This window comes from Hesperophylax consimilis, chromosome 18 (genome assembly GCF_061612785.1).
Source record: "Hesperophylax consimilis isolate HC1 chromosome 18, BYU_Hcon_1.0, whole genome shotgun sequence".
In the NCBI taxonomy this organism is placed as follows: domain Eukaryota; kingdom Metazoa; phylum Arthropoda; class Insecta; order Trichoptera; family Limnephilidae; genus Hesperophylax; species Hesperophylax consimilis.
This window is the reverse complement of record NC_142853.1, coordinates 13,520,361-13,808,718: the sequence shown is the minus strand read 5'-3', so window position 1 is coordinate 13,808,718 and position 288,358 is coordinate 13,520,361. Positions and strand designations below refer to the sequence as shown.

Below are 288,358 nucleotides of genomic sequence, written 5' to 3'. Positions count from 1 at the left end.
AGAATTAAGTCTTTAAACGAACAAAACTATTGATTCATATTCATATTGCGTATATACGTGCGCAAACAAATGATTTGTCTTAATATTGTAAAGCAATACCTTGCAAAAGCGTATTTAAAGAAAACTAATTAATTAACGCCATCTGTGAACACGTAGAATACAACGAGCGTTGCATTTAACCTTAAGGGCATTTTTTTTAATGTGCTATAGCTCGAGTGGTCAAACAATTTACGATACGTAAGTTTCCACATTTATAATATTAGGTGTATTGTACAATTTTGAAACTAGAATGAAAACTGTAACTGAGTAAGGGATGTTTTTCTCTGAAGTGAAATTATTGGATTGTTCCGTTATTATCAGAGTGTTCTGAGAACGCTTGATAGATGGATAATAGGCAAGAATGGAAGAAAACCAACCACCGAAGAGACTCCTGATAACATGGGCCTCAGCCCGGGAAACCCACATTATCAAATAATATTTAAAATACATAATATTATTGATTGATAAAAAAATAAAAATACCTATATGAAAACCAGCAGACGAAGGTGTTGGGAAGTTTAGGTGGCTGGATGGTTTGATGGCCATTACCGCAGCCTTAGATAAGGAACTGGAATGAAAATCAGGAGTCCGGTAGGAGTTGAGGTTTTTCCTGGAGGCGGACGAGACTTTCCAAAGGATAATGTACGTAATATTTATGATGGTACAAATTTATTTTTATTTCTTATTGCGTAATAACATTTATAAGGTAAATAAGTTAGTTCTGCATCTTAGAAAATGCGGAGGGTCAGCGCTGGAGGCAGTTTAGTTCACTGTATTTTCAAGCACAAAAAACGTTAAATCTTAATATTTTAAAACATAAGTTTCAAAAAGGTTTTCATTCCTAAAATAATGAAATGAGCGATCATTTTATGTTGGGAAGTAAGAGCTTCATAGATGCACGCACAGATGGCAGTGCATAGAGCTTGCGTGGAAGTCCGCAAGATGTGGCCAGTGGTAAGGCTCTCAGAGAAACTTACTGTTTCAGATTCCAATTAGCCAGCTACTAGTTAGGTCGACTATCGAGTCATCTTTTTAATACGCAGAGTATTAATAAATCCCTGATTAATCTAAAAGAACCACTTATTTATTAACTCCTTCCAAGACGAGTTGGAGACCTGTTTATACGAACACAACAATGATTATAAGTTTTTATTATATTACATGGGACTCTTCAGTACCCGGATTTACTTCTCACTCTTCTTAAAAAAGGAAAAGTTGAAAAGCATCTAACCAAAACACTTTGACCAAATTTCCGGAAAAGAAATGGATACAAAATCTATAAAAAGAAGAGTGTTTGTGGTTTTACAAATCTACAGTTTAGTTTCGCACACTTCACATTAAACAAGAGAAAGGTCACTGTGTACATAATTTTTCGAAAAACCGCCCCATCCTCTTTGCCCACCCCTAAAACTAAAACTTTGCTTACATGTTGGGCAAAGGCGGGGAACTTTTTGTATTTTAAAAACCTATACAATTTCATTAATTTCTCTTCGAAATAAATGGCAATATTAAAAAAAAAAATTCACATGAATCATATGAACCTTGTAGATTGATACTATAAATTATCCCAACACTCTTTTCGGTTAAAAAAATACACAGGTACACAAACACGTTTTTCGTTTCTTGATTTCAGACTGAATTTTTGCGTCCTGACCTGTCATTGTTCGTTGTTCAATATCCAGTACCATACCTTTGATATTTATATTTAATTAACTGTGCCCCGGGCCCTGGGCGGGATTGCTGCGCCTTCGGGTAACCACATTGCATATTGCAATGATTAATAAAAGACATGTCATTATACTATCGGAAATAATGTGTCAATTTATTTCAAGCTTGTACCTCTATTTGTTCTGTTTTAATTAAATTGACTAATTTATGATTCAGTGTGACCAACTGAAGTCATGATTTATCTCCGTATTCCATTAATCTTAGATATTTTCCCATTATTGTGCCGTGTGCTTAACATGCAAGACATTGATAACTTACAGAACTACTAATGCGTAATACCTACACAATATTCAAGATACCTAATAGGTAAGTACCTAATATTAATAATTTCGCAAAAGTTTTACTTATTGGGTATCGAAAAATATTTGTTTCGACTCCTGAAATGTTGTCATTTGTTTCGACCCCTGCAAAGTTGTCATTTTTTGGCATAAAAAGCTTTACCTGTATTCTCATCATTTGAAAGCAGTGGCGTGAAGTCCATAAAGGATTAAAAGCTGAGCCCACACCAAGAAAAAACGAACCACAAAAACATTGGCCAATATTTAATGCACTAACCCTAATGAATTAACATTTACTATTATAGCCTAATTTCTATTCTCTAAATGCCAAATAGACAGCCAAGTGAAGTGCGTCTAAGGGGTATGGGCACCTATTAGGATTTATAAGAAAAGTAAACAATTTGTGACTTGGTTTAATATCTAGGAACATACTATATAGGTACTAAACTTGTCGCATTTTACGAGCTAGATGGCTCTGTGCGTGCCAATTTTATTTTCATGGTGACTTTTCCTTCACGGAATGTTAAAAAGCTACTTATTTGCTAATTTTTAATTATATCACGAAACTGCACGAGCTGGCATATAAAGTCCAATTCAATTTTTTTCATTTTCAGAATATTAATAAATTACTGTGTTTATTACAATTTTTTTATATAGATGCACTTACCCCAAATCACGGGGTATGTACGTCTGGTTTTAATATGAATTCAACTTCGTATAAAAGTTGCGGGGGTTCACCCCCCCTCCCCTCGTGAATGCCAAAGCTAAGCCCTTGATTATATCACATTCTACTATTCTCTCGGGTTTCCGCGCTAAACTATCGAAGAAATGTATACACTTTTGGTTTATACATTTCTTATCCACTTACTTCTCGAAAGTACACTGAATTCGTTGGTAATTAAATCCAATTCGTTAATTTATATGCCGCACTTCCCCCGAAAGTACAGTGAATTCGTTCTTAATTATTTGGTAATTAAATCCAACTCATTAATTTGTATGCCCCACTTCCCCCGAAAGTACAGTAAATTCGATCATAATTCGTTGGTAATTAAATCCAACTCGTTAATTTATATACCGCACTTCCCCCGAAATACAGTGAATTCGTTGGTAATTAAATCCAACTCGTTAATTTATATGCCCCACTTCCCCCGAAAGTACAGTAAATTCGTTCATAATTCGTTGGCAATTAAATCCAACTCGTTAATTTATATACCGCACTTCCCCCGAAATACAGTGAATTCGTTGGTAATTAAATCCAACTCGTTAATTTATATGCCGCACTTTCCTCGAAAGCACATTGAATTCGTTCTTAATTATTTGGTAATTAAATCCAACTCGTTAATTTATATGCCGCACTTCCCCCGAAAGTACAGTGAATTCGTTCTTAATTCGTTGGTAATCAAATCCAATTCGTTAATTTATCTACCGCAATTTCCTTGAAAGTACAGTGAATTCGTTCTTAATTCGTTGGTAATTAAATCCAACTTTATTTTATACGCCGCACTTTCCTCGACTGACTACCTCAAAGTTCTAATATCTTTGGACTACCTATATTAATAAATTTAATACAGTCATCTCTCCGAGGAAGCCGGGAAATGTTAAGGTAGGTATTATTTAGAAATTGAAACATGGAAACCGGTAGAAAAATGCATGCTTTGTGTACATTAGGATGATATAACAACGACGTACAACAATTTGTTGTAATCTTGGAATTCTTGCTATTTTGTAGATCAGTAGTAGAATAATACGCTAATACCTACCTATAGGGTCGTCATAGTATCTTCATTATTTAACAAAGGTCCATGACGTATGTATAATGTTTTTTTGTGGCATTTACGTAATCTACATATATTATTTAGCGGTATGCATGTACAATCTACATAATATCAGACTTTCCTCAAACAAGTTGCCGCTTATAATAATACATACCTCTAGTAGGTACACACCTCGAATCGCCTTGGAATAGATAATAATAGTTTGCGCACAGCATTCGTACCCTTTACCAGATGAGGAATGTCAAATAATAACTGTAATTACAAGTGATTGTTTCACCGGTAAGTAAACATTACTCGAACTTAAATCAAATAGCCTCTAATCAGCGTAATTGTACGATATTGCCGATACGTGTTGTGACTGATCTCTCAATCTACGAGAAATGGCATCATCCGTAAATCGGATACAAGAGAAGATTACTTTTTATCATCTCATCTCTTCCAGGCGTCCCTTTTCTGCGTTACTTCGGCAGCCTCCGTCCACAGCCCATCAACGTTTTTCGCACATTCTCTGGAGTTGCGGCTCCCAACCCTAGAGCGACCGAACGGACGTCTTGCTTTTGGAATCGTACTAGAATTTTCAGTGAAAATCAGTCTTGAAATTCTGATAAACAATTCTGAATTCAACGGTAATACGGTCTTTTTACGTGAATGAGTTCAGTATGAAAAGGAGCTGAAAAAATAATAAAAACTCTAGGAACTGAACTTCTTTTTTTGAAGCTGATGACCTCGATTTAGAGCTAAATCTAGTTTTAATAGAGCTGAGTTGTTAATACTGGGCCTAATTCTGTTATGATTTAATGAGAATGATTGAAGATTACGAGATCGCTGTATTTGCAGCTCTTGAGCGTGCCGCCCGCGTGCGGTGCACGCCTTGCACGCCCGTTTACGGCGAGCAAGGATACGAGCGCAGTTCGGGGATGCAAGATGAAGATAATCAACCTCCGACAGGAGTGTGTACCATAAGAAGACGATGGCGATCTATCGAAAAGTATAAATATGAAAATCCTATCTAAAATATGCACTGCACAAATATCTAGTTAGTTTTAAACACTTTATTAATTTGTTTTATTGTATGCCAACTAGTTTAGGTACCAACAATATATCGTTTCAATCAGTTGGCAAATTATCTGATATAAACGTATATATTAATTATAGTTTTTAATTTATCCATTTCGAGTCAATTAATATTAATTAAGAGTTAGAATTAATATTGAACGCTTGAGGCGAGAAAAGATACAGCATTAATATAAGATTATTTGGAAGCAAAAACCATCCATTTATCTTTATCAAAATATGAAAATTAACATTTAAGGTGTGTTTTTCAATTAGCACTTCAAATAAAATGGATTTAAAAGAATTTTTATTTAATTCAAAACTATAATAAATTAGACTTCAAATGCCCCGAAGGTTTATACTTTGATGAAACGAATTATATTAATGATTGGTTTTATAACTTGTCAAAAGTAGTTATCCTGGTATTCTATCATTTTTTGCACGAAGTTTGGTAAAAACAAATGATAAATTGTGACCCATAAAAATGATATGTATTATTAAAACAATACTATCTTCTCTGTATATGCAAGTATAAGTACACGACTTGACTATAACAATGTAATAATACGATATATACAGGGTGTCAAGTGACGTACTTGACTTATTTAACAAGTGAATGCTGACATTATTTGGAGTAAAAAAATTTGGAAGTGACATTTTTGTTGATTTGATAGGTATAGAACAGTTAGGATCGAGGTGAGGGGTTGGTCGGTTACTAGACCGAGTGGTCAGTGACAACATGTGGAATATTTTTTTTTGTTTGTTTTAAAAAAAACGTTAAAAAAGTGACCGGATTCCAAATTTAAATGTAATTTATTTACTCCAGATAATGTCAGGAATCACTGGTTAAAGTAAGTCAAGTAGGTCCCATAACACACTGTATAAAGAAAAGTGTCCCAGTGTGAGTTTGATTTTGAAACAAATCTACAGTTTTATTTCGAAATTTCGGGAAATTTTGCATACTTGACCATCAATACTGAAGGAAGGTCACTTTCTACATGGGATCTTGAAAAATTACCCCCACCCCCTTTCCCCACCCCTTAAAACAGAAGTTGATACTTCTTGATGAAATTTTGCACACTTGACGTTCAAAATAAGAAGAAAATTACTTTTTTTTGTTTCTTGGGCATAAACCATGCAACAATTTGTAAGCATTAAAAAAAAGAATAAAAAATTAAAATATAACTCGATAAAATAAAAAAAATAAAATTACTGTCCATGTGAATAATCTGTTGAATTTGAAAAACACCGCGTAAAGCCCGGGCAACGTCGGGGACTACAGCTAATTTAAAAGGGCCAGTGGGTCAATCGTATCCCCAATTAGGGGAACGTGTTCAGGCGAAAGGATACAAAGGCCATTGTGGTGAATACCTCAATGATAAAAGCGTGTAAACAGTTTCAAAATTGACGAATTTTCATATTTTTTTTTACTTTGGAAGATTTAATTACACTGCCCGTCTTAATAATTGCCCACGATTCAATAATAAACGGAATTAAATTCAATCGCAATAATTACAGAGATTAGTAATACTTCTTTCATAGAAAAGGACACCTTTAGTTAAGCCTTGATTGAATTATAATTTAATGTTTTAGAGACCGACCGAACGAATAAGATACTTTATAATTCTTCCGAACATCGTTTACCATTGATTCTACATTTGTTGGCACACTAAATATGCCACATGTCAAAGCTTACTTACCATACGGAATCATAGGTTGGGGAGGATCTTATATAAAAAAAAACAACCTAAACTCAGTAAAAGTCTCGCAAAAAAATATTATAAAGGTAATACTTAAAAAAACTCTACTTTCCCAACAAAATTGCTTTTTAAATTGTTTCCAGTACCAAATATTGATGATATATTTAAGCAAATTTCCATTATAAAAATGTGTACAGAAAAAAATAACACAGAACATCAAGAATTTTACAAATTGATGAGAAATGGAAATCAATTTATTACGCCAATCTTTAAAACAACTCAAATGCAAAACCATTATATTTACCAAGCCATAAAAAACTACAATAATCTCCCTTCCGAATTGCGCTGTATTACGAACCAACAAGAACAAATAAATAAAATCAAACTTTTTTTCCAAAAAAACTTAGAGTTAAAAACATATATATATTATTATATATAGTTTACACATAACATAATATTATAACATAGTATCTAAGTAAGAATCGTGGCTCCCTTATCAGGCACAAGAGCTCCTCTTTTCTGATAAGGTATACATGACCAATTATGAACCTAAATATTATATTTTGCAAAATATGTACGTATTAATGTAACCCATATGATCTATATTAAAATAATTAATAAAAAAAAAAAAAAAAATGTATTTTATAATCGTGACAAATTAAACATTAGAAGAGTAGGTAAGATAGTCACTTTTCGACGACCACCAACCAAAAAATAATGTTTGCGTTGTTTGAAAGGGTTTTAGCCGTGTTTAGTGACGAGATCTGACTAGTAAGGTAGGACTCTCATGACATCCTCTCCGCTTCCTCCAACATAACAAAATTGTAGGAAAAATGAAGGCCTTATAGCGTTACCGTCCAGTTGGCACTTAAATTCTGTACCTCAGAAGTCAAAGGTCGGTTGTCACATTTTTTAAATTGTTCAAGAGAGAGGAAATAGTAAAATTTTTCCTTTGAACATTGTAGGGATACCAGACCTTTTATGTTGACCTTAACTTAGTTTCACATTGTCGTAGAACAACCGTCTTTATACCTCTGTGTAGATACTGAAAAGACTAAAAAGGTCTCACACATAACTCATTTTCACAAAAAACTGGACAACCGACCTTTGACTTCTGAGGTACAGAATTAAAGGCGCAGTTTCGGTCGGACTATAATCACTGATCTTTGTCTGTTCCCCGCAGGTCACCATTAGCAGCAAATCATTGTCTAGTGACCTTTACAAACATATATTTTCATTGATTAAGAGATTCTGATGATTGTGGTTTGATTTATACAGTGATCTAGCCATGGCTTGAAACAGGGTGCGGCGTAAAAACCTCCCCATTTTTCACTGTCATTGCAAGTTAGGGAGGGCCTTCAGTGTGTAAAGGATTTTTTGAAAAATCGTTGTCTGAGGGGTCTCAAAGGGTAAGTTAAAATGGCTTTTTGGATTATAAGTTTATGTTTACTTTCTCATTCAACAATATCGAGGCTTGATTGTGACAATAATAAGGAATTCCAATCAATTAAAAAAAATGATTACCTTCAAACTTAAATAGCAGTATTTTTATTTTTTTTTCACAATAATGTCAATTATACTTAATTGTTTTACATTATTCAAAATCCTCCAAAACGTTTGAAATCTAGCGTGGTACGCGTGACGTCATACGTACTTCGGTTAACAACTAGGTCAATCCCACTGGTGCAGATATGAAGAATAGAGTTGTACCGTACGCGAATCAATGCAGCGCTACTTGGGACTAAATTCGCTGTATTCTTAAGGCACGCAGAATCCGCCAACCAATCACAGGGCGTTCTAGTCTCTTATGGTTTTAGTCGCAATCTTTATAACGAATTGGTGTACATTATGAATACAAAAAATATGCTTTTGATAAATTGAAGGTTTCCCTATCGCTTCGCTTGAGTAGAATACAAATAAATATATAAATTACTCAATAAAAAATATAAATGCAAACTACTAAAAAAAATATTTTTTCAATAGAAATGTATGAACGCATAAAGGAAACATCTTTTAAAAAACACAGTATTATAGCTTAGATTATCTGTGACAGTTTCATTTGATTAACTTTTTTGCTTTCTTATAAAATTATTTACAAAATAAATAAAAACCAGTTTTTTGCTTGAAATCGAACGTTTCTAGACTCCGTTTGTCAGGCGATTTCAATGCCTATTACCTACGATATAAGGTATACCAAGAATATACACATTTTTGGCTTGTAGCTTCCTCTTAAGTGACGATTTATTAATTCTACATTTAATAATATGCAATAACGCAGTTTGCTGTTGATCTATATGAATAATATGTTTTTCATCCTTAAAATTTTCAATCTAGTTCCTTATTAGAGAATTTGGCGTAATTACGTCCTATTATTTCCAACTTTTTTTGTTTTTTTCACAATATTCTCATTTCAGAAATTCATCACCGGAATTTGAAAAAAATAATACGTTTTCCACATATTTTCCACGGTCCGGCTCAATAACTCCTCATACATCTTCAAAATATATGTGAGATTTTAGATTGCTCATGCGGTGCCTTTTTTACAAACTTTTCGGTTTTCGTATTCGAGATTTGCGTTGGGTATTGTATTTATTATATACGTATTTACGAAGATATGCAAAAAAAAAAATTACAATCTGTAAAATCCAAGGAACCACGATCTTTGTGCCGAAAGGTTGTAAGTTCAATATGAAACTCAACAATATAAAATTTTTCAAACTATGTGCAAATTACATGTTTGACTTATTTATAAATTGCGTTCTTCCTGTCGATATAAAAGAGGAATGTGTTGTACACAGTCAGTTATCAACCAATGCGCTAAAAATGTTTTCAACCTTGTCTGTCCTATTTGATCGATTAATTAGTATTTTTAAATTCCAAAACACGATTAAGAACAGACAAATTGTGCAATCATATATTTTATGGACGTTTACGCAAGATTAATCGATCAGGTTTTTCAATAATAACATAAATTTTAAAAAAAACTATTCGTCTTTTAAAAAAAGGTTAAAACTTTCGTAATAAAAATTATTAAATTGACAGAGGTATTAAAATAATGTTATTTATGACTATGCATTTTGAGAAGTTATTGCATATTAACTAAAAAGCGCAGAGCCTTGAAAAATCACGAAATCTGACATTATTTTCAAGGTTAACCCTAAGAAATTTAAACAACAGAAATAACATATTTCAAACATACCATCAAAATAATTTTCTGTTAAAATACTGTATTTGTATCATGGCTTGGCTTATTTCAGCATATCGCTCGCCATACACTATCAATGGGAATGTATGGCGAGCGATATGCTGAAGTAGACCAAGACACGAGAATATGGTCTGTCACATGCATTTTGGGTAGGTACTTTATCGCTTGTCTGAATTCTTCTCACAATCAGTTCCAAATGGGAAAATGATACTTAAATTCAAAACGTATTTGAATTTATTGAAACAGATATACCTACAAGTACAGATACACAACACAAAAACACATTTAAGTACATAATTAAAAGTGTTTTGCGAGATCATTTAATAATTTGATCAAAGTAAATACTATAATAAATAGTCTACGGATGTTCATACAACTGCTTGAAACAAGCTTCGGCCTCATATGAAGCCAACCACATTTTTGGAATAACGATGAAATAATTATTACCACTATTACTTTTCTACAAGAATCTACGATAATGGTACTTAATTATTATCTGACATCAATTGATAAATGAAGCAACGATCATATTATTTTTTCATCTCTGTTCAAGGATTTTCTTCAGGAGATGTTGTCAGGCGACCGCAGTAAAACACGAATAACATAAAAGTCATGATTAAAACGTGAATCAAGAATTCTTTTTAATAAATAAATCCACTTTTGTTTTCTGGTAAATTATTTTACACGAAGTTAGTAGGTGCATGTATTTGTCTTTCTCTTCTTTGGTAAAAATGCTTTGGATTAACGAAATCCCTTCTTACTAACTAACAACAAATAAATTTAAAAAAAACTTATCAACTTTTTTAAAACAATCAAAAATGATTTCGACAAAAGAGAACTCATTAAAATCTACATGGCCATATGTCAATCTTTATTATAATATGGAATAATTGGATGGGAAAGTGCAAATAACGCCACTTTAAATCCCCTAATTAAACGCAAAAAGTCATCTTGAAAATACTCTGGCCATATTTTTAATAATCTAAACAACATTTCACTTAGACAACTCCATGCTAAAACCATACTTATTTATACACACAAAAATAATAAACATGATCTACTAACGAACATACCAAACAAAATCACTTGATCCTTCAATCAAAAATACATCCAACAAGCAAAAACGAAGACAACTTTTGGACAGAGAAATTTAATTTACTACTGAATAAATCTTTTCAAAAAATTACCACTCTCCTACAAAAAATATGTTCAAAGCATTTATAAAAAATGGATCTGTGACACAAGGAGACACAAAATTGATAGAATATTGCAATCAGACACAGACTGATTGAAGTGAGACAACCTATGTAATATAATATCCAAGTGATATATGTAAGTATAATTAAAACAATCCATATTAGCTTTAGGGGAGGAATGCAGATCACGCCAAACTCTGGGAATTGAATAAAAATGCACTTTCTAGATGAGAAAAGTGTGTAGAAATTCATTAAAAAAAGAATTAAGGCGCGGAAGAATAAATTGAGGGAGATACAGCCGATCAAAGTTTAATAAATTGCACTTCGCGATCTGATATTATTACCACATTATGACAGTCCGCCGCCATATTTTGTCACGAAAATCAAATTAACAACTATGTATTTACTTTTGAAATTTCAGCAGTGCCATCCAAGAAATAAAAAGTGTTGCCATATAATAATATCAATGCATGGAAAATTCTGAAAATTAAATATCATTTGCCAGATTGGTAGTTTATTATTTAAAATCTTGTAAATACTTAATTTATGTATAAATATAACCTAACCTAACTGTGATTTTCTATAACAAAAAATGACCTTTTAATAACGCCCACTCGCGTCCCCTTTAGAGTTTTATCCCAGTTTTCAAGTAGTTTGTGGGCTACGCTAGGTTTGTATAGACGGTTTGTGATTTAATACTAATACCTTTTTTCCATGTTATTTCCTGTTACACAAAATTGCCCCTTTAATAACGCCCACTCGCGTCCCCTTTAGAGTTATATCCCAGTTTTCAAGTAGTTTGTGGGCTACGCTAGGTTTGTATAGACTGGTTTGTGATTTAATTCTAATACCCTTTTCCCATGTTCTTCTGCCTACTCTAACCCAAACTAAAAACCTAACCTATTTTGTAAAAAAATATTATTATTATATGGCAACACTTTTCTTTTTTTGGTTGGCACTACTGAAATTTCAAAAGTAAATACATAGTTGTTAATTTGATTTTCAAGTCATAATTGATAAATAAAACATGGTTTATATGTATCGCGTACGAAGTTTCAAAACCCTATAACTCAGTTAATAGTGCCGACCCCCACCTAATTCTTTCAGATTCGGATTCCCCAGCCCTAAATTAGTCTAAATCAAGTTCAATTTCGGTTATACTCCCATAAACCGAATTTTACCCTCAGATCGCGAAGTGCAATTTTATTAAACTTTGATCGGCTGTATCTCCCTCAATTTATTCTTCCGCGCCTTAATTCTTTTTTTAATGAATTTCTACACACTTTTCTCATCTAGAAAGTGCATTTTTATTCAATTCCCAGAGTTTGGCGTGATCTGCATTTCACCCAGCTTTAGGTCTACATTGTAATATTACATAGGATGTCTCACTTCAATCAGTCTGTGTTTGGTTGAAATGAGACAACCTATGTAATATCCATATGATATAAGTATAATTATAAACAATCTATATTAGCTTTAGATGGACATTGTAATATTACATAGGTTGTCTCCCTTCAATCAGTCTGATATAATATCCAAGTGATATAAGTAAAATTAAAACAATCTATATTAGCTTTAGATCTATATTGTTATATTACATAGGTTGTCTCACTTCAATCAGTCTGTGTTTGGTTGAAGTGAGACAACCTATGTAATATCCATATGATATAAGTATAATTATAAACAATCTATATTAGCTTTAGATGGACATTGTAATATTACATAGGTTGTCTCCCTTCAATCAGTCTGATATAATATCCAAGTGATATAAGTAAAATTAAAACAATCTATATTAGCTTTAGATCTATATTGTTATATTACATAGGTTGTCTCACTTCAATCAGTCTGTGTTTGGTTGAAGTGAGACAACCTATGTAATATCAAAGTGATATAAGTATAATTAAAACAACCTATATTAGCGGTCTACATTGTAAACAGTTAAGTTTTAAGAAATACAAAAATAGTATCATACATTCTAACTAGTGAAATAGATTACATTAGATTTGATTAAAATTAAAATTATATAAAATAACATAAAATACATAAAATATATAATGTCTTCCAAAGAACGGGAAATCCCAGTAGGGAAAACATTATGAAATACAATTTTGTTGAAAAAAAAACTAACTGAGTTTCACGCAGTTTCCTCGCAGGGGTAGGCAGAGAGGATGGACCACCTAAAAATTGGTCTTGGCACAAACTCCTTGATTCATTCACATTCATACATCCTCCACGTCTTTCAGTTGACGTGACCATACAAAAGTATTAATTTATATCTTCATGTTCTCAATAAAATGGTTTCACCAATAAATTGTGGTGTCAATTTGATGTGCGTTTAAGTACAAAAATGATGTGGGGCAGTTTTACTGTTTTCTTTCGAAGTTACAAAATTATTTTTATAACAATTGGACCCCTGGATCTCGTCAACGCCCCCCGGGGGAGCGATATCGCTCACGTTTAGAATCACTGGACTAGAGAATATGAGTTCATGTTCCGTTGAAACGTTACCTTTTATTTCAATGTTTGGTATACTATTCTATTTTATTTATTGAGAGTATTAAAATTAGATTGTGCATCCAAAATGACTGCTCTTCATTTTTACAGAAATTGACAAAATAAACATACTGTATTTGTATGACGTGTGTTGATCTGAAATATGGTAATTATTTATCCAGGGTGATATTGGGAGTATTCAATTTATGTGCATACATAATGCTCCCTTTCAGTAGTAATTCAAGTAGTTTTAGATAATTTAATATACCTACATTATGGACCATTAAATTTAATGCTGTTGTGTGGAACCTTAAATCTCCATAATGAAGTCATTTAAACAGGTCAAAGTTATTAAAACTGATATTTAATTGGTAATGAAAAAGTTGAGTTATTAAATTTAATAGATAATATTATGAACCTTCCATCAATATACAGGGTGTAACATGACGTTCCAGACGGTTATTCTCCATTCTTTTAAAAAAGTATTCATAATAAATAATAAAAGTGAAGGTTTTGAAATCATATTTAATATTCAGAATAATCCAATATTTTACCATTATTTTTTTATAATGATAAACTAATGTTTATAAGACAAGGTTTTATATGCATAGCCCAAAGGATAACAAATTATTATAAGTAATAATTAGACGCCTGAAATAACAATTACTGCTTATCATATTTTTTCACCTGTAAACAACCTACTTTATTTTTGACATGTCATAATATTTGACAAGTCAAAATATTTCACCAAAAAATGTAGATATAATATGTCTCGACGCCATCTAGTGGGAAATTGAGCACTAACAAAGCCTTTCCTACAAAATAAAGTTGGTTGTTTACAGGTGACAAAATATAATAAACAGTAATTTTTTATTGAAGTACTAGAACACATTGTTGGAAATAAGCCGACATAGCTCAGTGGTCCAGAGCACCTGACTGGACATCAGAAGGTGCGGTTTCAATTCCCGTCGGCGGCATTTATTTTTACTCGGGAGTTATTTTCAATTTGTATGGATATTTTAGGTAATTATTATTGCCAATATTTTATACCTACATTCTCCTAATTATTTTTTTAATTTATCACAAGCGGCAGTGGCGCGTGGAATAATATTTTTTTCGACATTAAAAATAAAGATTAAATTTCATTTACATTTTTTTGGTTTAAATTAGCTCAGGTTAGTCTGTCGGGTATATCCTGTTACACCCTGTACAAACTACGATCCTTCGTTGATGACATAAACACATTATAATATTACTCATTACAATTCTAGAGAATCAAAGCATCCAGAGGCGTACCTACTGTATTAATTATTGCTTATTTGCAACGCAAGAAGTTTTTCCTTCCGATAGCTAGATACTATGTTTTTGTTAGAAAATGACGTAAGTCTAAATATACGCAGAAGTTATAGTAATTAGTTTTTGGGCTATTATGCCGTGTTGCGCTACCTTCTTCTTTAGCCTACGTTCCGGACAGCATTGCAGTGTCCATCATCAGGGCAGATGTGTAATTATTACGATTACACATCTGCCCTGATGATGGACACTGCAATGCTGTCCGAAACGTTGGCTAAAGAAGGAGGTAGCACAACACGGCATAATAACCCAAAAACAAATCACTATAATACTTTTGGCCGTGAAAATCTCAAATCATACCGTACGCAAAAGTTTAGATAAATTAGGTACGTATTATAAAGCGGAAAATTTGTGTGTGTGTCCTTAAGCTCACCGTTCTAGAATAGTAGTAATATAATAAAATACCTACTTATTTTGGTGATGGATAACTCACAGCCATTGGCGGAATATTTTGATAATTTTTTTCATTGTTTATATATTTTTTTTTTAATTAAATTTTTTGTAATTGTTTAAGAAATGTACTGCATTACACTACCAGTGCCTGACCTACCTCCAAGAAAATATTATTAATATTGTCAATTCATATTGTTTTATTTTATTTATTATACATAAATAAATATAAAAATATTTCGCTTTCTAACTAATTATACATAATTCAAAGCTGTGTAATTTTAATAAAACAATTAAAAATAATTTAACAATAATACATTTTAAATTATTCCACATTAAATGTGTTTATTCGGTTCCATGATAATTCAACACAGTGACAATTCAACACAATTTTAAAAAGTGACATAATGTTATTAGAAACGATGAAATTTTTTTTAACCTAAATTAACATAACCTAACCTAACCTACGTAACCCAGTTAATAAAGTTTTTGTTTCATCACTTTCCATGACTTTATATAACTATATAACTATAACTATAAGTTGTGATGAATTATCATTGTGATGATTTATCCGGTCACCGTTTATTCGATTATCTGTATTGAGGCTATCGGGAAGGATTTTGTAAATGTGTATATCCTCATGGCCTATGCTTCTGTAACCACTTTCAGCCTTTTCTGTACTAGTGTACAATTTTCTATAATAATAATTAATATTTTTATTTTTATTACCAGTAGCTACAGCCAGTGGGGCCAATACATCACTGAAAACAACAGAAGAAATTTTATTACATTTTTTCTAGAAACTTTTATGCGCCGCCAAATAAATAAGTATAAACAAATTGTTATTGATGTCTACTAATGTAACTTTCATTGACGGATCTATTCATCTTTCCCGACCACAACAAACAATTGTAATAAATTAATTTTAGTAGACTGTTTGGAGTCAGTACTAATTCGTGGATTTTGTATATTGTCTCAATAGAATATTCCATGTGAGAACACAGGGATCTAGAATCTAAGACGTCATACGAATGAATAAGCCGAGGAAGCCGACATGGTATGACTAAGAAATGCACACTTAATTGAGGTTTGTCATAAACTACATAAACAGTTTCCTTTTAGATATGAATAATACTATCAATTTTACTGCTAATTATGTAATTCGTTATTTATACTAATTTGAAATGGTATTTCACACTGTTGAGATAAAGGAAGTGTTTTGTGGGAATGACAGTGTATCCAAAGCAGTATTAATTTTTCTTAATAAGGAGTTGAAAAGTAAATTGGAGACAACATCATCTTCCAAATTTGTACAGCACACACTTTACGCAGGGATTTTTGTTGGTGGTATTTCACAATATACATATGAACTTGATTATTTATTTATTATTAAACAATATAATTTAGACTGTTTGTAACATTCTAAAGTATGTAACGATACGACCCAGCTAGGAGTACCCCTGTCCCAGTGCGATCAGTACACCAGGGGGTACTGATTTATTGGGACCTGGAACGTTGGTAGGATGGGAAGGAGGTTGAAGTTCCATCGACAGGAATACATGGCAGCCTAATAAGCCAATAATGGAATTTCGGAATGGACATGAAGAAAGGATTTGATTAAGCGTTGTTTTTTTCTTTATGTCTTCTTCTTCTTCTTGCTCTTTCTTGGTTCTTCCTGGTTCTTCTTATCTCTTATTGGCTTTGCTAGGCTTTTCTTGACTCTTTTTGCCTCTTTTTGTTCTTCTTGGCTCATCTTGGTTCGTATTTACATCTTCTTGCACCTTATTGGCTCTTCTTGTCTCTTCATGGCTTTTCTTTTATTTAGAAAATATATCGGCGCAATAATGCTTTATCTTCACGGGTTTCTTGCCAAATAGAGCTCCACAGACGTTTCTTCCACATTAACATCGTAATAGTATTATGTCAATTTGCACATATTGGTAAAATACACAGTTTACACAATACACAAAAACATTTCTCTTAACTGGAGTCAAGAAACTATTATATCAAATGGCTGTCACTTTAATCAAGCAAAATCCAATCTCGTAACAAATATATTATAAAATTCCTAATCCCTATATATTTAGTCGGTACCTACAAATTATGAATTTATGCTGTTGTTCTTGCAATAGTTGCTGGTGTAACGGACATTATAATTGCCTTCCAGTTGACCGGAGTTCAATTCTAAGCCGTTATCGGTGTGTGTGTATATCCGCATTTTTTTTTAAATTTACTATAATTTTTCCTGGGTATTTGCTAGTAATAAAATATTTGGCATTGTATATACAATTATACAAACAGTGCAAAATGATACCTAGCAGGGAAAAAATCAGGATTAATCTCAATAAATACAATGACAGTACGTCTCTACTCTAAATAGTATAAAATAAAGTCGTTATCCGCTTCTGTTTGTTTGTGCGCTTAGTTAGTCTAAACTACGCAACGGATTTTGATATGGTTTTTACTATCATTTAGATAATTTATGCCGGAAGGTTTATATATATATAAAACATGTTTATTTTATTCATGGAAAGTAGAGAAAAATCAAATATGATTTAAGATTTTCACGGCCAAAAGTATTTTTGTTATTTGTTTTTGGGGTATTATGCCGTGTTGCTCTAACTCCTTCTTTAGCCAACGTTTCGGACAGCATTGCAGTGTCCATCATCAGGGCAGATGTGTTGTTTGAGGTTGTGTTAAAATGTGAGCTTATGTTTGAGGTTGTGATACCGTGTTGCCAGCTCCAACCCTCTGAGCTAACATTAACGTATCATTTTTTTATTTAAAGTGGTTTTCTTCGTTTAGCTCTGGTGTATCCGTCAATTACCGGATACCAAGAACTATTAAGCTTAGCTCCATCGTCTCTATTAATGTTTACGGGATTTTTATGAATTTCAATGGCTTCCGTAATCAGCCGTGCTCTATAAGTTTTCGGACTCCCCAGGATTTCAGGAACAAATCCAAAGTAATGCCCGGTGTCAATCAAATGCTCGGCAATTGCCGATTTGTCAGGGTGGCCGAGTTTACAAGCTCGAAAGTGTTCTGAAATCCTTTTGGAGATAGTCCGCTCTGTCTGGCCTACATAGACCTTGTCACGTCCGGAACAGCTGAGTTTATACACTCCATCTGTTTCCAGAGGAAACTTAGTCTTTGCAGACCTCAGTAAGTCCTGTATCTTTGTTGTTGTTCCGAAGACAGTCTTGATATTTTCCTTTCTCAATAGCCTGGCAATTTTGTCTGTCACATTGTGCACATAAGGCAGGAAGGCACAGCCTTTCGACTCTTGTTCAATTCTGTCTTCGTTTGGTGCAGATTTGGCTCTTATGATTTGCCTTGTCTGACTTGCTGGGTAGCCGTTACCCGTTAGCCGTTATGCACTGGAGCGTAACGGCTACCCGTGATGGACACTGCAATGCTGTCCGAAACGTTGGCTAAAGAAGGAGTTAGCGCAACACGGCATAATACCCCAAAAACAAATAACAAAAATAGAGAAAAATCGATGTTTATCCAATAATTCACAACCTAAAAACTTTACTCGAAATCATTCACAACCCCAAGCAACGACGGGTACACGTTATCTAGTAAATAATGAAGTATTATAAAATATATTTTAAATACAGTAACAGTTGTGTTTTCCGTCTAAATGGTTGTCATCTAGTAATGGTTGAACAAACTGTTTTATTTTAACTCTTTCTGTTTTCCGGGATGCACTGAATTAAAAGAAATCTGTAGATGAAAACTTTAGGGTTTCTAAACTAATGGTTTTTATGCAGTTTTTTTTTTCCAAATGCATTTGACAAATATATATTTAGTCCAAAAAAATCCACTGACCACTGGGATAAACACAATTTGCACAATTCTCCGAACATGTGCTAAAATATAAAGTGTCCATAAGGTAAAATTTCACAAAAACTTTAAAAGTATAAACAAGAATTGATACAATATTTAAGGCGCGTGACTTCAGTTAGTAAAAGTAAACGCAATATAAATATAATTTGTTCGATATGACACGACGAACACGTGGACCTTGAAGTTTCGTGGTATGAACCTAAGCACGGATACGATTACGCCTCATTCCTTATACTCTCACTCAGTACCGCACTATTGAAAGACCACCATTCAGAAATGAAATATTGCTTCAGTGAATTTAGTCATGTTTGCCCTTCCCACTGCCTTCAGCCTCACAATATACCCCAATTGGGAATGCCAAAGTCTCAAACGGTTGGAGTCAGTTGGGACTCGGTGCGTTGTAGACATTTAAGAAAATCCGCTATTATAATGTATCAATTTTTTATTAGAATGGGCGTGTTCACATCTACGCTTATCAAATAATGATCCATTTGAGCTGTCGTCACGCGTCGCGTTGACAAATTAATTATGGCGGCCACAAGACGCCGCTTAATTAAAGTTGAATTATTTTTATTGCTTTATCCACCATTGACTTCTGAAAAGATAAAATAATACGCTTAGAATAGCGAGCTTGCAACATGGCGCCATCTACGAATTATTTCAGTAATGAGAATGTGTAAGATTTATGAAATAGCGAAAATAATACAGTGCCAATGAAACAGTTCGTGAGTATGAAAGATCCTCAACTCTACCAATACCATTTTCAAGTACCATAAAAAATGTATTTTTTATGGTACTTGAAAAGACTCTATTTTTCCTACTCTATTGCACCACTGCAATAGGGTTAAGACTGCCCAGAATAATGTGTACAAAATCTTTTTTTTTTTTTTTTTTTTTTTTAAAAAGAAAGACAAACATTCCCAGGTTACGAATAACCCAACAATGTTTGAAAATCTCCAACTACCACCACAGAAAGCCGAAAATGTTGCTTGTGTTGTGATGGAGGACTTAGCCAGCCGAGGAATCGAACACGCGACGCTCGGGTGAGACCCAAGCGCTATGCCCACTCAACCACTGACCGGTCAAATTATAAGTTGTCAATGGAATAAATACACAACGTAAAATATCTATAAAATGCTATAAGTTAGAGTTGAACAACGTAGATCGAGATACTGGTATCCGCTCCGAGCATGTTCAGACGCTTTCATCGTTAAGTCGAGTTTCATAAAAAATATTTTTTGTTGCTGTTAATTTTCGATACGTATCGGAGCTTTATCATCACAATCCGTGCTTAGTTACTTTTTAATCCAAATCAATAATATTGAATCCGTTTTGAGAATATTTCTTATTCTCTTTGAAGTTATTATTTTCCCTTTTATTGATGCCGATCATAGATATAACATGGTCGATGGTGACGATCCTTTGAAAAAAATTCCGAATTCGTTTTGTCTTTTACATTTATTGTCGATCTCGTCAAATGGGATAAACTTTGACCCCCTAAGTCTGTCACATTTTTAACATTATTTTACGCTTCTTTTTTCTAGTCAATTAGGTATATATTATTTCATGTAACATAGATTATTACGAGAAGAACTTATTTACTTAGCTGACAAAATTGCAATTTCCCAATAGGGTATTTTCATTGTTTTTTTTTTATTCTCGAAAAATGAGGAAAAAATAAAAATGTGTTTTTATATAAAGGGGTGAACACATCTAAGAAAAAGCCTACAAACAAATGGTCTGCATTCTATTCTAAAAAAACCATTCAAAAAACCTTTTATACTTGAACTAATATATATGGCATACGTAAGATCTCATCTTGAATTTGTATATGTCAATTGGAATACTAATTATCAAACTTATATAAACCAAATTGAAAAGATTAAAAAAATATTAAAGCACCTGTCGTATCGCTTTGGAAATCATCAATGTAGCCCTATTACTCTATACAAACGAAGAAAAAAATTGGCGTACTGTTTCTATTTAAGATCGTGTACTGCCTTATTGATTCACCGGCTCTTAGAAAAGATTGCATTTCGTCGCCTTGAACGCAATACCAGATTCGAATACCTTATTTTACACACAATTCAAATCAAAATACGCCCAAAACTCTTTATTCGGACGTATCTGCAAAACTTATAATTCCCTAAGAGATACTGATATTTTCCGCTGTACCGTTAAATTTTTAAAAATAGAATATACCCTACGACGTTCTTCCAAAACAATTCTTTTTTATAATTCGTCTATCTACTACTACTAACCGTAAAAAGATTGTAAATGGAAGTTGACTGGTTTATTTTGTACTCAACATCTTAAATGCAAAATTAATTAACACGTTTAACAGTATGTTTCCTTAATATACTCAAATAAAAAATAAATACCTATAATATATAGATATCACCTGTGACAGGTAAAAACATGCTTTTTTTAACAGTGCCATCTGTTGGACGTAAAAGCTACATGCGCTCTTGTTTCTCTATCTGCACAGACAGAGTCACAGCAACGCAGCTGAGCTACAGCTAGTTATCGGTTAACGATTTAAAATGTGATATTTTAGATTTGCTGCCAAAACGACGTACTCGTTTTTATTCGTGAGTTCGGCGGCGTTGACGTCACACCGGGCGACATTTGCGACAGCAGTATTACCAGCCAGTGGCGGTTTCTATGTCATAATGACGTTGTAGTCATTTCTAAACATTTTTAAGGGTAGGTATTCATAGTTTGTGAAAAAAAACTATAGTTTTCACAAACTTTGTAAAGACTTAGCGAAGCAATTTTTTTTCGCAATCGGTCGTAAGTGAAAAATGTTGTAAATCGGGAGGACGTAACTCGAGGAGTGCCTGTCGGTATGTAGGTACATCATATAGAATTTGGAGAATCACGGTATATACTCCAGAAGTTATTTATGTACTTAATGGAGCTGTTTGATGTTGATAATATTAATTGGTGAAACATAAACAGATATTTTGTGTTCATATTATAAATCTTCAGTAACGTAACAGGCTCTTATAATAGCTACCGATACAGGGTGGATCTTAAGGCGAAGCTTAATGCCAAATCACTATTTTTATTAGTCTTTATAACGAATTGGGGTACATTATGAAAACCAAAAAATAAGCTTTAGATAAATTGAAAGTTTTCCTATCGCTTCGCTTGAGTAGAATACAAATAAAAAATAAATTACTCATTAAAAAATTTAAATGCAAACTACAATTTTTTTTTTTTCAATAGAAATGTATAAACGCATAAAGGAAAAAACTTTAAAAAATACAATATTATAGCGAAGATTATCTGTGACAGTTTCACTTGATTGAACTTTTTAGCTTTCTTAAAAAAATATTTAAAAAATAAATAAAAACCAGTTTTTAGCTTGAAATCGAACGTTACTAGACTGCGTTTGTCAAGCGATATTAATGCCTATTACCTAAGATATAAGGTAAACCAAGAATATACACATTTTTGGCTTGTAGCTTCCTCTTAAAAGCGATCAAGATTTTTTTGTAATTTATTTACATATTCTCAATTTTCGTACGTAGCTATAATTCTCACGATAAACTTCAATTTTTCTTTGCTTCAGATAAATTTGATCAACTGTATTTAAATATTCATTTTCTTTCTTGTCTTCATTTTATCAATTTAATTTTTAATATCAGTAAAGTAGTATCATCAGACTTTTAGTAATGATTGATTCATAGATTTAGTTGATTACATTTATGATCTTTTTGAAACACCCGGTGTTTCAAACAAACCGAAATAAAAATCTGATAAATATTTTCTTAAACATATTATGAAATGTTTGAATTGAGATCGCTAAGAATCTTCCGAGAAATGCTAAGAATGGCCCCTCAAAACGAATCCATCTAATTTATATGCGATTGCGTATATTTGTAGCATATTTTTTGGTTTATTTACACGACAAGATCTTTGAAGCTATTTAATCTTGAGTGAATCTGCTACGTATTTTGTGGTTTGCAGAGTTAAAATACTTTTTGTTTATTAACTATTTGCATTTAGGTAGTCGCCACATTTTATACACTTCCAATGGGAATGTATGGCAAGCAATATTCTGAAATATGCCAAGCCACGAAAATATAGAGAGCTTATGGCGTGGTCTGTCACAGGCTTTGTCTAAAAGTCAAGGGTTCAACTTCCCGAAGCTGGTTTTAGGGACTACAAATGTTATGTTGCGAGAAGAATTATGGATCCAGATATCGAGTTTCAATGCTTTCCAATCTATTTAAAACTTTTGTCTCGTTCCTTAAAGGAAGATTTATTAGATATTCAAGAAAACTATAACTCCATCCTGTTGGGCGAAGCTGCGAGTTGGGTTGAACGGTTGTCTGTATGAACGGTTTTGTTAATGCGGGTCTTGTAGAGGTACGAATTAGATGTGGGAGGAAACACAGATCCAAGTGAAGATATGTTGATCAATAGATAATCTCATTATAAAAAATTATAAAAAATTTATATGTACATTATTGTCAAAACACTGATACATAATTTTTTAAAGTCCATACAATACAAAAACACATATTTATCATCTCTGAACACAATTGTCAATTCTGTATTAATCTGTACTTTATTTATCAATGCTATCGATTATTTTCTAATCATCCAACTACATTATAAACTTATAAACTACCCTTCCCATTTTTTCTACCTTACAACTCCTGTGGTGATCTGTCTTTTTATTACTACTATCTGGCTGTTATTTACTTTACCGGATTTGTTTTATATTAAGTGCTAAATCATAACATGAAATAAACTTGTCAATTTGACTGGCCTAAAATAGGATCCATTCCTAGCTGGCTAGTCAAAGTTTCCGCATGTTTTATTGTATGATCTTTATGTGAAATAAATTTATTATTATTATTATTATAAGTAAAAATTATAAATATGACTGTTATACTTGTGGCTGATCACAATTTGATCAAACGCTGAAAGGGGACGAGAATCGCTTATAATCTACTCGATCTTCAGTCAAATGTGATGGAGATTGAAACACCCCCAAGCTTAGTCGTCTATTCTAGATGGTAGTGTCGAGTTTAAATTTTCACATTATTTTGAATAGACTTAAATTTTTTCGAACCGTGGGTAAACTAAAGTAGTTTCAAAAACAAATCTATCAAAGAAATTGATCGTTTTTCTAAAAATGGAAAGCTTCAGACCATTGACTATTATAGATACATCGATGCTTCGGAAGCATACGCGATTTTTATTAGTAATGCCTAAAAAAGCATTCATCAAGACATAATCCTGACAAATTAGTGATTGATCGTCGAGACCAAAAATCAATTAATTATGTGTACACATGTGCACTGAAATAACTTCGATAATAATTAAGCCCATTTATTTATTTTTACAGATGAACGCTACCATTAGGAATGGTAATGGCGGGCGTATAACATTTTCCCCCAATTCCCGCCCAAATAACTGTCATCCATCTTATTTTTCTCTTTGTCCTGTCAATAAGTCGAATTGTCTATGGTCTATTCCCGGATTAGCCTGAATATTTACCCGGCTTGAAGCGGGATTTAATAAGACCATCAATATTTATTTCTCAACGCCTTCTTTGTCTATGCTATGTCTGTCATCTTGTCTATGGTATTCCAGTTTTCTAGGCCATGTGTCTCCAACCTTTTGACTTCCCTATACTCTGTTGCTTTTTATATATAACAATATCTATTTTTAATCTTTTTCTAGTGATTCTATTAATGGAATTTACCTGTCATCGCGAAAACCTTCACCTTGCTAGTTACAACCTGCAACGGCCATCGGAATAGCAGAAGTACCACCATCATAGTCACCATCCACCATCACCATCCACCATCAATATGATCAAGATTTTTATTTAATGAATGAAGAAACTTCCTGTCACAAAAAAATTGTAAATAATTTAATTCTCGCCTACTTTTTTATTTGTTATATGAGCACCGCGGAAGAGTCACAACTTCTACCAATCATCTGGAGCCAGTGAGACTATGGCACTCCCAATATGTTGTGAGCCTGAAGGAAGTGGGAAGGCGATGGAAATGGGGATGAAGAAGGTAGAGAGAAGTATCTAGCTATTCAGATCTGGTAAACAAACGCAGCTAAAGCCATTTCAAGCAAATGTTCAATTCTGAATGGTGATCTTTCACCTGGGCGATACTGAGAGAATTTTCCAATCTGGAATTTTCCGCAAATATAACAACACAATTAATTGAATAAAATTCACGATGGGATTTAAGCCCGCAACCTCCGGGTGGCTAGTCGGGAGCCTTACCCTTCGACCACGGAGGCTGTTAATCATTCAATAATTAAAAGTGGAAAAGGTTTCTAGTGCAGTGATGGAGTTCTAAGCTAGCACAGGATTGAACCTGGGATAGCTGGATGCGAACTCGACGCTTTGGTCTATTTGGCCAAACCAGACAAAAAATTTGTGATTGTTTAGAACTGTCGTAAACTTTCATATTAATTACTTATTAGTCTTGTCATGGGCCGCAAGTTGAACACGCCTGTTCTAGACGGATAAATTATCACACTGCACGTGTGTTTGACAGATCTTAAATCTACGCGTACAAATACACTATCATAATACATAACGTCACATAATTTTAACTTGAACGAGATATTTTGAGAAATTTTTCTCTACCAACTTTATGACATGATGTCAAAACTAATCAGAAATCAGATTTTTCTAAAGTATACAAGAAAATTGGCTTCTAAAAATGTGGTCTAGGACCACAAAATTGTAATAATATTACTAAAATTACTCATCTTGGTTGTGCCTCTGCCTGTAAACTCTGGTTCAATGAACTCCAATACAATTTATGCATTTTACAAATTGGCAGTGTTTTTTAGAAGAATAATAAAGTAGGTACCTGCATATTATAATACAACGTTTCTAAGAGGAAATTATTTTAATTGTTGTTTTCAAAATTGGAACTGAATTACCTAGAATTCAGACTATCCCTATTACGACACGAAGCGAAAAAAATGGTTTCACGTTTTTTGCCTCCAATTAGTCTAATTTGACCTCTCTCTGACTTACCGGAAACTATTGAATCCGGTCCTCGCGCACTGCTACTCGCGTGGTAATGGTGGGACAGGTTTCGACTTGATATCAGTACGCAATAGAGCCTATATTAATATCTCGTGATTTTTAACGGGTCTGAGCTAGTATGTGATAAATTCACTGTATAAAACTACACACAGTATAATAATGATTTTTCTCAGTTAACCGACTGGTTGATGGTCCCGTTAATGACTGATTGACAAATGCGTCTGGATCCCAACAAGGCTTCGTGGGTTCAATTCCACTTTTAGCCAAATTCTCCATCATTGCTCAAGTAAAATCATCGACTTATAATGATGGTAAGTGGTACAAGTTTTTCAAACATTTTCATTTTATTCGTAACGGAAATGATTGCGTTTAAACAAACTTCCATTATTCACAAAGAAGTGCGGCATGTTCCAGAGTGGAAGACACTCTCAGTATTTTTTCTTGTGAAAAACCACAATTTGAATTGAAACGTTACTTGAAATGGCTTTAATAGGTGAATATCCAGGTTCTTCCCCACCATCTTCACTATCTCCTTCCCCTCCCCTTCATCCCCACAACATACCCCAATTGGGGTTGCCGTAGTCTCAATAGTTCCAGATTGTTGGGAGCACTTGCAACTCTTGTGCGGTATTCACATAAAAAAATATAAAATATTTCCAAAGTTGCTTTTAAAATCATGAAAACTTTTGCATATTTGTGACACTTTTAAAAAAACTAAAAACAAAACTTTCTACGGTGTGCTATAAATAATAACCTATATCTTTTGATTTTTAAGCTTAGTTACTATTTTAGCCTAAAATCTAAAACAACGTTTTATAATATACACAGGCACAATGAAAGTGGGTGAGGCTAAAATGACAACATACTCGTAGGTACACAAATATGTGAGTCAGATACTTCGAGAGTAAACATGATTTAAAAAAAAACACGGATATTAGATGGGAATGCTGTGCTTGTAACGTCATTGATCCATTCGGCCGTAATGTACAGCCTGAAAACGGGTCGTTTTTACGTCTTATTAATGTGTTGTGTAAACATTTCGACTGCGAAATAATTTACAAATGTTGTATCTGTGTTTTCTTCCTCGTACATGATGTTTTTTTTCAAGATGCAGGTTCACTTCAATCCCTGAAGAGTATGAACTCTGTGTTTAGTATATTTCCAGAGATATTTTTAAAATCAGGCAAGGAAAGTTTAAAAAGATCTACCACGTAGCATACTCAGAGACGAGGTATCCCTCAGGGTTTCCTGTTTGGACTTGACGTAAAAAAAAACGTTTGAATGCCAGTCCGTTCCTATTATGCATAAAGATAAATGCACTTAAATCAAAGAGTGACTGGCTGAAGTAAATTAAAATTATTAATTCGCAACGTTGGTTTTTCTCTTCTCATTGCACGAAGAGGAACTGCATTGCTGTGTCAATTAATCATATAAATACCAACGATTACTACGACTTGCAAAATAGAAGTATTCAATTGTACTTCAGCAGAAAACCCACTGAAAGTTTTGTAGTCGTCGATACAGTTATAAATACTACGTACTTTTCGTTTTAATGCTTTTAATATTTAAAAAAATATATTCACATTTAGTAGTAACTCTTTGTGGTTTTATGAAAACTTAACCATAAGTATTAATCGACTGATATTATTATCAATAAAATTATTTTTAGAAGTGAGGACTACTTTTTTACACGAGCGACAATACTGACTGTATTTGGACTTATTGTGCCGCAGGAAAAACTACGTAAAAAATAATATTTGTTTTTTTTTCCATTGTTATCTTGTTTCTTGGATGATGTCAAATGTATCGAGGATTCACGGAAACATCAGAATCAGAAGTTAGTACAGTGTGAAATAATTCATTGTGTGAAATACCACTAACATTTATGACAATTTGTAACCTTGGAACAAATTTAATGTAATCACGTAAAACAAAAGATTAATTTGGATAAATTTTTATATTACCTATATTAAAATAAAAAGATTTGACGAAAAAAACAGATCTTAACTTACCGGTTTAGTTCTGGCGTCATCTATTCCTGTAAACACGCCATTGCGGATAGATTGATAACTATGTGACCTCATTTGAGCCTGAAAGCACTTTGCACCACTTAAAGCTTCAAATTGAACTCATTTTTATAAACATAAAAAAATAAACCTATGAAAAGAAATCTAAATGCTGGGACTAGATGCCAGAAAGATTTATTTTCATTTTCTTATTCTAGTCTTATACCCCCAAAAACTTGCATTGTCTTCCCAAAAAACAATTTTACCCTGTGGCCCCCCTGAAATGGACCACGGTTGAGGAACGCTGAACTAGACAACCGGAGATGTGATTGTGATAAGATGAGAGAGGTGACGTCAGTGGCGGACTAAGGGGGAGGGGCGCTGAGTAACAGGTACATATTAATAAGCAGTTTGCCGATCACTGCACGAATAGGTACAAATTCATGAACAAGCGTGAACACGTCGATATATTTATTATTCATAATGTCCCGAATGATCTGTGACTTCTATAAGTACTTTTCTATAATTTGATGAAATGTTCTAGAAAATTTAAATTCAAAAGCAAAAGCTCGATGGTAACTGCGAAAACGCAGTCAATGTAATCAGTAGTGTTTTATACTTGGTGGAAAGGTTATACAATGGTTCAATTCAACGAAAGCTAAACGGTAATTGTGAATATGTACAATCAAAGTGAATGTTTCAGTGATATTCTAGACTTTAAGGAAAGGTTGTACAAAAATTCAATTCAACAACAGCTCTACGGTAATAGCGAATATGCACAGTCATGGTGAATGCATCAGTAGTGTTCTATACTAGTACCCGGCAAACTTTAACCTCTAACCAGCCATTCCTGTGTTTATTTGAAGTCAAAAGTGAATAAAAATACATTTGTTTCTGGTGACATATTTTCAATGACCGGTGGTCGGTGAGTTGCCTAATGACTGAGTTGACAAATGGAGAGCCACATGCCTACTTCCTAAATAGTAGTTGGTCAAGAGATCGAAACGTTTTTCATATCCTACAGCGCACTTACAAGGTTTTTGCCACTGCAAATACATTGTATAAACGGTACAATTGTAACGACCTAGATCGCAATCCGTAATGTTGTAAAAAATGTATACAAATTGAATTAAATAATGCGTCGGGTCACCCACCCACGCGAGGTTCAATTCATCGGTTGGCTTAATCCTTCACCATTGCACAAGCAACATCTTCAGATGTTAATTATGTTAGTAGGATACTTCAAATATGTTTATCATGTTATTCGTAACCCGGTAATATTTGATTTCTTTAAAAAATCGCAGATCGACTCTGTTTATAATTATAGTTAAGCCCACTAAAAGTTTTCCCATGACCATTCCCTTTATTTTTCAATGACGGCAACGGGATGGTGTGTACTCACTGCTAGGAATTTTAGAGATAACCGGGTGCTTATAGTTTTATTTAATTCCTAAGTAAGGAGTAGACTTGAAAGTGGGTCGGCGATTTGGAGTCCACACCAGGTGAAGTATTCTCTCATTTGGAGAGAGTTCAGAAGAAATTCTTGAGATTTCTCTACATGAGGGAATATGGCTACTACCCGTGGCTCTATCCCACTGAATTTCTTTTGGGTATGCTCGGAATGAACTATCTACGGGTCAGGAGGGATGTGCGCATTGCTACACATTTCTTTAGACTGATTCGTGGATGGTTTGAAAACTCGGTCATCATGGAGAGCATTCATTTCTATATTCCTGATGGTTATCTACGTCACCGACAACATAGACTATTTTATCTCCCGGCCTGCAGAACTAATTTGCCAATGGTCATGCCTGTGAGGAGAGCAATCTTTCTGTTGAACAGAATCAATTCGGATATCGACATTTTTAGCATCAATGAAGGTTCCTTTAAAAGGCAAGCTCTATTATCACTGATATAGTTGATATACACACTGTTAATATTAATCTAAGAATTTTTATAGTAAAAATATTTTAAAAACGCATTGGAATTAACAATTTTGTAATGTTTTTGAAATGAATAAACAAAATTGAATTGAATTGAATTGAATCACATGGTACAAGTGTCCTGGCTTCTGTAGTACATGTCAAAACCATTGTTATTGTTAGATTGTTATTTGAAAAAGATGACATCTACATTTTTTAGGTCATTCGGGTACTTATTGTTACAATCTGTAGAGAGAGCGCACTTCAAATATACATTTTTTGAAAAAAAAATAGTAAGTACATATTTTTTTGTAGCCTTTCCGCCGTATTTTGATTGCAAGTCCGCTCCTGTCCCATTTCATCCAAATGTTCACAGCGAACGGTGATTAAGTCCTATGACTTCATCAATATTTTTGAAATTACAGATTTATTTACACAAGCGATACTTCTTTCACGATCCCCCATTATCTGCCACATAATTTCTGCGGTTTCTTTGTAACAGTCTGTGAGCGAATACTACAAAATTCTGCGTACAAGTTTTAGAAAAATATCAATGATATAATAACTATGGACAATACGTGAGCCTGTTTTCCTCTGGACAGATTATTTAATAAATGGAAAACTTGAATATTTGGTTCATTTTTGTCAGGCACCCTTAAACAAATATATCGACAAGATACCGAAATTATCGATTTGCTTGTTCTATGGGCTAGTTGTTTCGCCATACAGGGTTGTCCCTGTGTTAGGCGGAAATGTAAACGTATATTCGAAAGTGGTAATATTCCATTTTATGTATTGACAGGTTCGTGACAGATGGAAATCTAACCTTGTCCATTTTCAGAAAAGGACCATAATTCAGTATTTATCCCTTCTGACTAATTTTTTCGCTTCTGGGAACAATTTATATGATTTCATAGAAATCGTTGTATCTCCCTTACTGTCATGGTTAGAAATATGATCTAAACGGTGTTTAAAATGCACCACGTTTAATATTCAAATCTAGAAGTTGACCATGGAAGAAATTAAAATTTATACCTTTAAGAAACCATTTTTTTTTTTTTTTAATGAGTGAATTTTTTATGAATTATTTTTATGTGAAACGTCAAAAAAATGAGGTGACAATAACTTTTAATTAATGTCAGTAATTTTAGTCACAAAAAACGTAAGATTTACCAATCGTATATGTACGCATTAAAAAAAATCATATATAAATAAAAAATAATTATTTTTTTATAGTAGTAAAATTTGAATGCGCATTTTATCACCATTTGTTTGAATTCAAATAATATTTTCATGAACATTTTTATGATCATTATTTTAATTTTTAATTTAAATACTTTTGAATTATGAAATTTGAAAGCAAGTTAATTCGTTGAATTATACACCGGAGGAGTCCCTGACCAGATCTCTACCGCCAGACACATTATATCTCATAAACTAAAACACGATGATTTTACTTAACACCACGATTCCTTTAAATTTCAGCAAATAGAGTGTACGTTTTTAACGGTTTAGGAAAAATTTGAAGCATCGTCCAAAAAATGTAATTTAGTATATTCACAACAATATGTTAAAACGAAGATACATAAAAAGATACCTTAAAGTTATACTTAAAAAACCGGTTATGTTTTGTTATGTTATGTTATAATTTGTTAGACGACGGAGGTGCTGTTCCGCCGTCGGTTCCTCACTGTTTTTTTTATTTAGTTCGTATAACATCTGCTGAGGAAATAACTTTTAAGAGCTTTTGCCAATGTTTTTTTTTACGTAGCTGGAAGCTGTGTAAAAAATCAAAATATTTTTATGGCGAACAGGAAGGGTTCCAAACCAAAAAAACCTTTTATCATTTTTGCTGGAGCTGATTCTCCCAGAAAAAGACTATTATGATTTCAAATATTGGAAAATTATTTAAAAACAATCAGATAAAATGAGCAGAAATACATAATTTAACAAAAAAAGTTATTGGTTTGATCGGGGCTCGAACTCGGAACCTCCCGCTCTCCGGGTGAATGATTTGACAGCTGAGCTACTTGACCAGCCTTCCGACCTACCGATTTGATAATTTAAATGTTTAAAGTAGGTACCTTATTTATCCGCAATTTCTTTGACGCAATTTATTATCCTTCGACAATTGTATAATCCGAGAATGAAATCCTCGCGACGATGCACAAAGGTCAGAAACGCCACTTTAGCTGGCCAATAATATTTTTGTATTATAAAATAATAAATGTTTAGATAAATGTAGAACGATCCATATAGAGAAAGGCAAAATTGTAGATGGGGACGAGAGTATATTTAGAAATTTCCAAATTACTAGTATGAAAAGGGATGAGGTTTATAAGTATTTAGGATACCCACAATCAAATAGATTAGACCATAGTAGTATTAAAAATGATATTAGGATTAAATTTCAAACTAGGATAAGGAAAATTTTAAAATGCAATCTATCTGCTAAAAATTTAGTAAAAGCAATAAATACTTGGGCAATACCTCTATTAACGTACTCATTTGGCATAATTAAATGGTCTAATACAGATTTAGATAACTTAGAAAGATTAATTAGAACTACGCTAACAAAGTTTAATTGCCATCATCCAAATTCAGCTATAGAACGAGTTAATTTACCTAGAAATTTAGGAGGTAGAGGTATAGTCAAAATAACTTCTTTGAAACATAATCAGGTAGAAATGCTAAGAACTTTTTTTCCATAGGAAAGCTCATAGCTCAGAAATGCACAAAATAATTTGCAAGGCAGATAGAAATATTACACCTTTAAATTTATACGATGAGAATGCCAACATTTTTATAAATCCCAACCAGGAATTATTAGATTCCTGGTCAAATAAAATTTTACACGCAAAACACTTCAATTATCTCAACCAAACGTATGTTGACAAAATTAAGTCAAACAAATGGTTGAGTATTGGAGAGTTGAGCGCAGAAATAGAAGGATTTATGCTTGCAATTCAGGATAGAGTCATTAATACTAAAAACTATAGAAAGCATATAATCAAAGATACAAATCAAATTGATGATTTGTGTAGAAAATGTTTGGCTTTTCCGGAAACTATAGAACATATTATATCGGGATGTTCTATATTAGCACCGTCCGAGTATACATTTAGGCACAATCAAGTTTTAAAAATAATTCACCAAAATTTGGTAATTAAACATAACTTGATTGACTGCCGTAATGTAGTACCATATTATGAATACGAACCAAATTCATTTTTAGAAAACGAATTTTATAAAATATATTATGATAAAACTATACTAACAGACCGAGCGATTAGTCATAATAGACCCGATATAGTTTTACATGACAAAATTAAAAAAATAACTTATATCATTGATGTTGCTATTCCAAATTCCTGTAATATTCAAAAATCTGTTAGTGAAAAAATAAGAAAATACACAGATTTAGGAAATGAAATAAAAAGAATTTGGCATTCTCAGACTATAAAAATATTACCATTCGTTATTTCGGCTACTGGCATTATACCTAGCTCTCTAATTAAAAATTTAGGCGTATTAGATCTATCAAAAAATTTATATATAAAGATGCAAAAGTCGGTCATTTTGAATACATGTAGGATAACAAAAGATTTTTTAAATATTTATGTTGAGGGATCAGTAGTATTTATAGGCCCTGTTAGAAGTTCTACCGAGCCGAACCCTCTGATATGAAAATATCTGGAGACGGTGAATTTTTTTTTCCCATTTGATATCTGGTGATTTGACGTGTTGTTGTTCTTGTATTGTTTTGTATTTATTTTACTTATATAATGCACTTACATAGTGTTGATTGACTAGCTGATCATTTGTGGAAAAGTGAGTGGAAGGGTTAAGTTTTTCCTTTGGGGAAGACTTAACGCGGACAACTAAATCGGAAGTTAAAATAAATTATAAAATAATAATCAAATTAAAAATTAGGCGTATTAGATCTATCAAAAAAATTATATATAAAGATGCAAAAGTCGGTCATTTTTAATACATGTAGGATAACGATTTTGTAGGAAGATTTTTAAAATATTTATATTGAGGGATCAGTAGGACTTATAGGCCCTCTTAGGAGTTCTACCGAGCCGAACCCTCTGATATGAAAATATCTGGAGTCGGTGAATTATTTTCCCATATGATCTCTGGTGAGTTGACGTGTTGTTCTTGTATTGTTTTGTATTTATTTTGCTTATATAATGCACTTGCATAATGTTGATTGACTAGATGATCATTTGTGGAAAAGTGTGTGGAAGGGTTTGGTTTTTCCTATGGGGAAGATTTAACCCGGAAATAAAATTGGAAATTAGAAAAATAACATGTTTGAGTGTATTCTTTGAAAACCTAATAACAATATGAAAACAAATTTAAGCAAATTTATTGTAACGGAGTAATATTTAGGTTATTATGCTGCGGTGCACTTCGTTCTTCTTTAGTCAACTTATCGGACAGCATAACAGTGCCCATCATCAGGCAGATGTGACAGCGCATATAAAGGATATTGTGTTGTAATGTTGTCCCAAACACTTGCTAAATAGGGAGGATGCGCACAGCACGCTAACCTAAAAAACAACCACAATACTTATGGCTGTGAAAATGTCAAATCAAATTAAAATAATCTTTTTTTTTGCAAAGCTGCCAATACATCTCGAAGTCGCAGCACCATACTCTAATTCGAGTTTTCGATGTACATAATGTAAAAATATAATGAATGTTAAAACTTTTAGAAAAATTATTATTTTTCGTAGGTGTAGCTGTACTTGATAATGTAGCTTTGCTTTAATGACAACCCAATAACATTAAAAACATGGCTTCTTAAATTCCTTTTCTGGCCACCATCTATCATTGTCAAGCAAAATGCTGAATTTCTTTTTCAAAATTAAGTGATTTTTTTTTTCTTGAGTAGTTTTGTGTTCTCTGTAAACAAATAATATTAATTAGATTTCACTAAGGTGAAAACCGTAATCTTGTTCAGCAAAAGTCCCTATGCGATCCTTTGTGTGACGTTGCGAATAGAATAGAATTATAAATAATATAGTGAGTACGTACCTATTAGAATTTCCGATTCCCAGAAGCGTTGGAACACACGCAGTCACTTTAAATAAGCACACGCGCGTTAGAGAAAGCTTTGATGCAAATCTATTCATGATATGGGTCAGTATTTGATATGCACGCCAATAAACTTTTTACAATTTCTGTAATATAGCAACATCTATGCACTATCGGGAAAATGCAACGTATTTATTTTTTTGCATTTGACCGATTTATAATAATAATCACAAGATAAATGTAATACGTTTTAGAGCTTTTGATCTTTTGTGATTAATATTAATAAAATAAACAGTGTGAATAATATGTGTTTATAAAGCATCGAGTTTATACCCAAGCGATGTGGTTCAATCTTCCGCTAACTAAATAGGACGTGTAACGTTTTCCGCTTATAATGATGGTAATAGGAATATACAAATTTAAAAAGGTTATTCGTAACCTGGGAGTGTTCAACATGTAACATTCTAAATTGGGCGAAATCACACAATCTTTATGCAGATGGCGATACAGTTGATTTTCCCGCAATTGAGTTACGCAAAAAAAACATCACCAACTGTTTTATTTTATTTTGTGAAGTTCAATATAAAGACCTATGCAATATATTGTACAAATAAGCCATACCGTAAAAAGGGATTCGTATATGACAAAAGTCTCATAAGTAGCATGTTCGAATAATAAAAATTGATAAGCACAAAACATAGCTGTAAAGAAACTTTCGTCCCTGACCAAAGCTTTAAAATATTTTTTTTCGATTGACTTCCTCTAGTAAAAAATATAAAAAATAATCGTGCACGGACAATGCAAGGTCAAAATTGCATTCTTTTTCTAAACATATCTAGCAACCTCCTCGGCCAGCAAATACCTAAATCGTGTTAGTTCTATGTATTTTGGAGTGCATTATTATGACTAAAATTGTTCAATTGTTTGTTAACTTTGATAGTAACTGTCGATCGCTGAAAATTTTAACACAGTGAACGTATAATTTATTGACAAATCAATCCAACTGCTGAAATCAGAGTATAATTGTAATTAAGTACCTACAGGAAAATCATTTTAAGGATACCCTTGAAAAGTTGAGAGAATGCATCGTCTTCATCGCATTCGTTCACAAAAACAAAAGTGAAATTTAAATATGTATGCATTTAAAAATAACTATTATTTAACTTGTTATGGTGCCCCAGCTCGGGTAAAGCACCCAGTGAGGCTCACATTACCAAATCACATGTCTTTATCTCAGAAGTCAAAGGTTGGTTTTCCAGGTTTTTGTGAAAATGAGTTATGTATGAGACCTTTTTAGTTTTTTCAGTATCTACACAGCGCGGCGGTATAAAGACTGTCGTCCAAGACAATGTGAGACTAAGTTAGGTCAACATAAAAGTCCTGGTATCCCTACAATGTTAATTACTATTTCCTCTCTCCTGAACAATTTAAAAAATGTGACAACCGACCTTTGACTTCTGAGGTACAGATTTTATAAAACAATTATCCTAATGTATCAATAAAATATAATAAATTAATTTAAAAAAAAAAACTAAAAAATCTGTATTCATCAAATAAAACAAAGTACAACACGTATAGCCTATAGGTGCCTCATATTTCTAGCAGTTAACCTTATAAACAATAATGCTATAATATAGATGAATAAAAAATTTAAATATAAATCGCGAATCTAAATTTAAATGGTTGACTTCTCAAAGTACGTGACAATTGAGGCCAGGTGAAAACTGTTATTTTTAATTTAATAATCATTATTTTTTTATTAATTTATAAACCTCGCTATGTACACGGTATCTTTGGGCATTTGCTGGGTACGAGGGGACTGCGGGAGGGTGTTCCAAACTACTAAAAAAACTTTTTTGAAATTTTTGATAGATTACTGTGGTGTGCGAACGTGCACAAATACATTCAAACATTTCCCCTTTAAAATGATTTGCAAGTATTTTTTATTTATTTTTCACAAAACAGCGTTAGTATTTTTCCTGCCTATCGAGTCCAACCGCGTTGATTATTTTATTCGCCAGGATAAACAAAACAAAATGACAGTTAAAAATAACTAAATAATCAATATTCCTTTTTTAAATTCACTCTAAAGTAAAACAAGTACCTTCTACTAATTGTGGCATTTAAGTGACATCTGTCGCTGCCCGTGTTCATCTTTGGAAGTTGGATTTATATTATTATGCTTGAAGGAGAATGTTGATAAATGGGGTGCCGTACGTCTTAGTGGGGCGTATTAGTTTTGGGACACTGATTTACGGGGTTATTTATGTTGGTAAATTATTTTACAACACTTTTAACTACGCAGGGAACTTCAGAATGTTTAAGTTGTAAATGAAACCAATGGTTATATAAATATTTAAAAGTTAGAGTTTTCTTATCGTTTTAAATGAGAGTTTTTTTTATAGATATATAAAAACGCATATATATTATTAAATAGGTTAGTTGAGTTGTATAAAAATGGATGTACCCTACGCGTGCGCAATTGAAGTCCGCTCCGCGCGCCGAATTGCCAAGGCGCTGATAATACCTAAAACCTAATACATCACCCTTGAGATTATTGAAGAGGTCAAGGAGTTTCCCTCGATCGGCCTGTACCAATCCGACCCGTTTGCCCTTGGTGGGCAGACCCAGCCAAACCTCACCCTATAAACCCGGGCACCCCTGCTAAGAAACCAAATGTAGCGAAACATCTTTGGTAGATTTGTTGGTTATCCGATGAATGGTTCCCGGAGTGGCTGTACCCATACCCTCCTCTCAAATTACAAGTATGGATTACAAGATTGGAGCAGGACACGAAAGGCGAAGGACCGCAGTCAGTGGAGAGCTTTATTTATGGAGGAGGCCAAATCCCACACCAGGATGTACTGCCGCGTGGACGATAGTATTAATTATAATTATGAATGCATGGGGTGTCCGGGGGTAAAGTGCACAAACTTCGAGAGGTGATTCTAAATGAAAGTACAATGAAAAAGATAAATGACTTGAATGAAAATTTGATTTGATTGTATGAAAAAAAAACTCGGAGAATCTATATTAATACCCCGAAGTTTGTGCACTACTCCCGGACAACAAATTATTTTAATTTGTTTTTTTTTTTTAAATTTAACAAATTAAAAAAAAAATTAACAAAAGAAAACAAAAATATAATGTATAGTAATGTGGAATAATAATTATTATTATTATTATTTTTTTTTTTTTTTATAGTGAATACCTCACAAGAGTCCCAACTGCTCCCGTCTGGAGCCAGTGAGACTATGGCATCCCCAATTGGGGGATGTTGTGAGGCTGAAGGTAAGTGGGGAAGGGAAAGAGGAAGGTGGGGAAGTACCTGGCTATTCAGATCTAGTCACTAAACACGGCTAAAGCCATTTGGAGCAACGTTTCAATTCTGAATGGTGGTCTTACACCAGGGCGATACTGGTAGTATCTTCCACTCTGGAACGTGCCGCAAATATAATATATATTATTTTAATTAATTAATTGTGAAATAACACAAATTAATCAAATAAAATTTATTTGCGCACGCCGGGTTCGAACCCGCGACCTTCGGAATGGCAGTCCAATGCGTTACCACTGGACTATGCCGGCCGTCAAATTTGTAAAGTATACATAAAATAACAGTGAGAATAATAGATAAGAATAATATTGTGTACATTTATGATAAGAGCATTGAATTGTATACACAGAGAAAATAAGTATTGCAAATTTAGAATCTCTTCAAATTATTTATAATCCGGTTTAAAACGGAATTGTAGATTTAAAGAATGATAAACTTTTAGTGCATGTTTTAATATGTTTTATATAACCCTGATGAAGGTCCAGGGAAAACCGAAAGCGGGTTGTTTTATATATTGAAAATGTACACAATAAAGTGGTATTAAAAACAAAGTTTATTTATTCAAATTAAAATAATCATGTATGTGCAAAAAGTGTTTATTGAAAATGAAAAATATATATAAAATACCATGTAATTCTCTATTACATATATCCATCACTCACATTTATTCAAATTTTCTAGTGGGAACAGTTCTATGTTCATGTCTGCATTAATTATGAAGTTTCATTTCTGCATGTGCTTTCTATTTTTGATATAAATTATCTACAATTGCATCTATTTATAATACAACTGCATTCAACTTTCAATAAAACAAGTACTGGAACAGGTACAATTCAAAGCGGGTAATTTAAAAATAATTGCTATCCGACCCGACCCAGTTATTTGGACATATTATTCGAACATTGTCTCTTCTGAATTGGCACTTAAATGATCAAATGATTACGGTTCCCAAACGTTAAATTACTACAAAAACTGCAAATACCTATCCACGAAATTACACATTACGTCTATTAGGAACTCAAATAAATTGTAAATGTTTGTGTGGTTTATTACTACAATTTAATAAAAATAATTTTGTTTACATTATTCGGATGTAATGGTCACTGCTGATTATATTGCAAGTGTTCGATATTATAATCAAGTAAACTGTTATTTTAACAAATGTTATTCGAGTATATGTAGATATTACATCACTGCTTAAGGAAGTAAATACAAGTTTTAGTATTGAAATTTTTAATAATGTTCTTCAAATGCCAAAGGCAAGGCTTTTTTTAAGACGGTGTCTATAAATGTTTATGTAATGTTATATTCGTTGTAATTCTGAACGCAGTCTAATGAAAGCCTTCGTATAAAAATATCGGAATGCGTCCTCAAGTTTTAAGAGTGCATTCTTACGTTTGGTGTAGGATCCATTGCATTATTATAATATTTTTTCACATTCTTAATAATAAATATTTAATTTGCAACAACACCGTCTCTTATTTCAATCACCTCAAGGGCATTTTATATGGCACGTAAGGTTTTTGACTAGCAACCCGGAGGTGGCGGGTTCAAGTTCGAATCGCGGTGTGCGCAAGGAAATTTTATTCAATTAATTTGTTTTGTTTAGCAATGAATTCATCAAAAGTAATATACAGATTTTTCGACACGTTCCAGTGTGGAAGATACTCTCAGTATCGCCCTAGTGAAAGACCACCACTCAGAATTTATTTATTTTTTATAATATTGATTACATTTTATGTTTTTGAATGTCCAACTAGGAAGGATTTCCGTTTTAGGATAGTCAAATTAGAAGTGGCTTGAAATGGTTTGAGCCGTGTTTCGTGACCAGATTTGTACAGCCTCACCTTTCTCTTACCATCTACTTCCTCTCCCACTACTTACAGCCACACAATATACCTATATTGCTGCAGGAAGGCTTTAGGTGTAAGAGGAGGATTGAGCAAGTGAACATTAGATTACTTGGTTAAAGCCGTGTCAAATAACGGCTCTAAACTTAATAGTTGTCTTTCTCACTAGGGAGATACTGAGAGTATCTATGTATTCTACTACTCTACTCTGAACGGCGGCTATATGAAAGCATTCATCACCACAATTTAATAAAAGCTTTATTATTTATTGTGGGTCAGGGATTCAACCGCTGATAAACAAAAACAACAAAAGCTGGGCCTCTGCTGGCGTAGGTTATCGAATTCAAGAGTGACGGACAACAATTTACATAAAAGGGTAAAGCCACGTCATCTTCTATTATTGGCCACATCTATAATCATATAGAAGAAACCGTTTCGGCATAGTTACCTCAACTCTATGGTGACAATTCTGATATAGTGACAACTCAGATGTAGTGACAATTCGGATTAGGTGTTTCTGGATTTCGGTCACCTATATTGAGAACTCTAGAGAATATAGAGGCAGCTCGTATATAGTGACAATTCGGATTAGGTGTTTCTAGATTTCGCTCACCTATATTGATAACTCTAGAGAATTTAGAGACAACTCGGATATAGTGACAATTCGGATTAGGTGTTTCTGGATTTTCGTCACTTATATTGAGAACTCTAGAGAATATAGAGACAACTCGGATAAGGTGTAAGTATCTAGATTTTGGATTTATTGAGAACTTGCTGTGGTGACCTCAGATGTGGCAAATTCGTTGAAGTTAACTGAAATATAGAGCCAACTCGAACATAATTAATTCGGACAAAGTGCCAATTAGCCTATTGAGAACTCGGATATGGTGCCAACTCGGAATGCGTGACTTAAGATTATGTTTCAACTCAGCTTTAGTTATCTCGGATAAAGTGTCAGTTAGGATGTTGTAAATTAAGATTAAGAAGTGACGACTGTAATAGTAAATTCGAAGACATACAGCGATAACCCGGATATGGCATATATGTTGAGGAGCGCCCTTCGTGGCAGCCGGACGCGTCCTCGCGTCCTCCAACCGCTTTGTGTTGTTTTAGTATTTTCAAGGGAAACGAGGCAACATCCCTTTGAAATAATTTTTAAAATCAATCAATTACATTTTAAATTAACTAAACAATTAGTAATCAGAACTATATAGTTATGTAATTAGATTGCAGTGTGTTAAAAATGAATAATCGAAAGTTCTGCTAAGCCAGATGTTTTCAACTGAATTCTTAGAAACTCTGAAGTCCCTAAAAAGTGTTTCGTTAAGCCCAGAGTAATTTATTATCCCGACCATAGTCTTTTATTGCGGGCACAATGCACTACTAACACAATCACCAGGAACAAGATTACATGGAGATGAATGATGGACTTGCCGAACGTCACAGCGGTGCTACCAAGGTCTGGTATCTATATGAGGATATTGTGTCAGCGCTTTATTAGCAGCAGACACATACCTGGATGGATGACGAACCTCGTGCTGGCACTGTTGGTGGACGCGGTGGACTATCTCGCTGCAGCAGCTGGTCCAGTTTTTTCACCACCTAAGACTCTTGCTTCGGAGTCTCCATCCTCTATCTTCTTCTAATGTCACAGCGGTGCTGCCAAGGTCTGTTATCTATCTAAGGATACTGTGTAAGCGCTTAATTATCAGCAGACAACATACCTGGACGGATGACGAACCTCGTGCTGGCATTGTTGGTGGACGCGGTACACTTTTTTGCTGCAGCAGCTGGTCCAGTTTCCTCATCACCTAGGATTCTTGCTGCAGAGTCTCCATCTTCTATCTTCGTGTCACCTGTTCCTATACTTCATTTTATTTAACTTAATTTATCTTTATTTTTGTAATATTTATATCTTTTGTAATACCAGCATCAACTGTAAAGCGCCCCTGAGGTGATATCTCACAAAAGCGGCGCTATACAAATTGTCCAATAAATAATAATAATAATAATGGCAACATGAGAAAAACCCGGCTATGGTCCCGATGCAGTGACATAAAGGCTATAGTAATCTAAGATATAGTGACAACTCGGATATGAGATCAAGAATTTAGTGAAAAATCTTCCTCTGTACCTTATGATCTCAATGTTATATATATAAAGAAAAGTATGGATTGAAAAAATAGGTACAAAAACACATAACACAAAGCGATTGATGAATTGAATTAAGTTTGCTTTTATTAGATGTTTTAACGCATTTTTTCACAATTATTAAATTAAAAAACAAAGTAAAAAATAATTAAATTGTGTTTTTTAACGGTTTTGAAGACTGGAAAAAATATTTTATAATTCTTTTGTTTGTGTATTTGTGAGGCTAGTTCTAGTATTATGCATTATGCAGTCCAGTGCGCATATAAAATATTAATATGGTGTACTTTCTAATTAGATCTGCCTTCACTTCGCCTGCCAACAAAAAGGTTCGTTGCGGATGCGATCATAGAGCGGTACTACCCCGCGGCGTCAAGCGATTCTCGAACCCACAGTGTGGGCGTTCCTTCATTAGTAAGGGTCAAAATCGCCCGAAGTAATATCGGCTCCGAGATTAAAAGGCGTGCCAATAGTTTTTTGCGATGAAATTTAATTACATTGTGGGAAACGTCTAGCCGCTGGCATAGAATCGATTTACAACATCACTTTGAAATTTATTCTCCATGCTCCAGAATTCAATCATAATAAAATTGTTTGGTAGAACATAAACATTAGAAAAAATATTTATTTTGTATTATTTTGTACGCTTCAGTTAAAATTACGAAATCATATCAATAATGTTATAATGCTGTTCAAGGATATTTTTTCATATAGCCTAGCGTTAAATGTGAGTTCTTAGTTGGTTGTGTAGTTTTACAGAATTGGTAATAGACATCGATGAAATTGCAAAACAATTATTTTCTATTATGTTTTGATATTTGGTGTAGGCACGTCTTTGAATTCAATAGGAAAACGTAATAACTTTTCTCTCTGTAATTGCTTGAAGATTTGTGAATTGCATTACAAATAATAATAAAAAAACATAACCCGGCAAAAAGGTAAATGCTTTCGTGAGGGATTTTGACTAATATTTATTGAGGTTGGCTATTATTGAGGTTGACTACCGATATACATATAGAGATTTCACATCCTTGAGGTTCGCTATCGTTCAGGTTGGCTAACATTGAGGTTGGCTATCAATGAGGTTGTTATATTTTAAGTGGCTATCATTGAGGTTGGCTATCAATGAGGTTGCTATCTTTTAAGTGGCTATCATTGATGTTGACTATCAATATATAGAGGTTGGCTATCAATGAGGTTGCTATCTTTTAAGTGACTATCATTGAGGTTGGCTATCAATGAGGTTGCTATCTTTTAAGTGGCTATCATTGATGTTGACTATCTATATATAGAGGTTTGACATCCTTGAGGTTCGCTATCATTTAGGTTGGCTAACATTGATGTTGGCTATCGATATATAGAGGTTTGACAACCTTGAGATTCGCTACCATTCAGGTTGGCTAACATTGAGGTTGGCTATCAATGAGGTTGCTATATTTTAGGTGGCTATCATTGATGTTGATTATCGATATATAGAGGTTTGACATCTTTGAGATTCGCTATCATTCAGGTTGGCTAACATTGAGGTTGGCTATCAATGATGTTGCTATATTTTAGGTGGCTATCATTGATGCTGGCTATCGATAGATAGAGGTTTGACATCTTTGAGATTCGCTATCATTCAGGTTGGTTAACATTGAGGTTGGCTATAAATGAGGTTGCTATCTTTGAGGTGGCTATCATTGATGTTGGCTATCAATGAGGCTGCTATCGTTTAAGTGGATATCAATGATGTTGGCTATCGATATATAAAGGTTTGTCATCTTTGAGATTCGCTATCATTCAGGTTGGCTAACATTGAGGTTGGCTATCAATGAGGTTGCTATATTTTAGGTGGCTATCATTGATGTTGACTATCGATATATAGAGGTTTGACATCTTTGAGATTCGCTATCATTCAGGTTGGCTAACATTGAGGTTGGCTATCAATGAGGTTGTTATATTTTAAGTGGCTATCATTGAGGTTGGCTATCAATGAGGTTGCTATCTTTTAAGTGGCTATCATTGATGTTGACTATCAATATATAGAGGTTTGATATCCTTGAGGTTCGCTATCATTCAGGTTGGCTAACATTGATGTTGGCTATCCATATATGGAGGTTTGACAACCTTGAGGTTCGCTATCATTCAGGTTGGCTAACATTACGGTTGGCTATCAATGAGGTTGCTATATTTTAGGTGGCTATCATTGATGTTGGCTATCGATATATAGAGGTTTGAAATCCTTGAGGTTCGCTATCATTCAGGTTGGCTAACATTGAGGTTGCTTATTAATGAGGTTGCTATCTTTTAGGTTTCTATAATAATAATAATATTTGGCTAGTTTATATACCGCCGTTTTCGTGAGAAATCACCTCCAGGGCGCTGTACAAATATATTTCTTAAATAGTTAACACGAGAACTACTGACTTAAAACTAGTGACTTACGTCTGAGACTTATATCTAGAGACTTACGACTAAGGCCTATAACTATTATCTCAATAAAATATATATTTACATGTGTAGAAACTTATAACTAAAATTTACATTAATAATCTAATTTTACAAGCGCCAGAAGAAGGAGGAAGTTCTATTATATTAGGGTGTTTATAGAATTAGTTTTTTATTATTAGCTGGAACTATATCTTAAATGGATGAATGAAATTAATTGTCGATCTTTAACGCATTTAAATTATTCATCTTCCAACAATTAAACCGATTTACGTGTTATGTTCCCGCTGATATTGTCCATTATCCATTGGTAGGCAAGTCAATAGCATTTTGACTTTATCATAAGTAGCAATCGCTAGAGAATGTATGTGTGTGAATCATCAATTACGGTATAACAAAAGAAAGAAAAGAAGAAGAATCATTGAAAAAGAAGAAGAATATCATTGATGTTGACTATCTTTTAGGTTAGTTATTATTTTGGATGGCTAATTGTTTGATGGATGATTTTGGCATCTTTCTCTACTAAATCTTCCATCACTCCCTGTTTATTAAGTTACTGTATATTATTGTAAGTTGTACTATGTATTGTATATAGGTATATCAACAAATTAACTTTGAATAAAAAGCTTATCTGTTTACTTTAATTTTTATATTTGCGAATTATTAAATCGACTGATGCAGAATTCCGTGCGCAGTCCATGACGAATGTCGAGGTGAGGTGCTTTTTAAAAATAAAAAATAAAAATATTTTTTGCATTGGCGTAGCAAAAAAACCTCGAGCCCGGCAAACTTGTTTATCGAGTATATTTTTTGCTTTGTTTTAGTAAAGAATCTATAACATGCATTTCGACTGCTAATGTTTGTTATTGTATCAAAACTATAAAGTGTTTTAACTGCAGAGGTACAACTAATTCCACATTTAGTCAAAAATATATTCAACCTAAAATTAAAATTTTTACGAACACCGAAATATAGATTAAACATTTCTAATCTTTGAAAGCAATAGTTTTACATATTATAACGGAGTAAATATAAAAGTTTTGGCTCAAAAATATAACTAGACTACGATTTTAACTAATATGACAAACGGACCTTAGATTTTTTATCTTCCAAATGCATCGTCTTACTAATTTGGTAGGCGAAACAGCTCTCACACATTTCAGAATTTCATCAAATGTATTTGAGTCAAACGGGTAAACATATTTCAGATACGAATTTCTCTGAGTCACATATTTTAATTTTATTTATTTATGTCTATTCTTGAATACACATTTTACAAATGATCACAGTGGTTTATATTGTAGTACAGAGAAAAAAGTACAGAAAAAAATGTATAAAAAATAAAGAACATAGGTTGATATAGGTAAAACTGTGTGTGGGTGATATTGTATGTTACGTGAACACCTCACTAGGAGAACCTGTGCTGAGGTGTTTGTGATTAAGTGTGATAGGTATTTATGTATTGAAGTAGAAAGTTAATTTTTTTTTCACAGACACATATTGAAACATGAAAACACACATTTATATATGAGTGTATGTATTTTTGGATAATTCTTGAAGAACGTGTATAATATTTAATTTTACTTATTATATTTTGGTTATGTTTGGTTTGGGATTATGATCTTTTGAATAAAGTGAATATCTTGATTTTTTATCCAGGCTACGATATGTTTTTTGAGAAAGTTTGAATATATGTGTTTTGCTTTATTTTATGCAGGCCTTCGGGCAGTTGCCCAGATTAACAAGATGATCGCACCGCCACTGTTAAATGAATTGTTTATTTTCCTATTCAATGCACATAGCACACTCTTTCTAGTTGTTATTTTATGTGTGACCTTCACCTAAGTTCATGGTGTCGGTCCGCCGTGATCACGCGCGTGATGTCGGTAACCTCCGACGGAAAATATTATTTTATTTATAATCACACATCACACTAAGGTTTTGCAACTAGAGGTGTTGGAAGTATGAAGTTTCCTTTCCATTTCGCACAACAGTGGTGGATATTGATAGTATTGCCCTAATGAAAGACCACCATCTCAATCCAAATGTTGCAAGTAACGACCTTATGCCTGTAGTGACTAGATCTGAGGAGACAGGTACTTCCTAAACCCCCCTCTTTTTCATTTTCAACTCCAACAACCCCCCTCCCCCCTTCACCCTCTCCTTTTAGCCTTACGACCTACCCAAATTGGAGATGCCTCAGTATATATAAAATATAATTAAATATCAAAAGGAAGATTGTAATATTTTCACATATTGCGTCACTTATTTAATATCTTGTAAAAATGACATCTGAAATAATAGTACAAACTTGTTGTAAATGTTCACCGGTGATCGATGGACGGTTCTTATTGATCACATGATAATATTATTTGGGCGCAAAATTGCAATTTTGCCATAATCAAAACATATGTTATATTAGAAAGCTTCTATTCATATTCTGCCATAATCAAGATATATGTTATATTAGAAAGCTTCTATTCATATTCTGCCATAATCAAGACATATGTTATATAAGAAAGCTTCTATTCATATTCTGCCATAATCAAGACATATGTTATATTAGAAAGCTTCTATTTATTCTATTCATATATTATGTCTGTCAAAATATGGTGCATCCACTGACAAAAAAATATTTATGGAATTTACCTATATATTTTTAAAAAGTTAGCTCCTCGCAGCAGGCCCTGTAGAAAATAATTCCGCACAAGGTCTGTGTCATATTTGGTGATGATGCGTAAGGGTGAAAGGGTATGAGGGGTGGGAAGGAATCTGGGGTTCGGTGTGTCCAGGATATGAATATATCCTTCCCACTGCGGTGCAGTGATGTTCTGATAGCGTCCTGCAGGAGCAGTCCAAAAGTCTCCTTCAACTAGTATCCCCCGAAGTAATATAAAATATGGAATATCTACCTATGGGACGGTGTGGAGTCGAACACCGAATTCTTGGGAATAATGAACTGAAGGGAGATTACAGGAAACTGATAGGACTTGAGGTGTTCCAAGCTTCAACGGTTGTAGAATGTAGTACCTACTCGTAAAGATGGTGTTGATTTTGTATTATTTATTACCAAAGAGTTAAATCCGCTATCTTTAACACAACATTCGATATGTGAGCATTTTTTTCAGCAACAAAGAAGTTTTTTAACATTAATGAAAACAGAAAAAAAAAAAAAGTTTCTTTGGTATTGAAATATTGTGTTTGGCGGCACAACAGCACAATTAAAATAATGTTTTTGTAGCGTTCTGGTGATAAGCCATTATCATAATAATTAATAATAACTTGTAAAATATGCAAGGTTATCTTGTTCTTCGTACGCAATTTGATGCATTGCTCAACACGATCCAAACTCTATCCAGATCTTCATATAATTACACTCCTTTCAATATATCTTTTATTTAGTTATTCCCTCATTATATCCGTGGCCCTTATTCCCATTGCCCTGATAGAGCAGGCTCCTCCCTTAAACTGATTATGATATTGATAGGCAAAGACGAGCTCTCAGCGTAAAAGCAATCAAGCTCAGCCTTATACCAAGTATCATATACAGGGTAAGGGGCGCACTTGACTCACCTTAACCAGTGATTCTTGACATTATTTGGAGTAAAAAATTAAACGAACACTTAAAATTTAAAAAAACCATAAAAAATAATTCTTCCATGTGTTGTTGTTGGTCACTCAGCCGAATCAACACAATCTCTTACAACCACCGTAGATGTCCAATTTCTCTGAATTCTCACGAATTCTCTGTTTTATGTTGATAAAAACCATCAAAAATAAACCACAATTTAATTTAATATTTTTACTCCAAATAATGATAGGAATCTAATATTATGGTGATTTATTTTTGTTGTATTATGCCGTGTTGCGCTACCTCCTTCTTTGGACAGCATTACAGTGTCCACCATCAGGGTAGATGTGACACATGTGTGTTTACGGAGGTATGAGTTCCCGGATTTGCAGCCCTTGTGAGATCTAGGGAGGTAGGAATGACTGAAAGAATAAACAGCTCCGTGAATATCTTACTTACATTTTTGTTGTTGTTATTATAAGAGTTTCACCTACTCAATTTATTCATAATATAATGTATACTACTTATGGAGTGTGTGGGATTGTACCAAACTCCCCACGTACCGGAATAAAATCATGTTATCATTATTGGTGTAATATATTATGTAAACCAGGACACCAAGCCAAGCATTAAAAGGGAAAATAGGAACCTATCGAAAAATAGACCTATTGGTGTATCTTCAAATTCCCCGAACGTTTGGACATACATGATATCCGATGAGGAAATTCTTCAAATGGCTGAAACTTGTGACAGAAATTATATTAGATACGAATTTATTGAAAACGAACTAATATACAATATTAGCTGACGGGTACCCGGCGTTGATGGGGGTTATCCTTAGGAGATAGACATGCACCATCACGTACTTATTTGTAGGGCTTTTTAAGATATACAATTCGATAGTACATTATTTTGGTGTATCTCATAAAGTCATAAAGTTTAGCCAGCGTTAACAATTTAGTGCACGAAAACATATTTTCACGACTTGATTATAAAACATCGACTTTCTATAAATACAATCTGCATGTTTTATATATATAAAAATTCCGGAACAAATTCTCTAAATGACAGTGAAAACCCTATTAAAATCCAAATTAAACAGACAGACGCGGGTAGCAACTTTATTTTATACTATTTAGAGATTAGAGAAAAATATTAAAATGTTTTAAACTTATTTTGATGACCTAGAAATCCTTTCTGAACATATACAAATATCTTGCAAATTCCCCATGTCTTTTTATTCCCTGCGATAGTAAAAAAACACTCGCTGTCTTATCGACAATTTCCTTATCGGATCTATTTAGTTCCTCCCGGCTTGTTTGATGTGTAATTGTGATAGAGCCCTCTTTCATCTTTACGATTACATTCAATCCACAAATTTCACAAACAATGTTGTTTCAAGCCATCGGTCGCGTCATAATAAAGTGATAAGGTAACGTGGTAACATCTATCATTGGAGATATAACAAGAAGTTGTTTTGACTTATCGCATCTTACGACTTCATAATTAGGTACTTTTTACAGATCATTTGATGTCCTAAATAGATGGGATGAGGTAACAGATCCAGAGATGTGCAAAATGGGTACCCAAAACCATTTGAAATGCAAAATGGAAATGGGTCAAAATTTTTCCATTTGAAAATGCAAAATGCAAAATGGTTTTTAGAAAAGCATTTCAAATGCAAAATGCAAAATACCTATTTTCAAAATGCATTGAAAATGCAAAATGGTTTCTCAGGTCAAACAATTAAAATAATTATAGAATTTTTAAACAATTTTGTCATTTAACCCTCCGTCAGGCACACCTATGGGCGAACCGAAATCGGGCGCACCCGGCCTGAGAGGCCACCAATATATTTTTAGCCCCCACCTTCCACTATATTAATTCTAATACAAAATACTTGTCGGGTGTTCTTTACTAGGATCTATAGAAAGGAATTAAACCAAATATAACACAAAATAACCAGTTTATTAAACATTACCAACCATAAACTAAAATAAACAATTTTCCAAAAACAGTGTTCAAAATAATTGGTCAAACCGAGCTCCATAAAAGTAATAAAATTTTAAAGGTAAGGTAGGTGGTAGTCTCTACTGACTGCAGCCGTAGCCAGATATGGACGATGAGGTTCCCAAATCAGCAGCCGAAAAACAAGTTTGGCACAGCGCGTTTACGTGGAGTAAACAGATCGGTTGATGACAACCTAAACATTCGTAATTCGTCATCCTCCTAAATCCTGATTCAAACACGCATATTCCACACTTTTGCCTTTTTGAGGTGTTGTAGGGGATGTGTTTTATTGGAAGCGAGTTTGCAACTGAATCGGCATTCCACTTGTATTCAGACTTCGCCGAGCTAGTTGTCCGATGTCGCTCTCATTGCTTAAATCTTCAACCAAAGCTGGATCTTCAGAAGCATCATCATCGAGAAGAAACGTCACCATATCATCAGCATCATTGCGTTGAGAGAGATCATCTTTTCTAGCCATTTCGGCAGAAATATATGTATATAAAATGCCTAAAACTGAAATTATAATTCAATCGAGCGCACTCTGCCTGAAAGGCCAGGGTCCAATACAGAACTTATTTCTCAAGATACTGATAAACTTCATACAGAACAGGCATAATTGAGTATAATGAACAACTGCAAATAAAAATATCCTGAAAAAGGTCACCTTCAAAATTGTGATGCAATCGGGCGCAGGCGGCCTGTGAAGCTGAGTGTAAGATGTAAGTGAGCTGCGTAAAGACCGACGACTGACTGAAGACGGGCGCCATGTAAGGTTCCTAAAGTTAGGCGAGTAAAATGAGGGAAAGGCGGGAGGCCGCCTTTGAGAATTGGAGAGGGAAAAAATGTCTTTTGTTGGCCTCTGAGGCCGGCTGCGCCCGACGGAGGGTTAATAATGGACATCAATGTAGAACAAACATATTACATGATGGTAAATCCAAAAACACCACGACTACAGATTATGAAACCACAAAAAATTTGCGCGGGACTAATGTTGCCAACGTAAAAACATAGAAACTGCTATCTAACATTTAATATTACAGCCTCATGGCCATGTTCAGTATTTGAATCAGTATTTTTTGTAATGGTATCACTCAATTGACAAATGTAAATTATCTCTCATAGCGAGGTTGAGGACCGACTGATATTTGGCGCTTATGAAAAAAAGATGAGTGGAGATAGTAGGAAGAATGTTGCAAAAAAGCATTTAAAATGGAAAATGCATTGAGAAAAGCATTTAAAATGCAAAATGCAAAATGGTTTTAAGAAAAGCATTTAAAATGCAAAATGCAAAATACCCATTTTGCATTTTGCATTTCCATTTGAAATGGATTTATTTGAAATAAAGCACATCTCTGAACAGATCATTGTTTTTCGAAAGCTGTTATTTGATCATAACAAAATTTCGCTTTTGAAAAGTTATATGTAAAAAAGGAGATGAAAAAACACAAGGTTTTAACCAGGATATGTTAGGTTATAGGGTTAGTTTATCTTTTTTAATGACTATAACTTTTCAAAAGTGTTTTTATTTGTCGTGGAACGCAAATTTTTACAGTTGAGGGTTTTTGTAAATTTCAACCGGTCGCATAGAAGATTATCTTTAAAAAAATAATATATTATTTATTTGATGATTTTTAAGTAGGTATAATGTACAAACAAAATACCATGCATTTTTGAAAAACAAATAGGTATTTTTTATAAGTAATAATTATTCGCCTGAAACACTCATCCACATTGAAAAATCTCCTGATAAAAGATACATGACGCTAACGGGACGTATCTTTTATCAGGAGCTGTATGTTTTATCAGGAGATTTTTCAATGTGGATGAGTGTTTCAGGCGAATAATTATTGCATATAAAAAATAATTGTTACCCTTTGTGCTATGCATGAAAAATCTTGTCTTAAACATTAGTTTACCAAAAAAATAATAAATAGGTATTTCTTGATTATAGTTCCCAAAATTATGCAAAGAGTTTTTACTCAGGTATCAACTTAATTTGTCTACAGTGGGTCTTTTCAGACTTTCTTGAAGATATCGGAGCTGCAACAGTAACAAATAAAATTCTAACATGTATCTTAGTAATATCCATATTGCTAAGCGTATGAAGGTTTCAGTTCTTCGAAATCCAAAGCAATAAGTACTCACTTGGACTAAATTGTGTTCACCGTTAAAATTGTGCATTTATTTTGAACCCGTTAGATTATTTAATATTCTCAAGTCCTGGAGTCGTATATATAAGATTATTATAATGTTTTTTCATTAGTTATTGTCTACAATTTACACAGATTCTTCCGTAAATTGTTTAGCTTCGTTGTTTAACTCTGGGGGCTCCTTTTAGAATCAGCATTTTAAAAGCAGACGACATTTACTCTACTGCCCAGATAATGGACGTTTATGAAACGTTAGCTGTAAAGATTATGTAGGAGTAATTTAGAGTAAGAAAAGAATAGGTACATGAATGAAATGTCCAAATTTACAGTATTTGCAGGTTAAGAATAAGGCGACGCAAGACTTATAACTAATAACAATAACAAAGGTTTTCTCGAGGCTCATATTTTAATTCATTCTAACGAATTCGTACATACCCTTTTTTCAGACCGATACCCACGGGTATAAGTTATTTATATTTAAGATGAATAAAAACAGTACCTTACCTTCAAAATATTTTACGTAAAACGATTTGAAAATTTTATAAAACTTTTTTCAATTATAGAAATAACCGCAAGCACCAGATTTTATTTTTCTAAACGATGAATTAGTACTAATTATACTTATATCGTTAAGATTCGCACTTTTTTAGTATTTATTACGGCAAATTCGACCGTAGGTCCATTCAATACACTGGGGCCGCTCGTCGCATTTTTTTGCAGAAGCCTTCTTCAATTACGTTGTTAAGATTCCTACTTTATTTTAGTGTATTACGATTCTTAAGGCGAAGCTTAATGCAAAATCACTATATTGATTAACATTTATAACTATGACGAATTGGTGTACATTATGAATACCAAAAAATATGTTTTATATAAATTGAAGGTTTTCCTATCGCTTCGCTTGATTAGATAACAAATAAAAAAAAAATTACTCAATTAAAAATATTTAAGCAAACTACTAAAAAAAATATTTTTTCAATAGAAATGTATGAACGCATCATGGAAACAAGTTTTAAAAAATACAGTTTTATAGCCAAGATTATCTGTGACAGTTTCACTTAATTTACTTTTTTGCTTTCTTAAAAATCTTTTACAAAATAAATAAAAAAACAGTTTTTGCTTGAAATCGAACGTTCTAGACTAATTTTGTCAAGCGATTTTAATGCCTATTACCTACGATATAAGGTATACCAAGAATTCACACATTTTTTACTTGTAGCTTCCTCTTAAAGGATTCCAAGTGTAATACATTTTCAAATCTCCCTCTTCTAATCTCCTTCCCACCCGTCAATTCGTTCAAACTCACAATTCACATTTTTTTCGAAATTCGTAATACCATAATCTTTATTATTCTGGACTAGACATAAAACTTTAAAAATATTTTTTTTCAGCTTTGGATAGATAACAGCCGATAACTGCGATGATATAACCTGTAATGCAAAAAAAAACAACTTTTTAGATTAAATATTATTATCATAACCAGCTGCTGACTGCAATGAGATTAGATTATAAAAAAAACTACACACAAAATTTGTTTTTGTAAATCTACCCGTGACGTTGGTTTTATATTTAAGCCGATAATTCAATTGATACCTACTCAAACAGTTATCTACTTATTGCACTCATATTTAAGAAAGATAATAAATAGTGACTTGCAGGAACCAAGGATAATAATGTTAGTATTATAATAATTATAGTTATAAAATAAATACAGAGGATATATTCATTTCTAATTTAAGAGTACATGGTATGAGAAAATCTAAAGTGCTCGAAACCCAAGTGAGCCGGGCAACTAATAATAATATAACTTAATTAAGGCGATGCACTACGTAGTGTAATATTTTAAATCGAGCTGCTATCAATAACACACCTTACGTAGATGGTGATAAGGCTTTAATTCCCGCTTCACACCATCCACCTGTTTTGATTAATGCAAGAAAAAAACATGGCCAAAAAGTGCATTTTATTTTATTTTGTGGATGTTCAGGCACAAATATTTAAATGTTTTTCGATCATTTTATAAATAACTTAATTTGCCACATTATACAATAAAACCATAACCGAAAATGGGCTCGTAAGTAGGAGATTTTGAACTTTAAAGCAGTTTTCATTGGCCTATACATTATTTTTTTCTGGGCTTATAAAAAGACTTATCTAAAAAATACTCGATTATTTCAAAGGCCAGGATGTATTCTACTCGCAGTATTTAATTAAAGCATCTGAAAAATTTCTAGGCGACAAAATTTTCAAACCAAAACAACATGATTTTAAATTATTGTGTAGTGCATCGCCTTAATTTATGTACATTACTTTTGTGAAATATTGAAAAGTTTTGAAAACTATCACATGTACATAGTTTAACAGCAAGTATTTAAACCAGCCATTCCTCAGGATGTGTGGAATAAAAAATGTGCACGTCATTTTGCAGTTGTTGTGTTCCCACACACAGTTCTCTTACTCGTCGTGGAAGGAGATTTCAAATAATAGGTTTTTTGTTAAATCATGGATTTATTAATACTTCGCGTATTACAATGGTGACTGGATAGTCGACCTAACTAGGAGCTGGCTAAATGAGATCTGAAAACACCAAGTTTGTCTGGGAGCATTCTAACTGGTCCTGGCGACTACTAGATACTAGCTGCCATCTTGCGGACTTCCAAGCAAGCTCTATGCACTGCCCTCTATGAGTGTATCTGTGAGGCTTTTACTTCGCAACAGCTGTCCAATGATATTTTTTATCGCGGGTCACGTGATATGCACTCCCTCTCGTTCCAGCAATGCGGGACATGACGAGGCAGAGCTCGTATCACGTTATCCATCGCGACTTGTAGCAGTGTGATTTATATTCCTTGCATAACCACTCCAGCGTTTTAGGGTCATATATGACCGGGCGTACATATTTTATAAAAGTATTTTTATCTTTTTTTCTATCAAGCGCAAATAGGTAATTTTACTGAAAGAGAAATAATATTTTTTTCCAGTTTGCCTCAAATATTTATACTGTATGCCATTAATAATATCCTAAAAATAGACAAAATGAATGATTCGTGTTTCGCGCCGCTATCGTAACAATATTACAACTTAAAAAAGATATTTTTTATTATATGAACAAGAAAAAAAGGGAAGTTACAGTTTTCTTACAAATTGGCTGTGTTTTCGAAATATCAGGTTTTTCACAATTTTTCTATGATTGGAGTAAAAAATTAAGTAAAAATATGGTATCGCGTTTTTGACATTTTTTACTTTGACATTAAAATATTATATTTAGATATTTAATGTTTATTTTAAATTAATACACCGGAAAGATAATTATATCTAGTTTCTAAAACAGAATTTGTTTTCACGGAAAATTAAAAAAAATAAGATGTATATATCGCATTTTAAATAATCAGGAAACATTTCAAACTGATCAAATGTGTTGAAAGTACCTGAAGGGATACATATATGACTGCCTACAACAGATGACTATGTCCAGAAAGTGTTATTCCTAGTATCCCGAAGAGTGTAAGCTATTTATGACCGCTAACTGGAATTAACTTCTCCATTTTTTTTTCATTATTTATTGCGAAATATAGAAAAAAGTTAGGTAGTCTTTAGAACTTCGGCAAAAAGTCGGCCGCCCCTTATATTTGCCGCCCTAGGTAGTTGCCAAGGTTGCCCTGAGACTAAATACGGCACTGGACCTATTACCTGTGTGCTTACAGGAGTAATTCAAAATTGAGGTCAATATTAAACGAAAATTAAAATTAAAATATTAAATGAAAAATCAAACAATAACTTTAAATTATTACACGCATTGCAATATTAACACACAAATTCTAGAATACCAATAAATTACTTGAATATTTTAAAAACTAATTGGTCGAAGTATGTATAAATAATTAACAAAAATATAATAATAACCTGTTCCTATTGAATTGAACAAAAATAAGATGTTTATACAATGTTATAATTAATAACAAGCCAAGTCTATCATTAATGAAGTGAACCGCATAGCCAAAGAAATTCTAACGCGATTATTATTATCTTAATGTCGTAATAAATAATACAAGATTTATGTTAATTATTTATTCAACGGTAGTTTTATTTTAATAGGTACGTACGTCTTATGGGATAAACATATTAAAAGGATGAAGCGCAAAAAGACAAATAGGTATAGATACCTATATTATAAACTGTATAGTTAATAGAAATTAAATGTCAAATGACTTGGTAAATGAAATAAAGTAAACAAGATGAAAACAACAATAAATTTGAAGACCACCGTTACAGAGTGGAAATATTCTTGGGCCTGAATACGAAAAGGTGTTTGCAAACAAGATAATATATTTTTCATAGGATCCTTTTTTTGAAAAATCTCCTTAAATACGCTAAAAGTTATTATTAAAAAAATGTTGACCTTGCCACACTTGTCTTTCTCTCCGCACTACTCCACAATGGCGTTGCGATGAAGTTAGGATGACGCTTTTTTTGTTATTTATTTTTGGGGTGTTATGCCGTGTTGCGCTAATAATAACACATCTGCCCTGATGATGGACACTGCAATGCTGTCCGAAACGTTGGCTAAAGAAGGAGTTAGCGCAACACGGCATAACACCCCAAAAACAAATAACAAAAATACTTTTGGTCGTTAAAATCTTAAATCATATTTAGGATGACGCTTGTTCTATGGATTTTTAATCATTTGGCAAAATCAATTTATTAATTGTACGAATAAGTATCTACTCGTAAGCATAAACAGCAAAACTAATGTTTTCAGAATCAACGTTTGTTGTTCTATAATGTGATCATATTTATATTTAGGTAATCGTAATTTTTTTCACTGATGATTTTGCTTTCATGTAATTATTTTGACAAGAGGCAATAAATTAAGACTTGTTAAATCAATAGGAATAATACGATACGCCTCTCAAATCAAACAATGATATTATTTATTAGTGTCTCTCATGCTGTGTTAAAACAAAATCAAATGCTTACCAATTATCAAATACAAAGGTCTATCAGAGCCGCAACACATAATTTTGGTGGTTTTTTTATCCCGGAATAGCGGCTAATACAGCGCCTTGAATTTAGGGGGATACATTTTTTTCTTCGGTCCCCTTAGTGTAGGTAAAATAAAAAAATTTCAACTGTTGTAATGATATTACCGTTGTAATTCGACCGGTCGGTGGCCGAGTTGACATCGCGTTTGGGTCCACAACAGAGATTTTCAAATATTGTCAGGTTATTCGTAACCCGGGAATGTTTGTCTTTCTTTAAAAAAAAAAAATAAATATATATTTTTTTAAATTATATATATACCTACGCCTACGTTAAAATGTACAAAATGGTAAGTATGTATATATATACAACACAACGCATCAATGAAATAAAATTGAAGCGATTTTTTTCCATCTAAAAATGGAATGGTATCTGTATTGTAAAATGCAATCTATGAGTTTTCTTTTTATTTATTTTTTCAATCATCAATCTTTGCACAAAATAGTGATCACAACGAGTTTGTTCTAAAACCTAATTAGAATAATATTTTTAAACTTTACATTTTTAAGTCAAAATATATTACCGATTTTCGCGCGATTCAAATATAGCGCCCGAGTGCAGCAAATCGATTAATTTCTCCGCCCTCATTTCGGCTCTGACGTAATACAAAATATTTTAGGTTTACTAGTTGACGGAGCATGAAAATAAATAAGAAGAGATACTGAAAATCTTAAAATGGGGAAAAAAAGAACATGCATTAGTAGAAAAGAAATAAACCTTACAAGAGTTCTAACCATGCGAAACGGAATTATTATTATTTATTTTTACTTTTGCAAATTTAATTAAATTTTGTTGAATTCATAAGCAAATGTTTTAGCCAGAGACATTCGATGTCTTTGGATTTTGTCGTAACCCCGGGTTTGTATCATAAACTCTTTAAATAAAACTCCGGGGTCAACAATGTACTTTGAACATTTATTTAGTGATTGATTATAATGAGCTCTGATGCCTTATTAGCATTACGAATAATTTGAATAGATTCCTTATAAATTAACAATATTCAACATCGGTAATTTTTCTCCGTGTAGATATCGCAATCAGAGTTGACGCAAACATAGATGTATTTTCTGCATACAGCATGTTTCAAACCAATTATTAAACTTAATAGTAAATTCCATAGAAAATGAGAAGTCCATTTTCAATGTACCTAATAAAAATAACATGGCCGAATAACAAAAGCGTCAGTCCTCTTCTGGCCGCCTGCAAAATTATCTGTGTCAAACTCTGCCAACGGTGCTATGAATAAAGCGACGATATAAAATAGACATCTAAGTCGGTAAGTTTTTTTGTATGTTATCTCTGTAAAACCTGACCCTTCCCAATCTGAATTGATCAAAATTCTTATCGCGATCCGCTATGTAAATAATTTTATACGTAGATTATTAGAATATTGCTAGGGCAGTAGGTAACACGCTTTTGATGATAACACATTTGTTTACTGAAGTATGTAGGTACGAATAATATCTTTTTACCTTTTTCTTTCTTTTATGTGATTTCCTTATAAAAGAGTTTAAAATGCAAGGAGTCAGAGAAACTTTAGCATCCTAAAAAAATGTATGTGTGAGTTGTGAAGGCAGAGCCGGCCCTGTGAAAAACGGCGCCTGGCAGGAGTAAAATTTTGACGTCCCTCTTAAGAGGAAGCTACAAGCCAAAAACGTGTATATTCTTAGTATTCCTTATACTGTAGGTAATAGGTATTAAAATCGCTTTACAAACGGAGTCTAGAAACGTTCGATTTCAAGCACAAACTGGTTTTTATTTATTTTTAAATAATTTTATAAGAAAGCAAAAAAGTTAATCAAGTGAAACTGTCACAGACAAAATTTTTTAAAGTTGTTTCCTTTACGCGTTCATACATTTCTATTGAAAAAAATAAAATTTTAGTAGTTTACTTTTATATTTTTTATTAGGTAATTTATTTTTTAATTTGTATTCTACTCAATCCAAACGATAGGAAAACCTTCAATTTATCTAAAGTATATTTTTTGGTAATCATAATGTACTCCAATTAGCTATAAAGATTAATCAAAATAGTGATTTAGCATTAAGCTTCGCCTTAAAATCAGTAGACACTCATAGGTTTCACTTTAGTCAGTAATATTAATGATTTGTATTTTTCTGTAGCGCCGTTTTCGTGAAAAATTATCTCAAGAGCGATGTGTTAGGACTGTTAGGTGTTAGGTATTATCAGCGCCTCGGCGCCTTGACAATTCGGCCCCCTGAGCAGACTGCTCCAATTGCCCCGGTTGAAAAGGCACTGAAAAGGGGAATTAAATGGGGAATAGGAAGGTTGAAAACATCTGAATATTCAGATCTAGTCACTAAACACGGTTCAAGCAAGGTTTCGATTCTGAATCTGGAAAAAAACTGTACTACTGTACTAGCGCAGACGCGTCGAAAATCACGAGAAAGCATGAATTTAAACGTCAGTTTCAATTTTGAAAATAAGTCTCAAATTCAAAGCGAAGTTGAGTTCATTGAAACAGAGTTAGGAAGGACGCACAGATGACCGAAATTAGTAATTTTTAATATTATTTCATTAGACGTTTAGATTTGAAACAAATAAAATGAATGAATAAAAACGATTTTGGTTAAAGCGATGCACTACGTAGTAATGCAAAATCATGTGTTTTTGGTTTGAAAATTTGGTCGCCTAGAAATGTTTCATATGCTTTAATTAAATACTGCGAGCAGAATACATCTTGGCCTTTAAAATAATCGAGTATTTTAAGATAAGTTTTTTTATAAGCCCAGAAAAAAATAATGTATAATGCCTATTAAAACTGCTTTAAAGTTCAAAATCTCCTACTTACGAATCCATTTTCGGTTATGATTTTATTGTATAATGTGGCAAATTTAGTTATTTATAAAATGGTCGGAAAAAAATTAAATATTTATGCCTGGACATCCACAAAATAAAATAAAAGGCACTTTTTGGGCATGTTTTTTTCTTGCATAAATCAAAACAGGCGGATGGTGTTAAGCGGGAATTTAAACCTTATCGCCATCTACGTAAGGGGTGTTATTGATAGCGGCTCGATTTAAAATATTACACGACGTAGTGTATGATTCGAACCCGCGATCTCTGCAAGCATTCGGCCAAGGGGTTAAGTTCCAGTCGTCAAAATTTTATCTTATTCAATTCAATTTATTTATTTATATTCGGTTCTCCGAGGTAGGTAAAAGAAAAATGTTTATTTAAATAAGAAATTTAAACAAGGAAATCCAGCACGTAGTGTATTTATATTAGTGTAACGAAGTTTCGACGTTTTTGCGGTGTATAGCTTATCTCTAATTGAATCTTAGGATATTCGTAGTATAATAAGCCGTTTAAAAGCATGAATCTATAGTATGTGTATAAGTGATTATATTATATTAATGTTAATTCATATCATATTAACTTCATTTAATATTATATTGGGGTTGATAATAAGTGACATTGTAAAAATGTCAATAAATATTGACGTCAACTAATTAATTATAGTTAATATTACGTAAATGTTAATTAATATTATGTTAATGCCCATTAATATTATGTTAATGCCCATTAATATTATGTTAAGTTAGTTAATATTAATCAATATTAAATGAATATTATGTTAATGTTGCGTTAGTGTCAATTAATATTATGTTAATGTTAATTAATATTTTGTTAATGTCAATTAATATTATGTTATTTTCAATTAATATTTTGTTAATGTTAATTAATATTATGTTAATGTTAATTAATATTTTGTTAATGTCAATTAATATTATGTTATTTTCAATTAATATGATGTTAATGTTAATTAATATTATTTTATTGTCAATTAATATTATGTTAATGTTAATTAATATTATTTTATTGTCAATTAATATTATGTTAATTTTAATTAATATTTTTTTTACATTAGCTACATACAGTAGACCCTGAGGAAAATAAATCGTCTCAAGACCCACTTCATCTTTCGGGAAGCTGTGCGGAGGTGTTTTTTAAGAAGGGCAGGAGAGGAAGTTCTGGAAAGGAAAAAGGCACGAGGGGTGGGTAGAAATCTGGGGTCAGTGTTCAAGAGTGATAGACGTATGAATTCATCACTCCCTCTGTGGTGCAAGTGATAAAGATGCAAGGTCAAAAGATCACCCTCAACCTTACCCCCATGAACCCAAGCATCGCTGCCAAGTCACCAAACGTAGCGAACCACTTGGGGTGACCTATAGCAGATGGTATGGTTATCAAATAAATGTTTTCCGGTGCGGCGGTACCCATAACTGCCTCCCAAACTCTGACGTTCTATTAATGTTAATTAATTACTTTTATATTAATGTCAGTAAATATTAAATGAATATTACTTGTGTAATATAAATATTGCAGAAACGCGAATTGTTCGGTAAAAAAAAACAATATGAACGATAAAAAGCATTATTCCCAATAGGCGGCCGCATTCGTTCCAAGTCCCCGGCTATCAATAATCTAAAGCTCTAGAATTATATTAATAATAATTCACTTCGCTAATTCGCAGTTTGTATGTGCGGCGCTCGGAGCACCGCCTTGTGAAAACCAACACGCAATAGGCCCATCTCCCGTGCTATGCGTTTTGCCTGAATCTTTTGTTCGTGACTTGCTTGGAGCAGGCCAGCGAGTGAATAACTGTTTGGCACAACTATGTTTTTGCAATTAATTTTTTGATCATTATCTTGGCACATGAAAAAAAGCGGGAATATATTTTTTGCTAAGAATTGATATGGATAATAATGATTTGTAAAATTATTAAAGTATTTTTTTTCGTAATTAAAATTTGTAATTTTTAACTAGTTAATTACAGACATAACACAACATTTTTAACGCATTTTAATTTTTTATTTTATCTTATGAATGTTATTTTTAACTGTAGTAAAACAAAAAAATATGTAAACACGTTAAACGTTATATTTTTAACATTTGTAAAAATCGTTTTTTATCAGTTAATGATGAAGGTATTGAAATGATTCGAATTAATCGATGCAACAAAACATGATTAATTCAATTGGCGCCTCAACTACGTTCATATTATTTAGAAAATTTAAAAATAAATAAATGTTTTGTGCCAAGTGGAATAAAAAAACAGTGTGCCGTAAGTTGGTGCGAGTGAGAAACGTGCCACGTTAATTTCCACCAATCGCGAGGCGCGGTGACCTCACTTCTGGCCAATCGGCTTGCGAAAAAGTGAGCTCATCGCTATTTCGAGCCGGCTTCAGAACGTTTGGCGGTAGAGTCCCATGTGAGATGTTAGTCTATTAGGATTATAGCATGTCGCTGGTGTGTCCGCGAGACGTCCAAGTCAATAGTTCAACTTACTGTTTATATCTTATATTCGCGTCTTGAACACACAAATAAATAACCCGGACACACCGCGAGTTAATGAAATCACCCGAACCCGATCGCGAGCACCAAATTGTTATGTCCTCGTATGAGATGCATATGATCAGTCAAACTTCTACCCCTCATGTGGAAATAGTGGGAAAGGATCGACACCACGTTGGAAGTAGGCGGAGCTGGTCCAACCACAAGGAACTGTTCATCCAACTCCTCGTAGAGTACTGCCTACAGAAGGTTGCAGAGATCGCCAGGAAGCTGGCTAGTACTGCAGTCTCCCAGTCTCCTGCGGGACAAGTGCCGACACACAGACTGTCTTCCGCGAACACGAACTTAACGTTTCCTACCCCGAACCTCATCCACCGAAGTCTTGATTCTTGTGTTTCATACGTTTCACGCGTTGTTTCAACTCCTTCCTCAGTGTCAGAGAAAGCAGGTGGCTTTTCCAGTCGTGAATTGGCGCTTAATCTGTGCCTGTTGGCATTGGCAACGACATAGCATCGTTTTTTGTCTCTCAATATTATTTTAACTCTCGCGTCGTCGAGTGGGTGTCCAGCAATACGCCCGAGACGATAAAAACGTAAACAAAACGATACACGAACAAAATTTAAAAAAATAATCGAACGTAAATATCGAGTGACTCGATTATAAGTAACAAGTGCATGTGATAATTTCTATACGTGGTGATACGAGAATAATCGACTGTAGTCGATCTGTGCGTGTTTATGTGATATTTGTGGACGAACTTCATTAGTGGCGCTTGCTGCGGATAGCTTGCGGTTGATAAAAATTAGGTAAGAAATGCAAATATTCCTTTTCCCAGAATTAAAAAAATTACCCCAACGAGGAAAATAAACATCACGTAGCTAACCAAAGCACCGTCGAAAAAAACTTAGTTTATTTATTCTACCAATTAGTTACATACACACCTGTTAATTTATTGTAATGAAGATTAACACTAACGGAAGAAAAATCACACTATTACGCTAGCTAGCTGCACGTGAGTTATTTCTAGATTTAATATAACAAAAAACAGCAAAATTGTTAACACTTTCACGCCAGGATACACAAAATATCATAAATTAAAAATTTAGGGATCGGTAGTTAAAGGGTTAAACTGTCATCTGCCGTCAATATTTGGCACATGCCGTACATCCAGAGATGTTATTTAGCATATAAAATTTTATAGCGTTTCGCACCGGTTTATTTTAGAGGTCAACCCATTGACGTCGTAAGAGACATGTCTATGGGTCAATCGAAAGGCGAGGTAATAATATTGTCGTTGTCGTTAGCACCGTTGAAACCTCTTGTTCTGTATTTTTTGCAGGTCATCTTGGGAACTTGTGTAAACAAACAATTGATAATATATATATTCCGTCAAATTAAAATATTATCTTTATTTTATCTATCTTAATCCCGACATTTGAAGATAATCTAAAGACATTAAACGCTCGTAAACCACATTACATCTTATCTATACAAATTAAAAAGTTTACCTTTGGAGATTTATTAAAGTTTTATTGAAATTTTTTTAGGAATGCATGAACAACTACACGTGTAGGTACCTATAAAGAAAAAAAACGGTACGATAACCAATCAATAAAAGTGCCCCAAGCAAAATTGATTGTTGGGTAGTTACCTACCTATAAATCTATACATCATAATTAGCAAGTTGTCTATGGATACGCGTAAACATTAATCGAAACATTATAATAATATGAACACTTAGAAATACCTTATAAAATACCTAATATTTGTTTAGATCGTAGAGTAAAGATATTCTTTTTTTTCTATGGTGTAGATATTAAGATGTATGGCCAGTAAACCATGTATTTTCAACATTGATTTAGTACCTACCTACTCAGAAAGATTTTTCAATCAGCATAGTAAAACTAATAGTTTTACGTTTATTTGTCACTTATTTTTATTTATTTTTTAATGTGAGAAGAGTCAACAAGAGTCCCAACTGCTCCCAACCGTCTGGAACCAGGGAGACTACTTCATCCCCAATTGGGGATATTGTGAGGCTAAAGCGCTGAAGGTAGTGGGGAGGGGAAGGAGATGGTAAAGAAGGTCAAAGCTGGCTAGTCAGATCTGGTCACCAAACACAACTAAAGCCATTTCAAGCATTTTTACGGTTCTGAATTGTTTTTCACGAGGATGATATTAAAAGGTATATATTATTTTTTAATCAAATAAAATTTACTTGCGCACTCTGGGATTTAAACTCGCGAACTTCCGATTCGTAGCCAACGATCTTAACTGCTCAACCACGGAGGCCGTCGAAGGTTACTTTAAAAAAATGTATGTATTATGGTGGAGGAGCTAAATTATGATTTTTTTGCTATTGATGAGATAATTTTTATAATAATGTATTATCGAACACACTTTAGTTTTGTACTAACTTGAATTCATTTCGTTTGTCTAGTGTAGTTTTCGTAATATATCTAACGCGAGACGCTCGTAAGGGGTAGATTAGTTTCATTTAACCTTCGTTCGTACAACCCCTTTGTGTGAAGATGACCCCTAACTAGGTCAAAGCCTGTACTTGCGCACGTGGAGCAATGGCGTGAACCACCGAACAAAAAAAACGATAGAATCATGTTAAGGGCGTGTTCTGATGAAATTAATTAAGCCACTGAAGAATATTTCTTTTTTGGGAAAAATTCGTATTAACTATATATAACTACATTATTGCTCGACATTTTCACTATACTGCTCAACGATTTTTTTCTTATGAAATGACAGTGAACAAAATACGTTGCAAATTCTTCAAAATCGAAAAATTGGAATAGGTAATACTTACGCAAAATAAATTTTCTTAACTAAAATGTTAAAGGAACTAAATTGGATAACAGTGAAATAGATGGTGAACGTGATGATATTTATACGTAAAATAATGGAAAACCAATTAGAAAAATACATTTTAAATAAAATTATACACAAAAAACAGACATAACACAAGAAAGTGCATTGAAATTAGGCAACCAAAAAAGACAAAGCCAATAAACAAAATCGTAAATCGTATACTATATACAGGAATGTAATATTATAATGCGCTGAAGGATAATATAAATTCCGCAACAATTGATAGATTCAAGTTGGATTGTACAAGCCGTCATTTTGTAAATAAAAAATAAAAATTAATAGAAGTGCGTTATGGGCGTGTCCATGTGCCTGAGGTGGGCTCCGTTTTTTCTTACTTACGGTGGAAATTATACAATTTTTTTAAATATCGAATGTACTAAAGATCATAAATTTCGTTGACCTGTCTGGGTCGCATAGGAGTTGAACTATCTTATATATTACACTTCTTGGTATTATCTGTTCAGTGGGGTGTTAGTAACAGTATAGGTCCTATATATTCACAAACTTATAGAACGAGTTTTTTTAATACCATGTAATTTTCTCCGTCCCTATTTTGTATGGAATTTGCACGCTATTGTATTAAATTGAACGGTGCTTAAAAAACTCATTTTCTGAAGATGAGATTAGGGGTTTGAAATAATGACAAAGCTCATTATCTCCGTCTAAAAACAAGCATTTGCAAACTGTAACTAGACCTACCCGACGGACTTTAACCAGGGATTACTGAGCATAATTGGAATAAAAATGTGAATGTTAATATTGGTCGGTGACATTTTTTTTCAATAAAAATTAAGTAAAAAAGAGTCCCCACACAAGGCAAGTAGGCATATCGTTTGTTGCATATTGATAATTTAGTTTTGAATGAAATAAATAATTACGTAAGGTTGATTGAGTTGAATCGATAATCAAAAATATATTTACCGTCCTGATATAATTTTTCTAAGGCTTACAAAAAAGATATAAAAAACATTTCTGATTAGCATGGATGCGTTCTACTTGCAGTTTTAAAATAAAATAAATTGATAAAAAATTTCAATTTGCATTGCAATCAAATGTAAAATTCAACCCGTAAAAAATGAAGTTTTTTTATTGCAATACATCAATTTTTAATTTCAAAAATTGGTTTGACTTAGGATTGATCCTTCCTTCCAAGGACGGGGAGTCAACAACTCTAACAACCTCGCCGAATTTCGATCCCATAGGACGGATATTTATTTCTTATATTAACCGCTTTCATCCGATTTCAGAGATATACGTATATCGTATGTTTGTGTAAAGTATACGTTGATAGATTATACTGTCATCGACAGCGAGTCTATCTGCCGAGTTTCAGCTCGATCGGATGCCGGGAAGTGGGTTAATTTTTGGGCCTTTCAAAATTTGCATTTATTCTTTACCAAAAAAAATATTTAATTCAAATAGATGTTATTATTTTTTTGATAAATTAATGTTTTTAAAGACAAGATTTTATTTATGCATAGCACAAAGGATAACAATTAAATAATTTTAAATGTATACAATTTGTATCAACGCCATCTAGTGAGAGATTTAGCACTTACAATGCCTTTCTCATATAAAAATAAAGTTGGTTGTTCTCAGGTGAAAAAATGTAAAAAGCAGTAATTGTTGAATGAAACACTAGCATATATTGAATATTTTCTCGGGTAAGAAATAAGCCCCCATAGCTAAGTGGTCAGAGCTTTCGACCGGAAATCGAATGGACACGGGTTCGAGTCCCGTTGGCGTCATGTATTTTTTATCAGGAGATTTTTTCAATGTGGATGAGTGTTTCAGGCGAACAATTATTGCTTATAAAAATAATTCAAATAGATGTATTTAAAAATGAGAGGTTTCTTATAATCGAACTGAATATACTCAGTTTTGAGAGTTTTACATTTAAAAAAAACTATTAAGAGTTTTACATTAAAAAACAATTTAAAAAAAATAAATAAAGAGAATCCAGAATCTAGGCGGTCAACTTCATAAAACACTATTATTTAAATGTTTCTTAGCCAAAATCGAATTTTCTGCAATTTAAACGATTATTAAATTATCGATTAAAAACGCATATAATATTTGGCAATACTCGTGGGTGCATTTTCATAGGTCAGCAAGCTTTCCAACCAATCGGATTGAGAACAACGCATTCTCAGTTGTCAAAACACAAGTTGTGATCTTGGCTTGATAGCCTCGATTGGAAGTTTTACGTGAATAGGGTCAATAGGGCCGGATCCGGGTTGAAAAGTCTATTGACAGAATTGCATATTTGCATTATTATGTGGCTAGGTGCACCGGTACACCAATGGCGGCCTTCGATCGCTGGTAGTACAGCAATGGCGATGGTGAAATGATGTTAAGACTGGATGTAATCATGAGATACATAATAAACAGCAGAGATTTTGACGTGTTCTGAAAGGTTTCAGTTTTTAAGGCACTGAATGTTGCAAAACTCGAATCCGGGTGGAAAAGTTTATTGACAGAATTGCATATTTGCATTAGTGGCTAGGTGCACCGGTTTACCAATGACGGCCTTACACGGTACACCAATGGCGATGGTGAAATGATAAATATTATTACCTACTGGATGTAGCCATGCGTTACATAATAAACTGTAAAGATTTGTTTCTTGAATTTGAAATGAAAATAAGATAAGATAAGAAAATGATGTCTTGTAGGTATAGATATCTGTTTAAAAGCTCTATAGCTCTCATTGTAAAAATACTTGATGAGCTGAACATTATTGGGTTCATCGTTACGGAGATTTCGCTATTTAAGCTTCAGCACTGCTTGATTTTGAAAATCGGTAGGTATTTTACCGGTTCCGCGTGTAAATCACCTACGAGTACTTCTTAAACATCGTGTTATTTTTTAACATTAAGTGTATCTAATTATAATAATGAATCTAGTGGGTTCCTATCATTTTAAGATTCAGAAATGTCCCATCTAATTTTTATACCGCAAAGCGTGGGTTACATTTATCTGGCTAACGAGAAGGAATTTCTGATTGAAATAGTCAATATAGCCATTTATCTCCATTCGGAAGATGCTTGTGATTGTTTTTCTATCAACGCCTTATTCAGACAAGAATAAAATAGCACTAGGAGTATTTTTCAAACCAATGACAATAGCTTCTAGAAAGGGTTGCGCTGTGAAAATGATATTTTTTCTCGATGGACAGGGCACAAAAGTTTTCTGATTTGTTTACCTTCGGAAGGATTACTTCATGTTTATTAAAGTAAATACGTATTAGCGTTCTGTTTATAAAACCAAGAATTTTATAATTTGATAAAAAAAATTATATGTATCACATTTCATTTTTGAATGTCTTTTTTGTTTGTTAATTATATCCAATTAAAACTGTAGTGGATTACTTTGGCTTTTCATTTGTCTATGTAGAAATAAGTAATAATGTTTGTTTTTCATCTTACCGAATTGAATTCTTCTTAGTATCAAAAGGTTAAAAATCAGTACACTTAAATTTTTACAAGAAAATTACCCATCACGTTTTCAGACTTTTTACACATTTTCCTACTTACAAAGAAAGCGTTAGATACTGACAATTGGGATATATTTTCATAAGAATAATAGCAAATAAATATTATTTTTAAACTAATCTCTTAATGCAGTTTTCACAAACGTTTATTTAGTAATTTATTAATCTACTACAATTAATTCTACAGTTTAAGTACCCAGTAACGCGTACATTACTAAATAATCTTTTCAAATAAATAAATTGTATAAAAAAACGAAAGTCAAAGAACTTACATACATTTAATATGATATATTTTATTCAAATATACGAAAGTTTTACAAACACCTACCGTTACTTGATCATCAGTGTGATGTAAAATGATCTGCAAATTAAAAATAATTTATTCATTAAATATTAGTAGGTTGGTACCTACATAATATGATTTTGGATACCAATCAAAACTAGTCATAACTCTGTTTTATGTTCCCAAATTATACCGGCTGCCCACTTTCATGCTAACTTATTCGCTCTAGATAGTCTAGATCCTTGAATGAATTCCGATATGAATGAAAACATAAAATAATTAATCAATTGTTTTCTAACCTAGCATTTAAAATATTTCTTTCTAGAATCTAGAAAAACCTGTAATAATCTCAACACAACTCTACAGCAGGTATTTAATAATTTTTCCATTCTACTATATTCAGATTTTTTTTTGTGTATTCTCTGAATCCACAGAACAATGATTGATTTTTTCATGCAAACCTATTTTTAAATGCCCATTACCTACATATGTAGGTATCTTATTATTTTTTATTTAAATAGGAAATCAAAGCACTCTTTGTAGGGTGAAATAATTTTTTTTAAATATTGGAAAGACGCGATAAAAACGTGAGTCAAAATAATCATCAACAGAAAATGGAAAATAGCTAAATATGGTCCCTTGCTTGTGAAGTGGTGTACTGGCTGGATCAAAAAATTATTTTGTTTTTGTTCTGTTTGGATGCTGAAGAAAGAAATGAACGATTTTTTTTTAACTTGTCGATACTATCGGAGTGCACAAATACCTACAAAGTGTCCTCTTTAAACTGATTTGCCTGTAATTCCACTTAACTTAGTTGATTGACTTTTTGAGTTCCGAAATAAAATATTTAGTATTAATGTAGAATGTTATTTGACTAATTTCCAACGGATGATGTACGAGTATTACCCAACGGATGATCGGTCAGCCATGACATTTCACGATTTACTTTGGTTATTAGCTGTTGAGAAAAACACCGATAAAGTTGAAAAATAATTCATTTCTAATATAAGATCACGGGGCACGAACCTGTCAATGAAAATAATAATTACAAATAAATATTAAATTTATGTTAATACATAATATATTTAATGTTAACATATTAAATATTTAATGTTGTTTAGGTCAACGAGGAAAAAACCTTCAGAATTTTCTCTATATTTTATACAAAGTCATAATGTGTTATTTTTTAGTGAAATACTAAAGTTACGGTTCCGGTTTAGGCCGATTTCGGCTAATAAACAAGTTTCGGGTGCGGTTTCGGTTTCGGCCAAGAAATATCCGAAAAGTCGGCTCAGCCGAACGTGCGTTCTCGATATTGTTTCGGATCACGTTCGGATTTGTGTATTGTGTAGGAATTACAAGGTATGCCTCTCGACTCTAGAATAACTTAAATTTTATTTTTAAAAGAAGCTGTTGTATTAAAATTTTGGTGAAATTCACAGATTAAAGAGTTTGTGATTTTAAAACATTATGTATTTTTGTCAAAATTTCGTTGAAATGATAACTAGTTATTCTATCTGTATTGGACTTTAAGACTAGACTGATTAATTTATTTACTGTAGTAAGTAGTTCAAAGATTTTTTTTGTAATTCTTCTAAAGTTAAAGTAGCTGTAGCCTATATAAAATGACTGTTAATCTGCGTATTAACAGGACAAATAAAGCGCGAGCCGAACCATGAGTTATTGGAAAGGTACGAAGCAACCGCAAATGGCGCCAAACGCTGCTATAGATTGTTTTTAACTTACTTAATTAAACTTGTAATTTTCATATTATGAACCGATATTATTATTTTTATGCCATCTGCAATTTAAAAACTGGTTTCTGTTTTTTTTCTCTCTCTTTTCTTATGTATTATGTACATTTAAATGCAACTTTATATCTCCCAAGTATTTTTTTTTGTATAAACATAAAAAACTCTTGTTGTCTCCATCATGCAGTAAATCATGTTAAATATAAAATAATGTAAATGCATGTTACAGTGTTTATAATTAATAAAAAAATACTAATTCTAGGTTTTGACCGAAACTAGAACAGAAGCCGAAATTCGGTTAATGCAAATTAAAAAAAGGTCATTTATAGCATCTTCGGTACTTTTATAATTAATCTTTTATTAGTATTATATATGTATTATTTGGTATAATTCTTGCTTGTTTCAGTGGAACAATAGTTGTGGTGAGCGATAAGCAATTTGCATGGAAGTGTTGCTTTATTTAATTTAATTATTCGTAGAAAAGAAATTTTTCCTTTCGATATAAATGGGTCAAAATTTTGTGATTTAATTCATTTATCTATAATATTTTCATACATACATACGAATGTATGTCTCATTCTGGGAATCTCCAGTAGGACATGTTTGTTCCTGTTGTGTTTTATTACACATATAGTCAATATCTATATGCATAATGTCATATTTTAAGAAATTTAAAGTTCAAACCAAGATAAAAGGGTTTTCTGTTTTGATTTACGACTTTGAGGACTCATTTAATGAGATAACATGTATTCACTTGCCACGGATTGCTTGTAGTCACTGGAAGTATCGACAGAAGATTGTTATGGCCCATTTTGGGTGTGTCCGTTTGGTCGAAAAAGCTAAAAAAATCTTTAGTTTAATTCTTTCTTGATCAGATAATAAAATTGGACCTAAGAGTCGAAAATCCCTTTATTAACTGATGACATCGGTAATCTCTCAACTCGATAAATGGATAAATTTTTTATTTAATAAATGTTTACATGTTACATTTTTTGACATTTTTTTAACTATCATACTAGGCTAATGCCCGTGTTGTGGTAGTTATACATGAAATAATAGTAAAAATAACATAAGAGTAATAAGAACATAAGAATAATAATAAAAATAACATAAATAACATAACATATAATTAATGTATTAGTCATAATAGACCCGATATAGTTTTACATGACAAAATTAAAAAAATAACTTATATCATTGATGTCGCTATTCCAAATTCCTGTAACATTCAAAAATCTGTTAATGAAAAAATTAGAAAATACACAGATTTAGGAAACGAAATAAAAAGAATTTGGCATTCTCAGACTATAAAAATATTACCATTCGTTATTTCGGCTACTGGCATTATACATTATACATAAAGATGCAAAAGTCGGTCATTTTGAATACATGTAGGATAACGAAAGATTTTTTAAATATTTATGTTGAGGGATCAGTAGGATTTATAGGCCCTGTTAGAAGTACTACCGAGCCGGACCCTCTGATATGAAAATATCTGGAGTCGGTGAATTTTTTTTTCCCATTTGATCTCTGGTGAGTTGACGTGTTGTTGTTCTTGTATTGTTTTGTATTTATTTTACTTATATAATGCACTTGCATAGTGTTGATTGACTAGCTGATCATTTGTGGAAAAGTGAGTGGAAGGGTTTAGTTTTTCCTATGGGGAAGATTTAACCCGGACAACAAAATCGGTAGCATAAAAAAAAAAAAAAAACATAACATAATAACATTATAACATTGTGTTATTTAAATTCAGTGCTTGGAGCGAATTTAAAGCAATATTGATTGCCTGCATTCCAGAGTGGTAATTTACTTGGACCTGGATCCAAAAAACTCAAAAAAAATCTTATTTTTCAAGAAAAATATTATTAAGTACCTTAGAACATACATTATTTATTTTCATCTAGTTTCAGAGGGGTAAATGCTCGTAAATACATTTAGACGTATAATATACAATACATGTGTTTAAAATTGTACACAACTGATAAACTATACAGGGTAAAAAGTTACATCAATTGTTTATCAGTTGTGTAAAATTTAAAATACGTGAGGGTGTTTGTGTCGAATTGGCTTTAGCAATGATAAGTTACTCGATTTGGATAGCTGAGGACTTCCCACCGGTTTAAAAAATAACGATGATTAAGTTTTTGAAATTCTCGAACAATCTATTGACGTATTGCACATGTTTCTTGTGCATATATCAGTGGATACTTACAGTATTTATGAATCAATATGTACGTTGCGCGACTAATGCCTTACGACTGAGCCGTTATTGGCGAATAATTTGATGAATATCATATTGAGAAATAATCTCTAAAACCTATATGTTAATATTTTCAATGATAAAAAACCCTGTGTTTTTTTTTCCTATTTAAATCCTAAATCAACTTTCATATTAGCTGCACATTTCATGATTTTAACCCCGTGACCTGTAGGCGAATTCGTGCTTGCACGTAACCTTACATTTAATGTACCTACAGATTTATTTCTTAAATTAATTCGAATACCTTTACCTATTAATAAAGAAGTAGGTAAACCTGATGATTATTGCATTTGACATGGCGCACTTGACCGCACATTTATCTTTATTTCGTCAGTAGCTTGTCATGAATTTCCCATTTTTTTTACAGATTGTCCAGATTGACACATTTGACATTTGGGAACCTACATAATACAAAGAAAATACGTTTAATAGATGAATATTATCTACAAAGGAAATGCTAAAGTAAATAGAAGAAGAGAACAGTAGCAAAAACAAATATTCAAACGTAAAATGTTGTTTTTTTATACACTTTGAAATGGCCCGATTCGAACCAATTTTACAACAAAATGTAGCCTGATAATGAACACTGCAAATAAGTCCGAAATGTTGGCTTAAGTAAGAGAAGACCATTTGTTTAATCAAGTGGTCCAAATCATCTGATTCCTAATCCCTGCTAGCCTTGATCATTGCACAATTTTTTTTTTCACTTGGACGACGGTAGTGGGAGGTTTTCAATTAGTGTCAGCTTATTCGTAACCCGGGAACATGGAACTATGATTAATATCTGTTATGTCTCTGCTTTACTTGCAGATTTCTGTATTGGGAACTCTTTGATAAAGTAAAGGGTTCTTTTACTATAATTGTGTTTATTTACGTAACAATTAATAAGTCTGGATTTAGCTGCACTGTTCATTACCCGAGGGTTGGTAATTCTCTGTTTCTAGAAGCTTTTTGTCTGTCAATAATATCCCACAGGCAATTGCTACACTCTTGCGACATCTGTCGGACTCTGGAGTAAGCTTTATCTATCTATCTCTCTATCGTTTAAGTACACAACTTATTACCGTAGGTACATCATAATATCCAAGAGTACGACTTTCAAAAAAAGAGAAAAGGAATCACCCAGGATTTGAGTAAAGTAGAATATCCCTGTGGTGTAAGTGCGAATCGGTGCCTTCAAAGTATAAATGTAAGTTTGTTTGAGTTTGTATGAAGACGTGTGTGGAATTCTCAACTGAAGTAATAAATAGAATATACTTAATTATGCACATTGTTGCCGATTCTTGGAACTGAAAGGAAGTCAAGGTGCCAAGCGGCATTCAATTGGTCGTAAGCGCTAAAATAAATTTTATTTCTTTTGTGTTTTATTGCAATCCGTATTATTTATAGGTAATCAATTAATTATTTTACTAGTTTTAAGCCCATCAATAAAGGTGGCAAATGATACTTTAACCATTTTTTTCAGAAATCTTAAAAATAAGAGTTTACACAATATCAGGCATAAATTTTTATATTTTTGTAATATGTAACTAAATACAATTACAGTACTGGATCAAACAGAACAGCTTTCAAAAGTAATATAAAAGTCATGAAAAGTGTTTAACATAAAAAGATTAACTATGTTAGGTTATTGTAAATATTATTTAGTAAATAAAAATAAAATAAAACTTAATGCTAAAAATTTCTATGGCAAAATGTGTCTAGAAATCACATACACGGTTTCCGGAAACTCGTATTTTCTCTATTATTACTCGTTATCTATCTTATTTATATTTAAAAATGCAATAGAAGAGAAAACCAGGTTGCAAAGGTATGTAACCCATTTTTTAGTTGCTGAAAAAAACAAATTGCACATATCTAAATTTTGGAAAATGAAGCAGATTCACCAGACTTTATATATTATCTGATGTATCAGGCCGTCCAACTTTACAACAAAATCCCTAATGAAATTGATCTGCTCGTCTGTAGACCATGTTAACTGACAAAACCCCTAATGAAATTGATCTGCTCGTCTGTAGACCATGTTAACTGACAAAATCCCTAATGAAATTGATCTGCTCGTCTGTAGACCATGTTAACTGACAAAATCCCTAATGAAATTGATCTGCTCGTCTGTAGACCATGTTAACTGACAAAATCCCTAATGAAATTGATCTGCTCGTCTGTAGACCATGTTAACTGACAAAATCCCTAATAAAATTGATCTGCTCGTCTGTAGACCATGTTAACTGACAAAATCCCTAATGAAGTTGACCTGCTCGTCTGTAGACCATGTTAACTGACAAAATCTCTAATGAAATTGATCTGCTCGTCTGTAGACCATGTTAACTGACAAAATCCCTAATGAAGTTGACCTGCTCGGCTGTAGACCATGCTAACTGACAAAATCCATAATGAAATTGATCTGCTCGGGTGTAGACCATGTTAACTGACAATTTTGCAAAAATCGTTTTTTCGTGTAAATCCCCGTATTTATGGTAAACATTAGTTTAGCAACAAGGTTGAATCAACGTGTTGCGGAGTTGCTGTCGACATGTTGCTGGCAACACTGCGTAATGCGGAGTTGATAACGGAATGTTGACAAGCTCTCGCCCGACGAGCGTAAACATCAGTTTAGCAACAAATGTTGACGTATGTGGACGTGTTTGCAACAGTTTATAAACATGGCAGTAGTGTGGAGCAATGATAAAATAATGTAATTAATAGAATTAATGGCTATTGACGGACCAATTATTTCCAGAAGATGTTCGAAATCACTTTTTGACATTCTCGTAAAGTTAATAAATGTTAATAATCCATCTGTCATTCTGAGGTCACTCATCAAATTTTCTCTTTGCAGAAGATAGTTTCGAATCCACCATATTTTTCTCTTTTTTTAAATGAAATGAGAACACAACAACACTACTTCCTCGGGCAACATTTTAATGCAGACTGGTGTGTGGACAACCTGTATTTATTTCAACAAAGTTTCCAGCAACATTCTCTCCGCTCATCAACAATGTTGATCAAATTTTGCTAAACTAATGTTTACCATTAATACGGGGCTTAAACGGTGATTTTTGATGCCTTCTTCCGCTGCAGATCAATCTCGTAGTGGTAGCACTGTTTTAACGGACGATTTTAGATATGTAATCAATGTTATCCAATATACTGTTTCAAGTAAAGAATGGTAAGTGACGCAAGTTGGCGGATGGCCGACACGTACCATGTTATGAGTTTGAAAAGGAATTAAAAAGTATGTCCACCTCAAATATTGATGTTTTGTTTGTGATTTAATTTGTTTAATTTTTAAAGATATATTATGTTTGCCATATAATGTTAAATTTTTTAAATATATTAATTTTAAATTAAGTACACATGAAGATCTGAGCTAACTAATTATTTTTTATTTAAGCTTTATCTTAAATAAAAAAATTATAACGTGTAAAAAGTTATCGCTGGCATGCCATCTCGAGTAAAGAATTTTTCGAAGGAAATCTGTCCTTCAAAGGTTTTCTCAAGTGACCAACATTTTTATATTCATAAGCGACCGGTATTCTTAGGGTTAAAAACGTAAATTAAATGAATGCGATCCCATAAGCATGTCCAAATCCATACATCCATTCATGAAAGTATTTATCGGTAGTAAAATAGGTGCGATAGGATATTAGAATGGGCAATTAAGTGAATAGGGTTCTATAGCATAATGTTATCTCACCTCGGAGCAATAACGAGTAATGGCTTTTTGGTCGTAAATTATAAAATTGCTGGTTTATGCATAGACGTGTGTATTCTTGTATTTCAATACATTGAATGTGGAAAAACGTGATTGGATTGAAAAGTGGCGTGGCGTAAAATTAGCCGGCTCCCTAATTTTCCAAACAATCTTACACCTTTTTCATATATTGCTAGAGTAACGCCTTATTCTGAATTTTTTACCGATTTATAACCAGAGATGTACTTTATTTCAAATAAATCCATTTCAAATGGAAATGCAAAATGCAAAATGGGTATTCTCCATTTTGCATTTTAAATGCTTTTCTAAAAACCATTTTGCATTTTGCATTTTAAATGCTTTTTTGCAACATTCTTCCTACTTTCTCCACTCATCTTTTTTTCATAAGCCCCAAATATCAGTCGGTCCTCAACCTCGCTATGAGAGATAATTTACATTAGTCAAGTTGCTCCCTGGTAGGAGCCCTGGCAATTGAGTGATACCATTACAAAAAAGGGGCCATGAGGCTGTAATATTAAATGTTAGATAGCAGTTTCTATGTTTTTACGTTGGCAATATTTGTCCCGCACGAATTTTTTGGTCCATAATCCGTAGTCGTGGCATTTTTTGATTTACCATCATGTAATATGTTTTTTCTACATTGATGTCCATTATGAAATGACAAAACTGTTTAAAAATTCTATAATTATTTTAATTGTTTGACCTGAGAAACCATTTTGCATTTTCAATGCATTTTGAAAATAGGTATTTTGCATTTTGCATTTGAAATGCTTTTCTAAAAACCATTTTGCATTTTGCATTTTCAAATGGAAAAGTTTTGACCCATTTCCATTTTGCATTTCAAATGGTTTTGGGTACCCATTTTGCACATCTCTGTTTATAACATACTACCCTTTAACACTTAAAGTTTTTAACCTCTTACAATCTCTACATTTTATCAAGTTCTGGGAAGGAAAAAGGTATGAGGGGTGGGTAGGAATCTAGGTACTAGTGTGTTAAGGAGTGATCGACGAATATATCCCTCCCCATTGAGAGACCAGTTGGAGAGGCCAAAGGATCTCCTCAAACCAGCCTCTTCCGATCTGGCACACCACGCAGCTGTTGGGCAGGCGTATCCTGACCGTTTTCATGATATTTCATCAAAATAACAATTAAACACACCTTTAAAAAGTGATGTTTATTTATTTATCGTTTCTTTACATTGTATCTTTTTTAAAGTTAGAATTTTTAACCTCACTAGGACAAGCCCGTGTTGAGGATATAGAGTCATTATATAAATAGGTAACTATTTAACCAATCACTAATCACTTTTCATGAATTTATATCACTTTTTGTAGGTGTGTCATCATCCTCAACATACCTTCCGGGCGGTATTACCTAAACCCGCCTCCTAAATTGCCCAAATTTGCTAAGCTGAAAAATCATAATTCCCTCGATAGAAAAAATTGCAAATTATGCTCCGATATTGTAAAAAACATATCTATAACATGTTGTCGGTGTGAAAATTTAACAATGTTTCTTAAAATGCTGCTCCAGACCTGTAGAGAGGTTTTTACTCTATTTTGAGAAGTCACGCGTTATTAAATATTTTCGCTTACGCCTATTAATTATATGTATTTAGATATCTCCCTTCAAAACCATCTTCTTCTTCTTTTTAATCGCTTACTATGGAGCCTTGACATTAAAAGATTTTTTGACCAAGCCGAAAATGTGTAGGTATGCATAACCTAAGCCGACAGTTCACACTTATTTCACGCGTAGAATATTATAATGTAATGTAAGTTTATCTTGAAGAAGCGGCGTTTTGTTAATAAAAATTGAACGCAATCTCACTATTTCGGGAAAGAGGCCAGTTTTAACTGTTTAGAAATAACAGTAAAACAATAATAAATGCCCTCTGAGCTGCTCAAGTGGTCACTACGCCCCTGGCTAGCTCTGAGCCACAGTAATTATTATTGCGAGTAAATGCCAGGGCAAAAAGTGACTCAAACCATAAATCTCACATTGAACAATTCAAGACTCGGTCACCTCTGAGATATATAGGTATAGGTTATGTCGACCTTTGGCGTGAGCATTTCCACAACGAAATTATAATTAATGGATTCGTCTACATTCTGTGCTTGGTTATTTGCATCCAGAGTTGAAAAAATTGACCTGATTGAAGTCTACAATTTTAGGGGGTAATGAATCAAGGGTGGTTTTTGTAAAACAGCTTGGATATTATACGGACGACGCACAGTGGGCTGAAAATCGCCTTTCATAAACATAGAGACATGAATTTTCAAGGGTATTTTTTTTGGCTAGAAATGGATTCTGCTGATCATTACTATGCTAAAAAATTTCGTATGAAGCAATTGCGTGTACAAATGAAGGAGTTATCATTTTTTTAAGAAAAAATTGTATGGCACTGACATTAAAAATTAGGTTATCTCTGGAATCATAAGGTTGGCCATTATATCCTTACACACAGATATACTACTATTTATTTGTATTTTTTTGACATACTTCTCTCCTCCTTCTCTTGTACACGCAATTGCTTCATACGAAATTTTATAGCATAGTAATGGTCAGCAGAATCCATTTCTAGCCAAAAAAAATACCCTTGAAAATTCAAGTCTCTATGTCTATGAAAGGCGATTTTCAGCCCACTGTGCGATGCTTCAATTTCAATTGAACTATTTTCTTGTCCAAGAATACATCGAAAATCGATTCTCCCGAGTTTTAAATAATATTTTATGTCTTTTTTAAGTGAAACCGCACACGAGTCCCTACTGCTCCCGACCGTGTGGAGCCAATGAGTCTATGGCATCCCCAATTGGGGTATGCTATAGAATGAAGGTAGTGGGGAGAGGAAGGAAATGGAGAAGAAGAAGGTATGGAAGTACCTGTCTTTTCAGATCTGGTGACCAAATACGGCCAAAGCCATTTCAAGCAACGTTTCATTTCTGAATGGTGATCTTACACCAGGGCGATACTGAGTGTATCTAATCCACTCTGGAACGTGCCGCAAATATAATATATGTTATTTTTTATTAATAAGTTGTGAAATAACAAATTAATCAAATAAAATTTACTTACGCACGCCGGGATTTGACCCCGCGATCTCCAGCTTGTTAGTAGAGAGCCTTAACCCTCGACCACGGAGGCCGTCAATTACGCGTACTATACATAATATAGTAATCGTCTCCTCATCGCAATTATTTGCTTGCATCTTTGTAGATGTCCCTATTTAGATATTCTTACATCCTAACATAATCGAATCGAATACATTGACTGTAGATTTACTTTACGCTATGGTTATGCTTTTAAACTCACGCTCTAATGAACATTTATTTGTTCGAGAGATTGATTGAATGGAACAGTAAAGCGTGCTGTCACGACAAGCTCAATGCAACTTATGCTCGTGCTAAAAAATCGAAATCAAGAATATACAGCTAAAGGAATTCATAACCAAGGTGGTACCTACTGAGGTCCTTGAGGTACCCCTCGAGAGTTTTTTTTTTAAATTGTGAATAAAATTGAATAATTCACTCGGGAGAGGTGTGTTGTCGACAACCTTCAAATGTCAATATTATTTTTACATTAAAAAATTGACAGCGATCTCAAGGTACAAGAAATGCGTTTATATTATTATACTTGTGTGAAATCATCTTAGCCAGAGTATTCTGATAAAAAATGCGATGCATGACGAAAAACTGATCAAACTACGGTGACGACATATATTATTTCATTTAATTCTCAAGAACATCACTCACACTGAAGTTTTGACACTTATTAGGTACATATTTAATTCAAATACGCATCTTAAATAGTCACAATAACAACAATTCTTATTAATATTATTTTATTATATCATACAACATCTCAGTAGGTACATAGAGTAGTTAAAAAACTTATTTGTTTGAATGGTGTGCTATTACCTATTTAAAATTTGATTTGACACCAACATATACCAATTACATACACATTTCATATTCATACTTACAAAGTATAAAATACGAAGCAGTAGTTTATCGATAACAAAATTGTTCCTTTATTCTCAGGTTGAGAGTGTAAAAAATGTCGTAGCATCTTTAAAAAATTGTTTAAAGAATTTGAATATTCGTAGCAGCCTCATGGAAGAAATTTGTACATATTTTTTCGTATGATAGTGAGAAGAAGAATGTATCAGAATGCACCTCGAAAGATTTGGGAGAAAACCTGGAACTAGCGGCGCTATCATGAATCTCAATTTCGAATACAAAATTCTGGTCTAGCTCAATTGAACTTAGTTCGTTAGTTGGAATTCAGTCAATTACGCTTCCGAAGGTTGAGGCAACCATTTGGCGCAATTAGTTGCTTAAACCATGAGAGCAATCGTATAACTCAAATGGCTCTAATGATTCAATTCGAGTAATTGATATATTATCTTATCTGTAAATCTTATAATAATTCTTGCCATTTGATTATATTGCAATGGATTCTGTGTGAATATTATCGACTGTGCAACTGTAGAGAAGAACGACGATATAGGTACTTATCAAATAACAGGAACCATATTTCTTAAATTGGCGGAATTTAGAATTTTAATAAGCATTTAGACGTTAGCGTTAAGGCGATGCACTACTTCGTGTAATATTTTAAATCGAGCCGCTATCAATAACACTCCTTACGTAGATGGCGATAAGGTTTAAATTCCCGCTTAACACCATCCGCCTGTTTTGATTTATGGAAGAAAAAAACATGACCAAAAAGTGCCTTTCATTTTATTTTGTGGATGTTCAGGCATAAATATTTTTTTTATTTTTTATTTTATAAATTACTTAATTTTCCAAATTATACAATAAAATTATAGTGAAATGGCTTCGTAAGAAGGAGATTTTGAACTTTAAGGCAGTTTTCATAGGCCTTATACTTTTTTTTTCTGGGCTGATAAAAAAATTTATCTAACAAATACTCGATTATTTCAAAGGCCAAGATGTATTCTACTCGCAGTATTTAATTAAAGCAACTGAAACATTTCCAGGGGACCAAATTTTCAAACCAAAAACACGTGATTTTGCATTACTACGTAGTGCATCGCCTTAAATGCGAGATTTTGAAGTGAATATACTACACGAGTGTCTCACTATTAGAACCAATGAAACCTTGAGTATTGTTGGGATATGAGGAATTCCATTATCTGCGTGTTTTGTTGTTAACGCTTGATTTTTAAATTCCGTAATAAAAGTTTGATTGGAAGTGGCACAATAAGATTGTGCACAGATTACGTCGTAAGGTTGTCAATCGCTCCGCGATCTTCCCAGTCGGCATCGGATGGCTTCAGAGCCGAGTCGGATCGTTGAATAATCAAATACAATAAAACTTCATAATCCACGTCTTCCAGAAATCTTTCTTCATTGCTCTTTGTAGATTCCGCCAAGGTTGAATATTATGACTTTTCAAATTAATCTTCTTATTACCGTTGTATTAAGTGTGTTTTTTTCTTCTCCACTACGACAGCTCCGACGGGTTAGAGGGTGAATGTTGATTAAAAATAATAATTTCGGTAGTGTCTCTGTGTAACTCCGGTTCAATATGACTTGCTATGATTTTCAAAGTTGAAACTGACTGTGGGAATGATTCATAGAAGTGGTATGGTATGTGAAATGTGTATTTATTTTGTTAAATTTTTGACAGATGTCGTAATTTTTCAAGTTTACTAACGGTATTCATTCGAAACGTATATTTCAGCTTTTGAAAGGCAATGATCCTAAGGCAAACATGTTTTTATAAATACTTTCAGCTTCACAAATCCCACAATTACAATATCCTGTGATTTATTCCAGATTATACATAATTATTGATGAGACTTAAGAATTAAATCTAACGAAACCACGTAGATATTCACCCCAACCCTACCCCCTTTAAGCCTCACCCATTTCTATAATGATTTGGGATTCCATACTTCAAATGGCTTCGGGCAGTCGAGATTCTTGATTTTTTAATAAGTATCACAATGAACAGTGGAAAAATATCTTATTTTATTTATAAATCATTTGAAAAGGTTCTTTAATAAGACAGATAAATAAAATAAAAATAAAGACAGCATTCATCCATAGTTATAGACAGACGTCCTGCTCCGAGTCGTAAAAGTGTTGGCAGCAAGAGTTATCTGCAAATACCCCATTAAAATGCTTTATGAATAAAAATAAACGAATGGCCAGCGATAAAAAATATATTCCACATCCGCGGAACAGAAAGAAGATGATGTTTTATTTTATAGGACACTGCACGACCCTCGCATAGTTATGCGCCGTTCGCAGATAGATTTTTTTTGTTGTTAATCATGCATAACCACCGAATAAATGGTGCGTATTAAGTGTACGCACCATTTATTCGGTTTATTTATTCACCTGTAAATTTTTTTTATTAATTTTGTTTTACAGAAACAAAATTCTCCAAATAAAGCTTAGGAATCGCTGGAAGGCTATCGGTTAAGTTCTGTCACACGCTGTGTAGAAAATGGTGACCGGATAAATCATCACATCTTTAATAAGTTATACAGAGTCATGGAAAGTTATGAAACAAAAACTTTATTAACTGGGTTAAGTAGGTTAGGTTAGGTTAAAAAAAATTCATCATTTTAAATGACTTTATATCATTTTTTAAAGTTATCATGGAACCGTAGAAAATAGGGCAATAAATTGCGTTTGAGTTTGTAGTTGCCACAATGTCTAGGGTTACAATCCTTATTTTGAGCTAAAATAAAAAAATATTTATCTTTCTTTTTCATAATTGTTCGTTTTTGTTTAATTGTTCGAGCTTTCATACCAATTATAATGACCACACAAAGTAATTTTAACTTCAGCAAAACATCTGTTCGTAATATGTCGCAAGAATCCTTCAACGGAGAGCTCTTGGCGTAATGAATAATTATACGTGTTATTTGGTTAGGGATTTCCATGATATTAAACAAGACGCCCGAACGTTTTTTCTTCTTCACTATTAAAAAAAATGTACTTAGTTTAGTTAAAAAATTAATCTTGAAACTCGAGCGAAATCTAAAAGTAAAACAGTTTCTATTTTTATTGAGTTTCTATAAATAATTTTATATAGATTGTTATGAATCAGCTAATTAATCTATTTGAATTAAGGTTTAAGAATGGATCCTTTATTTTTGGACAGTTGGTATTATGGATTTCATCTTAATACAAGGTCAGTTATCTTCACAAAAGCTCAGGAGGAAGTTATTAATCGTATTCTTGGCTAGCTAAGGTCAAACCCCATACACTACCTGTTCCATCAATTAATTTATTGAATTTTAGATTCTTTTGATTGCCGAGTGGTCTGGAGGTCAAAAATTTACTGCACATAAATTTTTTTTAAATGTTTTAAAAAATTTTCTTTTCCCCCAAAAATACTGTGGATATCGGTTTTAACAGAAACGCTTAAAACATAACCACGGCTCCATTGTTTCTGATTGATGGAATGATTTGTAGACGGCGCAGTTCCGCTCAGCTTTTTAGGGCTGTAAGATTGAATCGATGATAGCCAATCGCCAATAGGAGAGAAAACAAAAAAAACAAATAAGAAGATGTGACAACCGCAAAGAATTCCACATTCCCTGAGCCAGTGGGACTATTGCATCCGCGATTTGGAAATGTTGTGATGCTGAAGAGACTGAGAAAGTGACAGGGAAGAGGAAGTTGGAAAAAACACGGATATTCAGATCTAGTCACTAAGCACGTCTAAAGATTCATGATTTATTTCAATCAAAGCCACGTTTCAATTTTGACAAATTTAAGCAAATATACGACTTTGAATGGTTATCTCTCAACAGTGCGATACTGAGAGTGTCTTCACCTCTGCAGTGAAGCTCAAATATGAAATTTATATATAGGTTGTTTTCTTTGCCACTGTTGCAAGTAATACGGCATAAATCATAGTTTAAAAAGGATCGCGCGTTAGGTGTCCTGGACGCGAGCCAATATTTGTATTACGCCATCCGGATGTTACTCGAGTTTACAAACACTGGAGTTATGTAATTCTGACCGAGGATTTCATACGCTTTAACCCTTCCTCTGCCTTAATTATTATAATTTAATTTTTTTTTTGATATAACATTAATATAAACAAATTCAAGTGGTTAATCATATTAAGTTATCGATATGGAGTCAACGTTGGTCAACCTCCGTGCTTTATAAGTAATAATAATATAAAAACAACTTACAAATATATGTTTTTCAATAACATATCTACATTTTTATTATTAATTTAATTTTTTATTATCTTCATGTGTGAGGTGATATTTCTCAAAAATTGTGCTAAGAAAATTAGCCAATTGAAAAAGTTTTTACCACTAAAGGACTGATAATTTTGCAAAATGTGGTTCACGGAGAAAACTTGCCAAAAAAAAGTTTATTAATTTAATAAAAATCTGGTTAAATAGTACGTTTTATGACTGGATATAATATATCTTATAATGATGGGCAATACGTCACTAATGTCATTAAATGTAATATTAAAAAAATATATAAATAAAAATTAATGTTATTAAGTTCGGTAATACAAGGGGGGCTGTTGTTTTAAATTATGTTTAAAGTCATCATTTATTAAGAGGAAGCTACAAGCCAAAAATGTGTATATTTTTGATATACCTTATATCGTAGGTAATAGACATTAAAATCACTTGACAAACGGAGTCTAGAAACGTTCGATTTCAAGCAAAAAACTGGTTTTTACTTATTTTGTAAAATAATTTTATAAGAAAGCAAAAAAGTTAATCAAGTGAAACTGTCACAGATAATCTTAGCTATAAAACTGAATTCTTTAAAAAGTTGTTTCCTTTATGCGTTCATACATTTCTATTGAAAAAATATTTTTTGTAGTAGTTTGCATTTATATTTTTTATTGAGTTATTTATTCTTTTATTTGTATTCTACTCAAACGAAGCGATAGGAAAACCTTCAATTTATCTAAAGCATATTTTTTGGTTTTCATAATGTACACCAATTCGTTATAAAGATTAATCAAAATAGTGATTTAGCATTAAGCTTCGCCTTAACATGTTTACTTGTAATGTCAACTGTTATTCAATATTGCATTTTAGAACTTTGTAGACGTGAGGCAAATAAGTAGGTCGGTTACCACCTGAACCACTTTTCGTTCAAAATACATTATTTACACGTTAAAAACATGCCATGGCGTTATGAATTGGTTTTTATCTCCACATCACATTTGAATGATTCTGTTTTCATGTAATGAGCGACTTGCATTATGCTTAAAATATCGAAAAAATGATTTCTATGGTTTCAATTTTTTTTAAAGTAATATTATGTTCCGCGGTAAAAATCAATAAAGAACACAGAAAATCATATCATAAATGCATCCCGTTATTAAAATCCGGTTAAAAACGGGATTGTAGGCTGTTTCCTGTTAAACTTTTAGTACATTCATAATATATCTCGCATTTTCCCTTATGATATATAACGACGAAATGCTAACATATAATGATTTTTATGAACACTTATTCCGACACCGTGATAACACATTCCTCTTTTACTAAAAGTTCAATGTGAAACTTATCAATTCATTCGTTGAAGGTTTGCAGTCCCGTTTTTAACCGGATTACACAAAATTTAAACAGGTTCTTAATAAAATAATAATATTTTATATAGGTAAGTTTTCTCTGTGCAGTGCAGATATATTCAACGTCATTTAAAATTGCACGTAAGAAGCTCAGTTTTGCTCTCTTGGTTATGTGCCAAATGGGTGACAAAAGTACAAGGACCGTTTTAATAAATTGTGTTTGGTTTATGTAAACTGTTTCCTTTTTTCTAGATTTTTACAAATTTACCACATATTTTGCCAACAAAACTCATACGCCTGTCAGATTTCTCACTATTCATTATTTACATACCTTGAAAAGCTTCTGTTTGTAAAACTAGGCAATCCGTCAGTAATTTAAGAAGAGCAAATTTCTTAATAAAAGTTTATTTGTCATTCTTCCCTGCAACAGTTGTGAAGGATTAATTGCAAATTTATTTTATATTTAAACAATTTTGGCAGAGCGGATAGAGCGTTTGTTGTGTGTTCAGTAGTTGCATGATAAAAACTTCGGCAGAACGGATAGAGCGTTTGTTGTGTGTTCAGTAGTTGCATGATAAAAACTTCGGCAGAACGGATAGAGCGTTTGTTGTGTGTTCAGTATTTGCATGATAAAAACTTCGGCAGAGCGGATAGAGCGTTTGTTGTGTATTCAGTAGTTGCATGATACAAACTTCGGCAGAGCGGATAGAGCGTTTGTTGTGTGTTCAGTAGTTGCATGATAAAAACTTCGGCAGAGCGGATAGAGCGTTTGTTGTGTGTTCAGTAGTTGCATGATAAAAACTTCGGCAGAGCGGACAGAGCGTTTGTTGTGTGTTCAGTAGTTGCATGATAAAAACCCACATATTTAAAATTTTTACATAACTTTGTACACCCAGATTAAAAAATCCTTGTACATACGCATACGTATTAGTATTTTATAATCTATAATCTTCACTGTTGAGCTTAATGATTTACTAGATTACCCTGCAAAAAAATAAGTCATGAAGGCATGCTGTTCAATAAGCACAAAGATTTCGAAAATAGTCCTTTTGAAACTCATGTGAAACCGAATAGTACCTTACACTAATTAGTCATACCACCAGGTTCTATAGTTTTTTTATGTCGGTTGACGATAATTCAAACAAAAAATTATGGATACAATCATACAATACACACGTACGTACCTACATATTATTACTGATTGTTCAGATAGAGCAAATGCTCTGCGGGTTATGTTTTTCGGGTCACAATGAAGATTAATGTCAGATTAAATCTATTGTCAGTTGGTTAGGAGAGAAGCGTAGCCAATTTAGCCATCCTGAAACTAGCAGTCTACGTTCGACGAATTACACACTTAGGTACACTCTTTTGCTCTATTGTTATAATTTGTTTCTACACATCACGAACTGTGACAGTGCAATACTCTTGTAATACTTGATACCAACTTCTTGGCTAAGCAGTTTGGTCGTAGTTCGGCAGCAGTCGGCACGCTTCCATTCTACATGTCCATCGTTTATTGAGGAAACTGTACTAACCCTTGTTGTGGATATTATAGTCTTTGATATGGGTTTTTTCTATGGTACGAGCCGTTCGTTTCCAGCAGCATTGGAAATAAGGGACTGTACAATGTACATTGTACAGCTGTACGGGGGCGGGAGGTTCATTCGTCTTGACTTGTATTAAGTTTTAATCCGTCTTAGTTCACTTGGGGGGGTTATTGCAAGCTTTATGGCCCGACGGGCCTTTGGTTCCTTCTACCTTCCGATATCTGATGACTTGGATGTTCTAAGAGTTGCTTGTTGTGCATTGAAATTTTCCGAATATACAGTGCGCGTATCCAGGAGCCAGGGTGCTTTAAATACCACCCAGACAAACTTGAACTAGATTCGTTCAGGATATTTGAGCCAGTTAAGATTTCTAAGATGCCCTTAATTATGGGAATATTTAGATCAAGGTCTACATTGGTATGACGACTGATCGATCATGAAGACGCGATGAATTCTGAAAATTTCAATGTAAATATTTGTAGATTCCATATGATGTTTTATGTACCTACGCCTAATTCATAAAAACGTAATATTTTTATTGTTATTATACTATAAAAATGTTAAGTGGGCATTTCGATATGATAATCAGCCGGATTATTATAATTTCAACCTATTAGTGGTATTGAAGCTGGGTAGGTAAAACGAGTATTAATATGGAAACGCTGTGGGCAAAATCATGAAAATTTGTTGATCTGTACATTTTATAATATGGTGGCATATTATTACCCTTTCAAAAAATTAAAAGGGTAAACGTATTACAGTGATGATTTTCGAAGGAAAATACTAAACGTTTTATACTTTTTACTCGGTGGTGCTTATTGTGTGTTACTGCGTGGATATTAGACACGGAGCATAGTTGCGGTCACGGGGAATAAATCGGGCTTTTTTTATTTTATTACCGGAACTAATTATGGTGATTCTTTTATTAGGTGTACCTTGCGTAGTTATTTTTAAAGCACTGGCGATGAAAAACAACACGATAGATGAATTGAAAAAAAAACTAAGAAAACTGTACACATATAAAACTCTAAAAACTAAAATAATATTTCTGACGACATTACAGGACCAATCCAAAAGAAAAATGAAACAGTTTTGATTATCTAATACTTAAACTGTAAGTTAAGCAATTCTATAATCTTTTTCCAGCCAACGATATTTTTTGGAGGCTTGTTGTTCAGAAACTTGTTGTTGCCGAATTTGAACAAAGCTTTAGTAGTAATGTTCGAAAATTAAAAAATATTTAATAATTAACAAATACCTACATATTTTAAAATTCGATTATATATTTTTTTAATATTTGAAAATTTTACAAATATTTGTAAAATTTTACAAATATTTGAAAATTTTACAAATATTTGAAAATTTTACAAATATTTGAAAATTTTACAAATATTTGAAAATTTTACAAATATTTGAAAATTATACAAATATTTGAAAATTTTACAAATATTTGAAAATTATACAAATATTTGAAAATTTTACAAATATTTGAAAATTTTACAAATATTTGAAAATTTTACAAATATTTGAAAATTTTACAAATATTTGAAAATTATAATATTCCAAAAATGGATTTTTAACAATTGTTTTTTGGCATTGAGGAACTTCATCCACTTCGACTACATAATCTTGGATGGTACCTAACCGCGGCATTGAAGTAATGGACTCCTATAGTGTTTTATCACCAAGGTGTGGGAGTTAAATGGCACACACATGTTCGTCTGTTCGGTTTTCGAGCTGTTTTTTGCCGTTGAAATTACTTATGATAATTTTGTAAATTTACGACCAGAAAAAAGGGCCATTGTTGTTAGCAGCCGATTTAAATTTGAGGCACATCGTTTTGTTACTTTGACCAGATCTGAATAACTTGATACTTCCCATTCTTCCCTTTACAATCTTCTTACCGACCTCAGATGAATGTATTTTATAAAAAGTATATGATAAATTGAATATAGTATCACCCGGTAGTACCATTTAATTAATTCGTAATAAACAATGTCTCAAATAATGCATTGAGAAAGTACTCCTCATTCAAGCAATCATTCAATGATCCATAATTTCCATCAAGAATCTTTTTAATCCTCATTCAATGAACCATAATTTCCATAAAAAATCTTTTTAATCCTCATTCAAGCAATCATTCAATGATCCATAATTTCCATAAAAAATCTTTTTAATCCTCATTCAATTAATCATTCAATGATCCATAATTTCTATCAAAAATCTTTTTAATCCTCATTCAAGCAATCATTCAATGATCCATAATTTCCATAAAAATATTTTTAATCCTCATTCAAGCAATCATTCAATGATCCATAATTTACATAAAAAATCTTTTTAATCCTCATTCAATCAATCATTCAATGATCCATAATTTCCATAAAAATCTTTTTAATCCTCATTCAACCAATCATTCAATGATCCATAATTTCAATCAAAAATCTTTTTAAACCTCTATTGATTATCTTCAAAGAAAACTAGCAGACTGCCTATCGCCAATGCAGATGCAAATGGTCTTTAAAAATAACGATGTTTTGACATATTTACGAATATAAATAGGTACCTAAATATTTTCCTGACGCCTTTATGGGATGCTACAAGGTGAAATTAAATTTAAACAGCTCATTATTTATAAATTCCTATTTTTAAACGGATGTTTATTTCTTATTTTGGCCCACAACATTACGGTTCTAAATGTTAATCAGTTTTTAATCAAACATTACACATATTCCAATCTTTTAAAAGTTTAACACTTTTCAGAGTGATTAATGGGCCCGTGTCACATGTGACTGTCAGAACTTATGACATTATAAGTAGATTTGATGACATTATGTAATGGCTTCTTTGATCGCTAAGGTGGCCAAGTCATTTATCTATTTATTTTCAAATAAAGTAGGTGCAAAAAGAAAAGAGATTTTAAATAAAAAATAAAACTGTCAATAAAATTTATGGCAAATGTTAAAAAGGGTAAGAAAATATTTTTGGAAACAAATTCACCCGTCTAGAGGTCAAAAGATTGTGTTTTTAACTTTTTCATTTACATACATAATAAATATAATCATATCGTTCAAGAAAAAACAATACTAAAAAATGGCTTTTCAATAAGTAATTACGGTTATTATATTTGTCAATCTACGTATTTCCGTAAATAAATTACTTTTATTCAATACTGTCGCTTGTAATGGAGATATCGCACAAAAAAAATTTACTGATATGACTTTTCACTACAAATGACTGTTGAATGGGAATAAGTCAGTTCTCTTCGTGGAAATTGTTTAACAGTGAAATGTATTTTATTTGTAACTGTCGATATGTTATTTTGAGATATTCCCGATATCATTAAATCGAGAATATCTCAAAATGGTTTGTTTCTATCTTGATACGGCGCATATCATGTAAAACTAGCTTTTTGTAAATTTCATTCTATGTTGGCTAGTTTTGAAAGGAAACTGGTATAATTAATACTTATATTGTACTACATACACACACTATATTGGTCACAGTTTTCATAATAAATGCAAGTTGGGAGAAGACATGCCGCGTAAGCTTTTGTGTTTTAATCCCAATTTCTACATATTTTTAACAAGTTTCTCGCTAACTCCGTAAGTCTTGAAGTTAAAAAAAAAGTGGGTGTGTCAAGCCTACGCAAGACAGAAGTGAAACTTCTTTTGTTAAACCGTATGAACCACAATCAATTACGTATTTCACTCGTATTACACTCACGACGCAGTATACTAACCAAGCAGCTGATGCTTGGCGTGGCGCAGTTCGCTGGTGTCTGAGAGAGAGGAAAGAAGAGAAGAGAGAGAACGTTCGTGAGCGGCTCCCCCACCTCAACAAGCGCATATGGTGAGAGAGGGACAGTGAACGGTGAGCGGTGGTGGGGGTACCCGCATTTTCGTGTCGATCCTGACTCGGTTTTACTCCGTCCATCGAAAATCCATTACGCGCCTAAAGAAGTTTCACTTCAAAAAAATAATATTTTTGAAGATAATATCAATACATTTATTTTTCCGAAACGTTAATTATTTTAATTATCTTATATTTAACGACTATGGTAATCCTATACAAACCATATGAAAACTAAAAGAGGTGGGCGTTGCGATTTACAATTCGAAAGACGGAATGCCGGGTCTTAAACATATTAATTATTATGTTTGTTATCCACTGGAGCGATTTTTAGCATATTAATGCAAGTTTGCGCGATCGCTTCTCATAATGTGCCGTATTTATATATGATTGCACATATAATTGCAAAACTTCATATATATGATTATATATGAAGTTTCGTTATTAAGGCGATGCACTACGTAGTAATGCAAAATCATGTGATTTTGGTTTGATAATTCGGTCGCCTAGAAATGTTTCAGATGCTTTCAATAAATACCGCGAGTATAATACATCTTGGCCTTTGAAATAATCGAGTATTTTTTACATAAGTCTTTTTATAAGCCCAAAAAAAATAATTTATAAGTCCTATGAAAACTGCTTTAAAGTTCAAAATTTCCTACTTACGAACCCATTTTCTGTTATGGTTTTATTATATAATGTGGAAAATTAAGTTATTTACAAAATGATCGGGAAAACATTTAAATATTTATGCCTGAACATCCACAAAATAAAATAAAAATGTACTTTTTGGCCATGTTTTTTTTTTACCTAAATCAAAACAGCTGGATGGTGTTAAGCGGGAATTTAAGCCTTATCGCCATCTACGTAAGGAGTGTTATTGATGGCGGCTCGATTCAAAATATTACACGACGCAGTGTTAATATTTTGAGTTGTATGGTATCAATGAAATATATGTCAAGCATATATATGACACCAATCGATTGAGTTATTAAAAATTATCAACTTTTGGACGTTTTTTTCTAACTGTAGGTACCTGCCTATATCAAATTGTATCTTAAAATTGATACACGAGTTTTTGCAGTTAATAATAAAACGTTTGATTGTAATATAGTTGTGATGAGTAGTTCTCTCTGAGTGCGTTTTATGATATAATTTACAACGTGAGCAACCGTACACAAAGGCTTTTGTAGTTTACATAGCTGAAACTTTGCTGATTTAATTATTCATATTTATAAATGTAATATCCGACAAGATTCGTATTTCCCGCGACAGGTAGTTAACTCTATGATAAAAATACCACAATGAGGAGATAATAAGTAGTATCTGCAGATGTGGTTATATGTATTAAGCAGTTTCTTCTGTAAAAAATGTAGTAGGAATAAGTTTCTTCTGTTAAAATATGAACCGTAAATTTTTAAATACATAGATAATGTTTGGTGTTCTCTCTTTCTAAAATTGTTATATATTATGTCTGATTGATCACCATGTAAAAGAAGATAGAACGAGTTTTGTGATGAGGTCTAATTTGTAAATTTGGTGCCACAATTGCCGTGCCGATTACGTCACTATGTGTACCCGACGGGTTAAAAGACTCGCCGTCATTTAGAAACCCTCTACCCATTTCTCATGCGAAACTAAATTTGTTTAAAAAATTACCAATTCGATCGAGATCGATTGAGTTTCTTCTTGCCGCAGTTTAATTTTAGTAGTTCGAGCCATTTGCAGATGGTGCCGTGACGTTGGTTATGTAATTCGAGCTGTTGGGATTATTTTTACATTATTGATCGATTGGTCGTATTTCGTTCGACGTCTGTAAATCTGTCTTATTTATAGAGTTAGGGGGGATGGGACGTGCGAACCAAGTTTATATAAGACAACTGGGTTAAATACAGAGTTTTCCAATAAGAGGTGTTATTTTTATATTCAATCATAAAAGATCAATGGTTTCGTTGCTTGTGTGGCACGTAGCGCCGTTTTATTGAAAGTAAACGTTGTCCAGATCAATACCATCCAATTCCGGCCATAAAAAATCATTAATCATCTCTCGATAGCGCAATCCATTCACCGTAACTGTTGCTCCAGCCTCATTTTCGAAAAAGTAAGGTCCAATGACTCCGCCGGACCATAAACCGCACCAAACAGTCACATGTTGAGGATAGAGAGGATTTTCAACAATAAATCTTGGGTTTTCCGAGCCCCAGATGTGACAATTTTGCTTGTTGACGAAGCCACCGAGGTGGAAATGGGCCTCATCACTCAAGATGATTTGCATTTGATTCACCTAAGTGAATTTAAATAATTTCAATGCGTTATTGAAGCGTGTATCGTTCCATTTTTATGAATGGCGTAGTTTCTACTTGTCAAATATCAAAAAATGACAGCTTCAAAAGTAACATCTACCGAAATAGCGGGCTATTCAAAATAACACCTCTTATTAGAAAACCCTGTATATGCCATTCTAGAAATGTCTTCCTACCTACCTTAATTCTTCTAATTACAAAGTACTCCAAACATTGAGAAAATAAACAGATAAAAGTATGATTTAAGATTTTCACGGCCAATAGTATTTTTGTTATTTTTTTAGGGGTGTTATGCGTTGTGCGCTAACTCCTTCTTTAGCCAACATGGACACTTCGCCAACGGAATTAGCGCAACACGGCATAACACCCCAAAAACAAATAACAAAAAAACCGATATAAGTGTGTATTTTTGCTACATTTCTATTTAAAATTTAATTTAATTCTTAAAAAACGATCTGGCAGCATTTTGTTCATGAGTTCACTGTTCACTCAGTGGCGATACGTAATTTTTTTTTTGTTAAATTTACGAGAATTATTTTTTTTTAATTTAAATTTTAAAATACATTTTTAATGAAAATAAGCACCAAAAACTGTTACACCCTGCAAATTATATTAAAAATTATTTTAAAAATACATTGCGTAAAACGTAAGAGTTTTTTTTATTAAAGTTATATCAACATAAGGTTGGATATTCGCCTACGTGTTATCTGTGAAGATCTATCGATCATCGGCTGAGACGTCAACACATTAGGCGGAAGAAACACGCGAAGTGACAAGAGATACTATTTGTCTTCGGTTAGCTTTATAAATGATGTTATTATTGTAGACTCTCATTTTTCAGTTGCAGAAATTGTTGAGCGGTTGTTCTTCTACGTTTTAAATATTTCTTTTAGCTTTCAAACCATTTTAAATCATCAACACAAAACCCATTCACATTTAAACGCTTGGTGATTCTTATCCGCCTATAGGAAATATAAGGAAATGAAGCTCGATAGCTCACAATAGAAATTATTCTAGGGCTGAAAATAATTGCATTTACTTGAGTAGATTCTACAAAAAAAAATGATGTGCAAATTTCATAGTGCCAGAGTTCACCATACGCGAGTTTTTTGCGAGACATAAAAGATTTTAAAATAATGTTAAAAATGTTGAAAATTAGTTCCATATTTTGGCATCAAAGTTTCTTCTTTCAGGTTTCATTGTATTTTTTGAAAAGTGCTAAATGAAGTCGCAGTAAATGAAATTTTTTTTCATCTTTTTCTTGGCAGAAAAATTAAACAGTTTTAAATCGCATCCACATTAATTTTCCGGCGTTGAAAAAATCATAAAACATTCATGGAAAGAAAATCACCGCTGTTTTCACAGCTGGAACTCGGTTCAAAATTAGAATGCGGTTCCCGCCTTTAAAACTGACATTTCATGGCTGGCTGCCATTTGCAAATTAAAAACTTTAGTGTTGCCATACTAAGTCCGTAAATGTAGGTACCCTTTGAATATAGTACCTACCGATAACGAACCCAGTGGTTTTATAAACGAGCCAGTCTATTGAATGGTTGACCCACCTACTTTTAGCTGACCTACGTAGTTGAGTTATGTTCTGTGGATTGTAGAATGTTCCGGAAAATAAATTGGAAAATGTTATTCGACTAGATTTCTGTTGTTTTTGGCAACACATATTTATTATCTTCGCCAAAACAATTTTTATTTTCAACACTTTAGCGATGTAAGCACTGTAATTACAATTATTACGATTAAATAAATAGTTAGTAATCGAACGCTTGCGATTTAGGATAGGTTTTTTTCACAGAATTTGAACAAATCACAAAATTTCAAAGTTGATTTCCAAGTTCTGTGAAGGTTCTATTCAAGTTATGTTACTAAACCATTATTGGCCAGTTGTTTCACAAAACTTAAATAATTACAAAACTTGAACAGAACCTTGACGGAACTTGAAAATCAACTTTGAAATTTGATGATTTGTTCAAATTTTTACCTGTTCTTAATAACATTTTGGATCAACAATATTAACGGTTTACACAGTGCATAAACCTATGCCTTTAATTTGTAGCAGAAAAGCCTTAATTTCTGTATAAAACAGCTAAAACTCTTTTGATATTACTCTTAAATATTGTTCTGTATAAAACAGTGAGTTCTGGTATAATATAATTCGTACGAATTTTCGGGGAAAACTCATCTATTTTGGGCTAGAGGTGTAATAATATCTATTTTACTGACAAAAATAAGTTTAAAAAGGTTTTGAGATATCGATGCTCGGGCGGAGCCGGATAGTTAAATTATTAATTTATTTTAATGGGTAGGTACCTACTTACCTTGCAGGTAGGTAGAAATAAACTTCTATTTCTTGGACCGCCCGGCCCTGGAAGTGATATTTTACAAAAATGGCGCTATAAAATTTAGGTGGGTACTAGAAAAAACCCAGTCGAAAAAACTGGTTTTCGTAAACAAAACACGTTGTTGACTGACATGCACGTATTATAACCACGTGCGGTAGAAATATAATTAACACGTGCACACTCAAGCACGCTTTGTAAACATAAAACTTTTCTCTAAATTACTTATCGCTAGGCGATGGTCGCATCTCTCAGATGTCGCATCTAATTACTTATATTGTAAAGTAGGTATCTATATAATATGCATACAAGATGCTACTTATAAAGGTCCGTTTACACCTTCAATATTACTAGCGCAAACTCTAAGCAATAACGGTAACGGTAATAGCATACCGCGCAAACGGCTTACACGAAAGTAAATTTACGCAAATTAAATTTGCACAAAAAAGAAAAAACTAAGACTAATACATAGACTAATAAAAATACTAAAAATGCATAATGCGCAAATGGCTTGCATACACTTCAAATGAATCAGAATTTTACACAAACTATTTGCGCATGCAAGTAGCTGTCATATGGACGCCGCACAGTGTACCTACCATAGATATATGAATATTAGTAGACCTGCCCTAAGTGATTATATATATTATATTATATATATAGCGTATTATTCCCCACTCCCCATACCGGTTCCATTGGAGCCGGCTGGGCTCGCGTATGGCTTTCCGTGAATCTTGAGAATGTGACGTCATCATTCTTGTTCGAACTAGCGTCGAGCTATGGTCGAGGCATTTTACGAAATAACACGGCAAAATGGTGGCTTAGCTATGAAAACTTGTAAAAATAGATGTGAAAAAGAGAATAAACCCAATTGTCGTATTACATTCCATATGTAAGCATTATTTTAAGCGTAATTACATCGTATAATATGGATCAGTTTGTAGAAACATATACTATCACATCGAGATATATCTGTACGCATCGTTGGTTACTGGGAACTAAATTATGAACACTTTTAAAAGTGTCTTAACTAAATACGTACACAAAATATTCGACTCTGAAAATAGAAGAAATATTTTTTTGCCGAATTTGGACTTCGCAAATTTGTTCATAACGTGGCGAGTAATTTGCGCTCCCATGTAAAAATGTCTTTTCATTCAAAAGCAGATTTTACTTTTAAGAACTAAATGGTGATATTATAATGCGAGATGCCTATATACTGTCAGATTGATTTATTGACGAATCACAGTCGGCTTTACCCCCTTCGTTCTTCAACAGTTGATTTTACCCCTCACCTTTAATTTCTAGTCTATATATTCATATGTCTGTGGTACCTACCGTGTTTTTGAGCAAACTTTTGTGGAAAAGCGTGGAAACAAGAACTTGATTACTTCATTATTTTTGTGTACCGTGCATAGATGCACGAAACAATATTGTTATTATTTTCAAATCTGAAAAGGTAATATTGATAATTCATATTATATCATGACGAGCGACTGCTAGTTACCGCTAGCTGTGTTATGCTACCTATATATCCGAGAGCGGAACTGCCGAATTGAACCTCAACTTATGGGAAAGAAATGAATCAACCGCAAATGGCGCGAAACGTTGATTCGTTCCTTTCCCGTAATTCGTGGTACGGCTCTCGTTTCGGTTCGCAAATGTATACGTACCCTTAGGTCTTTTAGAAAATAATTACCATTGAAAACAGTCTGTCGATTCATCGATTGGTTATTGTGTAAACATTAATTTATATTTATGGCAATGTAGTTGCGGGAGTACGATATTATATTGTTTGGGATTTTAACACGTTCGGTGCGGTGTCTCGAGTGACAGCACACAACCTTATTATACGGGCACGGCTGTAATAGGCTTTTGATAATTGAAACTTCCGATACGTAAACACAAAGACACCCGAGTTTAAAACGACGAATAACAAAAAATATATCGGATTAAAATATAGATGAGTAGTTAACTTAGTGTTAGGAAGTAAGAGCTTCATAGATGCACGCACAGATGGCAGTGCATAGAGCTTGCGTGGAAGTCCGCAAGATGGAGCCAGTAGTAGATGGCCGGCATAGTCCAGTGGTAACGCATTGGACTGCCATTCCGAAGGTCGCGGGTTCGAACCCGGCGTGCGCAAATAAATTTTATTTGATTAATTTGTGTTATTTCACAATTAATTAATTAAAATAATATATAGTATATTTGCGGCACGTTCCAGAGTGGAAGATACTACCAGTATCGCCCTGGTGTAAGACCACCATTCAGAATTGAAACGTTGCTCCAAATGGCTTTAGCCGTGTTTAGTGACTAGATCTGAATAGCCAGGTACTTCCCCACCTTCCTCTTTCCCTTCCCCACTTACCTTCAGCCTCACAACATCCCCCAATTGGGGATGCCATAGTCTCACTGGCTCCAGACGGGAGCAGTTGGGACTCTTGTGAGGTATTCACTATAAAAAAAAAATTAAAAAATTCGCCAGGGCCAGTGGGAAGGCTCTCAGAGAAACTCACTGTTTCAGATTCCAATTAGCAAGCTACTAGTTAGGTCGACTATCGAGTCACCATTATAATACGTGGAGTAATAATAAATCCCTGATTAATATGAAAGAACCATTTTATTATTAAACTCCTTCCAAGACGAGTTGGAGACTTGTTTGTACGAACACAACACCATGAATCGGTGAAGATTATGAATATCAAAAATATGCTTTGGATAAATTAACGTTTTTCCTCTCGTTTTGGTTGAGTAGAATTAAAATAGTATTGTTAATTACATTATAAAAAATGTAAGTGTCAACTACTAAAAATGTATTTTTTTGTTTAGAAAAGTATGACCGCGTATAAAAAGCAACCATAAAAAAACTGTTTTACAAAGATTATCAGTGACAGTTTCTTTTTATTAATTTTATTCTTTCTTATAAAATTATTTACAAAATAAATAAAAACCACTTTTGCTTAAAAATCGACCGTTTCCAGACTCCGTTTGTCATGCGATTTGTATGTCTATTACTATAATTCGTGGTGATGTAAAGCCTACTAAGAATATACACATTTTTGCATTGTGTATTTCTCAGTGTGTCAACCTGCGTCAACGAATATCTTGATCGATTCAAATATGTAGACACAAATATTATTCGATTTAATCTTTTTACTTTTTAGATATTATTTGAAAATTTTATGTACTGAAACCTTTTTTATTATAAGTAGGTAATTCTATCGTAAAAAATAAAGCGATTGTTGCTTACAAGTTTTACTGGGTGTATTACCTTGAATTTAGATGCTGGCATTCGGTATTTGGAAAGTACTCAATAAGAAAAATCTCTTGACTTTTTATGATGGTAACCACAGTATTCAAAAGCTTCGGAGTTCACGATGGAAATGGTAGTGAGCCGTGGTGCATTGACCGAGAATTTTCAGGAATATACTGTAATTTCATGACATCAGAAGCTCACTGTTCGGGAGATTTTGCTGCTTTACACCGCCAAATGTCGCGGGTTCAATCGTTTGCAAGCCTTCATTGGACAAGCAACACTTCATCTTTTAATGATGGACGAAGGGAGAATTCAAACGATGTTTTTAAACCGATGAAGTTTATTATCCAAAGTGATGTTTGCTTTAGGTATTGTAAATTGATTACGTTCATTAATTTTTATTCACAACCATATATTTCATAAGAAACTTAATGGCAAAAACTTTAAGATTTTACGGCTACCGACGTATTTTATTATGCTATTAAGATAAGAAAAGGGAAAACAAATAATTTTATACTAGGAATCTCGGTTAAGGTCAAAGAGTATATAATAATAAGTTAAAAGTGTCTTCCACTGCTGTTCCATTTGTCAGAATTACTTACCCAGCCCATATTATATGTACCGAGGTCAACTCCATGGGTGGGTGCAACGTCAATATAACTAGGGCCATTAACGAGAAATGGCGTGGGTTGTAAATTCACAGTGCACACCGACATTTTTGCAATCGTTACAATTTAGTTCCTTGACCAACCTTTGTGCACGTTTCGATTCTAAAAGCTAGAATTCTTAAAAGGCGTAATAATTGTAAGTAGAAACTATTTAGTCACTGTTAAGATTTGTTTGGGCTTGATGAAGTCTTCAATAACATACGCATGGTTTTTTTGTTTTTACTGCGCAAAACTGCATTTTTACTTTATTTAATGTTACAAAGAGTTTAATTATTCCCGACCCGGACAAAACACTTTTACTAATGGTCTGTAGACCATAATGACTGCTTGTTACTATTTTATAGGAGAGAAGAAGAAGGAATCCAGTCGGCGAGGCTTTTTATAATCTAACCAAGCTAATTGTAGACAAACACTGTCAAAGAAAACCAATTGATAAGGCAAAACATCTGTTTTATCTGTTAGCCCTAGTTTTACCTCTGACCGCTAGGTGCTAGGCAGGAGCCTGTAAAGTAACTGGTGGTGAACTTTGCTAATGGTTCGTACATTTTTAACAGTCACTATCGCACTAATAGAGCCCTGGTCATAATTGTTATGATTATTTGATTATGTGGTCGAAGGAAGTGCGAAAGTGAAGGAGATGAGAAAGAGGAAAATAACTTATGCCATTTTAAGCAACGTTTTGATTCATAATTGTTTTCTTTCAGCAGATACGAGTACTAAGAATATATCCCACTCCGGAACGATAACGTGAATTCACCACACGTGATTATATTATTAAAAATAAACAATGAAGCATATTAAATTAAACAAATATTTGTGTTATGTTTAAAACACACATTTTCATTAGACTGACAACCGGTTAAGGAAGGACCCTAAAGAGATACGTTTTTAAAGTAAATAAAATACAAATAAAAAATGTTAAATTGAACAAATATTTCGATTTATCTACAATATTTATGTAAAGCGACCACCACAGATTTCCGGCCGGAAAAAAAAATCAACAAAAATAAGTATAGACAGAAAGAAATATAAATATTTACATATATGAAATATTGGGCTGGCAACAAAAAAATAGATTAGAAGTATTCACGCTAAGGAAACAGAAGCTAAAATATTTTTTTGTAAAAAAATTTTCTTTCACTTTTTTTTAAGGTATGTAATACATCATAGAAGAAGATAATACCAATAAATCTAAATGAAACATGAAACAGAACAAGACATAGAAAATAAATAGATAACAGTCACAACTAGGAATCTTCTCTCTTGTCATACCGAGAATAATTTTAAGACCAACATGACCATTAAGTATGAGTACTGAATGAGCTTCTACACTAGCGAGCTATGGACGACATACACACAAGGCGTCATGAACACACTCCGAGTACAGTACAACCACGCATACAGAGCTATGGACGACATACACACAAGGTGTCATGAACACACTCCGAGTACAGTACAACCACGCATACAGAGCTATGGACGACATACACACAAGGCGTCATGAACACACTCCGAGTACAGTACAACCACGCATACAGACCCCTATTTGGCCTCCCCTGGCGATGCAGCGCCTCACAGATGTTCACCGAAGGAAGGGTGCATGGGTTCGCTGCTTTGATGCGCCACAGAATAGCCGGGACGAGTCAGCGCTACCAGAGATCGGACAACACTCTTGTCCAGGCCGTTGCCCAGTGGCAGGGAGCGCATCTACACCAGAGATGGAGAATTTCACTCAAGCCACCATAAAGTCCTAATGTGCTCATCTATTTATTAATTTTTTATTTATTACTTTATTGATTTTTTATGTATTAACTTAAATGTAAACTTTTATAGCAGACAGAGCATTGCACACACCGCTCTGTCCAGCTCAAATAAACATTATTATTATTAATAATACCAAATTGCCTTTTTTAAGTTTGTTATAGTAAAGCGCACTTGAAGTGAAATGCCCCTAAATTACGCTATATAAATGCTATGTTATTATTATTATAGCATCGTAACCACTCGAGGACCATCGGGACCTAGTTTTAAACGTGGAATTTGTCGATATCATCAATATATCATCTTGCAACTCATTTTCCCCATATTTTTGGTACCTACCCTTTTAAATGAACGAAACGCTTAAATAATAAAAAAAAATTAATGTCATATACGACGTCTAATAACTAGGTTCTACAGCGCCCTTGAGGTGATTTTGCACAAAAACGGCGCTATACAAATCATCCAATTATTATTATTATTATTATTAATGATCGAGTGGTTAAGACGCTGTCCCGATAAGACAAGATATCTTAGATTCGAATCTAGTTGTCGCCGTTATTTTTTTAAAATTTTCTGTGTCTTGTTCTGTTTCTTGCTTCGTGTAGATTTATTATATCTTATTCTCCTTCAAATTATGTGATTATACTCACAGTGGAACAGCTTTTTACGAAAATATTATTAAAAATGTAAATTTTAAAGGTTCCCTGTTTGAAAAACTCTTACCATCTTCGTATTGTTTATAACCTGTCTTTGTAATTATTACAAAGATTTTTACCAGATAGATATTATTCTATTATATATTATATTGTATAAGTGAATCATATAGTAGGTATAATCATAATCTAATGGAATCCCAATGAATCGCACGCAAAAATGTTTCCTTATATGTTCTGTTGGTCGGTCATTATTTTTTCTCGTATTATTTCTTGGATAATATGATTATCCGCGTTCTTTGTCAGGAATGATAATTACAGAGTAATGATTCGTCTCCGGATCACAGGTCACTTCTCACGGTTAGTTTTATTCACTGAAGGTTCTAATTTTTAATTGGTTTATAAACATGAAAGTAGGTAAAACGGATTAAATATTTGTTTTGTATTAAAGAAATTGAAAATTCATCTAGATACGATTGCAAGAGTGAGTTGGGAATGCTGTGTTTGTTCTGACGTTATTTCAACAGATTGTGCTTCCAAGAACTAGCGCCGTTGATCTCTTTGGCACCGATGCACGGTCGGGAGTCACGCCAATTTATTGCGTGCCCTAGGTACAATTTTAATGTTGGGCACGCTTTTGATGTTTTGCGTTGTCGTACATTGCAAATGTAATGGGTAATGTCATCCGCGTTTAATTGATGTACATGGTCGATAGTTAAACTGCAAAATTTTCGAAAATATTAGATCTGCAAAATATGTCATATCCGCAAAATCCTCATAGTATGAAAAATCTGCAAAATCTATGAAATGAGCAAAATCTGTCAAAATTGTCAGAACTGACAAATCTGCCAATAGCTGAAAACGAAAATATAAATTATTAAAATACAATAAGTTACTATTATTATTCTTATCAACATTAATAAATTATAGGAAATGAGTTCGACGAGCCATCAATTCACCTTATCGGTGAAACTATAATATAATCGCCTCCCTATACCAACACTTAAAAAAAACAAACAGTTCTTATCTTAACACTTCAAGTTAATTAACTACAATTTAAGTCACTTAAACCTAAGTAAGTAAGTTAGGTACCTACCTTCAATAAAATAAATTATTAGGGATGTTATATATGTTCATAGCGTCGCTATTTATTGTTGATGTTATATTTTTAAGAACTTACGAGTAATACAGCGTCGTTGTTTTTTTTTTTACATTAAAACGACAAAATTAAATTGACTTTGAAAGTTTAAATAAAATCATATGCAATTTTCTTGGCACCAGAGTTCACCGTTAGAGAGTTTTTGCAGGGACAAATATACTCATTTTGTGCTTTATACATGGAGAAAAATGAATATTGCTGATTTATTAAAATCGTGTTAATAACGGGACAGCAAACCGTTTCCTAATAATATCTTATTACTTTCCGAATATATCGGAACACGTGTTCATGCACCTGCGTTTGCTCTGTTAAATATATAATGACGAAGTGCGAAAATATAATGATTTTTATGAACATAATAATATGCTCCAATGCCGCGTTAATACATTTTACATTAATTCATTTATTTAGGGCTTGCAGTCCCGTTTTTAACAAGTTTACGAATAATCCGAATAGTTTTTTTAAATAAATTAGCAACATTTTATACCGTGAAGTTTTCTCCGTGTACGAGTAGTTAATAGGATGTGAGGTTACGTAGGTTAAAGTGAGGTCTTTCTACCTACTGCTTACCTTTCCATAAGTATAAATTGTTGTTGGCTCAAATAGAAAACAAACATTCACTGACTTTATACATTCGTTCCAAACACTGAGGTAAAAATTCCTAGAATTGTGATTTAGCCAGATTTGAAAGTACATATTTTTGAAAAATTTTCACCAAACCAACAGGTCCAAACACCCCTGATGTCATTCGATCCGATCGCTTTGTGGAGAGATTGACTTATGTATTCTTTATGCTTATTTTTTATTAGAAGCACCCTGTATTTCACTTATCTGAAAACAATCCATTTATAAAACTCAGTGAATATACAAATAGGTAAATAAAATTACAAAAACCAACTCAGTTAAAGGATACATATATCTATATAAAAATTCAAAATTATAAAAAAACTCACTCAAATGACAAATAATACAAAAAGAGGCAAGAGACTCAGTAGACACAAGAGACAAAAAGAGAGGCAAGAGACACAAGAGACATAAAGAGAGGCAAGAAACACAAGAGACATAAAGAGAGGCAAGAGACTCGAGAGACAAAAGAGACATAAAGAAAGGCAAGAGACACAAGACACATAAAGAGAGGCAAAATACTCAGGAGACACAAGAGACACAAAGAGAGACAAAAGTGATACATACTATAATTAGCAAATCATCTTTTTGAGCAATAGCAGAACATTTTCCTGAATCCTTGTAAATGCTCGACGAAAATGTCTACTTCAGCATTCTCTATCTTATCATATTCGAAATATTTTGGTCAGAGGGGTAAAATAGGCGATATTATTTTTTTAATGTATTCCGGTAAAACATGCCATGTCGCATTTAATTGTATAAATTGGAAACTTTTACACAAAAATAGAAAACTTAAATAGTTGAGGAGTTCCCATTAGCGTTACCTATTTATATCGGCTGATTCGAACGGCAAAGCGTCCCGGAGACAACAGGTGTGGTATGACATCCTTTCCTATGTAGTTGTCAATCAAACGTCTACCGGACGGTGGTCCGTGAGACCTGCGAAGGTGTGCCGGAGACACATTGTCACTACGGCCCCACCACTGAGAGCAACGCTACAACCTCACTTTCTGTTACATGCATTGCTTATGAGAGAAAAGGAGAGGTAACAATGGTGTGCCAGTACAATTTGAATTATACAGCGCAGGCGGATCGGTGTTCGGACATGACTCGAATAAATGAATCCAGACACGTATTATCAACTTGGAAACGCAAAACATTTAAATGATACTTTTATTTGAATTAGTTATAAATAAACAGCGATAAAAATGAAAGAAACAAACATCCGGCGATAAATCTCTCTGTAATTTGATTAAAACTAATGTATTTTAAGTGATTTGTATCTTTTAAAATGTCTCGTTTGTGGTTTTAGCACAAAACTATTTCAAGATTGCGTTATTTTCTTACGTATGTTAATTTAAAAAATAAATATATTTGTCTTTAATATTCGAGTTTTAACGCTATAATCTGTTTTCTTGTTGAAAATGGAAAAAAAATATTGAGGCACGTTTTTTTATCAATTCAAATGATATTTTAAAAGCACCATAGCTCATGGTGGAAATGACGTACCGCTATAAAAATATTTCTGTTGAACTAGAAATTTGCGACAGCAAAGGGTGGACAAACTTCAAACTTCCTGAACTCACCGTTTTAGAGTATTTAATCGGCCGAATACACAGAACAAACCTTGTACCTACTAGATAAAATTAACACGATGTTTTTATATTATTATATTTATGAACGATGTTTATGATTTAAATGTTGCGTCACAAACGTCGATTCTGAAATTTGCATATTGTCAAGAATGTCTAATTGGAATGGCTGAGATCTGTAACATTAAGAAATGTAATGTTGGACTGTGTATTTTTATCAACTTAAACACGAAGAGTAGAAATATTATAATTTAAAATTAAACAATAACTTTGTAAACATCACTTTTATTTTTACAAAGTTATTGTTTAATTTTAAATTATAATGTCACATCACAAAGTAACCGCTTCATATGAAGAAAGAAATATTATATTTTCATGTAGGCATTGGCCGATAGATATATCTTATGTAGATAATATTATGTCATTAAAATAATCAACGCTAATTTAATGTTCATACATTGTACACTTTATTATAATTTTTACACATTGTAAAATACATAATTTATAATGTATTTCAAAGCATGTATTATTCTAGCCACCTTTTCATATTTGCCAACGAAGAAAGCATTGGATACAGAGTGATTTCTCGTTTTTTAAATATTTATTAATCATTAGAACATGAGAATTAAACATGTGCTCTGATTATTATATATTTTGCTTATTTACTTATTATCTCTATCTATAAATTACTTAGAGTTTATGATTTTAAATATGCGATAGTATGTATTTCTATTTCAGTCACTTTAATCTCCCATAAAATTGTAACCGATAATAATGAGGTGATATTTTTACCATAGAAACTACAACATCAAGACATAAGAAAACCTTTTTCATTCTGAAATATTAATGTTAACATATTTTTTTCAGTTTTAAAGGTTCCTAAAAGAAATATCCAATTGATTGCTAGTATATGGCACGACTTAATAAGGACACCTTCATTATACATACTCATTGACCGGTCAGTGGTTGAGTTGGGGTTGCGTCTTGGTCCCATGCGTCGTGAGTTCAATTCCTCTATCACGACACAAGCAACATTTTCCGCTCACAGTGGTGGTGGTAGTAGATTTGAAATTTTTTGTCATGTTATTGTTTGTCTTTATTTAAAAAAATTTAAAAAATATACATGTTTCAAATGTTTCGTGAATTTGACCTCGGGTAAAACCGGTTTGTAAAAACTATATATATTTTTTTATATGTCCGTGTAGTTTTGTGTTGTCAACCTCTGCATCGTGATTTAATCCCAAATCGCGACACAATACTCGAAAGAAGCTACCGTTTCGCTGGAACACAATGAAGCCATTTATATGTGTACGTGACCTCTTGGGACACACGGTACTGTACAGTGGTACCTCGAAAAACCCAAGCTTTTAGGAACCAGACCTCGTTTTTATGGAGAAAAAAAAACATTGCGCATTTTAGTATTCTGTAATACTGATTCTGAAGTTTTCGAGTATTTTATTCAGGAGTTATTTACAAAATATTTTTTAAATAGTCTTTTTGGAAATAGTCGATGCATACCAAGAAAAATTGCGTTACTTTTTCTCATCCTCCTTGGACCCAGTGTCACCTCTAGGACCTAGAGTCTAGGTGACATAAAAAAACTTATCAAAACTGTTATTTCTTAGACCAATAACGGTTTATTTTCTTTGAACATATACGAATGTATTAGTCCAACTCGCAAAGTATTGTCGTAGGTAGCTCTAGACGTCGCGAGTAGGTATCCCGTAGACAGGTAGGTACGTAGGAACGCTTCGCATTGTTTGGAGTTCTTTAGTTCCGGTTACGATGCTTTTTGTATTGGCGAGACGTTCTAGATTAATCTCGTAGCATCGCTACATATATATACCTAATACCCGACATTGTGTACTTTTAAAATGCGTCTCTAAGGGTTATTTGACATATCTAATTATGGCAGAATATCTTAAGTAGAAACCGGACTTTGTCTGGATCCTGCATAATATTTTTATTTTATATAGCTGTACCTCGCCACACGTTGGTATGGCTGTCTTTGCAGGATGGGGGAAACAATAGTGCGTTTTGCTTTTAAGTTCAACAGATGGTGCTGTGCTTACACGTCACAGGTAACATCTATATGATATAAAAACACACGCGTATTTGAATGCAAGTTGTGTCAAAATTTCAAAGCAATCGGGGAAGAGTTTTCGGAGATTTAAATTTTGAACAAACGAACATTTACATTTTTATTTAAAGAAATATATAGCAGATATATAGCGTAGTTCTCTTCACTAATCGAGATGTTTCTGCATTATACATTTATATGCATACGTACAAGCACCGGGCAGGTACATACTTTTTCATCTCGGCACACAGTATCTAAAATTACTAATCTTGCTACTTGCATGTATATAATCTTAGTTTTATGGACACGTTAAATACATGTTTGTCGTTCAGTCCAACATTTATAAATGTTGATAATTTCTTTTCAAATAGCCAGAAATGGGTGATTAGGTATTATTTCTTCTATAATTTCAAAAGTTACTTTGTGCCGCTAAAAATTATCAACATGTTTTAAAACCTAAGTTTTAAAACAAGGTTTCTTCATCCGAATACAAAGTAATCTGAAAATTAAGATAAAAGATTAGGCAAATAAGCATAGACAAATAATAATCTACCTATAGACAAAGACATAACAATGAGCGGTGGGAGAAAGTAATAAAGTAGTAGTTATCGTTGTAAAAATAAAATAATTATAAAATGATTCTAAAATGGTCACACAACAATTTATTTTAATAAATTAAAACAACCAAATCAATGGGCAACCAAGAAACCTAAAAACGAAAAAATAAATAAAAATATAATTAAGTAACAAGAGAAAATAAATTTAGGAGATGGCTATTTATAAAAAAGTAATTTATTATATTTAATTGACTGTTAATACTTAAATTTATTTTTTTATTGATTACAGGTTCATTATTAATCTTTGAGGCCAAATTATCTTAAATTAATCGGTTTGGGATTCGATATGTTTTTAATAATTTTTTTTTTAAATCGAAAAAAAAAATGTAATTATATGTTAGATAGGTACTGAGATCTGTTTCTTTAAAATGAATTTATTGTTTAATTAATAAAAAATATTTATTTTCTAAATCATGCTGTTTAAATATTATCCCGATTACGGTAGGTACCTACATAGTTTCGATCAAATTTATCAAAATGATACTAAACAATTCAAACATAGGTAGGATTCGTGTTGATCATATCAACCTACTTTACCACGAGCCAACCGTCCAAACTAACCCGCGCTTTGCGCCCACGTGGTTTCGCATTGCCAAGCTTCGACTGACGAAAAATAAATAGGTTCTTAATTCGGCAAATTCGAGAAGAGTGGATATGTAATAACACTGATACTTATTTTACTAAATTGAGTAGGTACTTATCAACTTGTTTGTATTGAGTGAGTGCTAGTTTTATTTATTTAAAGTAGGTAAAATGATTTATTCTTCTGTTTATCGAAAAAGGCGTGTATAAAGTTGATAAACCGTGGTACTGATACAGCCACTGAGAGCTCTATTGCGTTCCCAATAATATCAAATAAAAGTAAAAACATGATTATTTCTATTACACGAAGAAAAATTAGTATATATAACGTATTAAAAATCCCTCAAAATAATTGGTAATCCTGTTAAAAACGGGATTGCAGGCCGTTTCCTCATAAACTTTAAGTCAATTATATATATGGAAAAACTTGTTCATGCACCGGCATTTGTCTTGATAATATATCTACAATGGCGAAGTGCGAAAATATTAGAATTTTTATTAAGACATTAGGAAACCTATCAATTCATTCGTTAAGGGCCTGCAATCCCGTTTTTAACCGGATTACGAATATCTAATTTGAAGAAATTCGTAATAATTATTCTGTATAAGTAATTTTTCTCCGTTTATTTTTTATTTATGAAATGCTAATAATACTTTTTTATTTGTTTCAGGTACCTATGCAATCAGAATTCAGCTGCATGGATAAATATTATCTCTAATAATGAAGACATAAGGTAGGAATTTGTAGAATATTATTGTCTGTCCCGTGGCATATAGCAAGAAAATAAACCATCCGCAATGGCCTTGAAAACCAGAATTTGTACAATTTCAATTATATTTATTTATTATATTTTTTTTTCAATACTTAAAAGTATTAATTAAAACAAATCTACTATTTACATAATACTTAAATACATATTATGTTAATATAGCAGTGGCGTGCCATAACTGTTGAAAGTTTTCTGGAATAAAAGTGCCATGAATGAAGTCTGTTTCAAACAGAATTGTTTGATTTTATCTTTGCTTTAACTTTGTCATTGTAGTTAGATTCATTAAATACAAATCTCAATGTTTTTAACGAACAACTATCGTAAAAACCACACCTTTCAGTGTGCCCTCAAAGTAAATTGCTTAATTTTATCTAAAAGATTTTATTATTTTAGGATAGGTTGGATTAGGTTGGATTGAATCAAATATCTGAGTCGACCACAGACATAGGAATTAATAGACGAGATGATAATGGCGAGGGGTAAAATCAACTGTTGAAGAACGAAGGGGGTGAAGCTGACTGTGATTCGTCAATAAATCAATCTGACAGTAAATAGGCATCTCGCATTATAATATCACCATTTACTTCTTAAAAGTAAAATCTGCTTTTGAATGAATAGACATTTTTACATGGGAGCGCAAATTACTCGCCACGTTATGAACAAATTTGCGAAGTCCAAATTCGGCAAAAAAATTCGGTTCTATTTTCAGAGTCGAATATTTCGTTTAAGTATTTAGTTAAGACACTTTTATAAATGTTCATAATTTACTTCCCAGCAACCAACCAGCTTTGTGTTTCGCGTCCAGACATGTTTCTACAACTGATCCATATTATACGATGTGAATATGCTTAAAATAAAGTAAAATAATGCTTATATATGGAATGTAATACGACAATTGGGTTTATTCTCTTTTCACATCTATTTTTACAAGTTTTCATAGCACAAGTCAACATTTTGATGTGTTATTTCGTAAAATGAACCGATGATGCCTCGACCATAGTTCGCACAAGAATGATGACGTCACGTTTTCAAATTTCACTTGAGGCCATACGCGAGCACAGCCGGCTCCAATGGAACCGGTATGGGGAGTGGGGATAATACGTTTTTAATCCCTTAGGGCAGGTCTACTAATATTCATATGTCTATGGAGTCGACCCATTTCAAGAGTCAGAGTAACAGAAGAGTATACGTGTATGAATGTGAATGAATCAAAGAATGTGTGCTATGATATAGTTATATGGCTGTCTATCCTCGCTATCTACTGCATAATTGCGTGTTGGTAGGTTAGTTAGGTTAGGTAAGGTTAGGTTAGTTACGATAGGTTAGACATACGCACAGAAATATGAGTAAATATAAGTACAAAAAAATATAGTAAATGATTTACACTTAAATCTCTCGTCACTTAAATCACTCTCATCAATAGACACAGAACACAGATATCATTCAAAATAATAATTCTTAAGTCAAATGTCACCGATTAGCATTAAATGTCGCTTAGTGGTCGTGTTCTGCAGGCAAATAGATAAACTTAATCCGAATTGCCGAATAACGTTTAGGCGTAGACAATAAATAAATAAGATTAAATTACAAGAATTTGAACTTGAAAAAAGTTCAAATTCTAAACATTTGTCTATGCACAAAAACACACCCGTAAATTCACTGAGTGAATGCTCGAGCAACGTTTTACAAATTCAAAATTATTAAATTTTTAGTGTAACGACTTTTCTTTAATTTTTAATAATACAATATTGTATGGGTATAGCGATCAAAATGGTAATCTGTGTGAATTGCCATACAAAAGAATTATTGTCTTTATGAGAGCTATGATGTTGAGAGCCTTGGATTTGGGAGGCTCATCTCCTACTTCAGTGAATTTACATAAATTAATGCTTCCTGAAAGCCTCCACTTGAATTATTACCGACTTCACGGACAATTTAACTCGGACACACGTACAAAAACACTTAATAGCTCCATCATTTGCATTTTATTTGACGGGATTCAACTAACAAATGTTGTTTTCCAACCTTTTTTTAATTAGGTAAGTAAATATAGTTTGAAGGGGCAATAACTGATATCATACAATTTACGAAATCGCTTTAACATCGTTCATGGGAGTAGTTTTCTTTTCGTTCCACCTTTTTATACATAAATAGACTTTTCTATCGAATTACTTGATTTCTTTTCTAATTTAAATTCTCTACAAATATTGGCCCTTACTAATAAACTTAATTTACATAACTAATTAAGATAGGGCAAATGGTTGTTTATCAGTTAGTAAAAATTAAAATAAGCTTAGTGGTAAGGGGGTAGTGATCGTATTAACGTTTACAGATCTAACTGAATTAACACATAAGGGTTGTGGCGGCTCGTCTACTGAGGTATTTTGGTCAATGACCTCCCAAAGTATGCTGCAATAGTATAAATATATATAAAAAAAAGGATTTAACAAACTACCCGATTATTAATTTATTTTTAAAATTTGTTCATATTCGTACGGTAATAGCGAGTTTAGGTGCCATCTAGCGTCCAAATGAAAAGCTACTGTATGTACCTAGCGTGGGTCGCTTCAAGTTTTGTCCCAAAGCTATCTCCTTTCTTTCTCTTTGCTATACAGACAATGAAGGTAAACACTATCATGTATGCTTAGTATCATTCAAAATTTATTTTCAAGGGATTTTCGGACATGACCGCGGTGAGATAGAGATATCTACGACCTAAGATTATTAAGGTATTAGAGGGAGATGTGAAAAAATGTCAGTCTTAAGTTTTATGTGTTAAAAATGAAAGCCATCTTGAACTTGAAATTATGTTTATCGATTGTTGAAGTAATTTGTAATTTGATATCATATTGAAATAAATCGCAAGCAATTCATTGAATCATGGCAAACGTATTCAAACAAAGTACAATTAGTTTATGTTACAAGAGAGAAAAATAAAGAGGTTAAAAACGAAAGTTATCACTTTTATTAGTGCATTTTGCGGGTGCAATATAATGAAAGTATGGGTGCATTTGCTTTCATTGTTTACTTTTTAAGTCTTCTGACAAACAATTGACTGAGGTTGGAGTTAATACAAAATTAAAATTAAAACTTTTAATGGGAAATGATCTTTAAAAGAAAAAAAAAACATTTATTTGTTATATGTGTAAATAAATCATCTTAAATTAAACAATATTGTACTACCGGCTTTAGAATATGTGGGTACCGGAAAATTATTTACATACATTGACGTTTTTAAAATATTCACTCTTCATTAGCAATATTTATTAACATTTCATGTTCATTTTTATTTCGACTGACCTTCCACTTCTGGACCCCTGGGGCCGCCTCTTCATAAGTGCACAGATACTGACAACGTGACCGGGTGTAGACAAGGCGACCCAAGAAACAACGAACGTTTCTATTACATTCTCATTATCAGCCCTCACACATTACTTTATTTTTTTAACTCTAGAATTAAAAAAAATCCACTACTAAATTTCTCGGAATTTAATGAAAAAAGTTTTTTTTGCTAAAAAGTCACTGCACGCCACTGTTAAGTTACGTTGGGTTGTAATTAATTAAATGGGTATTAATAGATTTGTATTACAAGCTTTTCGTAGTTTTAGAAAATTTTGACCAATAAACCAATACTTGTAGCTTAAGTCTCTACTGATTTGAATTTTATATTTCTTAATTTTTTTCTATGTATTTCTCGTATTAGTATGTCCTGGATTTGAAACTTCTGCATTATAAGTCTTTGTTGATGGCCACCGATTAGCATTAAATGTCGCTTAGTGGTCGTGTTCTGCAGGCAAATAGATAAACTTAATCCGAATTGCCAAATAACGTTTAGGAGTAGACAATAAATAAATAAGATTAAAATACAAGAATTTGAACTTGAAAAAAGGTTCGTAATGTTAACAAAGCATTTATATGTGCACAAAAATACATCCTTGAATTTAAATCATGAATATCACAGAGTGAATGCTTGATCAACATTTTATAAATTCAAAATTATTCAATTTTTAGTGGAACGACTTTTCTTTAACTTTTCTTAATATAATATTGTATGTGTATAGCGATCAAAATGGTCGAGTTAATAAAGTCATTGTCCCGGCAAGACAAAGATCCTGGGTTCGGTATCCAGTTGAGACAGTTTTTATTTTTATTTTCTGTGTCTTGTTCTGTTTCAAGTTTCGTTTACATTTGTTAATATTGTTTTCGTCTCCAATCAAAACTATTCAATAAATATACCACGATAGTGAAGTGGTGCCAGGACGAACAATTTAATATTGTTTTTAAGCATATTGTAATTATCATCCAGAAAATCTATTTTTCTGAAATTTTCTCGAAAATTTCTGTCGGTAATTTCGATGTCAACATAACTTATTCAGCATGCAAATTACTTTTCAATCAAGAGTTTAGTTCTTTGAAATATTACTCACCTACTCTTAAAAGGTAAACAGGTACCTGCCAATTTTTTCCAATTGTTCAGGAAGAAAAAGATCTAGAAGGGAAGAAATCTACAGGGAATACAATTGCGCAATAACGGGCGAAGCCGCACGGAACTTTACTAGCTCTAATTAATTATAAACCAGATATTATCTCCTATAGGCCATAAATCTGTATAAATTCCTACCCATAAAAATTTGGCTAGGTGAGCCTTCGCTTTTTAATCTGATTACGATTTTTAAATACTTTAATAAGACACTTAAGTTATGCAAATTTTTTAATGTTAACTTTGCAAACAAAGTTCTTTAGTATCGTTAATGGTTTTGTGAATTTAATGGGGTCTTTGTTCACATTAAGTAACGTGTTATGCAATGCAAAACAACCACGGACATGGTTATTATGAATCCACTTCGGGCGATGGTTTGTGTCTATATCTTCAAAAATCATTTTTTTAATAGTCCAAATAATACCCATTATGAATAAAAAATATAGAAACATATCTTACAATCAAGCCTTTATATTAATATTGCAGAAGCCTATAATAAACACCTCTTAAATCAAACAAACATACACTTTTCAAATTCTGATAGTAATTAAATATTAAATTAGTAAATAATCAAAAAAAAAAATGTTTTTGGTGATTTTTTTGCAAACTCGTCGACGCAAGGGAATTTCAACCATATCGTCTCCAGTGCAAACAGTCAGTACTTACCTACGTGACCACTCCAGAAATTCAATGTTATTTCAAACATTATTTATGTTTCACCTCACACTTAAATCTTATCACGTAATTGTTTTTGAGATGTGATTAATTGTCTTGTAAAATTCAATAAATTTCTTACTTATAAATTATTAAATTCATACCATCGATTCTGTTGCCAAAATTCCGATACATTTGAGAAAGGTGTTTGTTCCGCTTACAATCTACCACGTGTGCATGAATTTCTACAAGCCAAACTATACCTTAAGTTCGTAAATGCAAGAGTGAATATTGCTTGGTATAAAACATAAGCGTTGATCTGAAATGAGAAAAACATTCGCAATTTAAAATAAATTCGCATCTGTTTTATGTTATAAGAAGTATCGCTATGATTTGCACACCTACAGTTTTAAGGTAATATGCATTTTTAATGTATTTTTAAAATGTGTTTTGAATTTTTTTCCACAAATATCATTATAATAACTTACTTACTTACTTATTTTATGACCTTCGAATCTTTTATGTACATATTTACATGATTAAAATGCGTGTGTATTTTGACGTTGAACTTGTCTAACTAATGGTAATTTTCTTGTTGTGACATTGCGCAGACTCTTGAAAAAATTTGCTCGAAAAATGCAGATTTGCATTATAAATTGATTTGCATAAATATTATTTATGTATTTTATAGTTAGCTTGTACGAATGGATTGATTATAAGCTTCAATTCCTACTTTGTACGTACGTAATTACATATATTTGGCCAGGGTTTGTGGGTTGGAATGGAAAAAAAACTTAACATTATTTAGGAAATCAACTGTTCTATAATTTCACTACATTTACTAAAAACAGTTTTAAATTTCGTCATTTTATTTAGGTGGGAACATTCGGCATTAAAACCGTGAAACTAATTAAACTTTCACAAAAAACTCATTGTAGGTCACAATTGAAATGTCGATTAAAATTTTCAACCATTTTTCATTTGAATCGTCTTGAAATTTTAACGATTTTATGATTAGGTAGTTATCTAGTTCCAACCTACATAGATAATATCCCGATTTCGTTTCAATGTTATGATCATTTTCCCGTATACTATAGGCCGGTATTCCAGTCATTTTTAGTAATGGTATCATTTGCTTATCTTGTCAGGGTTTCTACCAGAGAGCAATTTGACGAACGTAAATGTCTCATCGCAAGCTTAAAAGCGTAACTGAAATTCCGGGCCTAAGTCACTCAGTATGTTTATATCGCAAATGTATTTTTGTAAGCCCATAGTCACGCCATCTTCTCAGCTTCGATACTTTAAAGATTAATGTCACTATTACCCGATATAAATTATGATTGTGTTGTGTTAGTCGCCCGGAGACGCGAGATGTACGTGTATATTAATGTAATGTTTAGGAAGCCGGTTAGTATAAACATAATTGAGCCCATCTGGGTACAGATTTCATATCGCGCACTGTTATTTCACACGCCTCTAAGACGTTTGTTTGTTTTTTCAGCCACATGTGTTCAAGTTATCAAAATTGTTTCGGAAGCAGTGTGCTTACAATGACGTGGTTCTACACACCCAATGTTTTATTATTACAGAATGTTGTGCAAATTATAGTTATTCGACATTTTTCTCAGTCTCGTGGCGGTTGTTGAAGTTAGCGCACGCTTACAATGGAGTGGTTCTAAACACCCTGACTAATTATTAAACATTAATTAAAACTTTTCTAACGTTTTGTTTTTTAGTCTCTTGTTGGTCGTTGAAGTGGTCGCACGTTTGTTGCATCGCCCGCGTTCGCGTGTTTGTGAATAGTTTTGTTACTTCGCAGTGGTCTGTTTAGAAATGTGATGTCTCGGTGGTAAACTCCGGGAAATATTTGGGGCAGATTCATAATACAGTGTATTTTTTTTATATTTACTCCACACAGGAGGCCCTGAAGAAAATAATTTCCCTCGGGGCCTATGTCATCTTTGGGGATGCTGTGTGGAGGGTCTTTTTTGGAGAGGAAGGAGTGAACATGGGTCTTGAAGAGTCCCATGTTGTAGGAGGGAGGAAACACAGAGGCCGGCAGTTCGTTCCACAGCCGAGCTGTTGAACTTAAGAACGAATCGTAGAAGCGAACCGTTCTCATGTGACAAGTGTCAACTGTGTACAAATGTTGGGCGCGCGTTTGGCGTGTATCCCGACTACGCACCGGTGCCGAAGGGATCAATGACGCTAGTTCCTCAGAGCATCTTCCATTGTAATACCGATAGAACAAGGACAGCATACCTACCTGACGCCTGTGCTCTAAAGATTGCAGTCCGTTTGTTAAGATTGGGGAATCTATCAAACGGACCGCCCGTTTCTGCACAGAGTCAAGGGTTTTTTTCAGGTATTTTGGGGCTCCAGACCAGAGATGGCTGCCAAATTCGACAGTAGGGCGCACTTGCGATTTGTACAGGGTGAGCAGTTGTGTACTATTAAAGTATCTGCGGGCCCTGTACAGTACGCCCAGCTTCTGAGAGGCCAACTTTACTCTGGCTTCGATGGAGCCCCCGTACCTGAGCTGGTCACTTATAGTTTAATTAACTATCACAACATTAAGGGTCGGAGATAAAATGACATTAGTGATGCTGCATTCAATAGGTACCTGTCATAATATGAGCTACACAGCATTTCCGGAAGAATGTTTATATAGAATTTCCCATACCTACTACCTACCACAGAAGTTAGTTAAAATGGTTTTTTTAAATGTTGTATTACTATATTTTTGGTAAATAAACAGAAAAGATGGACACAGTTAATTGACACACTTCATTTTAAATTAGATAACAATGAGAAACAACTATTTCAGTAAGCTTCGCCTTAAAATTATTCATTTTAAGGCGAAGCTTAATGCCAAATCACTATTTTGATTAATCTTTATAACGAATTGGTGTACATTATGAATACCAAAAATATGCTTTAGATAAATTGAAGGTTTTCCTATCGTATCGCTTGGGTAGAATACAAATAAAATAATAAATTACTCAATAAAAAATATAAATGCAAACTACAAAAAAATATATTTATCAGTAGAAATGTATGAACGCACAAAGGAAACAACTTTAAAAAAATACAGTATTATAGCTAAGATTATTTGTGACAGTTTCACTTGATTAACTTTTTTGCTTTCTTATAAAATTATTTACAAAATAAATAAAAACCATTTTTTGGTTGAAATCGAACGTTTCTAGACTCCTTTTGTCAAGCAATTTTAATGCCTATTACCTACGATATAAGGTATACCAAGAATATACACATTTTGGCTTGTAGCTTCCTTTTAATAGCTATTTCGTTAAAAACTTTCACATTAATAAGAATGGCCGCCAAATTAACAATCGACTTTAACATTAACAAAATAATTATTATAATGCTTAATTTTACATTTCTGAAAACTTAAATACTTCCTTCTCATTATTATCTAACAGATACAAAATATTTTTTTAAGGTATGTATTAACCATTTCCCATGTTTCTGTATATTAACACTTTTTTCGTGCTATTAAGTGCTCTCCAATTCACTAATTAATTTTTTTTAAAGCTTTACTGACTTATATACATACTTTGGGTTGGCATTCCAAACTCACCTCTAATTTTTCAAATTATTGGTTATACATTTTTTTTTGTCGTAGAAATGAATGATAATCAAGCGAACAGTTTTAAACACATTTGTGCAAAGATTAATTTTGTTTACGTTTCTACTATTGTAACCATAAAAGAAATTAAAAAATAACATTTAAGCTATTATATCCCATTGATTCTAAGGCAGATATAAAATCCGGTGAATACTGAATACGAACACCACATGCGATTTTCGTAACGTTCTCCCAAAGTAAATATTATGTTGGTTGAAATATTAAAAGATTTAAAATCGGTAAGTATTTGGCGACACGGAAAAACTATCACATGAGTATATTACATACGAGTATATAATATTGTATATACAGGGTTTTCCAATAAGAGGTGTTATTTTGAATAGCCCGCTATTTCAGTAGATGTTACTTTTGAAGCTGTTATTTTTTGACACTTGACAAGTAGAAACTACGCCATTAATAAAAATGGAACGATACACGCTTCAACAACGCATTGAAATTATTAAAATTCACTTGAGTGAATCAAATGCAAATCATCTTGAGTGATGAGGCCCATTTCCACCTCGGTGGCTTCGTCAACAAGCAAAATTGTCGCATCTGGGGCTCGGAAAACTCAACATTTATTGTTTAAAAGCCTCTCTATTCTCAATGTGTGACTGTTTGGTGCGGTTTATAGTCCGGCGGAGTCATTGGACCTTACTTTTTTGAAAATGAGGCTGGAGCAACAGTTACGGTTAATGGATTGCGCTATCGAGAGATGATTAATGATTTTTTATGGCCGGAATTGGATGGTATTAATCTGGATAACGTTTACTTTCCACAAAACGGCGCTGCATGCTACACAAGCAACGAAACCATTGATCTTTTAAGATTGAATATCAAAATAACACCTCTTATTGGAAAACCTGTTACAATGGTATCCTAACTAATTTCCCTATTTAGTAAGCATTGTTTTCAATCATTTAACCTAAATATTCACTACATTAAATAGATCTTATAGACATAAATGATGTACGTACCTATTTGGTATTTGATGAAAATAGTTCTAATTTTAATATTATAAATTTCCAGCGCATTTGTTGTTGTTGTCAGAGTGCCAATTTATTAGTAATAAAAAAACTTTTCTTTTCTTTCCGTATACAACAATTACTGCGTATTATATTTTTTCCACCTGTATTTTCAAGTTGTATTGATATTTCAGGCGACTAATTATTGCTTATAATTATTTGTTATCCTTTATGCTATGCATAAAACCTTGTCTTATAAACATTAGTTTATCATTAAAAAATAATAATTAAATTTATGAGTTATACGTGTTATAAAAATCATGTGTGTTTTTCAAACTAGTGCATGCTGTAATTGGACCTAGAATCCGAAGTAATTAAAAGAGATAATTATATTACAAAATCCTTCCCGCCATTAAATACCATGAAGGATCTGGGTATTTGGTTTCTGAGTTACGTGTGTACGTTTGGATTTATTTTTAAAGACAGTCATTCCTGTGTAATCAAAAACCTAAAAATATTTTTAAATCTCATACTACCTCCATAGTAAGCGGAAATGTTGCTCGTGTCGTGATAGCCAGCCGAGAAATTTCACTCACGACACCTGCACCCAAACGCGATGCCAACCAAAATCAAATCTCATGTGTTCACTATTGAGTTTTTGAGTTATGTGGGTACGTCACTGCGTTGAAATTAATTTTACATAAATGAATTTCAACGTTAAATTCAACAATTCATTTTACATAAATGAATTTCAACGTTCAATTCAACAATTCATTTTACATAAATGAATTTCAACGTTCAATTTCAACAAATAAAACCTACATGGTTACTGTAATACGAGCAAGAATTTGAAGTATTTGCTTCCAGAAAAAAATATTGCAATTGCGAAATCCTCTGCTTAATCAAATCTCACGTTCTCACTATTGAATTTTTGAGTTACGTGTTTGTTTCACTATTTATTTAGAATGCTGTAATTCGATCCAAAATCTGAAGTGTCTCTTCAATCGTCCACCGTCCGTAAAATGGTAATCAGATATTATTTATCGTCGGTACTCCAAATCTCGTTTGTTCTGCCATTGTTATCATAAAACATAGAAGGCGAGCCGTAAACGTACGTAAATCAATATTATCTATTTAAAAACCGACTTCATTCGAGGACGTTATTAATAAGAGATGGAATATCCATTCATCTTCTTTTTCTATGGTATCTAGAGAGGAAAAGTTAGGTCGCACTTTATTGAATCATTAGACACAAGCCAGTACCGCACACCTGCAACAACTTTATGAAGACCTATCCTTGACCTCTGAATTTTTAATTACTCATAAACAAACATGTGTAGAAATCGCTCACCTTATTCTGGTGTCATCTCGTATCGGAGATTGGATATCATCAGAGCGATCTTCATCACACTGCAGTGGAATAGCACTCGCAATAGTCACTTAGATTTGGAAATCATGAAGTGTGCCTTCTTTTTCTGATACGTTTTCGCTTGCCACAGCGGTGTACGCGTTAGCACACTCAAAAATATAGCCATGGTTCTGCCACTGAGTTCTTCTCGTTGTTCGCTATTTTCCAGTTACCCGCAAAAAGACGTAAACATTAAAAATTTCAATAAGTTTTAGTGATGTGCCTTCATTACAATTGACATTCTGATAAGAAACCTGGGGTACAGCAAGGATTCGATACGAGACCATTTCTATTTATATATTTTTTTATAAATGCGCCGTCCTGCTCAGTTTTGTAAATTCTTGATAACATGATTCAACGGAACTGGATTTACTGCTTTTACAATCCAAACTAAAGGCTTATAAAATGCTTTAGAAAAACATATACATTGCTTGGAGACTGGTAATTTATGAAAGCAATAAATTGATCCTATGCATTCCAGTCAACGCATACAATCTGGTCGTGTAAAGAAGGTATAAAGCACACGAAACTCTTGAACTCTAGTGTCATCTTGAACACTAGTTAAGCTTTTTCTACTAAATTTCATTTTTAACTGGCAACAATCTGAGCTATGTATCTTGGAAAGTAATAAAATAAAAAAATAAGAGGAGGATCCATATTGTTTGTTCAATATATTTCAATTATTCAACAAGAAAAAAATCTAAAACTAGTGTTTCAGTAATTACATACTTACACATTATATGCGTACATTAAAAGCAAGAATAATTGAAATGTAAGTAGCGTATTATACTTCCCACGTAGTAAATATTCCTTAAACCTCGTTTTTTGACTTAAGATCCCCGAAACTGGATTACTCATTGTTATTTTTAGCCATAAAACTTAAACAAATCCCGAAACAACAATACAATAGTCGTCTTCTGTGTCGGAAAAAGCGGAGCGAATATTGATATTCTGGTCTAAAATATTCCGTACAAACAAATCAGTCAAACAGCATGCCACAAGGCATGGCAACACATCCACATCCGACGGAACATATACAATTTACACATTATATTATATATGGTTACTCCAAGATATTATGTACTTACTTCATATACATATAGTATATATATACACACATTATTTGGCTTGGATGAAAAAACTGTGAAGACCGCACTACGAACACGTGAATTTAAAATAGCAAGAAAAAAAATCATTTTTTTAATGTGATATTGCACAAGAGTTTCAATTTCTCGGAGCTAGTGGATTTATGGTATTACTATTTGAGGATATGTAGTAAGGCTGACTGTAATATGGAGTGAACCAGTGAGCTACGGCATCTCCGTTTGTTGAATATTGAAAGGCGATATAAGGTGAGAGGAAGTGAAAGAGGAGGGTTGCGAAATGTGTGGTTATTCAGATCTGATCACAACATATAGCTAAAGCCATTTAAAGCAACTTTTCGATTCAGAATAGTGGTTTCTTCAGGATGATAAGAACAATAAATTATAATATTTACATAATTAGGTGTAACAAAGTGACATAAAACTATTAAATTGTTAGAGGCAAAAAATCTAGAAAACACGCATTGGAAGGTTGTCAATGTCAAACATTATTTAAGTACTTAAGATAAATTTATCCACATATAAGGTTCCAAAAATTTTAAAAACTGTTTAAAACGGGATTGCAAGCTGTTAAAGAATGATTGATAGGTTTTCTAATAAACTTTTAGTAAAATACCAATGTATTGTCAGGAATTGTTTAAGAACACGTGTTTATAAAAATCGTGAAAAACGTGTTCCAATATTATTACAAATTTTACAAAAAGTTTATCTGAAGCGGACCGCAGTCCCGTTTTAACCGGATTACCAATAATTTGAAGAAATTTTTAATAAATCAGCAATATTCATTTTTCTGCATTCGGAAATTTTTTGTGCTTTAAAGGAAACGTTTATATTATCTTTCTGTATTGCTTCATGACAAAAATTTATAAAATATTACTTTAGTAGTTGCCTACAGATTTGCATTCAATGCATTTAGAGCATTCCAATATCATTTCAACTGTTTGTTGATTTATTCAAACAAAACATAAAATAATTATATTTTTTCGTTAACACTTTTATTCTCTATAGTTCTTTCATTATTGCTGGACCGCGAATATTTCTTTTATTCTTGTTTGTTCCGCTCAAAGAGTCTGAATGTCAAATACACAACGAACCATAATGATCCTCAAATGGGAAATACACACGCCAAGGTAACCAAATATACCAATAATAAAATACCTACTTCAGTATACTTACTATATGTTATATCTACATCTTAATGGTACGTTCAGTAGGTGCATGGTATTCACTTAGGTGTATAATATAATTAATTATCAGGTGTTGTTTACAAATGCAAATTATAAAACTTTTATCAGTTATCGAATTTTCTTTCAATCAACATCTGCGATTCCTAGAAAAAACAGAACAAATAAAGTATCTAGGAATCGTAATTGACCATAACCTTAGATGGATACATCACATCAAACAATCACAAATAAACTCCTCAAAACAATACACATTTTCCTAACCATAAGAAATATATATATAAAATAATTTTACAATTTGCCAATCAATAATATGGAATTATTGATTGGAGGAGCAACAAACTCGGCTATCGATTACATAGAAATCGCACAGAAAACGATCTTAAAGGCACTACTAAAAAAACGTAGACTGACTGATGCAGACCAAATATTCAACAGTTGTGATGCTAAAACACTACTAAACTACATTTTTGACCAAAAAAACAAATTTCAACTTACAAAAAATATCACTAACAGACCAGTTAGACAAGCATACAAAGAAAACATAAAAACTCAATAAATACAAGCTTTGGACAAGGACACTATCAATATCATGCTATAAAGCATTCAACCGTCTAACACTTGAAAATATAATTAAGGAAAACAAAAATAAATTCAGACACAAAATTACAAAATGGATTAATGAACAAAAAAGACAATATCACCAAAATTTCTTAACATAGAATAATAAAACCTACACGTAACACACCAAACCAATATAAAACACACATCACTCACATCGTAAAATATTGTACCAAAATAAATATTTAAAAAATATATGGGTCATACAATCCAGATGGAATCTATCAATCTACCTAATTTCATTGCACGTTATTGTATTATGTTTGTCAATATCCTTGTTGTATATGTATAATTTTGGTAATAGGTTGTTTATTATTTTATGTATGAATATCATCGTGCTTAAGGTCAGCATCTTTTTAACTGTTGGTCAATTTAGTTCCTATAACATTTTATTTACTTTTGAAAATCTATTTCTCTTAAGTATTATTATTCTCATTGCTTTATTTTGTTCTTTGTCAAGAAAATAATCGTTGATCAGCAGTAGTGGAACAATAATGGAGTTGTATGTAGTGATTCTAGTGTTTCATTAAATGTTTACGTATTATTCTCAAAAAGGAAACCTTCTTTCCAATTTTATTTTGTGTATACTCAGCATGCTTGTTAAAGTTATATATATTTATATAAATATAACTTATATATTTGACAAACTTTATAATACATATTATATTAAAATGATCTCAATGAATGAGAATCGACTTATTTAGAAAAAAAAACGAACTAACCACATTGCATTTTTGTTAACTATTTTTTTAGCTCCATCTATAAATGTTTTTAAAAGTTGAAACTATTCAATGCAATTCAATGCGGTTGCTATAAAAATGCAAATTTAATAGAGTTAGTTAGATATACACAGTAAACTATTATTACAATTTTTAGTAATGCTTAGTTTTTGGAGCAGCGCAAAAACACATTGACCTTTTCATTAGGCGCATGGTTTGTCTCAGTAAAATTTCAACGGTGTCCTCTGCCACCATGAAGTTTGCACCTTTTTCTTATGTGTATTTCTAGTTCAACGCAGCTATTCCCTGTTGCATCACCATTTCCAATTCTAAGCTACTATGTAGCTTGTTACGATGTAACAGCTGAAAAAAAGCCATTTTGTTTATTCATTTTTTTTATCCGTCTGATAAAAAATGTGCTTTCAAATTATCATCAAAACCGTTGAGAAAAAAGTCATATTGTTAGTTCGTTTTTTTTAAACGTCTGAAAATAAAAATAAGCTTTAAAAGTTTAAAAGTTGTAGTAGTTTGAAAATAAAACTATTCCAAAAAACGTCCTACTAGAAATAACCAACAAAAAAGAAGCTAACAAATGAAAAAGGTTAATTTCATCATGATATTGACATTTTTACATTCTCTGTCAGTTTCCGATTTTTCGACATCGCGTCGTTAAAAAATGGTTTAAATTGTGTTAAATTATTCAATTTTATACCTTTCTGATTGGGTTTCTTCCTTTTAAGGTGTGTATTAATTTGCTGATACATATAAAAACAATTTGGTCTATAATATCTACGAGTAGCCGATACCAGTTTGCAAACGACTGATGAAGTCATACTATAGAAAAAATGTGCTAACTCGAATGCGGCGGTAACGGCACTCTAAAAACCGGACTTTAAATAATTTCATGCAACATCTGTTTGGATATTGACGACAAAATGTCTACATAGTCTTAGGGTATAGTCGTTATTCAAAACATGATTATTACGATCACCAATATTGTACATAGATTTTTCCGCACGTGATGATTCCGCACACTGATTATTCCAAATTAAGACTATTAATTGCGCACATTGAAAAATTAGAATACAGGATATTCTCAACGAACGATATTTTTTAATAATTAAAAATAGTTTATTAAATTTTCAAAGCTTAAGACGACACAACACCCCTCAAAATATGCGATGCACGACCCCGGCGTATTGGAAAGACCTACGGTCGAATTTGCCCTAGCAAATACTCTAAAATAAAGTAGAAATCTTAGCGACGTAAGTGAAGAGGGTGTGCACACAAATGATGTGTACACAAAAAAGTTTACGACTTTTTAAAGTCAGGTTGTAGGTACATACTTTGAGATATAAAATTTAAAAGATAATATTGCCAAATTTTGTTTGTGGGGAAAAATCGGTATACAATGTGCGCAATCATCTGTGTGCGGAAATATCTGTTCGGGAGATTATTTTTTTTAAATCATCGTGAGGTATAATCTATTTTCAGAAATTAAAAAAAATGTGCGCAATAATCTATTGTCGGAATATTCCTAGCAACAGTTTAATTTGCGGTATGCAAATAATAGAAAATTAAATGTAGTAATTGCTCGTACACGATAGTAATTAGCACAGAATTAATTTAGGTAATTATACATGTTTTGTAAAGGCTCGGTTTTTAATTAAAGGTTTGCAAAAATACAATCAATTGAGGCGGCAAAAAATTAATCCAAGCACAAATTACAATGAAATGTTTTTAAATCGTTGTATTAGATTTTCTATTTTTTTTCTACCTTGTTTATATTCGTAGTCTGTAACCAAAACAAAACTGAGCGAAAGCTAAGCTAAGTTAAGAAAACATTTTCATTTAGCTTATTTCAAGACCCAGCGAAGGATTATCGCAAATCCATTTCACCAAATATTGTTTACCGAGTTTACTTTTATGAGTAAAGATATTTTCAGAAAATTAATGAAGCTAATTAAACAAGCTAGAATGCATAATACCACAGTTGTAGTTTGTTGTAATTGACCTATAAATAACTACAAAGAAAACAGTTTAAAAATAAATTCTATACCTAGCCCGATATAATCCATTCAAATAAAAAAATTCTCAATTTTTCGTAAATTACACCCGGTCGAATTGCTGGGACAGAAATTGAGCATTTAAAATAAATTTTAACTTAGTGTTTGCTCAGTTTCTTGGTGAAAGCAGTCGATGAAACCAAACGATATTCTCATGTTAGTTGCATCAAAGGTGTGTGCTAATTTGGTATATAAAATCATTTACCAGGATAGGGAAATTCTCATATTACTATCTATTTTGTACCCACGCTTGTTTTTCGAATGCCAACAATCAGTGGGCCAATTCAAACCAATTACCCACTTGCGTGGTCAATTTCTTTAGTACGTTTCACGTTAAAAAGGCTCGGCGCTTTATTAAAACTGATTGATTGTGTTTTTGATTGATGATGAAGTAGAAAGTTTGCACATGTCGCTGCCTCCATTGAAACACACATAAATTAAAGCACTAATCATAGGTTTATCGCGAAAAACAGTCAACACACCTCTTTTGTACGAACTGGTAGGTATTAGTAGGTACTATGTAGGTTACTGAAGGCCATTCCCACTTAGCAGTTGGTACATTATACATTATAACTCTTATAACACATTGAAAAACACAACTAAGCTGGTCCGGAAGAAAACCGTTACAAGTCAAAAATATTATTTTTGAGTTACTGATAGTTAGTCACAACCACAGACATAGGAATTAATAGACGAGAAGATAATGGCGAGGGGTAAAATCAACTGTTGAAGAACGAAGGGGGTTAAGCTGACTGTGATTCGTCAATAAATCAATCTGACAGTAAATAGGCATCTCGCATTATAATATCACCATTTAGTTCTTAAAAGTAAAATCTGCTTTTGAATGAATAGACATTTTTACATGGGAGCGCAAATTACTCGCCACGTTATGAACTAATTTGCAAAGTCCAAATTCGGCAAAGTAAATTTCTTCTGTTTGCAGAGTCGTAGTTAGTTTCAGAGTATTTAGTTAAGACACTTTTACAAATGTTTCATAATTTACTTACCCCAGTAAACAACGATGAGCACACTTGAGAATCGCTACATTGTGATGTGATAGTATATGTTTCTAAAACTGATCCATATAATACGGTGTGAATAAGCTTAAAATAAAGTAAAATAATGCTTACTTATGGAATGTAATACGACAATTGGGTTTATTCTCTTTTTCACATCTATTTTTACAAGTTTTCATATCACAAGTCAACATTTTGCCGTGTTATTTCGTAAAATGAACCGATGATGCCTCGACCATAGTTCGCACAAGAATGATGACGTCACGTTTTCAAATTTCACTTGAGGCCATACGCGAGCCCAGCCGGCTCCAATGGAACCGGTATGGGGAGTGGGGATAGTACGCTTTTAATCACTTAGGGCAGGTCTACTAATATTCATATGTCTATGGTCACAATACTATTTTAACTATAATTCAGCTAAACTTGTGGTCGTAAGAGAGCGGTTTTGTCGTTTTTATACTTGAAGAGAATACGATATTAAGTAAAAAGTCGTAAATCACGACGAATTTAGAGTTCTGTTCTTATTAGAAGTATGACGTTTTTCATGCTCACAAATTCTGATGTCTAGAAAAATAAGACAATAAACCTTGAAAAGTCAGAATCAAAGTCGTGTGCCAGATGGAGAGAGGCTGATTTGGGGAGACCCTTTGACTTCTCCAACTGGTCTCTCAACCCATCGCCTTGAGGCCTACTGAGAGGGATATATTCAAATGTCCGTCACTCCTGGACACACTGATCCCTAGATTCCTACCCCATCCTCATATCTTTTAGCTTTCCAGAAAAGAGACCCTCCACCCAGCATCCCAAAAGATGACGTAGGTCCTGAGGGAAATTATATTCCAAAGGGAGGTGTGGGGTTAATGTAAAACAAAAAACCTATTTTCAATTTTCCAAAATTTTTTTATATGTATATGTCGTTTTTCTTCCGGGCCAAGGACATGCAAATGTTTGTAAATGTCACATTGTATGTTTTCGTGTGGGGCAATTAATTCCCGGTGTGATGGGTTTGAAATTAAGGTGATCTATTCAGCTTTTAATTAAAACCAAGCGTGGCGTAATTATAATTGATTAGTTTGGAATAATTGTGTGTTTTATCTACTGCGAAGAGACTGAAGTGGGTTTTGTTTAGACAAACTGGCAAATGGCAAATGGCGCGATTATCGTTTAATGTATGACTTTATATTGATATGGGTTAAAAATATTAGGTTAAAATTGGTTGTAAATTTAAAGTGTCTAAATGTTCGATCTAGAGGTACGGAAATAATCCAAACTTCGATTAAAAATCAGTAGATAATTTATTTGTTTTCTCGGCAAAAACTCGAGAAGAGAGAAGGCAAGAATGGTGAGCCCCAGCGTCATGAAATGTGCACAGCTGGTTAGTCTGCAAATTTTAGATCAACGAAATTATTTTCACAGCATATTTCCACCATGAGCTATGAAGCATAGAAAAAATAATAACACTGTTATAAAATAAGGTAATACGGCATATTGCTTGTGCCTTATTGTTCGTTTGATCATATCATATACCTACAACGAATATGTGATTCTTTTATACCGCTATTGCAGACTTGATTTTGCAAAAATGTGTGATAATTCAATGATATATCATCAGTTTAAAGAGTTCAAATCCAGTTAATCCATTTAACTATTTCCTAAATCCTAAGTTATAATATCTGAAAATCAATTTATCCGAAAGAATCCAATGCCGAATCGTCGAGTCTACCACGTAGATACACTGAACACCTAGAAGTTAGTGTGATCTATGCTATGATCTCTTGAAATAAAACTTATGATTTGCATGATTCCTTTCAGGTCCCCGACTAGTCAATGATTTGCTTAAAAAAGAATTATATTTGAATTTTCAAGTAGGGAATTTTCTACTTATTTCTGAGACACGGACACGCCCATAGCACACTTCTAACGGTTTATGTCTGAATTTTAAGTTCCGCAGATAGTGGGCAGTTAGGATGTCGCAAGAACTGGTTTTTTCTCACACAAAACAAAAAACAATCGACTCCTTCCGCCCAAAAGTCGTGGGAGTGATGGATATTTTAGCGTTTAGAATGGACTATTTACTTAAATATAACAACCAAACATTAAAATGTTTTGAATACAAATATGTCTGTAATACTTGGTGCGGCATTTTTTTGAATACACCTTATTTTATGGGGGACCTTCAACGAGTTCTGACAATTTATTTATAAACGTCCTGATGTGTAATTCTTATTGTTGTTACTACTTGTTACAGCTGTTTCGCCTTCGGAAAAAAATTATAAAACGTTTTGTTTGTGTATATAAATAAACTGTTTTTTTTTTTAAATTAAATAATAATATTATTGAATATGCAAAAGAAAAATCAAAACAACTGATACGTTAACGTAGCTTAACACTGCCCTGAAGAACGCACGGTTATGTCGCTGTAAACGCAAATAAATTGTTATTTTGATATTGTTTGATTATCAATATTATACTATTCGTTATTTGGAAACATTCAAGTACACAATATTATTATTTGAAGAAGAACAAGCACGTATCTTTTATGGTTCATAATACAAAATGTATCGTTGGCAGAACAATTAGTAAGTATGTTCATATTATTTATTGTTCATCGAACATAACACAGTCGGTATTATATGAAATTAAATCTTACAATAATACAATTAACATACTTTCCTACTTTATTAATAATTCAAAGATTGCGTTGTTCAAAATAAGTTAATCGTTTCATGTAGGCATTACTGCGTTTTTATGAGTAGTAAAACTTGTTAAACAAATCGCTTATCGCTCTCTTTGAAATGACTTTCATTGTTTATAATAAAACAATTCATTTTGTGTGTCAATAGTGGGCCGACAATTATTGAGGTATATCTATATGGACACACTATATTATTTATTACCGCAGACTGTAAACTCAATTATAATTAAATTTTACGACTTTTCTAAAGATGTAATACCTTTAGAAGTCCCTATTCTTATGTTAATTTTTAAATTTGTTCTTTTCGCCGTAGCTGTCGAATACACGTATTCAGCAAGGACTTAAAATAAGTCATCTTTTAAAAAGCGTGACCAATAGACATTTCCCTAATCTCTATAAAAGGGAAAATTTCGATTTCGATTTCACCGCATTTGAAGCGATATAAGTCTCTAATAACGGGGGTTTGCCCAACGCTCACATTTTAATTATTTTTGATGAACGTATTACTAATATCTCAAATATTTCCAGAGGGATCCTTACCTATATATGTTATTAATATTTAAGAATAATAAAAACAGGACCTTACAATTAAAATATTTTATGTTAAACGGTTTGAAAATTTAAAAAATCGTTTTTCATCTTTTAATTTAGCAGTAAGTACAAGATTTTATTTTTTTAGACGATGAATTTGTAACTTCCCGAGGGATCCCTCTAGAAACATTTGAAATGTTAGTAATACGTTCATCAGAAATAATTAAAATAAACTTCACGGAAAGATCGATTTTCTAGGCTAGAGCAAAGTCGACCGTAGTTTCGTCCATTACGCCGGGCCGCGCGCTGATTTTTTTTTTACACGACTTCATCACTTATGTCTTTAAGATTTCCACTTTCTTTTAGAGATTTGATAGAGCAAATTCAACCGTAGGCCTGTCCAATACACCATGACCGCGCGGCGCATATTTTTGTACACGGCTGCTTCTCTTCGTCGATAAGAGTCAGGCTTTGTTTTAGGATATTGTCTCGTCTTAATATGAGGGTGCCTTAGTCAATTAAGTTTTACAATTCATCATTTTGTTATCACAAAAACATGTCAGAAATAAATCAATAAAACGTCGAATCAATAATGCAAAACTGTCAAAACTATATTGATTTAGTACCTCTGCACTGTTGTAATTTACGTTAATCGTTTTATTATAAAAGATTAGGTACCTATGTTAATCGAACTCAGATTAAAATAATTATTGCATTTTTGTTACACAATTATAATTATAGTTACGTACATTTTCATTTTTTAACCAGTAAAGCAAATAATCAAATTATAATATCTAGTGCAAAGAAAACTGACTTTTTACAATTTAGCGTAATAGTTTAGATCTGTGCCATTTTTCAGGCGATTTGCATAACTAATGTTTATTGAATGTGTGCAATAAATTCAAATTAATCAAATCTGATGCATGAAGCGTGAAGTAGCACTATTTCTCAAACTACGAGCTGTAGCGTAATAAAATTTGCACAACCTTTTGTGCTTAGAATTTCTAAATCAAAGCAACTATATTCAGCTCGCCTCGACATTCAGAACATAAGTCTTTGATCATTGAATTCTTCATATAAATGTAAAAAGAAAAAAGACACTATTTTTTTTTTTCACTTTAGACTTTTTTGCCAATTTTCATCTTTGGCGAAGCCGTGAATCAAAGCTAAAAAGCGTAATTAAAATAATAGGGCTTAATTTACAATGGGAACAAATTTGACAACTCTGAAGAAGTTAGTGATAACTATTTCAAATGGACAAAAAGATTTTTAACTTTTTAAAAGATTGAATGTGCATTGTTGAGTGGCCCACATGTTCTTATAATATAGATATTTTCAACATCATCAGCTGTTTTGGGAGTGGGTGGTGTGATGGTCGGGCACAGCTAGGGTTGCCATCCGTCCCGATATATCGGGACTGTCACCTTTATTGAGCTATCTGTCCCGACGTCCCGACAAAAGCCTTAAATGTCCCGATTGAAATTACGCAATGCAAATTTAATTTTTCCGTGCGTCCCATAGCCCAGAGACTGTGGACTCTATTTCACAGTGTCAAGTCAATTATAACATGACTTGTACAGAGTTCTACAATTATGTTAAAAGGTACCCAGAATTGTTGAGAAAAGCGAAATCTTCTGAAAAGTATGGCCAGCCAAGTACTTCTGCTAGTACCAATTAAAGTAACCTATAAAACAAACATATTTACTTACTTATTATAAAATAAAGAAATTGTTTAAGTATTACAAAAATTTTATTTGCTCCATCCTGAAACGTCCCGACGAGACCCTGGCCGAATATGGCAACCCTAGGCACAGCAGATGCAGCGGCTATCAATAGTTGAAATGCGTGGGTCAGAAGATATGGCTGTGTTGCGTTGTGTTGTTGATGGTTTTTTTATATGTAGAGGTCTCACTCCTTTGCAGCATCCTATATGGACCTTCACAGGGTCACACACATGGGCCTACTTAAGATGTGCATTTAATAATTTAATTGTTTTGCAGATTTTCAAGATTATATGTTGGATAATACCTGGTTAATGGATAGAAAATGTCCATCCCAACAATGTGTGTAAATCGAACATTTTGTTGATGTTTAGAGGTAGATACGAGTATTAATCATATACGTTAACATTGAAATAAAAAAGGAAAATAAACTATTATATTGCATTACATTCTTTTATTTTACTCAAATTCTTTCAAAATGAACAAAAAATGAGGAGGCGCGTGTAGAAAAGAAAATACGAAATATCGTCGACGGTTAACACTGAGTTAAGGCGAAGCCTAATGTCAAATCACTAATTTATTATCTTTATATCGTACATTATATATTATGAAAACCAAAAATATGCTTAAGTTAAATTGAAGGTTTTCCTATCGATTCGCTTGAGTAGAATACAAATAAAAAAATAAATTACTCAATAAAAAATATAAATGCAAACTACTAAAAAAAATATTTTTTCAATAGAAATACATGAACACATAAAGGAAACAACTTTTAAAAAATACAGTTTTATAGCTAAGATTATCTGTGACAGTTTCAATTGACTAACTTTTTTGCTTTCTTATAAAATTATATAAGTGAAAACCAGTTTTTTGCTTGAAATCAAGCGTTTCTAGACTCCGTTTATCAAGCGATTTTAATGCCTATTACCTACGATATAAGGTATACCAAGAATATACACATTTTTGGCTTGAAGCTTCCTCTTAAGGCATGATCAGCCGTTAAGCATTATATCATCTATACTTGATCAACCGCTGAAACGGGACGAGAATCAGCGTTAAGCAAAGACTCATCAAATAAATTAAAAAAAACAACGATTCCAAACGTTGTCCCGTTTGGTCGTCGATCAACGTTCCAAGGTTTCTTCAATTTTGTTTGTATTCTATAACTAATGCTTTTTGGATGTTTTATTTGCATTAACAACTGCCATTAGTGAAAAAACGCATTAAAACATTCAGTTCTTTGATCGTCTAGCCGCCATTGAAATTAATGTCACTTTTTATTTGCAGTAATAAAACTTTGACATTGTCAAAATCCAAACAGGAATGATAAATTAGAGCTGGACAGGTAGATTCCGTCATTAGCGTCGTGAAACATGATGTTATAAATCATTTACGAGCTCTTTTAATACCTATGTAAGTAATACCAAATAACCTGTAATACCAAGAGAAACATTCATGATTTGGTTTGATTACAAAATTTTTAACAAGGATTTCGCTTTGTGGGACCTTATTTTTATGTCAAAGGATCGAAGTTTTTTTTATACGACGCCATTCAAGACCTCCTCTCACGGTGTCTGGAAACTCGCGGTACATACAAGTGGAAAACTGGTCAGTATACATCCCTTTTTGGAGTCGATTTTTGTAGTATAGTTTTTTTGATTTTGGTTTTCGTTTTCGAGTAAAACCGTAAGTAGTAAACTAGGAGTTTGTTTTAGGTAAAATTTGCAAAAAAAAAGTTTGCCAGGAAGTTAGTATAGCTGTTTAATGTATTTCAAAATGCGTCAAACCCGGCCCGGCCCGGCTCAAACAGTTTTTAACCGAATTTTCAGAATAAATAGAAAAAGGTGTAATGTAGATTCACCAGTTCACCGCCTGTACTTCGAGTTTCCAGACACCATGTATTGAGTAAAACCAGAGGAATTTAATCGAAAAGTTGCTTGAAATGGTTTTACCTGTGTTTGGTGACCAACCTTACACTTTCCAATTTCCCTTCTAAACTCCATTGAAGTTAGTGGGGAAAAGTTAGGATCCTTGTACTTTGATCAAATAAATAGTAACGAATTTAAGCAAGTTATTTAAAGTGGTTCTTTAAAAGACCTGGAAAACATTACTAAGGGGAAATACGATTACTGATAGCTCGAAAGAACGATCGGAAAAACGACTCCTTCCGTGAACTTGTGCTCCGTCCCTGTCCGATGAATTTCTCGCTGGTGCATCAATGTATACGGGTTAAATGCTAAATGGAGAAAATGACTAATATTGAATATTGCTAAATTATTAAGAATCTTTTCAAATTATTAATAATCCAGTATAATAACGGGATTGCAGGCGCTTAACGAATGAATTCATGGGTTTCCTAATAAACTTTTAGTAAAATACACTTTCACGATGTCGGTTTCATAAAAGTCCTAACTATAAGAATATTATCAAGTCAATGTAGGTGCATGAGTACGTGTTCCGATATATCATAAAATTGTATCAGGAAACGGACTGCAATCCCGTTTTTAACAGGATTAGCAATAATTTGAAGAGATTTTTAATAAATTATCGATACCTACTCAATTTTCTCCGTGTAGCTCTTCCGAGCACACTCTACTGAGATACCCGTGAAAAAGCTTACCATACCTCGATACTTTTTGTGTGCCTTAGAGATGGTAATTGATTAGTTCATCACATAGTGCTTAGAAGACGTTCCAAGATTATTTTTAATTTGAATAACTATATTCATTTTTAAATTGTAAAAGGCATATAGTTTTGTTTGGTTTTAGATTAAAAAAACATAAATTTACTGGACTTAAAATAAAATAAAACTAATGGATCAGAGCTCAAGTATTTAAATTTTTTTTCATTTTTTCAACGGTCCATCAGGTCCAGTAAAAAGTAATCGACACTTGTGCAGGTCAATTCCTTTTTGTTTTTAATTCGTCATGATAAAAATTATTTCTGCAATGGACTTAGTTCAATGTTCAATAACAGGTTGATATTTCATTAAGAAAAACACCGCGCCTCCCACCGATAAGTAGATACACGTATTTTAACGATTACACGTGTCGGTAATTTAAATCCGAATTGCCTATTTGGTTACGTGCCCTTAATTTAAATTAAGTTCAACGCCGTTTTTGAAAAGGTATGTCAATAAACAATAAACATACTTTATTTTACATACATATTGTTACCCGTTAAAAATCGCGGAATGAATACAGGGTTTTCCAATAAGAGGTGTTATTTTGATATTTAATCGTAAAAGATCAATGGTTTCGTTGCTTGTGTGGCACGTAGCGCCATCTTGTTGAAAGTAAACGTTGTCCAAATCAATACCATCCAATTCCGGTCATAAAAAATCATTAATCATCTCTCGATCGCGCAATCCATTACCGTAACTGTTGCTCCAGCCTCATTTTCGAAAAAGTAAGGTCCAATGACTCAGCCGGACCATAAATCGCACCAAACAGTCACACGTTGAAGATAAAGAGGCTTTTCAACAATAACTCTTGGGTTTTTAGAGGACCAGATGCGACAATTTTGCTTGATAACGAAGCCACCGAGGTGGAAATGGGCCTCATCACTCAAGATGATTTGCATTTGATTCACTCAAGTGAATTTTAATAATTTCAATGCGTTGTTGAAGCGTATATCGTTCCATTTTTATTAATGGCGTAGTTTCTACTTGTCAAATGTCAAAAAATGACAGCTTCAAAAGTAACATGTGATAGGTAAAAACATGTTTTTTTATAAAGCAGAGCCATCTGTTGGAAGTAAAAGCAAAACGCGCTATTATTTCTCTATCTGCACAGTTAACTGTCCCACAGCAACTAAGTACTTACCGCTTGTGTGCTTAAAAAACATCAACACGTCAGTTCCTTGATCTAATTTTGAAAGTTTACGCTCAAACGTAGGTACACGGAGGAATGACAAATTATTGGTAATCCATCAAACGAATGAATTGAATGAATTGCAAATATACTACCAGGATAGTGTTCACGGAAATCCGCTTATTTTCGCAAATTATCAAGGCAAATGCACGAAATGCGAAAAAGTTTATCAGGAAACCTGTTAATTCATTCGTTATTACTGCTATCCTATTTTTAACCGGCTTACCAATAATTTCAAGAGATTCTTATCAAGGCGATGCACTATGTAGTAATTTAAAAACATGTGTTTTTGGTTTGAAAATTTTTTAGTCTTTTTATAAGCCCAGAAAAAAATAATGTATAGGCCTATGAAAACTGCTTTAAAGTTAAAAATCTCCTAATTACGAACCCATTTTCGGTTATGGTTTTATTGTATAATGTGACAAATTAAGTTATTTATAAAATGATCGAAAAACATTTAAATCTTTGTGCCTGAACATCCAAAAAATAAAATAAAAGGGCCATGTTTTTTTCTTGCATAAATCAAAACAGGTGGATGGTGTGAAGCGGGAATTAAAGCCTTATCACCATCTACGTAAGGTGTGTTATTGATAGCGGCTCGATTAAAATATTCCACGACTTAGTGCATCGCCTTAAATTAGCAATATCATTTTTTCTCCGTGTACTAACAAAGGAAATAAATTTTGCTTGGAAAAGCTTCTGATTCGTTGTACTAAATTTAAATCACATGAATACAATCATTTTAGTTTTCAAACAGTACCTACCTAAACATCAATAGTTCGATTCATTCTGAGATTCTTGAAGATTCGTTCGAAAAAAAAATGAATCTCAACTCTTATGTCACTAATACGTAGAGTAATTAATTACCTCGTGTAAATCATAATACTCTTCTTTGTTCATATTATCTTACATCATCTTAGCATATTCTAAATTTAAAATTTATGTATTAACCCGCCTATCTTAGTGTAAAATACTTTACTGAATTAAAACGTAATCAATCATAAATTAATTCGTGAAATAATGGAAGTATGCACTGAAATGGCTAGCAATAACAATACTTTGTAAGAATATCTAAGTATTCAATCTCATTCAGAAACTGCGGGGTTCCTGTGAGGTATGAATTATTAAACAGTATCTGTCTGCTTCCACACAGTAACCTTGACCGAAAGTATAAAAGTACCTGACGATATTTAAAATTACATAAGCCAGCTAACAATGAGAAAAATGGTCTAATTTCAATGTCCGTGTTTGATTTTTTTTGCGAATGATATTTTTCCGAGTGATAGATGATAAATAATGTATGTACTTGTGGCTGTATTTGCATGAGGGGTTTTTATTATTTTGTAGAAAGAAGCGATTTTCGTTACACCTACTGTTTTGAAAACGAAACTGACAGGAAGTGCACGTTAGCATCGTAACATTCCGTAACACGTATTTTTTGGTACAGGTTAATGCTAGTTACAAAAGAATTATTCAACTTTGAATACTATTATTGTTGAAACGTCATCTACGGTGCGAGTTGTGATCAACGGTTGATAAAAACAAAGTGACGAGATCCAAAATTCTCACCAACGAACATTATGCTCTTCATGTGAACGGGACTTTGCATATGAAAGTTTTTTTTTTAATTTATCAAAGAAATAAAAACTCTAATTCAGCCATAAATGAAAAAAAATAGTTGGTACGAGTGCAGTTCCGCTGCAGAATGCAGAGTGAAATGCCCAGATGATTATCCAACCTCCGATAGAAGGCTTCTAAATAGTCTCATTTTAAGAATTTTGCAAACAGTTTCGCAAGCAATACAAGCAATTATGGTAAGTTTCTTCTTAACTCTTTAAGTTTTTATGTTCCGAAAAAAAAGTTATTTTTGAAGATAATATCTATACATTTGTAATGCCGGAAGGTTAATTATATGATATGCCTTCGATAGATGGATCGATAGAAAAAAATCGCAAAGTAAGCTCCGAAAATTATTAAAAACACGTTTTGTTCCTTCATTTAATATGTTACAGGTATGAAAAAAATCACAGTGTATCTTTAAATGCAACTAAAGCATTTGTCTAGAGATTTTTGCTCTATTTCAAACGAGTCGTGTTTTATTCACCATTTTCGCTTAAGGCGATGCACTACGTCGTGTAATATTTTAAATTGAGCCGCTATCAATAACAATCGTTACGTAGATGGCGATAAGGTTATTCCCGCATAACACCATCCGCCTGTTTTGATTTATGCAAGAAAAAAATATGGCCAAAAAGTGCCTTTTATTTTATTTGGTGGTAGTAGGAGATTTTCAAATATTGTCAGGTTCTTCGTAACCCGGGAATGTTTGTCTTTTTTTTTAGAAAAAAGAGAAAAAAAAATATTTTGTGGATGTTCAGGAATAAATATTTAATTTTTTTTCAATCATTTTATATATAACTTAATTTTCCACATTATACAATAAAATCATAACCGAAAATAGGTTCGTAAGGAGGAGATTTTGAATTTTAAAATAGTTTTCATAGTCCTTTACATTATTTTTTTCTGGGCTTATAAAAAGATTTATCTAAAAAATATTCGATTATTACAAAGGCCAAGATGTATTCTACTTGCAGTATTTAATTAAAGCATCTGAAACATTTCTAGGCGACCAAATGTTCAAACCAAAACACATGATTTTGCATTACTACGTATGGCATCGCCTTAATTATTATCATTTTTTAAATATAAGCGCGTTCCCTCTAACTTTCGTATTTACATACATACCTACCTATCTCCCTTTCAAACCATCTTTGAAAGCTTACGACAGGGCATTAATTAGATAAATACTAGATAAATATTACTGAATTAATATTTTGGATAAAACTAACACTTCACCTTGAAGAGTCCGATTGATTAAATATTGATTTTCTTAGATTTTAGTGAAGCACGACAACTTTCATCACTTCATCAATAATATCTCACGTATTTGAACGTCGGCATTTAATTAAAATGATGACTTTTTATTGATGTACACGTGACACACATTAAAACCATTACGCTCGGTAACTGAAAACCTTGATATGCACATCGAGATAAACTCATCTTGCATTTAACGGCCCTTTAAACCAGCGACAGTAAAATATTAGTCATTCAGAATAAATCTGAATACGTGTTCAAGGCAGGTGGCCTTGTCCGAAAAAATATTATGGACTAGATTCGAAAATATTGTTATTTTGTAGAACACGCGTTCCGACTTCCTCATAACATATTCGATAGTTTGTTATGAAATTTGTCAAATCATTCGTTATGGGTCTCTAGTCCCGTTTTTAACAGGAAAAGGAATAATTTTACTAGATTTTAATAAATTAACAGCATGTTTTCTCCGTGTGCTAATCCGCTTGTAGACAGGTTTTCTAGAAGATATTAAACAGATTTTTTAAACTTATATTCATGTATAATTTTTTTAAATTTAATCGACCTCGTCCTTTGACTCAAAGAATGATTATGTACGATAAAAGATAATAATGAAATTCATAAATGTAAATGCATATGAATAATTAATTATTTTGTAGATATATAATTATCTGTAGTGAAATATTGCATCACATGCAAGTGGTTAAAAATTTGCATGGAATTTTTACCTGGGCATTATTTTCACGAAAAACATTAAATTTTTAGGATAAAGTGTGTGGGTGACAAATTAAATTTTCTAACCACTATCTCATTGGAGCGACAATTTATTATTTTTATTATTTGTGTGGTATCCAAAACCGAATGTACCTCTGGGGAATTTACGCTAGGATTCATTTTAATATTACTCATATCAAAAGTGCACTTTTCGTTTCCGGATAAGATAATTTATTCGACCAAAATCTGATAAGAAGTTTATTTATAACATACATTCTAAATAATTAATTCTTTCCTGTAACGTTGAATTCAATTAAATACTCGTACAATGATCCTTTTCATTCGTCGTTTGATTATTGATGTTGAATCCAGGTCCCACAAATTTATTTCTGTTTGTATGTCTCGCTGTAAACATGCGAACGGTGAGCGCTGGCGTCCTGAAATTAATGTAAGTATTGCTTTTTCTGGCTATTTTTTTTTAGGTTAACGCAACTAGTTTAAGCTCACAAGGTCATATCAATGGACATGCGACGTATTATGGGAGTACCGACGGTACAAGGAGAAAAATTGTTATTGCCGATCAATTTATTGAAATCCTGTTAAAAACGTGATGGCAGGCCATTTCCTAAAAAACTATTACTACATTCAATATATATCGGACCACGTGTTCATGCAGCTGCGTTTATCCAAATAAATATAATGACTGAATGTTCTGACACGTGTTCCGACATTCCCATAACACATTCGTGTTTTACTGATATTTTGTTAGGAAACCTCTTAATATCTTCGCTAAAGGCCTTCAGTCCCGTTTTAAACCGGTACACGAATAATTTTACCGTATTTTTAATAAATTAGCTACATTGCAACTGAAATGGTGGTTACAACGGAACTCTCGGTGGTAGGATCATGATAGTATAATGTGCTCACATATTTTCCAATAAATTGTTAAAACCGAAAAATTTTATTTTTTACTTTTTTAAAGCCTCGATCAAGGACGAATCGGGAGATTTACGTATAATATGAGATATCCTATAATATGAATCGCCAAATAAAGCCGTCTGTGAATACGTAATTAAATGTTACAATCTCAGTAATTCTGCACAATGTAACCAGATTATGAAATAAATACTACACAAGAAACGGCATTATATTTCTTATGCAATAATACGTAAGTAGGTAAATTCTCTTATTGATTAGCATCTTAGGATTAAATTCTGTGAAGATCTTCAAGGTTTTATCAACGGAACGAGATTTGTCTGCCACATTTTACGTTTCTAAGCAAGAATTTTTCGTAAAATCTCCGTTTTATATCAATTCTGTAGGAGGAGAATACAGGAACAAATCCCACGATGTTACTTGTTTAATTTCGTATAATACGAACTTGAATTATTATATGTGCGTTGACACCGCAAATAAACTGATTATAATTTTATAGGTAAATTTGTTTGCCTTTTTAAATATCGCATAGGTATATTGAATGTGCAGCGAGGTTGATCACGTGACTAATGGTATTTATTTACGCCAAAAGCAACCTCTATTTTTTTGGTTGTATAGAGTTATAATTCAATTCAATGAATCAGTTATCAAAATACTTTCCAGAAAATGGAGTTTATAAATATTTTTTTTATCTAATAACTCTTAATAATTGTTGGTAAGGATTACTTTCTTGGATACAAAAAATGTAAACAATTTATAGGTATTTTTTCATAAATTTTATACCACAAGTAAATTTAAATTCAAACGTTTTTGACAGAGTCCACACATCCACATCCGTTGGAATTTTTTTTGCAATCTTTTGCAAATGGCAAATTTATTTTTATTATTACCGGTTACGAATAACCTGATAATATTTTAAAATCTCTTAGCCAGCCGAGAAATTGAACACACTACGCCTGGGTGGGAACCAAACGCGATGCTAACTCAGCCACTGACCGGATCAAGTTTAATTTCTCCACTCCATTTTAATTTTTAGTTTTACTTTTATGTATTCAAATATATTATTATTCAATTTACAAACTTATGTGTCCTGTGTCTCACGCAGCAGAACTTGTTAACAAAGTAACAATTTTTAAATTGAATGACAATATAATCGAATGAATAAAAGAAAAACTTATTAAAAATGCGAATGAACATTGCATCAGAATAAAATACCAATAATTATACAGACCTACCTAGAATTATGTATAATTTCATCAAAATATGAAACAAATGTTTATAAATCATTTAGCGAACAGTATTTATAATTTGAATTTAGAAGTCATGACACGCCCATGGAGTTTGTACTTTTAAATCTATCTAAAATAGGTACTAATCCCACTTCTCGTGCCTAATCTTTTGTAACTGGCTTTAGTGGGTTCGCTCCAATTCGTGTTACATACACGTAACATAATAACAAAAAACAAACAAACCCAGGCAAATAGAGCTCGGTACTCGAGAGACTTATGTACCATTCGTGTAATTAAATTATCGTTTGTGGCAGGTGTAACCGAATGATGTATTCCACTTTTGGTGTTTTGAAAACGCAAGGTCAGAGTCATTAATTTGGGAAGTGGCTAATGGCACTATATTCAGGATTCCCACATGGCTCACCTTCAAAAGTCGTGTGTTATTTTTTTGCTTTTTAGACCCGCGATAACGGATTGTTGCCACGTTTAAATTTAAGTCCATTGTTAGGGACCTCCGATGTACTATGCTTTTCAGCTAAAATTGCTGGTAAATTGTAAGGTAACGCTTTGATGGTCAGAACTATTACACTAATCGTGGAGGTAGAGTTATTTGAGAGAATAATGCATATTAGTTTACCTGTTCTTTGTCTACATGAGATTATTTGAGATACGTGAGTGAATTAATGGTTTCGTCCTTAAGATGTACACAATTTTTTCGTCTGTTTTCTGTAAACAGCCACACTTCGATTCAAGGTGAAGATTGCCAGGGTATTTAACGATTAGATTTATTTAGTTTAACTGATTTAGTTTTAGGTTTAGTTTTTAGGATTTTACAAATTTACTTACTACTAATTTGTGCAGGCGGGAAAGAGAGGAACCAACAAACGTACCAAATAATGCACGGACCACAATATCTGCATTAGCGAATATCTACACTGTAGATGTAGACTATAAAAAGAGATATTTTAAAATATTTAATTGATCAATAAGTCTGATATATAGCTATTACAAAGTCTCGCCGAAGATATAATCACTTTATCTTGAAAATCTTTTCCTAAATTAATCATTTTAAAATACGCATAACGCAATATAAAAGTAATATGTTATTTTTTCTTATTTATTAGCAGTTACAATGATATTTCAAAGCTACATAGCTCATTTAAAAAATAACGATGCGAGCTGAAAATAATGAACTTGCAAACAAAGTGTGAGATACAATTAGTATCGCTCTGATGAGAAACCACAATCCAGAATCAAAACGTTGCTGGAAAGGCCAATAGCCGTGTTTAGCGACCAGATTTGAATAGCCAGGTACTTACCAACTTTCCTTCTCATTCATCATCTTTACCTACCCCATTTTGGGATACCATAGTCTTGTAGACTCTCCTAGACTGGACAGTTTGAAGCAGTGGACTATAGTGCGGTATTGTAATTTTAAAAATTTCATCTTTGTATAAACGTAAAATTGTTCTGGTATGCAAAAACAACTTTTTCGATTAACATGTTTTCTAAACGAAGGTGTTTTTTCAGTTTGTTTGAATTTGAATCAGATCATCCAATTGGCACATAAGGATTACACGGTGATCATTGTATTATAAATTTTAAGTATTGTCATTACTCTGTGTGTATGTGTACAATTCTCATGCTTTATCCTTATCACACGTTACTATCACTGGGTTTATATAGTTATAAACTGTGATCGTGATAAAGCTGTGTTTGCTATCTGGAGCGTGGTTGGAATTTCCATAATATATTTCCTGCGTTGGATTTTGGCGAGAGATTTGTTAGGATTAAAACTGCACCTATTTTGTTTATTTTTTTTTAAAAGAAAGACAAACATTCCCGGGCTACGAATAACCTGACAATATTTGAAAATCTCCTACTACCACCACAGTAAGCTGAAAATGTTGCTTGTGTTGTGATGGAGGACTTAGCCAGCCGAGGAATTGAACATACTATGCCTGGGTGGGACCCAAACACGATGTCAACTCGGCCACCGACCGGTCACATACATAATAATCTTGTTATTTTTATAAATATGTAGGTAGTATAATCACTTTATGGGTTTTGGGAGTAAATAAAAAAGAATTGGTGTGGATATTGCAAAATTTAATTAATTTTTTAAAAGCATCTACTTGAATTTCGATTTTGTTTACGTGAATGAATTATTGATTTAATGCAAATCTTGGAACCCGGAAATTCTCGATATCCGATCGAGCTGAAACTCGGCAGGTATACTCGTTGTCGATGACAATGCATTTTCTCAACTTTTGGTGGCAATCACGCAAACACAAGCTCTGAAATTCTCTGAAATTGGATGACATCTACAAAACAAATGTCGCAATGTGCGAAAATTTCATAATACCGGAGCTCACAGCTCTAGAGATGTAACAATATTTATAACGAAAAAGTGTTCTCAAAGTCAATAACCACTCATATTATAATTGAGCAAGCGCAGGCCCGTATTAAATCACGGGATAGTCTAAAAAATCACTTCCAATTTGTTTCTGTTAAAAATATTACATTGTAGGTAAGTACTTTATTCTTCTCACAATCAGTTCCAATCTCGAAAATAACACTTACATTCAAAGCAAAATTGAGATCATTGAACCTGAGTTACGCAAGACACACCGACAACCAAAATTAGTATTTTTTTGATGATAAATGGGTCCCCCCTTTTCCATAAAACAAAGTTAATTCTTTATTCAAATGATGTTATACCAGATTGGTGAGATTAACGATTAACCAACAAACCGCCGAAAGCTTGCGGTTAGAAAAAGCTTCCTTTGATCGCCGGCCGAATCATTTCCAGTTTGGCCAAAACCTTATCGTATTTTGATTTTAAAATAATCGACACCAAGGAGATTCCCAGAAGGTTTACCGAGCGAGCGCCATTTTTTAAACTAGTTTTTGTTGTTATATTTTTAGGGACCGCAAGAATTCCGAGCCTTCAGGACCCGGCGGTAAAAATATATGTTGAACTTTAAAGCTTTAAAGGTTGTGTTACATCGGTGGCTGGGGGCTTTTATTAATGTGCAAAGTTTTGAAGGTGACCCTCTATCTTTCTTATTATATTGAATCTAGTTATTTTTGTCGTGTTATTTCGCATTCTGTTGAATTTTCAATATGGTCCTACCACTGAGAGCTCCATTTTAACAGCTCTCTCTCTTATAGCGCCAAATTTAATTTAATATATATTTTATCAAAATAATTCTGTTAATATTTTTTACTTGCACTGAATCGGAACTCCAGATATTCTTAGCGTTTTTTCCGTACCTTACCTAACATAAAAAAAATTGTGAATATTGCACAATAATCCTAACGGCACCGAACCATCTGCCTGTGAGAATATGGTATCCACATGTTGTGATCGTGAATTTAGTGTAGGAGGAGGAGATGGGGAAAGTACCTAAGGCTACTCAGATCTGGTCACCAAACACGGCTAAAGCCATTTTAAACGTTTCAATTCTGAATGGTGGTCTTACACCAGGGCGGTACTTCCATTCTAGATCGTACTATATATAGTATATTTATATGAAATCGATCGAAAACGCATTTCTTTTAGGGTGGTTCAGCTGTAGGTTATTTTTATGACATGTATTCTAAAATAATATTATCAAAAACTATAGATCTTCAAATGAATCTAAGATTTCGTGATGAAATTTGTTCAACTAAGTAAAATAACATTATAGTCATTGGAAATTTCATATTTTTGTTGAAGACTCTGTTTTAGTAGCTAGTAGGTATTTGACACAAACGTTTAACAAGTTGAAAAAATCATATTTTGCAATAAATACTATGGCAAAATGAAACTGGGCGATTGTCATAAAAAAAAGTTTTTTGAAAGCACAGTTACCTTGGAAACCAAAAACGCTAGGAACGTATGCATACTAATTATTAGCGTGTGCTATCAACCCATTAAATTCGGTTGTTTGGCAAAAGGTAAAATTGAAGTGTGCATTATATTTTATGACATGCCATTAAATTATTCAATTTTCACAATAATAATAATATTGTTGGAACGAAACTCGTTTTCCAATGACGATCCCAAAAACATTGAATAAAAAAACAATAAAGTTGGGATTATGTCTAAGTGCAAATTAAGTATACACACAACACCGAGAATTAGCGGAGAGAAGTGAGGTCATACTAAATGTTTATTTTTACAAAATACATTAAATGATTTTAGAGACAATGCCTCTAATTGATTTTAATGAAATTAAGGCTGTTTCCTGTACTCTCTTGCTTCCAGCACTATGCGGAAAATGTTGTTTGTACAATGATATAGGACTTAGGAATTGAATCTACGACGCCAGGACTGGAGCCCGACACATTTGGCAAATTAAAACCACTGACAGGTCTTCTTATGGTTGTTTCTCCTATGGGAAGTTTTCAGTAATTTATTTCATTCGTTGCCCACATGTTATAACCAAGATATCCACAAAATCGTTGAAAACCTATAATTTTTTTATATTCATAAGACAGATCTCGTTAAAAAAAAGTTGCGAAACTGAGAAAATTTGACTCTTGGTTTCTCGGAAACATTCTTGAATATTAAAATGATGGTATCTCACTTAATTTATTGTTCAGATGATGTCAGATGCACCACATAGATAACGCGTTCGTTGCCAACTTCTTTACGAAATGTTTGATGTTCATAATTCGTTTATAATTGAATTTTCTCGAAAGTAAAAAATGTTTTTAGCAGAACTGTGGACAATAGTTTATAGGGTAAATGCTATGAGAGATTTCCATCAAATTTTGTCCAGTTTATCAGGAGAATATACCCTTCGAGCTGTCCACTGAAATTGCATTATTAGATTCGAGTACAATGCCGTGAAAAACGGTTTCCGCTCGTTCGTACTTTCTTCAAATGATGTTCAGTTCAAAAGGACAATAAACCACCAATTTGTCTATAGGCACATCAAATTTACTGCTAACTTTTTCAGTACCCGCACGGTTAGAAATAATTTCGTAAAAACGGTATCCGGTCGTACGTCGTCGTCGCTTGCTTGTTTGAATTTCTTAAAAAGAACGAGAGCAACGTTTGCTCCGATGCAGTGGTTTCTACGACAGAACAGAATAGTGACAAAACATTGAATAAAAGTGAAACTAAACTAGCTGAACCTAACCTGGTTCTGATTTGTCTGACATTGTAATGTTCTGATTTGTCACTGTTTGTTTTATCCGGTACACATTAATTATTAGGTAAGGATTATTTTATTTATCACGTAATGTTATATTATAATATACTTATCTTATTCGTAGTTTGGTACAGATTTGAATTGAAATTGAAATTCAAAGCAATATAATTTTATGTTTTCAGTCAATATTTATAATTGAATTGCTCGTTTACCATTTCGATCAATTTTCCGGGCCATAAACTATAAGCTTATTGATTCTACATTGAAATAATTACATAAATTAACTGCCAACCTCTAAGTACATAGAAATTTCGACGCACTTAAATATACAGGAATCCATATTAATTTTGCATGGAAATTGATGGTAAAATCCACCTGTTTATATCATTGGGTGTATTTCTTATTGATATGTTAATTGCTATTCAGACGTATTGGTGTTAATTGCTTATTTTTCATTTGAATTGCAGTTTTTGAAATGCAAATATTAAATACTAATTCAAAAATAGTGCCTTCTATGCGACTCTTTGTTCCGTTCGAATTTTTAAAATTCGATGGACTTATTATTCATGAGAATCGTTGGGAACTCACGATATCGGTGAAAAAGAATTAGGTGATGCACCAAGTCGTGTAATATATGGAATCAGTCCGCTATCAATAACAATCCTTGTGTAGATGGCGATAAGGTTTAAATTCCAGCTCCACAAATGAACTTTAAATCATTTTTATAGACCTGATACTTTATTTTAATCTGGGCTTTTAAAAAGAGTCGTCCAAAAATGTTCGAACGCCCTAGGGTATGTTCTATTAGCAGTGTTTAATGAAACCATCAAGTGATACTGAAAAATATATTATAAAATGCTCGATCAATAATTTCATCTGAGGTAAAATTGACCTTAATTCGGATAGAAAGATTTTATTTTATTTCTATTGATTTATCTCTTCAGTAGTTCAGACCGTGTGCAAAGTATATAACATTTATATTTGTAACGGTGACCGGATAAATCATCAAAATGATAATTCATCACATCTTAAAAAAGTTATATTAAGTCATTGAAAGTGATGAGACAAAAAAATTATTAACTGGGTTAAGTAGGTTAGGTTAGGGGTTAAAAAAAAATTTCATCGTTTTTAATAACTTTATATCACTTTTTACAAGTTTGTTGAATAGTCACTGTGTTGAGTATGGAACCATTTGTAACATATAGAGGTCTGTATGAATGAAGTCCGCGTTTAATTACTGGACTAATCTAATTTTGTAAACCCGATTTCAATTCCATTCAATCCGTATATATCTACAATCTGTCAATGGGTGACCCACAGCGGTGTGTATAAATTATGTACACAGATTATCAAAATGAAAAGGATGTCGTGATTTCAATTTCGGTTGTGTATACTTAGCGGTAACTTGTTCTGTAACATTATGAAATTAAAAAAAATGTAATTTTCATTCTTATTTTATTTTCGGTACGTATATGAATTTATGCTGACGTTCTTAAATAATTAGTGATGTTAATGATCAGCATAATTGCCTTCCAAACATTTTGATCGGGGTTCATTTCTCAGCATTGTAAATCGAACGTATCCGAAGGATTTTAACCTGCGATTCCCGAGTAAAAAAATGTAGACGTCATTTTGCTGTCCGATGATATAATTAAAAACAAAAAAATCTATCAAGTCGACACTGATCACGTGACAAGCGTTTTGTCTCATCTCTTACCGTGCTGCTGGAATGAGATGCAGTGCGCATCTCATTCTCTACGACTCAGTTGCGACGCGTGGTGGAAAAATTGTTTGTTTGTTTTTAATCGAAAAAAATATCATCGGACAGAAAAACAACATCTATTTAAAATGATCAAGAATCATTGGTTAATACCCTTCGGATACATGTTATTACTCTCTTTATTATATATTTGGACTATATTGTTAAAAATAATCACGGTTTCTCGATAGTTATTATTAATAAAAAAATATGTATCGGATATCATAGTGATGCCCACCAAAGTAACACTTAGTTCATCAAAGCACTTAGGTAATAATCAGAATTAGTAAGTGCTACTTATGAATTGATGATGCACTTATCAAAATATAATAATGACGACCTCCGTGGAAGAACGATAAGATCATTGGCTCCGGGCCCAGAAGTCTCGGGGTTAAAACAAGTCGAAGGCAAATAAAAGTTTATAAACATAACCATGGATGTATTATTTCTGGGTAGTTGGAATACCGAGGAAGACAGCACGATCAAGTGAATGAAACAGTTGAGTTGGATCATATCGATATTCAGAATTAATCTACCGGCTGCGATAATATTAGTTAGTGTTTTGTGTGAGATAGGCGAGGTAGGTAACTTGGTTCTAGAACAGTTATTTAATTATAACAATCTATTCTACTCTTTACGTAGTTGATTGATTGATATATCGATTGATTACTATTACTACGGACCAATGGCAATCTTGGATGATGGCTTGGTAAAGAAAGATGCTGAGTTAGATCGCGCTACTCTCGTCGTGTCGTCTCAATTTACAAAAACAACTAAGGGTGTTACTAACCCCACAATAATGTATGAGAGTGCGTATGCATGTGAATGAAACAAGGAGTGTGTGCCTGATGGTTAGTTAGTAAGCAATTGAATCTCTGGTTTATTGTAAAATAACTAAAAATTAACCAGATACAGTAAAATCGAGTAGCTAAAAGAAATCATCAAATTGAGTTAAATATTTAGTATAATTCCTCTAAAAGCTAAGTGTGAAACTATGGGCCTATTTATCAGTTGCTCTTTGTGCTCGCTATGATAGATATTTTATACTTATCTTAAATTTAAGCTAATTTGGCTGCTTAATCCTCGCTAACCGCAAACTGACGTTGAGTATAGTTCCTTTTTTGAACGCAGCTCCACAATCTGTCAAATTTGAAATAGGTATTATTATTCGACATTTACGTAAATAATGCCTACTAGCAGAAAGATTTAATAGTATTTTTACCAGAATTGATGAAGGAGATGTTCAATCTTTAACATTCTGGTAATATAAGACAATTAACAGAAATATAAGAGGGATTTTAATAGTTCCAAAATGAGAACATAGTTTGTTTTCATCGTTTGGTAACTGACCTCTTTCGACGGTTCGTAGGCAATTACTAACTAATTTCATGAATAATATTTCGTAAATAAAATAAACTCACTACCTTAAATAATTTAGCGAATTAGAATGACGATGATATCTCACTAAATTACTTTATATATTATTATATTAAAAAAAAATCTCTTCACTTTATATATTTTTTCGATTTTTTCTTCTTCTTTTATTATTCTATTCTTATGTATGTTCAGTTTTTATTTTTTCCCTTTACACACGAGTTTTTGACTCTTGTAAAGATTTAAATAAATAAAAAAAATAAAAAATGCACTGACGTGATGTCTATACAGAATATGTGCTAAGCTCGTCATAAAATTCATAAAATTTCTGAGTACACTGAAATACCGGCTTTATAACGTATCACACACAGCATGGTCTTTCATCGCTCGATGTATGCCCGAGATAAGCAAACATCTGTTTAATTCAGCGCTCCGGGACACATAGTATAATATAATATGTATATGTAGGTACGTACGCAATTATTCGCATACCCAATAATGGCCGCAGCCACCAAACAACCGAACTGATCTGTTATGTAAATCTCAGTACGATTATAATTTATTTAATATTGTTGCCGTGCGCCGCTGTTGTGGAGCAGGACTCACATTGTGCAATACGATATATGCAACGCGCGCTGCAAAAATAAATTCCAAATTATTTTTGCAATTAGTTAAATTATTATTGATCACTCGGTTAGCAATATACGCAATAATCCATCTCGGAGTATCATTGAAAGTATGCCAGATCATACCACACAATAAATAAATAACTACAGGGTTTTCCAATAAGAGGTGTTATTTTGATATTCAATCGTAAAAGATCAATGGTTTCGTTGCTTGTGTGGCAAGTAGCGCCATCTTGTTGACAGTAAACGTTGTCCAGATCAATACCATTCAATTCCGGACATGAAAAATTATTAATCATCTCTAGATAGCGCAATCCATTCACCGTAACTGTTGCTCCAGCCTCATTTTCAAAAAAGTAAGGTCCAATGACTCCGCCGGACCATAAACCGCACCAAACAGTCACACATTGAGAATAGAGAGGCTTTTAAACAATAACTCTTGAGTTTTCCGAGCCCCAGATGCGACAATTTTGCTTGTTGACGAAGCCACCGAGGTGGAAATGGGCCTCATCACTCAAGATGATTTGCATTTGATTCACTCAAGTGAATTTTAATAATTTCAATGCGTTGTTTAAGCGCGTATCGTTCAATTTTTATTAATGGCGTAGTTTCTACTTGTCAAATGTCAAAAAATGACAGCTTCAAAAGTAACATCTACCGAAATAGCGAGCTATTCAAAGTAACACTTCTTATTGGAAAACCCTGTATATAACAGTGGCGCAGCCGGTAAGACTAAGGTGTTAAGATTTGTCATCTAAATAAAATACATATTTTATTTCTCATACCGTAATAATAAACATTGCACACGGTTTAAAATATATATAAAAAAAATCTTTCTTTGACAAATAATAGTCAATTTCATTGGACTATCTGAGGGCGTAGCAATCAAAAGGTCTCATATAAATTGATGACATTGGATTTCTTTCAAATCGGTAAATATAATGAAATATTAGATGTTGTGTGGTGCAGACACGTTTAAAGTTCCATTATTTAATTCGATTATTTCAACTGAATTTTATGATAGAAAAATTAATCCTGATAAAAGTAGTCAATCTCTGTAACCCCGTTTTCACAAATATACGGCACCTTAGACAAATAAACTGAGAGACAATTAATTTGTAACTAATAAATATACAGATATAATATAGTGTGCTGGTACCACAAAGAAATATAAGAATATAACTTATTTCTATAAGTGATGTTATAACTCACAATTAATAAAGTATAACGCAAGTTGTATTATTTAGTTGCTTTATTTACCAACATATAACAATTTTAAAAACTAAAGAATTTATAAAATATGATCTGCAAGCGGCAATTGTCTCGACTCATCTTAATAACTACTTCTTTGAGGTCACCGCTTTTTAATGAATAAATGAGGTCAGATAAACAGAGGACCACTTTAATCCGTAGAGCGAAATATTTAAACCCAGACCTAAAGGCGCCTCTTTCAAATCGATCAATAATAAGGTCAGTGGAAATACAACCCTGTAAAAGCACGAGGAGTGATTATTTGTTTGAAAAGCTGTGAAGAGAAGTGTTTCTTTGCCTTTAAAGTGTTTTGACTACATACCCACTGGCGCATTTTTATCTCGTTTTTTAGCGTACCTACTCAAGTTCGATCAGATTATTTTTTAATATTAATTAAGGCGATGCACTACGTCGTGTAATATTTTAAATTGAGCCGCTATCAATAACAACCCTTACGAAGATGGCGATAAGATTTAAATTCCCGCTTAACACCATCCGCCCGTTTTGATTTATGCAAGAAAAAAACATGGCCAAAAACTGCCTTTTATTTTATTTTGTGGATGTTCAGTAACAAAAATTTTAATGTTTTTCGATCATTTTATAAATAACTTAATTTGCCACAATATACAATAAAACCATAACAAAAATGGGTTCGTAAGTAGGAGATTTTGAACTTTAGAGCAGTTTTCATAGGCCTTATACAATATTTTTTCTGGGCTTATAAAAAGACTTATTTAAAAAATACTCGATTATTTCAAAGGCCAGGATGCATTCTACTCGCAGTATTTAATTAAAGCATCTGAAACATTTCTAGGCGACCAAATTTTCAAACCAAAAACACATGATTTTGCATTACTACGTAGTGCATCGCCTTAAAGTGTTTTGACTACGTACCTACTGACGCATTTTTATTTCTTGCAAAGGTTTTGATTTTTGCATTCTTTTAGCGTACCTTCTCAAGTTAGATCGGTTTTTTAAAAAATATTAATTCAGTAAATTTCGGTCATGAATTATTTTACAAAATTCTCTCTCGTTTCTTAAAGAATTTCGAAATGAACAATTTGTTTACGTCCTAACATTAATTTAATTTGGGATGCGGGCTTGGGTACCACCGCCCCGAGAACCATTTATTGGATAACCAACACCTCTGCCATAGGTCATTCCAAGTTGTTCGCTACGTTTGTTGATTTAGCAGGGGTGCCCGGGTTCATCGAGTGAGGTGTGTACAGGATGCGCCATCCCACCAGGTGTGTGGCGTGCCAGATCGGGAGAGGCTGGCTTGGGGAGGCCCTTTCACCTCTCCAACTAGTCTCTCGACCCATCGCCTTGCGCCCTTTTATTTTCTCCCTCGTGCGTGGGTTTAATGTAAAAACTAAAGTCCATAAAAAAGAAACTGCAATAGTACCTACCTCGATAAAGTTGTGTAATTTTGGATCTTCAGTGTTTTATTTTCATTCAAATGTCGTTTAGGTATACAAGAAATCTTAACTCCTTATCCCGCGATATCAGACCTTTAATCGTGTAAAAAACAGTTCTAAGCACACATTTCGGAAAGTAAGTATTTGGTAATTTAAATAAGTTTTGGCTCGATCTTTCACAAAAATTGCTGACCAAGGACATTCTAATGAACACGTGTTTTAAATCATTGACCCAAAAATGTGGTAAAAAAAACATCAGAGAAAATTAAGTTCTAATATTATGCATAACCTTTTTAACCCATCGAATCTTTTTATATTTATTTTCAATTCAAAACGCACCTTGCAATGACGTTATATTAATAATTACTAAATTCATTGACACCGTCAATAATAACAAATTCGTTTCGGTCTAGAGTTCACAATTCACACCATTAATTCAACATTTGAAAAAATCACCATTATGTAGTTGGAATTCGTGATTGCGTGGTGCGTTTACTGTGCTCACATCTTCCATGTTAAGGGCTAAGGTCAAATTCAGCACATACATTATAAATTATAACATGGTATTTTTGCTGGTACCTTCACCTAGAAGTGCGATGGCCACACCTCTGCATGTTATTAATGCCTGTAGTACCAAACATATTGATTTATTCAATCAATTACTTGTCACAAACCACAGGCAGCGAGATATATTCAAATTTGGTGTCTTCAAACGTACGTTAAGATGTATGTCGCGAGGTGAAGACACTCGTGTTTTAAAAATAGAAAGGTACCTACTTTTGTACGCATAATTTGTCTGAATTTCGACATTTTCCTTAGACCGTTGGGTAGGAAGTAGCTGCTTATGTAGGTACCTACTTCTGTAGTAAATGTAGTAACTTTACAGCCAGGCTTCGCCCGATTTATGGTGGGTATGGGTGCCGCCGCCCGGGGACCTTTTATTGGATAACCAACACTTCTTCCTTAGTTCACCTCAAGTGGTTCTCTACGCTTGGTGACTTAGCAGGGGTGCCTTGTTTCAAGGTGTGAGGTTTGTGTTTGCCAACCTTCTTCGTGGCAGGTCGGATCGGAAGGGACAGGTTGAGTGAAACCTTTGACCTCTCCAGCCGGACTCTAACCCATCGCCTTGCACTGCAGTGGGAGGGATGGTTTCATACGTCCGTCACTACTGGACACATTGACCCCTAGATTCTTACTAACCCTTCATTATTTTTTCCTTCCCAAAACTTCTTCTCCTTCTTTTCCCTAAAAAGACCCTCCACACAGCATCCTCAAAGATGACATAGGCCATGAGGGATTTTTTTTCGTCAAGGCCTCCTGTGTGGAGCTAATGTAAATGATTCCGTTGTATACTACTCTCAGAGGGAGGTCGTACGTGACGTCATCGTGCTAGTTTCTTCTGTCTTTTTATTTTTTATACAAAACGTGTGAGTAAGAAAAGGATGTTCATCGATGAAGTGCATACTAGCTCTCTCTCTCTCGGAGTTGTTTATTATATTCTCCGAGCCTTTTTCACACCTAGGGATGGTTATATTGCTTACAATAATAATGTTGGTTATTCGGTCTTTGGTCACTGGCCTGAAAGCTCAAAATGTACTAGTTCGTAAACAATGTAATTAGAATGCATTATGTAAATATTTGTAGAACGTGGATTCGATAAAATCAGGAAATACATTCTCCTATTTGAATTCAGCCCACGGTTTAGTTTGTTGTTCAATTACTGTCATCAATAAAGAATCCCACCTTTTTCTTGCGTTATATCTATGAGCTGTTTACCGCTTTGCAAAGTGATTTTTTTAATGGCATTATTTCGTTTGTGTTTTCAACATTCTTCCACATTTAGGTTTTTTAATCATGTTTACTTACAGTAGGAAACATCCATATTAAAATTCTAATTCAACGAAGTGTTGTCACCAAGATTTTTGTGAACATTAGGTACCTACTATACCTTATTATGTTATACCTAGATTACGTTAATTCTTAGTATTTTTGTTAACCTAAACTAACTATTGTTATAAAAAAAAAACTCTAAATCAATGGATATTTCCTTCCCTTGTTTTTATTATTTGACATTTAGGTGACATTGGACACATCTGAACATTGAGAATACCGAATAAGGTCATTATTTTAAATCTTCCTTACGCTTAATTTAACGAATTCAATCAAATTTATTTAACTGTATTTATGAATTTGAAGATTTAATTAATTTGCCAATAGGTGCCTGCCTACCTGTCTTTGTGTAAAGGAATGTAAAAACATTTAAAAAGTCAATATCGTACGAAGTAGATAATAATAAATAATCTTCGTTGAACTATATTGAAATACATTTCGTTCCATCTTGTGTAGGTATTTCTTATCTCACAGGCTCTAGAAAGTATCCCATAAACTACTTTTGATATTGTGACAAATGCAAATGTATACTGGGCGTAGGACGACACTTCCCGCCAGTAATTCCGCGCCATCTTGAAAAATGGCGATCGTAAAGTTTTATTGCGCGCGCATCCTGCTCAGTGCAGGCGACTCGCGTCGGTTTTATGGACTAAAGCGAGCTAGAAACATTTAACATTACTTTAGCATACATAATTATATGTATAAACTTAAGTTTTGCATGAATATGCTTTATAATTTGATAAGTAATGTAATAAGTATCAACTACCAATACGCACACAGTTAAGCAAATAAAATTGTATTATTTTAAAGAGGAACTTAAATTTTCCACAAGACAATGAGTTATATGAGAATACGAATAATTTTACCAGTTTTTTAATAAATTAGAAATATGTTTTATCAGTTTTCTCAGTGTACAATGATTTCCACATGTCGACATGCCCGGTCCAGTTTTATTTAGGTACCTAGATATATTTTCCAGTTTTACGAGTATAAACTAGTAGGTAAAGTTAGGCGTATGGCCGTTAAAATAATAGTGAAATTTGGTCCGTTTGAAGTGCTCCTTTGTAGATTAAAATCTCATCTCGTTTCCTAAATTAAGATTTCCCCACAGTTCAAACGTCCAATAAGATAAAAATACTAATAAAACGACTGTGTTCACGGTAATTTAGTCCAGACACAGTAAATTAAACACCTAGATACATAGATCACCACACTTCTAGAGCGGTCATGTGTGGGAACGGAAATTTGGCAACTACTGGACGAATAGCCGCCGGATTATCGCAGGATTACTTTCTATAACAGCAAACCAATAAGATGTCAGTCACAATAATAACTAGTGGTTTTGTGAACAGTAAACCCGGCGTCCAAAAAAGTATATTTCTAATTTTCTCTTGTTTAATACCTAAATCAAAACCAAAATTTACCTCTGAAATCATAGGATTTAGTAATAGGTACTAACTTGATTATAAACCATCATAAACATACGACGTCAATGTAAACCATATATTTTATATAGCTATTTTTCTCAAATAGTGAACTTTAGAATTAGTTCAAAGAAACGTCACTATCCCAGTGACAATTTTTTTTCAAACTTTCTTCATACATGTAGGTACACACAAAATTACAGACAGACGAAATGCAAAAAAAGGACTCCGCTGCGCTCATTTAATAACAAAGATTAACCAGTAGAACTATGACATTTACATTTGGGGAATGCTTTGAGGCTGAAAAGAATTGGAAGAGGAGAAGAGTAAGAGAAATAGAAAGGTATTTTAGCATATGACTATGAATAAATCTGGTCAACGAACATAACCTAAAAAAAATATTCGTACATGCTAGGTTTTCAGGGCGAAGGAGGTTACCGCTCTGCGGTCGTCAAACAACGAAACTGAAATCTAGTAAATTTAAACGGTATTGGGCAAAGTTAAATTTTTCCTAGGCAAGTTAGACATAATCGACACCTTTTAAAATTGATACCTACGTTATTTCATATATTTAAAGTAAAGTGTATTTGTGCGAAAACATTTTTATATACAGATATTATTTATATGTCAAGTGAATAATTATCAATTTTTTTAAACAAATTATTACCTATAAGCAATAATAAGCCTGAAACACAAATATAAATTGAAAACAATTTCCGAGAAAAATAAATGACGGCGACGGGAATTGAGCCCGCACCCTTCTGATTGCCGGTCAGGTGCACTAAGCCACTGAGCTACGTCAGCTTATTTTAAGTCTCAATTAATTTAATTCTTTGACCCAAAGAAAACGGTTCGCCATCGCTGTTGTAGAGTAATTAATCATTTTTATTGAGCCCCAAATCTCGAAAATAATTCATCAATTTCAACAAGATTCTGTTGTCATGCTGTATTTGAATTGAACATTTTTAAGAGAATACATAAGATTTTATGGAAAACATTAATACATCAGATAACATTATGGGCCGTCAGAAGAAAAAACTAAAGACACGCTTTTTTTGGTATTCGGATTTTAAAATAGTTTAATTTGGGTTTCTTAAAACATAATTGTTTTCTTTTGTACTTCTATGAGTGGTTGTGTTGTGTTCGTACAAACAGGTCTCCAACTCGTCTTGGAAGGAGTAAATAAATAAGTGGTTATTTTAGATTAATCAGCGATTTATTAATACTCCGCGTATTATAAAGGTGACTCGATAGTCGAACTAACTAGAAGCTGGCTAATTGGAATCTGAAACAGTAAGTTTATCTGAGAGCCTTCCCACTGGCCCTGGCGACTACTGACCACTGGCTCCATCTTACGGACTTCCACGCAAGCTCTATGCACTGCCATCTGTGCATGCATCTACGAAGTTCTTACTTCCCAACAGGCAGCTACTAATTTTACTGTCGAAAAATCTAATTGTACATATTTCCTCCATTCTAATATTGCATTTTCATTTGATGATCGTGTATGATATACAAACAAGGAAGGTGGGTCGTGTTCCATTATTAGTATAAAACCGCGTGTGAAAAAGTGTCGCCAACACCGTTCACCAATACTGCTTCAAATAACATCTAATCACAGCGGCGCCCCGCCTTTGTTTCTACTACACGATGCCGCTTTGAGAGTCCGTGTAGTTAGGTTGAAGTTCGGCAACAGTCGGTACGCTTCCATGTCATATCTCCTTTGTAATCTTGTATGTGATGTGCTGACCTTTCCGTTGCAACTTGACACCACGTCACTGATTTAAAAAACTATTACGATAGAATCAAAATCAGAGTTCAATACCTACTCAGTACCTACCTACTTCTATCAATGAAAATTCGATAGCCACGTTTGCGTAAGCCAATATTAGTTCTCTGTTTATTTCTTCTTCAAACCAAAAGCGAATATTTTTTTTTCATCTAATAAATAAACATGAGCATAGTTAATCACGAAAAGCTCCAAACGTTTGTTGATTGAAATCATATCATACACGGTGTCTGGAATCTAACCAAAACAAAAAAATCTTCATTTCTGTTTCCTTTTTTTGTGCATCTATAAGGATTAAAAAATGCATTTTAAGGACAATAAATGTCTGACAACCTAATTTTACTTAAAAAACTTTGGACTCGATTTACTCGTAAACGAAAGCTCAAATCATCACCCATTATATATATATATACAAGCTCAGACACTTTGTATATATTATGATGGGTGACTGGTATTTGAATCGAAATAATTAATATAAAAGAGGAGATTACTACCTACGCACCTACAAGCTAAAAAAAGTTCATGTGACAATACGAGGTGTAACAAGTCGTTTCCGAAAGATCCATGGGCTTATTTCGAGAAAAGAGTTAATTATGTAGATTTTGTCTATTGTGCCGACGGTAATGTTATTAATATTTTACTCCAAAAAAGCCTATGATTAGCTTGTTAAAGTCTGTCGGGTATGTTTTATTACACCCTGTATAGAGCCAATTCTCCAAACTTATCTCGATATAATCACCCGAACGTGATTGTAGCGAGATATTATGCTTTGTTGATGGCCCCGCCCACATTAAAATGGCCACACAATGCACGTGCAGCGACTTCTAGTTATATCTTGTGTACATAGCCATATCAGTCAACTCGATAGATCTGATGAGAATCGCGGAAAGATTAAATAATAATGCGTATTATTTAATGATAAAGACACTCCCAACTCGCTCGCTGGACTGCTGATTTATAAAAATCCCGCCCACCACATCCCTTATGTGTGGATTTCTCCGTTATTTAACCAATTTTAGATGATGTTTCCGTCTTTATCGTGTTATTAAATGTAACTAGTTTTATTTGTAGGACTAATAATATTATTTAATCATTGATGACAATATAAACGGCTTTCAAACGAAGGATATGAAACAGAACAGACAAAAAATATTCAGTCGCATCTAGGAATTGAACCCAGGACCTCTTCCTTGCCGGGGAAGTTCCCTGACCACTGAGGTAATTCGACCATATCAATTTGCGTCATTTTAACTATATCGTACTTCGACTGAAAGCTACCAATATTATCTTCATTTTCTGGATGAAGAGGTTTTGGGTTCAATTCGGCTGAATCTTTCTATGTATTTTCTTTTTCACATAATTCATTTGAGAGTCGTTATTATCTTCTTCAATGATTAAGTTACAATGATTATTCCACCATAAAAAATATACATGTATGTTTAAAGTTAAGATTTGATACCACTGGAAAACCGATCCAATTGAAAGAAAACTTATGTAGTCATAATACCTTTCAACTCCTAGGTCCTAGACAGACCAATGAAATTAATTATCTGTTCAAGAAAAGATTTCGAATTATGATATTTTAAATACAATTCCACCAGAAATAAAAATCGCTTTCTTCGGACATGCTCACAACACTCTTTCCAATTTCTGTTTATCTCTCCGGTGTTTGACACTGTCTCTATTGTTTATATTTTTTTGTAACCTCTCTCTCTTTCATATCCTGACGAATGTTACAGATGTTACAACGGAACTCTCAGCGATAGGACCACCAAGACACTCTGTATAGGAATGTTTGGATATATTTATATCGTAAATCCTTGAAAGTAATGGGTTTATCGATACGTTACGTAAATTATAACTGAATGCTAAATTAATACTGTATATTTTATCAATGGATGAATTTTAATGTTTATTTTTCTCTTCTTTCCAGGACTCTACCGCACTTGCAGCAATCGTCTAAAAGATTTTTAATCAGTGTCATCAATTTATAAGAAAATATAATTAAAAAAATCTGCAGTTCTACGCGCTACGGGAAGACAAACAAAAATACTTCGAGTGATAAATCCTGTATTCTAGAAAATAATACCACGGAAATTTATATTCCGCAGACTTTTAAAAGTTACAAATACGTAACGAGTTTCTTAACAAAGCGTCGACTGTTCTGTCGAAATTACAGCTGCCATAAAAATCAAATAAAAACCTAAGAATTGAACAAGGACTCATTTGAAATTCCAAGCGGCATTAATTTTTAACGCTTACACAACCGAAACACAAAAACGTTCCCATAAACCAAAAGCTCGAAATTTGATATTCAAAATAAGTAGCGCGTTTGAAAATCTAACACGTACAACAGCCACCATCTTGGATGCTCGTAAAACACTGTAATTATTATTAATATAGTCTTAAATCATTTAAAAATAAAAATATTATTAAAATCAGTCGGTGATATTACACCGATTGTGAAAGTGTATCGCAACATATTGTTGAACAATATTTTTAAGATTTTATTTTTATAAAATAAAAACAATTCCATTAAAGAAAGACATAAAGTGAGAGATATTTACGTATTAATATTATTTTTTATTCAATATTATTAAATTTGATAAGATGAATTCCACAACGGTTGCCTCTACAATGGCGGCGAGCGCTCCGGCCATTGTGCTGTCAAGTGATAGTAGTTGCGCAAACAACAACACCATAACGACGATGAGTTTAAGTGGGAAGCTACCGAAGATGTACAACCTTAACGTTAACGTGAACGTAGCGGCGAGCTCCGCGGTGACCAATCTGCTGGCAGTTGAGTCTGCTTGTACCACGCCCAGAACACCTGAGATACTGAACTCCTTGATAGCCATGACCAACCCTATGGACGATTACAACTACAATGCCAGCGAAAAGTGTGCAACTGGCGGATTGAGAGTGAGTTCAATTTCATTTATTTCTTAATTCTTTATTACCTGTTTGGTGTTAGGTTATCATTTAAAACAATCGTAGCCATCTGGGGGGATGGTCTACAAGTCTACATAGCTCCCCCATTACAGATTCACCTGGGTTGTCATAGGGCATTTTGCGATGTCTCCCGGTTCTACAATGTGGCTGCTCAGTATCTGAGCCCTCTTTCCATCAGGCCATTGCCATTGTAGATGTATCGGTCTTTTGTACATTTCCTGCAGCCTGCAGCCATTGATGCTTTCTCCCAACGTCGTCTCAGTGAGTGTCGATCAATATCGATGAGTTTTTGGTTTAGACCATAATCCACGAGCACTTTTTACTAGTCACTTACTGGGTCCATTCTTCCACCTCTACAACCAGCTGAGGTCTTACAACTTTTTTTTTTTTTTTTTTTTCTTTTTTCATAAAAATATATTTAGATACAGGTTTTTTACATGCTTTTCGACTACCACACTAGACACATGTCCGTATTATGGTAGTCGAACTTATGATTAGACTCTTTTCGTTGATATGAGGCCTTGAAATATTATATTTTAACGTTCAAAGTCTAATTTCTGAAAAGTGCCACACTACATGCACGAAAGCAAATAGAAACTCTGTCTCCAGTAATCTGATCTGAAGATTACTGGAGACAGAGTTTTCTGACAAGATGAAAATGAGTGCTTTTGATAGCTCCAAAAAATCATACCTACGAGCGTTAGAATAACCCACTAACTTCATTTGATTACCTCAATTTCTCTAACCCATTGAGGAATCAAACCATCATTAAATCGCTTTAAAAATTCGACAGAGAGAAAGCATAACAAAGTGAATCACTACGCCTAAAGCCAAGCGACTGAACAATAATTTGCTGCCTCGCAAGTAGTAAACTAGTACATACTTTTCTCACTTATTATTCTGCAATAAATCAGTGTTGCATGTGCAGAGTGTAGATTGAATAGAGGCTTCATCTAAAATGGCAACACTAAACCTGATTTGAATTTTGCAGGGCGGAAGCGGAAATGACTCCAATTCGAATTCTAGCGGCTCGCCCCTCGGATCTCCCGCCAACGGCCAGACGCAAAGTATACAGAAGGTAATGACAATTTAATAACAATAAAATACCACATAATATTATGTAAATAAATAATACGTATAGAAAAGATAAGAACTATCGGTAGAACTAAACGCAATAATGATTACAATGATTGGATTATTCGTATACCACTGTTTTTGTTAGAAAATCACCTCAAGGGAGTTTCATAGCTAGTGACTTATAACTAAGATTAATGTCGAATGATTTGTAATCATCTTAGTGTGAGTGAAAGGAAGAATATATTTTATGTACCTACACGGAAAAAACTTACTGATATAAAATATTGTTAAAAACGGCAATGCAGGCCTATAACGAATTAATTGACGAGTCTATAACGAATTAATTGAAGTTTCATATCAAATCAGTAAACCACGAATATGTTATGAGGATGTCGGAACACGTGTTCTTAAATATTATGATAATTTCGCATCTCGTCTATTATATTTATTAGGATAAGGCCACCTGCATGAACACGTGTTCAGATATATTGTGAATGACTAATATTTTATTAGGAAATGGGCATGTAGTCACATTTATACCAGTATTTTAATAAAAAAAACCGTACCTACTCATTTTGCTCTGTGTAATAATACATTAATTAATTAATTATTATTGTTTAGTTCCATTTCTCGCTGACTTAAGAGGAAGCTACAAGCCAAAAATGTGTATATTCTTGATATACCTTATATTGTAGGTAATAGGCATTAAAATCGCTTGACAAACGGAGTCTAGAAACGTTCGATTTCAAGCACAGCACTGGTTTTTATTTCTTTTATAAATAATTTTATAAGAAAGCAAAAAATTCAAGTGAAACTGTCACAGATAATCTTAGCTAAAATACTCTTTTTTTAAGTTCTGTCATTTCATTCATTTCTATCAAAAAAAAATTTGTTTAGTACTTTACATTTTTTTTTGAGTAATTTATTATTTTATTTGTATTCTACACATGCGAAACGATAGGAAAACCTTCAATTTATCTAAAGCATATTTTTTGGTATTCATAATGTACAACAATTCCTTATAAAGATTAATCAAAATAGTGATTTAGCATTAAGCTTCGCCTTAACAGTAAACATAAAACTACTCATACTAAGCCGATTGCAAGCCTACGTGTAAACAGTATTCTAACAAGACAGTGTACAAATGTTTTGGCTTTAGCCGAGTATAGCCGAGTGAGTTAATTTTCATTCAAAGGTATTTAACAAATATGAATTAGAAATTAAAATATGACATATTTAGGTACGTTAGGAAAAAAAAAGCATTGGTTGTGTATTGAACTTTTTCAAGAATTGGTCGTAAGTGTAGTCGGCACAATAAGATTATATCAAGTTTTTCCCAATATGCATTTCACTTGTTAACCAAATTTTCAAGTCCGTGTTTTCTCGGAGCAAATTGACATTAGGTGCCATGTAAAACAAAACCAAATTTGCATAACAAAAGTTCTATTTTTGTCCTAGCAGCTTAACTGTTGTGTGTTTTTCGCTCGAGTTTTGGGACAATTTGGGAGCCATTATTTCATTATTTTGCCAAATTTTCAAGAATAAATAAAAGTCTTCATAATATGGAACCAATAATATTTATTTATATATGTACATGATAGTTATTTACAGTCGTAGTGCAATATAGAAGAAGAAATAAAAATATTATATTGTAAGGAAACAAGACAAAAGAAATAAGAATATACATTAATACAAAGTTAGTGAAAGAAGTGAGGAAGAAACAAAATTTAAAAAAAACTGTTTTGCAGTTACCTCGTTAAAATATGCATTGTTAAAATGGTTAATTGTTATGGCTTTGTACTTCCAAAACATCAGCTAACATAGCATAAAAGTTACCAATGGGGTGCAATCTATTAATAACAGAATTGAAGCCTGAAACTGTAGTATAATTGTCTCAATAATACATACTAGAACTAGAATCTAACGATAGGAACTTTGAATTGACTCAACATTTATATATCAGGTCCATCCAACATATTAATGTTGAGTCAAAAATTTAAATTTTTATATGAAAATAATATGAGATCAACAATTTTTCTTCCGTCACTTAATTTCAAGAATGATGACTTCTTGTCTCATTTTCCGCAAGAAAAAAAATATTTCAACGCTCATGGTGGAAATCACTTTGAAAGCTGAAAACCGTTACGTTAACCTAGGAATTCAACACAGAAAAGTTTTGCACATTCAGAGTTTAAGTTTCAGAAAAAAAATCGTACATATTTTCAGCGCTTAGTAACAGAAAAGAAGTGTGTTCTACCTTCTGCCTTTACCCATACCAATTTAAAATAATGTCGCAAATTTTTTCGACTCCTAAGCCCGGACACGCCCATCACACACTTCTATCGGTTAATAGATACTTCAGTGGTTTTAGTTGAGATATTATGTAGGAGTTTAATAATCACTACATAGAATAATGATGTTTCTAGACTTATGTTAACAATAAAATAATAACAATGGATGGAACTAATTTCCCTTCTGTAAAGTTTCTACGCTCATTATTTCCCCAAGGCTTGCGGATAAGTCATTAGATAAAAAAGTGATATTAAAATTGTTCCGTGCGTAAATCTTTGAATTCATTATTTTTCTGTAATGTCTCCGTTGGAATTGTACAGACTTTAAGCACGTAATTATAATTACATTCCTCTTTACGTTAGTTTTTATGCTTACACTTAATGCAAAACTGGTTCAACCTTCAAGGGCAAGGTGATTTGGATTTAGGTCCGGTCAATATATTTATTCATATTATTATCATCATCTGTAAACGCGATCAGACTCTTGTTTCTAATAGTGTTAAGAACTGGATAATTCCAACATCATAATGTATTCGAAACTTACTAAAAGTTTAAATCTTTAAAGGCCTGCAATCCCGTTTTTAATCGAATTAACCTAAGCTCATTTTTCTCCGTTTAGCCACTTTACCACCAATAAATTTATGAATTATTTTCGTTTGTTTAGACATGTTCCCAGCTCATCAAGGCCGGCTTGAAGCTGTCCATCGAGTCCAAACGCAAGATGTCCGGAAGCGACTCTATGGATGGCCTCCCCTGCACCAAGAAACTCAAGAAGGAGGAACCCTACATCAGCGATGACGAGTATGATGACTCCTACTTGGGAAACAGCCGTGAAGGGGTAGGTGGACATTTATGATGATTTTTTATACTGACTTTTACCAATCGACCCTCAACCTTAACAAGGATCAATCTGATTCAACAATGTCAAGCATTAATTGTCTCTAAGGAGGTACTTATTATCGCATAACAATGTATTGTCAGATGGAATCTTGTCATGCATTAATTTATATATTTGTAGATTTGAACCAAAAAAAAACGCAAACTTATATGATGTCATTATTATACACAGAAAATATTTGACTAATATTTGAATTTTTTATAATTACATTACATTTATAAAAAATTTAAGCGTATAGCTGCATTTTTACTAAAATAATATGTACTATATAGGAGCTTCTGAATTTAGAGTTGATATTCCTATCTTGCATTCATGCCAATACCACCCCGTTCAATAAGAAAGGCGTTACCCAAATCCAATCAATGCCATAAATATCTAGTTTTATGTCTTCTGACCACTATCTTCCCATCCCACCAAAGCTACCACCTGACGTATCGTCAAAACTTTCTGGGATATTCTAATCTCACCACTAATCCCAATAAAGTCACCCCCACGTTGCTAAAATCCAGTTAAAAATCAATATTCATCTTATCGCTTCTGGCCGTAATATTCCCCTCCCAACCCCGATAAAGTCCTCATCTACCCCAATAGTCTCCACCACGACAAAGTCAGTATCAATCTCAATAAAGTCACCACCAGCCCTATTAAAATCACCACCAATCCCATAATGGTCACCACCCATCCCACGGAAGTCATCACCCTTCCCTATAAAGCTATCATCAGTCCCAATAAAGTCACCATCAGTGCCACTAAAGTCACCACCAATCCCATAAAAGTCCAGTGAACCAATAAAGTCCCCCCAATAAACTTACCACTATTTAGTCACCACCAATTTGAATAAAGTCATCACCTGACGAGAAAGGTGTTATCACTTCGTGTTGAGATGTAGCATGGTTTCCAGTTGACCCCGGAGGACGAGGAACGCAGACGCAGACGACGCGAGAGGAACAAGATCGCAGCCACCAAGTGCCGGCTGAAGAAGCGCGAGAGGACGGTCAACCTGGTCACGGAGTCCGAGGTGCTAGAGACGCAGAATGTGGATCTCAAGACACAAATACAGGTAAGAACTTATAACATTTTAGAAATCTAAAACTTTCATTATACAGGGTTTTCCAATAAGAGGTATTATTTTGAATAGCCCGCTATTTCGATAGATGTTACTTTAGAAGCTGTCATTTTTTGACATTTGACAAGTAGAAACTACGGCATTTATAAAAATGGAACGATACGCGCTTCAACAACGCATAGAAATTATTAAAATTCACTATTATTAATTATTAGAATTCCATCGAAAAATCATCTTGAGTGATGAGGCCCATTTCCACCTCGGTGGCTTCGTCAACAAGCAAAATTGTCGCATCTGGGGCTCGGAAAACCCAAGAGTTATTGTTGAAAAGCCTCTCTATCCTCAACGTGTGACTGTTTGGTGCGGTTTATGGTCCGGCAGAGTCATTGGACCTTACTTTTTCGAAAATGAGGCTGGAGCAACAGTTACGGTGAATGGATTGCGTTATCGAGAGATGATTAATGATTTTTTATGGCCGGAATTGGATGGAATTGATCTGAACAACCTTTAATTTCAACAAGATGGCGCTACGTGCCACACAAGCAACGAAACCATTGATCTTTTACGGGAAAAGTTTATTTGAATATCAAAATAACACCTCTTATTGGAAAACCCTGTAATTAGCCCTATTTTAACTCGCCTGTTTTGCATTTCGTCTGCCTGTATATACAAGTATGTTTGTACATTTCATTTCCGTTTCAAGATAGTGACCGTTTTGATGATTGAGTAAAGATAATTATTTCAAATTTAAAAAAAAAGAATTGTTACTGAGAGAAACGATTCTTTGGACAAATTTTAAAATTCCTTATTTAATTTTTTTTTAAATTTTACATGTTATTAATTAAGTTGGCACCTACTCATAAATATAATGATTTCGGAGGAAATTTTGGTGTTGATTTATACAAACAAGAGAAAAATTGAAACAACCCTATTTTTTCGACGAGAGGTCTACTGTTCACAGAATTACCAATATGTTTTGGTGTACCCTGGAAAGGTTAGCAGTCTGTATAAAATATACGACATCCGCACTTTAATACCAAAAACTCGTAGTGAGAGGTTCACATACAAATGGTCCCAATAGATTTCTAAAGATAATAATGAATAATACGATTTATTGAAATAAATCTCACTCCTTTTGAGGGAAATGAAGTTTCAAAGCACGAAAAATTAATCAGTGGTGTCACACAATTTCCGTAGAAACTGATTTCCAACCAAAATGGCTTACAGATATATACAAAATTTTATTTTACCAATACACACTATAGAAATCATTCAAAACATATTAGTTGCAAGTGAAAGTTCATTAATAAAGACATTAAATATTATTTAAAGGCAGGAAATGTTTGATTTTGAACTAAATGCTTTCCGGAGATCGGCAGAATTACGCTGCTCTAAAAACAGCTAGTTTGATATCCAAAATATACGCACAATATACATCACCACCAAAATCATCACTTACTCCTTGCTCGGACAATTTTTCAAAGATACTTGCCTATAGCAGAAGCTCACCAACCGCCTCTGGATTATAACGAATATATAAATATTTTCTGGATCCTTCCTTACACACAATTTTATGAATAATATGGTAATGAATAATGAATGAACAACGACACGATTTTATAAAATTCGTGTTCATTTAGAGCTATGAAGGGAATCAATAGGAGCGTACGTGCTCAATAAAAACTTGTTAGATCCTCGTAGCTTTTCATAGAAAGATGACGTTATAATAATAAGTAATAAGATAAACTGCTGCGGTTGCCATTCATATCTCCTCGGAGGTGGGATCGGACCCACAGCGGTTGACCACAATAAACTTGCTAATTTTCTGGCGAATCTCGAAATACGGTGTGTAATAGTCATCGGGATTTAAAAACCAAATTCGACAACTCATATGATATATATAATTATGGTAGATTAAATTAACTCCTTCAATGCAGGAATATATCGAACTAAACAAAAAATATAATATTAATGAAAAACCACACATTTTGTGATGAGTGATGACTTATTACTTTTATGTATTCCCAAAGATTTGAATGGATACATAAAATAGTTTAATTTATGGATGAATATCGCGACAGCTTGACAATTCTTAAGCAAAATATGAGTTTTTGTAGTTAAGACGATGCCTCATGTCACGTAACACGTGGAACTGGGCCGCTAACCATAACACTCATTACGTAGATGGCGATAAGGTTTAAATTCCTGCTTAACACCCGTTCTCCGGTTTTGATTTATGCAAGAAAAAAACATCACCAAAAAGTGTGTTTTATTTTATTTTTCAAAGTTTAGGTAAAAATATTGAAATTTTTTGCGATCATTTTTCTAAAGAACTTAATTTTCCACATTGTACAATAAAATCATAACCGAAAAGGGGTTCGTAAGTAGGAGATTTTGAACTTTAAAGCAGGCCTGTTATTTTATCCGGGCTTTGATAAACCTTTAATAATATCCCAACCACAATATAACAGTGTTTACTAGAATTTCATTTCAGTCGAACTTTTTAGTTTATATAAATTCTGCTGTACTGTCACAGCACAATGGAATAAAACCGATTTGATTAAATACCTCTTAAGTAGAATGCACAAGCCACAACGATGTCTCTTCTTAGTGTATCTTATATCACCACGAATACAGGTAACAGGCATAAAAATCGCTTGTCAAACGGAGTCTAGAAATGGTCGATTCAAAGTTGTTATGTTAATAATTATAAAAAAAAAATATAAAGTTAATCAGGGGAAACTACAAGTAATCTTTTTATGTAACAGTATTTTTTAAATGTTGATCCTTTTATGCGATCATTATTTTTTTAATGAAAAACTAAATTTTTTAAATAAAGGAATTAACAATTTTATTTTAATTCCACAACAAAAAAACAATAGGAAAATCTACAATTTTTCCAAAGTATATTATTTGGTATTCATTTAAATTTATAATACCAAATAACAAATAAATAATTGATCGAAAATAGTGACTTCTTTGATAGCTTCGTCTTTTTTATGAGAAAAAAGAAACAAGTAATCATTTAGTCAATTCGACTAACACACTATTAACTCTCACAAAACGCTATCTGTTTGCGAAGGTTTCAAAAGTGTACGTCATTTTATAAAACAACTATAGATATGTAAGGATAGAAAATGTGAAGATCAGAAAAAAAACATGTTGGCAGTTTAAAATATTAAAAAAAAATTATCTTCATAATAAAAAAATATAATGTAATAAAAATATATTAGCTTTAAACTTCCGAGATTAAAATTAGTGGTGTCATAAATCCCAAGAAAATTAACGGAAATGCACTTAACCCCATAGCGCGATCACAATCGGCGCCAACATAAAATGCACACAGTGTTAGTCGTAACGACTGAGATTAGTCTTTCAGGGTTATATCTCATAATACCTTTATTACGTAACTGACATTGATTTTATTTGGCCACTGTGTACGTCTTATATTGAGCAAACAGATAAAATTTGTCTTACAAAGTAATCGTGCATTGTTCATTCGGGCGCAATTATAATAAATTTCCTTTGAGGACACAGTTGTTAGAAGATAAATTAATTTGTTGAGGTGCATCAACGAACAAACTGTGCATAATAATTAAGTACTTACCCAATAACAACTGAACATAATGTGGACTTGGGACATATACAGGGTGTATCGGCACGCACCCGACAAACTTTAACCAGCTATTCCTTAGCATATTTGGAGTAAAAAATCTTATGTTTACTTTGCTGTCCGGTAACGTTTTTTTAATAAAAAAATTATTATTCATATTTTCACCACATGTCACCACTGTTTTATCCTTTGTCAAAGTTTGAAAACCCATCTGGCAATATTTTATTCGAATTCCGTTGAATAATGTACGTGTGTACCTATATTGGCGTACTTTTACAATCACAACGAAATGGCACGGCACCATCCGTCTCATTTTTAACTATTATTATTTAGTGTGTGCGAAAGAGCGAAGACGCTTTTCGGCATACTTGCTTATAACAGCTGTTGAACACGAAAAGCAATGCCAATGACAGTGATGTAGTGTGGAAATTTTTAAATTTTTTTTTTAATTGAAAAAAAAAATGCTACCGGACAGCAAAGTGCCCATAAATTTTTTTACTCCAAATGTGCTAAGGAATAGCTGGTTAAAGTTTGTCGGGTTAGTGCCGATACACTCTGTATAAGGCTAACTCAGTGGATTATATTATATTATTTTAAATTCAACACATACTGCTCTACGACTAAAGTTAGGCTGTGTGTAGTTTTACAAGTTCGGGTGTGCATAATATTGTGCATTAAATATTATTTGAAATTGGTCATTTCATAATCTTACCAAAAAGTATAAATTTGTTAAGATGATAAGTGAAGCAGTCGTCCACAAAAATATGCGACGCGCGTTCCTGGTACATTGGACAGACGTGCGATTGAATTTGACCTGAAGTAAAATAAATTGGGCATCTTAACGACATAAGTGATGAAGTCGTGTGAAAACGATATTCGGCGAACGGCCCGGCGTAATGGACGGACCTACGGTCGACTTTGTCCTAAAAGGCCTACAAAATCTATCTTTCCGTGGGGTTTATTTGAATTATTTTTGATGAAGGTATAACTAAAACTTCAAATGTTTCTAGAGGGATCCTTCAGAAAGTTATTAATTCATCGTCTATCCAAAATAAAATCTGGTGCTTACCGCTAATTTTATAGTTGAAAAACGTTTAAACCATTTTACATACAATATTTTAATTGTAAGGTCCTGTTTTTATTAATCTTAAATATAAATAACTTGCATGCGTAGAGATCCCTCTAGAAATATTTGAGATTTTAGTAATACGTTCATCAGAAATAATTAAAATGTGAACGTTGAACAAACCCCCTTTTTTATTTGTTTTTTTTTTCTTTAATATTTCGTTTTTCATAGAAAAGGCACAGCTTTTCAGTGTCGATGATTCGAAATTCCAATATTTATTTTCCCATACAAAAATATTTTTCCATAGAAGAATATATATTTTCCTACACAAAAAATTAAACTTCTTAACCTAAAAACTACATTAAAACAATAGAATTCCTAAAAAACTTATTTATCTACTTTACTTCTAAAATCATGTAGAATCAACAGTGATGTAGTATTTAGTCAGTGAGAATCACCCCCGAAATTAGCGCACGTTACCCCCGGACACCCAGTATTTTTTCCATACAAAAAAATTAAATAATCGTTTTGCAAAAAAAAATATAAATTCTGACATTTTTATTTTATTTTGTATTAAGATTTATTTTAGTGATGTTACGGTAATGGAAAATCCCTATTGATTTAAAAAAAATGAATGGCATGGTAACAAAAATAGTAAATAATAATTTTATAGTCAACAGCGCCGCATTGTCGTCTAATTTACGACTGTTTTCTTTGCATTGATGAATGCAATGCAATCATTTATGTTGTATTTAACATTACCATTATGACCGTTTTTAAGTTAGCGGAAAAAACACTCTTTAATGTCGGCGAAGCTTAATGCCAAATCACTATTTTGATTAATCTTTATAACGAATTGGTGAACATTATGAATTGCAAAAAATATGCTTTAGATAAATTGAAGGTTTTCCTATAGGTTCGCTTGAGTAGAATACAAATTAAATAATAAATTACTAAATAAAAATATAAATGTAAACTACTAAAAAAAAATTTTTTCAATAGAAATGTATGAAGGCATTAAGGAAACAACTTTTTGCTTTCTTATAAAATTATTTAGAAAATAAATAAAAACCAGTTTTTTGCTTGAAATCGAACGTTTCTGGACTCCGTTTGTCAAGCGATTTTAATGCCTATTACCTACGTAAATATATATGTATAAATAAAAGAAGAGACTGATATTTCTTATTTAATAGCAATCGTTCGTTTATGGGTGCTATGATTAAAAAATTACATTTAAAAAAAACGCGACAAGCTTTTGTATGTCTATTTTGAAGTAGAGATTATGCCGTCACTAATATTTCAGAATGATAAAAAATGACGACATTTATTTAGGCCAATCTTGGAGATATAAAATTTTTCGCCTGCAGCGCTTTGTTTTTGCTTTACATGGTTGTTTCATTAAAAAATACGGTTTTATTAAAAGTTTGGCGACTCCACTACCCCAGCGGCCCGCGAACAAATGGATAAATTACCCAGTTAAAAACGTTTACCATAACTACGTTGAAAACAACACAGGTAATAAATATAACGGAAATTTTGAGCGCTTTCATTTCTAATTATTAATGACAATCATTTAAAATTCCGTGGTCTAGTGATGAACCGAATAGATGTAAAAATACAACAATTTTGATTCTTTCTTTTACCATCATTATATAAACAGAAAATATTGATTGTGCCACCAAAAAAAATTATCAATTTTCGAGAACAAAAAGATTTGTTTTGGAATTTATTCTTAAATCTCTATTTTTGATTGTACAAAATCTTACAAAATCTTATTTGCCGTTGAGTTTACAGAAAGATTTTTTTATTAAAAAACAGTTGTATAAAAATATAAGTAACAGAAGTTTTCGGGTACATAAACATAAAATTAAAGTTTTTTTTTATGTGGATCACAAAAATAAAAATTGAACCTACATTATTCTCATTGTCTTCATTTGATTGCTTGAGGCTACCTTTGATTTATAGATTTAGCTGTACAATGAAGCTGATGGAAGTAGAATAGCATTCTGTTTTCCTTGCACATTAACACAACATGTAAGTTACCTTCAATAGATTTTGCATCCGTCGTAAATTAATGAAATATTTGCTCGATCTATATTATTTACAAAAAAACTGATCATGAACTTCGTGCTAAAGTTTCTAATTATAAAGCCTTTGAAACAGTACCTATTTTATGCTAATCAGATAAAAAAAGCCTCGAGTCAGAATCAGTTAATTCAGAAAATAGACCATTATCATTCGTAGAAATTAGACGTGCCCGCTGGGCAACACGCCTCTGATAGAAGTCGGACAATTCAAAGACTAAACGCTCGTCTGTTCAGTCGTCTAATCGGAATTTTTATAATAATAGGAATTCCACACCAGAGAACCACTTACCGAAGCTGGTAGGGCTATGACACCCCCCATGGTAAGAGGAAGGATAAGCGTATAGATTTTACAAACTGCCGAAATATTCAGATCTAGAAACTGAACACAGATCCCGGCCCAGGCCCCGTAGTAAGCGTTCAAAGATGGTTTGAAATGGATATATATAAATACGAATGTTAGACGCGTTAATATTAAAAAAACGATAATAATTAAGCGAAAATGGTGAAAATATTTAATAAAATACGACTCGTTTGAAATAGAGCGAAAATCTCTCGACAAATGCTTTAGTTGCATTTAAAGATATACTGTGATTTTTTTCATGCCTATCACATATTAAATAACAGAAAATAACGTGTTTTTATTAATTTTCGGAGCGATTTTTTTCTATCGAGGGAATTTCATATAGTTAACGTTTCGGCATTACAAATTTATAGATATTTTCTTAAAAAATAACATATATATTTTTTGGAAATTAAAAACTTAAAGAGTTAACGAGAAACTTATTATAAATCGGTAGAAATTGGGAATGGGGTAGCAGAGATAACGATTTTGTCGAAATTTACTAAAATAGTTAAAAAATTGGTCAACTGTGTCGCCCTCATCGTATTTTGTAGACAATTCCGCCAAAACTTTACTGAACAAGTGGTTTGTTTATACTATCCGGGCATAAACACCCGAGGTCTCCCGATCGACAACAACGAACATTCCCGATGACAAATTCAAAATAGCGTGTTTTATCTTAGCCGTTTATGTGGTAGCTGGCTTTCAATTTTTCCCTACAATGTGGGAATTTTCCCTTGAGATTCCCTAATGTGTTGATAAACATTATATGAACGGCTTTTTAAAAACTGGCGGATATCCACGATTAAAATAATTTGATTTTATAAGTAAACTATGAGCTTTTTACTGAGTTTAACCACTACTATTTATGCTTATTTTAGTTTCAAAATACATAAATGTCGAAAGAGATCTCCAAGTTTTATGTAAATCTGCATCTTCTCCATATGATATAATTATTAGAGAGGTATCGATTTAATTAACATGTAAACTAAAATTCCCTATAAAATTGTAAGAATTTAGGAAAAAATATTTTTTCCCCAAATATTGGATATATTTCAATTCGATGAAAACACTCACCAACGGCCGGCTCTCTTGTGACCGAGTAATAAGCTTACGACTGCTGCTATGGTTGTTAGGGCTGTCACAACATTGAAATATAAAACACCGTTGAGAATACATTTATTTAATTAAAAGTTTAGGTTTTTCCAGTGAGTAGGCTGTCACAACATTGAAATATAAAACACAGTTGAGAATACATTTATTTAATTAAATGTTTAGGTTTTTACAGTGAGTAGGCTGTCACAACATTGAAATATAAAACACAGTTGAGAATACATTTATTTAATTAAAAGTTTAGGTTTTTACAGTGAGTAGGCTGTCACAACATTGAAATATAAAACACAGTTGAGAATACATTTATTTAATTAAAAGTTTTGGTTTTAACAGTGAGTAGGCATATAAAAAACAGTGTTCCCATCTTAACAACATATATCAAAATCGCAACTACCTAACCTTTGCAAGGTAAAACTCCCCACTGACTGGACTATTAGGTCTTGATATGGTATTTATTAATAACAGTAGTCTTAATATATTTAAAGTATTTATGTTATAAAGATATTAAAAAAATCATACTTTTTCTTCTTTCTGTTGAGCTGACGGAAAGTTTTGGAATGCCATTTGTTTCCCATATTTATACACTGAAAAAAAATTAATAAGCTAATTTTCATTTCTTCAAAAATGGCAAATTCTAAATAAAATTAACAAATATATTCAAAGAATAACTAGGGTTAGATATAATTTAACAATATTTTTCACCTCTAATTAATTTTTCAAGAAAACTTAATTTAACTAAGCAAATCATAAATAATAATAATGGTTATAGACAAAAAAATATTGTCAACACTTAAAACAGTCATATATTTACCTGTTACAAAAAAAAAATATATATACATATATTATATTATATAATTATATTATATTTTCATTTGTTCAATTCACGAAGAACTATAATAGCCAAATTAAATAATCAAATTATTATTATAATTAAAAATCTATTTGCACAGCCCTATAACAGGAGTCACATGAAATACGATACGTCTGTTCGTCTATCCTGCTGGAAGCAATTATAATACTGCTGTCTCGTTCGTACATATCCACAGCGGGCGCTGGCAAATGAGATGATTTACAATAATTAAGACCTGCTACATATTGTTCAGCTGGATGGTAATATATGAGAAAGTACAATCATCTCAACAACGTTTGCCTCCGCGCGATTCACATCCTTGTTCACCTTTGACTCGCTCCCTTCAAATTACATGAACAAATTCTACGTTTTGATTTTATGTCTACAATATGTACGTATATCGAAAATAAACTAATACACTTACGTTTTTTAATACTACTTCACAGAAAACAGCGTCGCGAGACAACCTCTTGTGGCGAACGATATTCGCGTTATGATTGAATATGTAAAATGCCAACATTTATATGTGTTTGGGTTTAAATGAATATAGAATATTACCAATTAAATCTTTAAATTAATTTTATTTATTTATCAATTAAGATAGTATAAATACTGTTTAATTATACAGTATTTTTTTTTGTTCAAATTGCTGTTTTTTAATACATAAAATTGACTTCAAAGTAAGTTGATTTACATAGTTTTTCCAAATAATATCACACAGTTATTTAGCTATTATACAAAAATATAAAAATTGGGTCCTATAGGTTGAGATATTTTCTATTACAAAATATTTTTTATATATTTTTGTCATGTTGTATGTAGTAGCAGATGAAAGTAATGTTGAGGTCGATTGGCGATTTATTGAAAACTACTATTTTATAAACAGCTGTAAAGTAAGAAAAATATTTTTTTAGATTATTTATTTTTAACAGGTTGTATAAAACATACATGTATCTAAAAAACATACACAATAAATATTTTTTTGAATATGCTGTTACGGACACAAGTGACTTCGAAAATACGAAAAAAACCGCAAAAATAGAAAAAGCCCTCTTGGACTGTTAAGTGATTCCGCACAAGATCTATCGTTATCAATGTTACTATCCGGTAACATTGGGATAATGGCGTCCCAATTTTGGGGACTCATTGAGGCTGATGAAAGTGAGAAGAGGATGGAGAGAGGAAAAATAAAGTTTATGAAGAATCTAGCTGATTTAATGGGTCTGATTCAAAGGACGCGAGAGCAAAAAAATCCTAATCCAAGCAACAACTGCGCATGAAGAAAAGAGAAGCATTCACCACTGGAAAGTCTCGCCAAGAGTGTAGAACAGACATTATGATAAAATAGATTAATTAATGATACAAAATTCAGATTCGAGCATCGCGTGCAAAACGATATTGTTCAGGCCCTAAGTATAGCCTTGGTCTAGGATCGCATTGTGTAGGTCTGAATTAACTGAGAATAATATAATTTACGACTTTATCGAATTAGGAATCATTGTTGATTGAACACCGCCGCGCGGGGGTCAATGTAAACTGGGTTCGCCCACGACACTCCGCTCGATACTCCATTCAAACCAATCTGCACGACTTCCACTGCGGAGAGCCATTGAGAACAAACAAACGCTATTTAAATTTTACTCAGAGGAGGACCAGCCAATATAATAAAGGCAATTTGTGACCTGATCATTACACACGGTGACCGGAAACTCGTAGTACAAGCGGGAAACTGGAGAATCTGCATCACATTTGGAGTCGATTTTGTGGTAAATCGAGTCTGACTTGGAATTTTTTAGGTCGAATTTGAAAAATATCGGCTGCTAGGGATATCAGCTGTTTTGTCATTTAAAATGCGTCGAAGCGTAGAACAGGTTTCAAAGAATTTTTTTTAACCATTTAGTTGACGAAGAAAATGGAAAGACTTTTTGGGTTCTCTATGTACGAGGGTGGTCGGAAAAGTTTCCGACCTCAACGCAAGGATGGCGATAATCGTCAATAACAGCTAGTGAATATAGTAGTGGATCTTTTGACAATCACTCACCAAAGTTTCGGCCATTTTGGACGCGCAGTTTTTAGATGACAGTCGTTTGAGTGAGTCGATGTGTGTGTTTTTGTGAAAATGGAAAAATTGAGTATCGAGCTGTTATTAAATTTTTGTTTTTGAAAGGCAATAGCCTACGCAAATCAAATATGAGTTAGACTCTGTGTATGGGGACTCTGCACCATCATTTACCACAGTGAAATTTTGGGCAGCTGAATTTAAACGTGGCCGTAGGAGCTTGGGAGACAATGAACGTTCGCGACGTCCAAAAACTGCTACTTTTGACGATAACATTGCTAAACTTCACCAAATAGTGTTAGACGAACGCCGAATTAAAATGAGAGAGATAGCAGAGGTTATGGAAATGTCCAAAGAACGTGTATGTCTTAACAAAAAACTAAATCAAGATTTAGACATGAGAAAGCTGTCCGCGCGTTGGGTGCCGCGTTTGCTCACGTTAGACCAAAAACGTGTTCGAATGATTATTTCCAACGCTCTGTTGGCGCAGTTTAGGCGCAATAAATCCGTTTTGGCGCCGATTAATTACTGTAGATGAAACTTGGATAAACAATTATACGCCCGAAACAAAAATACAGTCAAAACAGTGGACTGCAAAAGGGGAACCGGCTCCAAAAAAAGCAAAAACTGTTTTCTCGGCTGGGAAAGTGATGGCGACTGTTTTTTGGGATAGAAAGTTATCTTAATTGTTTATCTTCAAAAAGGAAAAATTATAACAGGAGCACACTACGCATCATTACTTGACAAGCTGGAAAAACTTAGGAAAAAAACCTTGTTTCATTGTTGGTCGGAAACTTTTCAGACCACCCTCGTATGTATGTATGTTGATACACCATTTTCCCGCCTGTACTACGAGTTTCCGGACACCGTGTATACTTGAACACTCGAGGAGATAGATACACGGCAACAAGCACCTTCCGTGGCTATGTGCGTTTTTTTAAACTTTAGCGAAAAGGAATTTTTCCAGCATTATTTGACTCAACGATCGATATTCATTTGTCTAACACTTTCGCACTTTTTCGAACTTGAATTTGTACAGCACATACTTGAGTTTATTCGGCACTTAATTAGTTTTTTCCAAATGAAGCCTAGCGGGTGCGTAACATGTTATGCTGCGTATAAACACGACAAAAAGAGCGAGCCAAACCACGAATTATGGGAAAAAAACGAAGCAACAGCAAAAGGTGCGAAACGCCGCTTATAGTGTTGGTAGTCCTTCACCAGGGTGATTCTGAGAGTAAACAACACTCTGGAACGTGTAGCAAGTATATTTTATATGAACTAAATGTGAATTGACACAATAATTTAATTAAATAAAATTTACTTGCGCATGCCGGGATTCGAGTAAGTTAGGTACTGTTTTCGCCCATTGGGTTTTAGAGTGAGGTGTTAAGAGGTCAATCTGAGTGTAATAAAGTGTTAAAAACGTGTGAAGAGCAATAAACGGTACGGGCTAAAATATTATTATTATATGAAAATACATAATAGGTTTTCAAAATCTAATAATTAGATACGGCTTCAAAACAGGATGAAAATCAATGACAAAAATAAGGACTACCACACACACACAGCGATTCTCTTGCATGGTGGGCGAAAAATACATCATCAGCCATTTCATGTTAAAATAAATATTTTAAAAAGTTTTTTTAAATTCGCTAGCTGGTCTAATCCGCCCCTGTATTCAGTTCTTCAGAAGGTTCAGTCAATCACGCAGCGCTTCACAATGTGAACAAGAACAGATGATAAAACGCTATAATTAGAGTCACCATTGTTCCCTTATGGAATTTATCCTAGTATTGCATTGGTTTTAACATCTTATCCAAACCTAAAGCACATAAATCATAGAAACAACCTTCTGTGTTAAGGTTAATGCAGTCAGAGCTGTCGTATTCTGTTAATATGTTTGCAATGGTGTAATGACAGCCCGGGTATGTAGGGCACGTGCGCCAGGATATAAAATAGTACTTACTTACATGACATTATTGAAAAATGGTACCTAAATATTTCGCCCATGATGCTAATTCTTAGTCTTCTCACTGTTTATCTCTCATGTAGGGATTTCCAAACTTACATAGTTCACCGCCCTTTTTAAAGTTGCAATTATCGCCCCCTGAGGCCACCACCACCCCCGCCACCTCTCAATACCATGGTATAATGTATCATAACTCATTATGTTTGATGTATTGATTCCAGGAACTTGAGGTACAAAGGCGGCAACTGGTGGACATGCTGTCACTCCACACGCCGTCCTGCGTCAAGCACACCTCCTCCCCCTCCACCCCTTACAACCCCATCCAGCCGCCCTACCACTCACCCACCAGCTACCCAGCCAGCGCCACTCCCTACGAACCCAACTCCCCCTACATCCGGCCCGAGTCCGCCAACATCCTCGCCTCTAGCTACTCCTGTGACCTGGAGAACCCTCCCCCTTGCAACTACAACCAGCCAGTAGACTCCCTCGAGATGCAGAACTACTCCATTCCCACTTCAGAAGGCAATTACACGAGACAGGACAATCAGAGCTATACCAACAGCGAAGCATCCAACCTCCTCATCGAATCGCCAGAGAATGAATACTTACAGACTTTTGACAATCAGGAAATCGCCAGCCATCAGTACAATAATCCCCCCAACCAGCAGTGTCACAACATGAACGGAGGCCCCACGAGACAGAAGTTTAGAAATTCTGGAATGGATAACGGCTGCATGGCGTAGTCTTCCACTTTCTACGACAACCATTGCCATGACAAGAGTTAAGTATGTATATGCACGTTATTTATAAATTTAAACAACAGTTGATCAAAGTCGTACGGTTATTTTTGATTCTGAAAATGATTTATTTTCCTTGTTAACAGTTAAAATCAACTAATTAATTACTGTTTGCAACATTGTTGATTGGCTGGGCAACAATAACATTTGGCTGTCATCAGTTGTTTTGTTTTGCTCTATCTAAAATTAATTTTTTACCATTCTTTTTTGTTTTCTGGCAAAAAAAAAAGTGTAGTGTGTTGTGCCTTGAGGTTTCTTCTCCCTCCTGATCTTCCAGGAGTCACTTTTCGCTGCTGATTTCCAGATATTTATAAACTTTTTTACTTCTGTCATTTTTCATACTATTATTGTAGTTGTTTACTGTTGTGAATAATGGAGGAAGATTTCCCCCCTGGAGCCCCTACAAAGCCCCCAGATCCCTCTCCAGACCCCCCAGACGGGGAAAATGTAGAAATTTCTGACAGTGATTCTGTCATCTTGACTTCTACCAAAAAAAGGAAATTTACTCCTTCTTCCCCAATAAAACTTGACTTGCCTTCGACTTCACTGTCCCCACCAGCACTTTCTCAACTTCCTCCAACAAACTTTTATTCTCCTCATTCCCGTGGCCCATTCATAGCATACGCCCAAAAAACTGAGCAAGGAAAAACCATCCACCCTCTTGAATTTGGCAAATTCCTATCAAATAGCAAGAATCTTTCAATCAAACCTGGAGGTGTAAAAGCCGAGGGTCGCTTCCGAATCTCCGTCGAATTCCTCTCAGGGCCAGCTGCCAACAGTTTCATCAAAAATATCTTCATTTCATCTAATTCAAAGTTCAAGGCATATATCCCTACTTTTAATGTCACTCGCATGGGCCTGGTCAGAGGTATCTCGACCGATCTGTCCATCGAAGAAATTCTGTCTTCACTTTCAACCCCCCAACATATTGGCAATCCCATAAAAGCCAGGAGGCTAAATTACAAGGACTCCTCTGAGGGTATAATTACCTGGAAGCCCTCCCAATCTGTTGTTATCACCTTTGAAGGTCAATCTCTTCCCTCCCATATATATTTATTCTTCAACTCATTACCAGTTGAAATGTATACATATCCCACCACTCAATGTTTCAATTGCTGCCGTTTTGGTCATACCAAAGCTGCATGCAGATCTCAACCCAGATGTTTTAAATGTGGAGAAAACCACGCAGCTGACCAATGTCCTTCTTCCTCCTCACCTAAATGTTTTAACTGCTCAGGCTCACATACAGCTATCAACACATCTTGCCCAGAACAATCTCGCCAAAAAAATATCAAAATTTCAATGGCCTCTCAGAACTTGTCTTTTCTGCAGGCTTCTAAATTATTCCCGCCTGTCAAAAAATCATTTGCTGAGGCTTTATCCAGCAACTCCTCATCAAACCCTCTTCCCTCCACTACAACAACTTCTTCTCGTTCAACTAAATTCACATACAAAAACGCTATCTCTAAACCGGCTCCTGGATACGATCAGCAACAACACAACTCACTGCTCTTAAATCCCAATGGTTCACCTCTTTCAAATGCCACAAATGGGTGTGCAAATAATTATAATCCGTCCTCAATGAACTCTCTTAAACTTTCTGAAAAACTCTCCCAAGACAATTCTTCATTTATCCAAACTCTTATTATGCTTCTAATTGACCTTATTTCTTCTCAAACTAATCTACCGTCCAACGCTGCTACTATTATTTCCACATTAAAATCATTTATTCAAAATGGCTCTTCAGGATGTCAGAATACTTCAGTGGAATAGCCGAAGTGCTATTTCTAACAAATCTGATCTCCTTAACCTATTAAATTCCAACTTTATTTCTTTGGCTGCTATCTCGGAGACTTGGTTTACTCCATCCACCCACTTTAATGTGGGAGGGTATTCCTGTCTCCGCGACGATCGCCCGGAAGGTTCGGGCGGCGGTGCTGCCCTTTTTATTAAAAAATCCATATCATTTTCCCCAATAAATAATATCAAACCCCCCAATGCTGACTTCCAAATGGTTGCAGCTAAAATAAAGGACACATCCTTTATTTCAGTCTATCTTCCCCCAACAGCCCACTTCAATAAACAAACTTGGTTGCAAATTGTAAGTCAACTAAGCCCTCCTTTCTTTATATTAGGCGATTTTAATGCCCATTCCCCCGTCTGGGGTTCTGCTTTCTCCGACCGAGATGGTCGAAGTGTGATGGATTTCCTAGATCAATCCAACCTTTTCCTTTTGAATGACGGATCTCCTACTAGGATCTCACGCCCCAGCACAAACCCCAGTGCAGTGGATCTCTCGATATGTTCTACTAGTCTGGCTTCTCTCTCCTCGTGGGTGGTGTCCCCCGACCCTTGCTCCAGTGATCATTTCCCGATCATCATTACTTATCAAACTTCTTTCCAATCGGACAAGTCTCATATTTCGACAAAGATTAAAACGAAACACACCAAATGGGATGAATTTAACTCTCATATGGACAAGTTCCTACTAAATTCACCCGCCACCGATATATTTTCCGTCAAAGATGATTATAATAACTTCAAATCAATGCTCATAACTGCAATAAATAAATCAAATCCTCCCCCTAAAACTAAATCTCTCAAAAAACTCCCTCCAACTCCCTGGTGGGATGAGGAATGTTCCAAAGTAGTAAGAATTCGGAAAGCTAAATCTCTTTCCTATCGTTACAATATGACTATGGAGAACTATCTTATATACAAAAACGCTGAATCCAATGCCAAAAGGGTATTGAGGTCAAAAAAAAGATCCGGGTGGTACAACTTTTGCAGTTCAGTATCTCCGAACACTCCAATTTCGGAAGTTTGGTCTATGATCCGAAGATTTCGATCCTCCTTCAGTTCACCATCTCCTCGAGCGTCCCATTCTAAATGGATAGATGAATTCTTGGACAAAATTGCCCCCCCTTCTGTTCCTAACTTAGATGAAATAACGCCCATCTATAATACTCCCATGTCTAATCATTGGCTAGACTCTCCATTCACCTTAATTGAGCTAAAAAATTGTTTATCAACAGTCATGGACTCATCTCCAGGCAGAGATGGTATACCTTACAGCATAATCAAAAATAGTAATGATAATGTTCTAAACCACTTCTTAAGCATCTTAAATAAAATCTTCCAGACTGGTATAATGCCTGATGACTGGAGTTCTCAAATAATCATCCCTATTTTAAAAACAAACAAATCTCCAAATTTTGGATCCAACTACAGGCCAATCGCTCTTTCATCCACCCTCAGTAAACTTTATGAAAAATTAATTAAAAACCGATTAGAATTTTTTGTCGAGAGTAAACAGCTTCTCTCTCCATCTCAATTTGGATTTAGGAAAAAAAAATCCACTCAGGATAACCTTGCCATCATCAGCACTGATATTAATTTATCAATTTCTAAACAGGAAGTTTGTCTTGCCGTCTTTATAGATATAGAAGGCGCCTTTGACAATGTTTCCATCCCAATCCTGAAAAAAAAACTTCTAGGCCTTGGCCTTCCCCCCATGTTTGTCCAATCAATTATTAATCTATTTCTAGATAGAAAAATTTTCATTGAACTTCCAGATATTTCTCCTCAAAGTAGGTCTATTTGGAAGGGTTTACCACAAGGCGATGTATTGTCCCCCTTACTGTATAATATATACACATATGATATGCATGTCACTATTCCCCCACAAATAAAAATTATCGAGTTCGCAGATGACATAGCTTTCTTCTTATCATCCAAAATCATCCCTCTCGCCGTCAAATATCTTAACGAAGCCATGAATGCCCTTTGCACATGGCTCACGTTACATGGTCTTGAACTTTCAATCCAAAAGACTCAGTGTGTCACCTTCTCAAACCGCCATAAAAACCCCCCCGTTCAAATTTTATTTAAAAATTCTCCAATCTCCAACGCTTCTGAAGTAAAATTTTTGGGAGTAACATTTGATAGGAAACTTAAATGGTCTTCCCATATTAATAATTTAGTTACTAAATGCGAAAAAAATTTAAATATCATCAGATCATTATCTGGCGTTTGGTGGGGAGCTCACCCTACTTGCATTAAGTTGCTTTACAATGCACTTATTCGAAGCCATCTCGACTATGCCTGCCCACTTTTTAGTACCGCCTCAAAAAATGTACTTAATAAATTAGACAAAATTCAATCTAAATCTTTGCGAATAATAACTGGAGCGATGCAATCGTCACCCATCAATTCCCTTCAAGTAGAATGTTCTGATCCTCCTCTTTATTTAAGGCGTCAACTATTTGCTGACAAATTTGTTCTTAAATGTTTAAATTCTAAATGTCATCAGGTTATCCCCAGCGTCTCGTTGTTCATTGACTCAAACCATTCATCTACAATCAGAGCTTCAACTAAACCTATTCCTGACATCTGTAAAAATTTTAAGTCTCTCTCAGAGCTCCACATCATCCAAAATGATCTACTTCCCTTATACAAACTAAAATATAGTCACGTCACCCTATCCCCAACAATATTAGAAGGGATCGGAATCTTTAAAAGTCATTCCAATCTCCCGGCCCGAACTGTCAATAATATGTTCAATGACATTATTTTATCTAAATGGCCCAACTTTTCTCTTTTATTTACTGATGGATCCAAATCTCCCGACTCTCCTAACTGTGGTATAGGTATTAACGTTTACCACAATAATTCTAATGATAGAATATTTCATTCAATTTCAAATCAATTTTCAATATTTTCAGCTGAGTGCATTGCAATAATAGAATCTCTCAAATATATAATCAAAAATAATTTTGAACATTCCCTCGTTCTCTCTGACTCTCTCAGTTCCCTCCAAAAACTTAAATCCAGTCCTCTTCTTCATCCTGATGATCATTTTGTATGCCTTATTCGAGAGATGATAGCATCCATTCAAAGCTCTGGTAAATCTGTAACTCTGATTTGGATTCCTGGACATGTTGGTATCATGGGTAATGATATTGCGGATGCCTTGGCAAAACAAGGAGCGTCCAACCCTGTTGTTACCCTCGTAAACCACATTCCCTTATCTGACATTTTTTCCATCATCAAAGAAAGATCCCGCAATGTTTGGTCAGAGTATTGGCACATTGCTAGTCAATCCAAGGGAGCCTGCTATGCCTCAATACAAAGGACTATTCCATCAAAACCGTGGTTTCAGCAATTCCCTCATTTTTCCAAAAAAGAAATTTCTTCACTCATTCGAATGAGGATCGGTCATTGTTCCGTTCCTTCCCATCTTTTTAAAATTCACGTCCTTGACTCCCCAGATTGTACATTCTGTGGTCTAGAAGTGGGAACTTTAGATCACATATTTTTTGGTTGTCCCTCTCTAAACAAATATCCTCTCTTCTATCAAGCCTTAACTAAAATTGCCTCCCCTCCATTCAACATTTCATCTCTTTTAAGTCTGAACTCGACTCCAATTTTCATTATAATTTTGAAATTTGCCTATTTAAATAAAATTAATATTTAAATTCAACTTTCAATACACCTTTCTCAATAATTTTAAATGATGGCCAAGAACACCCTTGAAGGGTGAAAGCCAGAAATAATGGAAAAAAAAAAAAAAAACATTGTTGATTAAAGCTTCAATGTTTAATATGTCGAGATATTTATTAATTATTATCAACAAACTACTTCATAAGAGGGTTGAATTTCATAGTAAGAGCCTCCTTTTTCACAAAATATTAACAAATATAAATGTTTTGACACAATAATGAGGGGCCAAGTGAATTATTGCATCTTTTTTAACAAATAATATTAATTACTTGTATTGTTGATACATGGAATTAGAGGATCTATTGGAGATTGTCACACCATTCCGAGTTTCATCAAATTGTTTTTATTACAGATTATTTTATTACTTTTAATGAAAGTCTATTGTTTATAATGCCTACAATGTTACCGTAACCGATAAAGAAAAGTTCTATTTACCTGTTAATACATCATTATTCATTATGATAACACTGCAAAGAAAACACATGTGATTGTGCTACCTACATTTTGTGTTGTGATTTTAATTCTCTATTTTTGTAATATTTATTGTACACTATTGTTCTCCATAAGATACCTTTTCATGTTCGTGCTTTCTCGCTGCAAAACTTTAAAATAATTAATGTAAGAATTGCAAATAGGTACTACTTAGTAAACGACACAAACAAACATGGCAAAGTTGCCATATTAATTTATATCGCTGACAAAATATAATTATAAACTTTGTAAATTTTAAAACATATTATTTTTTCTACTTCTTTTTTCGTTGCATGGTGCTAACTATAAGTTTATTTTTCTTATAAATAATTAGATTTTATATGAAAAATTAACGTAGTTTTAATGCTATACATAGCATGGATTATTATTTTTTGATAATTAATGTGAGAAACTACCTTATTTTTGTCCCGACACAAAAATAGAAGGTAGAATCTCCAGTCAAACCAACTATTTACTTTCTCTGCGATTATCTTATTATCTGTACCTTCTTCTTTACATTGTCCTATCTACTCTAAATAATACATTATTTATACTACTAATAAGGTACCTCTCCAAGAGAAAATATATCCATAAATTGTCTGGAAAAAATATTTACCCTTAGCAAAACAATATATGACAATCACTTGGAAAAGGAAAAATTCACTTACTGTGTTTTACATAAAATATATATCTACAACTTTAAAATAATGCATTACATTTTGTTAATTGAATATTTTGTATGAACAATGTTGAACGCTACATTTTGCGCACACGAACCATGTTCATGGATGAATTTAAACTTAGCACCAACCAAGACATTATTCATTCAAAATTCTCTCTGTCTTCAATTCACAAAATCTATTTTGTATTATATTTAAACATAGATAATTTATTGTACACAGTTCACCAATATTTAGATTATCTTCTTCATTTGACTTTAAACACAGATAATTTACTATTTATACTGATTTACCAGTTTTATATAATTTCTTTGTATATATTAGATGCTTTGAATGCTTCTGTAAGTAAAATAACACTTGATCCTTAAACATGACCTGAAAGCTATGAAATTAAGGATATCTAAGTATATATTTTTATAATATTTACGATCTTGTTAAACCAGTGAATAAGAAAGAGTATTGTATTTGAATTTAAATATAGCCAACTGTATTACTTACCTGTATCAAATCTTATTTTAATGATACATAAACATTTCATCGTTTGAAATCTGCTAAACAATTTGTGGTCACTTGTTTTGTGTCTCAATTTTTAAGACACAGATTGCTATGCGATTTTCTTTGAAATAACTGATCTCATTTTTGTTTTCGTAACATCTTAAATTCCTGTTTTGTCCGAGTGTGATAAATAATCTGTGGCATTGAAGAGCCATAGACTTGTTTACCGGCCATAAACAATTTTAGATGTTATGAGATCAAAATCACGAGCGAGTATGAAATAATTATGTTGCTAACTCTCTTTTTAATGTACTATATGACAGTCATATAAATATTATGTCTAGTCCATTGTCAAATTGTTTACCAGTGAGAATAAAGCATTTATATGTTAAAAGTCATTTTGACATAAAACTATTTTATAATGGCTGCACCTGTTGGGAATAATAAATTGTAACTAGTTTTCACGCAGAATTGTATGAAATATACTTTTACATATGAGAAAATTAATTATCTCAATTTTGTCCACTGTAAATTAATGTCAACACACACATACATTCAATCCCAGCTAAAATCATAGGAAATTTATGATGCACCCGGCTATAATAGAATTTATAAATTGCAAATATAATCTGTAATCATTTTCTTCGAACTTCTGAAAAAACTGTATTTTCAATCGAAATAACCCATTGATAATTAATTTACATCTTGCATTATTTTATGTTCTTTTTTGGGGTGCTGCGACATTTACGTTGTTTAGGACAGTCTTGCGGTGTCCATAATAAGGTTCAACATCTCAACACCAAAAAAGAAAAACATAAGATTATATTCCCAAAAATTTAAAAATCACATCATGTATTTAATATTCGGTACTTGCATTTTATACAATCTGTAGCACAAAGTTAGTGGAAAAAATTTGAATGAAATCCATTTTTAATTGCTGACAGGGAGTTAAACATACATGAACTCAATAATCTCAGAAATATAAAATCATATTATAATAATAATTGTTGCCCTAGTCAATTTGCAAATGCCAGTAAATATTTGCTCTCTTAGATTCCCTGCGAAGTGCAAAATAATGACTTTTTCACATAATTAATTAACATAGAAACATTCAAGTTTTGAGTTCCCTCACTCTCTCTCTTTTTTTAAGCTAGTTTCACATGCAAATTTTAAAAAATAGCAATAGCGCTAAAACTAGACATTTGCTCACTAAAAACCTGTAAATAATAATTCATCAAAGTCTATTGAAATTCAGGATCTTGTTACTACAAATTGTTATTGACATATTTCTGTACTGAAAAAAAAACCGAATTTTGCTAATTCTAATTTTTATTTCGTTTCAATTTAACAATTATCACAAAACAAATCATAAATAATGGTTGATTCAAGTCAAGTAAAATACAGTGTTGTTATTGATCTGATAAATTTCTATAATACATATTACGTAGATAATCTAGTTCAGTTTTTCTCTGTTACCGAGATTTAGCAGGCAACGTTTTTTTAGCAGTATGTTTGTTAAAAGTACTCTGCAAAAAAAATGAAGGTTAAATTGTACTAGGTATAAATAAAATACAGTAAAATATTGTAAAAAGTGCCATAATAAAAAATTAAAGAAATTTGTTAGATCATTGTTCCACATATGCAGTACAATTCTATTTATGTAGTATCAAGCACTAACTTTACATTTGTAGTGAGAAAAATCTTTATAATTTATGCCTTTTTTTATAAAATTTTCATGAAATAACTGACTTCAATATAATATTACAGATATTGCTAAAATAATAAATATATCATTGAAATATATTATAGTGATGTGCAAGTTATTGAATGTTGAATCCCCATAAGCTGTTGATTGTCTTTGCAGATTAAAAAGATTACTTACATATTTTTGTTGAATATTTTTAAATGTTGTTAAATGAATATTATTGATGATAAACTTTAATATTTAACATACCACAAGTTTTACAAAGCAATAAAGATTTGTGAAGAATATTATACAAGGAGATGAAACTTTAAAAATGCCGTTAATTTGTTGTCGCTAGGTGTGTATGTTAGCTTTAACACCAACAGAAATACCTGGTATTTTGGCTTGTCGTCTAATTGCTCTAAAGAGTACCTGTTATGAAATGTATCACATCAAATTTGTAAAATACATTCGGTTAATAAATCATCCAACCAGAAAAAAATCTCTACTTTATTTGATACAATATTTAACTTGATGTCCGGTCAGTGGCTGAGTTGGCATCGTGTTTGGGTCCACCCAGGCATCGTATATTCAATTTCTTGGCTGGTAAAGTTCTCCATCACAACACAAGCAACATTTTCCGCTTGCTGTGGTTGTAGTAGAAGATTTTCAAATATTGTCCGGTTATTCGTAACCCGGGAATGTTTGTCTATCTTTAAAATATATGTTTTTACACACCATAGGAAGTGCCCTAATAAAACAGAAAGAGAAACAAATAAATAACATATTAGCATCGCATAGTTGCACTGTTCTCTTGCTATCGCGCATCCCTTGTTAGAGACAGAGACTAAATAATTTCATCGCCTACGTACTTTTTTAAAACCTTATTGTCAAATTCCAATTGTTTGTTCAGTATTACGTGTCGACGCCATTGTTGATAGTCCATTTTTTTGAACTGTCAGTTGGCTAATTATGAATAATTAGTTTAACACACTTCATGCCGGCGAAAACAAGGGTCCCATTCTAGAAAGTGGATTTTATTTGAACAGCTACATCTTTGAAAATAATACATATATTTTAATAAAAAGAATTGCATAGTACTCACCCAACCTAAATGATAAATATATTGTCCGAAATTAAAGCCTACTTTTGTAATACGACTCCGTAAGCTGAAGTTAAAGTCAGTGTTGGGCCATTTATGGATTTTTTTTTTCTTCCTTTTTCATTCAAATTATTACAAAAATATCAAAAAACATTCTGCATCTTCAGTGCAATAAGTGTAAGGATTTACATATTACCCTTTCTACGGATTTAAATATAGTTTCCTTTTGATAAAATATTCTTCCACACAAAAGACAAGAATTTGCAGATGGGGAAGATTTGGTTCACATTTTTAAATACATATACATATAGTTGCGCCCTTATAAAGAGATTGATATAAAATTATTAGACAGCAATGCCTTTTCCGCCATTCAAGTAGGACCGGCATAAAAGGAAGAACCACCCTTCCTGCCGGAAATGTGTTAAAAACAATACAATGTTTATTTCATAAACATTCAATATGCCGCATAAGTGTTCAGCAAACGAATATAACAGCTTTTAGAAAAAAAACGGCAGGAAAATCATTTCAAGGGAAGTGAAATTTTATGGAAACATTTTTTTCCATTTATTTGATCATTTGGTCATGTTTTAGAGTACGATATTTAATTATATCGTTTGTTAATATTGTATTCACATAAATATTATTATAAATTTATATTTCAATAATGTAACATGGCATCCGTCAAAATATTTGCATTGCACAATAAAAATACAGAGGCTCAACGAAAATGCAGCACGGCCCGGGGGCTAATATGTTTTGGTTTGGCAAATTATTTTTAATTATATCGATGATAATATTTATTATAACACCCTCATATTTATATTCTTAGCAATATTAATTGTACGGGATGGCACTGTAGTCGCCAGCCGCACAGACGATATAGCGGGAGTGGCCGGCTGGCCGCTTCGACGCCTTGGAAGAGAAGGTCGGGGAAAAGTAGGGAGAATGTTGAAAAAATGGGGAAAAATATGGGGAAAAGGAAAAAGTGGGGGAAAAAATGGGGAAAAGGGAAAAATTGGGAAAAATATGGGGAAAGGGAAAAATGGGGGGAAAATAGGTATAAGGCAGGGGGGAGGAAGGTAGGGGGGAGGAAGGTAGGGGGGAACCTGCGCCCTGACAAGGACGTTTCGACTATTGCCAATGTTTGTTCTTGATGAGCACCAGGGATCCGGGAGAAATAAGAAGGCCAGGTTGAAGTGAAGATCCCAAGGCAGAAGAGGCTTGAAGAAGGCAGTCAGGGCAGTCCAGGAGAGATGTTGATCGTTCGATGGTTGCTGGCTCTCTCCCGAATTGCGCAAGTTTTCTGCCTTTTAAAGGACCAACGGGCTTAGCTCTCCCTTTGTTAGCGATAAATTCCGAGAATTTATTTTGGGTTCCCGGAATTTTCACAGGGAAGAGCGCCGCTGTTACGCAACTCGGTTGGGGACGAATTTGACTAGGTCCCTGACTGTTCTTCAAACCACTTTCCTGGGACATTTTTATTTTCAGACATTTTGTGAGTGTGCACAAATTTACATATTAAAAAGGCAGCTTTGCACAATATTCAATTTTGTGCAAATTTACATATTAAAGGGAGTTGGTATTTAAAAGGGAAGATTTGCACAATATTCAATTTTGTGCAAACAGCAAGTTTTGTAAAGGAAACTGCGTCTGCACAATTTCAAACTTCATGCAAATCTTCCATGTTTTGTACAAATTTATTATGATAGGTATTTTAATTTATAAGAGGGTGTTGGGGGGTCAAGCCTTTGTTTTTTGTCTATAATGATGACTGCTTGACCCCGTGATTTTATTTATTAGTCAATTTTGTAGATAAGATTACAGATTTTTTATACAGGTGCAGATAAGATTACAGATTTTATACAAGTTTTTAGAGAGAGTTTTGTTGCATAAATTCGAATATGCGCAGAGGTGAGTTTGTAAAGGAACTGCCTCTGCGTAAATTCAGATTTATGCAAATTAATTTAAGTCGGTGGAGGTACGTCCGGTACATTAATTAAGAACCATTTAATTAATATTTAAGACCGTTGTGAAAAAGGTTAAGTTTGATAGGAAATCATTTTCTTTTCTTTATTACACTATGAATTGTTACATTATGTCATTGGTGCACACAAAAAATTAAGTAATTAACAACCCTTTTACGGCTTCATATGAATGTGAGTTCGACAAAAAATATTTACGGGATTTTGGTCAAAGGCGTTATTCCATTATTTTTGTACTTCCTAACAAAACTCTCGACTCTTTTTGGTCAAAGACGTTATTCAACACTTTTGATATAGAAATATGTATAAGCCTTAGTGTTGGCATAAATGTCAAGGTGTTTTTAAAGTAACGGAGGTTAAAAAAATAGACTTTTTTTCTTGGAAAAAAGTGGGGAATAATGGCTTTGATCAAAACAGTCTCAACACGCAAAGGTATAACAGTGTGGTTATCTTTTAAAAGGGGTAGGTGGTTACCATTTATTTTTTTAATTTTCCTGATCCCTTGAAGCCAAAGGAAAGTGCAAAAACAAAATTAGAAAAAAAATATATGTCAGGGCTAAAAGGGATAATGACTAATATTTGTGTTTTCTATATAAATTCGTAGGAACATGGATCAACACCAAAGGGATTCATCTTTAGAAGTAATGGTTTGCATTGAGTTAACTAAGACCACTTTCATTACCTATAATATGAAGAAAGGCTTCTAAGTGCGACCTCAAATCAAACTTAAGGATCAAAATGGTTTGTTGTTATGTTTTAAATACCGATCAACAGTGAACAGATGAGATTTTAAACTACACTGAAAAGTTTTTATTTTGTCACTTCTGAGGTAGGTAGAAAATATTAGGAAAAGGTCTTGATTGCTGCAAAATGGCAAAGTAAAGGAGTGTGTAAGAGGGGTATTATTATAAGTCCTAATGACCTAGGGCAGGGGTTGTGAAAGGAGCCAAGTAGTCAAGGAAACAGAATAATGAATGTATCAGAGAGCCGTGAGGAATTAAGGAGCTATAAAGCTATATCATTTTTTTAGAGCTGATGACCTAAATCTGGCTCTAAAAGAGCTAAACTGGAAACACTGATACCGTTCGAATCTAAGTTCATTGGGCGACTCTATCTCATCCTACAGCCGGTTGAGTGGAGTTCATCTCTGAAGAGCCGCAAACCCCTATGCAAAAAGCCGTAGTCTGCAGACCACCACCAGGGTGTTATTCCCAGCACTGGATTCATCTTTTATCAATGCGGCTGTCGCTGCGTCATCCATCCACCCGTAATACGGATGTCGATATAAGATGTTAAAAAGGTTAAAGGTAAACATTTAAATAAAACAACAAAAATGATTTCATGATTGTACAATGTATTTACAAATACAAAATGAACATTGACTACATTTTAAACAGACAACGGTTACAGTTTCTTCATTTTCTTTAATGAAATAACCGGGAAATGCTTCACCAACTTGTCTCAGGCTCTCAGCAGCGAATTAACGGTTCAACATGAACCATGATATCCATAATCAGAATATTTACATTTGCATTCTCAATAAAAACGGATACCGTTCAATAATCATTATGTTTTGAGACTCCTAACAAAACACAACACTTAACCTAAAATCTAGTCACTTTATGAATATTTATTTTGTATTTACAATTTTTTTTTCAAAATAATCGATTCAAATTTTTTTAAACACAATCAATTTTATTACGCTACTTAGTTACACATTTTTAATACTTAATAAATTAGATAATAATTTTGTACGAGAATTCAGTATGCAAAAGAAAAAGGGGCCGAGTCTAAAAGCCAATTTAAGAGTTATGAATGTGGTGCCTCCAAAATGGTCAGTTAAATATAAAATAACACATATGTAATGATAATGGATTTTAAAATACGACAAGGAAAAGTGGTTAATGGTACTCATTTCATTGGAGTCAGTTTTGAATCAACCCTTTCTTCCTTTCGGACACAGAATTACTCGTTGGATATGATTGCTGTTTTTTTTTTACAGACATTCAATAATTTCATATACCTACGAAGAATAACTAAATTTTTGCTTTTGTTGTCAATTTTATCCGAGTAATTTTTTGATACAAAAAAAAGGAGTGTGAAAAATCTAATTCGACCTTTTGATAAAATAAAAACTGAATGGGATTCTATGTATTGTTTAAAATGCTGGATTGAATATTAAAATTAGAAGTTTACTTAGGTTAAACAATTATAAATACCATCGGCATAAAACCAAAATGACCTCATGCATTCTTGCCGTAAGTGACTCAATAATAAGTTTTTTTTAAAGTTACTTTTATTCAATAAGTTTTCCAAAGTTATCCATTTTACATTTGTTTTGCACAATTTATCATTTGACCACGCATCACAAATGTCAATGTGATGTACATATAGCAAATATAACTGAGGACTAACACTAAGCATATGAAAGCATGCATAAACATATTTTTGATTTTTATCTAGTTGTTTTTCTCGTTTTCCTAAAAGATGTATGAGAAAGGAAAGGACAATCGTCAATGACATGCGTACGAGCACTCTCTGGGACTACTTTAATAATATATAGTCTACAAAGTTCAGTACAGCGTATAAGCCAATAATTTCAATATACATTTTTTGGATATTTCAGTTGAACATCAGCACAAGCTGCTTTGATTGGTGCTTTCATATATTGAAATCGACCAATAGACTACCTGCACTGGTTTAAAGTCAACACTCCGAATGAACCATCCTCAGTACAGAAGCAAGGAAGAGCGCGTATATCCTCAGATAGTTATTTGTGCCTCTTGGAACATTTTTATGGTTCTTCCACAGTATTAGACTTACACCGATGATATACAAGGTTCCAAAATTAGAAAATGGCATAATTTATCTCATATATGTGTAGCTATAAAATTTTCCCACCAAAGGGTTTTTTTATTTTTCTTTTAAAACCTTATGAGAGATACACTGTACACATACGTTTGAAGTGTAGTGGGTGCACGTCTTTTAGAATGTTTGTGGTAAATTTGAAATGTTTGACCTTTCAAGAATGTCTGAAGAGAAGTAAGATTTTAATCACAACAACAAGAACCAATATAAAAAGAGAAACATTCATTTAGAAGATTTTTATGACTCGGTTAATGATATAATGTTTGTTTTAGTATGATAAATTGTCGTATGTACCTTAATACATACACAGGTACATATACATTGAACAACAACAACTATTAGAGGGTTTTAACCAATGCCATTTTTCCACAATTTTAGGTAAGAAATCTTCAGTTCAGCCGTTTGAACCTCAGTCACATTTGACATACATGATCACAAATCTATGATTAGCACCATTCAGAATTAGTTAACAGTCACCATTTAAAATAATGGCCCCGGTTAACAAACGGTTCTCGTGACGTATCGCATTGAATCAAATTTTGATCAGCCATCAAACATAACAGCATGACTGTTACATTAACACATTCAGTCTCTGGCATATTCTGTCAGAAAGTCCGACTATTTTTGCTTTGCAATAAAATCCAAAAAAATTGAATAATTCTGAATGTACACGAAAACTAAAAATTATTTTTGAAAGGTGATAAATACGCTTTCAAATTTTATTATTAGAAATAAACATACATTTTTTAAATATTAAAATTTTGAATGGAAACATAAAAAAAATTAAAATGGCTCACTATGCGTTTTTTGAAACTAATATTACTGATGATAAAAAATGATAAAAGTACAATTATTTAACTAGACAAATGTATTAAAAACGTTTTTGTCACTGCACTTTTTTGTCAATTTATATAAAAATAATTAATAATAAGTTTCATAAATTTTCTCAAATTGCGGTCAGAACCTTTGGTTTCATAAAGGTGCACATTTTAATTTTAGTGTGGAATTATAAGCGAGGGGTCTGCTGTATGTATTCATATTAAAATCTTTTAATTTTATATAATGAAAGTTAAGGTTTAACAGTTAAGCGTAGTAAACAGGTAATCAAATTTTTTAAATTTACATATGCACCTAGAAAGTTTTTTTCAAAATCTTTTACCAGTCACATAAACATTTCTTGTTTTTGAAAAATATCAAAAGCAATCGACATGAAGTAGCGAGATTAAGTGTTTTGATTTTCAAAATGAGTTGTCAATCATTGGACGCTCCTTTTATGCACTGAAGAGAAAAGAAAAATATATAAGACACAGTCCAAAAACTACTAAATACATACAATAAATAAGACCAAAACCATTGTTAGAGAATACACAAGATTGGGCTATGCACAAAAAATACCCAAATTACAATGTAATATTACTACAAATTACTACAGACAGCATGAAAACAATATTATTATGTATTATAAAAAAAACATACTATGACAGTCTCTATGCTGCCGTGTTAGATTTTTATTCAATTATCTAAAAAGTTTAGTGGTCCCAAAGCAATTTAATATAATCTGGTGTATTCTTGTAATCAATACATAGTAAGAAAATAAAGCTTCTCAATTCGTAAGTTTTCCAGATACTATTTTGCACCAATTAGCAAAAAAGGTACTTACTAAAAAATTAGAGCTACACATAAATAATTATAAAATTTGACTGTACTTTAGGTAATATTTGGAAAGAAAAATATCATTAAAATATAGAACGGTACACAATAAGTTCTAGATTTAAAAAACGCAAATTCAAAACAATAATTATCTAAAACCAATTGTCAATAACAAAAATTACTGACCTAACTTTAAAACTTTCAAACTAATTACAATATTTATTGAAAAACATTCTAATTGACATCAAACTTTCATATCAAAATCCAACTTCCAATGACAAAACTACTTTGTTGTGCGTTTTAATATGAATAATAACATAACTATTACGCATTAGGGTGTATCGATTTTTAACTTTTTTTTTGTTTTCAAATTCCAAGTTGAGAAAAAGTTGCTACTAGGTACCACAACTTACCACAAAAAGTTTTGGATTTAAAAAAAAATGTTTAGGTCTCCCGCACAAGGCTTAAAGTTTTAATTTTTTTCAAAAAATATAAAAAAAAAATTTAATTTAAAAAAATAAAATCGTAACTTTTGTGTTCTGAACTCATTTTATGCCTTCTGTAAGAAAATTAAAATTAATTCGGGTGGTTTAAACTTAAAAAAAAACATGGTTCATATATGTACACAAAATTACAAAATTTCATCAAAATTAACAAACTTTAGGGCTTGTGCGGGAGACCTAAAATCCATTTTTTTATAAAAAAAAAATCGTTTCTTACTTATTTTTATGCCCTAATATTACTGTTTTTTAACTTGGAATAAACACAAAAGTTACGTTTTATTTTTTTAAATTTAAAAAAAATTGTATATTTTTTGAAAAAAATTAAAACTTTTGGCCTTGTGCGGGAGACCTAAACATTTTTTTAAAAATCCAAAACTTTTTGTGGTAAGTTGTGGTACCTAGTAGCAACTTTTTCTCAACTTGGAATTTGAAAACAAAAAAAAAGTTAAGAATCGATACACCCTATTACGCATTTACAAAGCGAATAATCTTTTATTATATTCAGAAAAGTAAAATAAGTTATGGTAAAAAATATATAATTGTATTAATAATGACTTTCTCATTATTAAAAATGGAACAACATTGAAGGTTCTGAAGTGCAAAGGAATTATGTATACAGGGTGTATCGGCACGTACACGACAAACTTTAACCAGCTATTCCTTAGCACATTTGGAGTAAAAAATGTTATGGGCACTTTGCTGTCCGGTAACATTTTTTTTTAATAAAAAATTTACTATTCATATTTTCACCACATGTCACCAATGTTTTATCCTTTGTCAAAGTTTGAAAACCCATCTGGCAATATTTTGTTCGAGTTTCGTTGAATAATGTACGTACGTACCTATGTTGGCGCGCTTTTACAATCACAACGAAATGGCACGGCACCATTCGTCTCATTTTTAACTATTATTATTTAGTGTGTACGAAAGAGCGAGGACACTTTTTGACACACTTGCTAATAACAGCTGTTGAACACGAGATTCAATGCAAATGACAGTGACGGAGTGTGGATTTTTTATTTATTTTTTGTTTTTAATGGAAAAAAAATATTACCGGACAGCAAAGCGCCCGTAACATTTTTTACTCCAAATGTGCTGAGGAATAGCTGGTTAAAGTTTGTCGGGTACTTGCCGATACACCCTGTATACAAGAGTTGAGGTTAGAAGAGAAAAGAATATTATGCAAATAAATTAAAAAATTATTTTATAAATAAAATGCAAATTAATACAATACTAATACAAACTGTTAAATATATACAGATTGCATCTTTTCAACATTGATTTTATATAAAAAAAATATATAAAAATATATATACACGGTGTCCGGAAACTCGTAGTACAAGTGGGAAACTGGAGAATCTACACCACATGGGGAACCCAAAAAAACATAAAGTTTTTTGATTTGAGCATTTTCAAAAAAAAAAAAAAAAACCCAAAAAAAAATATTTTTCGGCTATTTTAGGGTTAAAGTTTTTTCTGGTGTTTAGGGTTGAATAACAGATGTTTTAACCCTGCAGAGCAGAAATATTTTATGATTACACCGGGTTAAATGAAGGGTGATTTCAAAATAATGCTTCAAATCCGAGTTTCTTCATTTGTTTTACTTTCAAATAGTTTTAATTAGTTGGGTACTTTGATCTTCAGTAATAATTTATAAGAATTTGATTAAAAAAAAAAAAAAAAAAAAATCAACTTCAAACTCGATTTACTCGATAACGAAAGCTCAAATAAAAAAAAAATATACTACAAAATCGACTCCAAATGTGATGTAGATTCACCAGTTTCCCGCTTGTACTACGAGTTTCCGGACACCCTGTATATTAGACTAACTACATAATACACGGAATAATTTTATTTTATTTTTAGAACTTCAAAATCCTTACACATTTATGCATCGACTATACTGTATGGAAAAAAAAAATTATTGACCTGCAATGATATCTTCAGGTGGTGCTCTTAATCTGAAATTTACAAAACATAGATTGGACTATTGTTTCTCTTTCTTGCAACTCTTTCTAGTGACTTCCGTTAAAACAATCAGTTGCAAATTTTCTGATGCAAAGCGCATAAAAATCATTTCAGCGCAAAAAATTTCTTTCTAAAAAAAGACTAGGTTGTTTTGGGATACACTATACAAGGGGTTCAATAAATATTATACAAACCTCTCTTTGGTCTTAGATAGGTTCCGAAGCTTTAGAGAGCGATAAAAAATAGTGGAACACGTGCTACCATAAATAAGAATAATGAAAGTTACTTAAATTGCGCTTCGTGCAGAACTCAGAAGTAACATGTAAAAAGTGTTTTTTGTAAATTTAAGGTTAACCGCGCCACCTGAAGATGTCATCGAAGGTCAATAAAATATTGTGTTTTTTCGCATACAGTATAGTGTCAATGATTAAACGTGGAGGAATTTTGAAATTCTAAAAATAAAAAAAATCAATCCACCCTAATGTACATACTTACCAAATTAACAAAATTAAAAAATATATTTATAATGAAATGGCTTTTGACCAAAAATTGAGGATTTTGTAAAATTTGATAAATTTTTATAAATTAAATTAAAAAAATATATTATTAAATATTTTGACATATAAAGAAAATCTATTGCGAATATAGTTATGTAATTATTGTCAATACAAATCCATTTTGTAGGTAACGTTTAGTGATACTTTAATTATTGTAGGATTGTTCAATGTACTTACATACTAGAATGTTTTTTCCAGATATTCCAACAAGATTACATGGGCCCTAATGGATTTGATGTGACGGTGTTAAGTGAACTGAAGAATAAAACATTCTAGTATTTTATTGAAAACAGAACACTCACCATTTTGCCCTTTTGGACCAGTCTTTAGGGGTCCAGTGGAGACACTTAGGGTCGATTCGTACCACCCTTTTTTCCATTGCCATTTCATGAGAGTCTACTGTCTCCTGAAAGAACACAATTCTGTAGAAGCAATATACATAGAAACCTATTGTAAAAACAGTGAACTTCAGATTTTAACCCCAAAAGTATTTGGAAATTTACAGTTTAAAACTCAGTAGGTACCTACTTATACAGTGAAACCCACTTATGTATAAGGTTCCACTTAAAATGTTTCATGGTTCTGTTCAAGTTTCAAGTTCTGTTTTTTCAGCCCCTCGAAGACCGAGATTTTAAAATTACACATTTAAGCACATTTCTGTGTTCCCTGGAAAACCTTATATGTAACCACTTGAGCGAATGCATTGATAATTGAAAAAAATGATGAGCGACTGTGATTTCTGGGCGTTCGATTTGAAAATTCCCCCCCCCCCCATATTTTACCGTTCAACCAATATGTTTAATTTATTATTTTAAAATTATTAAAAAATCGTAAACTTTATAAACGGGCGAATTCTGTACTTTCATTAGTTCCTTTGAAATTGCAATGTATGGTACTTAATCGGGTCAACATTGGATATGCTCTGTTTTTGTATGTTGTCTATGGCCTAATTGATAATCACAGATACAAATAAATATTAGAAGACTCAATTTTTAATCGTTAAAAACTGTTAACGAAAGTTTTGCGAAAAAAATATTTGATTAAATTTGGGTTCGAGGGCTGTTAAAATTCAATGCACTAAATTAGGATATTTAATACATTTACCGCAAAGAACTGGTATTACATTAGAAAGAGACATTCACTGTATACAATTATCAATAAGAATAATCTCGTTGCTCAATTTATTTAGTTAAATGAATAGACGATATTTCACAATTTAAAGGACAAGACATCTCAAGAGAACGCAGAAAATTCACTATTTTTTTAATTCACATGAGTTCAAAACACATTAAATAGAGAGATAATTCATTTACAATTACTCTGGTATATAAATATGTAATAAAAATCGATTATAACAAACACTTATGTCATTTTAACAGACACGCTTTTGAGAATAAACTTTTGTGAGCTTGAGAATAAACAAAATTGGAATTTAGAATCGTATAGAATCGGCCGCAAAATGTCATTAATAAATTACATTAGAAAGAGACATTCACTGTATACAATTATCAATAAGAATAATCTCGTTGCTCAATTTATTTAGTTAAATGAATAGACGATATTTCACAATTTAAAGGACAAGACATCTCAAGAGAAGGCAGAAAATTCACTATTTTTTTAATTCACATGAGTTCAAAACACATTAAATAGATAGATAATTCATTTACAATTACTCTGGTATATAAATATGTAATAAAAATCGATTATAACAAACACTTATGTCATTTTAACAGACACGCTTTTGAGAATAAACTTTTGTGAGCTTGAGAATAAACAAAATTGGAATTTAGAATCGTATAGAATCGGCCGCAAAATGTCATTTTGAGACATAACATATTGATAGAAAGTATTATATTAGCTTTCTACTATCACAAACTATAGATCGCGGGAAGGTTTGATTGTTCTTTTTCAAATGTTTTAACCTTCCAGCGGGCGCGCTGTCGTAAAATTTACGACAGACGCGCCATATCGCTTCCCCCACTCTTACCACTTATTCGTAAGCATCGAGCTTCGAGCTATGCTAGAGTCAAATCAAATCAAATCAAATGACAAACATTTACCGCAAGATATAAGTGTTTTTCTCAAAGTTAATTACGGTCGGGCAGTTGAACCGATAACAGAAGAAGAAAACAGAAACCTTCCAAAATGCGGTGTTTGTAGTTTATGTGCACTGGATAAGAAAAGATCCTCAGCATCAATGAAGTGTTGTCATTGCCAGTCCTTTACATGCAAGAACACATTCTTTACATTCTTCAGTTGAGGTGGTTTGTAACAATTGTAAGGATGAGAATATTGATTCTGATTTAATAAGTCGATAAAATATTTTGTTTTGAAATACTAACACGTTTAGAGTGTTGCTTCGTTTTTTTGAAGTCAAATATATTTTTTTTAAGTAATGCCTATTATCACTTTTCATAACCTTAAAGAAATTCCCTAACGTTTGTATAAAGAAAACACCACTAACATGGAGAAAACTCGATAACGTAAAATTTACGACAAGCGCCCGCTCAAGGGAAATTTCTCAACGCGCCCGCTGGAAGGTTAAGAAAGGTATATAAATTGGCACATTATGACAGTGATCACTCAAGACGTTTTGCATTGCCATAATATGCCAAAATTCGCTTGAGCGGTTAAGAGGATTTAAGTGTTTTAGCAGCAATTTTACAAAACATAGTGAAAGGTTAATAATATCGATCATAATAGAAACATACTCACTTTATTCACGGAAATAATGTACTGCCCTTTGTAGTAATTAATTAGATTAAGATTTTGTAGGGTCGAGATAACATCTTCCTTCTTAATACTGGTCATTTCACAGATCTCACTGAAAGGAAAAACTCATCAATAAAATCATCCAGCCGTAAAGTGGTTCATTCTTCCATGTTCATGAGGTTCAAAAGGTCACTTTTACAAGTAAAGTCAAGAACAATAAGATTGAGTCGTTTCCACAATATTTTTTTTTTTTTGTGAAATGAGAATCTGGCTTCCAACTTTCCTGGGCCCTTTCTCACCTGTCTCGAGTCATCAAATCAGGTGATTATACACCAGGCTCTACAACAGGAGTCAGGAAATCTCTTGTGAGGGAGCATAACTATATTCTTGACATAGAAGAATTACAAAAACTTTGGGGCTACTTATAGTATGAGGTAGTACAACAGCTGCTGCCTATTTTTGTTACCCTTCCAATTCTTCGGGAAAACACTCTTTAAAAGACGCTATCCAGAATTTTACATAAACCAGGTAAACTGAGAGTAATCACATTGTTTGTTTCAAACTAATATAATCTCGGGTGTCCGGGGGGTAAAGTGCACTAACTTCTGGAGGTGATTCTACATGATGGTGGAAGTAAAAAAGATAAATAACTTATTTCGAAAGTCCAATTTTTATTTTTTATATAGAAGAATATTTATTTTCCCATACAAACATTTAAGCTTTTTTACTTGTACTATCATGTAGAATCACCCCTCGAAGTTAGCACACTTCACCCCCGGACACCCACACCCTGTATATTGAATTGTACTAATACATTACTGAATTAGTCATTAGAATGGAAATTATGAACAAAAACCTGATTTGAATCACACATCACAAATCAAAACTGTAAATGCCAGGAAACTCATGTGTCTGTCATAAGTCTGCCAAAATGCAATGTTGTCAGTTCTTTCACAGCGCAGTTAAAGACATTTTTATAAGTAATAATCCAAAATAGAAATTGTAGTCTTTATTCAATGTGTAAATAAAATACCGTTTAACGGTTGGGAAGTGCTTTTTTTTAGTAAGGCTGATTGTTAATAGCTCACTTTATGGTGATGAGAGGCTTTTCATTTTCCCCGGTTGCTTTGATCGTGGTCAATATGTCTAAAATGGTTTGGGCCCAATAACTCCTGTACGAGAGCAGGCCAAGATCAGATAGAGGCTTTTCCGGTGAGCCTGTTTTGCCTTCAAACTTGGATAATTCATAACCTGAAAGAGTTAATAGTTAGTTGTAAGTCAACAAGGTTAAAACCAGTCTAACCGTAACTGAAACTATTAAATACAACTAAGTGATCACCTAACCTAACTAGTGCAGAACTAACAAACACACACTCCTTGCTTCAGTCACATTCATAGATCATCTCATGCATAGGACAGATCACCACACAACTCTATCTTGGCACACACTCCTTGCTTCAGTCACATTCATAGATCATCTCATGCATAGGACAGATCACCACACAACTCTATCTTGGCACACACTCCTTGCTTCAGTCACATTCATAGATCATCTCATGCATAGGACAGATCACCACACAACTCTATCTTGGCACACACTCCTTGCTTCAGTCACATTCATAGATCATCTCATGCATAGGACAGATCACCACACAACTCTATCTTGGCACACACTCCTTGCTTCAGTCACATTCATAGATCATCTCATGCATAGGACAGATCACCACACAACTCTATCTTGGCACACACTCCTTGCTTCAGTCACATTCATAGATCATCTCATGCATAGGACAGATCACCACACAACTCTATCTTGGCACACACTCCTTGCTTCAGTCACATTCATAGATCATCTCATGCATAGGACAGATCACCACACAACTCTATCTTGGCACACACTCCTTGATCCAGTCACATTCATAGATCATCTCATGCATAGGACAGACCACCACACAACTCTATCTTGGCACACACTCCTTGCTTCGGTCACATTCATAGATCATCTCATGCATAGGACAGACCACCACACAACTCTATCTTGGCACACACTCCTTGCTTCGGTCACATTCATAGATCATCTCATGCATTGGACAGACCACCACACAACTCTATCTTGGCACACACTCCTTGCTCCAGTCACATTCATAGATCATCTCATGCATAGGACAGATCACCACACAACTCTATCTTGGCACACACTCCTTGCTTCAGTCACATTCATAGATCATCTCATGCATAGGACAGATCACCACACAACTCTATCTTGGCACACACTCCTTGCTTCAGTCACATTCATAGATCATCTCATGCATAGGACAGATCACCACACAACTCTATCTTGGCACACACTCCTTGCTTCAGTCACATTCATAGATCATCTCATGCATAGGACAGATCACCACACAACTCTATCTTGGCACACACTCCTTGATCCAGTCACATTCATAGATCATCTCATGCATAGGACAGACCACCACACAACTCTATCTTGGCACACACTCCTTGCTTCGGTCACATTCATAGATCATCTCATGCATAGGACAGACCACCACACAACTCTATCTTGGCACACACTCCTTGCTTCGGTCACATTCATAGATCATCTCATGCATAGGACAGACCACCACACAACTCTATCTTGGCACACACTCCTTGCTTCGGTCACATTCATAGATCATCTCATGCATTGGACAGACCACCACACAACTCTATCTTGGCACACACTCCTTGCTCCAGTCACATTCATAGATCATCTCATGCATACTCTTATGCTATTCTGACTCTTGACATGGCCTGACTCAAGAATACTTACTAAATTCAATTAAGAGTTTTCCATATCCTTTTCGCTGGTACGGAGGTAACGTTAATATACAGGCCACATTGTAATCTTCCGTGCTTTCTTTTTCTTTGGAGAAATATCCGACAATGTGGAAGCCGCGAGGATCAAACTCTGTCATGACGTAGAAGAGGAAAGGGTCCGTGTCATAGTAGAGGGTTTTGTGGTCTAGAAATAATTTGGCCAGTAGACACAGGTTTTGGGCGTAACTCTTGTTTTTCCGGCCGTCAATTTCGAAGAATGATATGCTGCCTTTGCGATAGATTTCGTTGCCGGGAGGGTGTCTTAGATTGCATTTTACCTTTAAATAGAAATCAAATATACATTATCCTTGTACCACAACAGACTGGGGTGGGGAAACTTTGTTACAGCTTGACCAAAAACAAAAGACCATTCCCTAGCATCGCATGGAATGAAGCGCGGTGCAGGAGGCGAGCGTGAAGCGGCAAGTCACCAACGTATATAGCAAACTACTAACAAATCATGCTCTTTCTATGCATGGCAAGAGTCATTGATCTGCGCACCCTTTTTGCTTGCAGTGTAGATATAAGTATGAGTATAATTTTTATTTTTTTTATTTTTATTCCAGATCTCGGGGAGGATAATATGTAATAATTAAAAATAGGTTTTTTATAAAAAAATACTGTGGGCACATTAAAAAATAAAATCAAAGATAAGTACACTATGTAATGATTAGTGATGTGCATCTGTGAATATTCAATACCTTACATAAATTCCCAAAAGTCAGGAGTATATTTGTTTACTAAGAAAGTTATTCTAAATGAGGTTGTCTCCTAATTTATAAAAGAACATGAAATATTAACCTGTTAACCGGGCGGGACGTATAAATACGTCAAACGTAAACAGTATCGGGTACGGCTAGGACGTATGAATACGTCCTTGAAATATATGTTGCGCCTTGGAACGAGCGAGACGTATATTTCCGAGCATATCACACTGAAATTGAGTTTTTAATTTTTAAATATTTTAATTTTTTATTCAATGTTTCTGTTTTATCTGTGTGCTTTTATTTATTGTTCTGTAATTATAACCTTTTTTATATTTTTTGTAATCGTTATAATTGTTTGTAAATATTCTATTTTTTTAATTCGATGTTTTCACTTTTTTGATGCATAAATAAAAAAATAAAAAATATGAAATTACATCCACCGGGCGTGACGTATTGATACGTCCTAGTGAAGGAGTTCACGCCCGTTATATGCTGCGTAATTCAAAACTGAACTCCCCGGTTAACAGGTTAATGAATAAATATGAAAATGTATCATATTTAAAAAGTTAATAATGACAGCAAAATTACTACATACATATTGGATATTTCCAAAAATGACGAAGTTATGAGCTTTCAAAATGAACTTGGGTAAAATGTACACAGTTGTATCTCGTGACATCATGTGAGTCTCAATTCATAATTCTAATGGCAGTGCGGTAGTACTGTTGAGCCAGTCGTTTGTTTCATTTGTAAACAACATGAAATTTAACTGTAGGAGACAAACTCATCGGTTAGACAGGGGATTTCACCATTTAGGTGAAAATTACCACAATATTCCCCAAAACTAAATTCCCAGGAATTCGCCAATCACCACGAAGGATTAATGTAACAGGGAACAAAAAAATAAAGGAAAAGAGGTGTTATCAATACTCCAGAAGGAAACAGTAATTTCTATGAATTGATTGAAACAAAGATAAAAGAAACAAAGGGAGATATGATATGGGAGCGTGCCAACTGTGTTCGAGCAAAAGGAGCAGAGCTAATGAAAGTTATGCATTTGGTATTGCAGGTAAAAAAGAGGTGGGATGCCGCAGCGCCAACACTCAATTCGATGATGCAGTTTTATATTATAATGGTTCGTGGCCCATTTCTTTTGTTTCTATTATCTATGGTTAGAAAGATATATTAGAATGCTTACCAGGTGTCGTTCTAAACACTTTCTACTTTTTCTGTATTTCAAGCAGAATTCACAAATATAAATACACTGAAGGTGTACCATTTCCTGAAAAAATAAAAATCAATCAATTATCATAACATACAACTATCATAAAATTAATTGAAAAGGGCAAGGGGTTAGGGTTAGAACATTAAAGCTGACAACCTAGATATTCCTCCTAGGTTAAATTTATTACCGCGCGTAACCCCTGATTGGCTTTTGCTAAGTGCATTCAAGGTTGCTCTTTTACAAAATTGCAAGGCTTTAAAATTATGTACATACTTAATTATATTATGCAGTGCTTAGAAAATCATACTAGGTACTTGTTACACAACACAGAAAAACCTACTTAAAACGTTCACGCTTAAAAAGTTTTATTTTTGTCGGTCCATTGAAGACTGAAATTTAAAAATGGACCAATTTACCCAAAACCATCTCAAGCCAGGCCGGTACACTTAATAAAATCGGCCATTTCTAATTCTATGAAAACCTCTCATTTTTAATTATTATTAAAACATGTAAACATGTTTGGAAGACATGGCAAGTTCAAGTGAATCAAATACTCGAGTGGGGCCATGCCAAGAGTTAGAATAACACAACAATATGTATGAATGTCAATGAAGCAAGGAATGTATTCCAAGGCGTTATGAGGTAATTTATCCTCTCTGCTTACTCCTGCAGTATAATGGTTAGTTAGTTTTTGTTGTGTTAAAAATGAGGTTTATTTACCTGAGGGTAGGGAGCAAAGTACCAGGGTTTGATCTTGTGCTTTCCGAGTTCGATCATCTCCACATTTTTCATCCTGGTGACTACATCGTCGTGCCCGTGTGCTGTCATACTTCCCGACTGACGGGGCCGCACGGGGGCCTCGCCACCGTCCATCGAGTCCTAGAAGAAAGAATTTTCATTAAATTTGATTGAAATAATATCTCCAACCATGGAATAAGCTCATCTTAGAGAGGTACTCCACAACATCAAGAGGAACTTAGCAGGGAATATTGCATGATTTTGTGGAATCACAGTACCATCAGATGGCATCCCTAGTTGTTTTTTGCTAGCTTTCTTGGAAATAGGAAACAGTTAGTGTAACATGGAGTATTCCCATCATCTGTTCTAATTTCTGTACTATCAGGATTACCCCAAGGCTCTAATTTAGGCCCTCTCCTCTATTCCATATTTATTAACATTATTTCAGAAGTTATTGATTACCCCAAGGCTCTAATTTAGGCCCTCTCCTCTATTCCATATTTATTAACATTATTTCAGAAGTTATTCTGCACCCCAGGGCTCTTCTATTCGCTGATGACCATACAAACTATTTATACAAATACAAAATTTAGAAGACTGCAATGAACTCCAGACAGATATAGATAGATACAGAAATAGTAAAATGAGATGGGTTGATGATTTGGAGAGAGAACTGCAGGCTTTGGATGGGTGTAAGCTAGTACTAGGCGTTGATGACAATTTGAAAATATTGCTATGGTTTGGCGATAGTCAACTGGTAAACATAACCTTCGGAACAGTGCAGGAAACGCGAGATAATATTAAGGCGAAGCACTACGAAGTAATGCAAAATCATGAGTTTTGTGTTTGAAAATTTGATCGCTTAAAAATATTTTAGATGCTTTAATTAAATACTCCAAGCTGAATAGGGATGGGTCATGACTCATTTTATTAAGAGCGGGAGCCACGGTACCAGCTCAATATTTTCACATGGCTCAAAGAGTCAACTCAATTGAACGGGAGCCGTGATCTCAGAGCATGAGAATACCGTGTTCTCCCGATATGATTGAGTTTATAACAATAATTAATCATGGAAGGAAAAAATAATATTAATAAATCTAAACGAAACATGAAACAGAACAAGACACAGAAAAATAAAAAGATAATGGTCACAACTAGGAATTGAACCCAGGATCTCTTGTCTTACCGGGACAGGCATCTTAAACCAGTCGACTGCAACTAATTTTTTCCATATTTTTGGCATCTACCTTTTTAAATGGAAACAAAATTTCTAATGAAATTGGTTTGTAACCTAGATAGTATTACGGATAAACATAACCGATTTTTATTTTTATGGGATACCTTGACTTTTTAAAAGTCTAAATGAACATTCAGGAAAAACTTTATCTTCTTAACTTATTTTGAAGGTTAAACGGGAAATTAAACCTTATTGCCATTTACACAAGAAGTATTGTTAGCAGCTCGATTTCAAATGTTACATGATGTATTAGCCTTGACATATATGTAGTACATATTACTAATAATACTAACAAATCCCAATATGTATTAGGAAGTTTCGAATGCTGTGAGTGTTATTTTACTTGCCACCGGCAGAATCTTGTCGCCAGGCGCTAAATAACCAAAAGACATTGAAATTACACATAATATCGTTATCACTAAGTAGAACACAGTTACACCATTTTATTTATTTGTCGCAATGACTGCTAAAACGATGCCTCATAGTTAGTTGTGTGCATTTGTATAATCATCATAAATTATATGTAATTGTGTATATAAATTATCATCAATATCGTTGGGCGTTGACAGCATCTAGCTATTATGTATATTATTTCCAATGTCTAGTTATACACGGTGTCCGGAAACTCGTAGTACAAGCGGGAAACTGGAGAATCTACACCACATGGGGAACCCAAATAAACATAAAGTTTTTTGATTTGAGCATTTTCACAAAAAAAAAAAAAAAACCAAAAAAATATATTTTTCGGCTATTTTAGGGTTAAAGTTTTTTCTGGTGTTTAGGGTTGAACAACAGATGTTTTAACCCTGCAGAGCAGAAATATTTTATGATTACACCGGATTAAATGAAGGGTGATTTCAAAATAATGCTTCAAATCCGAGTTTCTTCATTTGTTTTACTTTCAAATAGTTTTAATTAGTTGGGTACTTTGATCTTCAGTAATAATTTATAAGAATTTGATTAAAAAAAAAAAAATCAACTTCTAACTCGATTTACTCGATAACGAAAGCTCAAATAAAAAAAAATATACTACAAAATTGACTCCAAATGTGATGTAGATTCACCAGTTTCCCGCTTGTACTACGAGTTTCCAGACACCCTGTATAGCGAATCGACTGGAAAACTGAATACATTTGTGGGAGGTCAATATCAAATCTTGGAAACAAGAAGGCTCATGAAGACGTTAGCAAACCTCGCTCTCCAGGACAGTGGCTTTGCGTTTGCGGTTCATCTTTTTATGCAGCGCGGCGGCCAGCACCGCGCCCCCATTGACCAGTTCGGCGGCGGCCAGCGGACTCGCGGGGCGCGAGGGCTCTGCAGTCTTCTCTGTCTCGGCTGGAGTCCCTACTGGAACATTTACTACAAGCAAACGGGCAAATAATTAATGAATTAGAGGTTCGGATAGATTGTTACATAATGACACAATAATTTTATACCAACAAGATACTATGTAATGCACAAGTTGGATGTGTCGAGCGGATGAACGGAGTGTAAGAATAATATGTGACACGGAAGTGAATGGTACAAGAAGTCGGGGATGCCCGAGGGAACATGGTAGAATCGAGTGAATCAAATACTTGAATCGGGTAATGCAAAGAGTCAGAATAACAGAAGAGTAAGTATGAGATGATATATGAATGTAAATGAAGCAAGGAGTGTGGCGGTCTATCCCCTCTGCCTACTCATGCCATGAAATCGAGTGATGGTTAGCTACAATTTTATATAAATACCACTTTTTCATAAACAACACATTGCATCAGAAATATTTTTTTAATACTTTTTTAGGATATAAATACGTTTGCATGTTAAAGTGCTCCTCTATTGACATATTGCATTAATTGATAGTGCCTTACAGGATGGATATTGTTATTTTTATTTTATTTTTTTATATTAACACCACACAGGAGGCCCTGAAGAAAATAATTTCCCTCGGGGCCTATGTCATCTTTGGGGATGCTGTGTGGAGGGTCTTTTTGTGGAGGAAGGAGTGAACATGGGTCTTGAAGAGTCCCATGTTGTAGGAGGGAGGAAACACAGAGGCCGGCAGTTCGTTCCACAGCCGAGCTGTTGAACTTAAGAACGAATCGTAGAAGCGACCCGTTCTCATGTGACAAGTGTCAACCGTGTACAAATGTTGGGCGCGCGTTTGGCGTGTATCCCGACTACGCACCGGTGCCGAAGGGATCAATGACGCTAGTTCCTCAGAGCATCTTCCATTGTAATACCGAAAGAAAGAACCGTTAGAAAGTATCTGCAGAATCCTACAGTTCGATTATCGACCAACTCTTTTTTTGGAAGAAGAAATTTATTTATTTAGAAATATGTACATACATAATTGATTCGGGGGATATTTCTCCATCTTCCTGGTAACTACCATTATAATAAATAAATATTTGCAATAGGTAGAGAACTTGGCTAACTTGTGCGATACACATAGCCATTATTTATAGGGTGAGTACTGACTATGTAGTAAACATGGTCTTATGTATATATAAATAAATAAATCTTTATCCTACGGATAGTGCTTATTGAGAGGATGGTGAATCCCCCAGAATCGTGGAGTCTCCATATCAAATTATTTGGAGAGAAAAAACGATTAACTTATTTTAAATTTAAAAAACTCAATTATGCTAAACTTACTGTGAAATAAGATATGAGCGCGTCAGCCTGCTCATTTTTTAACACAATGTTTGCGGGGGGTTTTTTAATCAATCTACGCCGTAAAGCGGGCAATTTTTATCATGTTCGCGCGCAAAATTCCGTTTCATGTAAAATAGCTATAACTTCTTAACTATTGATCAAATTTAAATAAAATTTTCAGTATTTTACCTTATTCGAATTTTTGTATTATGATCTGGTTACAAATTTTTATATTTTTGAAGAAACAATTACGATGTATAAGTTTAAATTTTAAAAAAATTGAAAAAACTGCACTTTTGTCGTATTGTCTATTTAGTCATTTTATGCACATTCAACATAGTATATATATTTTTTTAAATACACACCACTAAACACGAATATTGTTTGAAAGTATGAAATCGTTGGAAACAATTCCCTTCATGTAAAGGTACATCATAGAATTTTCACATGTACCGGGTTTCGCTAAGTATTTTGTGTACCGCGCACACACGACATCGCTTTCGCAGATTCTTATTTTTACCAGGGCCTTCAATCTTTTCCAATATATGTTTTCGCATATACATCGATAGTCTTCCTGGAGGATCAGATTTTGAAGATTTTTTTCGGATACCAGATGTTGATGGTGTTGGTTCCGGGTCTTGACTATTATCTGACGAAATCTGATCAGCCACCCAGTGCTCTGCGATTTCCTTAAAAAATTGTTTATATTTTATTTTCCTTTCTTTTACGGAGTTGTACACAACAAATGAGTTGAATAATGCACAATTTATTATATACATCGCTAGCCTTTTTGTCCTTTTGGTGGTTTTTCGTAAAATAGAATAATACGAAAGATATTGGTCTGCTAGGTCAATGCCTTTCATATATTTATTGTAATCGATTATCATTACCGTAGTCCATTTTATAGGGTATTTTTTATGAAAAAATATCCCTTTATTATGTAACAAATAAATTTTCGAGCACAGCACACAAATACTTTGTACGAAATTTTTAAAGCGGAATGTAGACAGAAAAGAAAATAGAGAACGTCTTGAACGAAACAATATCGCTTTAACACTGAAGAAATATAAAGATTAAAAAAAAAAACGAAACATTTATCTTACAGTTATTTTATTTCAAGTGCATGTTTTATGACCACAGTCGGCCGGCTACCAGACCCAATTCCACGAATTGCCAGGTACCTAGTACACGTGTCACGAGAGCTGACGCATAATTTTTACTTCACAAACCAACATCATACGTTACTCGTAATATATTGTTACTCTAAGTGTACCTACAACGCATTTTGGCGTCTCCCGCGCTTTACCAATAGTGTACAAATACGAAAAACGCTTTTAAGCGTCTCCCGCTCTCTACCAACAGTACGCAAAAGACGCTTTTAAGCGTCTCCCGCAAACAATGTGTTAAAATGATATAATACACACTTTACAAATACATATAATGAAAGAAAGTCCCTATAAACTGCTTTTTAGCAGTTTGTCTAACGGGTTCTTTACATTATAAATCTTATTATAGTGAGTTTACAGTTACATTTTTACAATTATATGTGTAAAACCAAAAATTAAAAATTTTACAGAAATATAGCAAAAGAAAATTATGAAAAACATAAATAACAATTTTAAAAGTCTTTAGAATAATACATCATTGTAAGCTAATACAAAATAATTCATTCAGTAAGCCAAGTCTTCAGTAAGTTCACCAATTGTTTGTTTTGGGCACAGTTTTTAATTTCAGCAGGTAACATACTAAAACAACTGGGAATCATATAGTTTAACGTTCCTTGTCCATATTCATTTGTATGCTTAGGTACAATAAGTGCTTCATTAAAGTTAAAACGAGTATTATGATTGTGTTCTAGCCTGTTTATATATAAGGGGTTATTTACGTGCTGAAATATAATTTTGTACCACAGAATTGCTCTAACTGGAAGAATTTTGAGAATCTCATAGAAAATTAAAAAGATTAAATAATAATAATAATAAAAATCGCTAGGTAATTACTTTTTTAATTAATTAATTTCTTTCTCATCCACCTGCCACAGGGCACACACTGCTTTATGTAAATATGTTTGGGACATACATGTACCCCCATGTATGTATGCCGTATACAAGGGTGTACATGTATGATATTGTATTTATAGTAATTATCCCATTAAATACATCTGGAGTTCATTACATAATTCAACATTTGGCAGTGCTTGGAAAAAATAATGGAACCCTAGAGCAGTATCTTATGTCTATGCCATTTTTGTATAAACGACAATAATAAATCAAGTTCATATTTCATACCTATTACGGGTACGCTTGAGATAAGTGGCACACTAAGTGCCTTCCTCGGGGTGCACGTTCCAGTGGCAGCCCCAACCGTGGCATCATCATTCAGGTAGTTGGGTGCGTTGCCTATAATGGGCAAGCTGCATGGCGGGGGGACCAGAGAGGGGGGCAGGGCCTTCTTGGGAGTGCAGGAGCCAGTTGCCGCTCCCCCCGTGACAGTACCCCCGCCTGCCCCGGGGGGACGGGGAAATTGTACCTTGCGGGTGTCAAGCCAGGATTCCACCACCCACTCGTCCAGGCGCTTATTAACTGAAAAAAAGAGGTGTAATGATAACTTTTCTCAAGATCGATAAAGCAGCTGTTTGGAAGGATAATGCTCAATAGACAGCCATGTGCACTTATATATTTATATATATATATATATATATATATATATATATATATATATATCCATCTCGGAAGAGATAGGAGTCGACAATAGGCTATCAACGCCTACAGCGTATCCAAAGATATTTTGATCATGTTGCTCGCCAAAGTGAGAAACTCATGTCACTGGCCAAGTGAAAGGCAGGAGAAGCAGAGGAAGATCACCGATATGATAATAATAAAATAAAATAAGTGTTTTACTATCTCTTTTTTTGTTTGTAACAAATAGAAATACATAATAATATCCTGACTGGGATCTCCCGTGCTAAGGATTTCACATGATTAAAATTTAGTAGTATGGATAATATAAAGTAATTATAAATATATTGAATAGTGTTTTTTTTCTGAGATCATTTTGTTGTTTTTTTTGTTCAGTTGAGTGGTTTCAGTTTCAGTCTGTATTTGGTGTCAGTATATTATCTATTTCCGATCTCCCTATGTTTTGTATCAAGCTTTTTATTTGAGATTTAAATGTTAAAATATTGTTGTGAGTTTTGAATGAGAGTGGGGTTTTGTTTGTGGCAAAGGTCATTAATGTAAATTAGGAAGAGGATTGGACTCAAAATGCTTTCTTGAGGCACCTCGAATTTGTCATCAATAAACTCGCTGGTTACTTTGTTAAGTTTTACCGTTTGCTTTCTATTTCAAAATAACTTTTAAAAAATGTCAATTCATTATCAGTAATCCCTATGTTTTCTAGTTTTTTAAAAAGATGTGAGTGATTTATCGTGTCGAAGGCTTTAGAAAGGTTGAGGAATATGCCGATGCATTTTTAGTCTAGAGAATTTTTAATACATTCAATTACTAGGGCTATGCCGGCTATGGGCGTTGGAAGTTCCTAGATTTTTTTCTGAACCCAAATTGTTTCTGTGATAATAGTTTGTTTGATTCTAGGTAATTAAGTGGATTTTGGTTTCTAAGATTTTAGATTCAATTTAGTTTATTAATTTTAAAAACGCATTAAAATTGTTCATTTTAATGAGTTTTTAAAATATATCTGTTCATAAAAATTATTACATAAATATAAACAGTGGGTATATCAACTATACTAGTAATAACAGAGCTTGCATTTTTAAAGCAGATTCATTGATGTTAAAAATGTCGATATCCGAATTAATTCTGTTTAACAGCAAGAATTCTCTCCACACCGGCATGACGATTGACAAGTTAGTCCTACAGGCCGGGATATAGAATAGTCTATGCTGACAGTGACAGAGATAACCATCGGCAACATAGAAATGAATGCTCTCCATAATGACCGAGTTTTCAAACTATTTACAAATCAATCTGAAGAAACGTGTAGCAATGTGCATATCCCTCTTGACCCGTAGATGGTTCATTCCGAGCATCCCAAAAGAAATTCGGTAGGATAGAGCCACGAGTAGTAGCCATACTCCATCATGTAAAGAAATTGCAAGAATTTATTCTGAATTCTCTCCAACATGATAGAATACTTTACCTGGCGTGGACTCCAAATTACCGACCCACTTTCAAGCCTACTTCTTACTAAGGAAAAGGCGATGCACTTCGTAGCAATGCAAAATCATGTGTTTTTGGTTTGAAAATTTGGTCACCTAGAAAAGTTTCAGATGCTTAAAATAAATACCGCGAGTATAATACATTTTGGCCTTTGAAATAATTGAGTATTTTTTACATAAGTCTATTTATTTTGAAAAAAATAATTTATAAGGCCTATGAAAACTGCTTTAAAGTTCAAAATTTCCTACTTACGAACGCATTTTCGGCTATGGTTTTATTTTATAATGTGGCAAATTAAGTTATTTATAAAATGATCGGAAATGATTTAAATAATTATGCCTGAACATCCACAAAATAAAATAAAAGGCACTTTTTGGCCATGTTTTTTTCTTGCCTAAATCAAAACAGCTGGATTGTGTTAAGCGGGAATTTAAGCCTTTTCGCCATCTACGTAAGGAGTGTTATTGATGGCGGCTCGATTCATAATATTACACGACGTAGTGCATCGCCTTAAGTATAACTATGAGAACCCGGGTATCTCTAAAATTCCTTGCAGTGCGTAGAACAAAGCCCAGCAATTTCAGTGAAGTGCTACAAGCTGTCTCAATATGAGCATGAAATGTCAGCCTTCTACAGCCTACTACACAACCTACATCCAACGTGATTCCAAGATCCTTTATGGTCGAGACATATTTTAAACTTCGGGCGTCCATTGTATACCGGTAATACCAGGTATGACTCGCCCTAGTGAATGACAAAATTAAACATTTAGAAACATTAAGATCAATCCGATTCATTTTACTCCAGTCAACAAAGTGATAGATGAGAAGTGTTTAGAATTGTAATTAGTCTATAATTATTAATGTCTTTATGATTACCTGTTTTAAAAATTGGTGTGATAGTCCCTATTTTGAATCGTGATGGAAATCTATTATCCGTAATGGATTTGTTTATTAGGAAGAGTATCGGTTCGATAAGTTTGTCTGGTAAGTATTTTATTGTTTTCATTGTGATTCCATCACTATCAGATGAAGATGTTGGTTTGAATTTAGATAAAAACTAGCTGACGTGTACCCGGCGTTGTTCAACTTTATATAATATATAATATCCATGTATTATATATATAAACCTTCCGGAAGAAATTCTCTAAATAATAGGGAAAACCGTATCAAACTCCTTTGCATAGTTTAGAAGATATAAGCGCACAAACAGACGCGGATGGTGTTGGTTTTAGTGCAAATTTTTTCCTTTGAGAATTTGAGTGTTTTTTTATGTTCGGGTTATTCATTTTTATGTTTTGTATTGAAAACTATGTCGTTAACTCTTTGCACGCGGCCGTATCAACTGTTGTTACGGCAAAAAGTCTATACTCACACGCGGCTGTATCAACAGTTGATACGGCAACTTTGACGGCCGATATTCCCGCTCTCTTTCGTCATAAATGTATTTCTTGCTCACTTGGACATTTGTAGAACTATCACAATGCTGACATCTACAAGAATTTCTCAAAAATAAAATAGTATTTCATAAAAAAAGATCGATAACCAAGTGCGCCTCTTCGCGCCTTTTAGTCCTTTAGTTTACATTTTTGTCAACGGATGGCGTTAGTACTAGTTTGTCATTCACAACTTTTCATAACTAAGAATGATAAGTGATCATGGTGTCCCACTTGTGTCTATAAACACAGTGGCCTAACACACACACCGAGAGTGGTTTATTTATGCGAGTGAATGGCGGGACCACATTCAAAAGATACAGTACGTCTTTGTATGAAATTTTATGTTTTTGTTTTTATAAACATCTAAGAGTGTTGACACACGAGGATTTGTTTTCATATTGTGGAGAATAATCTGTTCTGTCTATATAGTCCAATAAATCATGCCAGAATGCTATAATTTGACATTTAATTGCATGCATAGGTATTTGAAAATATGTACCGCGTACGGGTATAGATAAAACGGAGCAAATTAACGCGTTCAAAAGGTTAATGATATTTTTGTGTGCATATAATGAAGAATTTATCCAACATTCTGTAAGGACTAATAAGTGGGGTTCTATATTTAATTAATTTATCAGCACAATGCAATCTTTAAAGTTTTTGTTAATACTTCAAATGTTTTGATGAATTATATTTATGATCGGTAATTCCTCCTGGAGTGTATGGTTTAACATATTGGTATTTGTGGTGATTATTGGTTCGGGTTTCAGTTTGTCAAGTATTTTTGTTGTGAAAGAGGCCATAATAAAAAATAAAATTAATTTGTTTAGGTTTACAAATCATCTTAATAGGTATATCGTTCAAATGTCTAATGATTGAGTGATAAAATATCACAGGCGTCCAGAACGTCGGTGTCAAGAGTGGAGGAGCCTTGTCCACCGGGAAAATTGGAGTATGGGTCACGATCCTCAGCAAGAGGAAACAACTAAAGAAAAATACTTTAACGCTCTGGGCTACTTGGAAGATGAACGTAAAGATTAAAATAACATGGAAAATTTCTAGTTTTATACATATCTCTATGTCAATGTTTAATTTGTATGTCTGGTCGAAACGTTAGATCGAGATGGAAAAACAGATCAACAGAAAAATAAGTTGGGCGTAATCCTCTCCTTGGTTTTCAATAGATTCATTTTGAAAACTGAAAGTCAGTTGCAAAAGAGGCTCTACTATTAGTATCGATGATGACACCATTTCAAAATGCTTGCACAACTGTTCTGAAACATTTCACACTGAAAGCAAAATATATTGTTATTATAGCAATAGATTTGTGGTGAAGGTTTATTTTCAATTGAATATCAATTTAATTCTTAAGGATGTTACATAATTATTTGTACTTCCTCCGTAATTACAACTGATATTGAGTTTTAAATCGATTTGAAGGGACATCTTTACGATACAGTGTAGTTTTTAATCTCAAAAGATAGGACTAATATTTATGTTTTTTTTTTTTTTTTAAATAATTGAGTATAGCTTTTTACAATAAGAAAATCAATTTAATGAACCACCGAATTTACAATGGATGATATTGCACAGAATGGTTTTGTAGTGATAATACTGCTTTGGTGGATAACTGTCGAGGGTGACTCATTATTAATAAATTTCTCAATATTCATCATTACTATCACACATTAACTCGGTTAACTTCAAAGTCGAAAATCAGCAATAAACAACAAAAAACATTGTATTGTAATTTGACATGTGTAGGGGAGTAAATATTATTGTTTTAATGTCAAAACTAAAAGATTTCATAACAAATTGAAAATACATTAAGTCCTAGGAGCAATCGGCTTTCATGGCATAAATAAGACTAATAAAATAGATGTCAAAGTCAGCTACTAGTTTTGTAATATGAATCGGCAAATAGTAGAAAATATGCGGTTGGCGCGAATTCAAATGGGTGGATCCACATTTTAGTTAATGGTAACTTACAGTCGACATAGTGAACATAATACACTCTTTGTCCTCTAATATCCTTGATACTGATTATTTCTGCTAATGGCCAGTCGCTTCCTCCTTGCATCCGTACCGGCAAACGGCAGCCTTCTATGAGGGAGGACTGGAACAATGAAAACAAATAGGAGGTTAGGTTGACAGTGCGAATTAAATCCATTTTAAAACACACACACAGAACGAGTATTTCTAATAAATGATAACAAGTACCGCTGAATCACAAATTGCGGTTGCATCGTCCTCATTTTCCAGCATTTTACTTATAATAATATTCGATAGCACCGCCGAAAAACCGCAGAGACGCCCGTAAACAATATACTGAGTAATAGACAAGAAATTAAGAACTCTCGGGAATAGACAACGAAACGCACCGTAGACAATAAAATGTTAAAGACGGGTAAGAAGTTACAACTTTACTTAAGTACAACCTTTTGTTACATTATTTCGAAAATCTCATCTTATTCAAAGACTTTTCCAAAGCAAAAAAAGTTTTTATTTTCATATAATACAGCAGTACGTTTTTTTCTGAGTTTCTGATTTATTACCCCGACTACACTAGCGCCACTAGTGACAAAAGTTATGCGCCTTGGTTTTTTTTCATACAAAGACGATTTTTTAAAATTAGATATTATACCACATAAGACCTTACTGCTATTTTACTAATACATTAAACAAATATTAAAGCGGCTATTGACTCTGTCTTTGATGGTTTAGAAAGGTAATAAAATACTTATATAATTAATATATTTATATAAAATTGTGAGAAATTTTACAAAAAGATATAAATATATTTAATCTTATGAATGTATTTAATCATATGAAAACAAATTGTAATTTATTTTTAATAAATCCTTTCCTACAGCCCCTACCTTAACCCGCCTCACAAGGCTGCCAAACCGGGTGGCGACATGGCTTCCCTGCCTTTATACTATACAGACAGCGGCGTTTTTGTGAGGTGTCACTTAAAAAAAATAAAAAAAATTGTTTTGAACATCATCATTTACGATGTTTATAACATCAACTTGAACACAAAATGCTACATGGAACTTACACAGCTTTGCTGAATTTACTTAAAAAATATTTTTAATTACATTTTCATGGTTCTAATCCACCTTTTACGTAATCAAGAATTTTTTATTTGTTAGGATTTAATGAAATCATTTTACCAACTAAAACATGTCAACTTTTTTTGTCATCTTGAAAAACGGTTTGGGAGTGTTTTTGCTGTTTGTTCGAAAACTGAACCACCGAACCCACTTTTTTAAACGTTTTAATATATTTTGTTACCAAAATTGATCAAAATACAAATTAAAATACCCAAAACAACGCCACCAAGTACCTACCTACTAAATAAAATAAATTTTCCGCCATTGAAAGGAATGTCAAAGTCAACATGCTAAACTAGCTCCCTCTAGCGGCTAGAGTTTTTGAAATTGGCACTATTTCTCTGGAGTTGGACGTAGTATATAATATTTATTTGCGAATTTGAATTGTATCACTCCCGGAGTAATTTTGAATTTGAAGTGTATCTGCACAGAGTGATTGCTCGTGAGTTAGCAATATAAAATTGTTCACACCATACTAAAATGGCAATACCATTCGAATTTCAATATTTGTATTAAGTGTTTTGTTATCTTCACGAATCTACACGACTTGCGTCGTTTTTACGATAAAACCGGTTTTAATAAATAATATTTTTTTATCTGGAACTTTGGGTGTGCTGTAGTGAAATATGTTTAATTGCATTGTTTCAATGTGAATAAAAATAAACCGTTCTTTCAATTTTTAAAAGACAATGTAATAAAAATAATGGGTGAAAAACAAGGGTCGAAAAAACCAAAAAATATACCTAAAAAAAGGCCTTTGACCTACGGTGCGAAAGGAGTAGGTAAAGTGATTTTTATTAAGGATGTTCATCTTCGTGTCGTATGTCGTAAATATAATGATTGACAAGTGGAATTCAAAATCATTTTATTTTTATTTGTTACTTTTATATTTATGTTAGAGTGATTATATTAATAAACGGTTCTTTTTTAGCTGTCACTGTCGGTCACCAAGATTGTACACCCAAAGGGAGGTTCCCTTATGTCCCACGGGAAATGGGTTGGCTTTGGATATCGAGGGATGTGCCAGGATTGGTGGTAATATTCTAAATATTTAATGTCATCTTCATCATTACGGCGCTACACTAAAAGGAATGATTTTACCTTCTGCACAAATATTTTAAACCCACTCCGGTCCCTAGTCATTCGTCACCAGTCCTCGCCATATCTTCCCACCCGCTCCAACCTTCTTCATCTCTTCTTCACTTCTTCATCAGTATTCTCCTGGAACGCTTCCGCTGGGGCCCCTATTTAGTCATGATTTTCGGTGTCTACCCCATAGTCGGATCATTTGTAGTCTTCGGGACCTTTCCACGGCAAATCAACATACTTTTGAAAAGTGATACAGTCATTAAAAGTGGCATTGAACCTAACCTATTAAACTAAGTTTTTTTTTCTCAATCTTTTATGATTTTATCACTTTTCTAAAGTGTGTTGAATTTCCACTGCTCTTAGTTGCCCGGTTACCGTTTGCTACAGATCACCGTATATTTTTATGCCCAGACCCTCAGTAAGTTTTTTTAGTTCATGGTACATTTTGTTTGTGCCATCCGTTTTCTAGTAAGAACGAACTTTAATTTTATGCATTCAATGACTGCCATAATTTTAATTGATTTAAAATAAAATGTATCTCATAATGTTGATGTTTTTACTTACCGTTGTGTGGAATATTGCACGGAAAACTGCCAAAACTGTAAGAAAATGGTCCCGATCTTATGAAATTTAAACATAAGATTTGTCTAATTGTTTTTCATATTTCTATTTTTTTTTAAAGAAAGACAATCATTTCTAGGTTACGAATAACCTGACAATATTTGAAAATCTCCTACTACCACCACAGTAAGCGGAAAATTTTGCTTGTGTTGTGATGGAGGACTTAGCCTGCCGAGGAATTGAACACACTGCGCTTGGGTAACCCATGCGTGGGTCACAATATACCAACCTATTGTTTTCGTAGTTTCTGATATAGTTTACGGCACAAATACTTGATATTGCATTTTTTTTTTTAATACTTAAATATTTAACTGTCCTTGTCTTACCCATGTAGTGGTAGTGGTTTCAATATTAAACATTATATTCCAGTTCCGGCCTGATTGGCGACCTGGTGCAGTAAGAAGAAGCGTGGTCAAACTTATAAAGAAATATTCTAAGCGAAACTTTGACACCGGACCCGAAACGTCAACAAAAGCAAAAAAAAAACAGGCAGCTAAAAAAAATTTGGGGAGCGCTGGCGACGATGATGATGATGAAAAAATCAAACCGACATTCGCCATTAGGAAGGTTGACGGTGATTACCTTGTTACCCTGCAAAAAATGAAAGATCCCAAAACTAGAAAAGTAACAGATTTCCCGTATGATGATCCTCCATACAATTTTAAAGTACTTAACAAGACTCCAGAAGAGATGAAAAGAATGAAAATGAAAAGGGAACAGACAAAAAAATACACTGAAAGTCTATTGTTCCAAGAGGCCTTCGATAATATTTGCAGAGAGATATATAAAAGCATCGATAAAGAAGCTTTGTGTAAACTTGCTTTACTAAAAGAAACGTGTATGTGTCAAGCTTTACAGTCAGAAATATTGTGCAATTTTGCGGAAGCACTTGGTGAAATTCCTCCTGACGTTTGTTGCCCATTGACAAAAAAACCATCCATAGACCTTGCAGAGGAAGATTGGCGTATCGAATTTACGCCACCTTGTGCTAGATACGATCCAAACAAGAAGTCGAAACCGAGCCGAATTAACAAGGCAACCCAGTTTGAGATGAAAGGCCAACTCGATGATGATGACGATAAAAAGAAAATAAAAACCCCATCGATATCAGTCATAACAGTCGTGGAAGATCTAGGGGAACAGGTAGAAGCTTGTGTCAAAATGGAAAAGTGTGATAAAGGAGGAAAGGAAGGGAAAGAAAGCGAATGCGGTAAACGAATCCCAGGCGTAACATATTGCCAAGATGATGAGCCAAAAGCTGAGCCTAAAGTTGTTAAGAAAAAACCCAAGAAAGAAAAAGAGGTAAAAAAAGGTGGTGGTGGTGGTGCTAGTACTGGCTTCATGCCAAAGGATGAACCACGAGTAGTTGAATGCGCCCCAGTTGACCCTTGCTGTTATGTGTGCCCGCCCTGTCCCCCGTGTCCAAATTACTATAACTCTTGTTATTATGACAATGGCTGTTCTACGAACTCGTGCCAAACAGATTAGTCAATATGAATATTGACTTATGAGAGATTTTATTTTTGTAGACTTATATATTTGAATACATAAATACTTTTAAAAGTCTCTAGACTGGTTTTAGCCTAAACACATTGATTAGAAAAAAAACTGGTGTTGTTTTATCTGGTAATGTATATTTTGAGAGAGTTAAACATGGAGCATTTTTCATCAGAATTTAGACGAGGATTCAAGTACATTGTAGTTTTTTTTTCTTTAGATTTTTGTGTGACTTGTGTGTTTTGTATAATTATAGTATATTTTTGTAAATGATTTTGAACGACTAAAAATTTCGTGCTGAAAAAGTTAATTTTATTTTCAATTTGTTTTGTCCCGTGTTCGTTTTGTTATGTTCCATATTAAAATACATAAAATAATTTTTTTGATAATTTATTTTTTATTTTTTTCGTGGTTCTTGCAATAATGTGTTGTATATAATGAAACAGGACCATTTTATATAATTTAATTTCTTAAAACTATCTACCTTGCAAACTTGTAAAACCAAAGAGATGGATGGATGCTGGAATACAACAAGCCATTGCAATTCTTATTACATGCACATGTACAGCATTAGACGGAGCAATTCGAGAATAATTTGCTGGAATACCATAAGCCATTGCAACTCGCAACCAATGCAGTGTTTATTACATGGACCTATACGTCATTAGACGGAGCAATTCGAGAACAATTTGCTGGAATATCACAAACCATTGCAACTCGCAACCGATGCAGTGTTTATTACATGGACCTATACGTCATTAGACGGAAAAATTCGAGAACAATTTGCTGGAATATCACAAACCATTGCAACTCGCAACCGATGCAGTGTTTATTACATGAACCTGTACAGCATTAGACTGAGCAATTCATGAACAATTTGCTGGAATACCACAAGCCATACATTGCAACTCGCAACCGATGCAGTGTTTATTACATGGACCTGTACAGCATTAGACGGAGCAATTCGAGAACAATTTGAAGCCGCGGAGTGAGGGGGAAGATATACGGAAAATGCCAAAACCTACTCAATTTTTTTAATGACGTATCACATTCCTTGTCTCATCAAATACCCCAAAAAACCATAATCCGTTTTAACTGCTTTAACAACACGAAAATAAAATAATAATAGTTTATTATGCACCACTATGCATACAAATAAGTTCAAAAGTTAGTCATACAAGTTGGATGTCAGGCAATTTCCCTCACTCTAGATTTGGCTTGAATGAAATTCATACAAAATCGCACCAATGCACTGTCCAGGGCTTCTTAGATCCATGTTTTATTACACACCAATGATTTCGTTTAATGTGCACCAACACTGCCAGGAGATTGCAGATTGTCCAGGAGGTTTATATATATTTTTTATTAAAAAACTCAAACGTGTCGAGAAAGGGGTTGATAATATATTTTTTATTTGTTTATTTAATTGTTCTCCCTGATGCATTTTTACAGGACTATAACATTTTACGTGATTTAGTGTATGGTTTTAAATGTTTAGATAACAAAACAAAACTTGAAGTGAGTGTTGTATGTGGTAGATATAAAGGTGCATTTAAGTACATATTAATACATAAGAAAAGAGAAGGAAAAATATTGTAAACAGTTTTTAAATTGCAGACGGATTAAAAATAATCGTATGTTGATGGTTCATAATACATAATTATTTACTAGTGAAAAAGTATAAAAAGTGCACGACGAAGAAAAAGAAAAGAGAGGAACAAGTTTTTACATTGTAGATAAATAGAAAGGATATAAAAATATACGCAATAGCTCCTATGCAATGCATCTAAATAATAATAATGTTTATGCAACATAAACATATCATTTAGGTATCTCTAGTATCTCTACCGGTAAACTTATATTAAATACGTGGATATTTGAGGTAAATTTGTTTCCAAATGTATGAAGGTGAGAAACAGACGCACGTATGTGGTAGTTAGTCCAGGAATTATTTTTGCAGAATAATATGTTTTTCCTAGTTGCTCGATTTGGTACTTTAAAGTTGACTTATACCTTAATATTTACTTTAAAGTTGACTTATACTTCGATCTAAGCATCATCTTCTATAATCGATACTCTCATGTCAGAATAAGTGTTGACTATTGACAAGGTAAATCTCACGTTAAAAAAATCCATTGTTTGCAGTACCTGCCTACTAATGTCATTTCTTTCTATCTTCCAAATTATTTGGTGTCAATATAAGGCCAGTAGGTGCTTCATCATTTTTTGTGGATTCTATGCAGCATCAGTCACGCAATACTGCTTCTATTAGATAATATTCAACTGACAGAAGGCCATCTTTTGACCAAGCGTAGGATTATTGGATTAGATAATAATTTTTTAAATATTTTTTTCAATGCTAAAAGGACCTCTTCATCTGGGGTTGAATCTTACAATCATACATAAAGATAGCAGTGAGAAAATATGCGTTAATGCGAAAAATGAAGATAATGTGGGTAGTTCTCAATCAAAGTATGATACGGTTAAAAGTTGATATTATTTTGTGAAAATTATACTATTATTATCCAAAGTTTATTTGTTGTTTTGAATAGTATAATCTTGCGAAAGCTGCATTTCTTCACTTCATGTATTTCTTTGTTATGTTTTTTATTTAAATTTATTTTTATTGTACTGTATAGGTACAAATAATAAATCAACATTTAACTTAATGGAACTTTATGACCCAGAACATTCAAATGTTTATTGTTTATACATTGATGTAGGTACGACCATTTGTTTCCTAAATAAATATTACAGTCGAATTAGCTCAGTGGTCAGAGCACTTCTATGGCAAGGAAGAAATGCTGAATCCCTAGATTCGACTGAAAAACGTCTTTCGTTTGAGAGTCCTTAATATTTTCAGCAATGATTTTACGATACGATACGATTGTACCACCCCAGCCAGGAGCACTTCTGTCAGGGGACACTCATTTGTTAGGAGTTAGGACACGTGCTTGAAGAGTTCGAGTTTAATCAAATAAGCAAATATTGAAATTTAGGATGAGCGGGAATGAAGGAACTGAATTTCTTCTTTATGACGTCCTTCTTCTTGCCTCTTTTTACATTTCCTTGCCTCTTTTTGGCTTTTTCTGGTTCATTTTGCCTCTTATTGTTTTTTCTAGTTTCTCTTGGCTCTTCCCATCTCGTCTTGACTCTTCTTGCCTCTTCCTGTCTCTTACTGGCTTTCTTGTATAGGTACTTACATATCTTGTATATATCTTCTTATCGACCCATTCTTATATTCCTGTATCTTCAAGTCAGACTTTTCTTTTTGCCTCGTTCTGACTCTTTTCGTATTCGTGAAATAAATAAATAAAATATAAACCTAACCAAGAAAATTAATATTAAAATCTCTTCTGTTCACAAACTTTGGGTATGAGCAAAGGACACTCCATTGTTTTGTACTATCTCTCGTGGTCCAACGATTTCATACCTCGTCTTAGACTCGAGTATCGCAGTCTATCATTAACAACAAATCTTCAACCAAAAACAAAGTGAATATTCTCTTTATGCGTGACATCAGAAAGAAATACATAAAACAAAGTACCTATGTCTTATCTGTTTTATAGGTTATTCTTATTCTTCAAATACAGTTTTGTTGAAGAATCCAAGCACTTCTCACATTTTCTTCGATAATTAGGTATTAAATTAATTTTCTGCATCCCACCTTCCTCCATATTTTAAGTTGGTATCTTTACACATAATGAACGATATTTAACATATATGATTCAGAAACGTAACTAAATCATTCTCATAAAAAGCTTTTCACAACTTCACATTGTTATAGTAGTTTTTTTTGCTAGGCAATAACCAGTGGTGTTGTCCAATTTCCGCGTTTCAAAGAAGTAAAATCTTCCCAAAGAGACGAAATTTTTTCACCAGTAGCATAGGACAGTCGAATTACTGGATGATTCATTAATTATTTACTGAATAATCTTTAGTAAATATAAAGCACATATGTAAATGTGCACGTGCCGCATACCTACTTATCTTGAAAACGTGGTCATTCACTTACCTTATTTCCAGCGATTCCGTAAACCAGTATTTTTGTAAAATATTTACAACGCATCTAACAGGAATTGAGGATCTATTTTCAAAAGCCGCTCTTCGCGCGTATGTTATTTATTTATTTTTATTAGTATCCCCAATTGAAGTACTGGTATCTTGTGGAAGAAGGGAGTGGAATATGAGTTACAACATTTTTTTGTAGGTCGAAGGACAAACAATAAATGCTTACGTTTTTTTTCGGAATATTTAGCCAAATATCATTCAGTTTTTTTTAAATGGAAATCTTTTAGTATTTTTGAAAACGAAAGCCTTAAAACATATCAGCTTAACCAACTAGTAGCCAAGTGGACACATGCATCGGATTGCCACCCAGGCGTCGCGAGTTCAATATAATGGTAGCTAAGTTCTCCACCATTGTACAATCTTCAATGAATATCATTTTGGCACCTAGCCGGGGCCGCCTCCGAGTTTAACATGTTAATTCAATAGACAATTTAACATGTTAATTCCCGAGTCTTGTGTTCTCCATGTGTACCATTTTCACAGCATCGCAAAAGCTGTCATATTATATTAAATGTTTGCTCAGAAGATTCTCAGTTTTGAGCACAAACTGCCTCCTATTTTATATTATGTTTTAATTTTAATGTTCTTGTTTTGTCCTGTCCTGCTGTTATTGTTATTCTAAGTGTTGTCATCACTTTGTATAAACAGTACATTTAGTGTTATAATATTAGATCTGTATTGGGTAAGGCACACTGTAGGAATAATTTTAAGAACGTCTAATAATACTAATACTAAATCACCGTTCTTAAGTTTAGTATAGTAAAGCGCACTTGAAGTGAAATGACACTAAACTGCGCTATATAAATGCTATGTTATAATTATGCCTAAAGGAACTTATTTTGTGTCGTCACTCCCTTCCCGATGTTTGGGACATAGGCATCGGCCTCTGACACCTTCGGTACGTTTGTATCTGGCACTAAGCTCGACAAATTTCGAGTCGTGGATGACAATAATGTTATTATGACGATTCAAGTAACATTTTAATTTATCGTGGGTATAGTGCCGTTTGATTAACAAAATTATTTCAAAGGTGTTTTAAATATTAGTTAAATACTGCGTATGCTCGGGCCCCGGACCCTATGATTTATATCTCCTTGAGCCCCCCTCGGGGCGGCCCTGTCTACGGCTATGAGTTCCGGGACACCCTCAGGCCCGGGGCCCTGGGGTACTGAACTATGGACGGAACTGCAAGGGGGCCCGTTAGATCTGCCCCTGGTACCTGCAAATAAATAAATACTTCTAAAAGTAGGCTAATTTTACATCCCGGTATAAATCAGATTGGCCATATTTAAATCAGATTGACCAGACTTGAAGCAAATTGAACAGATTTGAAGCAGATTGACCAGAAACTGCGATGTGCTGGCCACGAGGAAATGCGACCTTCAAAATTATTTCAACTGTGTGTTCAAAAATCTATTCTTGTTGGTCCAAGAGGTTGCGTTGGGCTGGCCGTGCGGAAAAAATGTCAGATGATAGTATGATCAATAATATGAAAAAAAATGTTACTTCAAATACGACATTCCCGACTTTGTGAACGTACCTATTTCTACAGAAAAAAAAACAAACCAATGTATTAGCTACATCAACACAAAACAATACTTATTCGCTCTCAAACGAATTATTTCATCCAGCACTCAGAATAAAAAGTTTATCTGATTTGCATAGCTTTCAGCAGAATCGACGAAGCACACGTTCCGTGCAATATTGGTGCAGAACGCTGAACTTCCAGAAATCTATTTGTTTCCGAGCTTCCTAATTCTCGAGCGACATCTGCCGGCATCCCACGGTAGCTAAATGGCAAATCGGGTAATTTCATTGGTACACAATATTGATTAAATTTAGCAAGGGAGGCTTGATGTAGACATATTATTTCCATTTGTATATTTGAATGGAGTGATCTGATTGTAGAGCGAATAATATAAATATGACTGTGCGAGACCGTCGGGTATAAAATAGCATAATATTATTTTAATGATTCAAAATTAAGATTTAAATTAAATGCTATTTTATGATTCTAGAAAAAATGTGCTCGGTAGGTATGTTGATAGTAATAGTGACATTTTCCCAGAGTTTCAAGTTTTAGCATTTTAAACTGATGAAAATCTTTAAAGATGCCACATCATCATTATTTATACTAGTAAAAAACTTAATTCTCGTCAACAAAAAATAAGAAAATAAATCCAAAAATATTTTCGTTTCAAAATTGAGCAATGGAAATTATCATGACGAAATTACGTTAAACTAATCCTGTCACAATTTTGTAATCATTTTGGTAATCCATCTCAAGGCGATGCAGCACGTAGTGTAACATTTAGAATCAGGCCGAAACAATAACACTCCTTATGTAGATGGCAATAAGGTTTAAATTCCCGTCTAAAAAACTGGCCGCTTGATTCGATATAAGCAAGAAGGCATGATTCTTTATTTTTTTCTTGGCTTACAAAAATGCTCGATTAGTACATATACGATTGTGTTATATTCGCAGCATTTAATTAAAGCACCTAAAATATTTCGAAGCGTACATTTTCAAACACACATGATTTTGCAGTACTTCGAAGTGCTGCGCGAATTGCAAACCACAACTGCGTTCAGTATACGAATCGATACATTATAATTATAAAAATCACAAGTGTCAAAAGACTTCTACAAATCTAGTTTAAACAAATTTAAAAAATTGGCCGAACATACTTTTTAACAATATCTTTTTTCATTCGAATGGTATTTCGGCACATATTCTCATTCTGATGTTCAGAAATGTATTATGCACTAAAATATAAATTCTGATGTTTTGAAATGTATTATTCACTATAGTATAAATTTAGATGTTCAGCAATGTATAATGCACTAAAATATAAATTCAGATGTTCAGAAATGTATTATGCACTAAAATATAAATTATGATGTTCAGAAATGTATTATGCACTAAAATATAAATTCTGATGTTCAGAAATGTATTATGCACTATAAAATAAATTCTGATGTTCAGAAATGTATTATGTACTAAAATATAAATTCTGATGTTCAGAAATTTATTAGGCACTACAATATAAATTCTGATAATCAGACACAGCACATATTCTCATTCTGATGTTCAGAAATGTATTATGCACTAAAATATAAATTCTGATGTTTTGAAATGTATTATTCACTATAGTATAAATTTAGATGTTCAGCAATGTATTATGCAATAAAATATAAATTCTGATGTTCAGAAATGTATTAAGTATGCACTATAATATAAATTCTGATGTTCACAAATGTATTACGCACTAAAATATAAATTCTGATGTTCAGAAATGTATTACGCACTAAAATATAAATTCTGCTGTTCAGAAATGTATTTTGCACTATAATATAAATTATGATATTCAGAAATGTATTTTGCACTATAATATAAATTATGATATTCAGAAATGTATTTTGCACTATAATATATATTTTTTGAATTGTGGATTGATATAAGAATAAAGTTTTGTTGCAATATTAAAAACCGTCACACCCAAAGACATATAGTTTTTACGGGATGCGTTAAATATACAAATCAAAGAAGGTTTGATCATCATTCGTTATTTGTAATAGTCGGATTCAAATAATCCTGTTTTCTCAGCCTCTAAATATTTTCTCAGCTTTCTAGAACTCAAAGGGCGTGGCGCCAGATTTCAGGAAACTATTTTCGGAGGGGTCTGGAAATCCTAAAAGAAAATAACTAGGCATTCTGGAGGAATGGGAGTGCTAAGGAGGGGTAGTTCATCTTCTCATTTATAATTTTAAATACGGTGGAATGAAAATTCGACAAGATTAAAAATACCAATTTCTGTTGCCGGTTCATATGTGAGCGATTTCAAATTGTCCAGCGTAATGCGTAACCTTATTAAAGTTTTTTTAATTTTTTTTTTATTTTTTATATTGGCTTTCACCCATTAAGAGTGATCTTGGCCATACATTACAAAAAATAGAAATGATAAGTATAAATCATACCAAACAAGCGATAAAGTAGGCACCAAAATTATTTTAAATGAATTAATAATTATTTGTTTGAAATGCGAATTATTTTGTTTAAATGTTTGACGGGTGCTTAATTAAATTGATATAATGAAAATACAGCGTGACAACGCGCGTGGTTTCGGTGAAATAGGTCCAGTGAACAGACTTTAACCAGAGTTCGTACAGCTATTTCATTCGTACGCACATATTCTTGGATGGCTATCCTTTTCATAAGAGGTGCTACATTTTATCAGAATATAACGTGTCTTGTATTTTTATAATGTCATTGGATAAATGTCGTTATATTTAATGCCTACTAACATTTGAATGGTATCTAACAACATAGAGTGATTTTTGTCAACTACACAAATGCGTTTTTTAAAACATAATTTACGAATACATCAACGATTTTTTTTCGACTTACAGGGTAATTTTGCCGGAAATATTATAAATAAAAATTTTCAGATGTACAATTGATTGTTAAGTGAAATTAAAAATTTATACTGCCTATTTAAATATAAGCCACTCGTTCTTCAGTGATTTGTTTTATTGACTGAAAGTTAAACCAGGCTTCATCCGAATTTAACATTTTTTCCACATCTTCTTTCTCCACGATTATTTAAATATAAAATAAAATATTACATATTGTTTTCTTTGTACAGTGAAATGTATATTAAAAAAAAAACGAGAAAGTTTCAAAATATGCCTGAAACAATATCCAAAATAGAAATAACGTCACTTTGATTTCGTTGTATAGTAGGTACTCGAGTAGGTTTCAAATAATAGGATGGGCTGTTTCATAGAATTTGAACAATTCATAAAATTTCAACGTTTTTTTGCAAGTTCTGTGAATGTCCCATTCAAGTTCTGTTATTATATCAATATAGGCCAGGTACTTGACAGAACTGAAACAATATCTGACTGGTCAATATCTGACCGGTCGGTGACCGAGTTGATATCGCGTTTGGGTCCCCAATTCTTCGGCTGGCTAAGTCCTCCATCACAACACAAGCAACATTTCTAGCTTACTGTGGTGGTAGTAGGAGATTTTCAAATATTTTTATGTTATTCGTAACCCGGGAATGTTTGTCTTTCTTTTAAATTTAAAATCAAAATTAAATAACTCAACTTAAACTGAGAATTCACAGAACCTGAAAATTAATTTCGAAATTTGTTCAAATTCTCTGAAACAACCCGTCCTTAGAATTTTATAATATATTTGTTACGAGAATGGATTTTCCTTGTTCAAAGTGACAGCCATTTGATATAATAGTCTCTTGACTCCAGCTACGAGAAATGTTTTATGTGTTGTGTAAACTGTGTATTTTACCAATATGTGCAAATCGACATGATACTAACTAACTAACTAACTAACCATCACGCCGTTTCCCCGCAGGGGTAGGCAGAGAGGACGGACCGCCAAACATCTCGGTCTTGGCACACACTCCTTGCCTCATTCACTTTCATACATCGTCTCATACATACTCTTCTATTATTCTGACTCTTGACATGGCCCGACTCGAGTATCTGATTCACTTGATCGTGCCATGTCTTCCTCGGGCGTCCCCGACTTCTGCTACCATTCACATTTGCATCATATATCCTCCTTACACTCCTATCTTCGCTCATTCGCTCTACATGCCCAAACCATCTAAGCGTCCCTTTCTTAATGATACTATGAAGATATTAATGTGCAAGAAAAGTCTGTAGAGCTCTCTTTGGCAAGAAACCCGTGAAGATAAAGCAGTAACATATTTCAAAATCAATGGACAAACGAATCCAAGTGGATGCTATATATACAGATTTCTCCAAAGCATTCGATAAAATCGACCACAGCCCAACACGGTAATTTGTACCGATGGCTAGTTTCATACCTAAACGGACGCTCCCAGATAATAGCAGTAAACGGTTTCAATTCTGAGATTGTCAATGTTCCTTCAGGTGTCCCTCAAAGATCTCACCTGGGACCGTTGCTTTTTACTATATTTATCAATGACATTGTAAAATGCTTTAAGCATGCTAAAGTTTTACTTTTTGCTGATGACATGAAAATATTTCTTTCTATTAACTCTATTACTGAATGTTATAAAGTGCAACAAGATCTTAATAAGCTTAATGATTATTGTATTGTCAACTATCTCCACATGAATACTGCCAAATGTTATGTAATAACCTTTACAAAAAATAAAAATAAAATTGAATATAATTACCATATTACAAACAGTCAACCACTCAAAAAAGTCAATCAAATTCGAGACCTCGGTGTAGTGATTGACGACAAACTTTCATTCAAGGCACATGTGGATAAGATTGTCAAGAAATCATTGAGCATGTTAGGATTTTTATTCCGTATTGGAAAGGAATTCAACAATAACCATACACTCAAAATTTTGTATTACTCCTACGTCCGTAGTCATCTTGAGTACGCTTCTGCCATATGGAATCCTTTTTATAACATTCACAAAAAACGCATTGAAGCTGTTCAAAGAAAGTTTGTACATCACTTGAACTTCAGGAGACAATTACGTTATTACGATATGGAAAGCTCTATCAAGCACTACGGACTTAAAACATTAAAAAGCAGGAGAGACACTGTGGACATGATTTACTTACACAAAGTCTTGAGTGGTCATATTGACTGTCCAGTGTCCAGCCCTTTTGTCATCAATCAATATTAGAGTCCCTAGTAAGAAAACTAGAGACAAATCATTGTTTCATATCGAAATTGCTTCAACGAGTCTCAGGCAAAATTCTTTCTTACTAAGAACTTGCAATCATTATAATAAAACTTATTTTGATGCTGATATCCTGTCGTGTACCTTAGGAGCTTTAAAAAAAATTGTTAACAGAGTATTGTAATAATTAACCCTTTTCTAAATTTAATACATTACATTCATCATTTATTCATTTTCACTCTTACATATTATTTGTATTTAATATAAAATGTACGTGTGTGTATATATGTATGTATGCATGTATGTATGCGTATGTATGTATGTATGCATGTATGTATGCGTATGTATGTATGCAACTATGTATATGTATGTGTGTACGTATGTATTTATATGTGTATATGCATGTGTATGTATATATATGTATGTATGTGTTTATACGTGTATATATATATATACATTTTCTCTTATTATTTCCTTGTTTTTAACATTTCTTTGTTTTTAACCTTTCTTTGTTTTCTTTGTTTGTCTATTGCTTTTTAACCTTCTTTATCTTTATTGCATGATGTGAACATTGGTTATTGGGTTGTAACTTAATTCTTTTACTTATTTTTTCTCTCTCTCTATGCATGTTATGTTATAAACCTGTTAACTTCCTAATAAAATAAAATAAAAAAAATAAAAAAGTATTGCACCGATATATTTTCTAAATAAAAGAAAAGCCATGAAGAGATGAGAAAAGCCAAGAAGGTGAAGAGAAGTATATAAATACGAACCAAGATGAGCCAAGAAGAGTCAAGAAGAGTGGAGAAGAGCCAAGAAGAGAAACTGAAATTGAATTGTTCAAATTAAAGAATGGTTTAAGTTCTTCGAAACAACCCGTCCTTAGTAAACATATTTCTCCAAATTTGGTACGCTAACACTCAATGGACCGCAGAAAACCCAAAAAAAAAACGGATACTTAATTTTAGCCGTAGCCAAAATGTACTGTGATCTCCAAGATCACCTATCAGTTCTTACAAGACTCCTGGTTCTGCGCTGTACTACCTATCACTTCGACCAGACTACTGGTCTGTGATATCTATGGTCACAAAACTCTGAAAGGGTCTAATTTCCGTTAATCTGTTATTACTCAACTACCTATGGATCCTGACGACAATGCTGAGGGTATCTGATTTCATGAACTAAAATATACAAACAAGACACAATAAGAAAAGTTGACCTTACTAGGACTATTTCACACGCCCTGCCTGACGTGTTAATTACATTTTTCTTAAACTAACATTTAGATTTTGTAGGATATGACATAAGAATGGAAATAATATATGTAAATATATATTTTAGAATTTCATTTGGAGTTTTTATTTGGGTTTTTTTTTAATTATGTGTCAATATTAGCATTGCCCTTGTTTAAAGACAATACGACAATTATAATGATACTGACGACATGGCCATAGACATAGAGAATTTAATGACTCCCAAAAAGACAGAAGAGCGTTCATTGCGCGTCTATGCCTCCTCTATGTTAGCCCCACGTTTGTATATTTTACCCGTTTCTAAGCCTCTCTAAGAAAAAATGTACCTCCAAAAATCTTTTGTTCATTCAAATGAAACCCTCATGTACATGTCTCCTCGAAAGTACTTTTTTTAATTTTTTTGGCGAGTAATCTACATGCATACATAACTGGCACTGGCTGTGGGTACGAAATTTTACGTATTGTGTTCAGGGAAAGAACCAGGAATAGGGTTCACATGAACCATAAAATTCATTTTATTGAATATTAAAAGTAAAAACAAATTATGGTTAAGGGGTTACATTTTTTATTTATTCATTAATTTAAAAGAAATTTACATTTCACTTTCTTAACTTAAATATATAACATTAAATAAGTAGTTTTCTAATATTGTTCTAATAACTTAAGATTAAAAAGTTTTACTCTCCGTTTTTAGTTTATCTGGAAGGAGATTGTATATTTGTACACCCTCGTGGCCAATGCCTCTTTTGCCACTTTCAGTCCTTACAGCATATGTGTACAATTTGTTATGTTGCCTAGTATAATGTTCGTGTACTTGTGACGTTTGTCTAAATGTTGTGTTTGTGTGTATAAGTCCATTTTGGATTTTGTAGATTAGGAGGCATATGTTGTATTCGTACAATTTTCTTATTTTCAAAAGTTTCATTTCAAGTAGAAATTGCTTCTTGTGCAATGATGAGGGAAAATCGTGTGAACCCGGACCACTGGGAAAGAAGCATTTGTATTCTTGTGAAATATTCACGTAAAAACAAGAAAGCAGATTTTTCAATAAATTTTGATTATATTCCAGGAAAACACAGCAGCAATAATAGTAGGTCCAAAAATGTTTTTTTTCTCCCTTGCCTCAGACCTGGGTTGAAACCCCCCCCCATGTGAATGCTAAATCTACTGGTAAGATTGCATAATACAATATTATGTAGGGTAAATTATAGGGAGTTTACATCTCCCGAAAATAATGACAGCGATATTTCGCGCGGCAAATATTTTATTCTGTCACGTGAGTTTTGTTAAAATAAAAAACTAAATTGGAAATATCCGAATTCTCATTATTACACACCAAGAGTAATCATGCAACTTTGGATTCTGCGGATTGGAGAACCACAGAATCATTCAGCCAACAACCCATTTAAATTGGCGATAATCACAATCCTCCAAAATACTAACAACAACACGTTAAATCAAATAGAGAATCAGGTGCCTAGATATTGAAGCCGTTATTTTACAACACTGTCAAAATGCTTTAATGAAAGCTGCTAAAGCAAACTTGTTGTTGAATTATTAATGAAGGCCGTACTGCTCAGTGCTCAGTGTTTACAGCGCATTAATCAAACCTTGTACGCAGTTTCACTTAGCGGTCCTAAAAATAGCAATTAGATGACTGGACTAAAACAGACAAGCCCTCAGTGCTCGGTATTTGGGTTATTTTATAATCCATGAGAAGGTGGAATAACTGGAAGATGTGTTGCGCATCGAGCGAAATTAGTGAAGAAAAAAGTTATTATCCACGCCATAAATAGAAAAAAAGGAGATATGGCTAGAAGCTTGTCGATTGTCGTCGTACTATGAGTAAACTACAGGGACATCAATGAAAGTTATGAGTTTGGGGTACAGGTAAAAACAAAGGCGGGGTGTCTTTGTGCGTAAATGCGTTTGGTTAATTAATTATTTCTCTTCTTATTTCTGCTCATTGTTGAGGATCGTGAACCCTACTCCAATTACAATGGTTGCCTAGGCTTCCTGCGGTTTTGCGCTGCGTGGAGAGCCAAGGACATCAATGATACTTGGTAATTCCAGCGTGGTGACTTTCCTCTGATTCTTCTGCCTTCCACTTTGCCAGTGACCGTGAGTTTCTCCAGATTGTGGTACTCAGTTTAGCGAGCAAAATATCTTCTTGTTAGCTTCTTCTTGGTGTTTTCCTAAGTATCTTCAAATAAGCTGTAGGACTGTAGCAAACACATTTTTGGCTCTTGCTGTGCGTGGAAACCAGAACACTTTTCTCCAACCATTTCGAGAACGTCTTTCCGCTTCCTTTTGCTGTCAAAAGGAAGGAAGGCTAAATATTTATAATGATCGATAAGTTATCGGTGGAAAGGTGAGGGATTGAAGATTATAGTAGAAGGATTTGCTTTTATTATTGGTCAGTAAGCATTGATAGAGTGATCCAAAGTGTTGGGTTTCCTTGGTTTATTTATGGTTTCCACCCAGGTGGATCGGATTCAATCTGTGCTAGCTAACCACCATTTCCCACGTATTATATTTTATTTATTTATTTTTTATAAAATTGATTACATTTTATGATTTTGACTGCCCAACTAGGAAGGATTCCCGTGTTAGGACAGTCAAATTTACAGGTTTCAAGTTATCCTAGACGAATACAAGATTTAAGACTAGCTAAAATAAGTATGTTAAAACGAAGATACAAAAAAAGATATATAGAGGCGTTCGTGATAAATAATTTTAAAATTACATTTTTTAGCATCATTTCGGAATCAGTCCTGCCTAGATTCAACAACCATTTTGTCACTCTTGGACGATGATGGTAATATACAGGATTAAATTATTTCTAGGTTACCAAAATAATTGACTTTCTATAATCAAATTTCTAAATAAAATAATAATTGTTTCTTCTTGGGTAAATTTTTAATCAGTTTGGCTAAATTTCATCTTTGGTATGGACCTTAACAGTTATTAATCTTCCAAAAGCACTAACTATTTCGTAGCTGGCAAGGAAAGCTTTAAATTTGCATTTTAGGATAATTAAAAAGTTTTCCCGTGTGAACAACACGAGACTAGGCTCCCTCCTCCCTACCCTTGAATGCTAATAAGTGTTGTTTGGGGGAGGTCTCCAATGGCATATATTAAACGTAAGGGTAGTTGCTTTTCAATAAGAACATTCCTGGTATCGTCGGCTAGCCTCGCTGTCGGTGTTTGAAGACTGGTCCTTGATCCTAACAACTTGACGAAATAGGTATAATGATTTTTAAATTTTATCTACTTGCTGCCTGTGGAACTGATACCGAAAGTTTTAAAGCCCTTTTCAAGAGTTTTTTCAAACTAATATGGTGAAATGATATTTGATTTATTACTTTTTTTTACTGTGAATAGGTACCGCACAGGGGTTCCAACTAGGAGTCAGTGAAACTATTTTAATAAAATTTTATTGATTTTAGAATAGTACGTACCTCAATAGTACATGGATAGGTTTCCTGGTAAACTTTTAGTAAATTAAGAATATATTATAAGAACGTCGGAACACGTGTTCGAACATGTTTTCATAACAAAAAAAAAAAAAACTTTTAATTAAATTTTCTCTAGCCAGATCTGATTGATCTTTACATAAACAACTTTTAACATTGTTTTTTTTATTTCTGAAGGGAAGTTGAATTTGATAAATTTTTCTCGCTTGCTTTGCTGCAGGTTGTTTTTTTTAAACTACTGCTATTCAGATCTGGTCAGTAAAAAGTCATTTCAGGGGTTTGGATTCTGGATGGTGGGTTTTAACTATCTGAGAGTATCTTCTATAGAACTCTCCGCAAATATTTTTTCTTTATTATTTTATTTTAATTATATGTGAAATAACACACATAAAATAAATATAATTCAAACCTATTACTTTGACCTCTTTTGGATTTGTCGCCCTTTAGCGCACGATCCACGAGATCACCAAAATATAGAAAACTAGTACAGAGAACTGAACAGCGAGAAAAGCAAATAATTAGTTTATGTATATATATATATATATATTTTTAGATTTTTTTATACATAAATACAGCTTATTTAAAACAAAGATCTACATTATTAACACTGAGCCAATTTTTTTCTTGTCCTTAAGAAGTTGCTTAGGGGTAGTGTTATCAAGTCTTAAAACTAAATAGTAGTTAAAGGGGAGAGGAAGTGGAATAAGATTGGGATCTGCTCCCTTTGCATACGTACTAGTAATTTAATTCAAATATTAAAATTCAAAAAAACATTTAATGCACAAAAATACAGAGTACAAAGAGTATAGCTTATAGGTTACATCCTATTTCTTCCAGCTAACCCAACAATTACATGTTAACAAATGTATGTAAAGAATAAATGAAAAACCGAGGTATTTAATTTACTTAAGTTATTCATTTAAGGTGTAGTGACATTTATTTAAAAGAAATGTTTTTTGAGATGATTTAAATTTAAGTATGTCGGTTATTTGTTTGATGATACGTGGAAGGTTGTTATATACTTTAATGGCCATGTAGTGTGGTCCTTTTTGAAATATAGTTTTGTTTGCTTTTGGGATTAATAAGTTTTGCGTGAACCTTGTAGCGTGTTTATGTGTTGAGTTTTTTTGTGGGAACTTTTCTGGAGATGATCGAAAATTAAATACGTGAAAATATTGGACAAGTAAATTGGAGTCTTGTCGTCTTGAGAGAATGAACATTCAAATATCTTCGACTTATGACTGAAATGACGCGTCGATTCGCCGATGTAGTTGCGTAGTCTTATAAATACTAGAAAGAAAACATCTGCAATCTTCATCACCTGTTCGACAGTTTTAGCTGCTTTTCTTTTTCGTTTATCAAAGGTTTTATTTGTACACGGTGTAGTTCATTTAGGTGGAGCTAACTGTCAATAGTATTGTGAAAAATGTATCACGGAATGTTTTACCACAACCACAATTTATTGCCAGTCATGTAAAAAGAAAAAAATCACCGTCCGAAGCTTTCTGAAAGATATTTTAAATTTTCAGAAAGAAACGTTAGTCCGTCCTTTGCAAGCCATTTAAAATTCACGAAATAGGTTACAAATTTATAAGTCCATCGTACTTGAAAAAAAATGAATATTTTATCAACCCATCACTGATAACTTTTCGCAAGTGTAAATGGGTTTTCCTTTTTCATTCGGAACATAATGTTACTTTAAATTATTATAATATATTATGGCTTTGTTTCTTGTTATAAAATTTAAATTGACGGCCTCCGTGGTCGAGGGGTAAGGCTCTCGACTAAAAAACTGGAGCGGCGTGCGCAAGTAAATTTGATTAATTTGTGTTATTTCAGAAATTACTCATTTAAAATAACAAATAGAAAATTTGCGGCACGTTCCAATGTGTAAGATTCTCCCAGTATCGCCCTGGTGTAAGACCCCGGTTCAGAATTGAAACGTTGCTCTAAATGGCTTTGACCGTGTTTGGTGACCAGATGTGAATAGCCGGGTACTTCCCCACCTTCCTCTTTCCCATATCCTTCTTCTCCACACTACCTTCAGGCACACAACATTCTCCAATTGGGGATGCTATAGTTTCACTGGCTCCAGACGGTTGAGAGCAGTTGGGACTTTTGTTCGGTATTTGCATAAAAAAAAATACAAGCGCTATATACAGGGTGTATCGGCACTAACACGACAAAATTTAACCTGCTATTCCTTAGCACATTTGGAGTAAAAAATGTTATGGGCACTTTGCTGTCTGGTAGCATTTTTTTTTCAATTAAAAACAAAAAAAATAAAAATTTCCACACTACATCACTGTCATTGGCATTGCTTTTCGTGTTAAACAGATGTTATAAGCAAGTATGTCGAAAAGCGTCTTCGCTCTTTCGCACACACTAAATAATAATAGTTAAAAATGAGACGAATGGTGCCGTGCCATTTGCCATTTCGCTATATTATTTCACTATTGGCCAGTTGTTTCACAGAACTTGTAAATCAAAATGATTAATTTATGAAATTCTAAAAAAACAAGCCGTCCTTAATCTCTACATTCTTTTAATAATTGAGGAATAAGATAAATTATACGTCTTTCTACAAAATCAAATACCTACCTTTCTGCTTTCTTATTTTGCCTTTTATTCTTGCTGAGGGTGATATGAAACATGTATATATTTCTGGAGTCAGGCTTTATTAATTATAATCATCCAAAACTTATAACTAGATACATAGTGAGAGTGACGAAGAAATTAATTGTTCTCTGGAGGGTGAACTGAAAGAGGTTCTGAGTTATTTCTTCATGTCAGCAACAAATGTGTAATTAAGTAGTTAATTACAATATAACTTCGTTTCTAAGTGGAGTCAAACTTTGCTTTTGTTAGTACGAGTATAAAGGTGGAAAGTTCTCGTGTCGTGTTATATTAAACACACGGAAAGTATAACAAGTAAAGTTTTCAAATAATTTCCCACGAATAAGTTGAAGGAGTTATCACGTCAGATTGTTATAATATTTATCCAATCTAAGCTGAAGGTGTGCTTTTCGGGGGGCAAAGACGAAAAACTATAATAATTTATTATTATCAGTGCCTACCTTTTCTTGGTAGTTAATATAATGAACTTTTTAAAAACAAAATTTTAACGCATTGATGAAGTTTGCTAATTACCTAAGCGCAAAATATGCGTGGGCTTTTAAGTGACAACTTTTAATGTCTTGACTTTCAAAGTTACTTTTGAATATTCTTGCGAATAAAAGAAAAAAAAGTATATTTTTGGAATAACTAAATGAGTAAATCCTCAAATTGAATTATTTAATTATTGAACATAATATTAGAAAAATATACAGTCGCATCTAAGCATATTTTATAAAAGTATTTTTATCTTTTTTTATCATGCAAAAATACATATGTTTTTGTCCTTAGAAAGACAAATAATAATTCTTTCCAGTTTGCCTCAAATATTTATACTGGAATCAATTAATAAAATCCAAAAAGGATAATTCATATTTCTCGCCGCTATTGTAACAATCGGTTTAACTTTAAAAATTATTTCTTATTTTTTTATTATATGGACACGATAAAAGTTACAATATTCTTACAAATTCCCCAAAAAAAATGTGTTTTCGAAATATCGCGTTCATTTTTCTATGATTGGAGTAAAAAATCAAGCAAAAATGTGGTTAGCATTTTTGACAACATTTTTCTTGTTTGTGTAATGTTTATTTTAAATGCATAGACTGGAAAGATAATTTTATCTAGTTTCTTAAACAGTATTTGTTTTTACGGAAAACTAAAAAATAAGATGTATGTCGCCCATTTGAAATACAAAGAAAACATTGCAAACTGAACAAATGTGATGAATGCACTGTGAGCATTTGGAAAAGTGTTTTCGTAGTTTGCTGAGTTCTGACAGACAAAATCAGACTACTCACGAAAATTTATTATATTTTGTTTATTTTTATTATTTTTTTGTATTGCCTAACTTAGTGGCCAGCAAAGTGCGGCTCCGGAGCCGCATGCGGCTCTTTGGCTTCTTGAGTGCAGCTATGGCACAAATGCTAAGGTCGCACTGCTGTTTTCAAACTCTTGAAATAATTCGTCTATTGACAAACGCCATTTCAAAACAACAATTTTAAATAAGAGGGAAACATTTATCAGCATGAGTTTAAAAACAGCAGAGCGACCTTAGCATTCGTCAAAAATCCTCTTATTGACATTGGTAACTTCGAAATATAATTGCAGGATTTAAAAAACATGGAAATATGGAGCTCTAAATTTCAACGTTTTTGTATTGATTTGGAAATATTGGAGAAGAACAAATGTGATCTTAGTTCACAATACAAGTGGTCTGTTTTGAAAGGAAGGAAGACATTTTCAACGTCTGGAATAGTATTCCTGACTCTTACGATCAGCTGAAAAAACTCGCGTTTGCTCTTCGTTCCCTTTTTGATTCTACATATTCATGCGAAAAATCTTTTTCAAGAGTAAACTGAGAAATCGTCTTATTAATGAGAAACTGGAATCATGCTTAAAATTAAAAACAACAACACACAAACCTGACTTACTGAAACTTTCCAAGAAGGTGTAAGGACATTAAGTATTTGTCAGTCATTGTCATGATTTAAATTTATGGATACCTTACTTTCATATTATTGTCAATCGACAAATGAATCTTTATTAAGTGTAAAATCAAGTTTTATTCAGTTTACCCGTAATTTAATGAAGGTCTAAAATTATAATAAAGGTTTACTAAATTAAAAAAACAGATTTGGCTCTCAGAATTATTTAGAATCGTTGTAATGTACATATTTGGCTCTTATAGTAAGTAAAAATTTTGCATGTCAATTTTTGTTGATAAGTTTGCCGACCACTGGCCTAACTCTAATCTAATAAATATGTTTAATTCTCATTTTTGTTATATCTTCTAAAAAAAACAATATATTTCTTGTTTGCTTTGAATGATAAAAGAAAATTTGTTGTACGGCCCGGTAGGAAATCTCATTTCTCAAATCTGGCCCGGCTGCTGAAAAGGTTGGCCACCCATGGTCTAGAACCAAAAGGTAGGTACTAAGTCAACGGCACAATTATTTTCATTTAAATATCTATTGAAGGTACCTACTTCTTTTTTTCTTCTTTATTACTCTGCTTTATGATTTTTCTAATTTAAGCGGAGTTGAACTTTCGAAAAATAGAATTCGTAAAAAAATCACCAAATGCATGGGCATTATGCGGGGTCTGAAATGTTGCAATGTTGTCCTTTTTCTCTTACCCCAAGGTACCGATTATAATGAAATGTTGGATTTAATCAGAGATAGTTTATAATTGGTCGGAAGACTATTTAATAAAGAAATCGTCAATTTGTTTTTGTTTTTAAATCACTGACCCCATGGTACCGATTATAATGAAATGTTCAATTTGATCCAAGATAGTTTATAATCGGTGATAATTAGTCGGAAGACTATTTAAGAAAGGAATCGTTAATTTGTTTTGGTTTTAAATCACTGACCCCATGGTACCGATTATAATTAAATTTTCAATTTGATCCAAGATAGTTTATAATCGGTGATAATTGATCGGAAGACTATTTAATAAAGAAATCGTTAATATGTTTTTGTTTTTAAATCATTGTGGGCTCATTGCTCATCTACAAGCCACAGTGGATTATGTTAAAAGCGAAAGAAAACTTCCTCGGGTTAAGCGTTGGAACTTCAGACCGAAATTGAAATCACATGGGACAGCAGAGCAAATAAAACAGTTTTAAAGTCGGAAACAGCATCAGCAAGTTAGGAAACTTCTACCACTTATTTCCACGCTTAGTTGCTGAAAACTCAAAGTTCACAAATCCCAGAAGACGTCAAATATTGACAAAAAATCGTTGTTATATTGTGGTATTTATAGAGAAGTAAAGATTCTTAGAACTTAAATGCTTTTCAATGTTTTATACTGCATTATTATCATTATATCATTGAGGAGTTAGATGCTCAGGATCCGAAGATAATAGAGACAAGGAAGATGGGCCATTTACCATGCAATAAACAACACCCTTGAATAAATATGAAATTAGTTTTCTTTTGTATAATTGGAGGATCTATATAATTGAGGTTAAATTGTTATTTAGTTGGAACTTATATTAGTAATATACACTCGGTTGCAGGGATAATACAACATGTAAGATGTATTCGATTCGATGGGAAATCTATCAAATCTATCCATACAACAAATGAGTATGCTGGGAATATTTAAATGTATTATTTTAATTTAATGCTTTTTTAAAATCCATGTTGTACAACTTTCTTTCTTACTTTGTCTTCGTGTAGGATTTTTAGGTAACATTTTTTCCCTATCGAGGAAATACAAGGCTTCTAAATCTATAATAGCCAGGTAACATTTTAAATACCCATATGAAATAAAAATTGTGAGGCGCGATGACGCAGTTCTAGTTGTATAAAGAAAATTAACTTCAAAATCAGTAAATTTAAATGATTAAACACTTCATGGCAAATAAGAATCCATAATTTTTTTTTTGCTTGCGAGTGGTTTTTATAGCAACTATGGAAGGATATTGTGTAGTACATAAGCAGAACAACTATTTTTCTCTTGAAAATAGTCTAATTGAATAAATCCCTTAGCTCTGAGTGGACTTATTTTATTTTTTGGTATGTCAATTGGATTATTACTTTATAATAACTCTCTGACTATGGAGGTGTCGTTAATAATATTCTATGGACTTATTGGAGATCATTAAAAATTTTATTCAAATTTATTATTTATTTGTTACAATATTTTTTACATTTCAAAGTTTTCCTGTAATGTTGGCATCACTGGGTGGCTTGCCCGTGCTGAGGCCTTCATTTTATAATATGAAAATATAATCTACATAATACATTTAAAGAGAAAATAATACATTTAAAATATGATCTTGTGTATTTGTGAGTGATGTGTGTTTATATTGGTTTTGTGTGTTACGTGTAGGTTTTATTTTTATTTTATGCTATGACATTTTGGTAATATTGTCTTTTTTGTTCTTTAATCCATTTTGTAATTTTTTGTGTGAATTTATTTTTATTTTCCTCAATTTTAATTTCAAGTTTTACACTGTTGAAAGCTTTTATATCATGGTATTGGTAGTGTCTTTGTCCAAAGCTTGAATTTATTGTCGGAGTTTTTTATGTTTTCTTTGTACGCTTGTCGTAACTGGTCTGTTAGTGTTATTTTGTGTATGTTGAAATTTTTTTTGTAAAAAATGTAGTTTAGTAGTGTTTTAACGTATAATTGGCGTATATGTAGTACGTCACAATATTTGGTCTGTATCAGTCAGTCTATGTTTTTTTAGTATTACCTTTAAGATCGTTTTCTGTGCGGTTTCTATGTAATTGATAGCCGAGTTTGTTGCCCAAGCAATAATTCCATATTCTATTATTGATTGGAAAAGTGCAAAATATATTGTTTTCAATTGTTTTGTTTAATATATGTTTCTTATGTTTAGGAAAATGTGTATTGTTTTGAGAAGTTTATTTGTGATTTGTTTGATGTGAGGTATCTATCTAAGGTTAAGGCTAAGAGTTTCCTGTATTTACACTTCTTTGAATATCTCTATCAGCCTTTCCGTGTCTCGTAAACATATTTCCAAAATACAGGGTGTCCGGAAACTCGTAGTACAAGCGGGAAACTGGTGAATCTACATCACATTTGGAGTCGATTTTGTAGTATATTTGAGCTTTCGTTATCGAGTAAATCGAGTTTGAAGTTGATTTTTTTTTTTTTTTTTTTTTTTTTTAATCAAATTCTTATAAATTATTACTGAAGATCAAAGTACCCAACTAATTAAAACTATTTGAAAGTAAAACAAATGAAGAAACTCGGATTTGAAGCATTATTTTGAAATCACCCTTCATTTAACCCGGTGTAATCATAAAATATTTCTGCTCTGCAGGGTTAAAACATCTGTTATTCAACCCTAAACACCAGAAAAAACTTTAACCCTAAAATAGCCGAAAAATATTTTTTTTTGGTTTTTTTTTTTTTGAAAATGCTCAAATCAAAAAACTTTATGTTTTTTTGGGTTCCCCATGTGGTGTAGATTCTCCAGTTTCCCGCTTGTACTACGAGTTTCCGGACACCGTGTATAGTAACCGGTACTTGAGTAGAATAACAGAATATGATGTATGAATGTGAATGAGGCAAGGAGTATGTGCCGAAACCAAGTTGTTTAGCGGTACGTCCCCTCTTTTTTATTTTTGTATTTGCTTCTAATTATTTACTACCATGTCTACGCTATTGTTTATATTTTTCAAAATTATGTTTTTATTTGGATTTAAATTAATATTTCTGCATTACAGGAATGCCACGGATAAACAGGGCGAAACCCCGCTTGCGGTTGCATGCTCCTTTCCCGTAATTCGCGGATTTTTTTTTCCTGTTTGTACGTACCCTTACCAATGCATACTGTAGGCACTGATCAAAACGTTAAATGTACGAGTATGAAGCAAACATAATTTTTTAAATAAAAAAAATTTCTAAACATCTGTGGAAATCCAATATTATGGAATTTAGATGACATCGCTGCAGACGAAAACAGATTTTTTCAAAAAACTTTAAAAACGAACTGAACATTTTTTATGGGAACCAGTTGTTATTCATTTATTCATTTTAGGGAAATCGACAGTTTACATTTAATCAGTTTGTACATACGTATTATATGGTAAAATAAAACCAATTATGTATTTCCTCCTTGTGATGTAAATTAAATTTGTGAGAAAGGAATATGAATTAAAAAATTATACAAAACAAAAGATTATATAAAACGAAAAATTTACAAAACAATACATTTATGGCCATGGAGAGAGGTTGTAGATATAAATCAAATCATAATAGAGATATAAACAATAGAGACATGAACATTATTCACAAACTATCAGAGAAATATTCTTTTATGGACCTCTTGTATTTGGTAAGTTCGCAACTGAAAATATCAACCTTGGATAATACGCTATTGTAATTATTGCATAGTTTATTTGGGCAAAAATTCTGCTTAGAGTTCGTTTTGCTTTGATCAACCCTGAACAGGACACACGAGCGTGTTGAACTCGCAGGTACATTGAATGGAATCTTGTTATGGAAATATGTTTGTTATAATGTAGTACCTAGTAGAATACGTGTGCCGTTCTAATTGATAAACAAATCTTGCAAGCCTAAGGCAGATTTGCGTTAGCCAATTCGGTTCACAAGCTAATTCCGAATTCACTATTTAGCATTCACACGCACAATAGTCATATATATTATGCATTATAATACCAACTGATTTTATGCAGGCTTTGGGCTGTATTATATTACCTTTGCAAAACGTTAAGGCGAAGCTTAATGCCAAATCACTATTTTGATTAATTTTAATAACAAATTGGTGAACATTATGAATACCAAAAATATGCTTTAGATAAATTTAAGGTTTTCCTATCGCTTTGCTTGAGTAGAATATAAATAAAAAAATAAATTACTAAATAAAAAATATGAATGTAAATTACAAAAAAAATATTTTTCCAATAGAAATGTATGAAGGCATAAAGGAAACAACTTAAAAAAACATTATTATAGCTAAGATTATCTGTGACAGTTTCACTTGACTAAATTTTTTGTTTTCTCATAAAATTATTTAGAAAATAAATTAAAACCAGTTTTTTGTTTGAAATCGAACGTTTCTAGACTCCGTTTGTCAAGCAATTTTAATGCCTATAACCTATGATATAAGGTATACCAAGAATTATTCTTGGTATACCTTATATCATAGCCAAAAATGTGTATATTCTTGAAGAATATACACATTTTTGGCTTGTAGCTTCCTCCTTGTCGACAAAACAGAGGAACGTATGACGTCACGCGTACCTCGTATATTCTACTCAAGCGAAGCGATAGGAAAACCTTCAATTTATCTAAGGCATATTTTTTTTGTGTTCATAATGTACACCAATTTGTAATAAAGATTAATCAAAATAGTGATTTGGCATTAAGCTTCGCCTTAACAGTAATGTCAATACTACTCGGGTCTGTACGAAAACATTATAAATATTTAACAAGATTTCCAAAAAACATGAATTCTTTTGAAATAATTTTTATACCACAGTGGCAACCCGTGTGCGAGTTTACGTGGACCAACTTAGCACAAAATTGTCCGCATTCTAATGCACGCGGACGAACAACCCGTGAGGTAACAGTGTAAGATCTTTAAGAACCTGCCGACCAATCACAGGGCGTTTATTAATTCTGTATGTGATTATGTACAATAAAACATACAAAAAATATGAATAATCAGAATAATATCACTTATACGTTGGATTGATCTATCATCACAGGCGTTCGAAACATCGGTGTCTTGTTCATATCACGGGTTCCAGTACCGGCGTGTGCAATAAAAATTTTATTGGAGTAATTTGTGTTATTTCACAAATTACTCATTTAAAATAATAAACATTATATTTGCGGCTCGTTCACCATTCAAAATCGAAAAGTTTCTTGAAAGGGTTTTGGCCGTATTTGGTGACCAGATCTGAGTAATCAGGAATCTACCCCACCTTCCTCCTCCCCATCTCCTTCTCCTCTCCACTACTTCCACCCTCATACCATACCCCAATTGGGGATGCAAATATATATTTATTTCAGCGTCACAAATCCTACCATCATAATATCCCGTGATTTTTCACGGGACTGCGCTAGTAGTACATAACCGTTCCGGAAAAATCACCTTAAGGCACGTCCAGACAATAAATAAAGATCTTATTGAAGAATATACCATTCCATATAAATATACCATTCCGAGAAAGTCCAGTTATATTCAATTTTCCAATTATGTCCTAAATCCTGTATCTAAATTTCGCCAATAAACAATTATATAATGTTAAATGTGTTAATCTCAAGTGACTTACCAGGTAAGTATTGTACTGTATATTATCTCCATAAATAGTTAAGTAATAACATAGATCACTGTAGAGATGTATTATAAGTTTGTACTGCGCCCTTGTGGTGATTTTGCACAAAAACGGCGCTATACAAGTCATCCAATTATTATTATTAAAATGCCGATTTGATTCAGTATTCCGGCCTGGCTTTAGGCTGTTTTTCTGCCGGTCGTGACGTATAAATATTGTAGCAAGGTTGTCAGATGTTGTTTATAACTCTGTAAAAGAGTTCAATCGCAACCCCTGTCTACCTGTAATGACATTGTGGGGCACTAACCATCTGCGTTGTGATGGCATGCTAATCTTGGTTCTATTCCCGTCCCATTCCCGTCCCATCTCCGTCTCATTCCAGTCCCATCCCTGTCCCGGGCGCAATGGTTAGGCGGTCACCCTATCCAAACCGGCCATTATTGAATATCTAATATTCATTGTGATGCAAATAAGGATCGCTCAGTAACTGCAGACTGCAAACTACAAACTGCATATTGCAGGATCAGTAACGCAGAACTTGTGTGAACAGAGTGACCAAAAATTATTTCGGATAATGTAAAAATTTAACTTAACTATGATGAATGGTATATTGTATATTGGGATACCGAAGGGGACTTGAAAGAGAATGAGATATATACACTCTTATATTTCCCATATATATGGAAAACACCCTTAATGTATTTGCTCAAATAATTTATTTATTCATTTTCGGGAAATCAAAAGTTTACATTTAATCATTTTGTACATAAGTATTGTATAGCTAAAATAAAACCAATGATGGATTTCCTCCTTGTGACTTTACTAATAATAAATTAATAATGAAAAATTAAATAAAATTTGTGAGAAAGGAATATTAATTTAAAAAAAAAAATAAAACAAAAGATTATATAAAACAAAAAAATTACAAAACAATACATTTATAGCCATGGAGAGAGGTTGTAGATATAAATCAATTCATAATAGAGAGATAAACAATAGAAACATAAACATTATTCACAAACCATCAGAGAAATATTCTTTTATGAACCTCTTGTACGTTGAAATTATATACATTAATACTATTATATACACGGAATTACAGCAATAGTGCTATAAAGGAGTTTCAAGTTATTCCAAAGTATCTGTGATAACTTAAATCTCAATTTAAAAACCAGCATTTTTTTCATTATAGTTGATTATCACCTATCTCTAAGGAAATTAAGTTCCTCGGAATGTTTTTGGACTCCAAGCTTACTTGAAACTCTCATATAAATCAAGTTGTTACAAAATGTGAAAGCAAGATCAATCCCCTTAGATTTCTAACCGAAGTGTGGTGGGTATCCAAGCTTCTTTAAAACTTCTATACAATGCCATCATCCGAAGGCATCTCGTTTACGAATTTTGTCTGTCTGATCCAATGTCCACTTTAAATTTTTATAAATTAGATAAAATCCAGTCAAAATCTCTTCACCTTGTCTTAGGAGCCATGAAATCCTTTACATATAAGAAGGCGATGCCTAGCAGAAAAATATTTTTTCAAAATATGTTCAATAACATCCCATCCCTTGATTCCTATACTTAAAGTATGAGGTCAATTCAAATCCCTTTTAGAAAAATCATTCTCCTCCCCTTTTCTATGATTGCTATAACTCTTTCTTGGATTTATCCACAAACATCTATCTCAATGAATCTCTTCCCTTATACTCATGCCCCTATGAAAGCCTTTCTTTCTATCCAAAGGTCCATCAATTTATATGAATATTTAAAAAAAACGTGAAAAACTCAACTCAATTAAATAATGCAGAATTTAACAAAATTATTGAAAACAATTGGCCAAATTACATAAAATTTTTCACAGATGGTTCCAAACTCAGTAAGGACTCCCATTGCGGGGCTAGTGTCTATGTTCCTCATAGAAAATTGTGTTTCCCACACAAACTTCCCAAAGAATTCTCCATTTTCTCTGCTGAAAGCATAGCTATAATAGAAGCTATTCAACTCGTCAAATCATAATAAAAACGCACTCATCCTTTCAGACTCGCTTAGCTCACTACAAAAAAAAGCCCATCCCCACTCAATTCCAGTAGCGACTCTCTAATCGGCTCGATCAGGGACCTACTGCATTCCATGGCGCTGGCTCATGCATCGGTGGTCCTGGCCTGGATTCCGGGACCCCTCGGTATTACTGGAAACAACATGGCTGATTATATTGCTAAGGAAGCCACTGCCCATAGTCCGTTAAGTAATATCCCTATTCCGGTCAGAGACCATTTCCCTATTCTAAAAACTAAGTACCAACTCCAATGGTCTTCTGAATGGAAAAAATCCTCTCTGATAAAAAGGTCACCAGTACTCATTAATTCAACCTTCTATTCCTGTTAAGCCCTGGTTTCACAAATACACTGCCATGCCTAAAAATATATATTTCTTCCATAGCCTGAATGCGGCTAGGTCACACTTGTTGTCTTTGCCATCTTGCCAGGTTCCACATAGTGAGTTCGCCGTACTGTGATTGTGGGTCAGAGGATACTCTGGACCATAATTTTTTGAGCGTCCTATCAATGACCAATTTCCAAACTTCATGCATAAATTGGTAAAACTTTATATTGAATTCCCTGCCAGTATACCCTGCCTTCTTAGTCTAAACACTCCTGAAATTTACCATTTGTTGGCAAAATTTATTTATAAAAATGTCCTTAATATCTGACCATAATAATAAATATATACCAAATTTCTTTCACTTTCATTTGTATACATTTGATCAGGTTCCTATTTTCATCTTTATTTTCACTAATCCCAACTCTGCATATTTTGACAGAGTTAAAACACTATTCTATATTCATCTGTATATTTTTCTTGATTCTTGTATTGTATTTGTTTATATCTATTTCATAGTACTGTTTTAAAAAATATAGTGGTCTAATTTTGGAAAAATCTGTTAGTTTAAATAATAAAAAATGCCCACTAATATTGTACACAGGTTTCTATTTTTATAATTTTGTGATTACCTATTGTTACCAGTTCTATACCGTTTATGTTAAGTATGTTACGTTATGTTAATGTTATGTTATTTTTATGTAATATTATGTTTATGTTATGTTTTAAGTTATGTTATGTTTATGTAAGGTTTATTTATGTTACGTTATGTAATGTTTATGATGTATAATCAATTATATTCTGTCATTGGTTGTATTTGTTAATAAGAAAAAATGTTAATTGTGTATGGCTAAGATCACCCCTAATGGGTGAAAGCCAAAATAAAGAATAATAAAAATATAAAGATAATATTTTTTGCCTTAGATGTGCGAATTTTAATCATATTTTTTGAATTTCCGATTTTTTTAAATACACGTCACCCTGCACTTGTCTAGTTCCACGGCTGTCAGTGACAGATATCGGGTTTCAGCAGGCAGTCACGATATCATAATTTTATGCATACATACCGTGCCTTGTTGGCGCGGCGTTGCACCAGCCAGTCACAACGTTTGGAAGAAAATTATTGTTCGATAGACCGTGGGCGTGATGTGAGTTTCCAGCCGGTGGAAGTGTGCCTTTATTAAATTTATCTTTAATAAATCTGGGATCTATCTTTGAACCAGTTGCGCCTGAAACAAACTGTACACATTGTGTAAATTAACATAAATTATACATTTTCGCTGCCCACATTTAAAAGGAGCATCATGTCAATCATATAAACACTTCAATTAGCGTACACATCACATCTACAAACAAAATCACACATACACACACACATACATTAACCGTTTGGGTGCCAATCGTCGATTCGTGTTTTAACGAAGATTGCCGATCGTCGATTTCCGTCGATTGCGTGTTCTGATTCGCGCGTACGTCTGTACGTAAAATTCTCATTTTTTCGAAACGCCTGGACTTCGGGATCCTCCTCCGCGTGATTCTAAATCAATATTCTTTAGTAAAACATCGAAAAAATCATCGAAATCCTTGAAAATTCAAAGAATTTATGGGGTTTTAAAAAAATATATAGTTTCATAAAAAATAATGTTTTTTTGGTGGCATTTCACAAGCAACTGTATGAATTTTTTTGGCACTCCAACGGTTAAGCACGTCGCCCGGTAATTACTAAATGTAGATATCTAAATATTGAAGACAATATTAGTGATTTCTAAACGAAAATCTGAAACAGAAAAATCAGAAAAGGAAACGGTCACATCTGGGACTCGATAGATATCTACAAGTAGATATGTACTCGTAGATATATACTCGTAGATATCTACTTCAAATAAGACATTATAAGGAGACACGTCATAGGTATCCAGTATGAAATACTAGCTGACGTGTACCCAGCGTTGTTGGGGGTTATCCTTAGGAGATAGACGAATACCATTGTGTTCTTTTCTACAGGCCTTTTAGATATAAAATTCCGCCGTACACTATTTTGATGTATCTTATAAGGTTTAGACAGCGTTAGCAATGTAAGCGTATAATGTATAATGTTTTTAAAGAACGCAAATCATTGTTATCTTATATAATATTTTGCATCTCTCGACCAGGGTTACAGTAATTGTCATTACCTTCGATATATTTATGTATATTATTATACGTATATATATAACGTGAAAAAATGAGTATTGCTAGTTAATTAAGAATCTTGTCAAATTATTGGTATTCCGGTGAAAATCGGGATTGCCTTTAACGAATGAATTATCAGGAAGCCTGAGGATGAAAATGATTTGCACCTTTTAACAACAATATAAGTAATTTATGTACTTATTTTCTCTATGTACTTAGATTCTATAGTCCTTAAAACTCTAATATTATTATATAAACTAATTTTCACAGTAAATTTCTTTATTTACCTAATTCAATGATGTCACCTGGGAAGGGTATCAAGTTATGTATACAGGCATGAATAAATTATATAATAATTATTCAAAAGAGTTTTCACACAAATACAGCTACTCTAGTTTCGTGTTGAAATTGTCCTAGAAATATTAATAACACATATATCTAAATTATTTTCTCATAGATTTTGTTTCGTATCTATGTGGAAATAATATAAATATATCGTCTGTATGTGTATAATTTTCAGAGCAATTATGTACCACTGTACATAATTATGTACCATATGGTTGACACCTATGAAGGTTAGATTATATTGTATGAAAGGCTCTCGCCTCTGCTATGTTTAAATTGTGTCGGCAAAGACTATTCCTGTATTGAGGATTGTCAATGTTTTTGTCAAGAGTCTATTTGTCAAAAAAAAAAAAGTCATCAAAAAGTCTAGGTTTTGTACTGAGAACATGAATTTTTTTCAAAAATACTAAGACATATCTGACTATCTACAATTCACATGTTCGTCCTCACCTGGAGTACTGTTCACCGGTTTGGAACCCGCGTTATATTGTTTATGTTAACAAGTTAGAAAGAGTTCAGGAACGATTTCTCAAATTCCTCAATTTTAAATCATTTAACATATACAACTCTTACGACGAAATCGAGAAACATTTTCGAATCACGAAACTACTCAACAGGAGGATTGTCGCTGATCAGATGCTCTTGTATAAAATTATTAACTCTAAAGTTGACTGCCCGGAGTCGCTGAACAAAATAAATTTCCATGCGCCAATTCGATACAGCTGACAAAATACCCTTTTCTACATTGATAGATGCAATACCAATTCCAATCTGTTATTTCACAATTAATTAATTAAAATAATATATAGTATATTTGCGGCACGTTCCAGAGTGGAAGATACTACCAGTATCGCCCTGGTGTAAGACCACCATTCAGAATTGAAACGTTGCTCCAAATGGCTTTAGCCGTGTTTAGTGACTAGATCTGAATAGCCAGGTACTTCCCCACCTTCCTCTTTCCCTTCCCCACTTACCTTCAGCCTCACAACATCCCCCAATTGGGGATGCCATAGTCTCACTGGCTCCAGACGGGAGCAGTTGGGACTCTTGTGAGGTATTCAATATAAAAAAATAAAAAAAATCAAAATGAATTTATGCAAAGGACATGTAACTGCTATAATAATAAATTTGCAAATATAAACACTCATGCTGACATACTCACTGCTAGTTACTATCACTACAGAATTTCATTGTATCACATTCTAACTCATATTCACGACTGTTAAATTGATTGTACCTAATATTTTAATATTACTTGCGTGGCAACTTTTCCTTATCCCTCTCCTCCCCTTTCCCGTTCCAACCTAAGTATATTTAAGTATAGTTATAATCACTTCATTTATTGCTGTTTATGGTAGGCATATTATAGGTTTATCGTTTGTTGAATTTACATTCGGATTATTATTTTTCTTATTTGCTGCTTTATTCTGTTTTTTTTCTATTTTATTAAATATTCTAGTTTACAGGTTATTTTTATGTTTCTGGATATCTATCTGTGAACATTAATAATTGGTCTGTTTTTTTGTTATCCTCTTATGTATATTGTATTACTAAGACTGTTTATGTTCCTCAAATAAATAAATAAAAGGTTGGGTTTCCTTAAAAACTCTCTCTTGCTCAAAAACAACCAAAGCTTTCACCTTTCCTAAAGAACCACAGGAACTAGCCTGTATCTAGAGTATTTGTAAAAAGTGCCTAGCCATATCATGTGATAGTGTATATTTATTGTTAAATAAAGTGATTCAGTTGCTCTCAATAACGGAGTATACTTTAAAAGGACCCTAATAGTAAGTGGCCTGACCACAGTTTGATAATGCTTTCAGAAGGAATATAATGTTTACGAACAGCCACGTAATTAGGTACACAGGATGACTTGTTATAGTAAACTGTTTTTACAAATTGAATAATAATATGTTTAAGAAAACTGAAATTAAAATGGAGTTCTACAAATTAAAATTCATAAAAAATACATAATATTATCATCACTTCAAAGGGCCTAAAAATTGCTATAATTGATATCCCTATAACCTAAGGAGTTCCCCACGGAAACGTCTTAGGCCCTATTTTGTTTCTCATCTACATAAACGATCTTTGTAACCTAGTGATAGATGGAAAAATTGTAAGTTTTGCTGACGATACTGTGCTACTCATTCAATTAGACACTTGGTTAGACGCATACAAAATGGCTGAGAAACCAATTAACTCTGTTAAAAAATGGCTAGATATTATTTCTCTTGCACTAAATACTTCCAAAACAAAATACATTACTTTAAGAATGAATATCGTTGGCCAACCTAATCAAGATGTTGAAATAAAAGTACATGAATGTTCTTGTACTCACGATACATTCTGTCAATATCCTTGCATAGATCGAATGGACCATATCAAATACCTTGGTCTTAAATTTTATCAATATCTGAAGAGGATTACAAATTACCTACTTATCACGAATAAACTTAGAAAACATATTTATTTCTTCAAAAACATTAGAAACATACTATACTCTAAATCTATGATTTATTTTTTATTATTTTTTTTTATTTCAACAATATGTATAACACTTTTTTATTTAACAAAATAGGTAGACCAACAAAGTTGTCACATGCCAGCTTGTCTGCAGGATCCACCGAATCAAAATATCTTAAGTCTATGTCTATAACATAAAAATTGTTTATTACTCTTTCTGTCAATCTATCATTGAGTATGGAATAATCGCATGGGGAGGTGCAACACTATCAGCTACAGATTCATTATCAAAGGCACAAACATTAATTATGAAAGTTATTCTTAAAGTTCCCTTAAAAGCAAGTCCTGCAGATATATTCTACAAATTCCATGTATTAGATATTCGACAAATTCATACAAAAACTATCTTAACTCATCTGTTTAAAAATAAAACACATACATTTTATTAAAATGCCCAAAATATTGTAAACACAAGGCACAAAACCAAAGAACTCATACAAACACCTAAGACAAACACAAAATTTGGTCAAAGAAATTTCAAATACATTGCGTCTAAAATATACAATAACCTACCCGAAAAAACAATAAAATCGAATAATATTAACAAATACAAAATCCTGATCAAACAATGGATCATCGAAAAAGGTCGTGCAATAATTAGTCACCTCACCCAAATATAATCCTCTATCTTATTATTGTTACCACTACCTACCAACCTGAAAATGTTTGTAAAATATTTTTGCTTTATTGAAAAATGTACTTTATTTAAATATTATAAAATATTTTTAAACTAGTCTGTCTCGGCACAGGATTTCCTAGTGAGACAGGCAAAGCCAAAAATATATTTAAACCTTTTTATATAGATGCACATAATAAACAAAATAAAAAATTGAGCCAATTAGGGTGTTTTTCTGGTACCTACCACTTCACCTTGCTAACATACGCAGGTGAGGAATTTTAATTAGGCATATTATTCACCTTCCAGAATTGGCCGCGTTAATCAAATCAAAACCGAAAGGGTAACTAATAACGCCTCCCAATAAGGAAGGTTAAAAAATTCACCCCACGCTTTCGTTGTTGGTGTGAATCTGAAGGCTGAAGTGGTCTGCCCCCTTACTCCATCTAATAAAGTCAACGTTACAGGTTAGGGGTTGAAGGGATGGTTATTTTTATAAAACATCGATTATTTCGATGCGCGATGCGGCTGAGTGACGATGTTTAAGAGACTAGCAGCACCTGAAATTTTAACACGATAATACATGAGTACAACATATTAAATGTAAAATAAAATCTTATGTATAAATAACTGTATGTTTCTTAAATTTGAAAAAAAATCGTTCAAAGAACGACTGCAAATCGCCAAAGAATTCTTTATTTATTTAGTCGACGTGAACTGTTGTTTAATCTTCGGTGATTTGTAACGACGACAAATTACCGTCATTGTCGAGTTTGCTGTTCGTTTGTAGCTCGGCGATAGTCGGCACGCTTCTATGCCAAATATCACTACGTTTATATCATCTATGGGTATAATCCTGACAACCTTTGGTATAAAGACCACCGTCCAACTCGGCAAAAATTTTCACTGAAATAAGAAAAGGAACCATATATATACAAAAGTATCACGTTTTAAAAACATCGATAATTAAATTGTGACAACCATAGCTTAGCTAGTGTTTACACGAAACTCCATTGTTTTTACCGGGTTCACTTTAAATGTGTGAAAGGCAAAATTTCTACAACATTCTGGAATATTTTAGAAAAATGAATGATTTGACACGCCGGCGTCCCCAACGCTATTAATTGGGCCGTCCCTTTGGGATTAAAAAATAAGATTTTAATAACCTAATAAAAATGCAAAGTAAAGTGGTAACTGCACGGGAAATAAATAGATTGGCGTCATATTAAAACGTCACGCTTTCCATTATAAGACTTTTGAAAAAATGAAATATCCTTTGTGATATAATTTCACAACCAACTCGTTTTACGTAAGACATGTTTTATACGTGATAGCTTTTTTAGACCTTGTTGCTCACACACAGACACAAATAGCTTAGCCCCTTCAGACCGTATAGTGCGAGAACGAGTAGGTATGTTTAGTTGAAATTAATAATAGCTTAGCCCCTTCAGACCGTATAGTGCGAGAACGAGTAGGTATGTTTATTTGAAATTAATAATAGCTTAGCCCCCTCGGACCGTATAGTGCGAGAACGAGTAGGTATGTTTATTTGAAATTAATAATAGCTTAGCCCCCTCGGACCGTATAGTGCGAGTACGAGTAGGTACTAGGTATGTTTATTTGAAATTAATAATAGCTTAGCCCCTTCGGACCGTATAGTGCGAGTACGAGTAGGTACTAGGTATGTTTATTTGAAATTAATAATAGCTTAGCCTCTTCGGACCGTATAGTGCGAGTACGAGTAGGTAGGTTTATTTGAAATTAATAATAGCTTAGCCCCCTCGGACCGTATAGTGCGAGTACGAGTAGGTACTAGGTATGTTTATTTGAAATTAATAATAGCTTAGCCCCTTCGGACCGTATAGTGCGAGTACGAGTAGGTACTAGGTATGTTTATTTGAAATTACTAATAGCTTAGCCCCTTCGGACCGTATAGTGCGAGTACGAGTAGGTAGGTTTATTTGAAAATACGATAACCTATGTAGAGCGATTAAAAATTTCGATTTTAATTATTCTAGCTACTTGTTCAGGCGGTGGCACCATTTTTTGACAGGAAATAATAAAAGATGAAAAAATTAGTATTAATAAATAAATTAATTCATGCTTAATGCGCTAAATTATTTAAGACCCATCGAACTTTTAATTTTTACTATCAATTTTAACTTTTAATTTTATAAATTGAAACTGATATCTATAAATGATATTATAATAAAAGAAACATTAATGTAGCAATATTATTATTAAATAAGATCTATACAAACCTCATCCCACGAACCCATGCATCCCTGCTAAGTCACCAAACGTAGCGAACCACTTGGGGTGACCTTTTGGATCAGAGTCTCGATCATCACCCCGTGGCTACCACATCACCAACCCTTTTATACATAATTTAAATTTAAATTAAACTGATTCGAAAACCTCTTTTTGAACTTATGATAATCTAGTGGTAGAATGATCGACAAGTGCTTGAAGTTTAACTTCCACAAAACTATAAACTGTTACTGAAATAGCTTATATTTCAGTGGAGCACTCTTGCTTTTTTATTTTCACGGTATCATAAGACGGATAGATCTTTTTCAGACAGCTGACTTTACCTTCCTTTCTTACCTTTGGATTATTCTTTGGTCGACTTTAACCTCACAATAAGCATCTGGTGAATGCGGATTAAGTTCACATTTTATCGCGAAAGCTTGATATAATTTTAGAGTTGGACGAGGTGAAAATGCTATTTGTTGAACGAGTTTTGCAGCATAACTTTTACCCGCTCTCCAAAAACTCATTTCTGCTGTTAACAGGAATTCAGAAGAACTACAAAGGTGTAGCAGATCTTAGACTTCTTTCTTGAAATTTTATTGGTATACCCGAAAATTAAGATACGACTATTATTTCTTGAAACCACTCTTTATTTCGCTGTTAAAATTTCACAATGTAACTAGCCTTTTTCCGTCTCCTAATTAATTGTACTCGCATTCAAAAATATTTTGTTTCTGTAAAGTTTAATGCTGAAAATGTTTAAACCTATAAGTGGTATTATTATATTTCTTAATTCCGTCCATAGTGCGTCGCGTGACATCAAACATTGTCTATCGTCTTATTTTGGCGTAAGTAATAAGATTTCTCCGTCTGGCGTTTATGTTGTTTTGGTTTTCTTGTTTGAATTATTTTGTGCTGTTTCTATAACGCACATCATGGGAATATCGGGTTGCTGTTTGACCTATTTTTTCAGAGGTCTCGATTTCAGAGACAGAATTTTTATGCCGCGCCGTTAATAATGTGCTAATATTATTATATCGCAAGTTTGTCTTACAATCTTATATTTTTAACGGAAGTTCATTGCACAAACTACTACCCTACTGTCGAATTTGGCAGCCATCTCTGGTCCGGAGCTCCTAAATACCTGAAAAAAACCCTTGACTCTGTGCAAAAACGGGCGGTCCGTTTGATAGATTCCCCAATCTTAACAAACGGACTGCAATCTTTAGAGCACAGGCGTCAGGTAGGTATGCTGTCCTTGTTCTATCGGTATTACAATGGAAGATGCTCTGAGGAACTAGCGTCATTGATCCCTTCGGCACCGGTGCGTAGTCGGGATACACGCCAAACGCGCGCCCAACATTTGTACACAGTTGACGTTTGTCACATGAGAACGGGTCGCTTCTACGATTCGTTCTTAAGTTCAACAGCTCGGCTGTGGAACGAACTGCCGGCCTCTGTGTTTCCTCCCTCCTACAACATGGGACTCTTCAAGACCCATGTTCACTCCTTCCTCTCCACAAAAAGACCCTCCACACAGCATCCCCAAAGATGACATAGGCCCTTAGGGAAATTATTTTCTTCAGGGCCTCCTGTGTGGAGTTAACATAAAAATTAAAAAAAAACAAACGCACTTAAACAATTAAAGATGCAATAACTTCAAAATTATTGAAAAAAAAACTTCCCAATTTAAAAAAATAAAAATCCGAAAAGATGTCTAAGGTTGAAGGTGTTATGAAGTATGAAATAAAAAAAATCATTTTTAATTCCGATCTGAATGGGTTGAGAGGCTTAACTGGTGGTCACCCCACACAGGAGTTACAAACTCCGCCTCGTCCGTCTATTTTCATTTGAAACTCCCTTACACGTCTGCTCGGCCGTTTTCCGAGACATTAACTTAATCAATTCTCAAGTTTTCTCGAAGGTTTTACTACAAAGAGAAAGCTCCCAACTGCCCAACGGTCCGAACCCAGTTTCGACACAAGAAGTGCTCGTAAAATAAGCCAACTTGCTTCGATTGATTTATTTTATAGGTATAAAACCTACACATTAGATGTTTTTATTAAAGCTGTTTTTCAGTCCGTTTCACATTGTTATAATAAATAACTATGGCGTAATAAAGGGTTTCATGAACTGTTCATGTTTATTTTAAAAAATAATAAAAAACTCAATATACATTGCGCAGTAACTACTTACATAGTGCCTACCTACTTATATTGTGCTCTGACTTGAATACTTACACTTATTGAACTCCTTTGTACAGTTTCCTATTATAATCATTTATTTACATAATCTTCAAGAAACGGTTCTCTCGATCTCTCGTATCAGCACCTAAAACTAAACAAACTTTACCCTATGAACCCGGGCACCCCTACAAAGTCACCAAATGTAGCGAACCACTTGGGGTGACCTATGGCCGAGGTGTTAGACCTATGGCAGATGTTGTGAAGGTAATAGGGAGCGGAAAAAGATGGGGGAAATGGGGTTGGGGTTTAGTACCTAAGCTATTCAGGTTTTGTCACCAAACACTGCTAATGCCATTTCAAGAAACATTTCATTTCTGAATGGTGCTCTTTCACCTGGTGAGAGTTTATTGCACCCTGGAACGTGCCGAAAATATTATACTACTGTATATTATTTTTTATTTTTTATTAATTGTGCGACAGCACAGATTAAAATTTACCCACGCTGGATTTTGAACTCTCCACACGGAGACTTATGTAAGATAAAGGCTTTTAAATGGCAACACCAAGATAGATCAATGATGTTACATTTTAAAAAAGCAAAATGTTAAGATTAAAATTTACCCACGCTGGAATTTGAACTCTCTACATGGAGATTTAAGTAAGTTAAAGGCTTTTTAATGGCAACACCAGGATGGATCATTGAAAAATTATGTTACATTTTAAAAGCCAAGTGGAATTTGAACTCTCTTCGCGGAGACTTATGTAAGTTAAAGGCTTGTAAATGGCAACACCAAGATGGATAATTGGAAAATGATGTTACATTTTAAAAAAGCAAAATGTTCTAAGTGGATATTTTTTACCTTGAGAGATGATCTTACTTTCGTCGTATCATAATTTAATTTTATGTACCATTTTTTATTATAACGCTTTGCAAGGAAGAAAATTAATTACATAAAATAACAATTTTTCATATTTCTGAAATTTATTACAATAGTCGTATTAGATTTAAATCAAAATTAAACAAAACCTAATTTACGAGTACATACGAAATTAATTACTAACTAAAAAACGTTAAACTTTAAAAAATAAGTTAAGTTTTTTCCATAGTTTGTTTAAAACGATCTGTCATTCGATCTCAACTTATTTTTTATTTTGAAAAATTATTTTCACAATTTATTCTTTTAAAATACAAAACATGTAAAATATAGGTATTAGAGGGAGATTTGAAAAAATGTAAGTCGAAAGATTTTTGTGTGATAAACGATAGCCATCTTGAACTTGAATATTAGTTCGCGAAATTTTTCGAAATCATTTGGATGGAATGATATAAAATGTTAATTCTGTGAATTTTGTATCGAAAGGAATCGCAAAAAATTAATGGAATCATGACAAACGTATTCAATTAAAGTGATAACTAGTTTGCGTTACAAGAAAGAAAAATAAAGATATTAAAAACGAATATTTTTGCCAAAAAAATTTCAAAAAAATAATGTATTGGTACTTTGCATATTTTTTAAGTTTACTGATAAAAATGGACTCAAATTGGAGTTAGTGATTTAAAAAAATTTTGTAGGAAAAGATCTTTTAAAAGAAAAAAACAATAATTAGTTATGTGTGTAAATAATTAGAAAAATAATGTTAAATTAAATAATATTGCACTAACGGCTTCAGAATAGGTGGATAACGGCAAATTTATTTCATAAATTGGCGTTTTTATAATATTCACTATATTTATTAACATTTCATATTAAACTTTTTTAAATGTTTTGATACATACCTGTCAAAATTGAAATGGTGATTTTTTTTGGGCAACTTGTATAATTCCTTATTTGAAAAAAAGTTAAATAAATATATGGTTTATAATTAAGTAGGGGAGGGGGGGCATAGTGGGGCGAGCCTCATGCAGCTCGAAACGAACGCTGTGCAAACTGTCAAAGGGCTCGCTTTGATTGGTCGTCGGTCGACGCGTGACCTCCATACGCGAGCCACGTCATTTTGGTACGCGTCTGTGTGATGTAATTAAAAATATCAAAACCATTTTTTTCTTTAAAAAATTAGTGAAATTGAACAGCAATTCTTTCTAAAACGTACTTGTGTACTGTGGTGTGTTTTAGTGTATTATTAATCAGTTCACTTCCGGATTTCTTAATCAACAAGCACAAGGTCATTGAATCAAAGGTAAGATGTCATAAGTTTGTGTTTAGTTTTGAACGAGCCGGTGGGGCATAGTGGGGTATGGCGCCTGGGGCAAAGTGGGGCAACCCACTATGCCCCTTTTTTGATTTTAGAAAAGTGCCCCACTTTGCCCCGTTTTAAAGACTTCTAAGTTGTAATACATTTATTTTTTATGTTTTTAGCCAACATGGTGCGCACATACAAGAGGAAGATCGAACAGCATTCATGGTCTGTGAGTATAAGCTGGACTATTCGGAAAAGCTTTTGTATCTGCAGCAACAATGACGACTGCTATTAATGCATTCAGAGCTACAGGTATATGGCCTGTAAACAAGGATGTTTTTACTGACGCAGATTTTGCACCCGCGGACACTACAGACAATCCTGAGCCTGGTGATATGCCTTTAGTTAACGAAGCCATTTCGTAGAGAGACAACACTTCAATGAGACAAGAAACCCCAGAAGGTGACCCTGGTGCCAAGACGCCACCCAGACAACCACTCCTAGAAATTTTGACCGGTAACAAGAGACCACCATCGCAAATACCACAACAGAAAAGGAATATTCAAACCCCACCTGTGCAACCTTCTCCACAACCTGGTTGTTCTTGGATGATCGATAGGCCCTCAAGTTTTGAAACAAATCCAGAACAAATAATGCCAGTGCCTAAGGAGAACAGAACATGCAAAAGACAACGAGGGAAAACAGCAATCATTACAGAATCACCGTACAAAAACGAGCTTCTAGTCGTAAAAAAGGCTGCAGAACTAAAAGAACAGAAAAAGAGGGTACCTAAAGATTTTAAATTGAAATCCATCAAACCGAAAAAGAAAAAGGTTGTCAAAAAGAAAGGCATCAAAAGCTCTGCAGAAGAATATGCTGGTGCTGAAGATACTGAATGCATCTATTGTGGTTACTTGTGGTCAGAGTCAACCGAGGGATGGATACGTTGCCTAAAATGTTCAAAATGGGCACAGTAGGTACTCTTGTGCTGGAGAGCATGAAAAAGATGAAGAGGCTACTCATGTATGTGCATTGTGCATTTTGTTATCTTGATTGAAGTTTTAAAGGAGATGTTTATAACTGACCGTAATTCATTAATTAACTGTACCATAGTTCTGTATTTCCTCTTTTTAATGTTTAAGTTTTATAAAAGATTAAAAAAACGTGCTAAAGGTTTTTATGTGATCTCTGATTTCCTTAACCTACAAAAATAATAATGAAGAGAAGTTTTTGTACTGAATTTGTTATGTTAAAGTGTTGTTGTTATTTTTATTTTTTTAAACTGTCGTTATGTTGCTAAGAAATAAAATTATTTCGTTTTGAAGTTGTGTTTCGTTCCTTTTTATGACCACCTCACAATGCCCCATAGAAGACCCCACTTTACCCCTATGCACGGGGCATAGCGGGTCAAATGCCTATTTTCATTCAAGTGTTTACATCTCTTAGATTAATTACGTTATCAACATAAATATATCCATAGGCATTCGCAATGAATTAAGCTATGATTCTAAGTTTAAATTTTTAATTAAATCACATTATTTTAGTTTTTAGGGATGTTTAAACGTTTCGTACCCTACTATGCCCCCCCCTCTCCCCTACCTACTTACAAATCTTCTGATTTCTGAGGAATTTGTGGTTTTGATTCATTAAATGAGAGCAAATAAAAAAACATACTTTTTTGGACGCAAGGTATACCGTTCATTATTATTATTAACTACTATTTATTATTTTGTACATAAATATTCAAGTATAATTTTTACAAGTTTATCATCTATTCTCGAATAAAGCTAAGTACAAGTAGCCGTGTACGAAAATACATATATGAAATCAGAAATTTATAAAAGAATATATGTATTTATTTTCAAACTGAGTTGGAATTTCACGGATTTCAGCGGCTAGTCAATTTAAGATAGCTGAACGTGTGTTCAAATTCTTAATTCAGTGGAAAAGGAAGAGTGAGTACTTTTCTATCAGGATTCAGGGAAGAATGTTCCTTTGAGTTGGAAGGATTCAAGAAACATACCCACAAAGACTACAGCCAATATTGTTGTAGGGCTTCGTTTTGTTTGCACGACTTTCCTTCGCGTATTTGTACGCTTAGAGCTAAGAACTGTAGAGGAACCGATACAATAGTGAATGTTTTTAAACATTTACAATTTAGTATTTTCATAAAGTATGTTAAATATGTTCGGATATAATAAAGCAATTTTTTTTCTGATTTTCGTCGCACTAAAAACGTCAAATTTGAATTTTTACAGCATAATTAATTATATATTTTAAAAACGATCTATGACTAAACATTCCGAAGCGGCTTAGAAAACAGTTTGAACAACTGGCTACAAAGTCGTCAAGACGTACAAAACGCCAATGTCTGGTAAGACGGTTGTCACCGACGTTTGCCGGCGTATTCAAGAACAAAAACGAATATGTCGTTTTGGCAGCACATCTAAAATGCCACACGATCCGAAATTTTTGCGACAGTAAAAAAAACAGTGAAAATACCCTATCCCATTTAACCTAAACACAACGTTTTTCAGAAAATGTTTGAATTCCGGTAAAACCTAATATTTGACACTTTCAGGGATTTCAAAGTAACATTTATATAGAAAGTGTCTGACAATTCTTGGTTTAAATATAAAATACAAAACAACTGTGTTTCGTCATCATTATGAAATTCAGATGGGATGGCGAAACACGCTCTTACCACTTCTATACATAACCACGAATATAAACATCAAAAATTTTAGTAGAAAACGTAATAATTAACATTATATTAGAAGCTAGCTAGCTGGGTGCATCATAAGAATTATGTATTATAAATTCAGATGGGATGGCGATACACCGAGTTGTAAACACGCTCTTACCACTTCTATACATAACCACCAATATAAACATCAAAAAAATTAGTACGAAATGTAATTAATAACATTATATTAGAAGCTAGTTAGCTGGGTGCATCATAAGTATTATGTATTATGAAATTCAGATGGGATGGCGATACACCGAGTTGTAAACACGCTCTTACCACTTCTATACATAACCACCAATATAAACATCAAAAAAATTAGTAGGAAATGTAATTAATAACATTATATTAGAAGCTAGTTAGCTGGGTGCATCATAAGTATTATGTATTATGAAATTCAGATGGGATGGCGATACACCGAGTTGTAAACACGCTCTTACCACTTCTATACATAACCACCAATATAAACATCAAAAAAATTAGTAGGAAATGTAATTAATAACATTATATTAGAAGCTAGTTAGCTGGGTGCATCATAAGTATTATGTATTATGAAATTCAGATGGGATGGCGATACACCGAGTTGCAAACACGCTCTTACCACTTCTATACATAACCACCAATATAAACATCAAAAAAATTAGTAGGAAATGTAATTAATAACATTATATTAGAAGCTAGTTAGCTGGGTGCATCATAAGTATTATGTATTATGAAATTCAGATGGGATGGCGATACACCGAGTTGCAAACACGCTCTTACCACTTCTATACATAACCACCAATATAAACATCAAAAAGTTTAGTAGGAAACGTAATTAATAACATTATATTAGAAGCTATCTAGTTGGGTGCATCATAAGTATTATGTATTTAAATGAAGCAAGAAAAAAACTTATCTATGCTGCTGTTTGATCAACGTTATAGTTGTTGATCTAATTTTGAAAAGAATTTAGATTTGGTGATTTATAATTTTTAAAATATTTTTGTTTGTTGGGGAAACAAACAGTCATACATATTTTATAAAAAAAATTAACTTTACTCGGTTGCATAAACCAGTGAAATTTCCGTATAAGATATATATAATGTACCAAAAACATAAGCGATAATAATGTTTAATTAAGTACAATTTTTTCCAGACCCGTGTAATCAACGTAACATCCAGTCACCAACTATACAGGGTGTCTGGTGGTAAAGTGCGCTAACTTCGGGTGTTATTCTAGATGAAAGTTCAAGTAAAAAGGAAAAATAACTTTTTTCTAAATTCCAAGGATTTAAGGTAGATTTAGGTTATGGGAAAATAAATATTCTCATTTGAAAACAAATTTTTGTATTGTTAAATAAACATCGGAATTTCTTAAAAAGTTTTTTTACTTCGACCATCATATAGAATCACCTCCGGAAATTAGCGCACTTTACCCCCGGACCAATACCAAATAAATCTATATTTCTAAATGTACACTGTGGAGAAAAAAATCATCAACTGACGATTGTGATCGTTTTTCACAAATTTATTTCGTTTAGTTTATTTTGTGCGGAGAACATAACAAATGGAAAATTATACACATTTTTGACTTTCTAAATATGAATTTTTCCGTCTTAGGACGGGTTGTTTCGGAGAATTTGAACAATTCATCAAATATCAATGTTTATTTCCGGGTTCTGTGAAAGTCCTATTCAAGTTCTGTTATTATGTCATTATAGGCTAGTTGCTTGACAAAACTGAAATAAAAACAGAACTTGAAAAAATCTTTCGCATAACTGGAAAATGAGCGTTGAAATTTGATGAATTGTTCAAATTCTCCGAAACAACCCGTCCTTAGTCTTCCATCTTGTTTAGAAGATTCTTGAAATTTTTTATTTTTTTAAAATTATTTATTTATCAAGTTTAACTTGAAACATTTTTTATTTTAAGTTTTTCTTTCATATATTCAATAACATTATTATTCAATTCAACAGTTTATTTGTAAACAAGTTCTGATGTGCAATTATTATGACACAGTTTGCCCTTGTCACGGAATTATAAAACACTTTGATTATTAGCATTATCAACAGTCACACGTAATGATCATTACACAGAAGAACTTGTTGTTTATAAACATATATATGTATATTATATATAAACATATAAATTGAATATATGAAAGAAAATCTTAAAATAAATGTTTATATTTACCATCAATTTCTCATCCTTTATAGTTATTTCATGGTGGCCTTTACGTAAACCAACAATGGTGGGCTACTTTCACTTCATTTACTCTTTCCTCTTGATTAAACACCCATAAAGTTTGTATGGGAAATGTGTGGGCCATTTCAGCGCCTGATGAATTTTATGTACAAAAAATCTGGCGATATAAGAGATAAAAATGTGATTGAAATAGAAAATTTATGCTGCCAATATAGGAGAACGTGTTTCGATTTAGTTTTTACTGCGATATAATACAAGCCCTTTACGATAACGGTACGAACCGATGCCCATCATTGCGCAAGTATTTGAGTATCTAATTTTTATGAAATACAGAATTCACACGTAAATTTTGTATTGTTGTATAATTTCGTTACAAAAATAATAATGCTTAGTGACAAAATTATCATTTCTTTCAATTTTTCCCACATATTTTCATCCCAACTCCCTGGGGCCCCAAAACAAACTCCAATTGGGGATTCCATAGTCCCAGTGGCTATTGTGGGGTGTTTACATAAATAAATGCAAATCAAAGAAATTTTGCTTTAATTCGACTAATTTTCATAACTGCGATTGTCCAAATCTCCATTCCACAAATATGATGATTATTTATGGAAATTGGCAACATTTGTATACAAACTTCACTCCTTAGGGTAAAGGTATTTGCAATGGACCACCACTACTTCAATAATGAATACCCGGAACATTGAATCTAGTTTGTTACCTATATACTTAAATACTTACCCAAAATCTTCCTGTAAGCCAGGGCTGTCCAAACCACGGCCCGCGGGCCGCATGCGGCCCGCGGTTTAGATTATTGCGGCCCATTGAACCTTTTTTTAACCGACTTCAAAAAAAAGTCCGGTTCGGTTACACCGACTACAAAGAGGTCTGTAGGTGTACCCACTGCATATAATAATACTTTATTAACACGCTTTTATATTAACTTCACTTGTATGTTTGTTTGCTTGCTTGCTTGTTTGCTTGCTTGTATGTAACTCTCCTGCTGCCTTCCTCGGCCCTAGTGGTAGCCGTTTCTCAGGCTCCCTCTCCGGAATAAAAGTTACCTGTTAGAACCATAGTCGGTAATAAAGAAACTACCATTAAATAAATATAGTTTAAAGAAACTAAAAAAACACGCTTTTGTAGCATACGAAACTAAAAAGTGAAAAATAAATATAGTTTAAAAAAACTAAAAAACACGCTTTTAAATAATATCGAACTAAAAACTTCAAAATAATTTTTAAAATAAGCTTAAAGCAATAATGAATGAAAAATGATAGTATTATTGTGAAAAAGCGTCGGGCGCACGATATACGAAAAATATGGCACAAAGCGCCCACGCTTTTTAACAATAATACATACTATCATTTTTCATTCATTATTGCTTTAAGCTTATTTTAAAAATTATTTTGAAGTTTTTAGTTCGATATTATTTAAAAGCGTGTTTTTTAGTTTTTTTAAACTATATTTATTTTAATTAATAATTGCTTTAACTTAGTTACTTTATTTATTTCTTGTCACATTTTGTATGAAAGCAATTATTATTCAGATTTTAGTTCATTATCTTCTTTGTTTGAAGTTTTAAATACATTAATGAGCAAACTATTTTTCTCGCGACGAAATTCAAACGTTTTGGGTATGTTCGATCACGTCGCTCACATCACTATTGACTCGAGAATTCGGGGAATTCCCCGAACTCAAAATAGGTACCTACCGCGCATCATTCAACGCAATGAAAGTTTTGATTGCGCAAGGTTACTCTCAGGTTATTAAAGACTTTTACATTATTTTAAAGTTTGGTATTACGTTGTTCGCTTTGTGTTTGAGTATATTGAAATTTTCATCATGTCTACAAAGAAGAGGAAGTTAAGTGAAGAAAATCGTACATTCAATGCGAAATGGGAGTTAGACTACTTTATCTCCAACAATAACAATAAAATTCAGTGTTTGATTTGTATGCAAGTTTTATCTGTAAGTAAAGAATATAATGTTAAGCGACACTATACTTCTTTACATGAAGAAAAGTATAAAAAACATGTCGGTGAAGCAAGAAAAGTTATGGTGGCTGAGTACAAAAAAAAAACTAATACAGCAAACAAGTATGTTTTCAAAAGTAAGTACTGAGAATGAACAAAGCTTGGCTGCCTCATATGAAGTTTCATTACAATTAGCCAGAGCAAAAAAACCATTTAGTGATGGAGTTTTAATAAAAAAATGCGCAGTTGAAATGGCTAAACGCTTTATGCAGCCGAAATTAGCGGAAAAGTTTGAATCTGTTGCATTATCTCATCAAACGGTGGCGCGACGAATAGAGGACATGGGTAATTATATTACAAAAAAAATATGTGATTACTTTGTAGATTGCGAATACTATTCAATATGTTTGGATGAAAGTACCGACCAGACCGATGTGAGTCAATTAATAATCTTTATACGTTGCATTTCCAAAGATTTTACAATCACGGAAGAAATGCTGGATTTAATACCATTTCATGGAACAACTAAAGGCAGTGATATATTTGAAGCGGTTAACAAAACTATAGTAGAATATGGAGGATTTCGTAAGTGTTCTTGTATTGTGACCGATGGGGCAAAAGCTATGACCGGGACAGTGACAGGATTCGCGGGACTTCTAACACAAAATGGCATTGATTGCCCGTTGTTGCATTGTATTATACATCAGGAAGCCTTGTGTGGAAAATCTTTGCGTCAAATGAATGCTATGAAAGTTGTTATAAGGATAACCAATTTGATTAGAGGTGGAAACAGGGCATTGACACATAGAAAATTTAGAGACTTTTTAAGTGAAATCGATGCAAACTATGGAGATTTAGTATTGCATTCGGAAATCAGATGGCTAAGTGCTGGCCAGTGCTTGCAACGCTTTTTCGCCTTAAGAAAAGAAATACCTTTATTTCTAAAAAATGAGATATCATCTGACACTTCTGAACTACAAGATAAAATGCGAGATCCTCAGTTTCTGGCTGATCTTGCGTTTTTAACTGATATGACGCAACACTTGAATGAATTAAATTTAAAATTGCAAGGTAAAAACCTCAATATAGCCAACATGTACGGAAATGTGAATGGATTCAGAAGTAAACTGAAATTGTTCAAAACGTCTCTACAACAAAATGATTTTTCTTTTTTTTCAAGTTGTAAAGAACATTATTTAGAGATGAAAAATTTTGAAGAATGTAATTTTTTGGACCACCTCAAATACATGGACGAAATAATCGTCGAATTTGAGCGGCGTTTTGCAGATTTAAAAAAAATTGAGAGTGATATAGCTCTCTTTACTCATCCATTAACGATCGCAGTTGCGAGTGTGAAGATTGATTATCAATTGGAACTGTGTGATCTGCAATCAGACCCCTTTTACAAGGGCAGAACAGAAACAGGAATTGATTTTTTTAAGCTCCTCGCTGAACGTTTCCCGAAACTGACGAATTTCGGGCAAAAAATGGGCTCAATGATGGGCAGTACCTACCTTTGTGAAAGTGCATATTCAACAATGAAGTTTATTAAATCGAAATACAGGTCTTCATTGACAGATACTTCACTTAAACATGCACTGCGCCTAGCTACCACTAGTATTGAGGTTGATGTTGACAGAATTGTAAAAGACAAATTAATGAAAAAGTAGATAATAAAATAACGATATTACGTATTATTACCAGTATTTTATTTTTATAAATATTTTGCGGCCCACCAATGTATTTAGTCTTTTTTATTGGCCCTGGGTCCCATCTAGTTTGGACACCCCTGCTGTAAGCTATAGAGGTCAGATATCATTTACTGTTTACAACATATTTCTATAGAAGGATCTAATATAAATAGGCGACCAAATTGATACAGTGTTCTGGCCTGGGCCGAGTTGGTTTTGGATAGATCGGGTACACACTGATACACACATATAATACTATTATACAGGAATACAGGCATTGTCTACGACGATCCAAGGTTTTTTAAATTTATAAATTTAAAAAAATTACAATTTTGGGGATTATCTCAACTACCATATATGCCTGTATTATGGTAGTCGTACATGATTTATGTAAAATAACAAAATAATATTGTGTAGAATAAATAATTAAACACGAGGGAAATGGAAATTGTTATTCAAATAAAAATAAAACTGATTTATAAAAAAATAGTTTAAAGAAAATTGAAATAAAAATATTAAAAGTAAGATTAAAATACATGCCACATTATTTTAAAACATCTCAATCTTGGTACGTACTCATCTAGAAATGTACCTATTTACGGTCACATTTGAATTTTATGCCGACGCAGAACGAGTAGAATTGGCTTTTGACACATTTCTGTATGAAGGTTTTATATACATAAGCGGCCAATATGATTCAGTGTACTGGCATGGGTTAAGGTGGTTTTGTATGGACCAGGTACACAATGTAACATACACATATTAATTTAGAATTTATTTTATAAGATCCTAACATATATAAGAAATATATTATGAGGAATTCTTAAAACGGGAATCCTTCCTAATTGGACAGTCAAAAGCATAAAGTGTAATCAATATTATTAAAAAAAAATAAAGAACGGTTAGATTGAGTAAAACCTCAAATAATAATATTTAATTAGTGAAGACAATATTAGCGATTCTCTGAGGTTTTACTCATTAAGTTATTCCAAAAAAATAAAATATTCATCCTAGACATCCTAGCAGAAAAAATCAATAGATGTCACACATAAAAATAAAAATAAGATATATTTATCTAAAAATATACTGTCTAGATAGCATTTCGTTCGGCTTGAATCTTGTGATCATAGTATCATACATAAAGTTGGCTTCCAATAAAAATGTGCGGTAAGAAAAATGAAGACAATGTTGGTGGTTCTAATTCGTAGTATGATTCCGTCAAATATGAACAAAGAAGATAGGGTCCCATTAGCTCAGTTGGTAGAGCGGTGCCCCGGCAAGAAAAGGGTTCGAGTCTTAGATGTGAACGTAACTTTTTTGATTTTTCTGTTTCAAATTTTCGTTTAAGAATCGCTAATATTGTCTTCAAAAATTAAATATTACTATCTAATATAAAAATCAATATTTTTTTATTTGAACCAATGTATTTTGTTTTATCAAAGCCTTGCGTTTGCCATGAGGAATTAAATTACTAGAATATATTTTGCCTTGAGGAAGAAACGGTTGTTCGGACCCAGGTCAGCTTTGATATGAAACATATAGTGATTCAAACAGAGTAATATTGTTGAATTTATTTATAACGGATAACCAGAAAGTTATATCAACATTCAAAAGTAGATTTATAACGGATAACCACATATTTATATCAACATTCAAAAGTATATTTAAAGACTGATTAAATATATTTACTATTTTCTACTGTTCTAGAAATTTCATTGAATGGTGCTATTTCTCTTGTCAGGCAGTAGAACATTTGTTTTGCCGTGTGATATCTTGAACAATTCGTGGTGAGATATTTCTACTGGAGGATCTCATTTAAATAAGCGGCCAACTTGATGCACTGTCCTGGCCCGAGTTGTGGTGGTTTCATCCGCGTATTTATATAAGATACTCCTATATGTATAATTATTTTATGAGCCATAATAAAGAAAGTATAGAATGGTTTATAAAATATTTATATCTGAGGAATTTTTACACGTGTCCGGAAACATGTATGGAAACTGGTGAATCTACACCACAAAGTTTTTTGATATAAGCATCCGATTTTTTTTAAACTAGTCAAATTAAGGGCTAAAAAAACTTTTTGAGACTGGTCTACACTTTTAAAATACATTAAACAGCTTTTATAAACCCTAGCGACCGATTATTTCAAATTTGACCAAAAAAAATCTGATTTCGGACTTGATTTACTCGAAAACGAATAAAAATCGTCTAAAAATGTGATGCAGATGCACCATTTTTCCGCTTGTACTACGAATTTCTGGAAACCGTGAATAAATAGGCGTTCAACTTGAATCAGTGTCCTGGTCTGGGTAGGCATCGTTTTGAATGTAGCTGGTGTACATACTCACTGATTCATACACATAGTTCTATAGGAAAACACATTACCTATGTTGATCCTATGTTTAATTGAATTACCAATCAAACTTCACATTAACATGATAATCGGCGTCCGTCCTGCATATATCACCCGAGGCGGGTTGTTTGCCATTCGGGGCTAGTTGTCATTCCCGAAAGCGGGGTTAGTTAAAGCACCTTGTAGTAGTAGTTGTCGTTTTGCGAAAACAGTGCGGGGCTAGTTTGAACAGTTTGATCATGGCAACATCGGTGATAGACGCAGCAAATTTAGTTTGTATTTGTTTAGTTCGTGGTTAAGCCTGTGTATCTTGAATAATGAGAATAAGGTACATTCCTTATATACACTGTGTTCGGACACTCATATTACAAGCTGGAATATGGTGAATCTTCATCACATAAAGAACTTAAAAACCTTATTTTTCGATTGGAGCATTTCAATTTTACCTAAAAAATTCTAACCCTGTAATTGATTTACTCGAAAACGTAAGCTCAAAATGGTATTAAAATGGTTGTAGTACGTAACGAATAACCGTTGTTTGAATAAATGAAATTGTCAATATGGCCACTTCCGCTGCCCCATCTCATTTCCCCCCCATTATCTCCACCCACACAACCTACCCAATTGGGGATGCCATAGAATCCCCGGCTCCCGCGCTTTGTTAATTAATTTTCTATAAAGCATCAATCTCAAAATGACAAACAATATGATGATTATTGTTTCACTCAAAGGTCCTCAAATTTAAAGCAGGATTAAGATGCGATCCCTTTTCAGTAATGTGCCCTCTTTAACTAAAAATTAATCGAAAATCCGAAAAGCATCTCCGAGCGCTCATTTCTGTGACAACTTTTAACGGAATCTAATACCATAAAACTACCCCTTTACATCAAAACCTTTTTGTGGGGAATGCACAGTGAAAATCCCTTTGAAGTTGCGATACTCCGGTTCGTGGAAGTCGCGTTCTCATGCCGTGTAATCAATATGGTGAAAATATTAAAAAAATAACGAAAATATACAAATGAACGTACTACAAAAAAAAATTAACTTTTTTAAGGTTACTAGGAGAAAACTTCTGACATGAAATAATTTAATTTATAACAAATTTGGACCCTGTTAATTTATTAAAAATCTGGATGGCGGAAAACGTGTTCATAAAAATACTGGTATTGTATGACATATTGACGTAGTGATTTTGTCGCATTCGGTCATAATATCTATAAGGAAAAGAACACGCGTTCTCGATATATTCTGAATACTTTATCAGGAAGTTCGCATGCTGTCACTTTTTTAACGGGATCATTTTTCTCCGTAAGATTTGGTTTAAAGTTTTAACGTCACTTGATCCTTGAGTCGACACTTGTTGAGCAAATTATAAACAATTTTTAATCAAATAAGACGTTCCCGTCATTAGCCATTGTTTAGTAATGAAACAGTTTTGGATAATATCTACCATTTGTCCATCATATACCTACTGTCATACCTACTTTCCATTTCCTTCCTTAAAAACAGCCTTACCCACGCTTGAAAATAAGAAGATGATTTGTTGCATTGTAAATTGTCACAAGTACAACATTCGAATTCGTGTCGTGTAGCAAGAAGGTGCAATCGTCGTGTCCTCGTCGTATTATTCACATGCTTTGTGCTCTGTTTGCAAATATCAAAATCATATTAAAGATTATCTCGTTTCTCGTGAACAGTGCAAGTTCTTCTAGAGCCCTATTGCCGAGATTCTTGGAAATTCAAGGTAGGCTGTTCCTTCATTCCACTTTTCCCGTGATTTTTCAAAACCAATTGAATGAGCTTTACATTGTCGTATTTTTATTGTGGATTTGATTTACAGTTCATCTACGTGTAATAGAACACGTTACAGCCATCTTAAAATGGTACTTACTAACTTGGAATATCTTTATAAAATTAACGATACATTTGATAATCCAGAACTGCTTTCATTGATAAGGTTTCGAAATTCACTACGTAATACTAAGAATTGGATTTATTTCAGTACGGAATTTCTGGTTCTAACTACCATATTTATGTACTTCTCTTTGCCCACAATACTAATGGAGGGAAATAATTATGCGAGTTAGGGAACATCTTCAATTTACCACTAAATAAATACAAAAGATTGTTGCTTGGGTAGTTCAGTTATCTGTAAAAAGAAAGAAAACTTTATAAGTATACTACTACTAAGTAAAAGTCCCTGAAAAGGGCGTTAATAATAAAATTAAATACATTATTACACTTATGAAATAAATACGAAAACAATTACGAAAACAGTGTGCAATATAGTTGTGAATGAGGAATACTTGGAGCAGGTGGATGAGTTTGTGTATTTAGGAAGTATGTTTACGAGAGATGGGAAGGCTGACAGAGATATTGAAAGAAGGGTAAATGCAGGTTATTCCGTTAATGGAGGACTGAACGCAGTTGGCGGTCACAAAAAATTGTCCAAAGAAGCGAAGTTAGCAGTCCACAACGGAGTGTTGGTACCTACCTTGATGTATGGAAGTGAGGTATGGAACTGGCAAAGAAAGGATGAAAGTAGATTGAATGCTGTTGAAATGAGATCCCTGAGGTGTATGTGTGGTAAAACCATGTTTGATCGTGTGAGGAATCCGATGATCCAATGAGAGATTCGCAAAGAGTGCAAAGCTGATGTAAGCGTAGTGAGTAAGATTAAGAAAGGGACGCTTAGATGGTGTGGGCATGTAGAGCGAATGAGTGAAGATAGGAGTGTAAGGAGGATATATGATGCAAATGAGAATGGTAGCAGAAGCAGTCCGTCCTCTCTGCCTACCCCTGCGGGGAGACGGTGATATGAAAAATCAATATATAAAATAAAGAACAATGGCGTGTTAATTTCCAAATAAATGAAATTGAGGACGGGTTGTTTCAGAAAATTTGAATAATTCACAAAATCTCAATCTTATTTTATAAGTTCTGGGAAAGAAAAAAACATTCTCGTTTTTCAAGTTCTGTTATTATTTCAGTTCTTATTAACTAGCCTATTACGATATAATAACAGAACTTGAATAGGACTTTCACAGAACCCGAAAATGAACGTTTAAATTTGATGAATTGTTCAAATTATGTGAAACAACTAATTCTTTTAAATTAAAAGAAATTGGTTCTGAAATTATTATCGTTAATCAAAACATAATTTTTTCTATGTTTTTATGCGGAGCTATTATTTGCTTTACTTTAATGCTGCCAAAGTGAAATCTTTCTGTTGAATCACATCGAATCACTCGACTAGAACATCCTTTAAAATCTGTTCTTATAAAATCTTTTGAAAATATTTCTTGGGGTTTTTAAGCGGAAAACTATTAACAGAGTTCAATCCCCGCAATCACTATTGAAAATAGTCTCAAGATTTTTCCAAGCAGTCTCGGCATTGAATAAACTTGGTACAACATGTCCTCATAAAAGTTGTATGGCCATCAGACCATTGAAATAAGATCTACTACGAGGAGTTTCAAAAGTTTAAAAAATAAACGTTAAAATAATGTAGACAAAATAAGATATCTATGCGGACCAGGAGCGGCTGCCTCATTGGGTCAGTGGGATACATCAAACAATATTATACAAACGAAATAAAGATTTTATTTTTGGGAATAACTTAATGAGTAAAACTCAATTTGTAATATTTAGTTATTGAAGACAATATTAGCGATTCTTAAACGAAAATTAGAAACAGAAAAATCAGAAAGGGATACGGACTCAAACCCAGGACCCTTGTCTTGCCGGGGCACAGCTCTACCAAATGATCTTTTTTAAATACATGGTTTATAATTAAGGAGGTAGGTTTTCATTTTTTTTTTTTTTTTTTTTTATTTGAGACACAAACTTTTTTAAATACATGGTTTATAATTAAGGAGGTAGGTTTTCATTTTTTTTATTTTTTATTTGAGACACAAACAGGAAATTTAAAGTACATTCTTGTATAGAATACAAATTTTTTACATAAATGTCCCCAGACTAATGTGTCTGCAGCAATCATATTTGCACATTCATTATCAAAACAATATCATTATTTTTTTATAAAATGTTAAAATTACAGAAATTACGAAACATAATAATTTAAAAAATATGTTTAAATTAAATATATAATAGAAAATATCAAACCATCAAAAATCAACAAAAAATATTCGTTTTTTTTTTTAGGTACTGAAATCGTGGAGATATCTTATGAAATAAGTTAAATTATTTATGAAAATATCTATGCAAGCATGTGTTTTAGCGATATCGTTGTATGATCGAGACATTTTAGTCATAGGATTAAAATAACCAGTGTTATTGGTAAAAATTTCGGTCCAAAATATGTTAAGGTTTCTAGTGAATTTGGGCCTGGCGTTTAACTTGATTAGATGGAATATGTTACTATCTACTTGATTGTTCACAATTTTGTAGAGCATTAAGAGGTCATTGATGTTTCGTCTTTTAACTAGACTCTCTAATTTGAAATATGTAAGTCTTTGTTCGTAACCGTCTAGTAGATGGTAGACACCTGATAGATAAGACAAAATCCGTGTAAATTTTCTTTGGACATTTAAGTATATATGTACTGACAAATCTTATGATTTCAAGAGAAAGTTGGAAAAATACTCTATAGGTCTGCTGTTCTCACAACTACTAGAGTATGATAGGTGAGATCAGGATAGGTTTTGTATTTTTCTTCACTATCCTTCAACGTTGTGTTTTTTTCGTTCGGTTTTGGATTGGCACCAAAAATTGATATTACGTCGTAAACATTAAAGTTACTAATGTGTCCATTAAAAGCCAATCTCTTGCTTTTGAAATCATAGTTCAGTACATAGAAAGGAATGGAGCAACTTTTGTATAGGTCGCGATCCGGACGGACGGCGTATTCTCCGCTCTTACCCTAATTGAAGATTAAACTGCTAGAGAATGTCTCGACAAAAGTTTTGTATCAACCGCGGAGACCGCGCGGGGGGAGTTGTTCATCTCATTGTGTCTGTATGTTATTTGAGGCGCCGAACGACGCCGACAATATATTGTGACAAAATAATTTATTAAACTTTTTTTAATTAATTTGATGTGCTTATAAATGACTTCATAATATATTTTGTGGAAATCGATAAATATTATTTTTGTTTGTTATTGTGATTTTTAAAAAGTTTTGTTTTAATTACTATTATAAGACAAGATAGCTGTATCGCCTTCTGAAGGCATTGTCATTGTTATTCATATCGGTTCCATGATAACTCAACACAGCGACTATTCAATACACCTTTAAAAAGTGATATAAAGTCTTTAAAAACGATGAAAAAAATTAATTTAAACCTTACCTAACCTAACCTAACCTAACCTAACCTAACCTAACCTAACCTAACCTAACCTACTTAACCCAGTTAATAAAGATTTTGTTTCATCACTTTCCATGACTTTATATAAATTTTTAAAGGTGTGATGAATTATCATTTTGACGATTTATCCGGTCACCATTTATATCAAGTCTAGATTGCAAACTGTATCTAAATTTCTCTAATAAATAATAAACAGTTTTAATCTCAAGTGACCTCGCAGTTAAGTATGGTCCTATATATTATCTGCTTGTAAGCTTGTAATAATATTATTTTTTTAATCAAAAACTAATGTTTATAAGAAAAGGTTTTTTATGCATAGAACAAAGGATAACAAATTAAGTTTGTTGTTTACAGGTGTAAAACTATAATAAAAAAAAATTGTTGATTGAAGGAATAGTACATATTGAATCATTTGGCGAGTTGGAAAGAAGTCGACGTAGCTCAGTGGTCCAGAGCACCTGACCGGACATCAGAAGGTACGGGTTCAATTCCCGTCGGTGGCATTTATTTTTACTCGGGAGATATTTTCAATTTGTATGGATATTTCAGGTGACTAATTATTGATTATAATAATTTGAAATAATAATATATTAACTATCGAAGACAATATTAGCGATTCCTAAACGAAAATCTGAAACAGAAAAAATCAGAAAAAAAAAATACGGTAACATCTAAGACACGAACCCGGGACCTTTGCCTGCTATAAATATCTACTTACTTAATAATAAACTATAATAACTTTTTTTATTCAATTAAAGAATTACACAAGTTGATAAAAAAACGTCACTATCTCAATTACAATTCTTTTTTCAAAGCTTATTCAGGTACGTAGGTATTGTCATATTAAAATACCTACACGATTAAGAAAGGCCAAAAAAACAGGACAACGGTTTCATATTTGAAAATATACAAATATATAAAATTACTGAGCCATTAAAACGGACATCATAACCAAACTTTGAGAAAAAAAAATAACATAAAACTTGTCCCCCTCTCATCGTGTTTTCAATTATTATAGATTTATGCATATCCAGTCATCTTCTTCATCCCTTGTGCAAATTATCAGGGATCTTCACATACCATTATCCTATCCTAAGCTCCCACGAACCAGTTGTTTGCTATCTGTATATAACCCACAGACCTATACATCCCTTGTTGCTTAGTGGTAAGTAAGGCTTACCCCTGTTGATGGTACGACGAATAATAATTCTGCTAAGAGCAATCCAATCCGTTCGTGATTAAAATACAGAATTTTCCAATAAGAGGTGTTATTTTGAATAGCCCGCTATTTCGGTAGATGTTATTTTTAAAGCTATCATTTTTTTAACATTTGACAAGTAGAAACTACGCCATTAATAAAAATGGAACGATACACGCTTCATTATTAAAATTCTTAAAATTAAAATTCAGTTGAGTGAATCAAATGCAAATCATCTTGAGTGATGAGGCCCTTTTCCACCTCGGTGGCTTCGTCAACAAGCAAAATTGTCGCATCTGAGGCTCGGAAAACCTAAGAGTTATTGTTGAAAATCTTCTCTATCCTCAACGTGTGACTGTTTTGTGCGGTTTATGGTCCAGTGGAGTCATCGGACCTTACTTTTTCTAAAATGAGGCTGGAGCAACAGTTACGGTGAATGGATTGCGCTATCGAGAGATGATTAATGATTTTTTATGGCCGGAATTGGATAGTATTGATCTGGACAACGTTTACTTTCAACAAGACGGCGCTACGTACCACACAAGCAACAAAACCATTGATCTTTTACGATTGAATATCAAAATAACACCGCTTATTGGAAAACCCTGTATATGTCTTAAAAAAACAGCATAAATTGCATAGAATAAAAGATTTAAAAATTTAATCATACTTGCACCATGTAAAAAAATCACTAATACCGTTGAATTTTCGTTAAAATACCACTTTGATATTTGATTAGTCTTTCGAAAAGTACATTCATTTAGTTATTTATGTTTCGTGGATTCTTTGTTTTATATAATTACATACGGATTTATTTTTCTAATTAATACGGTATCTCAAAACATTTTTAGCGAAATAAGCTGGTCTGACTGTCGGAAAATTGCTCAGTTGTGGAGCTTACAATAATAATTGTATTATTATTATTACTATTTACGTTAATACCAAACTAGAGTCCCAACTGCGCCCAAGCGTCCAGAGCCAGTGAGACTATAGCATCTCCAATTGTGGTGAATGGTGGTCTTACACCAGGGCGATACCGAGAATATTTTCCACTTTGATAATATATTGTGACGAAATGCGAAAATATTGTAATTTTTTTGAACATGTTCCTACGTCGAGACAATACATGTCTCTTTTTAATAATAGCCTAATAGGAAAAATGTCAATTCACTGCCTGCAACCCCGTTTTAAACCGGATTACTAATAAGTTGAAAAGATTTAATAAATTAGCAATAATTATTTTTCTCCGTGTATGTTGGCGTTAGGTATATAAATCAGGATATGGAATATAATATCGAGCTTGCACATGATTTAGTATTCTAATCTGCGCCTGATTTATCTTGGACAACGGCACAATATATTACACAGCATCCCTAATTGCGAGGAATTAATCATCAGAAGTGTCAGCGTGGACCATCAACAGAGACACTTCATCTCCCAGTCAAGAATCTCTTGAGCGCAATTGTAGGGGCAGATTGCTGAGATTCTGGGTAGTGGCAGATCTGAACTTAGGAATATTGGGCCGGTATTTCAGTTGTTTTTGAAACTCGGCTTAAGATATGACAACCCAATCCGACTCTTAGCCTTTTCAGACCGTGTTTATTTGAAAATTCATTTATATCGGATTTTTTCTTAACTCAGTACACAAAGAACACTTACTAATATGAAACACTGATAATTTATTAAAAAGCTTGTCAATTTTTTTGTTTTCCTGTTAGAAATGGGACTGCGGGCCTGTAAAGAATGAATTGAAAGAGTTCCTAACAAAGTATCAGCCAAAAGCAATTTTTGCGAGGACGGTAGAACACGCGTTCATAGAAATAATGAAATTGATACTGACATACCTACTTATATTGTATAATTCCGTCATGGTATTTATTAGGAAAAGAACATGTGTTTTTTATGTATTTTATAATTTTATTCTGAATGAATAATATTGTAGTGGTAGGTCACTACTCTAGTCGGTCGGTGTCGGGTTCTACTTGGTACACAGTACCAAGCGCAAAGGTACCTAGGCCGTCGTAGAACCTACATGACACTTCGGCCGTTGCCTAGATGTCAAGCCGGACGGTACTACAAACTACAGCGCTATCCCTACAGGGACTGGGCGACCGCTAGAATCGGGCGGCAACATATTGTAGCAATAATAACTAGAATAATAGGTGCAACTTGAATGGCATTTGAACCTACTAGCGAAACACCGTAGGTACTGCCCATCTACCTACCTGCTGGAAGATTCTCACGCAGCGAAGATTGAAGAAAAGGAGGAATTTGTAAATAGTTTGGATTTTCTGGTGTTTTGGCAAGTTTTGTTCCACGGCAGATCGGGACACTGTCAGCACAGAAAATAGACTGATCTTAAAGGAAGATTTGAATGGTGGTAAAAACGACGCTATCCGGTACCACAAGGCGCCTGAGGCAATTGGTCTAGCCGACTTTCAATTCGGCCCAAAGAACTGAACTGAGATTTTTGCGAACTTGCGATTTTTTACGAGTATTTGCGATTAGCCCGATTCCCTGGCGTCTTGACTAGATCGGTTCCTCGGCGGATTGGGACACTGTCAACACAGATAATAAGCAAATCTTAAAAGAAGACCTGAATGGTGGCAAACCGATGCTAACTAGAGCCGAATAAAAAAGTTTAATGAGTACAAATCAAGAATAATTTTTTTTTAGGTTACCTATCTTAGTCCGCTACTGATCGTTTATACTCTCCGTCTGTTAAGTTGAACTGATGATGTTGTGTTGTAAATTAAACATATCTAATTGCATTGTTTCTGGCAAAGTAAACATAATGCACTTCCTGTATGTATTCAGGCGATGTTTATTAAATATATGGACACATGTTCTCAAACAGGGAAATTTACAATAACAATAACGTTATACTTGGCAATCTGCAATGAAAGCTTGGAAATTATATCCAAACAGTAAATGAAAAAAAATGATAAATTTTCTCGCTATAGCTCTGGGAAAAGCCTTGCTTTAAATCGCTGTAGTCATTTAGCGATGGGCAGAAAAAATATAACGTTTTTAACTAAACACTTTCAAAAAGAAAAGCACGGAATGAGATGAGAATTGCTCATCGAAAAATTCGGTTTAAAAAAGGTATTGCAGGTTAATAGGAAAAGCTATTGATTTGCCTACTAAACGATACTTTTAGCACATTCCGAATACATGGAAACACGTGATCATGCACCTAAATTTGTCCTGATAATATAAAATAACGAAATGCGAAAAAAATAGAATATTTATGAACACGCGTTTCGTGTTTTACTGAAAGTTTATTAGGAAACAATACAATTACGAATAATGTTATAATTTTTCAAAAAATTGTAATATTTTTTATCAGTAAGTTTTTTCCGTTTGCTTCCATAATGACTAAAGTTAACACTTACATCTGCCATAACTTTTACTACTAAATCGAGACAGCTAATCAACATTGCTTACTCGTTTCTCTTACACTGCCTAACATTGTATAGGTTTTTTCAATTCCATTTGATTTTCAATTTGTACCGAGGGACCGACTTTCTGAGTTAGAAATATAAGATCAGAATGGACAGACTTTTGGATCAAGAAACACGCTCTGGCTTAATAATCTGGTAACTCGGATTTGACCTGAATTTAAGTATCATATTCAAAATTAAAACTGTTTGTTTGAACAACTTCAGACAAGCTGTAAAGTACCTACCTATTAAAAGATACTTAAATACTTGAACAGAACTTATTTTAATATACTCTTTCAAAATTAGAATTGCAATAACTCGTGATTATTCACATATTAAAAGTGAACTTGCCCACATGAATAAGATACCAGAAGCATGTTATTAATTGTTTTTGTATTAATTCGTAGAACTCTATTTAATATATTTTTTAATTTAATGAATATCAAATTTAATAATGTTATTATTAAGTTCTGCAAGTATTATTGTTGTTTATTATTGTAACAACTGTTTCGGGGTTCAAACTGCCAATGCAAAAAAGGCTATTTATTAACTTTTATACATATACAATTCACAGAAGTATGTTTGGATATTTCACTGCGGTTATTTTTATTAACATTATTTACTGCTCAGTGACAGTAATCGTTACAAATCATATAACTAGGAAACCATTTATGTTAACAACAATACATTTATATGTTTTTTTTTAATTTTCCCATGATTTTTCATGCGATAGGCGAGTCCACGTCCCAAAAGCATCAACTTTCCGCTTTCAACGGTTGAAACGGTAGATTCGTTGATAAGAATATTATATACTGTATTGGGTTGGATTAATTTTGCGTGAATTACCTCATATGAAATAAGGACATCGAACCCAAGGTCTACGATCAAATAGCAATGTTTAAACCGAAGTGATAACAGATGGACGCAAAG

At 33.2% G+C, this 288,358-nt stretch overlaps 3 protein-coding genes across 5 annotated transcripts; 2 read left to right on the top strand and 1 right to left on the bottom strand.

The window, feature by feature from the left end:
• Positions 1–62,874: 62,874 nt before the first annotated feature.
• On the top strand, positions 62,875–182,096 carry Atf3 (Activating transcription factor 3). 2 transcript variants are annotated; one of them, XM_089642341.1, is made up of 6 exons: positions 62,875–63,740; positions 161,726–162,714; positions 163,736–163,822; positions 166,777–166,950; positions 167,924–168,070; positions 181,398–182,096. In XM_089642341.1, exons 2-6 carry the CDS (start codon positions 162,403–162,405, stop codon positions 181,917–181,919), a joined length of 1,242 nt encoding a protein of 413 aa, XP_089498467.1. In that variant the 5' UTR covers positions 62,875–63,740; positions 161,726–162,402; the 3' UTR covers positions 181,920–182,096. The 2 variants fall into 2 exon arrangements, with proteins under 2 accessions (XP_089498467.1, XP_089498466.1); XM_089642340.1 differs by having other exon boundaries at positions 167,912–168,070.
• A 15,668-nt stretch (positions 182,097–197,764) lies between these two features.
• Positions 197,765–221,504, bottom strand: Tip60 (Histone acetyltransferase Tip60). 2 transcript variants are annotated; one of them, XM_089642331.1, is made up of 11 exons: positions 221,390–221,504; positions 221,159–221,285; positions 215,842–216,135; positions 212,106–212,272; positions 209,659–209,817; positions 208,912–208,995; positions 206,960–207,284; positions 205,236–205,398; positions 204,151–204,259; positions 201,738–201,841; positions 197,765–198,035 (listed from the first exon to the last, which is right to left on the bottom strand). In XM_089642331.1, the coding sequence occupies exons 1-11, from the start codon at positions 221,432–221,434 to the stop codon at positions 198,029–198,031; spliced, it is 1,584 nt and encodes a 527-aa protein (XP_089498457.1). In that variant the 5' UTR covers positions 221,435–221,504; the 3' UTR covers positions 197,765–198,028. The 2 variants fall into 2 exon arrangements, with proteins under 2 accessions (XP_089498457.1, XP_089498458.1); XM_089642332.1 differs by lacking the exon at positions 197,765–198,035 and having other exon boundaries at positions 201,527–201,841.
• A 1,338-nt stretch (positions 221,505–222,842) lies between these two features.
• LOC149415396 (uncharacterized) lies at positions 222,843–225,768 on the top strand. Its single transcript, XM_089642549.1, has 3 exons — positions 222,843–223,067; positions 223,217–223,320; positions 224,365–225,768. Exons 1-3 carry the CDS (start codon positions 222,989–222,991, stop codon positions 225,481–225,483), a joined length of 1,302 nt encoding a protein of 433 aa, XP_089498675.1. The 5' UTR covers positions 222,843–222,988; the 3' UTR covers positions 225,484–225,768.
• The last annotated feature ends 62,590 nt before the right edge of the window (positions 225,769–288,358 follow it).

Bases quoted from the DNA above. Each gene is read 5' to 3' on its own strand.
- Atf3 (XM_089642340.1), top strand. From the start codon at position 162,403: ATGAATTCCACAACGGTTGCCTCTACAATGGCGGCGAGCGCTCCGGCC. The intron at 162,715-163,735 runs GTGAGTTCAATT...TGAATTTTGCAG, and splicing joins GTGCAACTGGCGGATTGAGA to GGCGGAAGCGGAAATGACTC. The intron at 168,071-181,397 runs GTAAGAACTTAT...TATTGATTCCAG, and splicing joins ATCTCAAGACACAAATACAG to GAACTTGAGGTACAAAGGCG.
- Tip60 (XM_089642331.1), bottom strand. From the start codon at position 221,434: ATGCTGGAAAATGAGGACGATGCAACCGCAATTTGTGATTCAGCG. The intron at 209,818-212,105 runs GTTTGCTAACGT...TCTTTCTTCTAG, and splicing joins CCACTGTCCTGGAGAGCGAG to GACTCGATGGACGGTGGCGA. The intron at 208,996-209,658 runs GTAAATAAACCT...TTATTTTTTCAG, and splicing joins ACTTTGCTCCCTACCCTCAG to GAAATGGTACACCTTCAGTG.
- LOC149415396 (XM_089642549.1), top strand. From the start codon at position 222,989: ATGGGTGAAAAACAAGGGTCGAAAAAACCAAAAAATATACCTAAAAAA. The intron at 223,068-223,216 runs GTAAAGTGATTT...GTTCTTTTTTAG, and splicing joins CTACGGTGCGAAAGGAGTAG to CTGTCACTGTCGGTCACCAA. The intron at 223,321-224,364 runs GTAATATTCTAA...ATTATATTCCAG, and splicing joins GGGATGTGCCAGGATTGGTG to TTCCGGCCTGATTGGCGACC.